Source organism: Polypterus senegalus, chromosome 9 (genome assembly GCF_016835505.1).
Source record: "Polypterus senegalus isolate Bchr_013 chromosome 9, ASM1683550v1, whole genome shotgun sequence".
Taxonomy (NCBI): Eukaryota; Metazoa; Chordata; class Cladistia; order Polypteriformes; family Polypteridae; genus Polypterus; species Polypterus senegalus.
Window position 1 is genome coordinate 38,156,207 of NC_053162.1, and position 288,358 is coordinate 38,444,564.

General features: G+C 37.8%; 2 protein-coding genes across 6 annotated transcripts; one reads left to right on the forward strand and one right to left on the reverse strand.

The window, feature by feature from the left end:
• Positions 1-59,595: 59,595 nt before the first annotated feature.
• Positions 59,596-196,195, forward strand: slc12a4 (solute carrier family 12 member 4). 3 transcript variants are annotated; one of them, XM_039762931.1, is made up of 25 exons: positions 59,596-59,817; positions 61,750-61,903; positions 136,723-136,817; positions 145,509-145,640; positions 149,394-149,540; positions 154,237-154,291; positions 156,676-156,806; positions 158,274-158,515; positions 159,541-159,755; positions 161,559-161,723; positions 167,871-167,969; positions 169,021-169,078; positions 170,386-170,560; positions 171,291-171,409; positions 173,036-173,134; positions 173,934-174,053; positions 175,948-176,052; positions 176,469-176,637; positions 176,905-177,100; positions 179,844-180,013; positions 181,142-181,273; positions 183,890-183,997; positions 190,710-190,897; positions 191,214-191,347; positions 195,344-196,195. In XM_039762931.1, exons 2-25 carry the CDS (start codon positions 61,771-61,773, stop codon positions 195,433-195,435), a joined length of 3,279 nt encoding a protein of 1,092 aa, XP_039618865.1. In that variant the 5' UTR covers positions 59,596-59,817; positions 61,750-61,770; the 3' UTR covers positions 195,436-196,195. The 3 variants fall into 3 exon arrangements, with proteins under 3 accessions (XP_039618865.1, XP_039618866.1, XP_039618864.1); XM_039762932.1 differs by having other exon boundaries at positions 61,753-61,903; XM_039762930.1 differs by lacking the exons at positions 59,596-59,817; positions 61,750-61,903 and adding an exon at positions 66,867-67,086.
• A 3,878-nt stretch (positions 196,196-200,073) lies between these two features.
• dpep2 (dipeptidase 2) lies at positions 200,074-270,991 on the reverse strand. Of its 3 annotated transcripts, XM_039762933.1 has the most exons (12): positions 270,869-270,991; positions 260,829-260,929; positions 260,058-260,215; positions 258,645-258,771; positions 226,020-226,149; positions 219,729-219,870; positions 219,257-219,326; positions 211,338-211,514; positions 211,123-211,210; positions 207,639-207,714; positions 200,851-200,986; positions 200,074-200,313 (listed from the first exon to the last, which is right to left on the reverse strand). In XM_039762933.1, exons 3-12 carry the CDS (start codon positions 260,192-260,194, stop codon positions 200,122-200,124), a joined length of 1,275 nt encoding a protein of 424 aa, XP_039618867.1. In that variant the 5' UTR covers positions 260,195-260,215; positions 260,829-260,929; positions 270,869-270,991; the 3' UTR covers positions 200,074-200,121. The 3 variants fall into 3 exon arrangements, with proteins under 3 accessions (XP_039618867.1, XP_039618868.1, XP_039618869.1); XM_039762934.1 differs by lacking the exon at positions 260,058-260,215; XM_039762935.1 differs by lacking the exons at positions 260,058-260,215; positions 260,829-260,929 and having other exon boundaries at positions 270,869-270,986.
• Between the last annotated feature and the right edge of the window lie 17,367 nt (positions 270,992-288,358).

Genomic DNA, 288,358 nt, shown 5'->3' on the forward strand with positions numbered 1-288,358 from the left:
ATTGAAACTGTCAACTGTATATCTCCGTAAGATAGTGAGGTTTAAGAATAGGCAAACTAAAGTAGTAACAAATAATTAAACATTATATGGTGGCTCTACATTAAAAAGAATCTGCACATTTGAAAAGAGGTTTATATTTTATGTATCCAGAAGTATTTCCATGATATAATACACCCCTACACTATCTCTTGCTATATTAGATGAATTATGCAACAGTCTCATGATGAAAGACAAGGGAAAAATAAATGTCCAGGGCAATGCAAACTTTGTTCCTCTAGTAAGTCACAGCTGAGTTACTCTAGCACTTTTAGTGTTTTTTCTAATGTCCAGGAGGAAGGGATTAGATTTTTAAATGGCCCAGGTTCAATAATGGAAAATGTACAGTAGAAAGATCACTCAGCTGACAGTACTACCTTAAAACTACAAAAGGAACAACAACAACAAAATAACAATTTTATACTTAGTTTATATTACATAATCATGTTGTTGGCATTCCATTTCAGGCTCTGCAAGAAAAACCCCATTTGGAATTTGGCAGAATGAGTGAATGCTGTTACAGTTGTTAGCATACTTAGTGTTTAACTCTCTGTCTGCTTTTGGATTGTTTTATCATGCGCTTTTTAAAACATTCTTGTTTCTGTGTGTGAGCTGTTTCGGACTATAAACTTGAAAGAAAGAAAATTGTTTGATTGTACTTTGCTCTGGGGCTCTACCCCTTCCTGACACATCAAGATCTACAATTAAAGATTGGCACATCTAGCCTGCCAAAAACAAACATGTTGCTGCCTTGCTCACTACGCTATAAGCTTGGTTTGAAACTACAGATTTTGAAATATATCTGAATAACCTGAAAACAATTTTAACAAAAAATATTCTTTTCTTTTCATTTTAAAATTTTAAAGTTTTTCTGTCACAGCCAGGTATGTCATTAGTTGCATGAAAATTGATTTAGAGTAACTATTTAGCACACATGTAAGTCTGTAGTAGAAAAGTGGCATCCTACTATGCACTATGCTGCACATAAATCTTAAACTAATTTATTAAATAAATGGTTTATGCCTAATGTATAAAATAATATATTAATATCTGAAAATATTCATAAATTGTATACATTTTTTATATCTAAAAATACCACAATTATTTTCTTAACAAATAGGGTGACATAGTTGGGAGCACTGTTGAATCATGGGTCCAGCACCAGGGGTTTAAATTCTTAACCCAGTTGTTGTTTGTGAGGAATTTGCCAGTTCGCTCTGTATGTTTATGTGGGATTTTCCTCTTGCCATTTCAGTTTTCTTCCCACACCATCACAGATTTGCAAATTAGCTTGATTCACTGTATCGAATTGGCCTTAGGTGTGAGTGTGTATGTGTGTGTGTGTACTGTAATTTGAATCCTACTATGGACTGACTCCCTTTCTAGGCTGTTACCCACCTTGCGCCAAATGCAAGTCATTCAAAGAGTAAAGAAAATACAGAGTCTCATATAACAAATTAAGAATAAAAAAAAGACACTGAATACATTATATTAGGATATACAGTATACAAAGTGTGACAGATAGGGGGCGATGTCGTCCCCTTGAACCCTCAGATCAGACGCCAGATACCAGGTAAAAGTCCAAATATTAATTTTATTTGAACAATAATGTACCACTCCACTATACTCATAAACAATAACAAATCCACAATACAATAATCAATCCTCCTCTTCCAGATGCATTGTTCCCTTCCTCCCAACTCAGCTCGCCCATCTGAAATCTCTCACAGTCTTTTATAGTCCAGGACCCAGAAGTGCTTCTGATCCCTCAGGTCACGTGATTACCCAGCACTTCTGTGTCAGGCGAAAACTCCTTTTCTTTGTCAGCCCGAAAGTACTTTATTTCTTCCGTACTCGTGACATGGAAGTACTTTCGGGCTGTATGGAAAACTAACGTCTCTGTGCCTCCCTGCAGCGTCCCCTTTAGACCCCGACGTTATCCAGCAGGGCTGTGTATTAAAACTCCATAGTCCATGATGCCCTGCTGGAATTCGGGGAACCTCCATGCTGCAGGAAGGGCTCCATCTGGTGGCATGGGGGTATTGGCCGGGATGAATGTCTGGCCATAGTCCACAAGAGTTACTCTGAGATTTTACTCCAGCAAAATGAAAATTGCTAAGATGAAATGCAGAATTGTAGAAAATTTCACTTCAGGATACTAAAGTCTACTTAACATAATGTAATATAAAATAAAACATTTTCAAAGATGCATAATCCAAAGCATAGCCTTAAGAACACATTTGCCACAGACAACAAGAGACTATTTAGTACATAAGGCTCATTTGGGTAACTAACAAGTATGTTGTCAAAATATATCATCCAAACACCCCTTTCATCTCTGGGTCATCTCAGCTACACTAAGCACTAGTTAGGTACCAAAGATGGATGTGGCGTCAGTCTATTACAGTCCCTTTCATAGACACAACGTCATTCACACTCACACAAGAATAAGACAGAATCACTAGTTAAACTATCAAGCACAACTTTGGAAAAAGATTTAAAATTTTGGGACATCCAGGCACAAACTCTTGCAGACACTAGATGAAAATACAACCCCAGAATGCCTGGTCTGTGAGGCAGCAACAATAACTGTTGTGCCACTCTTTTGGAGACATTAATAATTTTATTCAAAACTTAAAATGTTTTATTGATGTAATATGGGGTTTCCTTATTTGAATTTTATAAATTGTTTGTTTAATGCAAGCTTTTTAAACATTTGTGATATATAGTGTCACACATGTGCGCATGTGAGGCAGTAAAGGGCCTGAATGAGAGTAATTCCATGCCACACCAGTGGGTGGCGGAGTACACTAACTCTTTCTCTCACTTTTCTGCAGACCAGTTACAGGAAATTCCGCCTGGCCCTGATGATATCACTTCTGGTCCCGGCCCTATTGATGACATCACTTCTGTCCCCAATGACGTCACCTCTGATTCCAGCCCTACTGATGACATCCCTTCCTCTACTCTCCCTTAAAACCGCCATCTTTTTGAAAGAAAACCAGTTCTGTTCTGGACTCCAGCCTGTACACTTCCGTAAAATTATTCATTTAATTTTGCAGCCAGGAAATAATATATGGGTGGCTGCCCCAAACTTTTTTGTGGCTTTTGTCAAGCTTGTGACAATAGTAATTGTTCAACCTGTTCACTTTGTTTGCGCAATCTATATGTTCTCCCTGTCTAACAGGTATTTACCATTATATCTGTCTCTCTATGTCTATGTCTATCTATGTAATTCAGTTTCTTTTGACTTCCCAAAGAAATAAAAGTGTTACCTACATTGTACAGTCATCATGTTCAGTATTGGTACCTGTTTTGTGTGTGATGCTCCCCCATTGACTTCACTCCCTTCACTCAACCCTTTATTGGAATGAGCAGGTTTGGAAAGTCAATCTATTAATTTTGCTTAAAAACAGTTTTCATGTTGCATCTTTATATCTTCCACTCATCCTATTATTTTCTTTCAGAATCAGCAATATATGTGAAATCAGAACAAAGCCATTAGGGCTATAGATGTCTAGTCAGATTAATCCTAGTTGGTTTTTGAGTTCCTCATGCTAAATGTGTCAATAAACTGGCATAAGAGAATATAGAATCAATACTGTCAAGATGATCATAAGGGGAAAAGATTTTCTTTTTCCTTGATCCCAGCTCTCCTCTCTTTCTGTATGGTGGGGACTGAATTCTTGTTCTGTTAAGGTGTACTTTTATAAGTTTTCGTCATTATTTTTGTTTCTTTGTTGTGTATGTTCTGAAAATTTTATCTGCTTGATTGTACACTATGTGACTATTTTGAAATAAAATTAAAAAATAAGCAGGTATAAGAACTGCCCTTTCTCATGCCTTGCCCAAAAGGCTGCTGGGCGTTTATCACTGTGGATTAACATTTCAGCTGACCTCCTTTTTAAAGGAAAAAAATATGTTTTTTTGCAGGTAACGTTGAGATTAAGGATGGAGGACATCCCAGGTGAGAGACATTTACAGAATTGAAATTCAACTCAACAAATGATATGTCATTAGAGAAACCTGCCAAAGGTTAGCAACATTGTCTACGGAACATCCACTCACTCATGAGCAAAGGGCACCTTATTCAGGATCTCCTCATTGACCACAAGTTTGACTTTCTCTGTTTAACCGAGACTTGGCAGCAACCTCAAGACTTTTCTCAACTTAATGAAGCTGCCCCTCCGGGGTTTGTTTACATTTGTCAACCCCGTGCCTCTGGCCGGCCGTGGAGGAGGTGTTGCGATAATTTATCGTGAGAAATGGAAAGTCCTGCCATTGCCTGCTCCTGCTGTTAGCTCTTTTGAATCAACTGTGTGTCAATTGTCTGGGCCTATTCCTACCATCATTACAACTATCTACCACCCCCCACCAAATCAAACAATGATTTTTTGAACGATCTTGCTACCTTTCTTACCCATTTATCTACATTTACTTCAAATATAATTCTGTTGGGGGATTTTAATATACATCTGGACAATATCAACATCCCTCTCATTAGAGACTTTTTATCTTGCCTGGGGAGTTTTGGATACCAGCAGCACACTGATGTTCCCACCCATTGTAAAGGACATATCTTGGACGTGATCTGCTGCTCTGGTGTTTTCCCTCTCGATCTTACAGTAGATGAACTCATTATAACCGATCATTTTCTCCTTTCATTACACGCTAAACTTACTTTTTCTATTACTAAGCTCCCCCGTCTCATATCTTTTCGTAACATTAAGAATATTAGGTTGAATTCTCTGTCTTCTAGAATTGATTCCCAAATGGACTTTTATAATTTATCCACTCCCGAAGAATTGGTCTCATATTATAACATTGGTCTCAACGGTATTCTTAATTTTCTTGCTCCGCTTAAAACCAAATCTTTTTCTTTTTCTGCCCCCTGGTTTACACCTGAATTTCGGATTCTGAAAGCAAAGGGCGGGCAACTTAAATGGTTATATAAAAAAACGACTCTTTGTCCACAAAGAGATGCATAAAAATAATTTACTTTATTACAAGTACTGTATAGCACAAACCAAATCTAACTATTACACTCATTTAATTTCTTGTAATAAAGGTATCACCAAGTCTTTGTTTGCATTACTTAATAATGTTACACAACTTCCAGGCTCTTTACCATCTCACCTTTACTCAACTGCTTTCTGTAATTCTCTTATGTCCTTTTTTAATGAGAAAATCCAGTGGATATATCAGCACCTCGGTCCAGATTCTCTCTGTATTTCTTTTGAACTACACTTGCCTATTCACTCTTTTTCTTCTTTCCAGCTTCCCACTTCCTCAGAAATCTCAGATCTCATCTGTAAATCTAAGTCATCTACTTGTCAGCTGGAAACCCTCCCTACAGTTCTGGTTAAAGCCTGCCTCCCCTCTTTGGTCTCTCTCATTTCTGCCATAATTCACTTTTCTCTCACTACTGGTATTGTTCCTTCATCTTTGATCCTACTAACTTCAATAATTTTCGCCCTATTTCTAATTTTCCCTTTATCTCCTAAATTCTTGAAAAAATAGTAGCTATCCAACTTCACTCCCACTTATCTCATAATAATCTATATGAAAAGTTCCAGTCTGCTTTTCGCCCCCTTAACAGTACAGAAACGGCACTTATTAAAATTACCAATGACCTTCCTATTGCTGCTGACTCCGGTTTAATTACTAGTCTCATCCTTTTTGACCTGAGTGCGGCCTTTGATACTATTTGTCATACCACTCTCCTTAATAGAATATAATTCCTTTGATTGGAATTACCAACACTCCACTATATTGGTTGAGATCCTACCTCTCAGGTCGCACTCAGTTCATTCAGCATAAAACTTACACATCCCAAATCACCGCTGTTACTTCAGGTGTGCCCCAGGGCTCTGTTCCTGGGACCTTTTCTTTTAATTATTTACCTTCTTCCCCTTGGCAATATCTTTCGTAAACATAACATTAACTTTCACTGTTATGCTGATGACACCCAGCTCTACCTTGCTAGTAAACCCTTCTCTTCCATTCCACCATCTTCGCTTATTGACTGTATTGCTGAAATTAAATCCTGTTTTTCTTCAAATTTTCCTAAATTAAACAGTGACAAAACTGAGGTTCTCCTCATTGGCTCAAAATCATCATTATCCAAAGCCAATAATCTTTCTCTTGTCATTGATAACTCCATTGTTTCCCCATTACCTCAGGTAAAGAGTCTGGGTGTCATCCTCAGCAGTACTCTATCTTTCCAATCTCACATTAATAACATCACCCGGTCTGCTTGTTTCCACCTACGTAATATTAATCGCATCCGGCCCTCCCTTACTCAACCATACCAATGCCATTCTTGTTCACAGTCTTGTTACTTCTCGTCTGGACTACTGTAATTCACTCCTCTTTGGTCTCTTTAATAAATCTCTTCATAAGCTTCAGCTAGTCCAGAATTCTGCAGCACGCATCATTACTCGAACCTCATCTATTCACCATATTACTCTGGTCTTGCAGTAGCTTCATCGGCTCCCAATTAAGTTTCGAATTGATTTTAAAATTCTGCTATTAACATTTAAGGTCATTCATAACTTTGCCCCTCCATATCTATCTGACCTTCTTCATGTTGCCATACCCTCCCGTAACCTTAGATCCTCTTCCTCCATCCATCTGACCGTCCCTCTTGCCCGTCTAACCTCCATGAGGAGCGGAGCATTCAGCTGTTCTGCTCCCAAGCTGTGGAATTCATTACCTACTGAGCTTAGAAATATGAAATCATTTTCAACCTTCAAATGTAAACGTAAAACACATTTGTTTAAAATGGCTTTTTCTTTATGATTACAGTGGCTTTGTTTGGTTTTAATTTTTATATCTTCTGTTTTTCTCTGATGTTTTAAGTTGTTTATTTTTATTGTGTATTTTTATATATTTATTTATTGTTTGTTCGGTGTCATTGAGTTCTCAGAAAGGCACCTTGTATAAATAAAATGTATTATTATTATTATTAAAAAAATACTAAAGTACATACGTAACTAAATAAATCACTGCTGTTTTTTATAATTTTGACATTGCCTAAACGAAGGAGTTTATAATACACAAATCTGCTTATTATCAACATTGTTTGTATAATGGGTTTGAAAGATCTGCCTCTGCCAGATAAAATAATGTGCATTAAAACTTGGCATGATATTCTTCCGCCTTTTACTTTTTCTGTTAATGCTAACTTGTTCTCACAACCACAAACCAGTATAATTCTTAAAAGTGAAGAATGAGAGTATATACTGTAAAAATACAGCAGAGTGTACATTTAAAGGAGAAGATTTGATATGCACTGTTTGGCAGAGGTGCTCACTCCTAGTCCTAGAGCAGTATTGTGGCTGCAGACATTTGTTCCAGCCAACTTTTTGGTTTAATGTCGATCCTATTTTTATCTGAAATCCTCCTGATGAACTTCTGCCTGGTCTCTCAGAAATTAATGTAATTTTAAACTGCGTCTGGAAATTCATAAAAATATGTACTGCTGCCACTGCTACTGTTGCTTCTTTTCATGTACAGAACTGTCTTTGTTTCTGATTCATTTGAATTCCCGTAATTGTCAATGACTGCATGTTCTTTACTTTTTAATTAACCAAAACAGTTGCAAATAACAGGGGACACAACAGTGAATCAGTTCAATTAGGACTTTTTCACCAGTATGTCTGTTTATTGTTAAAGAGCTTGTTTTAATGAAATAGTTTGAAATAAAAAGTATAAAAAAGTTGAGGTACTAAGGAACTCTGGTCATCCCAATTTATTATTTTTTTTTACTTCCTATAAAAATTAAACATAGGATAGAAGGATTTTCTGAAATAACAGAATGATATTTACCATTAGAACCAAAATTTATAAGTAAATGACACATTACTTAAATCAAATGGACTTTTATTTAATTAAGAAATTAATAGAGACATACTTTTTGCATACTCATTTTCATTTTATTTTGTACATTATGTCTTATTTTTAATGACTAAAATGTATGGGCTATCTCTTAGACTGGTGTTCTTTCTGTAGCCTTACTTATGGATGTCCTTTGTGCCCTGATCTAACTGGAGGTTTCTATGTCTTGTCTAACCAGGCCTTTAACTTCACCAACTGAACAATGTTTACACAGAGAGGGAGGGAGAGAGAGAAGCAGCATCATTATGACCAAGGTAGAAATGATAGTCCAAAAGGACACGTTTTTAAGTCAGGAAATGGGAAATTAAGTCAGAATCAGAGTCAAGAGCAAGAGAATCATCTAAGGGTTAGTGAGAAGTCAAAACCAGGAAGTGAATACAAAATATCCATCAATAATATGTCAAAATGTAAAGTCAAAGAGTGAGAACAAAGTTCTTTGGTACCTAATATCCTACTCATATTCAACAAGTCATAAACAAAAGTTTGTTTTTAAGAGTTTTTAAACCAAAGCTTAACTGTGCTATTACCTTAGTGTTTATGTAATTATGTTATTGTAGTAATGTTGCAAATCATCTGACCATGAAGAAAATGTCCATGGAAAATTCTATCCACAAAATCATGGATATCATGCCACAATAAGTATAATAAGTAAAAACCAAATTATTCCAAATGGTTCTGAAATCTAAAAATCTCACTTCTGTAATCAACCATGGTAGGAAATAGGTGAAGACAAATGTTTCTTTCAAAAATGTAAATATCAGGCTTTACTAGATAATGCTCAAATCGAGTACTTAGTTGGTTCCACTGCCTGTTACTTTTGCCCTTAGCTGACTTTACATACTAAAGCAATGTCTTCAGTCTTCCTGTGAGTAGCCCAGGCTACACTCTGAGTTTGGCTCTGACTGCCCTGTTGCCCACATAGTCACATCTCTTTGTCTGTATAACTTCAAATGCATCGTTTTGAATAATTTGATGATCTTCATTTCCAGGATAGCTGATTGCTTTTGGACTTCCAGGTTAGTTTAACACTAAGAATCGGGAAGTGAATACTGAAGGGCAGCTGAATAATGTATATCTTTTTAATTCCCATACTGTAGTCCTTGTTGATTTTTTTTGGGATATGCAGCACTTTGTGGAAACTATTTTATATATTATTTTGTCTTTGTGACATGCAGCAATAAAACCACTAAAAGTCTTTGATCCTGCAATATCTGACTATTTTCACAATAAGGCACATTGCCATGCACAGAAATATTTGACTTTATCACCTACATGACAAATAAGCCACAAGTCTGGCATTTTTGCTGTTAAAGCATCATAGTCTATTTAATGATGACTTACTGCTAATTTTCCACACAGATCAGTAAATAAAGCTGTTCTCCACACATACTATATTTTAATGTGTAAAATATTTCAACCAATAAAGCTACATAAGCAAATAAAATGGTGCATTGTTAAGCTCATTTTCCCACTGTGAACTGAGGGACAGACAGCAAAAAGCCCAATAGGTTCCATATATTCTTTCACAATAGACAACTCAGGACTGTTTTACTGAGAGATAAGACTGTTGTAATTACATCGTTGTCATCATAATGAATATGGCAGTTATCATGGTTACAAATGGCTATTTATGACCAGTGAATCTTCATTAGCAGGCATAAGTTTAAATGAATATAGAACAGTGAAGACTACATAACAATAAATTTGGAGGTGCATTTAAACCATTTCACACATACCGTATGATGTTATGAATTGGCTGCAAGTTGTAGCTTTAGTCTTTAATGGAGAATACAAGCAACATTACTCATAAGCTTAAAGGTCACATGTCCTATTTTTAAAGCTAGGGCATTTTCAAGCTCTGTCTTGTAAGCATTTTTCTGTTTTCTCTGAATTACAAGGTTATAAGAGAGAAGATAAAAGTAGCTTTAGGTATTGTCAGTCACAGGGTACATCAAGCACACACTCATGCTTTGTCAGTTTCAAGTTAGCAATTATTCTAAAAAACAGGGAAGAAACCAGAGTAACCAGAGAAAACCTACATGAAAAGAATGTGGAAAAATACATAGATGGTAACTGGTCTACGATTGTAGCTCAGGTCAAAGGAGCTATGTGCTAGTGGTAAACACTGCTGAGTACTCCTATTATTCAGACTATGCTTTAATGTTATTGAAATTGTTAGTCACTTTGTAATAGTCTTGGCAGTGGAAGGTGCCATATGAACATTAAGAAAGACTAATTTAGGGCAACATGAGTAGCATAATGTTGCCAGCACAAAGCACTTAAACCATGGGGTGGAGAGTTCCATGTATGGCGTTATGTTGTCCTCCACATACTCAAATAGGTCTCTTCTGAGGACTCTAGCTTTTTGTCCCTTTTGAAAGACATGCTACTGACTAATTTAGCCTGGTCATTGATGAGTGATTTTGTGACTTCTGCCTTTAGCCTCTGCTACAATCATTTAATGAATGTCTGAATTGTTGACTGATTGATCGTCAGACCTATATGACCTGGAAGTCTGCATCATATGTATCTCTCTAGGGTATTACACGTCAGTGTGATCTCTGATCTTCTGCACAAGAACAAAAGTTTAAGACTCTAAAGAACACCTATCAAGATAATAGCGTACTGCTTCAGGAATTTGTTGCATTTCTGTAGATGCCAGCAACTCCCACACACCCTTTGTTATATCAGGCTAAAAGCTCTGAAATGTCTTGCAGTACTCCATTTACTAGCAAACATTGTGACAAATTAAGTAGGTAGCTGATTGAGAATGAGTGACCAAACTGGCAGCCAACTTAAGTGAGTGAGGAAGATAGAGGGTAAACAAGTATATCAGCTGGTAACATTTATCACCAAATGAATTATGACTCTGTTCAGTGATATTTTCCAAAGCAGCAAGCTGCAGTTGCTCAGCTTATCCCATCAGAACTTGCAGTAAGAGGAGATGCCCTGAGCCGCATTGTTGGACTTGGTACTCCAGTACTAGTGGTGTGGTGAAGGACAGCAATCACATCCTTGTGGGTAGATGCTGGAGGCTCTTATAAAACTGCAGAGTCTACAGAAGTGCCCAGTTTGTGAATTCTGACCACAGATTTGTTGTTGCTATTCTGAAGGTCCAGCTTAGGTGCAGTAGGCTACCATCCACTAGGAAAATGAGTCTGGACCTTGCCAGACATCAAGATGAGTCCGTGTCTAACAAGTTTGCAAGCAGTTTGCGTGAGGAACTTACAGACTTGGGTGCAACTGCTGATCCTAATGAAGACCTTCTATGACAAGACACTAAAGGTTGCTGAGGGTTGTATTGATGTTACCAGTGTTCCCAGAAGAAGGAGTTTCATCTCATAGGACACACTGGATATCATCAAGAGGAGTTGCAGAGCACAGCTTGATGGCAACTCTTGTCCATACTGGGAACTGAGAAGGACAGCTGTGAGGGCTCTGAGGGCAGATAAGGAGGCATTCTTTAGAGGAATCTGTGAGCAAATGACATCCCATCTATGGTCTAGTGACCCATGTCCTGCTTACAGAGGAATCAAAGCATTACGCACATCTGAATCTTTTCCTCGGATAGCCGCAGTCAGGGCAGCTGATGGAACGGTCCTTACAGATGACAATGCAGTTGTGACCAACTGGGCTGGCTACTCTAAGCAGCTGTTTAAAGCTGATCCTCTGTCAAGAATGTTGGGTATCTCTGTGTTCACAGTTCTTAAGGCTGATCCTCCAATTAGCTGTGAACCACCCTGTCTCACTGAGATTGCACAGGTAGTGAACCAGCTGAGGGTAGGCAAAGCTGCAGAGATCTGTGGTATCCAGGGTGAATTTCTCCAGGCTGGTGGTATGGCTGATTGCCTGGATTGCGACAATCACAGGAGGATAACACTGCTCTCAGTGCCAGATAAGGCCATTGCTAGTGTCATCCTCAATGACCGGAGCAGTCTGGTTTTACGTCTGAGGTCTACCATCGAGAGCATCCTGGCACTGAGGGTTCTCATGGACTGCAAGGACAAATATCGGCAGAGTTTCTTTGCAGCCTTTGTCAATTTTCGTAAGAGTTTCGACTCAGTTGATCGAGCTGCCCTGTGGGACATCCTGAGAGTTCACGGATTCCCTTCAAATTTCCTGGATATCAAGGCTGGCCTTAGACACCGTACTGTGAGTGCTGTGCAGAGTGGAGGCAGAACCTCTGCATTTTTTCCAGTTGATTTTTGGGTTCATCAGCGGTCTCTTCTTACTTCTATTCTGTTCAGTGCTTGCATGAACTGCGTATTGGGCAGGGTTGTGGGGTTCAGTGGCTGTGGGGCATCTGTTGGTGCCAATGATGCTGTAATGTTCACAGAGTCAATGGAGGCTCTGATTGAGGCTCTCAAGAGACTGAGCGAGGAGTCTGAGTGTCTGGGCTTGCAAGTGTCCTGTAATAAAGCCAAGATCCAAGCCTTTAATGACCTCTTGGGCAAAGTAATTGGCAGTGTGTTTGTCTGCAGAGAGAGTGTCGACCTTGTCGAAAGGTTTACTTACCTCAGCAGCAACATTCATGCCTCTAGTTACTCTTCCTATGAAGTCAATAGGTGGATGGTGTTGCCAACCAGGATCCCAAACTCTTTCGTCAGGTGGTGGGTGCCACAATCCAGTGTACCAGTGTATGCTCCCCAACCTCGCCTGACCTGACTATAGATGTGAATATAAAAAAGAAAGGTTAACCACATAGAAACAGTAGCACTGCTTTGATGCTGGGTGTCGCCCATTTATAAAACTGAGCAGAAACATGCGTACGCATGGTATGAGGCTGCTGTGAAAACATGCTTGGCATTACACCAAGTTTAGTTTTTATATATCTCAACATGAGTGTGGAAACAGGCTTACAAAACATTTTTGTTCATATGCACCTTTTCTATATTAGGCCCCTGGTGAGATGAATCAAAAAGGCATTGACAACTTGGTCAGTCCATATATTGTGTTGTGATATGTGTGGGTCTTTACACTTAGCCCCCTGTACAGAATAACATCATGAATAGTATACCCACATAGTGCATTTACTGTCACAAACACACATGGGGAAGATAAACACAGAGAAAACACAAAAGTACAAATAAACAGAAGTCAAACAAAATTCTTCAGCATCTCTTAGCATATCTAATCTGCCAGTAACCCCCTGCATAACAGGTCGACCAAACAGAATGGACTAGAAATATTAAAAGCACTTAATCTGTCATGAGTTCTACTCCAGTTTCATTTGTTTTAAGAAAACAGACTGTACTGAAAAAAAATTCTGAACTGTCACCCAATACTAGTACCAGTAAATAGTTATAATTTTTAAAATTCATTAGGCAACAAGAATAGTTGGAAAAATGATTGAACATTCAATAATTCTGGGTTAAATTGCATCACTTCTCGCAAACATTGCCTGAGTAATTTAATTTCATTTTAATGAAAGAGTAGTTGAGCCCATATCTGATTTCTAAAATAAAAGTGATGGCTCGCAAAGCCATTGTTTCCAAAGCCCACAGAAGTCCTTAGATCACCTAGGAATTAATTTGGACTTAAATATTTTACCAATATTGTGGTGATGATATTTCATTATTTTGTATTATATTTTTGTTCATGGGCATAAACATTTGGTGTCTAAAGTATTACACAGACGCAGCCATTTTGTGTCTGGTCACAATGATGTTAAGTGGTTGCTGGACACGTCATATGACCTGTAACATCATGGTGTCCATTATACATAGAATCTCTGCTTGCATAAGAAACCACCTGAACTTTAATAAATTAATAAGGATTGAAATAAAAAAATGATCCTGTTAGGTGATTAAATTGTGATTTTGATCCCTTGTTACATTTGTCTTTAGACTTACGGTTAATGTTCTGGCTTTAGTACTTTGACTTATTGATTCTCTTTGTTATTGATCCCTACTATGACCAAGTAGCCTCTCATTTCATCGCTAAAAGTTCAGTTTATGAGTTTTATTCAGCTTATTTCTTTCTCTTAAAACACAAATCCTGTCCGATTATACTGACAATCAATCCAATATGAACATAACAATATCAAGACCTAATATGGTATGACATGGAGAGATATTAAACAAAAATATTTTATTGAAATGCAAATACTAGAATATATACTGTCAGTTTGCAAAGTTAGCTGTGCATATTGTAACACAAAATGTAGAGATAAGAGGACTTGGGTAGGAGACCCAGTTGGGATGACTTCTACTTATTGATGAGACTGGACAGAGTTTGTTGGAGAAGGTGTGCAAGTACACGTCTGGAGATGCCTGTTACAGTGCAGAAACAGCAAACAGTCCTGGTACCATCTGGTTGCTAAAATGATGTTATGATGGAAAAAGGTCTTTATACACTGTGAGTCTGGTAGGAGAGGAAAAGGGTGGAGAGGTGGACAGAGTCAGGTGGGAATAGTGTTTTTTAAATAGTGCATGAACTAAGAAATAAAAACAGACAGAGATGTGTCTTCCCTGGTCCCACCTATAACTCTCTTGTGTTCTCTTCGATTCCTACAGTCATAGCCAAATGGTTATTCTCTTGACAGTGCATCCTAACCAGTCAGTCAGTCAGTAATTGATTCAACACTTTGTTATTTATAAGCAATGGCTAAAGTTAAATCATCTGCTTCTTTTTTAAATATTTTCTTCTGCCCAAATGTTTAAATAATAAAGACATTTCCAGGTCACTGCATGTATAAGCAACAGTTCATCCACTGACGTCTAGCAGTGTACTACGCTTGAACAGAAATGCATTCAAACCGTCCATCTCTCCCCTTCTCCTCTCTACTATTTATACAAATAAGTTTAATGTTTTTTAAACTCATACATGAGTGCAAGCTTGCATTACTATTAGGACTCTACATTGCCTACTTTTGGAGTGCTGCAGAATGAAAACTAAAGCTCTGATGAGTACAGGAGCCTAACACTCTCTTTAACTGAAATCTCCGAAGGCAGCATCTCAAAACACCATGATGTTACTAAGACATGTGCAGAAATTAAGTTTAAAAAAGCCAAATTGTTACTTTGAATGTCAATTAATAGACAACGTCTTTTAAAGGTTGTGTGGTTAATGAACAAGTACAGGATAAAGTGTAATAGAAAGACATCATTTAAAACTTTAATGGTTTATGTATACATATCATTCTCATCCCTGTTTAACTGAGTTCAATATCATGGGAGTCTATCTCAACGGTGCCAAACACAAGGCAGGAAGCAGCCCACAGTATATTTAAGGGCCCACTCACAGTCCCACACTCACACTGGGACAATTCAGAATTGGCAATTAACCTAACTTTTGCATCTTTGGGGAAATGGGAAGGAAAAACAATACACAGACATTGGAGATGTGCAAACTCCATAGAGACAATGACTGGGCTCAGGATTCAACCCAGGATGCTGGATCTGTAAGCAACACTAATCTTTGTGCCACCATGTGACCCATTTTATTTTTTGTAAAAGATTTTCCGTTTAATTAATAGTTTAGTATATTTTGCCAGCTTTGCTGCGACCCTATTCAGGTTAAGTAGGTTTGGAAAATGGATGGATGTACGAGTTAATGGATGGATGGAAACTGTCAGGTTTACTTTTAGACTTCCTACTCATACTTCCATGACCTTACATGTATGGGCTTACCTTCATGCTCCAAAAGCATTAATTAATGTGAATGTGCCTTATAAAAGATTATGCTCTTTTCCAGAATTGATTTAATTTTTTCCTACTCCTGTTTGAATTGGCCCTGACTCCACACAAGCCTGTAATTGAAAAATCTGTTCCAAAAAGAAGAACGGTTAATATCATTGTATACAGACAAGACAGTGGTATTATTTTTAGCACTGCTGCCTCAGGGTCACTAGGAGATTGAATTAAAAATTTCAGACAGCTTACGATTTGTGTGGAGAGTGAACTGTTTATCCATGTCTGTAGTGCATTTTAAGCAGGTATTGTCACTAACCCAAATTCAGAGAGTGTAGGTTTATTTGTAAGTATGCCCAAAATTATACAGATGCCTCTTTCAGGACTGCTTCATATCTTGTGCTCAGTACTGATGGGATAGGCTCCAACCTTTGTGAACCTGAATCCGAAAAAGTAAATCGGACACAAATATTGATAACTTTTTCTGTTAAGAGTAGGTATACCAGTTAATTTTGCTTTTCCACAGTCAGACAGTCCTGGGTTCAAATACTAGTCCTGGTAGTGGACTGTGAATAGTCTAAAAGTTGATCCTGTGATGTGGTTTTCATGTGATAATATGGTTTTGTACCATTTGCCATATGAGTTGAGGTTAGATTAATTGAAAACTCCAAATTGGCACTGAATGAGTTAATGTGGGTGGGGCATAAGTGAGCCCTGCAGTGTGCACAGATACCGCATCCAAGATTGTCTCCTGCCCTCTAACCAATGTTGCTGTCCCTGGCCCCAGGAAATTTTACGAAGTGCTGAAATGAGATGTGTGCATCATGGACATGAGTAGTTTCATGGTTTCCTGATTTTATCTTTAGGAGGAGTGAGATATTTATTACGAATAGAGACTTTACTTCCACAATGTTTTTCAAAACTCTTTATTATTTGGATACTTTGTGTTTGTTACTTTAAAATACAGTGGTCGAGATTAAAACACTAAAACAAAGGTCTCGAAGTGAAACTAGGACAATCTTTTAAAGAGAACTAGTTTCAGATGCCCTTACATATATTGATTGTATATACATCAACCGTATTTACATGCATGAACTTGTGAAAGATCATAAGACAAAACTGCCACTTGTATCTCATTTCAACAACATCTTCATCAGTAACACAAAGAATGAAAGAGAGGAGGGAAAAAGTAGCATTTTGATAAATGTGCTCTTTACAGAAGAAATTCCTGAGTTTCATTTAAAACACAGAAGTTCTCCTAAAGGATTTCATGGGGTAAAGTTTAACAATGACAAAAGGAAGCAATGAATCATGACTCTGAAATGATTTACAGTAGCAATGAAGCAAAATGCCAGGAAGTCAATGAGGCAGGGAGCGTTGACTTGGCATGCTGGTTCCTCAAATAATCTCTAATTACCAACTTTCAGGGACGATTTCCTCTTTTCTACCTGATATGATCTTCAGACACTTTCAATAAACCTTAAAGAGGACAAGAAATCATTTTGGGAGAACATCTGCTTCCGAGTGAGGCTTTATTCTTATTTGTTTATTTCACAAATATAATTTATTTACAATGAAGTGGCACTTTGAAAAAAGAAACACAGCCCGATCAATAGTAAGCCTGATTGTAATCTCATCCTTAACAAAACCTTGAATTCACCTCCTTGAAAAACAAAAGATTAAAAATGAATATGTTTAGAGTATGATTATTACTCATTGCATATGTTCTAGATATCTTTCTCTAAAATAGTCAATTTGGTCTTATTGTTTCTAATGGAGATGGAAAATTTAAAAATATCAAAACAAAATAGTGCTCACTCCTGTTTAATTCCTGTCGTGCAGACCCTGAAAATCGTCAATCCAAATCAAAAGGAGCACCAGTAGTTTGACTCTCTTAGCCAGGCAATAAATGCTACGTTTAAAGGGGAAATTAACAATGTACTGTATGTATTTTTATATATATATAATACAAATATTAATATTGACCAAGGTATGTGTCAATACTCCAAGCTAACTTTAAATCCATCACTGGTACAAAAAATTATCGTCAAATCTAAACTGGTCTAGTATAAGCAAGTGCTGGTACCCTTAGCCAGGTTTTATTTGCAGTCATGCTCATGACGCTGATAGGTTAGATTTGGTCCCCAAAAACACATTTACTGGAAAAGGTGTGGTGGAAAAAAAAATCATAATGCAATCAGTATAATGAATCCTCATTGTTGTAGTCCTAGAAACAAATAGGATTAATTTTTGGACACTTTTGCACGTGTTTTTCATTGATCACTATTCATTTCTTAGTGATTATAACAGATAGTCAGCAACAGTACATATTTTAGCTGAATTGCTTTTACTATGAATATTTTGCAGAAAAAAAAATAATTAAAAATCTAAGCACAAAATATACAAATTGCTTGGTGTACCAACACATATTTCAAAATTTTCCTCATTATTTTTTAACTCTTGCTTCTTATTTTTTCCAGCTTGAAATAAAAACACAGCTAGTGTTTAGTAATTGTTCTTCATAATTAGGAATATTATGAAAAAGAAATGGATATAAAGAGTTAGAATAGAGTTAGCAAACTGTTTGAACAATTTCAGAAGGAGCAAAAACTGTATAAAACTGTACTTATATGAACAGAGAGGAATTGGCAAGGGTCTATATTATTTAAATAAATGCACCAGCAACGAGTGAGACGTTTTTCAGCGTAGGGTTTGAGATAAATTATGACTTAATAGCTATGAATTTCAAAACACTATTAGGAAAATAAAAGAATTCACAGCCAGCAATACCAAGCCAGAACAAGAGGATTAATGACTGAGAAGATTCATCAACAGCAGAAACCAGGCTTATAGATGACATGTCCACTGTCTAGCAAAATATGAAGGCTTTGTGAATGAATTTTGTAAGATTGTGTCATTTCATCTGAGACACAAAAGAACATACAGACAATGAAACATCAATGTATTATATATTAGATAGATAGATAGATAGATAGATAGATAGATAGATAGATAGATAGATAGATAGATAGATAGATATGAAAGGCACTGTATAATAGATAGATAGATAGATAGATAGATAGATAGATAGATAGATAGATATGAAAGGCACTGTATAATAGATAGATAGATAGATAGATAGATAGATAGATAGATAGATAGATAGATAGATAGATAGATAGATAGATAGATATGAAAGGCACTATATAATAGATAGATAGATAGATAGATAGATAGATAGATAGATAGATAGATAGATAGATAGATAGTTATGAAAGGCACTATATAATATACTATGTAATAGATAGATAGATAGATAGATAGATAGATAGATAGATAGATAGATAGATAGATAGATAGATAGACTATTTAGCTGTTCTTGGTCTGTTTAACGAGCTTCCTTATTTAATGTAATCATCTTTAGCTAACTTCTTGTAAAATTATGTCTTTTAAATCTGCTATTTAGAGCTTGAAATATATCTTTAAAGGGATACCCCTATTTCATGATTATTTGCAAAGGAAGGATCAACATCTAGCTTTGCATTTAGTATTATTGGGGAAAGACATTAAGAGTAATATGTATGTAGTTTGCAGTTTTTTCTGTATTTATGTCCCCATGTTCAATGGATATTCCTGTTCAATCCCCACATTCCCAAAAATGTGCAGGTCAGGCTAACTGGTGATTTTAAATTAGTCCTGAGTAAGGCAGCCTTGCAATGAACTGGCACACCTTCCAGGGCTAGTCCCAGCATTGTGCCTGTTGCTGTCGGGAAAGGCTGCATTACCCTGTGATCCTTAATTAGATTAACTGAGTTTGAGAATGATATATTGGAAAGCAAATATAAAACTAAATCTTTGAAAAACAAGTTCTAAAAAAACTCTTCAGGGATATTAGTTGAGTAAATGTGGTATTAGTGTAAGAAATAATCTGAAGCAAAGGGAAAAAGTTCCCACAAATTTAACAATGTTGCATCTTAAACTACAAGTTAGAGGGCAAAAAATAAAAAAATACACAAAATATTATTTTAAAAGGTAGGACTGTCATTATTGAAATGTTTTTTGCCAGCATCTCAACAAATATTCTAAAGACTGTTACAGGGTTTGGTGCTGTAAGCATTGCTTTGATATGCAATCTATTACTATAGTTTTTTGGATTACAAATTTTGAATATGGACTGATTTTGTTTGCTCATTTTTTGCATTGTTTTGTTTCTTAGCACTAAATTAAAAAATTAGTATTCAAGTTTTAAAAAATCCTAAACCCTTTCTTGGATTATTTTTAGACCAGATGTTTTTACAGTTCCCTCTCTTCTTTTTGTGTTTTACTTTAGGAATATTTAGATTGTTTTGAGTCCTGGCTTTCCTCTTTTTGTGGTTTGGCAAAAGACACATTTTTGGAAATTAGGCCTCCATGCAGCCTAAGGCTCAATTTGGGAGGTGTAGGCTTCATTTGACATTTATGTAAAATTTTCTTGTGAAGAGGCTTTTATTCATAAAGTAGATTCATTCATTATATGTCACATACTGCTGCATCATGAAGAACAATAATACAACCAGAAGCCCAAGCCCATAATTATTAAAAGGGTCTATCAACCAACCACTAAAAAATTCAAGCTACATTGGCACAAAATATAAAATACATCAAACAAATTGCAAAGCTTGCCGTGCCAGTGATGATTTTGTTAGGGGCAGTGAAAATATAAAAGTACACAGCTGTATGGGAACATGATTTTGTTATGTTATATTTCATATTCTTTAAGTTATTAAGATGGAAAATAAATAATCTTCTGTAATATGTGTAATCTGTAATTTCTTTTATTCTGTTTTGCACTTGAATTTATGACATTTTGTCTAACCTCGTAAAAGAAGGAGTGTTAGTAAAGACAGAAGGACGTTTTACAGAGAAGAGATTTTCTGCAGTCAGACACCTTTTGCAGTCTAGCAAGAACAAAAGTTTGAAACATTAAACTGACTTTCTACATGCATAAAAGTGAAGCTCTTGTCCCACTGGTTATCATTGTGCATGCACACCTCATGTATATGTATTGATATGTCCATTTGAAAGGACATTGGACAGAGGGGGGCTAGGGGTGTCTCAGCAAGCAGGAAAGTATATTGAAGAACCAGGAAGGAGTAGAAGAAGTTAGAGCCAAGAAGACACAACAGTATAACCTTAAGAGACAGAAGAGCACACATATTTGCTACTGAAATAGACAGGTTGTATTAATTGATTTGCCACACTCACTTTTATTTGCTTTCACTTTTCTGCACATCAAGAATATTTAAGAATGTTGAAGAATATAATGAAAGTTTACTGCACCCGTTTGTTCCATTCTACTGCCTGAGGTATAAATGAAAAAGAGAACACATCCGCTAATAGAAGAAGTGTAGCACAGCATGAGTTCTAGGTGCAGATTGTATCCAATGGATAGGGTCACCTCAGAGCCTTTCCACAATAAAATAATAGCTTTCAAGTGCCAATTGACCACACATCACATATTTATATATTAGGAGTAATGGTCAATCTCTCTGATGATAGTTTATGAATGGGTTAATTTAGGTAAATAATAGGCTTACTAATGTTAAAGCTAAAATCTCTTATTAGCAAATCACATTGAGGACACTGACAAAGCCTGTGGTCCACAAGAGTTAGTCAAGTAGCACTCACATACATCAGTCATTATATCTTTACTTAGGTATTTATATATGTCAAGCAATCAGGCTCTTGAACAAGTCTAGAACTAACACCAATAGGCACACAGTTTGACTTTCAGTGGGCAGTAACTATAGCATTTGATTGACTTTGCTGTGCACATCCACATGAAGAAGACTTACAATGAGCCAATAGGACTAATGAACAAAAGCAACTGAGATCATTATCAATGAACAACAGGAAAATAATATGCATGCCCCCTTCACTGTTTTTTTTTTTAAATCAACAAGCGTCCACACTCACCAACACTGTACTTCTCGCTCTCTTTATGTCACTTGATATTTCTTCAGACTCATTTCTGATGCATCAGTGCTGTCAGGCTGCCTTCTGTTGTACTATCTTCATCCCCGAGGGATTATTATAGATCACTGGTTGAAATTTTGGGCTTTGAAATGCAAATCCAGCAACACTTGATTAGACTTTTAATAGAGTATTTTTTAAAATAAATACCTTTACTAAAATAGATGTGGTAGTTAGCAAGAATTACTTCAATAAGTGACTGCAAAGGTATCGTTGACTTTAGAATATTGATCCTCAGTTTGAAACACTAAGTATCACTGATTTAGATAAAAAACTATTACTGTTTATATTGTGACAATTTTCTAATAACAAGAAAGAAAACCAAATTTATATACGACTTAACTTGTAATTTTTCATGCTATTAAATAAGCTATTGAAGTTAGTCAGTCTGTCATCTTCTAACCTGCTTAACCAAGGGTAATTTCTAAGCAACTAAAAGCCTCTCTCACATTGGTTAATGTTCATGAGTCTGCCATCAGGAGAAAACCAAACAACAAAGTCACTGCTTTCCAAAAAAAAATAATAAATTGCTTTCCGTCTACAGTTTGCTGAAGAGCATGTGGACAAGCCTGAAAGCTATTGGAGTAATGTTTTATGGACAGATGAGGCCAAATTAGAACTTCCTGGTTCAAATGAGAAGTGCTACGTTTAAAGAAAAAAAAAATGCTGCCTATCAGCATAAGAACCTCATCCCATCTGTGAAACATGGTGGCTGGAGTATCATACCTTGGGTCTGTTTTGTGACATTTGGATCAGGAGACCTTGCCATTGTGGATGGGAAAATGAATTCTGAATTATACCAGCGAATTCTAAAGGAAAATGTCAGAACATGTGTCTTTGGGCTATATCTCAAGAGAAACTGGGTCATGCAGCAAGATAACCTCAAGCACACAAGTCGTTCTACCAAAGAATGGTTCAAAAAGAATAAAATAAAGGTGTTGGAATTGCAAACTCAAAGTCCTGGCCTTAACCCAATAGAAGTGTTGTGGAAGGATCTGAAGCGTGCAGTTCATTTGACAAAACCCAGCAACATCCCTGAGTTAAGGCAATTGTATGGCGGAATGGGCTAAAATTCCTCCAAGCCAATGTGCAGGACTGATCAAGACCTACTGGAAATGTTAAGTTGCAGTTATTGCTGCAAAAGGGAGTCACACCAAATAATAAAAGCAAAGGTTCAAACACTTTTGCCACACCCAGATAAGTAATACTGGGCAATTGTCCTTAATAAATAAATGATAAATTATGGTATTTTATGTCTCATTTTTTTAGCTGGGTTCTCCATATCTACTTTTAGTGCGAAAATCTGATGATGTTTTAAGTGATATGCATGTAGGAATATGGAAAATTCTGAAGGGTTCACTAACCCACTAACCTTTAAGCACTACTGGACTGTACAAGTCAAACTTAAAATATGAAGAGAACTCTGATTAAGATATCACTTGGAACAAGACCCTACAGTCAATAGGGTACCCTAAACAGCTGCCTAGGACTTTCAGTCTATACCACAATCCCAGGATAACTTAATAGCAAAAAGATGTTATTAATCTCAACATAGTTATATAAATACTTAACACAATCAATATTATATTGTTAATATGACACAATAAATTTATTACACATTTACCACAAAAACAAAATCACAAAAAAAAGACTTTAAAAAGTAATTACTTTTTAGTATTGACTATACTTTGACATCTTCATCTCTGTCAATTAGTAAGACCACTAATTACAATCAAATGAAGAAGACCTGACTCTCTTTCCTCTTGGTCTTTACAACTTTTATTCCTGCATCAATGCAGAAATTAACTCTGTTGTGCTTTCAGTGTTATATCAACAGCGATTTTAGGGTCTATGTGAAATTTTCAATTCTTGTTCCTTCTTTTCACTCATGAGAATCAGTTTGATGCTATGATTTACTTTGTATTAAAGTTTGTGACTGATACCAAATTATTGTTGTTGAAAATATCTATTTCAATTAAAGATATAAACCAAAACTAGCAATCGACTTACAGTAAATTGATTAAACCCCAATAACCCAAAATGGTCGAGTGCTATTACATTCAGTAGGTAAAAACAACAGCTTCACAGCTAACCTCTCAGTACACTACTAGGACAACTCTGAACAAACTCTTCATAAAATTCTAATACAGCAAACACTAGCATGGAGTCGAGTCAAAAACATCATTTATTTATACAGCATATTTTCATACAACAATGCAGCTCGAAGTGCTTTACAAGATGACAAAGAAAAATTTACAAGAAAAGAAAACAACAAAGATAAGACAATAAATAATATTAAAGAATAAGTAACAACAAAACAATGTAAGATCAGATGGCGGGGAGCACAGTCACCATCATATCAGAGACATTTTAATTCCTATGTCGAACAACAACCACTTTCAACTACAGTCCTACAGCGTCAACTGACATGGGTGGGCCACATGCTTTGTCATCCACCAGATGAATTAATCAGGAAATACGCATTGTACGTCCCGTCAGTACAATTAGGCAAGGCCAAACGTGGAAGGCCCGCGCTCACAAAAGCCCAGTACATCTCCAATTCTATCTGCAACGAGAGAATGACTGTGACAGAGATCGAAAAGGCGGCCCAGGACTGGGTTGCGTGGCGGAAGATCGTTCTCGCCTGCACAAGCACCATCACGTAGTGATGCTCGCATGAGCAGCCGACCGATGATGATGATGATGATGATGTAAGGATGACTACAACGCCAGATTGTATCAAGTTGGTCTGGAACAGAGGAGTGCCCTTTGTACTTGCAGTGCTTTTCTAAGTGGTGACTCATTTAAGCAAGATAAAAATCTTGTAAGACATGTTCTGTGAAATACTGAAGCAAATATGTTTTACTTACATTATAGAAATGTCTATTTATGGTCATAGAAGAGGTGATCCAGCTCTTGTCCACAGACATTAACTTTCTGGAGTCTAATCCCAAATTATTATGAACCAGCAGAACATGTGAGAAAAAGAAACCTGTAATTTATCTTGTGTTCATCCCAGTGAGAAAAGGTTAACTTCATTAAAGATAATGAATCAAAATGATTTTTCTAATTAACCTGCTACCCATTAAGACAATGCAGATGGCATACTAAATATGCCAACAATTAATATTTACTTTAAAGAAAAAGTACAAAACAAAACACATGAATGTTAATAATGCTTAATGTCTGATGCCATAGTATTAGTCTGGCCTATAGGTAAAATGTTACAATGCAGTCTGGCGAAAGTTAAAAATGAAAAAAAAAATTTATCAGATTAAAAATGAATATGTCTAAAGGATGGATATTATCACTGAGCATAGTTATGGTGGCTTCACTGTTGACCTACGCTCCACCCATGTTTAATCCAGTTCAAGGTCACAGGGCCAAAGCATATCCTATCATCATCAGCTGTAGACAGGACTCAGCTCTGGGCAGGGAACCAGTCCATTACAGAGCAGATTTATTTATATACACGTTATTCAAAATAGCCCACTATGATACAATCGACCAATAAAATGTTCAATTTTCATTTACGTTTTAGAAAACCAGCAGCACACAGATCTAAGCATGTTTGTTTTAAGCAAATATCACCACTCATTTTGTATTATACCACAACCAGACTCCCTTCACTTAGTGACAAAGGATATGGGGAGTTGCAAATTAGTGTCCAGGCAGTTTTGTGTAGCAAAACAAAATATTGTGCATGCAATTCAGCACTCACAAAACAACTTAAATTTTATTAAAATTTCATCTTTTAAATTGCAGTTCTAAAAATACAAACTTAATTTTGCTCCTTCTAAACAAAGATTTAGTTTATCTATTTTCAAACACGTTAAATCCAACTTTATTGCTGCAGCTCGACCCTATACTAGGAACCAGTCCTAGACAAGGTGCAAATCCAAAAAATATGCAGCCACACTGTACCAAAGATGGCAATTAACCAAACACAGTCATCTTTGTGATTTGAGATTAGAACAGGCAGAACACGCAAACATCACATTGACAGTACTTGGTTTTTGTTTGTGGTGTACAAGGAATCTTGTATGGAATCTTGCAATTTTAAATTACTTTGTATCATTACCACACTAAGTGATTAAATAATATTGTTCATATACAAATAGCATGCTACATGACTAGTAGATTGGTAGATGATACATCATTGGGGGAGGAGGTCAAAATAAATATATAGCTGTGATGGGAATAAATAAGGTTTAGAAGTCAGTATGTGTAGTACTGCTGGGTAGGAAATGTAAGTCAACAGCATAAAGAGCTATGTTTGTGTCACACTGATCACAAGTTTAACAAGTTGTTACGCATTCAGGGTTCTTGAATAAAAATAAATTGCAAAAGAAAGAGACACAGCATATAGAAAATGTTTTCTGACAACAACAGGAGATGTTGCTGGAATCACTGCACTGCAGATTGAATGCCAGCAATCTGTTTCAGTTCAGACTACATGTTGAACCGTTTTGTGGTCCATTTAAGGGAAACAGTGAGGCCACAAAGCACAGCTACTTTCTTTTTTGTATTACAGAAAGAGAGAGGTACATTCACAACACATGGACATTCAAAGGCGAGGAAGCAAAGGCTTTATAAACCTATTATAACCACAAGAGACCATATGCTATCTTCAGAACAAACAATATTTGCTCATTATGAATTTCATGAGAAAATGCAGAAAGTTAGTGAACCGTTTGAACAGTTTATAGCTAAGCTAAGACTGCTTGTGAAAGAATGTAATTATGCAAACAGTTAACACATGGTAAGGGGCCATGATGTTTTTGGAGTATTTTCTCCAGGCCTTAGAGAGGAGGTACAAAGTGTCAAGTTTGAGGTAATTCTGGGCAAAGAAATAAATATTGTTAAAGTTTCACATAGTAGTTCAAAGTATCATTAATCATTTCTGTGGCTAGCAGCTTAAGAAGAAATGTGCACAAAGAATAACATTTAATATCATGAAAAAACAACAAGCAAAACTAACCTGAAATTGGTGGATAAGTGTCTCTGAGAAAGTGGTTATTCGCCCAAAGCTAAGGCAAAAAAGTAAAAGAAATACCATGAAGGCAAGAAAAAAAAAGGTTTCATTTTTTCACAATACAGCTAACAATCTAGTTCTCTTCAATGTAATTCTAGCATTGCCTTATTATCAATGCTCAGTGGAACAGTATACCCCTGTTTGTTTTATGGTTACAATTCCAAGTGGTTGTGCTTTATATGCATTGCAACAATGCATTGTTTCCTGAAAGATGTCCTCATTGGTTACATTCTGCAGATGTCTATATGGGAACCAAACAATTTCCAAGTATGTTCACCTTTATGCATAGCCTTTGTTATATTCACTGAGACACATGCAGTTGTGCTCATAAGTTTACATATGCTGGCAGAATGTGTAAGATGTGTACCACACTTCAAAGAAAAGATAACTGATCAGGTAAAAGACATTTAATTTATTTTTAATGGAGTTCAAGCTAAACTATAAGGCATCACAGAACAGCACAACCATTAAATGAAGCATAGTAATAAGTAAAATAATGAGATGGTCCCTGTTCAAAAGTTTGCATACCCTTAGTTCTTACTACTGTTTATTGCCCCCTTTAGCATGAATGATGGCATGCAGTCTTTTGTGATAGGTGTGGATGAAGCCCTTGATTTTCTTATCCAGGTCCCGTAAATCCTTGGGTTGCCTTGCATGAACTGCATGTTTGAGATCTCCTCAAAGTGGCTCAATGAAACTGAGGTCAGGAGACTGTGATGGCCACTCCAGCGCCTTCACTTTTTCTGCTGTGGCCACTGAAGGGTCAACTTGGTCTTGTGTGTTGGATCACTGTCATGCTGGAAAATCCAAGTGCTCCCCATGCACAGCTTCTGGACTGATGAATGCAAGTTGTCCTCCAATATGTTCCAATAATATGCTGCATTCATCTTGCAATCAATTTTCACTTAGTTACCTGTGCTGCTGTAGCTGACACACCCCCAGGACATCAGAGATCCACATCCATGCTTCACAGTAAGGATGGTGTACTTTTCATCATGGGCCTTGTTGCATCCTCTCCAAACACTGTGTTTATGGCTGTGACCATGAAGTTCAATTTTGGTCTCATCACTCCAGAGGACTTTGTTCCACAAGTTTTGAGGCTTGTCTTAAATGGGCTGTTTTGTGGTGTTGGCAAAGTAAGGGCTTTTTCTCTTGCAACTCGATCGTGCAGTGCATTTTGTTCAAGTACCTCCATATTGTGAATCTTGAAAAAGAAACACCACATGTTTGCAGAGAAGCCTATATCTCAGCTGAAATAGCTTGTGGATTTTTCTTGGCAGCTCGACAAATAATCCTGGCAGTTGTGATTGAAATCTCGGTTGATCTACCTAACTGTGGCCTGGTAACAACAGAACCCCTGATTGTCCACTTTTTTATCAGAGTCTGAACTCTACTGACGGGCATTTTCAGATTTTTGGATATCTTTTTATATCCCTTCACTAGTTTTATACAAATCAACAGCTTTTTCTCGTAGGTCTTTTGAGAGTTCTTTTGCTTTCCCCATGGCTTTGTATCCAGCGAAGTCAGTGCAGCTCTGCATGAATTTAAATTGACTATTTATACACAGACACTGATTACAATCCAAGAGGTTACAGGTGTGGACACTCTCCCTTAATTATCCTTAATTTGAACCTGTGTATGCCAACTTATGTCTATGTTATCAGCTCCAACATTCAAGGGTATGCAGACTTTTGAACAGGCCCATTTGGGTCATCTGAGTTCTCATTATGATTTAAAAAGGGCGCACACAATTATGTGATAATAAATTGCCTTGCATGAGCACACTCCCTAATTAAAAGAAAAGCTTTCTGCATCATTACTTACATTTTCCAAACAATTGCCAATATTTCATAAATTCTTCCAGGGTATGTAAACTTATGGGCACTACTGTAACTCTTATTGTATGAATAGCCAAGTATCATTCCCGTGGTGGTGGAGAAAACACACACAGACTAAATCAGACAGACTTGAACAAAGCTTTCAAATGCTGACACTACCACTTACCAGTGTTTGATAAATTACATCACATCCAAGGTAGCAAAAACAAAAACAATTTATTTCTTGTATAGCCCAAAATCATACAAGGAATGATGCAAATGGGCTTTAACAGGCACTGTTTTTGACAACCCTTAAGCCCCATGGCCTTGACTCCATATGAAGACAAGAAAAATCTCCCAAAAGAAAAAAAATAGAAGAAATCTTGGTAAAGGCAATTCAGAGAAAGACCCTATTGCAGGTATGTTGGGCATAGAAAAAATGGGGTAAATACAATACATAAAACAGAACACAGGTGTAATCCTCTACACCAAGCTAGATGGCCAATCTATCACTGCCACTTCAGAAATACAATACAATAGTACAAACTACAGAGTAAAATTAATGAATAGATTATACTACTAACTAAATACAGACCTATCACTATGAGGATACAGATTTGTTTAAATACATCAAAAAATCAGTTAATCTATCTATCTCTCTAATTGCAGAACCTCTCCCAGATTGTAGAAGAGGAGTCAGACAAGCCAGACACAGAGTCCAGAAGACCTCGGCCAACAAGCTGCCTCCCCACTACCAGCTGTTCCACAGCTGAGTCAGCGCTGGGCCGGTCATCCTGATGAAAGTTAAAAGACCCTTCTACCCGATGATTCCAGTGCTCCTTTATCTGAGATGACATTACTAGGCCATGCATACCAGATGTGAATATGGGGCCATAATGCCAAACAGAGCTGCAAGGTGCTTGGCCAAAAGGTGAATGAGTGCTATAATGAAGTTACCCATAGGACCTGCTGGTCAAAACCAATGGTGATAGAAGACATCCAGTTAAAAGTGGTCTTCTGTGCAATTTTAAAAATAGTTGAACAAGCAGCACCAGAAGACTAAGAACACTGCTTTGACAGTAGCTATAGAGAAAGTACAGTACATATATGGGAAAAGTTTGGTAAGACTATTGAGGATGACCTGTTTGGGAACTAGTACATATCAAATAAATTGACCACTCACAAAGGATACTTAAGACAACAGCAAGCTGTTCTCAGCAGGGCCAAGGAAATGTTAAGCTTTACTGGGAAATTCTGCAAGAGTTAAAAGATGAAATGTCAAGCACTCATAAAGATGGTAGATACACACATGGAACTGAAAGCAATGTCAAGGCATCTGATAAGATTGGGTTATTTTCTACAATAACAACCACTGCATTTAAAAACTGTATAGTGTAAAAATTGCAGGGTTGGAAGTGATTATTCCAAAATGACAAAATCACTGTATATACTGGAAAGGTCTTTGATAAAGCTCATCTTTGGCATTATGTAGAAGGCAGAACCTTGAGATTAAAGATCTGGGGTGCTGATTAGCACTTTTACAAAGAGAGCAAAGAGTGCGTATTACACTTACTGAAGAATAAGAAGACATGGCCTTAGATGGAAAGCATATCTTTCTAAAAGTATTGTTATTGTTTACATCCCTCCTCAGGCGGATGTGGAGATAGCCGGTGACATCATCCATTCCGCTGTTACTAAATTACAAACACAGCACCCTGAGGCGCTTGTGCTAATCGCTGGAGACTTTAACCATGTGACGCTGAACAAAACATTACCTGCCTTCTCCAAGTATGTGGATTGTAACACTCGGGGAAATAGGACTATTGACCTACTGTATGCAAACGTTAAAGACGCATACAGTGCCACCCTGCTGCCTGTGCTTGGGAAAGCAGATCATAACCTGGTTCTGCTTCAGCCTCACTGCAAACCAAGAGTGAGGAAGCTAACCAACAACCACACGCTCATTCAGAAAGTGGTCCCCTGAGGCAGAGCAGACTTTATGAGACTGCTTTGGAACTATGGACTGGGATATCCTGCAAGGGTCACATAGTGAGAACATTCAGGAGGTTGTTGACTGCACTACTGACTACATCAACTTCTGTATGGACATTGTAATTCCAGTAAGAACAGTATGCTGCTATACTAACAACAAGCCATGGATTACAAGTGACATCAAGGGCCTTTTGAACTAGAAGAAAAGGGCTTTTAAATGCGGTGATCAGCATGAGCTCAAGCGCGTGCAGAAGGAACTCCGAGTCTAGCTCAGGATGGCGAAGGAGCAGTACAGGAGAAAGCTGGAGTTGACGTTGCAGAATAGCAGCATGAAAAAAGTGTGGGATGGGATGAAGATCATCACTGGCTGCAGCTCGAAGCGGGGTGCCACCATCGAGACAGACATGGAGAGAGCAAACCAAATGAACAACTTCTTTAACAGGTTTGACCACCCTAACCCACTCTCACCTTGGAGTACTGCACCCTCCACCCATCCTTCTGCTAATACAAGCATGCATAGGAGAGACATCCCCACCCACAATTACAGCAGCCCAGGTGAGCAGAGAGCTGATGAGACTTCGTGCCAGCAAAACAGTGGGTCCAGATGGAGTATCGCCACGACTGCTGAAGGACTGTGCACTGGAGCTGGGGAGTCCTCTACACCGCATCTTCAACCTAAGCCTGGAACAGGGGAGAGTCCCGAGGCTTTGGAAAACATCTTGTATCACCCCAGTCCCAAAGGTATCACGTCCCAGTGAGCTGAATGACTTCCGGCCTGTCGCTCTGACGTCACATGTGATGAAGACCATGGAGTGGGTGCTGCTTTTCCACCTGAGGCCACAGTTCTGCCACGCCCTCGACCCTCTGCAGGTCACATACCAGGAGAAGGTGGGAGCGGAGGATGCCATCATCTATATGCTACAATGATCCCTCTCCCACTTGGACAGAGGCAGTGGTGCTGTAAGAATTATGTTTCTGGACTTCTCTAGCGCCTTCAGCACCATCCAACCTCTGCTCCTTAGGGACAAGCTGACAGAGATGGGAGTAGATACATACCTGGTGGCATGGATCGTGGACTATCTTACAGACAGACCTCAATATGTGCATCTCGGGAACTGCAGGTCTGGCATTGTGATCAGCAACACAGGAGCGCCGCAGGGAACTGTAATTTCTCTGGTCCTGTTCATCCTATATACATCGGACTTCCAATGCAACTCGGAGTCCTGCCACGTGCAAAAGTTCGCTGATGACACTGCTTTCGTGGGCTGCATCAGAAGTGGGCAGGAGGAGGAGTATAGGAACCTAATCAAGGACTTTGTTAAATGGTGCAACTCAAACCACTTACACCTGAACACCAGCAAACCAAGGAGCTGGTGGTGGATTTTAGGAGACCCAGGCCCCTCCTGGACCCCGTGATTATCAGAGGTGACTGTGTGCAGAGGGTACAGACCTATAAATACCTGGGAGTGCAGCTGGATGATAAATTGGACTGGACTGCCAATACTGATGCTCTGTGCAAGAGAGGACAGAGCCAACTATACTTCCTTAGAAGACTGGTGTCCTTCAATATCTGCAATAAGATGCTGCAGATGTTCTATCAGATGGTTGTGGTGAGCGCCCTCTTCTATGTGATGGTGTGCTGGGGAGGCAGCATAAAGAACAAACTGGTGAGGAAGGCAGGTTCTATTGTAGGAATGGAGATGGACAGTTTGACATCTGTGGCAGAGCGACGGGCGCTGAGCAGGCTGCTGTCAATCATGGAGAATCCAATGCATCCACTGAACAGGATCACCTCCAGACAGAGGAGCAGCTTCAGCGACAGACTGCTGTCACTGTCCTGCTCCACTGACAGACTGAGGAGTTCGTTCCTTCCCCACACTATGCAACTCTTCAGTTCCACCCCGTGGGTAAATGTTAACATTATACAAAGTTATTGTCTGTTTTACCTGCATTTTTATTACTCTTTAATTTAATATTGTTTTTTATCAGTATGCTGCTGCTGGAGTATGTGAATTTCCCCTTGGGATTAATAAAGTATCTATCTATCTGTCTTGCATGAAAAGCTTAGGTAATCCTGGTAACATCAGATCCAGAAGGACCAATAAATATACAGTACTGTGATTTTCATTAAAAAGTGGAACAGTTTTTTTGTCTTTCCTTTGACTGATTATGGAAATTTGTCAATTCTATTGTGGTATTAGCGCTTTATTGGCGCCGACTCGACACAGACTGACACCAGAGGCATGTATAAAACAAAGAAGAACTTTTATTTTCTTCACCGATGGGGCATGTCTTCCCCATGAACCCCACCGGCACAACACAGTCCCAACACAAATAAAGCACCCAAATCACCACACTCTTCTCCTTCACTCCTCTCAGGGCAGCTTTGTTCACCTCCACCCGACTCTGGCGCCCTGAGTAGTGGCTGCAGGCTCCTCTTATAGCCCACCCGGAAGTGCTGCAGGTGCTCATTGACCTACTTCTGGCTGCACTTCCGGGTGTGGCTGCAGTCCCGCCCAGACGGGCTCGTTAAGCTGTGCAGCTCTATGCAGGTCCCCCTGGCGGAGGCCACGGAGCCCAACCAAGATGAGCTGTGGTGTTCTGTGAAAGTGGCCCTGACGCAACCCAGGGGGGCTGCCACCAAGTGTTCCAAGGGACGTAGCGTGCATCCCATGATCCCATGGCTGCTCCCCCAGATCCAGTGTTGAAGGGACGTCTATCTATATTGCTCTGTTAACTTTTGGACAGCTTCCGACCTGCACAAGTATGAAGTGATGTGGCCACTGGTCCCTGCCAACTGATCCTTGTACTTTCCCAATGAGAGTGTGTTTGCATATTTTGCATTAAATCAAAATTGATGACATTGGTTGTTTTGTTTTCTCATTAACTCATGGTTTTTATAGACTGGATATTAAGATGCATTTCTGGCCTAGTGAATATCTAGTTTAGAAATCAGAATATAGCAGGGTGGGACTGGATATGCAGCAAATTGTAGGCCTACATTTGTTTTCATGAACTTATTTCACTTAACTTGTCACGTTTGTTGTTCACATGTTTTCTCACATTAACCTGAACGTCATGGCTCCAAAAAATCATGAAAGAAAGATCAAAAAGGTTACTGCTCTGAATGTAAAAGTTAAAGTAATAATGTGCAAGTAAACTGTTTTGTTAAATATTATTTAATGAAGGTAAAATGTTAGGCTTGTTTTGAAGACTAATGTTATTATTAAACCAATTTTGTTAATATCCATGTATTTCGTAGTTATTTGAACAAAAATAGGGGTATTTTTGGGGGGACCAGAAAATAGTTAAAACTGTTTTTTTTCCAGTATTCAAAGACAAGAAGGTTGTGGTAATCATGGTTTTCAAACCTCTTGCTTTCAATTCTGGACTTGGTGTACACTTATACTATTTGTTCTGTAGTTAAATGTTATTCTGATATATTTTTATGTACTTTTATTTTTAAACTCATAGCCATTTTGTGAGTATTTCTTCATGGTTGCCACCATGTAGTAGCATTAAATGTATCATAGTGTACAGAGTACACTGAAATTCTTAATTGCATGTCCATCAAGCATGCAAGAAGTCACCACTCTCCAGTGTCATGATAAACAATTATGTATTAAAACACATCAATTCTATGTTTTGTAACAGGAAAAAAAAAACATTTTCCACATTACAGTAATTATTAATTTGAGTTGTTAATTGTTCTTGTTTTGTTTGCTACAAGAGCAAAAACAGAAATCTTGTTTACTTGGTTTTTATCTTGAAAGTTGTATTTTATATGAAGGAGAAAACATGTTTAAATTCTGCACAATGACAGACACAGGACAATCTTAAAACATAAACATACTAAAGAATCATCTTTATAGCTGTGTGTACAAGTCTGGTGATTCTTTTGTAAAGATGACCTTTTACCTTAGTGGAAACTTCAAAGTTATTTAATATTGCTATGTATGTTGTTGGTCAAATTATGTACTGAGTCATCATTTTCGGTCTACAAAAGATGGTGGGGCACTGCTCCTTCATCCATATACTGTAACCTCTTTACTCAAAACAGACTTCTTTAGTTTTTCAATTTGAGACAATTTAAAACAAGATAATGAAGGGAGCTTTCTGATTTCCAGTATTTCTGAACCCCTGCTTGTGAAAGACCTAGTCACTGCTCTGCCATGCCTCCTATGCATTCTCAGTTTCTTTAGAATAAAGCATGGTGAAATATACTTCCAAGAAAAAATTAGTATAGAGACATCTTATATCCTCCATCCATTAGTATTTTAGGCTTTCTAGCCCAATTCATCTATATTTTTGCATGTCCATCCTGGTTATTAATCTCCTGATCACATTTCTTTGTTTTGTCTTCTATGGCTATAACACAGGCATCAGTCATTCATTCTTTTTAATTTACTCATACCATTAACTAAAGACACAAAAAGAGACATATCATTTGGTCTAAAGGAAACATTTTACCTTTTTTTGACGCAACTTTGGTAATGTCATTTTCTTTACTGCAGCCATTTTGCTTGAAGCTTGGATGTTATGTAAAGCTGGCACCATTACACATGACATCATCGCTGCAAGCTCATTTAAAATGGTGATTTGGCACTGTAGATATCCTTGTTTTAGGCTACAAATGAAAAGAATGGCAGATATATGCTTAGAAATGTTGTTAGGGATTAGTTTTAATTAGGGTTCTAGACATTTTGCAGTAATCCTTTACCATACATTTTGACAGTGATTTTAGGTTTCTAATACTCAGTTCTTATTCTCATTTTACCCAATAAACTGTAAAGTGTTCAGTAAGCAGGGCTGTTTCTGTGGTGTATACTTAATGTTTATCATTTTGGTCTAGCATATTTAAAGTCATCTGGATTTCTGACATCATTACTTTTTTTTTCTCCAGTTTCGACTGGTACTCAAAAGGGGTATATGTGTCTGTCCAAAAGAACAAAGAATGCATTACTCCATAAAGAATATTGTTTTCTAAGTGCCAGAGGCAAATCAAGCACAAGACCATAAGGCAGTAGGGATGGTAAAGACTGTAACTGACTACAAATCCAAAGACAAGAACAAGGAGAGTTCTTAAAATGCCTTAGGTTTTTATTTAAGATCTGTTTTTTTTTTTTTTTCAAAAAATCTTTCCGTATTTAAAGGTTTAAATGAAAAATAAATCCTGCCCGTTTTCTTAAATAACAGTGCAGCAATTGAAATCACAGCACACATGCTCCTTCACTTAGCACCAGCTGCTACATACCTGACAATTGGAACAAAAACTAAAACTTACCTAAGGTCATTTGGCACAATGGCCAGAAAATAATAAATAATCTAAAAAATAACAAAACAACCAAATCACGCACAAAAAAATCAGAAATACAATAGAATTAAATTAAACACATAATATGATAACACTCATATGACAGCTAATTTATCTTACATCCCTAATTTCCAAAGCAATTTCATAACTACCAGGCTACCACTCTGAATAAACATGGGCCAAGAAATAGTTGGTAATGTACATTATAAAGTAATTTTAAAAACAGATTTAGACCACACTTTATCCTGCAACTTTAAAAGACATTTATTTAAAAAGATGAAAGAGTAGAAGGAAAAAACCCTTCCCAAATGTAAACATCATCATCACCATCATCTACAATTTGGAACTTCTGCCAAGAAATGTGGTATTTCCAGCCATGGTGTGCTGGTCATATTATGAATGAGGTGCAATATCTTGGCCAAATGGGCCAGCTCACTTACAGTATATAAAGAACATGGAAGGGAATGTAAACGCACCTTCCAAAGTAGCTCTTTAATCTATTACGGAAAACATGAGAAATAATGTTTTCCAGGTAAAAGAAGGGTAGTAGGCTATATATAGCTCTTCCAATATTGCATGATATGAAATATTTTATAATTTACTTAATTCTCTTATTCTTTCAATGTTAGTTATTTATCTAGCGTCCAAGGGGGCAAACCAGTCTAACTTGGTGCAGGTCCCAAGCCAAAATACAGTAAATACAGAGGTTTAGTGTCAGGAAGGGCATCCGACTGTGAAACTTCAGATAACACCTTTAATGCCCCATGAAGAGTGTTGATCAGGCATATCAACCCCACACTGAAGTGGAAAAAGATGAAGAGGAAGATGTTTACATAATGTTTGACAAGATAACCCTCAATGAATATTTATGTTATATAAGGGTGATCAAAACATTTAAGAGCAATAATTATTTCAGCTTGGTTATTAATGAATAATAAGAAATTCATTCATAAAAAAGTTTAAGTAAAAAAAGTTAAACACAACACAAACAAATAGGATTTTAAGTTGGGAGCATGCGTTCATAGCATGTTGTTGCACCCACCACACTAGAAGCCACCTGGACTGGGACCCAAGTGCAGCAGGTGACACCTCAGCACCACACTGAAAGAGTGTGAGGATTTTAATAACATAATATAAATATTTCTGATCTAATTTCTCTGTCACTGTATCTGTACCCTTTATCATATTAGCTGTACTTTGGGTGGCATAGATTACTGAAAAATACAAGTATGTTAATAAATGTTTACAATTTTTTAAATCCATCCATTAAACTTTTAAAATAAAATTATATAAAACATAGAAATTGTTTTTCATACTATTTGTTGTGTAAGAAAACTGAAATTGTTAGCTTTGTTGGCCATGTAAAGGGCATCTGCATTAGTCAGTGGACAGGTGAAATGAGTGGCACCATTATAAGGTATATATCTAATTCGAAGAAGAAATAAGCTAATGCTTCCTCTCTTTCTCCACTTGTCTGCTTGCACAGATCTGTCGCCACAGTTTCCCAGCAAGACAAGTCGCAGAACCTTGAAGACCTCTAAATCCAGATTGGATAGGATACAGAAAGTGCTTTATTTTTTAATGCTATCTTCATATTAGATACCATCAAAACTAATTCTATTAAGTATTATTCATACAGTCCTGCAGTCTGTTACACAGTAAGCCACTTGTGACATTATCTGGGACATCTACAACAGGACTTCCTGAAAACTAAGTGCCTGGAGAGAATAGCCACTGCAAGGTTCATGCTGCTTCATGTCAAACTAATTCAGATTTTTCCCCTACATAATAAAATGATCTAATTGAATAAACAGTGAAAGGTACATATGTCGCTGCACCTCTCCTACAATTCTCTCCCCTATGCAGAGCAATATGCACTCCAGCTGCACAACAGGTTTAAGGCAAACTAAAAATGCTATACATGAACAAGCTGTAATACAGTAACTCAGTTTGTCAGTCAGGACTTACACAACCTGTAATTTAAATAAATAAGGATGCTAGACTGAAAATACAGTGTGTCACACACGTGTGCATGGGAAGCAGCTGAAGGGCTTAGACAATACTGTTTATACATCTGCCCAGGGCGGGTGGCTGACGCTCTTTCTGAGTTCTCTGCAGGTCTTCCCCGGGAAATCCCCCCAGGAGCCGCCATTTCCAGGAAGGACACACCACCTCCGGTTCCGGCCCCAAGAATGAGGTCACTTCCGGTTCCGGCCCCAAGGGTGATGTCACTTCCAGTTCCGGCCCAGAGGACGACATCATTTCCAACCTCTGAGCTATAAAGCTCACTGCCTTTGCTTAGGCAGGCAGTTCTGTTTTGGACTCTGTTGTAAACAACTGTTTTGAAAATGCCTCAATTTCTATTGCAGCCGGGAAACCGCATTAAACGGGTGGCTGCCCCAAACCTTTCCACGCCTCTGGTCTCCAGTTATTACAGTGGCGTAGTCGGCAGGATGGTGTCCCCGAAGAACCCGGGACACGGACCTTCAAGGAACCAGGTGGGTGAGTACCGGGGCCGAGTTTCGGGGCAGGGAGTGCGCCGGAGGGTCAGGAAGGACGCGGTGCAGGCTCTGCTCCACGAGCATAACCCGGGGCTACCAACCCATCTCGTGGAGAAGGTAGAGGGGACCCACAGGCGTGGGCTGGCTTCTGGGGAAAACACACGAGTGGCTCAGTATGCTCTTCTGGGTAGGAAAGCCGAGCCGCCCATCGGGACCAAGGTCCCTGTTAGCGATGGGCTGTCCCCAGGCCGGCAGGTAAAGAATATAATAGACTGGGAGTTTAACCCAACAAAGGGCTGTCAGAGCAGGCTATGGCTCTCTGGCAACAGGTGGGTGAGTGGCTACGCCATTTGATTTGACCCCTTGCAAATAGTGCAGCAAGTGGCCTGTTTTTGCTGCTACAGCAATACCCCAGGAATTTGCCCAGCCGGCCTGGGGAGAATTCCATTCTGGACGAGCTGCTACAGCTCTTGCAACCCAGAGGCCGGCTGTGAAACCGGGAGGGCAGACCAGCCGCTCTGTGGACTACCGGGAGTTATGTCCTACAAAGCAGTCCCTTCCACGCAATCCAGAGCCTGTTCGAAGTCGCCGGGCCGTCTGGCTTGCGACCTGTCGGGAACAAGGCGGACCGTAGGGGACAATGGCGGGGTTGTTTGTGTGCCCTTAGCAATCCCTGGCGGATAAACATACGGAGAGCTTATTATTAATGGACATATGGTAACAGCGCTGTTTGATTCCGGCAGTAGCGTGTCTGTCGTTGCTCGCCGTTTTGTTCTACCGCAACAATGGATTAAGAAAAGACCAGTCTAAAATGTATACACGGAGATATCCGCCGCACAATACCGCCCGGTGTTACGTATGTCTCGGAGGAACCCTTCGCGCTTACGTAGGGTACACCCGGATCCTCCGTTTCCGTAATCCTCGGGCGGACTGGTCTGACAGTAACGCGGTAGTTTAGAAAGCATTCCCCGAAAAGCTTTTGGCCTCGTTATAGATGATAAAGACTCATCTCAAGCATGCTTCCACCACCGTGTAATCAGCCGACAGGGAGTGGGCGGTAGGCCAAGAGAGTGACGAAGATACTCCCGGACCGTCGCGGGCTACTACGTCATCCACTAGCGCCCGGCAGCGAGGAGGATTCTCCGCCCTTGAGGTCAGACCGACCCGCTCTCTGAGTTGCACTTTCAGTTTAGAGCGACTCCGGCTTCTTTCAAGAGAGAACAGTGGAATGACGACTCTCTGAAGCACATAAAGAATGCAGTGGTTCTCGTTAACGCCAACGACGCATTTGCCCATGCCACAGGGACCTCACTTTGTCATGGATAATGAATTATTGTATCGGGTTGCTGAACATGAAGGGGAAGGTCCGAAGTTGTTGCTAGTCCCGCGGACCTACCGGCGGCAGGTTTGCGAGTTAGCCCACTCTCACCTTCTTGGAGGCCATCTCGGCTCCGATAAAACATTAGAGCGCATTAAGCTCCGTTTTTTGGCCGGGATTAATGAGGAGGTTCGCGCTTTTGCATTTCCTGCCGGAGTGTCAACTGCGGCAAATTCCTAGGAAGGACCGTGCTCCTCTGATTCCCCTTCCCCTTATTGACGTTCCTTTGACAGGATTGGGGTGGATATAGTAGGACCCTGGAGCCCTCAGCCGAGGATATAAATATATACTCGTCCTCGTGGATTATGCAACCCGATTCCCTGAAGCCGTTCCATTGCGCGGCTACCACTAAAAATATTGCACGGAACTAGTAGGAGTCTTTTCACGGTGGGCATTCCTAGAGAAGTCCTGACGGACCAAGGAACGCCTTTCACCTCGGAAACGTTCAAGGAGACTGCCAAGTTACTGAAAATAAAGCATTTAAAAACCTCGGTGTATCATCCTCAAACCGATGGGCTAGTGGAGAGATTCAATCAAACTCTCAAGCAAATGCTACGTAAGGTAGTCAGCAAGGATGGGAGGAATTGGGACCAACTCCTCCCCCTTGTCCTCTTTGCCTACGGAAGTCCTCAAGCCTCTACGGGTTCTCTCCCTTTGAATTACTATACGGAAGACAGCCCGGGGCTTATTAGATATTTTAAAGAGGGCTGGGAAGGGGAGGCACAGCCCTCCACTAACATTTTGGAGTATATCGCCCAATTGCGCGATAGATTTGATGTAATAAGACCTATACTAAAAGTCATATCGAGGAGGCACAATCAGCACAGGCCGCCTGTATGACCGTGTACGACTCTCCGGGAGTTCCAACCGGGGGATCGCGTCATGGTATTGGTTCCTACTTCACACTCTAAACTGCTCGCACATTGGCTAGGCCCCTACGAAATTAAGGAGAGGAAGGGATTGGTCGACTATTTGGTGAAACAGCCCAATCGCCGACCAGCTGAGCGAATATATCATGTAAACCTGCTGAAACCGTGGAAGGAGAGGGATCCCGATCCCTCCTCCGGACAGCCCTGCTCTCTCTTGCGAAGTAAGTGCCCTTAATTTCGCAACAGCTATCTCCCAGACAGAGACAGGAGCTCAAGCAGCTATCCGCTCGGTCCCAGAGGTGGTAAGTGAACAGCCAGGTCGGACCTCTCTGATTGCGCACGACATATTGACTGACCCGGGGGTGATCGTCCGTGGCGACCCTACAGACTCCCGGAGGCAAAGAAAGTAGAAGTGGAACTGGAAATCAAGCGAATGCTGGCACTAGGAGTGATCGAGGAAAGTAGTAGTCCCTGGTCCAGCCCCATCGTCTTGATTGCTAAGCCTGACGGCAGTTGGAGGTTTTGCAATGACTTCCGTCGGCTCAACCAAGTTTCCGATTTGATGCTTATCCCATGCCTCGCGTGGGCGACCTCCTCGAGACTGGGACCAGCCAAATTCTTGACTACACTTGACATGACAAAGGGGTACTGGCAGGGTCCTTTAACGGAGTCCGCGAAGGAAAAACCCGTTTAGCACTCCTAGCGGACACTGGCAGTATCGTGTCCTTCCATTCGGGTTACACGGGGCGCCTGCGACTTTTCAGCGTCTGGTGGACAAAGTGCTCCGGCCCCATAACTCGTTCTGTGCTGCCTATCTGGATGGCGTTGTCATCTATTCCAGCACCTGGAAGGAGCACATACAGCAGGTCACAGCAGTATTACGGACATTGGGAGAGGCGGGCTCGCATCAACCCCAAGAAATGTTACTTCGGGTTGAGAGAAGCCAAATATTTGGGCTACCTAGTGGGCCGGGGTACTGTGAGGCCACAGTGTTCCAAGTTGCAAGCCATAATGGCCTGGCCCGTCCAAAACCAAGCGGCAAGTCCAATCCTTTCTCGGTTTGGCGGGTACTACCGCCGGTTTGTGCCTCGTTCTCCGAGAGAGCGCCCTTGACCGACTTGACAAAGAAAAGAGCTCCTAATACGGTGGTATGGTCTGATAAAGCGGGGGCTGCATTCAGTGACTTAAAAAGGGCTCTGACTTCAGCACCTATCTTAATCTCCCCTAACTTCTCTCTCCTTTTGTCCTCCAGGCGGACGCTTGGACACAGGCTTGGGAGCCGTGTTGAGCCAAAGCGTCGGCGGTGTTGAACACCCGTTATGTACCTGAGCGGAAACTGTTGGACCGGGAGACCAGGTACGCGGCGGTGGAGAAGGAGGCTCTGGCGATCAAATGGGCGGTGACGCAGCTGCGGTACTACCTCTTGGGTCGCGTGTTCACTCTGGTGACGGATCATGCGCCTTTAAAGTGGATGGCCCTTCACAGGGAGTCGAATCCGCGGGTCACGAGGTGGTTTCTTGACCTGCAGCAGTACAAATATACGCTCGTTCATCGACAGGGGTCCCTTCATGCCAACGCCGATGCCCTCTCCCGGGCCCACGACCTCTCGGTGCAGGTCGCCCGACCCGACGGGTCTGGGCTGAGGGGGGAGTCTTGTCACACACGTGTGCATGGGAAGCAGCTGAAGGGCTTAGACAATACTGTTTATACATCTGCCCAGGGGGGGGGGCGGGGGACGCTGACGCTCTTTCTGAGTTCTCTGCAGGTCTTACCGGAAATCCCACCAGGAGCCGCCATTTCCAGGAAGGACACACCACCTCCGGTTCCGGCCCCAAGAATGAGGTCACTTCCGGTTCCGGCCCCAAGGGTGATGTCACTTCCAGTTCCGGCCCAGAGGACGACATCATTTCCGCCCTCTGAGCTATAAAGCTCACTGCCTTTGCTTAGGCAGGCAGTTCTGTCTTGGACTCTGTTGTGTAAACAACTGTTTTGAAAATGCCTCAATTTCTATTGCAGCCGGGAAACCGCATTAAACGGGTGGCTGCCCCAAACCTTTCCACGCCTCTGGTCTCCAGTTATTACAAGTGTTTTCAAGAAAATAAATGCATTTGTGTTTTGTAAGGCCTATTTATACAGTGCAGTGCAGGGTGGATAGCATCGACTTTATTTCCATAAAGCAATTATCTGGGACTGTCTCCCTACATGGCCCTAGGTGCTATGGGGCAAAAAAAATCCTAATGGCTGCTTTATAGTGTAAGTGATGAAATGCAAGTCAGGTTGTGTAGTTGATATATTACATGCTCTGACAGGATGTTTTCAAAATGCTGTATATTTACATTCTTTGCATAAATATGTCATACGTTTTTTCTTAAAACATGTGGCATAAGTATTCTTGAAATAAGATTATATTTTAATACTCGTATTTGTGATTCAATGTAAAAATGACTTCTTCCTGCAAAAGGAGCAGAATGCAGCTCCACCTAGTGGATGATACCAAAATCCTCCTTTTAGTTACTTTTCAAGAAAAATTTCCATTACGGCTGAAACCTATTATATTTGGGATGAATTTTATTTTTATATACATTTATTCTTTCATTAGTAAATGTTATGTCAGAGTCTGATGTCAGTTATAGCTAAAAAAAAATCATGGCGGTGCTGAAAACTTGAAAATGACATCTCAATAGAATAACTTTCATCAACTAAAACTGACATCCATCTAGTCATTTATTTCTTACCTGCTAGTTCAGTACAGAGTGGAGAAGCAACATATATCAACAAAACATTAAGCGTATTGAGGATTCCTACATATAAAATATACTTAATAATAAGATCTTGCTAACAATTCCTGTTGGGAATTAACATATTTACATATGACTGCAATATAATCTATGACTCTTTTCTCGATTATTCGAAAAATAATGAGAATGAGATACTGGTTAAAAAGCTCCAACTTATGTGTAAAAAAATACTAGTAAAATATAGATAATGTATAAAAGAGGTCTTCTTTAAACGACACGCTGCTTTTAAGTTTCACTATGAATGTCAATTGATAACTGTTAAGTGTTATGGTATTGCAGGTGCAATAAAGAATGAGAATTTTTACAGTGCCTTTCATGTATACTTTGCACACTCTTTCTATGATTTGTGTTGGTTTCCTTTAGAGGACTCCAGTTTCCTTTCACAGAACAAACAATTTCTGCCTGGTTGACTGGCAACACTAAATGGGGCCAGTATAAGATAACTTGAGTGTCTTTTCTTAATTCACTTCTGTTCTACTGCTAATAGATTATACAGTATATGCATTGCAATATCATATACTTCATGGATGTGCTATCATTATTAATCATTACTTTTCTTTGTTTTCTTGTCTGGTTTCTCTGTGGGGGTGTTTATGCTACCACAATCTGATCACAGTACTATGCAGCCACGTGTAATGATGAAATGAACTTAGATACTCTGTCTACAGGACCAACTGCATTGAAAGACTAATATGAAGATTAAAAAATAATAATGCTGATTTCAGGAACTTTCTGTTCAGTAGAATGCCCAGCAGGGGCTGGGTGGTCTTTTGGCCTGGAACCCCTGCAAATTTTGTTTTTTTTTCTTCCCAACATCTTGCCCTTGGGGTTTTTTTTCCTGTTGTCCTTGGCCATTTGAAAAAAGGATTGGACTTATCTTAATTGACTTAAAAAACATATCTTCAAATTAGAATTCTACTACTTCTATATCTGTGTTATATAAGTGCAGATTGATTCTTTATAAATTATTTTTATTTAGTTCTATATAACTATCTATTTCTAACTTGCTGTTTTTTTTTTCTCTAGTGATTGTTATTTTATATTGTGTAAAGTACTTTGAGGTACATTCCTTGTAGGAAAATGTGCCATAGAAATAAAAATGTTGTTGTGTAATCAAGTAGAATAATCTCCAGAGTCAATTTTCACATTTTGCCCATTACTACTGAGACATAATCTCGCTCCATGCAACCATATAATGGGAGAAGTGGATTCAAACAATGAATGGAAAGCAAACCGTTATTGCAGCATTATCATTAAGTACACTGCTTTCAATGCAAGTTTTCAGTTTCAGAATTATAGGTAAAGTGATGTTGTTACCACCAATCTCAAGCCCTATATTAGCATTACATGTCATGTAATGTAGTACTCACTAGCTTATGAAACAAAATTGTCAAAACTAATTTCTCTTCTAAAACTTTAGCTCTTCAAGTCACATGTCACTTGGAACTGTAGTTGGGCTTATGTACCTTTGATTGAGGCATGGTGCAACATTGTTTAGTTCTGCTGTCTCACAGATCCAGTGTCCTACGTTCAAATCTTCTTGAAGCAAGAAGCAATTTTCATTCAGCTGTCTCAAAGAGATAGTGTTGTATCAAGTTTTACATTTCCCATTTAAACAGATAAATGTTTTTCAGCTAGGAACTGGTTTACTGTTCCAATTTTACCTTAAGAGTGATTGCTTGAACTTGTATATTTTGCATATTTGTCTCTTTTATGATGGAGTCAAACGTCGGGGACTGCACTTGTGCACAAACAGCTTATATAGCAGTGCCTTTCTCCTGCTTCTTTAGGTAAGTTAAATAATTGCTCTAACTTTCATATCAGTTAACTTAGTCTCTGAACACACCTAACTGTTATCATATGCACACTTTATCTAACTAGTTCCTTATCACAAACTTTTATAAATCATTTAGTTGCCAATCAATTTCTTTTAACTTCTTATTTCAGTTTAGGGATAGGGAGAGCTGTAATCCATTTCAGAAGCACTAACTCAAGGCAGGAAGCGACCTGTGTGCACTGTGAATTGCACAAAGTACACTCACTCACACTTCCATAGTCACACATATTGGGGCAATTTTGAGTAAACAGCAGATAAGGAATGCAAATTATCTGTGGGCAACAAGGTGGCACAGTGTTCATACTCAAGCCTTTCATCTCCTAAATCCTCAGTCTGAAACTGCAGGTCAACTCCTGTGAACACTATGAGAACACAGAACACACTCTATGCAGGAATCAAACTGAGCTCCAAGCTCTGTGAGAAAACAAGACCATCAACTGAAAAATTAATATTTCTTTTCAGGAAGTTCTGCTTCCTCAAAACACTATCACTTAAGTAATGTATTTGAGACGGACATCAATTTACTGTTTTTTTGAAACCATCACACTGTCTGAAAAATATTAACACAAGAGCTTAGAAATCATTCAGTAACTTAATACATTTGATCTGAGGTGTCAGGCACAGCAGCATTTTCTTTGTTCACATTGTAAATTTATAATCAGTTTAATGAAGAAGCAAGGAACACATTTTTCTTGTTCAACAGACATCAACAATCCTTTCAATATGGGATATCTATTTTTTACTCCATCAAATTAATACTTAATACAACATTTAATTTAATAGCCACAGGTCCCCTGCTGGGACTTTTAAATCACTTTAACTTTAACAGACCAACATTTTTACCAATACTACATAAGATTACTAGGAAAAGCTTTGTGAATTGCATTTTATGTAATACTCATTCACTGCTTCGTTCAAAGAGAATCAGACTATGACTATTATCACATGGAAGATTTATGATAAACATATAATTGGAGTGAGGCAACACATTGTCTAAGTGGGTAACAATTCCACCTCACAGACCCAGCATCCTTGGGTTAAATCCTGCATTTTACCATGTCTGTGTGAGTTTTTCTTCCATATCACCAAAACATGTGTTGCATAGATTAACTGGCACTTCCAAACTAGCCTAATCACTAGGAAGTGTCCTGTCCGAGGTTGTTTCTCACCTTGTACCCAGTGCTGCTGGAAAGAGTGGCACATATCCTGCAGTGAATTAAATGGGTTTAAGAATGATATGTTGTTGTCACTAACATATAAATACAAGTTTATGCATTTGTATTCCACAGAAAAACACAATTCATTAGGATAAATATTATTTTGCAGAAAACTGCATATCAAAATTAAATATTATTTTTAAATGCAAATACACAGCATGAGTAAGTTTTTAAAAAAATGACACTGCTGACTTACCACTGAACAGGAGGTACCCTGAAATAAAATAAGTTAAGGCCTAGATAATGGAAACTTAGAAACTTGGAAAGAAAGGCCAAGAGAAGCAGCAGGTTGCATTTCAGCTTCATAGTACATGTACTTAGAACCCTGTTACAAAGCAGGCTGGTGAGCCTTCTGCACATATTTTGCATATTGCCACTCCCAATTCAAGGACATAGTGTTAGGTAAACAAGTGGTTACAAATTGGCCCAGAATAGGTGTGAACAACCTTAAACTCCCTTTAAATCCTGTGGTAGAAAAATCAGATTAACATAAAAATGATGTATTTTTAAAAGAAAGAATAGTTTGACACCACAATCAGAAGTACATACACCATATCAGAATTATGTTGGCCATTTTTCTGAGTATTCAACACTTAACCTGATAAATAGTAAAGAGCTTATTGATCTTTTCTTTTAAAATACTAAGGAGTTATATATGGGATATACAAGTGTGCTTAATGGTATAAATGCAACCTTGGATGTATTTTGATGTTCCAATAATTATTTAATGTAGCCAATCAAAACGAAAGAAATCTTTAATGAACAATGAGTACTTTTACTTAAATTTGATTTAATACAATCATTATAAAATAAAAAATTTTTTTGACTGACCTAGTTACATAATTTAACATTTGATGACCCCTAGTGGTTTAAAAGTTAACTACAAGTCTTCCAATTGTAGACTAAACACATTTTCTGAAAAGAGATGATTTCATTTATATTATTTAATTCTTGCAACAACTACACAAGTCTTCATGAAAAACAAGGTGATGCCAAAAGTTGCATTTTTATTTATTGTAAAGTGCAGGAAACATGTAGCTATCGAGTACCTAGCCTGAGTGGACAGTATCCCTTCTAAGTATTCGGGACACTCTCACGTTTTTCATTCAGCCATATTGGAGTCTAACCTAGTCTTTCTCTCTTTTGATGTTTGAGAAAAATCTGGCTACCAGGAAGAAAACACCACAGACAATGCAGAGTGTGGCTAGTCCACACAAACAGTACCTGGGCTGTGATTCAAACTAAATATTCTGGAGCCATGAGACTGCAAGCCACTGCACAATGTGCTACCCACAGTGAATAGATACTACATTAATTGTATACCTTTGTATTACGGCATTATATTTCTGCATAAAAAAGGATTTCAAATAATAAAAAACACACCTAATAAGGCACTTGGAGGAGCAAAACAAAAAGTAATACTTTTTTAAAGTCCATAAGAAAGATTAAAAAATCTCAAAAAATGAAAAAAGTGAAACCAAAACAAAAATTAATAAAACACAAAGAAAAAAAATGAAAGTGTAAACAAAAAGGTAGAAAATATAATCAAAAACTTTCCATTGGTGGGCACACTCATGTAAATGTATTCATATGAGAATGCATTTACAGCTGCCAATTTCAATTGACCAAATATGCATGGAAAAACCAATGCAGACAATAACCGAAAGTGCAGACTCCACATTGACCATCACCACAGCAGGATTTAGACCCATTTCTTAGAATTGTAAGACAACAGTACTAAGTCATGAACTGCTTTAATAAAATATTTGGGAAAAAATGGAAATGAAAACAGTGAAGGACTGAGAATTATTAATTGCTCCAGGTCACAAATTATTTGGATTATATCACGAGAAAAGAAACAACTGCAATATACTGCACAAATGCTTTGATTTGGCAGAATGAAAACAATGACAGGTGGTCATAAAAGTGAATAAGTTATGTTATCAGACAAGGTTGTCTTCTAATTAGGCAAATGGATTGGAACAAAATCCTATGACATTAGGATGATGACATTGACAATATCAATAACATTAAACAGTTACAAGTATTTTTGCATTCCACAGACATTGTAGAGAAAAAATGAAAATGAAAATAAAAAGAATTTGTACTAAATGCATGTGAAAATTTCACATGAAGCCACTGGCTAGAAGCAGGCATAATGTCTTCCAGGAACTGACGTTATTTAGTTTTCAACTACTTCTTACAGATAGACACAAGTGACATTTTTGAGATGTTCCCAAACATGGTGGTGTGACGTTTAGCTGTTACACTCCTAAGAAAAAATATATTACTGTGGTTGATTAATTTTCATACTTGACATTCTCAGGTTCTTTGAAGTCATTACTGTTTCTTAGCATGACCTTCTTATCTTCAGCAGATGGTGTAGTTTAGGTCTCACACTGAATTTCTCACTCTAAGGCTAAGACTTTGAAATGCAAAGATGTTCTGATCAAATACTTGATAGCAGCACTTGTGAATGCAACCATAGGGGTCAGGTGGGTTATAAAGAACACTGTGAAAAAGTACAAAAAAATAAATGAAACATCTGTAGTGCTTTTGCTGGTTATAACTCTAGCCAGTTTTAAATACAATCTGCTGTAAATTATGACCATAGACCAGTAAAGGAAATTATATTTGCAGCTTGTTTGTATTGTATTGATTAAATAAATAGTAATATGCAGTCCACAAATATGATGCACTCCATTTCTCGCTTGTCAGCATCACTATGTCAAATTTCTGTTTATTACAATGTTCTGGATTTTCTTTATTAGAAAAAACATACAGTAAACTACAGTGATATATTGCCAATTAATTGTTTTTATGATCTTATGAAGGAATCCAACTTTTTTACTAGATAAACATTTGTCTTTACAAATTGTCTAACTGGGGCTCTGGGCTTTTCTGGGGATTTTAATAAAATATGGTATTTCCTGAAATAATGGTAATAGCAGTATCCAAAACTGCATGATTGCATCACTGTATTGTGACATTCTATCTCTTTGGACTATTCAATCTCATGCATGTGAAGTCTTTTTAATTTTCTGTTTACAAGAAATATATTTTCTCTGTGGGCGGCACGGTGGCGCAGTGGGTAGCGCTGCTGACTCGCAGTACGGAGACCTGGGTTTGCTTCCCGTGTCCTCCCTGCGTGGAGTTTGCATGTTCTCCCCGTGTCTGTGTGGGTTTCCTCCAGGTACTCTGGTTTCCTCCCAAAGTCCAAAGACATGCAGGTTAGGTGGACTGGCGATTCTAAATTGGCCCTAGTATGTGCTTGGTGTTTGTGTGTGTGTGTGTGTGCCCTGCGGTGGGCTGGCGCTCTGCCCGGGGTTTGTTTCCTACCTTGCGCCCTGTGTTGGCTGGGATTGGCTCCGGCAGATAGGATATAGCTGGATGGATGGATTTTTTTCTCTGTGTGATGTAATGTGTATTTTATTAAAGGGCTTTGTAGTTTTAAAGACCATAAAACATACTAAAGACTAATTGATTATCATGTTAAAACAAAACAAAAGGTTCCAAGAAATAAACATGTTTGAATAAGTGACTCCCATCTCTTTATACACTCACCTAAAGGATTATTAGGAACACCTGTTCAATTTCTCATTAATGCAATTATCTAATCAACCAATCACATGGCAGTTGCTTCAATGCATTTAGGGGTGTGGTCCTGGTCAAGACAATCTCCTGAACTCCAAACTGAATGTCGGAATGGTGATTTAAGCAATTTTGAGCGTGGCATGGTTGTTGGTGCAAGACGGGCCGGTCTGAGTATTTCACAATCTGCTCAGTTACTGGGATTTTCACGCACAACCATTTCTAGGGTTTACAAAGAATGGTGTGAAAAGGGAAAAACATCCAGTATGCGGCAGTCCTGTGGGCGAAAATGCCTTGTTGATGCTAGAGGTCAGAGGAGAATGGGCCGACTGATTCAAGCTGATAGAAGAGCAACTTTGACTGAAATAACCACTCATTACAACCGAGGTATGCAGCAAAGCATTTATGAAGACACAACACGCACAACCTTGAGGCGGATGGGCTACAACAGCAAAATACCCCACTGGGTACCACTCATCTCCACTACAAACAGGAAAAAGAGGCTACAATTTGCACGAGCTCACCAAAATTGGACAGTTGAAGACTGGAAAAATGTTGCGTGGTCTGATGAGTCTCGATTTCTGTTGAGACATTCAAATGGTAGAGTCAGAATTTGGCGTAAACAGAATGAGAACATAGATCCATCATGCCTTGTTACCACTGTGCAGGCTGGTGGTGGTGGTGTAATGGTGTGGGGATGTTTTCTTGGCACACTTTACGCCCCTTAGTGCCAATTGGGCATCATTTAAATGCCACGGGCTACCTGAGCATTGTTTCTGACCATGTCCATCCCTTCATGACCACCATGTACCCATCCTCTGATGGCTACTTCCAGCAGGATAATGCACCATGTCACAAAGCTCGAATCATTTCAAATTGGTTTCTTGAACATAACAATGAGTTCACTGTACTAAAATGGCCCCCACAGTCACCAGATCTCAACCCAATAGAGCATCTTTGGGATGTGGTGGAACGGGAGCTTCGTGCCCTGGATGTGCATCCCACAAATCTCCATCAACTGCAAGATGCTATCCTATCAATATGGGCCAACATTTCTAAAGAATGCTTCCATCACCTTGTTGAATCAATGCCACGTAGAATTAAGGCAGTTCTGAAGGCGAAAGGGGGTCAAACACCGTATTAGTATGGTGTTCCTAATAATCCTTTAGGTGAGTGTAAGTAGCCCATCTTGCCTAATGATGCCTTCTAACTAAAGTGTTATTGGAATGTCTTAGAATGGCTGGAAAATTCCATTTAAAACCTGTATATTTTACTGTTGACACACCGTTATTTTATGAGTGTACCCCTAAAGAAAAAGAAAGTGTGAGATCTCCTAAAGACTTCAAAAGTCAGGCTAGGCCTTACCAACCTGCTTAGAACTGGCCTCACCACAAGCAGTCTGATTGCCCGAGTCCACATGGAGGCTTAATTAAGCCTATTCAGATCCAAAATTAGGAACTGACTATCAAAGCTATATACCAACTCTTGAATGTCCCAAAATCTATAAAATACACAAAAATGCACTTCTAGGGAAAGGAACCCTCAATAGCTTTGAGGTAGGAAAGACAAATCCAGAATATCCTTGAAAAAGCAAAGATTTACTTAGAAGTAACAAAGAAGACAAAAAGGAAAAGCCCAAAAAGACAACCCAAGGTGAACAAATCCCAATGCGCAATCCAATAATCAGAATCCTTAAAACTGAAGAAAATAAGTCCAATAAACCTGAAAGTCCAATACTCACAGTAAATGCACTCAATACAACTTCAATTGGTCACTGAACAATCCACCCTCAGCTTCAGAAGATAAAGGATTAGGGTAGTCCTTTAAAGGTGACATCTGGGTAGCTTTACCTACAAAGTACAAGGAACAAAGTAGAAAAAGCAATTTTAAAGTGACATGTATAATTAATTAATAATAAACAAAACCAAGAGAAATAAAAAAAACTATAAAAAATAATGATTTAAATTTAAAACAAATAACAGAAAAATTCAATACAAGCCAACTTCCTATATTTTACTATCACTTACTTTACTATACCTCGGTCTTCAAATCCTTAGATCTTTCTACCATTTTATATGAGAACATCCAGAGACTGTTTAAATATGTGCACCTAATACTGTACTGCAAAAACTGGATGTAATGACCATAGTCATACAAGTAAGTAATTTTAACATTTTTGTTCAAAAAGAAATGTTCTAATTAGTCAGACAAAGAATGTTGAGAAATGGTTGATCCTTCTATGAATTTCATTCTAAACACTCTTTGGAGAGAATGCTTGGTAGTGGTTTCAAGATTTGCAATGCTTTAAGAGATTAACACTTGATAGTTAAAAGTATTGACTACAGGTATGAGGCACTCCATTGGAATATTGCCTTAGTCCTGAATATGTTAATATGGCGTTATACTACACGATTTTATAAGCTTGCTGCCACTTTCAGAACATTTGGTTTATATGTCACAAACATACAGGCATCCACATACTTTGACATAAGGGCATGATTAGTTTTGCCTTTTGCAGCAGTTTCAAACCGCTTAATGATAAGTAAAGTTTTATCCTGGTGTAAATCCAGAATTAAACAGAGAAACAGACTGAATCAAAGATAAAAAAGCACAAGTCCCAGTGCATTTTGAGAATGTATCACTCTTAGTCACCTGTTGTAACGCAGGCCCCCATTCCCTCATGAAACTATGTAGAATGTTTACAAAATCCTGAGAGCAGAAAAATTTGAGGTGTTTTCTGGAATAGCTCTCTGTATACTGAATGAAATGCTTTAGACAAATCATGAAGTTCAAGTTTTCTGTTATTTGCACAAAGTACATTATAATTCTTACTTGCATGTATGATCAGCATACCACGAAGAAATCTAGCTGATGTGGAGTGCAGATGATGCGTATAGTGCTATGTTACTTTCACTCTGTACCCACCTGGAGCATCATCTTGGGCTAGGATTTTATCAGCTATAGAAAGTAATGATATCCCTTCCTTTTCTGTTGTTACAGGTATTGTCTTTATTTTAAGATTTTTCATTGTTAAATGTCAGTACCACAGCCTTATTATTTTCAATTGAAATCTTGGGCTACTGGATGGGCACTAAGTTTTTCCAATTATGTCTGTTGGGGCTTGCCTTTTTATAAGAGCAATAGAATGTTCAGACAATTGTTTTGTCATTTAAAAGATTTGATCGATCTTCTGATTTTAAGGGTAAAAGAAAAAACTTTATGTAGCAACTGGTAGCTTTGATGTGTTATAAAAGTTGTGTACCTCCAATCTATTGGCAAATTCTGAATTTCAATGGCTTTATCAATACACCAATCATTCTGTAAAAGACTCAATTTTAGCTACACCTCTCCACAGACCATTGCACTGTGTATACTGTCCAAAATATCAAAACAGTCCTGATTATCTCTTGTGGCTGTACCTAATGGAGTAGACTATCAACTCCTAAAATTTTAGAATGAGATGGAAGAACTCTGGCTGTCAGATCTGCCCTCTAATGTCACAAGTGAATCAATGCCTCAGCTACTCTTCAGCATTGTGTCATGTGGAATCTCAGGTCCTTTAGTTGAGCATAAACATGTTTTGCCAGATTTATGATGACAAAGAGGAGTGGTAATTTAAGTTGAGCTTGGAGGTGAATATGCAATTATCGGTCAACACTCATGGTATAAAATACAAACACATCTTTCACAATTAAAACATCTAACAATTATGTAATTCAGAAGAGGCTTCTGTTTACCTACTAGAATTGCTATTCAAAAGTGTTTGCAAATTCCATATTAGTCAACTAAGAGGTTTAGTTTTCTTGTTAGTTTTTTCCCCAATGAACTGTTATATACTGTGTCACACACGTGCGCATGGGAGGCAGCTAAAGGGCTTGAGTGAAGGCAGTTCGGAGGCATGCCGGGGTGTGGCAGAGTGCACTGACTCTTTTTCTCCCTTGCCTGTAGACCATCCCCGGGGGATTTCACCTGGCTCTCCTGACATCACTTCCGGGACTGAGCCAATGGAAGTCGGCCACACCAGCTCCAGTCCCTCTGATGAGCCAGGATACCACATTATACGAGTGGCTGCCCCAACTCTTTATCTGTCCATGTCTCGTTCTTGTGACAACCGATAAGCATGTTAAATTTATTCCAGGGACAGTTTTGACTGGGTAATTTTTAGGAAAATTTTTAACACCTGTCCTTAATTCTGGAAGAGCTGAGTAAGCTTCACAGTTCTCAGACACACAGCACTCTGTCAGTAGAAACTGCGCCTCACCTATGAAATAGTAACCATTATAGTCCTGTACTTCTTTTAATCTACAGCACTCTGACTTAAAGATTCTGGACCATTTGTTCTTCCTTCCATTACCAGACATCCTGTTATTGACAGGTTAGAAGTAATTAAGAGAAACCCCAAAATTAAAAGTAGATCTTGCAGAAAGATATTAGAATGCCAATGGGGATGCATAACCCCCTGAAGCACTTGTCTGCTATAGCAAAGCAGATTTAAGTAGCTCGAATTATTTTAAAACAACCAGTACCTCTACAGCTGCTGGAGACAACCAGAAGTAATGTCTGCAAGAAGACTGCCTAATATGTGCCCATCTGTCATACTGCTTTTCATTCCAGATGTGCTACTCTATGAATTACCTTACCAGGCCATCTACTTCACAGTGGTTGTAGAGAGGTTAACACATGCCAGAACATGTATGGATGATCAGCATGAACCTGAAAGACATCCATAAACTTCAAACTACCACAATGGGCCCTAACAGATTGGTGATAGTCATCCCTGCCAATGTATAATCATTCTAAGATCCATGGCTTCCTAATTTTTCACTGAAATGGCTAACCAGTGGCAAACAACCTATAAGCAAAAGGTCACAAACATATGGCGTGCAACCTGCTTCTACTCAGCACACTAGATAAACCACAACAGCCTATAAGAAAATACTACTGCACTCATCACATACGTATGAATCTACAAGTACAAATCTAATGATTATTTTACAAATGATTTCTGCAATTAAGGAAGACTGATGCTTAATTGCATAATGTAATTTACAGGACAAGTATTTAAGAGATTAGTAAAATAAAAAATGATTTATAAGGAATGCTACTGAATTCCAATGAATCAGGTATTGTAGCTATATTTACTTCCCACCATAGTTTTTAAGGGAGTAATGGTATATCTGAACAAAAATAAAAAAAACAATATTTTAGAAAAGACATTTTAAAAAATCACATAAAATAAATAAAACATGAGTTATTTCTGCAATGTGTACATCATATTTTTCCACCTATTTTCTTTAATCCACAAAAAAAATTAAATGATATTTTGCATGCTCATAAAGTAAATTAATAGAAACAATTTATTCCATCCATTTATCCATTTTTGAACTGGCTTTTTCTAGTAAAGACTGGTACAAGCCCTGGGCATGATATTAGATCATCTTTCAAACTATGCCTATTTACAGCCTAAATTCAACTTAGCAACAAGTATCTGGCGAGCAGGATGAATTCTACCCTAAATGAAAAGAATTTACACACAAAAAGAAAATAAATTTGGTTTTACACATTGTATGACAACAACGCTGCCCAGCTACATAAACTCCCCATTGCAGCAGTTACTATTATTACTATTTAGATACTGGATAAAATGCATCTTCGTTGGAAATACAAAAGTGGTCCCCTTATTTAACTATTAAGTATTTATGCAACAAAGCAGTATTGGGTTTAAAAGGTTTGTGCTTTGAGATAATGAATGCAATGTGAGATTAACTGTTCAGCTTTTGTAAGCAGATTTATTTATGCTTAGAAATTGTTCCAACAATACTATAACACACAATAATAAAAATTAATCGACAATTCCAGTAATTCTGTATTATGTCCATCAGCTGTTTATAATATAGGTGGTATGGTGGTGCTTTGATTAATAGTGATGATAATAGTTTCAGAATCATAAATTTTAAAGGAACACTCCAACCAAAAAATATATTTTTAATATGTTATTTATCCCATATAGTTTGTAGCGGTGGCAGGAAAAAATTTTAAGTTTTCAAGCAGTTCAATAGAAAAATGTTTATGATATAACTAAATGTAATGGTGACTCATTCTGTCACATTGGCAAACAATATGAAAAACATCTAAGTAAAAATGAAAAAAAAAAAAGAACACTCACTTGTTTTGAATAATCAACATGACTGTTATCCCTTTGTATGTTCAAAATGCATTTTTATTGAAATATTATTAATACATACTTCTGGATAACTCAGACGCATTCTCAAAATACTGTGCTTATGAAACATTTTTCTTGGCCATCACTATAAACTACATGGGTAAGCAACATAAAAAAAACAGATGAATTCATAACTAGATGAATTGATGACTGCAAATTGGTTCAGTAAGTTGAGGTGTGTGCATGAATATGGATTTGCATCTTCCAATGTCTGCTTCCTGTAAGGGTGCAAGTTATGTCTTGATGTTTAGAAGAAAACAACCCTAAACCATTCCGAAGGTTGGGTGGAATTTCAAAAAAGATTTGTCAATAAATTATCTATCTAAAATATTGTGTTGGGAAAATGTGAAAGAAACCAACATTTCTTGAAATTAATACTGTATTAATATTAATTTACATCAAGGTTCTTTGCTAGGATATATTATTTTTATTTCATCTATGTGATCTCAATTGCCTTTTTATATGATATGTCACAATCTTTGCAATTTTTGTAATATTTTCAGGATATGGATATTTACTTCTGTATTAATGTTACTTCTAAGTTAAATCCAAACCCTTTTAGAAGAGAATAAGATTTTTTACATCAATTTTTGTGGACAAGCAATAAGTCAGGTTCATTCATTTATCTCCATAATGATGCCACTGCTGGCAGATTAGTGCAAAATGGTGTTAGAGTAACAGCCTGTTTCCCTGAGGAACTAACATACAGCAGTCAGCGTATTCCAGCAGTATGGTGTGTTTCATACTGTCAGGCAGGCTCAGCAAGCAGGTCAGCAGCTCCTACACTACAGTCTGGACAGGTCATGCTTTTTGCATTTTGCATTTGCTTTTGTAGCATAAACGGTGCCAGACAGATTGCTCAGCTTTTGCAAAAATAATGTTGTTTCATGTTTCATGTTTTCTTTTGAACCTTTCTTTATGTCTTTCAAGCACAGACAAAGAGACGATAATCTATTTCATGGGTGACTTTTGTGCATTTTCTATGGAGCAAAAGAGTAAAAAAGTGTGCTTTCACCAGAAAATCGTATAAAAAGTGCATGATAGTTCGTGGTTGAGCTGCCATTACATATCATCAGCACAAAGATACAGTTGCATAACCTAACCATAAAAGTTTTCTAAATCAAACATTTTCGAGAAAAAGTCATTTTGTATTATATTTTATTTAAAATATAAATTTATAAAAGTGTTTTAAAAGGTTATAAAAAGTAAAACTTGTGACTGAAATTACAATATAGATCCCTTCAACTTTCATAAATGACTTTTGGGATCCCTTCCTTCCTCTATCTACACTCTATGGCCAAAAGTTTGTGGACACCTGACCATCACACTTATATAAGCTTAATTAAATATCCAGTTCCAAAATTATGGGCATTATTACTGAGTTGGTCCCCCCAACTTTGAGGCTGTAACAGCTTCCACCTGTCTGTGAAGGCTTTCTACAAGATTTTAGAGTGTGTCTGTGAGAATTCATGGCCATTCAACCAAATCAGCATTTGTGAGGTTTTGTACTAATGTTGGATGAGGAGACCTGGCTTACAATTGGCCTTCTAATTCATTCCGAACACATTTAAAAGGGCTAAGGTCCTTTGGTACTGTGTCTCTTCGGAGAATCCTTGTGTACCGTTGGTTTGACCTTGTGTCAAATGAGCGGTTACTCATAGAGTCCTGAATGAGGCACATTACCTGCATTGTGAGAGAGCTTCAGTTACGGCACTGTGGCCATGTGAACTGGATCACAGGATTCTCACTGTTGAGGAGCCGAGTGGCTAGACCAGGCCAAGGGGACACCCACATAACATCTGGCTGCGGCAGATAGAGGGTTATTTCTGGAGGGTGGGACTGGACCTTGTGCCTGCCTGTGGGATCAACCAGGATCCTGAGCTATTTCATCATGTGGTGGGTGTGGCAACGCACTGTACCAGTGCATGCTCCCCAACCTGACCTGACCTGATGTCAGGTCATGGCAATGGAACAGGTCACTAAAGTTTGTCTACACCATACTCATCAAGTCATATCTTTTTGGATCTGGCTTTGTGTACAGAGGCACAGTCATATTTGAACAGAATCAGTCTTCCCCAAACTGTTGCTACAGAGTTGGAAGCACACAATTGTTTAAATGTCTTAGCATGCTGTATCATATTGAAACCAAGGGTACTAGCCCAAATGCTATAAAAGAGCCTCAGACCATACCCCTCCTCCACCAAGCTTTACATGTGGGTACTATGTAGTCTGGAAGGTAATGTTCTCCAGCTATCTCTCAAACCCAGATCTGCCAGATAGTGAAAATGTGTTCAATGCACGAGAGACCAATGTCATCATGCTTTACACCATTCCAACCGATGCTTGGCACTACACATAGTGATAGGTTTATGTAGAGCTGCTCAGCCATGTTAACCCATTTCATGAAGCTCTTGACACACAGCACTTGTGCCAATGATGCTTTCAAAAAGAAATTTTGGAATTCTGTTGTGTGGGATGCAAGAGAGGACAGGTGATTTTTAAATACAATGCGCTTCAGTACTTGGTAACCAGTCTACCACTTCGGGGCTGAGCTGTTGTTGCTCCTATACACTTCTATTTCACAATAATTCCACTTACAGTTGACCTGGGCAGATAAAGCATAGCAGAAACCTAATGTTCTGACTTGTGATGATGATGACATTGTATGACATTTTCACATCACTAAGCTCTCCAGCATAACCCATTCTACTGCCAGTGTTTGTCAGTAAAGTTTGCATGGTTATGTGCTTGATTTTGTGCAACTGAGACACCTGCACTCAGTAATTTGAAAGGATATTCACATATGTTCGCTATTGTATATCATAGGTTCCAGATCCAGGTAATGCTGAATTAGCAAATGTGAGTTTGAAAAAATGGTACGTTGCTAGTCAGAATGTTTAATTTACTTAAAATAAAAACAAATAATAATGCATTGTTCTAACATAGCATAACGCCTTGAATCTCACAAATAGGTCTGCACCAGCCGTACCGCTTAATTCCCAGATCTATTGACCTGTGTTTTTTTTTCTTTAGTGTGTTAAGACTGAACTACTTCAAGATTTTTTTTGATTTCATACCTTTCTTTCCTAGTTCTTCTGTCGTCATACAGGTTTTGTCGTCCCTGAATACTGTGGCGTCCTCGCTTGTTCCATGAACCCAACCCTTTTTAGAAATTGTAATGTTGGAGAAAAAAGTACAACAGTTTTTAGTATATACTTTCTTTTAGATTTAACATTTAAAACAGAAAAGATAAGCAGTTCAAAAGCATCATTTTTTTACCACAGCAGTGTACTTGATCTTTCTTTCAGACTCCCGTTACTAAAGTGAAAGGTGCTTTCGGAAACGCGCCCCGCCTTTTTTGTTCAACCAATCGCATTACGCGACACTCTGCTGTGTGGACATTGGGCACACTCATGGATTATTATCAAGTTCACGTTTTAGAAGTGGTCTTGGCTATACTTCCCTGTTCCTCAAGTCCGACCCAGTTGCATTACTTTTGTTAATATTGTTTTAGGCCTATGTTATTTTCATTGTGCAGCACTTCGAGCCCTTAAGCATGTTGACACTCGGATGTGACCTGTCAAGTGCACAGCGGGTTTACACCGGTGGAACTAAAACCTGCTGAGGTTAAAAAAGTGAACATTTAATAACAAACAAAAAACAACAGGTAAGAAAGTTTCAACCGGACGCCTATCACATTAAACACCTGGACGGAATTAAGATAGATTTGTTAAAATGTACGTGTTTATTAATAAGTTATGTTATTGAAGCTAGGGTTGAATTGACATTCTAGTATCTTATTAGCATTGCTTGCATTATATTAAGTCTTAATGGTCGGTTATTCTTTCAATTTTAAACTAATAGTTCCTCCTGTGTTAAATCATTGGGCTTTCCAACTGTGTTACGGTGTTTGCACAATTGTAAACGAAAGTTCTTGTTAGTTAATACTCAATTCTTATTTGCAATTATCTATTTCCTTGACATACAGATTTTGCAGGACGGTAACTATCTTAATATAACATCTTACGTGTTAGGGTTTTGTTTGCCCAAGCAGGCGGCTTTGTGGAACATGGGTGGACTTTTAAAAGGGAAAAGGGTTAAGTAATTCCTTTATGTATTATAATTTGTCAACATAGATGAGACAACCTTGGAGGTGGTTGTTAATTGTGGCTTTAGCTACCTGCAGATAAAGTAAATATTTTGAGCACGTTTAGGTTTTAAAAGTTTCCTACTGTTAAACGTAGAATAAGAGAATATGAAAGAGGCAAGATAATGCAATTAATATAGCATCAAGTTTCCAAAAGCCCACCTAATTCCAATTCACGTTTAGTTTGCCAGTACATTGGAATGCATGCTCATGCATGCCATGTTTAAAATTGTCTTTTAACTTGACAAATTCATTTAATTATAATAATCCTTGAAAACCCAGTGTAAACTTCTTATGAGTATATAATATATAAAATTATAATTACCATATTAGTAAGGATGTAATGCTAATAAGACCTAACATAATACTCTCATACCCACTTAAGGGTTCAGGGTCAAAAGTGGTTAGAGTCAGCTGCTAATGTGAACATCATAATCACAGTTTACACATAATTTATACATAATTCTGTAGACATCATAGTACACTTTGTTGTCTAACATTGTATTTGTCCAAGTAACATTTATCGAATAATATTAAGGTGGCAATTTAAATGTCCATCTACTTTCTGTTCTTAAATTTACTGAATAAGCAGAATAAGGCAGAAATCAGTCAAGGAAAGAATTCTTGTTCACCACAGTACACAATTTGCGTGCACCGCACCCATGGTCACTCATGCAGATTTAACTGTTAACCTAACATTCATTCAACTTGAACATGACAGCTTCAAACAAAGAGTGATAGGACTGGGTACTGAAACAGCACCCTGGTGTTGTGAGGCATCGGCGATAATCATTTTAACATTGTGCTGCTAAGTAGATAAATAATCTTATAAATGATAATTGTATACATTGTGTTCTTTAATAGTACAAAAACTAAAGTTGAAAACATAGGTATGTTAAAAGATTTTTAATGAAAAGAAGAGATTTCAAGTGTTGCATCTCAATAGTGGTGCCTGGTTGGGATGCCTTCAGTATGAATTTTGTCTGCCATTCACAAGGTTATGTGGTTTTGGGGATATTTGGGCCATAGGGCCTTTGTTTAGACATGGGTATGATTTTATTGGAAAATATGGAAGATAAATTAAAAATAAATAAAACTGCATATGAGAGCGGTATGTAATGAAGAGTTATTTTATCAAAGCATACTTCCTGTTTTGTGCCCATTGTTGTCTGGCTAAGCTCAGATCACTACAGCCATATGCATATTAGATTATTTTTTAAAATTCTGTGTTGTTTGGTTTTGATTGTAATATGCCAAGTGTTTTGCATTTTTAAATAAATGTGATATAAAATCATTACTGATTTTGAGTTTTAAACCATAATAGAGAGTGGAAGTGAGAAGTGTTACATGTTGATTAGCACATGCAAAGAAGAATGTATTTGGTACAATTGCATTTTTACACATGCTTTTAATGGCTTAAACACCAACTAATTTCAGATGTTCTCTTCGCAGCAGCATTGATGCTCATGCAGCATGTCTACCAGTGTCTGTCCCCGTTTTATGGTGGCCACTGTCCTGGATGATTTATTTACCAGCACTGGAGAAGCTGTTCAAGATATTTCTAACTCATTACAGATTGTATCCCAACAGCAGCTGCCATCATCAGGTCAGGAGTCTAGTCTAAGTTTTCAAATATCTTAAAATGAAACCCATGTGAACTCAAAGGAATGGTTGTATAAACCATAAAAATAGTCTAAATATATTTTAAATAATATCACAGTTTGTATTTTTAATTTAACACTCTGAGAAAAACAATTTAGTAGTCAAAATGCCAGATAAATCAAATAAATAAGAAAAGAAGAAATCTTGAGTTAAATGATCAGATTTTAGATTAGATTTTTGAAGCACATCACAGTATCTAATAATTCACTGGGTGACTGTGAAATCTTCAAGTAAAGAAAAACAAAGAAGGCTTGACAATTTCCTTTAAGCTTACTTAAACATTTATAGCATTATTAATACATATGCCATGCATTAACGTTTTAATAAATTCTGCTGAGTAACAGTCTGGGCATGATGTTTTCCCTAATCATTTGATGCCATTTACATTTAGATAGAGTTACTACACTAATGGTCAGTCCAGTGCAGTCACTACTTGGGTTTAATCCTAGTTTTTTTGTTAGGAAGCAATTAATTTGAGTTTAGTAATGGTGTGACTGCTGTGAGTCATTCAGCCAAGTAGAGGATAAATTATTTGAAAAAAAATAATCCCTAACCATTTATGATCCTTTAATAATCTAAAAAACATATAAGAATAATATATAGGAGTGATTTCAACGTGAGGTGGGATAATTATACATGTGTTTTTCATTTTAAAGGAACTGTGACTCTGTAAACATAATTCACAGTTGAAGTCTCTTCCCAAAAGATATTTCATCAGTCTCCGTTAAAATATTTTTAAAAGTATTCTCAAAGTTGCTAGGGTTAATGACACTTTTAAATGCTTGTTACACCTTTGGTAAACCATAGGCAAGTGTTCCTGCTTATCTTGCTACTTAAAGTGAACTGGCAACACTCTGTCTCGGGCTCCTTATATCTGCAGCAGAAGGAGGCAGCACACTCTCTTGTGATGACCTTATTGGGCTGTGTAACCTTCCTTGTGACTGTTAATGGTGTGTCTTTCTTCTGATGCTACCCTGAAAAGGGAAAGGAGCATACTTTGAGGCATTTAGAGTTCCTTGCAGTTTACCTTACAGTTTTCTGGCTCCTGCCTTATGGGCAGGTGGGTGTGATGACAGAATAGTGGTAGGTCTAATTAGAAACGGGGATGAGTCAGCCAACAAATGAAGAAACAGAAATTATTTGGATTGGTTTAAGTGTCTCCAAAGTATCTTAAGTGGATAAGGTAAATAAAATGATTGTCGACTTCAGGAAGGCCCATGCTGTCCACACCGTACTGCACATCGAGGGCTCTGTGGTGAAATTGGTCCAAACCACCACATTTCTTGATGTGCATCTGGGAACTGACCTTACCTGGTCAAATAACATCACCTCCATAGCCAAGAAGACACAGCAGCATCTCTACTTCCTTCACTGTCTGAGAAAGACAAGCCTGCCTCCCCTCATTCTCACCATATTTTACAGGGGTACCATCAAAAGCATTCTGTCCAACTGCATCACAGTGTGATTTAGGAACAGTGTCTCATTGTATTACATTGTCTCCGACCACAGGGAGCAGAAAATATCATTGTGGCCTCTTTCTCAAGTATTGAAACCTTATAGCCTTGAGCATTGTGGAGAACCATTCCCACCCCTCCCGTGATCTCTATGTCTTACGTCCATATGGCAGAGGGTTCGGTAGCATTTGAACCAGTTCTGCAAGGTTCTGGATCAGCTTCTACTCCTATGCTGACCGGTTTTTGAACTCTGTTCTGCCCCCCTCCACTGAGATCTGCTCCTTGTCATGTGCAGGTATTCCTATGCTGTACAACTGTTACGTTTGCTTCTATTTATTAATTTAAGAATTTATTTATTACTATTTATTTTGATTCATTACTATTCATTAATTTACCTATTTATTTATTTTACCTATTATACCTATTTTACTTATTATTTATCTTGTTATAGTATATTTTGTTACTTGTCTTGCACTTTTTCTGTGTTTATGGGGAACACTATTTTGTACCACTACAGGCTAAATACTGTATGTGGATGGTATGAGAATCGAGTCATTTGACTTGAACTCTGATAAAGTGATTCACGCAGAGACTGTCGAATGATTACTCTTAAATATTTATTATCCTTGTATTATTTGTTAGGGTATCATTCATATTTATTTATTATATTAATATTAATGGCACTCCTCCCTTTTTGCTCCCTTTTTTACTTATTCAACAAAATGTAACATACATATTAAAATCAACTAACAATATTTTAACATTGTCAATTGTGTAGTAATATATAAAATGAAATTTAGAAAACTCTTTCTTAAATGGAGGCTGGTTAATTCCTTTTTTGGGCTGTAGTTTCGACCTGAAAGAATCTTTAGCATGATGCGTTCACGGCTCAAGCAAGCTATTTGAATAACAAGTGCATTGAAAATTTTGCTGTCATAGAATTGTGCCTGGCATTAAATTTAACGTTCTATGGAACATCAAGTACAGTACAAAGTCAGCATAATTTACTTAACTGAGAAATTACCTGTTTGTAAAATGTGGGGAAATTAAAGATTTTTTTAAAGGTTTATTATAAAACTAAATTCATCACCCTATATATAGATTTGCATTGTCTTGTTCAATTATTTGGTCAAGATAATGTGAATAGTATTTCCATTCTTACCATTCATAATTTTGGAGTAAGTGATCCGTTCCAAGATGAAATATGTTACCTTTATAGAATATACAATATGGGGTTTCTCTCATGAATTTAATGTTACCCTGCTGTCTAGAAATACAGTATAGTAAATGATTAGTGATTTGGTATTGTTGGTTTTAGACATGTACTTTCTAATGGACTAGAGTTGCATCCAGGATATAAGGCATGTTTTCTATAAGAATGTACTGTAGATGACAGCTGATTTAACATATATATATAATATAATATATGACATATATATAATATAATATATGACATATATTATTCACCAAGATATTGTACATTTATTTTTACGTTGTTAATATTATGTTATCTCTTAAGGACCCAGGATCATAATGCATTTAAGTTATTACCCTTATTCATTTCTTGTGCAGGACTATTACCTTCTGCTTTGAAATTGCATTGTGCAAACAGCAAGAGGAATTAATATTTTTCTGGCAGTGTAGATATTTCAAAAAAAGGCTGCTATAATTATAGTATATTGTGTTGTTTGGGGCACTGTAAATGTTATATTTAAAGGGTGTATAGCAATATAATTCAAAATTATTCTGTTGGCTCACTTTGCCCTAACTTGGCTTTGTTACACTTAAGGTGAATTGCTCCTAGTATTTATTACCGGTTAAAATGCTACATAATGTGTATGCTCTGACTGTGTGTCTTGCTACTGAAGATGAAAAATACAACTGTAAAAGTTGCCTGTGTAAATAAATTACAAGATACTTCAATAGTTTAGAATATATGTCAAAGGCCTTGTACACATTATAGATATTGTAACATCCTTCAATGAGTGAAACTTTAGTGTAGTAGTGATGAGTTTCCTCTTTAGATAACTGGGTCAAGGCTGCACAAAAATATTATTTTCTTAGCCATTTAGGCTGTTTGCATCTGGTTCATAGTAAGAGTGACAACACAAAGGTTGAGGTTGTTTTAAAGAAGTAAGCTGTGTAGTGTTTTTTTTTTTTTTTTTACAATATCTTGGTGAGGATTCTCTTAGAGTTATCTGTTAATCAGCTAAAGTGCCATACCAACCCTCATTTTGATCAATGTCCTATTGATTGGTACTTTGTTTAACAATTTGGCTGAGAATATGGAGTAACAACTTTTATACAGTGCTCCACTTACTACCCCCATCTTCAGTTTCCTCTCACCTTTTATTTAGTATAGTTTGTCACCCATTATTTAAAACACGTTCCTCCCTGGCAGTTCACAGCTTCACACCAGTAAAACTGACAATAATCTTTAGTGGCCTTTCAGTGAGAGCAATTTTCAGCTTCTGCGTTGACCCATTTACAGAAGTTAGTTTTGCTTAACACTTCAATAGCAGCAGACCTGACTTTCTTAAATACTTAAGCAGGCACTCAGCCAAAGTTTAATTGTAGTCTTACTGTACAGGTGTGTTTAGCAGAAATTAGATTTCGAACTTAGAAAGCTAATGATACAGTATGTCTTGCTTCTATAGATATAGATGTCACTTATGAGACATTTTCTGGGCAAATTTAACTGAGTTACATAAATACATAAAATAATTTTTTTTAAAGATGAAATAGGGTTGCAATAATTGTTTAAAATTCTAAGAGTTCAGAAACAGTCTTTTGTTAATAGTGTCAGGTCATTGGAGCTCAAATTATTGTCTCTTTTCTAAAAAGTTACTAAAATATATATATTTTTATTTTGTATAAGCAATTTTGTTTTTATATAATTCTCTTGTTTGTATTTTTTACTCTAACATAAGCATCTTTATATGTACTGATTTTTTTTAACCTTTAAATCAGGATTTTTTTTGTGCATTTTTGTTCTTTGTGCTTTATTGCTGTTTATTTTATGCTCAGCTTTTGAATTTGTAGGAGTACAGAGGAATGAAGAATACAGTGAAGCAACTGTAGTTATACTTATTTGAACCTTTTTGTTTCAATATATTTTGCTTCTTTCATTTTCTTGATTTTTTTGGAACTTTAAAAATGCAATGACTTCTATTTACATTTGTATTAAAACTCTCAAAAAGCCGAGGTTTAATTTTTAAAACATGAGGCATTTAATTTTTTATACTTTATATCCCAGATTTTCTTAAATTCCTAGTTTATTGAGTAACTGGCATTCCAACCTGCCCCAGTTGCTTATTTTGTGCACAGTCTGATGTTTTTCCTTTTCTAAGTAAGTCTGTTAGCCAACTCTTAAAGGGCTGTGAGCCTTCTGAATGGGTGGAGTTGAGTTGTATGGTAATTTCCATAAGAGGAAGTGACAAAAGTGCTGTGGAATGCAGCTTGAGTTTGGAAGTTTGGAGTCTGGGAATCAGTAGGTCTGCAGCTGGGAGCTCAATAGCTGTGGCAGGCTGGAGAACAATGCCCCATTTTACAGTTGTGCCGGTGGAGGATAGCGGCAGGTCAAACTATGATAGTTTGGAGGGGATTAACTGGGTTGATTACAGCAGTGTTGGTCAGGGGCCAATTGATAATACAGACACAGTCAGCTCGGATGGTAAGTACAGAACTTTTTGCAAATTTTTCTTGATGAATTTAAATGAGAAGCACCTCATGGATTTGTTAGTTTTGAGAAGAGTCTGCAACTATTAAAAATGAAGTCCCATTTTTTATTTATTTATTTAATTATATATATTTTTTTTAACTTTAACTAGTGCAGACAGTTTCATGTCCATATTTTCCTGTGGCAGTGGTTTCAGTTTAAATCCGTCTCCTTTGTGCTATCATAGTAGAATTTGATCTTTTTATGACAGATGTTCCTTTAACTGTTCATCGGTGGAACAGAGCAAAAACTTAAGTGACATTATTTACTTTTTTGTGGGTAAGAGGGGACTTTTGTTTACAATGTGGACTTGGCAGATGATGTTAAAGTGACAAAACAAACAGTGACAACAGGAAGTATTTTTAATGTGCTCAATCAGCAATGCTGACATTTATATTTTAAATATGAGTTTTTTTTCATGTAAACATTATATAATGTGAATATAGTCCCATGATTGTTTTTATTTATAGACTGATTTTCGCATTACTTAAGACAGGAATGTTTTCTTTAAAAATGGAAAAAAGTAACCACTCCTCCCAAAAATGTGTAGCTGGAGGGCTTAATTTCTCTTTGCTGTAGTTCCTTACAAGCATCAGTTTTTATAACTCTGGCAGTTATAAAAAAAAACTTTTACAACTCCATGAACAGTAAACCACTGTTGTGTATGATATTGCCCCATATCTGACATCTAGAAATATGCATCAAAACCACTCTGATTTGTTGATGGACTGGTATGCCTTGTACTCAATCATAATGTTAGAGAGATATTCATATGCAGAAGCTCCACTTTTGCACAAGATTTGAAGGGTGTTTTCAAACAATTAATTTAAGATCTCCTATCTATTTCAGAGGGATGGTTTGAGTAATGTTTTTTTTAAATGTGTTTCAGGTACCTCACAGAATAAACTTTTAATATCAGCCTAGTTTGAAGTTTTGTTTTTATTTGGGTGTGCCTTTTCTACCAAAATGATAGGCTTCCATGAACCTGGGAATAATGTTAGGATTTTTTTCAGCTTCCTTTTTCCATTTCAAGCACCGACTTGGGGATAGGATAATACAGCTGAATGAAAGTGAGATGTCCTACTGAAGAAAGGCCTAGTTCCCCTTTTGCTATGTGTCAAAGTGATTTCTCACCACTTTCAGTAATGATATCTGAATGGCATTCAGTGTGCTTTTTATAATCATTTTAAAGATGATGGCAGTGTTTTAGGCAACATCATTTAATTATTTCCACTCTACTTTTTTGGTAAATATTGCATGGATTTTAAAACTGAAATAAATGTTGTTTTAAAGTTTGTGAAACACTAATATTTGTGTGTTTTAATATAAAATGTGAATGATATTATATGTTAGAAAAAATACATATTTTTGCAGCTTTACAGTGAAGTTTTAAACATTTTCTGAGACTTTTCAGAACTGAAGACAGTTTTGGAAAGCATAGGCTAGTATAGCAGACACATGGTGTTTTTTTGGAATGAGATTAAAATGCTTGCAAATTATTGTATATGGAAGATAGCAATTAAATTGATTTGCACAAAGCATAGAAAATAAAACTATTAAAAATTAAGAAATATTTTTCTAAGCTAAAATGCTATAAGACTGTAGAGTCTATTGAGCTTCTGTTTTTAATGTCTAATAAACTATTATTGCATATAGGGCATATGTTTACGAGCGCTGGTTACAGAGATGAGTGTTCTAAAAGGATATAGATGACAGCTGATGCATGATAGCTCAAATAATCTTAAAAATTGTTATACTGTTTACCCAAAATAATAATTTTTTCTATTATGTCATGTAATATTGGGTAATTTTTTTTTACCCTAATTTACAATTTGTGCATTTACATGTGTCTGTGAAATTTCATTGTGATAACAACAACAACAACAACAAAGAATATTTTCTGGAGCTGTAATATTTCACAAAGGCTGCTGCTATAACTATAGTGTAGGGCTTGGAGGACTGAAGTCTGCTGTGTACATACCATTATCAGTTTTTTGTGTGTCACTACAGACTGAGTTTTGACCGTGGGTTAGATACGTTTTGTGAGTGAGTGTATTTGTAGCTCTTAATTGAATTTGTCTTTCAAGACATTTTAGGAAGTGCTATATTCCTTTATAGTTCATTTCCTGGCAATTTTTGTTTTTTTTATTTCTTGTTAAATGCTATAGTTAACTGTGTTTTTTCAAGATAGGAAGATAATGCTTTTTTCCTTGATCTGTTCATATTTTTTTTTAATTCTGTAGCCATTGAATACTTTGATATGCAATAAAAAACAAAAGTCCATTATGATCCTGAAGCAATAATTAAAGGTCAAATGTGTTTTTCCACTAGAGTCATATAAAGGGATCTTTTTCTGTCCTGTGGTCTGCAGTGCTTTTTAGACAGCATACACTGTTAGTTTGTTGAAGCAGAAAAGCTTACAGAAAACCAGTTTTAAGTTAGAAATGCACAGCAACTTACCTTCATCTCGTGGCTGTAATGCGTTTATAGTAGGAGAGTTAATTTAAAATCCTTTAGACTTTTGAACAATTCTTTGATACATCATTATTTAGGAATATCTTCACCTACCAGTTTTTTTTTGACATTTTCACTTTTTGTTTTTAAACCTCCCTACTGTACTGGTTTTCAAGAGCAAAATCAGAAAGTGAAAATAGATTATTAATGTTTCTTTAAATAATACAGTCATTTTTGTGCTCCTAGTGAAATATAATGTAAGACTTTGTAGAAGGTATGCCAGCTTTTCATATACTCATGAAAGTCATTGTGGATGACCTTCTATTGTTAGGAAATAATAAAACTATTTTCTGTTATATACAAATATTCTTTTGTCTGATAGTAGTTTTTAACATTCATCATTTCTAAATACACTGATATTTTTTGAGAAGGATTTATCATGCATTTCTCCACAATAGCCTCTCATTTCCAATGGTTTACTATTGTACAGAGAGCGAATTTAAGTATTTTATCACTGTATGTCTCTGCCTCTACCCCCAGCTTTCTTTGCACCTTCTGTTTTTGCTGTAAATGATGTTGAACCCATATCGATTAAAAATTGAATCCTGTTATTGTTAAGACAAACAGGACTTATAAAGGAAATCAGAGAGGGCAAAAATATACTGTATCAGAGTTAAATGAAAAGGATTATAAACCACAAAAGTAATAATGAAACTGTATCGATGGATCGCATTAAAACAGAAATAATGAATGTGCAGATAAATATATAAAATTTAAGTAATAAATAATGAAAAAGACAATCTTAAAAAAGTAAACTAACAAAAAATACAGACAAAAATGCCAAATGGCAAATATGAGATACGGTAGGTATCAAATGATTGCCAGAAATAATAAAAATGAAATAAATGAACATACAAAAATAAACTAGATCACCAGATAAAAAGAAAACTAATTAAGAAATTGTATAAAAAGAATAAAAAATATATAATGTTTATAATTATTTGTATTGAACTCTGAACAGTGTGATTTTTGTCCTCCTACTTATTCTTATTTTTCCATTTTCTTTAAGGGGAATCTGTTATAATGTTCCCCTTATAAATAAGTTTCACATATCTTTTTCTTTTGGCTATTTGTTATGTTCATAACTATTCTGTATGATTAACTCATGTATAGTTAATCCACAATTATTGGCACCCCTGGAAAAGATGGTAGATTACTTTAATCTCATACTGAAATAAATGAGAAATTTATTTTGAGACAAAAATAATCTCTCATCAAAAAACAATTATTTTTAATAAAACCACATGTGCGACGATTATTGGAACCCCTAGAAATTATTATGAACAAAGTGTAACTAAAGCTATTTTCCAATCTATATTTTATTTTTTTTAACATCATCAGTGTGTATACATTGATGGATTAAAAGCCAGAAGTCCACATGACCATCATCATCAAGTCCTTCCAAGAGAACCCTAAATACAAAGAGGACTGTTTCATTTATGTTAGGTAGAATGCCCAGAGGTGACTGGGCGGTCCCGTGGCCTGGAACCCCTGCAGATTTCATTTTTTTTTCCAGCTGTCTGGAGTTTTTTTTTTCTGTCCTCCCTGGCCATCGGACCTTATTCTTATTCTATGTTAATTAGTGTTGTCTTTTCTAATTCTTACTTTGTCTCTAATTTCTCTTTTCTTCATCATGTAAAGCACTTTAAGCTACATTATTTGCATGAAAATGTGCTATATAAATAAATGTTATTGTTGTAGAAACTTTCAAGTAGACCATGTTTTACTGGGCTATAAATATGAGGTGGTACAGAGGCCAGAATCCCTTATTCATTCATCAACATGGAAAAGATAAGAGAATACACAATTCAAGTGATCTTATTAAGTTAGGGAATGGCTATAAAAACGTCGCTATTCACCTGAAGATGTCCATATCTACACTTGAGACAATAATTAAAATGTTCAACTGTAACTATTTCCATCTTGCCTGGAAAAGGACCCAAGTTTATTTTGCCTCCTCAAAAAGTGAGCAGGGTGGTAGGAGAGGTTAAAAAAGGAATCACTGTTGGAGAAATACAGAAGAAAGTGGTATTTTGGGGACATCAGGCTTACAAAACTGCCATCAGATGTTGCCTCAATACCAATTTGGAAGGCATGCCAGAAAAAAGACTTTCCTATCATTTAACCACAAACATTAGTGTCCACGGTTTGCTAAACGCTACTGGAACTGTTTTCTATGGTCAGATAAAACAATAATTGAGCTTTTGGGCAAAATCAAGATGGATGTGTTGATAGTTATACCAAAAAGAACCTGATTCCCACTGGCAAGTATGGAGGACATTCTGTGATGTGGGGCTGTTTTTCCTCCAAAGGTCTGGGAACCTTGTTAGAGCATCATGGACTCCATGAAATACCAGGAGATTGTAAATTTAAAACTAAACTAGGTCATCACTAGATATTCCAGCAGGACAGTAATCCATAAAAATCAAGCTTCTGCCATGGCCATCTCAGTTCATTGACCTAAACCACTTTGAAAACCTGTGGGGAGAGCTCAAGAGGGGAATGTATAAGAGAGGACGTAGGATGACCTTGAGAGATTCTGTAAAGAGGAGTGATTGCAGATTCTCTGCTCTATATTCTCAGCCCTTAAAAGATGTAATTGTTTTATTAGCAAAAGATGGTTGAACAAAGTATTACAGTAAATGCAGGGATGAAAATAATCATGGCACATGTGGTTATGTTAATAATAATTATTTCCTGATGAAGAATTATTTTTTCTCAGAATAAATTAACTTCCATTAAAGGTTGGATTTCTTATTTTTCCATTGTTAGATTAAGGTAATTAATTAAAAGTTGTTTTTTTTTTTATAACCATTCTTACTCATCTTTACCAGATGTGCCAGTAATTGTGGAGGAGATTCTATATATGCATGTATGTGTGTGTGTATAAATATATATATATATATATATATATATATATATATATATATATATATATATATAATATAAATAAAATATAAATAAAATATATTTATATATATATTAAATAAAAAACAATGCACTGAATATATATTTTATCTTGCTTTGTTAAACACGTTGTGATGATTCTTACTGTAAAATTATAGACAACCAGAATCATAATGCTGCATGTACCCACATGCAAATGGATTTAAAAAGCAGGTACTTTGAATATTTTATATTATGATCACAGGGTGGAGAAACATTTTTTTAAGTATTAGGAGCATGATGAGGGTTAAATGGGTTAGTGTGAGTTTAAGCAGATACTTTCATAGTTAAAATAACATACAATAAACACCATTTAGATAACTGTTAACTTGCTTTTTGTAATCTTTTTTTAAATACACATAGAGCCAGGATCTATTCTGGTAGCATTGTACAAAAGGCAAGAATGAGTGCTTCATAACATACTTAGCCATTAAAGGGCTAAGTCGGTCTGTTTGTAAATCATTGTTCCTAGCATAATATCATTCTTTTTCTTTTTGTGTAGGTCAAGTGATTTAATAACAGTACCTTTTGTGAAAATATTCAGTATATTAATCAATGAATGTTATACTTAAGTAGTATAAAAATACTTATTTGGAATGCAGTCAGCAAGTTCAGTAAGCACCATGTGTGACCATTTGTAGTGTACTAGTATGAAGTCATTGCAGAGTAAATTAAGTTCAGTAAACTTACAGAAGTATTTTAAGCTATCTATCTGTATGTCTGTCTATCTAATGCAGGACAGGTACATACCTGAATTTTGGAATGAATAGAAAATTAAAAAAAAAAAAAACTCCATAGTGGGTTAATAAAGAGTTAAAAAGAGGTTGGAAAGGAAAAAAACATCTGTATAAGGCATATAAGTCTAATACCTCTAAAGTGAAGCGCACGGTGTATGAGGACATGAGGGCAACCATTAAGAATGATAGTACTAGTAGTAGTTAAAAGGATATTAGATTTAGTAGTAAAAGAAAGGTCAAAGAGGAGGTGAAGTGCATCATAAATGGTAAAGCTGAATTAAAACATACAGTTGCTGAAATAGCAGATGATCTAAACTTGCATTTTTCTGAGGTCTTTACAAATGTGGAAGTGGATAACCTCCCAGTGGTAAATGAGAGGGAGAAGTACTGCTCAGATTAAATAGGTTGCAATCAAACACAGCACCAGGACCAGATATTTACCCTCTAGTTCTTAAGGAGGCTAGCGATACATACTGTATATAAACCCTTGACGTACATTTTTAGGAACTCACTGTGCACTGGGTAGATTCTGAAGGACTGGAAAATGGCAAATATTATCCAGTTAAATAAAAAGGGTGACTGGGCAGAATCAAGCAGCTATAGGCCATTAAGTGAAATGTGCATCATAGGAAAATTAATGGGAGCAATTATTAAGGATAAGATTGAGCAACATGTGGGAAGTACAGGAGTTTTTTTGAACAGTCAGCATGGGTTCAGAGGAGGAAGGTCATGTTTTACTTTCATGATGCTGTAATTCAATGAGGAAGCAACAAAAGAATATGATCAAAGTGGAGCATATGGTATTATTTATCTTGACTTTAAGATAACATTGGATGAGGTGCCACATGAGAGTTTGGGCATCAAACTAAAAGAAGTGGGAGTTCAGGGTGATGTTTTTAGATGGGTGCAGAATTGGTTTAGACACAGGAAGCAGAGGGTGATGGTGCGTGGAACCTATTCAGAATTGGCTGATGTTAAGAGTGGTATTCCACAGGGGTCAGTGCTAGGGTTGCTGCTATGTTTAATATATACAAATTATTTGGATAGGTATATAAGTAATAAGCTGGTTAAGTCTTCAGATGATACCAAGATAGGTGGATTGGCAGATATTTTGGGATTCATTGAATCATTACAGAAGTTCTTGGATAGCATACATGCTTGGTCAGATTTGTGATAGATAAAATTTAATGTCAGTAGATGTAAGGTATTACACATAGGAAGTGAAAATTTTAAGTTTGAATACACAATGGGAGATCTGAAAATCGAAAGGATTTAGGAGCTGTAGTGCACTATACACTATCAATTTCCCGACAGTGTTCAGAAGCCATTATGAAGGCAAACAGAATATTAGGTTATATAGCACGATGTGTGGAGTACAAGTTCAAGGAGGTTATGCTCAAGCTTTATAATGCACTAGTGAGGCCTTATCTGGAGTACTGTGTGCAATTGTGGTCTTCAAGCTACAAAAAAGACATAGTAGCACTAGAGAACTAGGCTTATTCCAGGGCGACGGGATGGATTCCGAAGAAAAGTTTGCCATTTCAGTTTAAGCAAAAGAAGATTTAAGAGGTGACATGACTGAAGTGTTTAAAACTATGAAGGGAATTAATACAGTGGATCAAGACTGTTATTTTAAAATGAGTTTATCAAGAACATAGGAGCACAGTTGGAAACTTGTTAAGGGTAAATTTCATACAAACATTAGGAAGGTGTTTTTTTTTACACAGAGAACCATAGACAGTTGGAATAAGCTATCAAGTAGCATGGTAGACAATAAGACTTTAGGGACTTTCAAAACTAGACTTGGATGTTTTTACAGAAGAATTAAGTGGAGAGGACTTTCTGCCTCTCTCGGTTTACTTAGCAAAAGAAGCAGTAAATCCATTTTGGATTGTGTTATGAACAAAAAAATTGCATACCTTGAATCACTGATGCAGAAATAAATTCAGTTCAGTGTGAAGATACTGTAGTGTAACACAGAATCAAATAAATGTGTTAATTGAAGATCTGGAAAATCATGGACTGGCTGGGTTCAGATATTTAACATTTATGATTTCTAGTTTTGTTCCTGTCTCTGACTAGACTCATTTTCCTGCGCTTCGTTTAAAAAAATATGTAAATAATTGATTTTTACTTGTAAAACACCTTGGGACAGTGATTACCATAAAAAGGTAGTATTTAAACTATATGTTCCTTAGTTAGTTGTTAGTGCGAGATAATATAATAGATGGTGATTAGAATAGATTAATAAATATTGTGGTTAGCTGATATACAATATTTTAGATATTAGGTTTTTAGCTACACCTGAGAGGAATTATATAGTGTAAGATACTGAATAGTGCTAGGGTGTTGTACCATGTTAGCCATTATGAATGTAGAGAAAAGCCAAGCAAAATGACACCTTTTATTGGCTAACTAAAAAGATTACAATATGCAAGCTTTCAAGGCAACTCAGGCCCCTTCTTCAGGCAAGATATAATACAGAAACTGGAGTTCCCTGTGTTTATATACACACTAGGACAAGAAACAACATTGGTAAATCTTAAATCTTCTCCCACCAATGTTGTTTCTTGTCCTAGTGTGTATATAAACACAGGGAACTCCGGTTTCTGTATTGCATCTTGCCTGAAGAAGGGGCCTGAGTTGCCCTGAAAGCCTGCATATTGTAATCCTTTTAGTTAGCCAATAAAAGGTGTCATTTTGCTTGGCTTTTATCTACTGTTTTTAATGTTATTTTATATGACAAGGTCCTATAGTAAAAAGACAGGCTTTTTTATTATGCTTTTTTTTAAGCTAGAAAAAAAAGTACAGTGGTTCTTGAAAGTTTGTGAACCCTTTAGAATCTATACTAATAAAAGGCAAAGCCCTCACTCACTCACTCACTCACTCACTGACTCACTCACTCACTGACTCATCACTAATTCTCCAACTTCCCGTGTGGGTGGAAGGCTGAAATTTGGCAGGTTCATTCCTTACAGCTTCCTTACAAAAGTTGGGCAGGATTTATATCGAAATTCTACGCGTAATGGTCATAACTGGAAGCAGTTTTTCTCCATTTACTGTAATGGAGAGGAGCTTCAACGCCGTGGGGAGTTTCGTGTGACATCATCACGCCTCCCACGTAATCACGCAGTACATAGAAAACCAGGAAGACCTCAAAAAAGCGCTCAAGAAAACATGCATTATATAATTGAGAAGGCAGCTAAACAATAAGAAGCGAGCGAGTGACATATACTACCATATTCATGAGTTCTGCTACTTCGGAAACAAAGCACGATGTAAACCTACACTTTAAATTAAGTTCATAGACCGGCTGCCGCTGGCGTTTGTAATTTAGTGCCTGCCCATATAAGGCCGTCCGTCAGCGGCAATCCAATAGCAAACTGCCACTGGTAAATATTCACGGGTGAAGGACTGCGCTTATGGAGAGGAAGATGAGATGGTCAGGGTGGTGTTTGACACAAACTCAGCGAAACTGCGAGAGAAAGTTTTAAGTGCCAGGACTAAGGTAACATTAAATACAGCCATGGACATAGCATGAGATGGCACCAGCACAGCTGGGAAACTTCGATGCATGTACACCGAGCGGCTCACGTGAACTGGCGCAGTGCACAGATAAAAGCAACAGTTCCAAAGCTGAACAAAACCGAATTACACAATTGAAAAGGCAGCAAAAATATGAAGCGTCTGATAAGCATATTCATAAATGCAGCTACCGTGGAAACAAAGCACACGGTGGAAAAAGTCAATGTCCCGCTAAAGGAAGACAGTGTAAAAAAAACCCGTGCATGCAGTGTGTCAGGTCTCAGATAAAGAAGAAGACGAGCTGTTTATTGATGCAGTAAGAAACGAATCGATGAATGAAACCTGTCATCTTTACAGCGATTGACAAACACGGAATGTAACTTGAACACAACACATCCTACAAATACGAACCTGATTGAAAGAAATAATGATAATCAAATCCTTGATGACAGCAACACTCAGTAACACTCAAAAACAAATACTGTATATTGACAGTCATTTACGTTATTTTTAAAATGTTCCCTTTTCTTTTCTACCTTTTTAACACACTACTTCTCGCTGCGATACGCTGGTATATATATATGTATATATATATACCGATCTACATACTCGAATAATGGATACTTTATTCGCCATCAATGATTGTTTTGGTAAAGCCATACTCAGTGTATTCATTAGATGAGCGGTAAAAAGTAAGAGCGAGGGAGGATGACTCATTGAGGCATGCAGGCTGTAGTGCTTGCGTCAACTCGATCTGAATTGCGCGATCACATTTGAAAAAATATATCTTTTCAAGTTCTATTTAGTCCATATGTGTCAAACTCAAGGGCGCGGCCACATCCGCCCGCGTAATTATATCTGGCCCGCGAGATCATTTTATATACTGTATTATTGTTATTAATGGCCCGGGTATATGAAGTGCTGGTAACACAATAAACTACAGATCCCATAATGCAGCGCTTCAGCTGCCTTGCCGAACACTTACCGCTTACTAGAGTTATTGCGCACTGAGTTTGCACGGCGCTTTGGTGACTTTGAAGAACAAAAAAAGTCTGTCTACATGCGGCTCGAACCTTGTGCATGTTTGGTAGCACATATCTGTGTGAGAAGCTCTTCTCAGTGATAAAGACTAACAAAACAGCACACAGGAGTCGCCTCACTGATGAGCACCTGCAATCCATCCTGAGAATCTCCACAACACAGAACCTCACAGCAAACAGAAACGAACTTGTGGCCAAAAAGATGCCAGGCGTCCAGCTCTAAAATGACATATGAGCAAAGACAACTGAATGATTTGATTTGTTATTGCACGTAAGAGTGGGAGTCAACCGTTTTAACAAACAGCGTATTGCACTGATACGAAATAGCTGTGTGTGTATATATGTAGATATGTATGTATATGTATATATATGTTTATATATATGTGTGTGTGTATATATGTGTGTGTATGTATGTATATGTGTGTATATATGTGTGTGTATATATGTAGATACTGTATATATGTATGTATATATGTGTATATGTATAGATATGTATATATATATATGTTTGTGTGTGTGTGTGTGTAAATATATATATATATATATATGACAACAACACTCATCACTCACAACAGTGACAAAACAATTACATTGACAATCAGGTTACGTTATTTTCAAAATGTTTCCTTTTCTTTTCATTGCTTCTTTAACACACTACTTCTCCGCTGCGAAGCGCGGGTATTTTGCTAGTATTCTATATTTCTGCATAAATATGACCTAAAACATCATCAGATTTTCACTCAAGTCCTAAAAGTAGATGAAGAGAAACCAGTTAAACAAATGAGACAAAAATATTATACTTGGTCATTTATTTATTGAGGAAAATGATCGAATATTACATATTTGTGAATGGCAAAAGTATGTGAACCTCAAGGATAAGCAGTTAGTTTGAAGGTGAAATTTGACTCGGGTGTTTTCAATTAATGGGATGACAATCAGGTGTGAGTGGGCACCCTGTGTTATTTAAAGAACAGGGATCTCTCAAAGTCTGCTCTTCACAACACAAGTGTATCACGGCATGAACAAAGGAGATTTCTGAGGACCTCAGAAAAAGAGTTGTAGATGCTCATCAGGCTGGAAAAGGTTACAAAACCATCTCTAAAGAGTTTGGACTCCACCAATCCAAAGTCAAACAGACTGTGTACAAATGGAGGAAATTCAAGACCATTGTTACTCTCCCCAGGAGTGGCTGACCAACAAAGATCACTCCAAGAGCAAGGCGTGTAATAGTCGGCAAGGTCACAAAGGACCCCAGGGTAACTTCTAACCAACTAAAGGCCTATCTCACATTGGCTAATGTTCATGTTCATGAGTCCACCATCAGGAGAACACTGAACAACAATGGTGTGCATGGCAGGGTTGCAAGGAGACAGCCACTGCTCTCCAAAAAAAAATTGCTGCTCGTCTGCAGCTTGCTAAAGATCACATGGACCAACCAGAAGGCTATTGGAAGAATGTTTTGTGGACGGATGAGACCAAAATAGAACTTTTTGGTTTAAATGAAAAGTTTTATGTTTGGAGAAAGGAAATCACTGCATTCCATAAGAACCTTATCCCATCTGTGAAACATGGTGGTGGTAGTACCATGGTTTGGGCCTGTTTTGCTGCATCTGGGCCAAGACGGCTTGCCTTCATTGATGGAACAATGAATTCTGAATTATATCAGAGAATTCTAAAGGAAAATGTCAGGACATCTATCCATGAACTGAATCTCAAGAGAAGTTGGGTCATGCAGCAAGACAACGACCCTAAGCACACAAGTTGTTCTACCAAAGAATGGTTAAAGAAGAATAAAGTTAATGTTTTGGAATGGCCAAGTCAAAGTCCTGACCTTAATCCAATCAAAATGTTGTGGAAGGACCTGAAGTGAGCAGTTAATGTGAAGAAACCCACCAACATCCCAGAGTTGAAGCTGTTCTGTACAGAGGAATGGGCTACAATTCCTCCAAGCCGGTGTGCAGGAATGATCAAAAGTTACTGGTAACGTTTAGTTACAGTTATTGCTGCAAAGGGGGGCCACACCAGATACTGAAAGCAAAGGTTCACATACTTTTGCCACTCACAGGTATATAATATTCAATCATTTTCCTTAATAAATAAATGACCAAGTATAATATTTTTGTCTCATTTGTTTAACTGGTTTCTCTTTATCTACTTTTAGGACTTGAGTGAAAATCTGATGATGGTTTAGGTCATATTTATGCAGAAATATAGAAAATTCTAAAGGGTTCACAAACTTTCAAGCACCACTGTATTTGTTCCTGGCATCCATTCAAGGTTGAATTCCTTCTATGTGCTGACTTCTGTCTTGTTATGTCTCCTGCGAATCTAGACTGACTTAAATGGGTTTGATGATGAATAGAATAGAATACATTTTGGCACATTTGTCTTTTTAAAGTAAAGGGTATCACTTTTGTTGGAGGGCAAACCCATATATCGAAATTGACATGACAGAGCTAAATTTATGTAATATAACTTGAGGATATAGTTTCTCATATCAGCCTTCAAGAACCTGCTAATTGATTTGCAAAACAGGTTATTTTGTTAGAGTAGAATAAGATTTTATTTACAGACTGTTGGTTGACATTTTTTTTTAATCTACAGTATGCATTCATGTATGTTTGGTTTTGCATTCTGTCTCGTCACAGGGAAGTAAAGGGCACTTAGAAGAAGAATACTTAATACATTATGTGTTAAGAGAATGGTATCAATTCTATTATCTAGTTATTGTTGTTATAATTTATCTAATCTGCAAAATACATATTGCATTTCTTAAGTAGAAAATGCATGTTTAATGATATGAATTCAATCATTTAAATATTTATAGTTGGGGCTAATTTTATGGTGATCGCAAAGGCAGGAATAACTGAGAATGGTCTTATTTTCAACACAAAGCAAATAACAAAATAACCTTGCAAAATGAAAAGAATGAGACTAAAGAATTCATTTTATTCGTACAAGTATGACAAAGTGCATTCTGGAACATGGTACACTGCACACATTGACACTAAAACAGAGGTTCCTATACCAAATGCTCTGTCCTCATGTACTGTGTGTTGTGTGCTCGGGTTTGTTTTCATTTGTGCAATATCATAGTAGGAGCTTAATACAAAATCTAAAATCTGTAAATATTGCCATATTAAACTCAAGCACTACAGAAGACTACAAATGGCAGTCTCTTCAACTCCACCTAACAGGAGCACTTGAATGCTGATTTATACTGAATTTAAAATTCACAAAGTGATAAAAAAAAAGTGAAGAAGCATGAATTCTCAGCTGAATTCACTCACATATACAAGCTCCCATGAATGCTTTGTTTGCTTGATCTTAAGTGGCTAAACTTTATCGCTGTCAGTGCAGCAGAAGCAGCGGAAGCAATACAAAGGTAGGTCAGTGTCCTTAAAACAAAATAATTATAATTGCACATTTGTATACTGTATATATTGATAGACATAGTGTCAGGTTATGAAGGGAGATATGTCATGTTAGTGGATACCTATACACAACTAAATTGTTAAAAATTAAATTGTTGTTAAAAAGTTTATAGAATCTAGAAAAATTTAATTCTACCTGTAACAATACACCAATTTTCAATTACTGTCTTTCCTAAGAAAAATAAGGACTTGCTAAAATGTGCATTATACAGACCAATTTTATTCTTGAATAGTGATATATTGGCAAAAGTTTTAGCTGGAAGATTCAAGAAAGTGCTGCCCTCTGTATAGTATCACAAGACCAAACTGGATTTATTCAATATAAACATTTAGTATCCATATAATTTACTCATCTACAGCATCTGACTCTCAACAGATTTTAAAATCCTTGGATACAGAAAAAGACTTTTATAGAATTGTGTGGATATATCTGTGCTGTATTCTGTGCAAATTTGGTTTTGGCAGCAATATATCTGCATGGATTAAATTATTTTGTACTTGTCCAGAAGCCTTATGTATTATTAATAATATAAACTCTAAATACTTCAAAGTAGAATGTGGAACCAGAAAAAGGTATGCATTATCACCAGTGTTTCTTGTAATTGCCCATAAAGCATTGGCTTTTCATCTCCAGAAGCAATCAGGTGTAAAGGGAACCATTAGGCAAGGGCTTTAATTGAAAATATATCTTTTTGTCTATGATGTGCTGCTTTATATCTTAGAACCTCCATCATCTATATTCTTAGTATTAAAATTTCTAAATTTAAAATTAATTTAAATAGAAGCATGCTTTTTCCAGTGAATTTTTTGGCAAGTGAAACCTGGCTGAAAAACTCTTTTTATTGTATCTGAACAAGTTAAGGACAATTATTAAAATGAAATATAAACATCTCTTTAAACACAAGATTGGCAATATGATGAAAAACATCAAACTAAATGTTAATAGATCGTCCTCCATCCATTCTACTTTAGCCTACAATATCCTCTTAATTCTTGTGTACAATATCTTTTTATCTTGGTTTATGCTCCAAAAATATTTCTTTTTAGGAGTTAGACTCAATTATAACATCTTTTATCTCTAACATACAACAACCACACTTTCAAAAAGTGTTTCTACAAATATCTAAAGCAGAAGGCTCCATGTGTGACCAAACCAGGTAGTAATATTTCCTCTTAAGATATAATTACAAAGCAAAAGCATGATTTTTCACATTTTTGCAAATGTATTAAAACTAAAAAGCTGAAATATCACATTAGCACAAGCATTCAGATTCTTTGTTATTACACTTGAAATTTCGATTTGGGTATCCAGTTCTACAGGTCATTGCTGAGATGTTTCTAGACCTTGTTTGGAGTCCTCCTGTGGTAAATAGAATTGATTGGACATGATTAAGAAAGGCACACGACAACTGTGGAGCCTATAATAGATTTGCAATATGTATCGCAGTATAAACCAATCCATGAGGTCAATAAAATTGCCTGCAGAGCTTAGAGATCAGATTTTATTGAGGCATATATCTAGGAAGAGGTTGCACAAACATTTCTGCAGCATTGAAGGTTCCAAAGAGCACAGTGTCCCTCATAATTCTTAAACTTAAAAGCTTGAAATAACCATGATTCTTCCTAGATCTGGCCGCCTGGACAAACTGACCAACTGGGAGAGAAGGACATTAGTAAGACCGGTCACCAAGAACCCAATGTTAACCTTGGCTGTTCTCCAGACAGCCTGTGTGGAGATGGGAGAAACTTCCAGATAGACAACCATCACTGTACTACTCCACTGATCTGAGCTTTATGGCAGAGTGGCCAGACAAAAGTCTTCCCTAATTAAAAGACCCATTAAAGCCTGCTTGGAGTTTGCAGAAAGGGCACCTAAAGGACACTCAGACTGTGAAAAGCTAGATTCTCTGGTCTAATGAAACCAAGATTAAACTATTTATCCTCAATTCTAAAGATTGTGTCTGGAGACAACCAGGCACTGATCATCACCTGCATAATACCATTCCAATGAAGAAGCAGGGTGGTGGTGGCATCATGATGTGGGTTTATTTTTCTGAGACCAGGCGACTAAAGGCGAATCAAAGTATGAAGATATCCTTAAATAAATCCTGTTCCACTCTGGACCTTATACTTTGCCGGGGTAGTAATTATAAGCAAAAAGTAAGACAACACAGGATGGTTTAGGAACTATTATTTGGATGTCCTTGACTGGCCCTAACAGAGCCTGGACTTGAACCCAATTGAACATCTCTGGAGAGAAATGAGAAGAGCTGTTCACCATGGTCTCCATTTAGCCTGATGGGAAATTGATCTTTCAATTACAATTTAAGAAAAAGAATGTAGTTCATTATTCATAATAAATATATATATATATATATATATATATATATATATATATATATATATATATATATATATATATATATATATATATATATAGAGGGTGGTCCAGATCTAATTATGTAATTTTCATTACGCTATAATTTAAGTTTATTACATATAAAATCACCCGAAAAATCCTGGACCATCGAGAAGTGTGCAAACTGACGACATGAAGAATCGTCTTTGCGCTGAACTGGAATCATCCCCGCATAAATCAAAGTCATCCAGACAAACTGGATCTGCATAATTAGATCTGGAACACCATGTATATACATGTTGATCACACAATAATTTTGTCAATTTTTTATCAATCACATACCTCTTTGAATAATGTTTTTAGAATGCCATGCGGTTAAACCATTTTGAACAAAAAAATCTTTGTATATCTCTTGGCCATGTATTAACGCCAATATTTGGAGTAATACCAGATGGGTTTAAAGGGTGCTATGAAAAATTACTTTTGGTATCCTATACTACACTACACGCATGAAGACTTACTTTGCTCTACTGAAATAATCCCAATCCACCTTCTGTAACTCAGAGGGAACAGAATATGCTAAAATATTCCAAATTGGAAAAAACTTGATCCATTTGTTCCAATTCTGAAGGCAGTTTGCAAAGATTTGGAATGTCTGTAAATGAAACGATAGTACAAACTAGTAGGAAAAGGTTTAATTTTACAGTACATGGATGCTAAAAATATTAATTTTCAGCATTGCAAGTGCAGGGTGCTGCATTCTCATGTAACCTAGCATGACCCCTCTTTTTAATCACAAACTTGCTTCTGCACCACTGACTATTATCACAAATGGGTGTTCAAATTACAGAGTAAAGCCATGCAGCTGTAAATTGAAGATGGTTGAGGGAGAAATAATACAGGAGACAAACAAAGGTCTTCATTATAGAAAATTATTTGTGTTAAAGGTAAATGCAATCCAAATTGTTAACCATATTGCAATGCATCTGCATGCGGTGCATTTAATTTTGGCATGGTTTTATCATGTCATAATTAAAAATATTTTATCCAAATCACTACTTGCTTTTCACTATGGCACACAATTTTCAAATCAGTTTAAAATACAATACAAAATCATATTGCATTTTAATTCATGTTAATTGATTGCATGTCAACAAAAGCAAAGCAAATCTATTGTATTTCGCTTTATACAAAATAATACAGTCTTTTTTAAAACCAGCGTTAAAAACAAAGTTAAGATAAAAAGCAAAGGTCAAAAGTTAAATACAATAAACTTTGTTTAGTCTGGGTCTTCTTATTAGTTTTAAGGTCAAGCTTCATTGATATGTTATACATATCCGCTTACTTTTCATTATAATGTCAAATTTATTTATATAGCACATTTAAAACAACATAGGAATGCTGTGGCCAAAGTGCTTTACAACAATAGAATAAAAGAAAACATACAATTAACATAAATAACATAAACAGAAATAAAATAAATGAACATAAATAAATATTAAATAGAAGTAATGTTATATAATCACAATGAGGAAACCATCAGTATTACTGAAGGTCACAGAATACAAGTGAATAGAAATGAGTCTTTAATCTTGTTTTGAACAGTTTAATTGTAGGCGACTCAGTAATGAGGTAAAGAGCTCCACAGGCGAGGAGCAGTAGCTGCAAACGCCACGTCTGTCCCCCTTAGTTTTACACTTGGTACAAGGGACAACAAGAGACAACTGACCAGAAGATCTAAGCACTCTAGATGGCTGGTGTAAAACACACAATTTGGATAAATAGGCAGGAGCAAGCCCATGTAAAGAATTAAAAACTAGCAACAAGATTTTAAAATCAATTTGAAAACTGACAGGCAGCCAGTGTAAAGAAGCTAATATTGGAGAAACAAAATCAGACTTTCTTGCCCCAACCAGAAAGCGAGCGTCAGTATTCTGGACCAACTGTAACCTGTGTATCAGGGATTTGCTAATCCCAGAATACAGTGATTTGCAGTAATCCAGGCGAGAAAAGATAAAAGCATGAGCAGCTTTCTCAAGATCCCTAGAAGATAAAAAAGGCTTGATCTTACCTAATAGATGAAGCTGGAAAAGGCAACTCTTGACTACAGAATAAATCTGTTAATTCTGTTAAGAATAACTTAGGAATTTCATATACTTTGAACTATTTACCATATGATGACAAAAGATCTCATCATGTACAAAGCATATATGAACAGGTTATCAAATTTGTCTAAAAATAAAGTGTCCCCCTATCTGCATATATATTTGCCTTGGGATGAGCTGGTGCTCTATCCTGATTTGGATCCCACCATAAAACAAGTGCAAGGCATTGGCTTCCTCTGTCCCTGAACTGAATAAGTGGGATACAAAGTGAATGGGTGGATGGACTTTGTAACCCTCATAGGTTTATCGGTACTAAAAATATGCAGTTAGGCATTTTAAAAACCTTAATGTTTACATCTTACATATTTTATAATAATTAGTAGTCACACAGAAATTGTACATTTGCTTACAGGTAATTTGCTTTTATAGTCTATTGCAGTTGTAGAAAATTAAATTTATCAGCAAATCTTTTGTCATTTCCTTTATTAAAACCTTTGCGAACTATTAAAAAAAAAAAAAAGTTTAAAGCACTGTAAGACCTTTAATATGACTTTATCTTTTCCAGTGTGTATACTGTATGTAATTTCTACCTGACTTAAACTGTCTAACCTTGAAGTAATTTGGTGTCCCTCCCCTTTATTAGAAATAATGTTAGCAAAGAGTACTTACGTTTTTCTTTGTCACATTATTTACCAAACAGTTAATTTATGTTACATGCTATGTAAGAATGCATGAAATAAAAAATAGGTCCATTATTTAAATATGATCAAAAGTTAAAAGTTTATATCACACTAAAAAATAAGACACTTACCTCTCCTCTGGGTTAAAGTTACTCAAATTTCCTCATACTGTTTTCACCTCCAAAAATATTATTAATTAACATAGCGAACAAGACAAGACAGGAAAAAAGAAGTGCAAGTAACTTTAAATTGAACTATGATAAACTACTGTGCTAATGATGGAGTAGCAGTATAAGCCACCTCATAGTAGTCAGTTGTCACACTCAGGGAGAATGCCACTTTTTCAGTACTATCAGGAAATGTCAGAGTCATTATGATCCAGATCTGCAAGGTAGAAAACAACCGTAGAACCCCCAGATGCAATCAGCAAGATTTGTTTGTCAGCAAGACAATGACCTTAAGGATAAAGCCAATGCTACACAGAAATAGCTTAAAAATATTAATGTTAATGTCTTCAAGTGGCTGAGTCCAGACCTCAACCCAATTGAGAATTTGTGGCTGGATTTGAAAATAACTCTTTACTCACAGTTCCCATGCAACCTGACAGTTTTGCAAATATGAATGGGAAAAATGCCATCGTCCAGATGTGCAAAGCTGGTAAAGACCTGTCTACGCAGACTCAAAGCTGTAATTACTGCCAAGATGTGTATACTCAATAATGAATTAAATGGAGTTAATACTTATGTGATCAATAATTTTGTGTTTCATATTTGCAATTAATTTAGTTCACTTTGCAGAGATCTGCTTTCATTTTGACATCGAAGAGCTGTTTTTTTTTTGTTGATCAGTGTGAAAAGGCAAAATTAAATGCACCGTGGTTCAGTTTTGTATAATAATAAAATGTGAAAATGTCTGAGACAGTAAATACTTTTATAGGCACAGTCTGGCCCATATAAACCGGCATTCACAGCACAGAAATTCATCCCTCCCTCTTTTCCTGTTGTTAGCACCTGTTTTGATAAGTGTACGCAACACATGCACAAAAGAAAAAGCAGACAAAAAGCATTTAATATATTTGGAACAACAACATAAATTCAATAAGTTTCCTTTACTTATTTTGGATTCAAACAAAATACCACATAGTCGTAAAGGGGAATGAGTCATAAGTCCAGCAGTGTTAAGAAAATCTTTTTAATTATATTTGCAGCATCGTGACTGATGAGATCACTTATTTTTAAGAATGTCCACTCCTGAACATCACTTAGAAAGATCCACTTAGCCAGCTCTGGCTTTTATCGGCCACTTCGTGTACTTCTCGTTTTATCTGAATCTTTTATCAAAGGGAAGCATTGTATCTAGTCATATCACACATTATTTTACTTAGAATTATCTAAAGTTAAATAAGTAGGCAGAAGTATATAAAGTATTATATTTATATATTTTATTGATGCTGTTTTTCATTAAAATTTGCATGTTTTGTGACAGAGGCTAGATGATTTAAAGCAATGCATTGCTGACTCTTTCTGACTTCCTTAGAGGTAATGTTTCCTTCAGGTTATGTCTGTATATGTCTGATATTTTCATTTTTTAATTTATTTTATCTAAATTTTAAAGTCTCTGCAAAGTCAAAATATGTAATTCCCTGGGTATTTCAAAGACTGGAAGACAATTTTTGTTTTTTCTTAGCATTATTACAATGTACAATTTGCCTCCAACTGAGTAAGTAATTTCAATTAAGATGCCATAAAATCAGAAAAGCTGCAGAAAGTCATAAAACCCATTTGTAAAGACCTGCTTACATCTGTCATAAATTGTCCAATTCTAGTAGTTCTACAGGTAATAATCAATTTTAGTATTTTATACTATATATTTATACAATGCTGTCATAATATATTCTCATTTTTTCTTTCGATGAATTCTCTTTATCTTACCTTTCAATGATCTCTGATCTTCCCACGTTGCAAAGTAGTCCACTACTGTACTGTCTGTTTGACATATCAAGAGTTTACATATTTACTTCAGTATTATTTCATTTTGGACAGTTTGCTTGACTGAGTTGGCGCCATGCTGAAGCTGAATCTTAAATTATTTTCAGCTTTCCAATCTTAATACATCTAAAGTAAAATTAAGTAGTAAGGAATGAAATACCCTGCTGTGTTCATTATGTGTCAAGAATTAAATTTTTACTGAAAAATGTTGGTACCGTGTACTGAGACTGAAACCAGCTTAACTTATCCATTGGCATTCACTCCTAATTAATTCCTTCTTAAATGGCCATTTAAAAAAAGAACAGAGTTGATGCTGAAATTTAAATCAGATTTAGTTATTTTTTGCAAGTGATTACTGTAAATAGATTACTTAAATCAATATTCTGTTTAAATACCAAGTTTTTGGAGATCTTGCTTTATAAATTCTCAGTTTACAACTACTGAAATAGCTTTTTGCTCTTTGGATTAAACAATTTAAAAATATTTAATAAAATGTTTACATTTACCAAGACATTAAAAATTGAGATTAATAATAACATGGGATTAAGTATTACTGTTGTATTTTTATTGTTGGACGCTTTCTGTAAATGCAGTTTTACATCTCTGAAATTTCAAGACACAAACTTCTCATCAAAAACAAGAAAATATCAGGCAGTGTAAATAAATATATACATAAATAGAGTGTTTTTAAGTCCAAATAATAAGCTGTCCTAGGTCAGATGCATTCTTAAACATATCATATAAAAAGTGTGATCTGAATACAGTAATCATTTACCTTGAAAATGTCATTTGTATATAATAAAGTATTACTGTGTAATTTGCATTCAGTGTTTCAAATGAATATGAAAAAGACTTGTCTTCTATGTAAATCATCCACTAAGAAAAAAAAACATATTGTGGAGTGCCTGTAAATATCCAAAAGGGTCAATGGGTCTATTATCACCAGATCTGAAGCTGTAATGAGATACATATAACACCATGTCCAAATATTCAGTGCAACAAGAATTCATACATTGATGTATAAGCTTTTGTATCATTCTGTAAAATTCTCAGTTCATTTATAGTCAAATGAAAGGGACCTGTCAGTTATAGGTTACTTGTTTAAAAGACAAACATTTGTTCAACCTTCAGTGTTGCATTTCCACAGTGCAGACAACCACCTATTTAACACTCACACCAATATAACTTTTCTATTTATAGGTGGAAACTTGTTTCAAATTCTACTCAAGTGGTGTAAACACATTCTGACAGGATGCCACTCTGTGTCAGCATTTTGCTAGTTTATGCAAGTTAAAGGGCCAATTGAGGTGAATTTTAAACCATTTATAATTCCAAGTAATTTTTGGATTTTACTTGTTCCACTGGAAATGTTCATGACACAAAATGTGTACATTTATTTAGCATTGATGGTGTTGTTCACTCTACAGGTCACCACAAATACAGTATGTTGTTAGAAATGTTCCCAGGGTGAAGAAAACCAATCTAAATATCAAGGATTTTATGAAACTATTTGTCTAATCATTCTGGCCAGAAGGTGGGACATGCCATCATTATGTCAGTTGTTTCCAAGCCACTACATTAATCAGAATCATTGCTATTTTTAATTATGCCTATGAGTTCTCCTTGTGACACATAGCTGAGTACTGATCACAGTAACATGGATGCAAGAAATCTTTGTCTCATCCCAGCAGGACATCTTGTTGTTAACATAAAAAAATGTCTTCTTAAATTCCTGGTACAGCCATCCCACGATGATGCAAGAGTAAACAGTTTTTTTGAATAGCTGATTTTCTGTTAATATACTGTATTATGTCATTCACAATAACTGTTTCTGCAGTATTAGGATCTTTAATATGAAGTTCCAAAATCCAAAATGTTTTAAGCACTGACATGATGCTACCTATGTTCCCTCTTAATTGTTTGTTTTTTTGTTTTGTTTTTTTTTTCTGCTGAGCGGACATAAACAACATACGTGCAGATTCCAAGTGGGTTTATTAAGTCTGAGCCAGGAATGGTGGGTTGTCCTTTGTGAAGTGCTATAACAAATGATCAACGACTAGGGTTGAGGTCTCCTGTGAAATGCTGTGATGCTGGATTGATGGTGTGCAGCAGTTTCAGTATGCTGCACAGATTTTTTGGGATCAACATGATAACACCTGTGCAATACGTTAATGAAATGGCTTTGCTTATGGTTAACAAGACCAGCTTCATTCCTGCTAGGTGTCCCTTATTGCGATATGATTGCAGTAAATTGCTCCATTTACATTAGGAAAAACAGACACTATTGCAAATTGCCTTTTCATATTGGAAAAAATATGTTATGTTGTATGTTATGGGTGTACATCCATAAGATAACTGAATGTAACATCTCCTCAGTTGGTTAGTGGTTTGTAGCACAGCATGCATGATGGAGTGAAGGTTGGCTGAGATATTCCTGACCTATTGGCCAGTTTCATGTTAAATGACAATAGGTAGCTTAAGTAAACTGATGAATAAACAAAAATGTTCTTTAGTTTAAATATGCAGTATTTGCCCCATTTAAAAGGAACTATAATACAGTCTGTACATCATATCATTTTTGGTATTTAGTGTGTTTGTGACATCAACACACATTCTAATAACAGCTCAGTGATATGAATTATTATACACAAGTTCTCATTTAGCTGGTTTGGCTATGTTCCCTACTCGATCTAGGGTGTTCCCAAGATGTTTCGTTTTATATATACTGTATATGCAAATATTCCAAAATCCAAAAATATTCAAAATACTTTTGGTCGTAGGCATTTTCAGATTAAGGCTACTCAGTCTGTATTGAAATAATGACCAAAGCAACTTAAAGAAATCCAATTTTGGTTCTTTGCTATCACAGGTGACTAAAATAGTATTGTTTTTCCAGGTATGACCATCCATCTGTCTGTTTTTCTGTTGCTTTTCTGTTGCTTGTAGGTACAGCAGTCTAAGCAAAGATGTCCCTTTTCCCTGCCACCTCCTCCAACTCCTCCTAAGAGGATACCAAGGTGTCTTCTGGCCAGCTGAGAGAGAGATAATCTCTTTAGCATATCCTGAGTCTGCTATGAGGCCTCTTTCCAGTTGGACATACCTGATACTCCAACCTGGGGAGATGTCCAAGTGGTTTCCAAATCAGATACCCAAACCATGTTAACTGGATCTATTTGATGAAGAGCTCAGACACTCTGCAAAGGAAACTAATGTCTCCCATTTGTACCCACAATCTAGTTCTTTCAGTCACTACCCACAGCTCATGAATATACCTGAGGGTGGAATCTAGATCGACCTGTAAATCAAGAGCTCTGCCTTTTGGCTTGGTTCTTCCTTTACTACAACTGACCAGTATATCTGCATGACTACCGATGGTGCTCCGATCCAGCTGTCAATATCTCACTCCTTTCTTCCCTCACTTGAGAACAAAATCCTGAGATAATTACACTTCTCCGCTTGAGGAAATACTTCATCCACAAGCAGGAGTGGGCTCTCTACCCTTTTCCACCTGAGAACCATGACCTCTGAACTTGGAGGTGCTGATTTTCATCTTGGCCACTTCATACTTGGCTGCTGACTGCCCCAGTGTGCTTCTAAAATTACAGCACATTGAAGTTGACAGGTCCATATCATCCAGACAAAAAAGAGATGCAAATCTGAAGTTACCAAACTAAACATCCTCCACTCCTTTCCTGTGACTAGACATTTTGTCCATAACTATTATGATCACAATTCCTGACAAAGGGCAGCCTTGGTGGAGTTCCAGACATACTGAAAAGCAGTCTGACTTAATGCCGACAATGTGAACCAAGATTTTGCTTTGGTTGTATGAGAATGGTCCAAATAGCCTGAAATAGCAGGCCTGGCACCCCATACTCTTGAAGAAGCCTACACAGTGCACCACTAAGGATGTGGTTGTTTGCCTTTTCCTAACCCACAAACCATGTATAGACAGGTTGGGCACACTCCCATGAACCCTCCAAAATCATTCCTCCTGAATCCGAAATTTGACCAACAGCCAGATTCTGTAGTCGAGAACCCTGAATCAGCCAATCCACCTCATCCACCACTAAAGGCTGCCACCAAGGATGAATATCCAAGGTATGGGGTTGTAGACTTGACAACAGTGAAATTGATCATCAACATACTGTCTAGGTTGGTCTGGTGCCAAGTGCACTTCTGAATACCCTTATACTCCAACATGGTGTTCATTATGGTCAATCCGTGACTAGCAGAGAAGTCCAGTAATACAACACTGCTCAGGTTCAGATTGGGTAGGCAGTTCCTCTCAATCACACCTTCCAGATTTCACTGCAATTGTCCATGTGAACGTTCCAGCATCTAGCTATCGTCCCAGCTTCCAACTCTCCCCCCAAAGTCTCCAAGAAGGCTGAATATTCTGGCCCAATTTTAGGCGCAGAAGCACAGACAAGAGTCAGAGCCATTCCTGTGACCCTCTTGTGCAATGGGATAAACTCCCATGTATGCACGCTGAGCCAGTGCTATAATAAGCCCAAGACCACCTGACGCCTCTCACCCTGCACAACTCCACTGTTGAGTAAAGTCAAGGCCCACTCTAGGGGCTTCATATATACTGTAAATAGTGCTTACACACAAAAATATTGCCTATGCCTGTTTTCATGCTCACATTGTGATGTATAAAAACATAAACTTGGCGTAAGCCATGCACATTCTCACGGAAGCTCATTCCATAGCATACACAAGTTTTTGGCTCAGTTTTGCAAACTGGCGGCACCCAGCATCAAAGTAGTGCTGCTGTTCCTGTGTGGTTTCCCTTTATTTTTTAGATTCACATCCCAGACACGGCTTTTTCAAATACACTGAAATTAACCCCATATCATTTATTAGTTTAAGGCATCTGATTGTAATCAACCTGTAACAATATAATGGTCCACGGAATGGCCAAACTATTCCAAATACCATAGCTGCTTTAGCATTGTTACTTTCAGTGCACCACTCAGAGTATTTTAACCCACTGTATCTGAGTGTGGAATCACAGCTGTACAGCAGCTGATCAAAAAGAGGATTATCGGGATACAGCATCTAGCACACACTGTCTCAGCCATGCACACAGTCTATTTGGACTGCACCTATACGGCAAAGGCTTCAGAGCCTTTCCTGTAGGGATCTCACATTTCAGAAACAGTTTCATCCCAAGAGCTCTAAATGCACTCAATCATTCCATCAAGTGCTCCTGGTAGAACTGTTTGTACTTATAAGTACTATTATCTCACTGTAAACTTGCACTGCAGTTGTAATATTGCACAACCTCAGCCTCTTTATGAACCATTTGCACTATCTGCACTATATGTTGTGGAGACTGGCCCGAACACAGACAGGCAGACACATTCATTTTTCCCACCACACGTTTATTTACACTATATACAATGTCCAAAGTGCTCCACGAACCCCACAAGTCCCCAAAGTCCTGGCCACACAATGCCTTTCTTCAGACTGCCTCCTTCTCTCCTCTCCAGCTCAGTCCACTACACTCCCGACTCTCGCCCTTGTCTGAAGGGAGGCGGACCCTTTTATAGCACCTGGATGTGCTCCAGGTGGGTTCTGGCAATCTTCCATGGACACGCCCCCTTGTGGCAGAAGTGCTGGCTGCATCCCTGGAAGCACTCCGGGTGTTCCCGTCTTCTTCCCCCCAGCACTTCCTGGTGTGGTGAAAGTGCTGAGGTCCAGGGCTCCACAGGCATGGGGGCGCCCCCTGGCGGTGACCACAGGCCCCTACAGGCTTCAAAGCTCTATACCCGTGGCCCCCAAAGTAACCAGGGCGGTCGCCCCCACATTGTCTGGGGAAGGCGTAAGCCCTCCTCCAGTCTTCCTAGGCGTCCTGGCCAGGTCGCCACCCCAGCCATCTCCGACAATGTACATGTATATTGTACTTATGCTTTCATACTGTATATTTTTCATTGTTTTTTTATCTTATTACTATTATTACTATTATTATTACTATTACTATTATTAGGAATATAAGTTTATGGAGGATTTGCATATTGAATCTCATTGTACCATACAATAACAATAAAGGAATTGAATTCAATTCAGTAAAAGAAAGTACATATTTACATATGATGATGACTGGCTTCTGAGTCAATTTATATTTCCAAGCGTTATCTTCTTGGAGCCCTTGATATAATTTTTGATGAAATGCAGTAAAGTATGTATATTACATTATACAGGTAAATTTTTAACTTCATTTAAATAATGTATACTGTGCACAGTTGCGCAGTGGTAGCGATGAGCTGTCACCCCATTCAGGGATTGTTCCTGCCTCGCTCTATATGCTTGCTGGGACTGGTGCAACCCTGGATAGATAGATGGATGGAATAATTAAACATGAACTACAAAGATATTTCAATGTTCCTTAAATATTTTGAAGAATTGGCATTCTAACCTTACAGATGGCTTGACATTTATTATAGAGCTTATTGTGTGGCGATTGGTCACTTGGAGAAAGAAAAGGAAGAACAAAAATTGGAGAGTTATTACGTTTGAAAGAGACAGTACTGCTGCAATAAATTATTTCATCGAGGATCGCACATGGCACACATAGACAGTCTTTACCCATGGGATCCTTTGGGCACTGCCCAAAGGAGCAACGTGGCTCCATCCTCCAGTGGGCCCATAACCTGTAGGATGAGCCATGATGGTCCAGTGCTTTGTGGCTTGGGTAACAGTTGAAGGTAAAAATAACTTTAGTGACATGGAATATGACCTGTTTGGTGGGGAAGGAATCTGAGTACGTGCAGGAGATAGAGAGGTGCTGTCCTGGTATGAGATTTAAATCAAATACTGTTGCAGCCAACTGAAGCTGAAATGCTGTCTTTCAAGACCAGTTGTAGGGAGTTGTATGGCCCTTGTATTGTACATGCTTTTGAAGCATCTTTGAACATGTAAGAATTCAATCTAGAACATGTAAGAATTCAATCTAGTGGAAAATGAGCAGTCAAAGCCAATGTTGTTCTGGCCTCTTTTTTCATGGGAACATAGAAGATATTATAATTCTGGGAGCCCATCAAGGACTATCCTTCTATCCTTTTTCCATCTTTTGATTTGTGGGGCTTCTAGACCTATCCGGGTGCCAGTCAATCACAGGGCATATTTATGACATTGTCATTATGAAATATTTGACAAATTGCTTTAGTCAAGACAACATAAAAGATCAGGACACATTATGATTGTTAAGACTATATTTTCTGCAGTTGTAGCATATATAGGATATGTGACATTTTATAAGTAGTGGATGGGATATGAACCAGCATCTGTGTCATTTACAGTCTGGTACCCCCACCATAAGGCATGCTGACTATCTGATTTAAAAAAAAAACATTCTTTAGATATGAACAAAAATAATCATGCACACAAAAAACACTAACTTTGATGACATTCAGAGGTCATTAAAGAGTAATCATCTACTTTACTCCTGCAGCAGGGTAGCATTTTCTGCTTAGCCTTAACCACTTTGGTTTGTTTGGTTCAGTATCTGAGCAACGGCAAGAATGTACACAATCTTTACCAGTTCCTGAATTTTTATTCAGAAACACAAATAACAGCCAAGTATTCATCTGTTTGTTTTTTTACATGTACAGCATGTGTGATTGTTGGCATTTTTCATTCAGCATCATACAGAATCTGCTACAGATATTTTAATGAAATTTAATAATAACTCTGGGACCATTAAACTTATATATAGTATATACGTTTTTATAAAGTAAATTGCATCTTGATGCCACCAAGGGGGTGAAACAAGTATCGTACAATACTACAATGTTATCTGTCAAGTTTTTACTCTTGCAGCACCAAATTACTTTAAATAATTCCGACAACAATGTGTGCCATGACAAAAATAATGAGAAATGTTTAATTAAAGAAAAAATTAAGTGTGATACCTGAGAATCAAACTCAGATTAGCTGCTTTAAAAGCAAGTATGCTTACTATTACCTGTATGCTACCATTGTAAACTGCTTAAAACTGTTCCTCTGATGAATTTAAAGCTTTACTCTGTTAACTACTTCAAAAAGCCTGAAACCCACAATTGAGTCAAATCTCATAACGAATTGGCATCACTGATTGTCTAACTTTATTGACTTTTTTCCCCTTTGGAGGCTATAATTCTAAGTGCACAATACTCCTATTTCTGTATTTTTCTCTGCTAACTAAACATTTTCATAATGCTATTTCACAAGCAGTTAAACCTTAGCTCAATTTTCAGCAAACCAAGCAAAGTTGAACATTGATGAGATTTTGAAAGCCATTCTCAAAGAGAAAGTTGTTTAAATTGTTAAAGTGTGCAACAGGCTGCTTTGAGGGAAAATAAGAGGGAAATTGAACTTCAGTCGCTCAGTGGCCAGTAGAAGCAGGAGTCTGTATATTTGTGCCTCAAAAAACAGGAGATGTTAAACTGACTGATTCCTTATGAAATGTTAAGTGGTAATACTGAAACTTAATTCTTTATGGTCAGCATCCTGGGCATCAAAATTTGTTTTATGGTTTAACTAAAAACATGTTTAATACATTTCTTCAGAACTTTTCTATAGCAAATACAATAATGTTATAGGGAAAATCCATCAAACTCAACACTAAACACATTAGGACTATTTTACCATTTTTTACCTTTTAGAAAGTTATTTTCTTTAAAATTTTAAACTTTAGTTTTAAATAACTTTTAGTACCTCTCAGAGAGAATCTACAGGTCCACACTGCTACAGTTACCATATATTGTGATAAAATGCTTTAAAGAGACATATTAAATGTAATATTTCAGATAGCTTGAACCACCTCTACTTTGGATAGCATCACAGTCAATCCACAAAGAGTGCTATATCCCATTGCTCTTCATATCATCCTGGCAGACAAAAAAAATGAAAACTGCTATGTAACAGTATTCTTTACAGACTATAGCTCAGCATTTAACACTTACATTATATCAAAGCTGATCAATAAGGCTGTATAGTTGGGAGTTAGTGCATCCCCCAACAGCTAGGTTTTAGAGAGACTTTAGCATGTCTAGATTGGTAACATCACTTCTTCACACTGATCTTTAACACATTAACCTCACTGAGTAATTGTACTGAGTCCTCTAATAGACAATGACCTCACTCTTGCCTTCCTCGCTTTCTTTTCCCCTATACTTCTGTTCCCATCACTCTTTTCCCAAGATATTCACCGTCTCTCCTCATCCCATGTCCAAACCATTTCAACCTGCTTTCCTGTATTTTCTTAGATAAATCTCCCACCCTTGCTAACTTCTGAATCCTGAACATCATTAAACCACATATTTTCTTTCTTCTTCGTATTTATCTTCAGTCCTTGCAAAAGACCTTCTTCATTCCTTCAACTTCCTCTTTTCTGGTGTTACACAATACAAATATTTTCCACAAAAATCATGCGCCAGGGGGATTGTTCTTTTATCCCACGACTCAGAACATCCATGTGTAGATCAAGTGGACTTAAAGAAGATCTCTGGTGCATACTCTAACTGGTATCTTGTCTGTTACCCCAACACTTCTTTTAACCTTTTTTAGTCCTCATTCACTCATACATATCACACTTTCCCCCTCATGCACCTCTAGACATCTTGATGTGACACTACCATAAGCCTTCTCCAAATCAATAAGCACAAACCTTTTTGTTTTTCTCAATACTTTTGTATGAGCTTATCAGTGCAAAGATTGCGTGAGTTATTCCTCTCCCTCCCTCTCTCCTTCTTAGCCTTTATCCATCCTGCACCTCTCTGTTCAATCACCATGTCTCTTTGTCCCTAGGTGGGCACTTTCCTGTTTTCCCACCCAACACCTCTTCAATTACTTTTAACAGAACTTTGCTATTCTTATCCCACCATTCCTTCACACTCCCAAACGACTGCCATTCATTTAAAACTATCTCCCTAAACCTGTTCCTAAGCCCTTCCCTTTTTAGTCTCAACCACTTTATCCTTTGTGCTGCTTACTCTGGATTTACTCTCATGGTGGTTCTGATCTCCTATTCCATCACTGCCACTTTGTTGATGCACTGTCACACTTTCTCCATGAATAACCCATAAATAACCCTACAGTTCTTTATCTCTTTCAAATGAAATCTGCTGCACATTAGAAAGTCCATTTGGCTTTCCCTTCCTCCACTATTGTATGTCACAAAACTGTATTTATTTTTATTTTTTTCATTTTTATTTTAATTTTTTAATTTTTTCATTTTTATTACTATTTAATTTAATATAGTTTCTTTGTATCAGTATACTGCTGCTGGATTATGTGAATTTCCCCTTGGGATTAATGAAGTATCTATCTATCTATCTATCTATCTATCTATCTATCTATCTATCTATCTATCTATCTATCTATCTATCTATCTATCTATCTATCTATCTATCTATCTATCTATCTATCTATCTATCTATCTATCTATCTATCTATCCTTTCTTTTCAAAAAATGCGTTAACAATTAATAAATCAGGTGCCATGTCAAAATCTACTGTCCTCTCCCATTCCCCGTTTCCCTCCCCCTACTCTCCATCCTTTATGTACTCTATTTATCATCTCTCTATTCTTTCCCACATGCCCATTTAGATCACCAACAACAATCTCCACGTGTGCCTAGAAAGCATCCTTCTCATCTTCCTCAGAGTCCATAGGAACATATGCACAAATAACATTACTACAGTCTCACCAAGACCCACCTTAACACTCATCACCCTATCAATCATCCTGTTCACATTTACAAGTCCACAAGTTCTTTGGATATCACTATACCTACACAATTTCTCCCTTGCTCATTTGCTCCACTGTACAACAATTCCCCCCTGCAATTCTCTTGCCTCATTCCACTTCCATCTATCTTCCTGCATACACAACACTCCTATGTTCCTCCTTTCCATCAAATCTGCCAACTCTCTTCCTTTCCCAGTCATTATCCCAACATCAGTGTCCTACTACCCTTAACATATCATTTCCTTTCACTTTCCCTATTTTCTTCTTATGCTTCTTCTGGACTAATTTTCTTTTAGCCAGATGCACCCTTAGACCAGTATGCCCTCACTCACTTCCCACTGGGGTCAGGCAAGGCCCCAGTACGTTGCCCGCTGGGTTCTCCCCAGAATTTTCCACGGCTGATTAGACTGATTCCATTAAGATTTTTTGCCTATTTTACAGCTGGCACTAATGCTTTCTGTTTATCTGGGCTTGGGACTGATACGAAGTTGGGTTGGTTTGCACCCTGGTGGGTGGAAATAAAACGAGGAGCCACATTTATTTTAATAACTGATAGCATGTAATTTTAAAGGAAGAGTGGACCAAGAAGTGAGACACTCTCCTATAATATGAAGTTATGATGTTTAATAGATGTCAATGGCAAGATTGTTAAATGAATTGAACAGTGAGATGTCAAAATACATTGGTAATGGGGGATTAACTGAATAAAGTAGGATTATGTGGGAAAACTATTTTGTGTTCTTTTAAGAATTTCAACCAATTTATTGTCAAGCCTTGTTAACTGTTAAGGAATGCTATTTTCATAACTGTTTTTTTCACTACCATTTTCTTTGGCTATGAATTATTGTAAAACCTGTGCACTAGCCTTATTATTTTTTTTTTTTTTAGAAGACCGCTACACATAACATAAAGCATCTAATTCTTAGGCAATTTAATACACACTGTGGAAGAAGTTTAATGACAGAAATTCCAACTATGTTTGCTTTTGGACAGATTAATTTGTGGCATGCGCAGGCTTATTTTCAAAACTAATTTATGAGCTCTTTGGTGCAGCAGGTGACCATAGTAACTGTAATATACTTATGGGTTTGTTCAAAAATATATATTTAATTCAGTATAACCAAGTAAAGCAGTAAACACAGGAAAATGTTAAAGGGAGATTGTGTGTGTGTATATATAAACTCTCAATATTCATTTACAGTATGCAGTTGTCTAGCATCCTGATATGGCAGCACATCTCTGGCATTTACATGGCAACATAATTCCAGCAGTTTTGACATGGAATTGGCTTTAAAATGCAGTCTGTGCCATCAGCTTCATCATGTAATTTACACACTATAGTAAAAGCAGTATGACAATTTTTGGTAAAAATATGGTAAATATAGTTAAAATGGTATCTTTTTACTCTCAGTTTAACATTTTAAGAAATAATACAATATTATTATTTGCTATGACCATTATTATGGTTTTTGCATATGATCATCACATTACTTCCAAGTAATATTTATACTTCTCCTGATTACCCCTGTGAAGTTTAGTAACATTTAGTTGTCATGAACATATCTAAAGTGTCGAAATGGTTGCTTCAATGAAAGAAAAAGTAAAGAGCTTCTGCATCAGTATAACATTTACAAAACTGTGATTTTGTGCACACTGCTGTTAAACTCTTAAACCAATATCATGAAAATGTATTTAGTAATATAAAGTAAGAGTGGATTATGATTCATGTTTATGTATAAATCTTAAGTAGTATTCTTTTTGCTAGGTTTCTTTCAGTTTACCAAAACCGAATAATAATGTTGTTCAGCTTTCATACATCAATGTTCTTTTCTAGCCCTGGAGGGGCACACCAGTCCATCACATGGCATATTTACACACATGCTCCATTCATAGTCTGCCACTTAAGGGTGATGAGAAAGAAGCCCTTTCTGCTCTCACGCCACAAACTGAGTCGCTTGTTGTATAGCACAAAAGTGCTTTGCATGGCGGAAGAACAACACCACATTCCAAGAAAAACACCTGCTGCCTACTGTCAAATTTGGTGGAGGTTCCATCATGCTGTGGGGCTGTGTAGCTAGTTCAGGGACTGAGCACCCTTGTTAAAGTTGAGGGTCAAATGAATTCAACCCACTATCAACAAATTCTTCAGGATATTAAGCATTAGTCACAAAGCTGAAGTTACGCAGGGGTTGGATATTCCAACAAGACAATGACCCAAAATTTGCTACTTTGAAAATTCAGCCAATGATAAACAAAAGTTCCCAAACTTTTTCATATGACTGTATGTGTGTATATGTATATGTCTGAGATATGTATGTGTATATATATATATATATATATATATATATATATATATATATATATATACACACACAGTATATTTGTGGTTATGTGTGATATCAGTATTTGACACTCCATTTTGACAGTCCATTTTATTGCTTTTAAAATGCTAAAATTGTGAAGGATTTAGTCTGACTTACATTTGATATAGTACACTAAATTTAGAAAAGTCTCTCATTTTTGCTTTGGTTTCACCAGAAAGTACTGATATAACTTAAAGTTCTTTTTCAGATTTTCACATTAAGTACATTTAATTTTTTCTGAAAATGAAAAAGCAATTTGATATGTTTCCGTACTGTACCATTTCTTACCAAGAAGCTATTTTTAATTTTGAACAGTATGTTAAGTTTATTTGACAGCAGGGGGTAGCATTTATCCAACAATGGTTCATCCTTGCATGTTTGCTGAATGTAATTTGGATATTTACTGTAAATAAAGAAATTCTGTATTACTTTTAGTGTTTACACTATGAACTGCAGACATTTTTAATTTGTAATGGCTTGTATTTTAGTGTTTAGCTTTTGTTTTAAATACCATGTATATACAAGACATTATTCTTTTCCTTATGCTTACAAAAACATCTTTATTCTTGACCACTCATGTACATAGTATTTTTAGCTTGTACCGCAAGTTACACATTATTATAAATTATATCATTTTTACATTTCTCATTTCCACGTGTATTTTATGTTTTGTTTTTATTTTACTTTAATGTATGGCTCATTTAAATGTAAATTACATTTTGAACAAACCATCATTCTGTCACCTTACATTTTGTTGGAATTCTACCCACAACTGCTCTTCTAAAACCAAATATCCTGCTTAAAATGTATAATTTCCCGCTCTCTTAGTAAATACAAAAATCCACTCCCATTCATGAATGGTCTTATACCTATTCTTTAGCCATTAGTTTAGTATAGTCTCAGTTTAATTTCTTGAATTGTTTTAAAATTTATCTAACTGCCAAAAAATGCATAGTATTTTCTCATTTAAATGTGAAATTGTAGATTAGAACTTTACAATAAATTGAATAGACTGAGGAATCCAGTGAAAAATATAAATTGCCCTATGTTCAGTACTAAAAAGCTCAGACTTTTATTTTTTTCTATGTCTGTGTGGTTTAATTGTCAAATAATTTTCTGTTGCTTGTGGGATTTCCATTGGCATCCCTAGGTCCTCCCAGCAGAACTTGATTGGTCATTTACTTTGCTTGATGTGGCAATGAGCCAAGTGTCAGTGCAGCTCAGCTGAGTCCTCTCCTGACAGGCCCGCAGTTGTGGACAGAATATCTCAGGTCACATTAATCAGGAACATGAATTGAAAGGAGTCTCCCAGTGTGAGAACAGGCAGAAGAATGGTACAGCCAGATGCAGAGAATGGCAAGTTACCACCCTGTTCAGGTGGGCAAAAATGATTGGCGTAAAACACCTTTCTTTTTAAGAGGTTACTACTGTCAGGTTTTAAACTCCTGTATTATTCAGTTTGGGGCAGTCCACTGCAGAATCGAGTGTGTTGTGAAAACATTTGAAATTATGTTTTCTCTTACCTGTTGCAGAGATGGAATGTACTTAATATTAGAAAAGCTAGGAAATGAGCATATATAAAATTAAAGCTATCCTGTTATTATTATTATTTTTTTTAATAACACTTTCTGTATTGGAGTACTATTGTAAGTTCAGTAAACTTACATTAACTTTTAAAATTCATATTCATTTTTTTTTACCAGTAAACCTCTGAAATCATTTAATTCCATCCTTTGTAAACACTGTATATTTCAGCACTTTGTTTGGCTTATTAAATTTGATAGCTGTGGCTGCAATTATTTAAATCTCATTCCCTTCTATTGTTTTACTTCTTTTAAAATGTTTTCCTACTTTGTTGGGAACTTTGGAATAATTTATTTAAAATAGCTTTTGATTCATTTCTTGTTTTTAAAATATGGTTAATGCAGTATTTTTGCTTTTAATTAAGCCTCTCTTTAAATTACTTTTAATTTTTTTTTTATGGGTTTTCTGCAGGAGTGGTCCACACTCTAATTGCTTTTTACCAGCTCTGAATAATCCTTCTTAAAGTAACAGAAAGTGATACTGATTAAAAAATTTTGCAGTATTCAGGGTTCTGTGTCAGTCATGGGTTAATTACAAGTGTAACTCAACTTTAAAGACTTTTTCTTGTATTCTCTGATTTGTAGTTGCCAGAGTTCTATACTCGTTCTTACTTTTATATACTTTCAAAGTCTCCTTTAAGTAGAATCCATCATGTTTCCTTGTGGCAAACCTGTTTTATCAGGTCACATCATAATTTGTAATGCTTATAGTAAAGCAAAGCTATGGTTCAACCCATTTTTTTTATCTGGTTAAAAGCTTGACTGATGGTTTTAACTGCATTGTAATGTGTGTCGCCAGAACAACCAACAAGAAGGTGTCCTTTGTGTTGTCAGAAGGTATTTTAGATGATAATTAACAAATGTAAATATATAAGCTTTTTTCTTCCTTTTTTTCTTATGCTGGTTTTGTTTTCAAACATAATACTTGCCTTGTACTAAATTGTTGTCCTGTAAATCACTTGAAATTATTCACTGTCTAATAACCTAACATGCTGCAAAAATACTGAAGAAGCAAGAAAATGAATACCATTTTATATTGTCATTTGAATGTGAAGTATATATGGAACAAGAGAGCTATTTTGTTATTGTGTATTATGACTTGAAGGTTGATTTTTTTACATTCTCTTCATTTAATTCAGTGAGTTCACCAGTGAGTTCTTTTTTCAGGTGCGTTTTATTTATTATAAATCTAGTTTTGCTTACTACCATAGCATTTGCAGTTCATATTCTGAAAAGTGAAAATCATTACACTTTGAATTAATAGTAACCATGAAACAACACTATTGATTTGTATCTTATATCTGCTCTACTTGTTATACTTCTAGCTTCCATGGTATTATCTGAGTACATTTTGCTGTTATTTTTAAAGACATTTAGCTGAGATTACATGAATTCCTGTTAGATTTATTGAACTTGTTGGCAAGTCCTTAGGCCCATTAATATAATAGGATGAAGTACTATTAATGCATCTGAGCTGGTAAGTGTGTTTACCTCCTCAGAGATTATTTTCTGTTTATAGACTGACAAAGGCAGTATTTTGTCTAAAAATGGAAATAAAGTTAATTGTTCTGGGAGATTTCATGTGCTATATTTATGGATCTATACAGTGACAAAAAGGTTTTTTACCTTATTATGAAAACCCATCCATTCTCTTTTGAATTTTAAAAGGGATTACTCTGTTCATAACAGTTACTTTATTTTGTTTTTCCCTATGAAATATGCTATATAATGTAAAGATAAAGTTTAATACAACAGTTGGACAGATCAGGGCATTAAGGATGCTTTAAGCAAGAGATGTTTTTATAGGAAGCAAATGAAGAAAAAGTCATTTTCTGCATGCTTTTCTCGCATGGGATTTTTTAAAAGGTTATAATATACACCTTTGCATTGGTAGGCAATTACTCCAATTTTTCAGTCGCTCAATTTTTAATTATGTTGAATTTTTAAATCTTTTGTGGGTGAAAACTAGAGCCCTTATTCCCTTTTTTCCCAAGTATCCAGTTATATATTAAGTAACACAAGTTTTGGTCTCTTTAACAGTTTTTATCCTGGATCAAAAAGGGTGTAGTTTCTAATAACTTTTAGAATTAGTTGCCTCATGATTCACATAATTCTTGCATTCCATGTTTTGACTGGAATTCTTCCTAGCTTGCATGTAAAAATTTACTTGCCCAAGCAAAAAATAACTAAACATCAGATTAAGAATGGAATTAATATTTATGAAAGGTATAAGAGGTAGTGATGCTATATATAACCAACAATGGTACACTACCACTACAGTCCTGGGTCAGGCAAAAAACAGAATTTAAAAAATAGATGTATTAATGCTGTAGCTGTTCCTAAAACCACTATAGGGTAGAGACACGTTGCTTTCCAAGAGTACTGGGTAGGATATCCAATCTGCTATTGCCCATTACAACAATGTGGCATGGGATGCTGCTGGAGGAAGTTCTCTAAGACCCTTTACAGCTTGAAAAATAAGTTGGGCTAGTCTTACGGTGAGACTGTAGTCAGAAGTTAGCTAGTGAGCAAAGATTCAACTGGTAGGAGGATGGAAGGCCAGAGGACAGGAGTAGAAGAAAGCTTTATTGTGAAGTTGAACAAAGGCAGATAAAACAGTGAATCAGCCACCCCATGTGGTGCTTAGATACACTTTTGGTTGCCTAGTTAGGCTGAAGACATGTGTTTTGTTATTTTACATCTATGTTTACTATACCTTTTCCCTGCTCTTGTTATTCCTTTATTTTGTTACATTTTTTGCTATTACTTCAGTCTCAAAGGTAATAATTTCAATGTGGGCTCAGCTCTTAAGTGCCCACTAATTTCCAAAATTTACAAAAAAAAATATATACCTTCTTTTGCTTAATAGTGTAAAGAATAAAGACAGTCTACAGAAGGATGAAAATGATTCAATGTAGCACATTAAAGAGACAGCAGATTTGTAAATAAGATTACGAGATCTGTTTACAGTCCTGTAAAAAAGCCTTAGGCATATATTTAAAAAAAATTCATCAATCCATTCCATCCATTCTCTTCCGCTTATCAAAGATCGGGTCGCGGGGGCAGTACCTTGAGCAGAGATGCCCAGACTTCCCTCTCCCTGGCTACTTCTAGTAGCTCTTCTGGGGGAATTCCAAGGCATTTCGAGGCCCACTGAGAGACAAAGTCCCTCCAGCATATCCTGGGTCTTCCCTGGGGCCTCCTTCTGGTTAGATGTACCCAGAACACCTCACCAGGGAGGCGTCCAAGAGGCATCCTGATCAGATGCCCGAGCCACCTCATCTGACTCCTCTCGATGTGGAGGAGCAGTGACTCTACTCTGAGCTCTTCCCGGATGACCGAACTCCTCACAGTATCTTTAATAGAAAACCCAGACACCCTGCGGAGGAAACTCATTTCAGCCGCTTGTATTCACGATCTCATTCTTTCGGTCACTACCCATAGCTCATGACCATAGGTGAGGGTAGGAACATAGATCGACTGGTAAACTGAGAGCTTTGCCTTTTTGCTCAGCTCCTTTTTCACCATGACAGACCGACGCAGAGCCTGCTTCACTGCGAATGCCGCACCGATCCGCCTGTCGATCTCCCACTCTATTTTTCCCTCACTCGTGAACAAGACCCTGAGATACTTGAACTCATCCACTTGGGGCAGGATCTCGCTCCCAATCCTGAGAGGGCATTCCACCCTTTTCCGGCTGAGAATCATGGTCTCAGATTTGGAGGTGCTGATTCCCATTCCAAATGGCTGCGAACCAATCCAGAGAGAGCTGAAGATCATGGCCTGATGAAGCAAACAGGACAACATCATCTGCAAAAAGCAGTGACCCAATCCTGAGCCCACCAAACTGGACCCCCACAATGCCCTGGCTGCTCCTAGAAACTCTGTCCATAAAAGTTATGAACAGAATCGGTGACAAAGGGCAACTTTGTCCAACTCTCACCTGAAATGGGTTCGACTTACTGCCGGCAATGCGGACCAAGCTCTGACACCGGTTGTACAGGGACCGAACAGCCCATATCAGAGGGCCCGGTACCCCATACTCCCGGAGCACCTCCCACAAGATTCTCCAAGGAACACGGTTGAACGCATTTTCCAACTCCACAAAACACATGTAGACTGGTTGGGCAAACTCCTGTGCACCCTCCAGGACTCTGCCAAGGGTGTAGAGCTGGTCCACTGTTCCAGGACTAGGATGAAAACTACACTGTTTCTCCTGAATCCGACTATCTGACAGACCCTCTTCGCCAGGACCCTTGAATAGACTATTCCAGGGAGGCTGAGGAGTGTGATCCCTCTGTAGTTGGAACACACCCTCCAGTCCCCCTTCTTAAAGAGGGGGACCACCACCCCGGTCTGCCAGTCCAGAGGCACTGTACCCAATGTCCATGCAATGTTGCAGAGGCGTGTCAACCAAGATAGTCCTACAACATCCAGAGCCTTAAGGAACTCCTGTCGTATCTCATCCACCCCCGGGGCCCTGCCACCAAGGAGTTTTTTAACCACCTCAGTGACCTCGGTCACAGAGATGGAAGAGCCCACCTCCGAGTCCCCAGGCTCTGCTTCCTCATTGGAAGACATGTTAGTGGGACTGAGGAGGTCTTCGAAGTACTCCCTCCACCGACCCACAACATCCTGTCGAGGTCAGCAGTGCACCATCCCCATTTACAGTGTTGACACTGCACTTCTTCCCCCTCCTGAGACGTCGGATGGTGGACCAGAATCTCATTCGAAGCAGTCTGGAAGTCGTTCTTCATGGCCTTCCCAAACTCCTTCCACGCCTCAGCAACCACCGAAGCCGCATTCCGCTTGGCTTGCCGGTACCCGTTAGCCACCTCTGGAGTCCTACAGGACCCTTCTTCAGCTTGACGGCATCTCTCACCGCCGGTGTCCACCAACGGGTTCGGTGATTGCTGCCATGACAGGTACTGACCACCTTACGGCCACAGCTCCGCTCAGCCGCCTCAACAATAGAGGCATGGAACATTGCCCTTTCAGGCTTAATGTCCTCCACCTCCCTCGGGACGTGGTTGAAGTTCTACCAGAGGTGGGAGTTGAAGCTACTTCTGATACGGGACTCTGCCAGATGTTCCCAGCAGACCCTCACAATATGTTTGGGCCTACCAGGCATCCTCCCCCACCAACGAAGCCAACTCACCACTAGGTGGTGATCAGTTGACAGCTCCGCCCCTCTCTTCGGCTAAGTGTCCAGGACATGTGGCCGCAAGTCCGATGACACGACCACGAAGTCGATCATCGACCTGAGGCCTAGGGTGTCCTGGTGCCAGGTGCACATATGAACACCCCTATGCCTGAACATGGATGAGCACAGAATTCCAATAACAAAACACCATTCAGGTTCAGATCAGGTGGGCCATTCCTCCCAATCACGCCCTTCCAGGTCTTGCTGTCATTGCCCACGTGAGCATTGAAATCTCCCAGCAGAAAGAGGGAGTCACCAGCAGGAGCGCCCTATAGCATCCCCTCCAGGGACTCCAAAAAGGGTGAGTACTCCAAACTGCTGTTTGGCGCATACGCGCCAACAACAGTTAGGTAACCATCCCCCCACCCAAAGACAGAGAGAGACTACCCTCTCATCTCGGGGGGCAATAAGTATGCCCACACCCGCTCGGCGCCTCTCACCAGGGGCAACTCCAGAGTGGTAGAGAGTCCAGCCCCTCTCAAGGAGACTGGTTTCCAGAGTCCACACTGCGCGTCGAGGTGAGCCCAACTATATCTAGCTGGAACCTCTCAACCTCACGCACTAGCTCAGGCTCCTTCCCCTTCAGAGAGTTGACATTCCACATCTCAAGAGCCCGCTTCTGTAGCCGAGGATCGGACCGCCAAGGTCCCTGCCTTCGGCCACCACCCGACTCACACTGCACCCAACCTCCTTGGCCCCTCCTACACGTGGTGAGCCCATGGGAATGGGGACCGATGTTGCCTCTTCGGGCTGTGCCCGGCCGAGCCCCATGGGTGCAGGCCTGGCCACCAGGCACTCACCATCGAACCCGACCTCCAGGCCTGGCTCCAGAAAAACGCCATCTAAGGTTTTCATTCATCATAGAAGGTTTTCTGAACGGCTCTTTGTCACGTGCCTCGCCTAGGACCAGTTTGCGTTGGGTGACCCTACCAGGGGCATAAAGCCCCCGACAACAGAGCTCCTAGGATCATTGGGACACACAAACCCCTCCACCATGATAAAGTGGCAGTTCGAGGAGGGGTTAAAAAAAACTGTAAAATGAAAATATTTTCAAAAACAATCGAAATTTTGAATACATGTATTAAAAAACAACTATAAGAAGCATGGAAAGGTAAATCTCTTAGATACACTGTTGTGCAATTTTATAAGAAAATCAGTTGGTAGTTGGTTCTAAACATCTTGGAGAACTTTCTGTAGTTCTTCTGTCTTGCTTGCCTCTGTCTCTCCAAACACCCTTGATGATGTTAAAATCGAAGTCTGTGGATGGTATACCATCTATTGCAGAATTCCTACTTCTGTGTACTGAACAGAGTACATTAGGACCTTGGTCAAGTGTTCGGGGTTATCATCCTGCTGCAGAATTAAGTTAGAACAGCTTAGAGGCCTCTCTGATGGTTTTGTGTGATGGGTGAAAATCTGTTTGTACTTCTCAGCATTAAAGATTCCATTTATTCTGACCAGATCAACTCCACTTGCAGAAATGCAGTCTCTAAACTGCAGGGAACCTCTGTCATGCTTAACAGTTGGCTGCAGATCCTCATTGATGTAGTGCATTTTGGCTGTTCTACAGGCAAATTGATTCCTGTTCGAGCCAAAAATATTTACATTTTGATTCAACAGTCTTGAACATTTGCGTCCATTGTTCAACGCCCAAATACTTTTTTATGTGTTTAAGAGTCTCTTAGCATTGTTTTTACATTGCCATTTTGACACTAACTCTCCTTGGAGAGCAATTCTGACAAGACGTCTGTAGAAGTATGTTTGGTTTCTTGATTTAGTGATTTCAGAACTGAGAACTGTGCTGAACTTCTTCAGATTTAAAAAAAAATGTCCATTTTATATATCTCTTGTCAACTGCACTCAGTATCCATGGCCGATCACCTTGTTTCCAGTCCTGAAACTTGTCCATTTTCTTGTGCTTCCTCAGAAGAACCTGGACAGTTCATTTTGAAACTACTCTGTTTGTTCTGGAGAGACCTTACTGATGCAGGGCAACCTGCATGTTATCAGAAGAACTGATGATCTGAAGATTAAACTGTCACCTCTGTCGCACCCTGTCCCATGCATGGTGTGATTTCTCCTACACCCATCTCTACTTTAGTTAATTAATTTGGTTCAATCAACTCATGATGTCATTAATCATTAGCACCTGTCTGTTTGTTATGTTTGTTTAATCTTGCACTGGGCCACAGAACTACAAAGTCATCAAGTTATGTTAGTTTTTAAGTTACTTTATTTAACAAAATTCCAATATTTCTTAAATTTCATTTAATTGATTGAAAAAAGAATATTTCAAAATCTGAAATTTGGTATTTTCTACTAATAAACTAATTCAGATGACAAAAAAAATAAACATCTAAGACAAAATGAACACGGCAAGTTATCCAATGAATTTCCCTAGTGTACCTTTGTTTAAGCTAAGAAATTATCACCTGCAATTTAACTTAGGGAGTCCATCTAGTCAAAACCTTGGTAAGAAAAATGGCAGCAATATGATGTAGGTCCCTGCTGTGCCCTTTAAATATCACAGTTTTACACAGTGCAACAGATGATCCTGTGTATGCCAGGTTTGCCAGCAGATTTGACTCACATATTCAGGTTTAGTTAACAAGGGCATATCTCATCTCAGAAAACAATGACAATTAAAGAAGCCTGATTAAATTTTACTCTTTTAATCAGTTAACCAGAGAATTAAATTGGTGTACCTGCATTGGGCTGCACAAACTTCACATCCAATCAGTATGTGAAGTATGAATTTCTTTCATCATTTGTGAGGGCAAGAAGCCGGTTGTGAGCTTGTTGTACCTTCTGGTAGGAATAACAATGATACATAACCGCTGACTGTGTTATTTTCTGAATTGTTTTATTAAATTCAATAACATATGAACAAAGTCTTTATCTCTTACAGTACTGTACACAACTTTATTGAACTTCCTGTCTCTCATAGCTTACAAGCTACCCCCCTCTCCCATGATAACCCTGTATCAAATTAGCATAACAACACCCTAGTACTAATATAAACTGGAACTACAAATGGTTAACATGGCTTACTAAGTCTGTCCAGGATACAACACCCTCCTATTCCTAGGCAATGACATTCTTTAGATTTCTTACAATGAAATTACACTATCTAAAGGTAACAATCCTTATATATTGTAGCGACCCGTGGTCGAGTCTTGAAGTTTTTAAAGCCGATCTCTGCCGTGCACCTCTCCCAAGTTGTCGGCTAGCGGATTGCCAGCGTTGTGCACCCAGCTGTACCCAGCTCCTTAAGTAACGAGCACTCGTGTCCCATACACCGCACGACTACGAGTGTCTCGGCATTAATTGCTTAGATGAAATCTTAGCGATGAATACAGCTCTGTCCTGTTGTATCTCTTTATTCACAGATAGCCAGTAAACAAAGCTCGACATTATTGCACTGCCATTGTCAAGGTCATGCACGAAGACACATTTCACATAACCGGTACTTTTTACAAAATAAATAACCCGGACGGCGATGACCCAAACCCACCCAACTAATTGAACACAAACACAACATTATTTACAAGTTAAGAAATTAATAAATACAACAGGAAAAACATTAGAAAAATCAGTGAACGTATTAACCTTTCCACAATGCATCACTCCGGCAGCGCTGACTGCCGGGTCGCTACATAGCCCCCTCCCAAGAGGGTTTAGTGTCCTCACAACCCTAGTCGTTACATTCAAAGTCTATTAAATATCCCGGTCGGCGACGGACACGCTTTGGCCTGCTTGACTCTCCACGACTCGTGTCAGGTTCAGTCCGGAGACTTTCAATGTCTGTCTCGACACCGAGTGTGGAGGTTGGAGGCCACTTTGAGTTCTAATTCCTTCTGGTGCTGGGGCCAATGGGTGGTATGGTGCTAAACGATCTTTATGTAGCACCACCCGTCTGCCCCGTCCAGGCATTCGGACTCGAAAAACAACTTCCGAAATTATGTCCAGAATTTCTCCCGGTCCCTGCCAATGGTGTGTCAGTTTTGGGGACAACCCCGTTTCCTTTGTGGGCAAAAGACCCACACTTTGTCCCCTTGCTTGAAAGTTGGACCATGAGCCCGAATGTCATATGCCCGTTTCTGACGGGCTCCAGCTCCCGCTAGGGCCTCCCTGGCCAGTTGATGCACGGTGTTCAGCCGCTCTTTTAATCGTCGGAAATAGTCTGTTTCGTGACCGCCAACAAGCTCAGGCTCAGGGGGCGAGCCAAACACCAAGTCCACCGGCGTGCGCACATCAGCCCGCCGGTGTGCATTGACTCGATTCCTGAACGGCTGTCCTATACGCCCACAAGACCAGAGGCAAATGTTGGTCCCAGTCTCTCTGGTGTTGACTAGTGAGGATGGCAAGTTGGCGGCCAGGGTGCGGTTAAACCGCTCGACCAGTCCATCGCTTTGAGGGTGAAGGGAGTGGTTCAGGTCTTCTTCACCCCAGCCGCTGACACACCTCTTTAAACAAACGGCTCTCGTTCTGCCCTTGATCGCTGTGCAGTTCATTCGGCACCCCGAATCGAGTGAACATTTCATCCAGCAATTTTTGAGCGGCTGTGGAGGCACTTTGATCTGGAATGGCATATGCCTCCGCCATTTAGTAAAGTAGTCCATCGCCACCAAAACAAAACGATTTCCGGCCTCTGTGGTAGGGAAAGGACCCAGTACATCTACCCCAATCCTCTCCATGGGAGCCCCGACAAGATACTGTTGTAATGGTGCGTGAGAGCGTTGGCCAGGTCCTTTCTGCGCAGTACAAACGTCACAGCAGTGGACGTGCATCTCCGCATCTTGTCGACACCCGGGCCAATAGAATCGCTGCCGCAGCCGACGCACTGTCTTTGCATTTCCAAAGTGCCCAGATCCAGCTGCTCCATGAACCCAACGGAGGACCGTTGTACGTAAAGCCTGGGGAACCAGAAGTTGCAAACGGTCAGTTCCCCCCCTTGGTGCCTGCCATCTTCTGTAGATCACACCATCGCAACTCCAGGCTGCCCCACTGCGAATGTAACAACTTGAGTTCCGGCCCTTGGGAAGACACGGTTTACCAGTCGGGGCATTCCTGGGTCTCCAGCCAACCCCTTACCTTCTCTAGCACTTGGTCGTTTGCCTGTAGTTGCCGTAACTGTTCGATGGTGAATGGTTCCCCTGCTCCCTCAGTGTCCTCTAGCCCGGCTGCTGCTGATGATGGTCTGTGACGATGTGGGTTCAGGCTCCACACTCCCTTTGATATTGGAAGCACATGAACCCAACACCGTCGATAATGTTGCCGAGTGAGCTAGTCAATGGAGGCAAATAAACAATTGAGCAAGGGGTGGTATACAAAAGGTGCAATAGTGCTTTTATTAAAAGCAGTCAACAAAACAAAAACAGTGTTCAAATAAATAGTGCAGTTCTTCATATTCATTAAATAAATAAATAATCCATAAAAAGAACACGTGGAGGTTAAAACTCAATAGAAAAAAAAACACATTCCTTTAAAATCGGAGGTTAAAATCTTCTCTTGGAAGCAGTCTTAAAACCAACAAACAAATCTGGTGCTCTTCGGTTAGCGTCTCACCTGCTAATCCCGTTTGTGCATCGCAGCAGGCAAGACGCTCTCTGCAGCTGCCCTCCTGAAACACACGCACGAGACTGGAGACCTCCCGATCCCTGGCTTCGGTATGGCACTCATCCCAGTCCCGGAGAACTTGGTTTCCCACAACGGCCAGGTCGCTCACGTTGGGGATTCCCACCACCAAGTCTCCCGACTTCCGCTGCCTTTTCCATGGCCTCTCTGCGGCCGTCGCTTTCACCTTGTCACTCCGCTACCAGATCGCTCAGCGGGCGACATCTACACAAACACCTGGGTGTCGGCCTAACACCCAGCTTCCTGCAGCTGCCCACGGCGCCGATCGCCGCGCTCACCACACGCTCCGCGTGTCCGTCTCTCTCCTGCACCGCTTGCTTCCACGCTCCCTGTAACCTCCGTCCTCTCCTTTCCTTTCTCTCCAATCGATTCTCCCTCTCTCCCCAACCGACTTGCGCTTCTTTTAAAAACGTGAGGGGCCATCACAGCTGCAGCATTAGCCACGGGAGCAATCACGAATGTGGGCAGTTCCTCACCTGTGCACACGGTGAGAAACGCCCACATCGACGACTGCCCCGCGGCTCGCTACAACAACGCCCCCCTCACGAAGCCGCCTCGGGTGCGGTGATTATTTATTTAAAATCAATGGCCTTTTCTCCACGAGCTGTGGACCCATAACACCACATGGTCCCATACCCCTTTCTTCTTGCCGACGACAATATCGACAGTCGTTGAGTATGCATGGTCGCCTGGAGAGGGCATCAGCATTTGCATGCTGCCGTCCTGGTCGGTGTTGCACCTCGAAATCATACTCCTGAAGTATCTCTATCCACCTTGCCACCTGGCCCTCAGGTTGCCGGAAATTTAGCAGCCATGTAAGGCTAGCATGGTCAGTTCGAATCGTAAACTTAGTGCCCAAAAGGTAAGGCTTGAAGTGTCGTACTGCCAGGATCACTGCCAATAGCTCCCGCCGGGTAACGCAGTAATTTTTCTCCGTCGACTGAGGCTGCAGCTATAGTAGGCCACCACTCTCTCTCCGGTCTCCCCTCTGGGAGAGTACTGCTCCAATCCCCACATTACTAGCGTCAGTGTCCAAAATAAAGGGTTGGTTGGGGTCAGGGTAAGCCAGGACAGGTGCACTGGTGAGAGCAGCTTTTAGTTGTTGGAAAGCGGCGCAGTCCTCCGTCCACCCAAACTGTTGGCCCTTATTCGTCAGCTGGTGCAAGGGGCTAGCAATGGTTGCAAAGTTTTTCACGAATCTCCGGTAGTATGAGGCTAAGCCCAGAAAGCTCCGCAGCTCGGTGATGTTGGCTGGAGGGGGCCAGTTGCTCACGGCAGTCACCTTCGCTGGGTCGGTAGCCACTCCACTCTCGCTAACCACATGTCCCAGAAACTGAGTCTGTCGGGAGAGGAGGTTACATTTCGCGGGGTTCAACCGCAACCCGGCGCTACGAATGGCTGTCAAGACTTCCCTTAAATTGTGGACAGCCTGATCAAAGTCTCTGGCATGGATTAACAGATCGTCCAGATAGACCACACATCGGGTTCGGGGAATGTCTTTTAGGACCCGCTCCATCAGTCTTTCAAAGGTGGCCGGTGCGTTACACAGTCCAAACGGCATCACCTTGAATTGCCACAGCCCTTGTCCGATGGTGAATGCGGTTTTGTGTCGGTCTTCTGGTGCCAGTTCCACTTGCCAATACCCACTGCGCAAGTCCAAGGTGCTAAACCAACAGGATCCAGCCACATAATCCAATGCATCATCGATGCGTGGCAGTGGGTATGAGTCTTTTCGAGTGACTTCGTTTAACCTCCGAAAGTCCACACAGGCGCCAACCCCGTTTTCTTCCGTACCATGACCATTGGTGCAGCCCAGGGTCTGTCCGAAGGCTCAATAACGTCGTTGGCTGCCATCTCACAAATCATTTCCTCGGCAGCTTGACGCCGCAAGAGGCAATCGGTGGGGCGCAAGCGAATGGGAGCGGCATGGCCAGTGTCTATGTGGTGTTTCACTAAATTCGTTCTAGTACAGTCCTCCTCTCAAGCCGCAAAATGTCCACAAAGTCTCTCAATAGTTGTTGAAGTTGCTCCTGCTGTGGCGCTGCTCAGATGTTCCCCACTTGACGCCCAATTCCTCTACAGCGGCAACTGTCTCAGCTGATGGGTGGTCGCATGAGGAAAACCGTTGGGAAGCACTGGTCTGAGCTGCAACATTCTCCTGGGGGTCCTCTTGAGTCTCTGCATCTTCCGAACAACGGTCGGGAGCCGGTGAGCCGTGGTATCCAGGCAAATCCAAGCCAGCAGCCCTTCCAGGACGGTTCCAGCCCGATTGGAGCGACACAGTCTCATTACCTAGGCAGAGGACGGCCCTAGACACATCAACACATGCTCCCCAGTGGGCCAACAAGTCCAACCCAATAATGCACTGGTCTTTAATGTCCGCAAGCCAGAATTCGTGGTTGGTCTGGCTCGTCCCTACCAACACAGATAACAGTTTCTTTCCGGGCATTACTGTCCATTCACCCGTAACCGTGCGTAGTTCGCTATTTGTGGGGGTCCAGCCCTCGGGAAGAAGACTGGCTGTTTCTGGCAACACTCCTTTTCTTAGCAAACAAATAGTGGACCCCGTGTCCACTAAAGCACTGCATGGCCGTCCATCAATAGTGCAGTCTAGGTATAGTGCAGTGGAAAATCCACAGCGCCCAACTTTGAAGCAGTCTTTGTTGAGGGGTGCTGAAAACGGAGCGAGGGTCCCCTCACGGCCTCACCCCGATGTCGTTTCCCTGCAGTGATGCTGTACGAGGCAACGGACTTGGGGCAGGGCAATCCCTGGCAAAGTGCCCTGGTTCTCCGCATCGAAAACAGCAGTCCACTCGTTGTCTCTGTCGGGGGGTTGATGTTGATTGGGCGGCTGACCTCCACTACCTCAGACAGGTCCCCTTCCGCCCTTCGTTCAACGGCTCTTGTTAGTCGACTCGGGCGTGGCGTTCGTCTTGTCGGTGACTCAGCCTGTAGTACGTCTTCAACCCACTCAGCCTCTTTTAGTGCCTCGCTCAAATCTCGGGGTGACGATAGACAGACATGCTGGCGAAGACGTTCTGGTGTGAGGCCCCGCAGGAAAGCATGAAGACTGAGTTCTTCCCTCACTGCTGTCGAGAAAGTAGGGTAACCTTTTCGTGTATATACCCTGACGTCAGCGGCAAAGGCTCCTACGCTCTCACCTTCATTCCGACGTCGGCTAGTCAGCTTTTCTCTGCTGCATTCTGCTGAAGTTCTTTGTCCAAAGCGACGGGTGAGAGCCTGAAGATCACGACTCTTCCGATGACAGATCAATGAGTCCCTGAAGTGCGGGACCCTCCAAGGCAAGGGCCAAGTGTGTCGCAGCTTCCTCGCGGTTCCACTCATTGTGTATCGCGGCCAGATCCACTTGTGCGAGGTATGATTCTAAAGGAGTCAATCCGCTGTATCGCGGCAGCTTAGCAGGTGACCGTGAGAAGCGGACCGTCCGACTGGTAACCTGGGGTATTGCTGCGGCAGCCGGCGGCCCCTCTGGCGTGCTCAGAAGATCGCAACACTGTCCGGGGAATACTGGTACCATCAGGCGGTCTGCGCTTTCTCCGCACAGCTCCGCTGATCAGGCGCTCTAACGTAACGCTGTTCTCTAAGATGGCACGCTCTAATTCTTCAAGACTCTGTTCCATAACGGCGTCTTCTAAACAGCCTGGTCTCCCACTTCTGACACCAATGTAGCGACCCGTGGTCGAGTCTTGAAGTTTTTAAAGCCGATCTCTGCCGTGCACCTCTCCCAAGTTGTCGGCTAGCGGATTGCCAGCGTTGTGCACGCAGCTGTACCCAGCTCTTTAAGTAACGAGCACTCGTGTCCCATACACCGCACGACTACGAGTGTCTCGGCAGCACCCAGCTGTACCCAGCTCCTTAAGTAACGAGCACTCATGTCCCATACACCGCACGACTCCGAGTGTCTCTGCATTAATTGCTTAGATGAAATCTTAGCAATGAATACAGCTCTGTCCTGTTGTATCTCTTTATTCACAGATAGCCAGTAAACAAAGCTCAACATTATTGCACTGCCATTGTCAAGGTCATGCACGAAGACACATTTCACATAACGGTACTTTTACAAAATAAATAACCCCGGACGGCGATGACCCAGACCCACCCAACTAATTGAACACAAACACAACATTATTTACAAGTTAAGAAATTAATAAATACAACAGGAAAAACATTAGAAAAATCAGTGAACGTACAACCTTCCCACAATGCATCACTCTGGCAGCGCTGACTGCCGGGTCGCTACAATATAATTTGATAATATCCGTATGTGTGTTGTTCGCAAAGATACCTCGAGCAGCCACAAGAACAGCGGCCGCGGGAAGGATGCGTGGGAAACGAAGTCACATGACTGACGCGGAACGTAGACTTGCTAATGCGACCACACGTACACAACGAGCACAACTTACGGATGAGCAGCGTACGGCTACAAATGCTACTAACGCTGAAAGAAATCGGACACAAAGGACAGATGAAGAACATGCACTACAGAATGCTACTAACGCTGACAGACATTGTGCCAGTCATGCACAAGCGACTGAAAAAGCTTGCGCAGCCACAAATGCAGCACGGGTTGAAAGAAGTCGAGCAGCCCGTGTCTTGCGGCGGCCGAAAAGGTCTATTTTAACCACAAATCAGTGCCATGATAACAAAATCATTTTAAGGACTTAACAAAACAAATAATTCTTTGCAGAGAAAGTATGTATTTCACAAACATTGAATTTGTAGCCCGATTCGATCGGGCTCCCAGTCGCTAGTATAACATAAAAATGTATTCTTTGCATAAAGCACAACTTTCAAAACATTCTGTGTAAACAAATAAACTTCCAGTACATTTTCCTTTTTCTTATGATTTTTGGTTATTTCCAAGCATCACACTTTTAACTAACATAATCTTTGACTCGGAGAGGAGGGCATCTCTTCCGTTCCAAACATCTTAAGGGCTCTGAATTTGCATCTGAGTTACCTTCCATAGCACTAGTGCTAGACTCCCCACCGGCCTCTTCACCTGTGTCCTCTAACAAGTTTTCTAAAGGAATGGTTGGTTTGGTGCTCTCTGTAACCGCTGGAAATTCAGAACTACTGTAGTTATTTCTTTTTTTGGAATTTATGTCAGTGTCCATCTTTGGAACATCCTGTTGCTTTGATTTGACCAACATATCCTCCAGAGACTGACCATGACCTTAAGCCACTGTATAGCAAACAGGGCCAGTACAGTTTCCAATAACAGCCAGAATCCATTTACTATAGGTACATAACTGTAGTTTCTAACCCATACCTCATCTCCTAGTTCGCTCAATTTCCTGTCCTGATCGACAGTTTTGCTTTGCTTCCATTGCTTCTTTTCAATTTTCTCTTTTAAATTAGGCACCAGAAGATCAAATTGTAGTGCTTAACCTCCATGACATTTAAACAGGAGATAACCCTATGAGGCAGGATCATGTAGTTGCACAAAAATCTGGACAATCTTATCTCTATTGTATCTCCTTTCATTTTTTTTTATCCCCTCTTTCAAAGTCTGCACTGCCCTGTAGGCAAGGCCATTAGATGAAGGGTAAAGAGGTACAGAAGTGACATGGCATATTCTATTGGCTTTTATAAATTTAGCAAATTCTGCATTGCTAAAACATGTTCCTTTATCTGAAACAAGCATTTCAGGAGTTCCATGTAAACTAATACTTTGCCTTAGTTTTTCAGTGGTTGCTTGAGGTGTATCTGAACTTATTGCATATGTATCTATCCGTTTAGAATAGGCACCAACAATTACTTAAAAAAATTTCCCAAGAAAGGCCTGCATAATCTGTGTGAATTCTAACTCAGGGTTTCTCTGGCAATTCCCAAGGATACAGTGCATCCGGAAAGTATTCACAGCGCATCACTTTTTCCACATTTTATGTTACAGCCTTATTCCAAAATGGATGAAATTCATTTTTTCCCAAGAATTCTACACACAACACCCCATAATGACAACGTGAAGAAAGTTTACTTGAGGTTTTTGCAGAATTACTAAAAATAAAAAAACTGAGAAATCACATGTACATAAGTATTCACAGCCTTTGCCATGAAGCTCAAAATTGAGCTGAGGTGCATCCTGTTTCCCCTGATCATCCTTGAGATGTTTCTGCAGCTTAACTGGAGTCCACCTGTGGTAAATTCAGTTAATTGGACATGATTTGGAAAGGCACACACCTGTCTATATAAGGTCCCACATTTGACAGTTCATGTCAGAGCACAAACCAAGCATGAAGTCAAAGGAATTGTCTGTAGACCTCTGAGAAAGGATTGTCTCGAGGTACAAATCTGGGGAAGGTTACAGAAAAATTTCTGCTGCTTTGAAGGTCCCAGTGAGCACAGTGGCCTCCATCATCCGTAAGTGGAAGAAGTTTGAAACCACCGGGACTCTTCCTAGAGCTGGCCGGCCATCTAAATTGAGCGATTGGGGAAGAAGGGCCTTAGTCAGGGAAGTGACCAAGAGTCAGAGCTCCAGAAGTCCTCTGTGGAGAGAGGAGAACCTTTCAGAAGGACAACCATCTCTGCAGCAATCCACCAATCAGGCCTGTATGGTTGAGTGGCCAGACGGAAGCCACTCCTTAGTAAAAGGCACATGGCTGCCCACCTGGAGTTTGTCAAAAGGCACCTGAAGGACTCTCAGACCATGAGAAACAAAATTCTGATGAGGAAAAGATTGAACTCTTAGGTCTGAATGCCAGGCGTCACGCTTGGAGGAAACCAGGCACCGCTCATCACCAGTCCAATACCATCCACACAGTGAAGCCTGGTGGTGTCAGCATCATGCTCTGGGGATGTTTTTCAGCGGCAGGAACTGGGAGACTAGTCAGGATAAAAGGAAAGATGACTACAGCAATATACAGAGATATCCTGGATGAAAACCTGCTCCAGAGTGCTCTTGACCTCAGACTGGGGCGACGGTTCATCTTTCAGCAGGACAAGGACCCTAAGCACACAGCCAAAATATCAAAGGAGTGGCTTTAGGACAACTCTGTGAATGTCCTTGAGTGGCCCAGTCAGAGCCCAGACTTGAATCCGATTTGAACATCTCTGGAGAGATCTTAAAATGGCTATGCACCGATGCTTCCCATCCAACCTGATGGAGCTTGAGAGGTGCTGCAAAGAGGAATGGGTGAAACTGGCCAAGGATAGGTGTGCCAAGCTTGTGGCATCATACTCAAAAAGACTTGAGGCTGTAATTGCTGCCAAAGGTGCATCGACAAAGTATTAAGCAAAGGCTGTGAATACTTATGTACATGTGATTTCTCAGTTTTTTTATTTTTAATAAATTTGCAAAAACCTCAAGTAAACTTTTTTGATGTTGTCATTATGGGGTGTTGTGTGTAGAATTCTGAGGAAAAAATTAATTTAATTCGTTTTGGAATAAGGCTGTAACATAACAAAATGTGGAAAAAGTGATGCACTGTGAATACTTTCTGGATGCTGTATATGCTAATACTTTTGACTTTCCCTGTTTCTCACGCTCTTCACACTTTTTCACCTCTTTTTCATATTCCTGATCCATCACTGGCCACCAGACATATGACCTCTCCAGGACCTTTTATTCTGGACATACCAGCATGTGTCTGCTGCAGTTGTTTCAACAATAAATTACCACCTGCAGGTGGGGCAGCCACTCTTGCTCCGCACAATACACATCCATCTTGCATGCTTAAAGCTGCTCTCCTAGAGTAGTATAAATTTGGTTCTGTAATTTCTGGCCAACCTTTATAAATATATTCTAGCACTTGTGATAAAGTCACATCTTTTGTAGTCCACAGTTTTATCTGTTCTGCCTACAGTGGAGCATTCTCTAAAAAATCCATCATTAACACTTTCTCTGCATTTTCACTGCCCCCATCTGTTTCTGGCAAAGGCAATTTGCTGAATCCATCTGCATTAGTGTGACGTTTTCCACGTCTATACATGATTTTATATTCATATAAAATAGACCATCTCTGAATTCTGGGTGAAATCATCTGTGGTACTGGTTTCTTTTCCTTAAACCGCATTACCAGAGGTTAATGATCAGTATAGATTGTGACTACATGCCCATACCAATATTTAAGGAATCTTTGGATTCCAAAAATCACAGCTAACCTTTCCTTGTTTATTTGGGAATGTCTTGTTTCCACCTATTACGTGATGTAAACTCTACTAGTTTTTCACTACCATCTTCCATTTTATGTGACAGTATAGTTCCTTCCCCATACACATTGGCTAATCTCAGCAAGATCTTGGATTCTTGGAAATGCTTCCTCTTGTGCTCTTCCCCAGGACCAGGGCACATCTTTCCTTAACAATATATGCAATGGGGCTAATAAAGTGGCCAAATTTGGTAAGAACTTGTTATAGTAATTGAGTAATTCCAAATATGCTTTTAGCTCACTATTCTTTTTAGGAGAGGAAGCTTCCACGATAGCCTTCACCTTATTTTCCACAGGACGCAAACCCATGGCATCAACAACATGTCCAAGTATTCCACTTCGGAAGTACGAATACATTTATTTCATTTGAGACATAACACAGCCTCTTGTAACTATTTTCAGCGCTTCCTGTAAATTTTGTATGTGTTCCACTTCAGTGGCACCTGTTACCACAATGTCACCCAGGTATACAGCTATGTGTGGCATGCCTTGCAATATGTTTTTCATAAGCCTTCGGAATATGGCAGGAGTGGAGGAAACTCCAGATGGTAAACGATAATAGGTAAACATTCCTTTATGTATGTTTATGATCAGACATTACTTGGACTGTCCATCCACTGTATTTTGCTGATAAGCATGACTTAAGTCCAGTTTTTGTATATGTCTCACCCACGACCAACACTGCAAACAAGTCATCAACTCTGGGAATTGGATATTGCTCTAGTAAAGGAACTTGGTTTTCAGTCGCCACATAATGGAATTGTGCCATGATTTTAATATGGGAATGATGGGAGCAGCCTACTCAGAATATTTCATGGGTGTAATAATTTCCCATCTTAATGGTCTTTTACTTTTAATTTCATCCTCTATTTTAAAATGCATGGCATACGGCACAGACTTGGGCCTAAAAAATCTCTGTGTAGTTGTGGCTGCCATGTGAATACTTGCAAAGGTACCCTTCAGTATACTCAACTCCTACTTAAAGAGCTTAGCAGGCCTTGAAAGCACATGCTGCAAAGTCACTGTCCAAAAATGCATATTTTTAACTTCTCCCCAGTTCAGCTTAATCTTGTGAAGCCAACCTGTGTCAAGTAAATTAGGTCCTGCTCCTTCCGTGATCACACGGGCTGTGTCAATCTCAAAACGAACAGGATTGCCTTCGATATTTATTTCCACTTCAAATGGTTTTACTAGTTTTATGTTATTACTCGTAAAATTGTACATGGAGAATGCTCGCTCTGTTTGCACCTCATCTTTTGTTTCTTTATTTAACATATGTGCGTGGTGCTGCTTAGAACTCTCCCCTGCTTGTTTTGTTTTTTTTACTTCTACAGGCTTTTGCTATATGCCCTACTTTTCCACATGCATGGCACTTCTTGTGTTTAAATGTGCATTCCGATGGCTTATGTTTTCTCCTGTTACATCTGTAACATTCTTCAGTTTGGTGGTGTATCTTCAGGCTTCACGTAGACCTTTTTATTCTGGCTTCTGGTTTTTCCGTGATGGTACACAATTGCTGGCAGCTTCCCTTTACGTGCTGTTTCTACTGCAGTCGCTATTTTCAATGCATTTTCAAAGGTTAATTTTGCTTCTAATAAAAACCGTCTTTGAATTCTGTCGTTAATTCCGCAAACTACCTGATTTCGTAACATTTGCTGCAGCCTGTCCCCATAATTGCAATCTTGATCTAACTTAATTCCGTAACATATTCCATTACAGATTCAGTAGGCTTCCTGGAGTGAGAGTCGAAATTTAAATCTTTGTACTATTTCACTTGGTTTGGGTTTGCAGTGATCTTTTAAAATCTTCACTTGTAGGTGCTGGAAGTGCTGCGCCTCTAAAGACGGACCATGCAGTGGGGACAGTGTTTGAAAATCAGATGATGATGCGTGGCAACCATTGGCGTTTTTCATTAGAAATTTTGGCCCAATGAACGCAAGTATAGCACTTTTGACCAGGAACTACTGAGTTTGTGCTTGGCCATTCGACATTTCCACTTTTTGCTTGAATGCCGGACATTCACTGCATTTGTCGACCACAAACCACTTGTTCTCACAGTGTCCAAGGTCGCTGAGCCGTAGTCTGCCTCACAGCAACAACACCTGGCTTGCATGTCAGATTTCACAACAAACGTCCGGCATGTTGAGCATAAGAACAATGTAGTGACTGACTGTCTCTCTCAGCCCACATTAGCAACCATACACATTGGAATTGACTATTCCTGGCTGGCAGCTGACCAAGCTGAGGACCCGGAGGTCCAAGCTCTTCACTTGGCAGAAACTGGCCTGTAGTTGTCAGAGGTGCAGTTAGACGGCAGCACTGCTAAGCTCCCATGTGACACCAGCACAGGTTACCCATGCCCAATTGTCCCTAGCAACTGGAGAAGACGCATCTTTGACACAGTACGCAGCCTCTCAGATCCAGGACGAAAGGCATCCATCATTTTTAGCAAGCAAATTTGTTTGGCGGGACCTCAAAGATGTTCATAGCTGGACAGCGGCTTGTTTTGTATATCAAAAGGCTAAAATACATCACCATGTTAAAGCCCCACTGACACCTTTCCCAGTGCCTGCTCGCCATTTTGACCATGTTCATGTGGACCTAGTAGGCCTCCTTCCTCCTTTTCACAGTTTTACACACCTGCGCACTGTGGTTGACAGGACCATCAGGTATCCAGAAGCTGTCCCTTTGACGTCCACAACTGTAGCAGAAGTAGCGAGAGCCTTTATCAACACTCGGCACACCATCCCACATCACCTCCGACCGAGGTGCATAGTTCGCTTACAGCTCTAGGCTGCAATGGCACAAGACCTTGGGACGACCCTGCACCATACCACTGCCTACCCCCCCCCAAGCTAACAGCCTTTGTGAGTGATTTTACCGGTCGCTAAAGTCGGCACTCAAGGACTCCCTTACCAACGACAGCTGGGTCGACTGTCTGCCGTGGGTGCTGTTTGGGTTATACACAGCTCCAAAAGAGGATCTGCAAGTCTTGTCTGCTGAACTGGTGTTTGGCTGACCTCTCCATGTTCCCGGGGATTTTATCCCACAGACTTCTTCTCCCTGGACTGCATCCCGACATCAAACTCTGCTCCCAGATACAGCAGTCACCTTCCAGCTGGTACCACCTGCCGAGCATGGCTCTCCTCTCTCCTGGTTTCCGTACCATCTGCAGTCAGCAATGTTCATATTTGTCCAGCGCAAAGCACATCGCAGCCCACTGAAACCACCTTATGATGGCCCTTTCCAAGTCCTGGAACGCAGAGACAAAATGTTCGTGCTTGACATCAGTGGCAAACAGAAGAGGGTCTCAGTGGATCGCCTCAAGCCTGCACACTTGGATTTCTCTGAGTTTTTTGACTTTTTACCGGCACCTGTTGGTGACCTGGCACCAGCTTCCCCTAACACACCTATACCTACCGGGCATTCAGATGTTAGTTCTCCAGGTCTGGTCACAACCTGCCTAACTTCACTCGGACAGAGTGTATAGTGTGCGCCCCAGCAAAGTTAACATTGCCTGTGCATGCGAATTCTGGGGGGACCTGTGTAGCGGCTGGAAGCGCTATGCCTCCAAAGACACAATTCATACGCACTGCAGTGTGGGAGGAGGCGGGGTGATGAGGGAATAGGCAACAGTTGTATATAGTTAAAACACGTTCAATAAACTGTCAATAGTTTTTGCCTGCATTAAGAAAACGTCTTGCATGTTTTCTTTCCTCGCAGGGCACTACACACTGATTTGACAAGAGACTTTTCACTCGGCTTCACTGGGCTCAGGAAGTTTCTCATTAAAATGTATGTTTTCACTCCCATAACACTGATGAGAATTGCTGTTTTCTGTTCTCTTCTACAATCTCGTCGGCCACCAAAAACCGTTCCAGGATTTTGCAGCATTTATCCCATGTTTGCACTTTAACATCAAATGCTATCAAATTTCCTATTGTCCCCATTCCTTCTTCCTTTCTCTTGATGTATCCTTCATATTATTAAAACAAAAGGTACAAGCCCACTGCACTTCTTGTACTGATGCTTTTTTCTTCAAGAAGAGGCCTAGACGCTGCTGCACCCATCTACGACAAGGTCATCTGGGAATGACATATACCCACTGACTGTATTATAACTGAATTATTTTATTCAATCCAATAACGTGATCATGGTCTTAATCTCTTACAGTACATGCCTTTATAGAACTTCCTGTCTCTCATATCTAACAAATTACCCTCACTCCCATCATAACCCAGTATCAAATTAGCATAACAACACCGCACTACTCATATTAACTGGAACTGCAGATGTTTAAAATGGCTTACATAAGTGTGTCCAGGATACTAAAGTGCTAGTAAGTAGCTGCGAGTTGTTAGCTAATGAACGTCATTTCCTTTACTCAGTAGTACAGTGCTTAGCGCTACTGCTTCATGCCTCCAACGACCTGGGCTTGAATGTATAGCCTGCTTTTATAAACTTGCCAACATCCATTACTTTGCAGTGTAACTGTGTATGTAACATAAAACTGTTAAGCGATATGTCCTGTTCACAGAAAATGATGTACAGTCTCATGCGATGGTATTTGGCATGCGGTGCACTCGCAATAATACCTTGTGCGACCATAAAGTACCTGGTGTACAGGCTATAGGAAGTGGTGCACACGAAATAGTTTTACAAAAAATGTTTTACCCCATGTCCCCTCTGGAAACATGACATTAAAAACCTTGATTCATTGCAACACTAAGCAACACAGCTGAATATAAATTAGCACACTGGTAGTGTACAAAGAAGACAGCAGTAAAATGAAACAGCTAAACAAAATAAAAACACTACAAATTGTAGTATATTAACACTGTTAATAAAACAATCATTCAATTTATATCCTTCTGATTCTCTTTGTTCAGAGAGTGATTCTGAATGTTGTTCTTCCTTTGTCTGGTTTCCTGTCACTGCAAAGGAGTATGGCACATGACCAAGTGACCTCCCTTGTTGTAGACCCCTCTCAACATTATAGAACACTGTTTGTGCATGCATCATACTGGGCATGCATGTGTCTCCCTCATACCATGCTATTGTTCATGCTGTTATTAATAATTTCATTTTCATTTTATTTACAAAATAGCTTTATTTTAATGCATTTTTGTATTATAAAGAAAATAGGATTTGCAACTAATAGTTTGGTTGAAGAAAGTAAGGTTTGTAAAAATAATATGGAAGGATAATTTATTATTTAAACAGATGGACTTTACTCTAAATTGTTAATGTTCTGATCACTAATACTCAGCAGTGCATGGTCACATAAAATAGTACAAAAAAGCAGTCTTTACTGGAACAGTAACAAAACATTTCTGCAAAATTAAGCTGTTCAGCAGGTTTTTAGAAACTACAGCACACTACCGTCACCTACTGAATGTCATTCCCAGCTGTTCTAATGGATCTAACTTTTTCCTCCGGCTGTTGAAAGTGTGTTAAAGATATCACACAGCTGTCTGACATAACTTGTTACAGTTATGAACCTATGTATGAAGCTGGTTTTCAATTTTGCATATTAAGACAGCTGATGTTTGGTGATATATCTGGAGATAAGCTGACTGCTACCTTAAAAAAATACCCAAAATTAATTATATTATTTTTATCTGTTACTTATTTTGTGCTGTACAGTATTATATGGGCAAGCAAATTTTTTTATTTCATATTTTCCTGTAGAATGGTGACAACTGGTACAAACATTGAACAATGTTAGACAGTTTTAAAACAAACATGAAAATATCTCAGGATAAGTCACAAGAACTCTGATATATTGGAATGCCTTAAATACAATCATAGGTGGAAAGCAACAAGTTACTTATTTATCTAGCAGTATGAACTGACAATATCAGAAGCATAAAAAACTATTTAGCCCACTCTAAATGCTATTATAAATTAGCAGACTAAAATAGAAACCGCTCTCATGTACAGTTTTGAAATGTGACTAAATTATTCAATGAGACACTTGAACTGTCTTGTAATTGTACCACTAAAATTAGCATATAGTTTTTTAATAAAAAAAAAAAAACTCTACAGCATAAGTTTTCAGATTATAAAATAAGCCTCAAAACTTATTATTGCATTACTTCCTCAGTAATGTATCTCAATGAGTACAAACAACACTGCCTGGGTCACAAGGTAAATTCTGGAGATATCACAGAGAGGCATTGCTGCAGCCCACTAGCAATTTGGGGGATTCCCATGCGAATCTGACTTCTGTATGTCTTGCTCTCACACTTTTATCCGGTTTGCCATTACACAATGTTAAGATCTTCTAATGTCAAAGTTTCTAAAAATTCTAAACATTAATAAAAGTGCTATATAGGCCCTGGGTTCATTTGTCTATTAGATGAAGGTTTTCCACGGCTAACTTAAGTTGAAAATTCGATACTCTGTCATACCATGCCCTCATTTGAGCCACTGATTATTCAGTTAATGTTGCAATAGCATATTTTCATATATCATTAAATGTTATAACACTAATTATTTTGTTATGGGCTCTTTCTTATCCCTGGCATTTGGCTGTGGTGTTAAGTGCTAAGTATGTTTGGTTTGGAATTGGGTACTGTCTCTTGCCATGGAGTGCAATATCAGAGTTTTTGGGAGCCTAAGGTATTGGTGGGTATTAGGACACCACCAGATCATGATATTCTGCATCAATCATAATCATAATACTCTATGATGCCCAGACGGGTGAGGTGGACCAACTAACACGGGCAAAATTTAACTTTGCTTGTTCCATGCAATTGTTGATACCAGGAGCTAATTATTTCACAACTGCTGATTTCTGAAACTCTTTATCACTACCAAATGGATATACCTTTTGGCTGGATTTTCATTTATCGTGACGCCCTTTTAACCACTTTATCCCTTCGTGTTCATTTTAATAGATGGGTCTTTGTATAGGTAAATTTTACCAAGATATACAGAAATTGTTAGAGGAAGAAAATATAGCTTGGTGCTTATTTCATTTCTTTGATGCAAAGTAGTTAAGCGTGTCATCTTCAAATGTGAAGAAATGTTTGTCATAACATAATTATATTAATAATTTGAATCACTTGTTTCAGTACTTAATTATAAATCAGGCCTGATTTATACCAGCAGTGGCAAATGTAAATTTGGCCAACTTTGGCAAAATGTTTGTGTATGTGTAGGAATTAATGGTAAAGCAATAAACTGGCATCCTGGTTTAGTTCCTGTCTTGAGCCCCTGCTTTTGCCATCTGCAACCCTTAATTGGTTAGTGAATGAAATGCTACTTAACTAATAATCATAATGAAATTATCAATATACAGTTTCCAGGGGCACATTATTCTATATTCTAAAAAAAAAACTCTGAAAAGTACTGGAAAGAAAGTTGTAAATATCTGTCTGTTTTATAAGATTGACAAACCAATATCAAAGACTTTGTGTTTATATCTAACACACTTGGAGTCATTATCTGAGGAGGAACAGTTTAATACAGTAAACATTCCAGAAATGGCCATCTTTTCCAAACCTTCAAAGTGCAAAATATTTCTACTAAACCTGTTCAGAAATCTCTCTCATCTCTTGTAAGGTTACTGTAAAATATGTCTGTTTCAGAACAGGGATTTTCTAACTACAACAGCCCTGCCATGGTTGAGGTTCTTTTTTTTTAAAAAAAAAAAAAAGCAAGCCATATTTCAAAGACTGTCTCTGATGATTTTCAATTGTTGTTACTCTTCAGTTGTTTCTTTAAAGTAGTCCTGTAGCTGCAGGTTCACAATCTGTGCAATATGCATGCAACTCTTTGGTAATACATGAGGGAACACAAAAAAAGTAAAAAGTGGCCCTTAAAAAACATAGCAGCTGAATCCAGTTCTCCGTGCTCAACTTTGCTTCAATTCCACTGTTCTTTTTTTTTTTTTTTTGCATTTTATTGATTTTATTAAGATCAAATAACATTCATGTCAAGTTTAACAAAACTAGGTTCGAAACTCATCAACCCCCACTAATGAGAAAGAGAGCTAGGCCAGCAGAGTAAAACTTTAAACTGGTAAAAATAAAATAAACAAAAATGATTAAAAATAAGGGGAGAGAATCTGCTTCCTCAATTTTTATTTTCAATATTTATTCTAAAATGTTATTGAATAGATCCTGCCAGGTTTTGAAAAAGTTTTGTACAGATCCTCTAAGTGAGAATTTGAAACATCAGTTACCCACTGACTAAAAAGAGGAGAGTTATGATTCTTCCTGTTGAGTAAGATAAGTCTGCGTGCCAATAGTGTAGTAAAGGCCATCACAGTTTGTTTGTCCTTCTCCACTTTAAGTCCATCTGGAAGTACACCAAACACAGCTGTTAATGGGTTAGGAGGGGCTGTGACACCAAGGCTTTCAGAAAGGCATTTAAAGATGTTGGTCCAGAATGATGTTAATTTGGTGCACACCCAAAACATATGGCCCAATTAGGCTGGAACCTGATTGCAACTGTTCTATCTCTATCACACCCACTTCACTTCATTCACTTCTTCATTGTTCTTTACCCTCACCAATTTGACATCTCTCTCTCTGCTTACTTGGGATCCGACATAGCTTCACCATCTTATTTCCCACCTCTGTGAGTCAATCTATGCCAGAATCAAGACTGCCCACAGTGCAACAAACCTGAGCCATTTTTTTAATGTAAAATAGCATTCCAACAAGATTGTGCTGCATTTCTCACCCCTTCCATTTCCCAACAAGAAAATTGCACAGTGATATTTGCATTTTTATAACAGTTATAGAAATTGCCAGACTAATGGAAAGGAACATACATTGAGGAATAAAGATAATAAAATAAAAGTATCTAATATTTTATTTAAGTGTTTACTAATAATTATCAACAGTGGAAAGCTTTTGTTTCATATAGAGTTTTCAATGTACCTTTGAACCTTTGTTCTTCCTTAAAAAGTAAATACAGGAAAAGGGAGTCACTAGAAGCCGAACTGTGTGGCCAAGAGGCATACTCTGCCTTCCCATTGACTTTGAGTTATTTTGCTATTATTTTGACCTGAAGTCATATGTAATTTGTGAATACATTTTTTTATCTGAATTCACATAAAACTATAGGAAATTTAGGCTGTTTGTATTCCATATTAAACCATGCTACTGTTTTACATTAAAATAATTCACTAAAAAGAATTTGTCTTGCATAAGAAGAATCAAAAGACATACACACAAATAAAATTATCTGTAATAACTTCCAAAATTCAATATTAGGAATGGGCAATTGAAGAAACATCAACTCTAATGTTTTGTGTTTAGTAAGTGTACAGTACCTAACAATTTAACACTGAGTAAAACAGAGTATTTTGAAACATTCAGTTTTTGATGGGGGTATGCCAAGAAAAAAAGTTTCAGGGCTGCGGCCTAAAGATAGCTCACAACATCTTATCACATACAGTACAGGTCACAAGTTTGGACACACCTCCTCATTCAATGTGTTTTCTTTATTTTCATGACCATTTACATTGGTAGATTCTCACTGAAGGCATCAAAACTATGAATGAACACATGTGGAGTTATGTACTTAACAAAAAAAGGTGAAATAACTGAAAACATGTTTTATATGTGGCTATTTTTTCAAAATAGCCACCCTTTGCTCTGATTACTGCTTTGAACACTCTTGGCATTCTCTCGATGAGCTTCAACAGGTAGTCACCTAAAATGGTTTTCACTTCACAGGTGTGCCTTATCAGGGTTATTTAGTGGAATTTCTTGCTTTATCAATGGGGTTGGGACCAGCAGTTGTGTTGTGCAGAAGTCAGGGTAGTTAGACGATCATTTATTTTTCAACAGGACAATGACCCCAAACACACCTCCAGGCTATGTAAGGGCTATTTCACCAAGAAGGAGAGTGATGGAGTGCTGTAAATGGTCATGAAAATAAAGAAAACACATTGAATGAGGAGGTGTGTCCAAACTTTTGGCCTGTACTGTATGTGTCGTTAGTCTGATGTAGTTAAGCATTCACTTTGATTAATAGGTCTACTATTATCCAAAATCACGTCATGTGACTACTATTAGTAGTAACCAAGATAATACTTGGCAACTTTATGCTTACACTACTGGTCAAATGGTTTAGAACACCTCATTTTCTTCAGTTTTTATGCAAATGCACACCGTTTAATGTCATAATGTTTCATGAATTCAAGGCATGGAACAATAAACAATGACAAATTAAAAAAAATGAGTGGATGAATCATTAAGTATATTCAAATTTTTGATTAGTCAAAGTAGCCATATTTTGATGAGATAACAACCAAAGTGTGGTAATCCTTTTGTTTCAGAATGCCATTCACTCTGAGAAAAGCACCAACTTGCTTCCAGCAAAAAAACCCTAGACCATTACACTTCCTCCTCCATGTTTGACAGTTGGCGTCACACACTGATGAACCATCCTTTAACCAACTCAATGGTGTACAAATGACCTGCATGATGAACTGAAGATTTCAAATTTTGATTCATCAATCCATTAGACTTTCTCCCAGTCTGCAGTAGTCCACAGCCAGGATTTCAAGGCCTAATTTTGACCTTTAAGGGATGACTTTCTTACTGCCTCTCACCCTGTCAAACCTGTAGGACAAAGTCTCCTCTTCACAGTATAAACTAAGAGTTTACGTTTTTCGCCCACTGTTAATGTGTTTGAAGTTTGTTGTGCTGTAAGTTGATTGCTTTGAAAGCTGGTGATCCTTAGAAACTTGTTCTCTGATTGGATTGTGACTTTGGGTCTGCTATGATCTCTTTCTGTCAGAGTTTCTTCCATTTTCCAATTACCTTTGGACTGTGTAGGACACAGTACTCCCTGACAATTTGATTCTTTTAGTAATTTCTGTAAATGAAAGGCCTACACTTCTAAAGGAAACAATGTCCTGTCTCATTTCATTTTGATATTTGCTGTTTTCTTCTCACTGGAATTTACAACTTTCTACAGTGTAATATTGTCCAAGTAGTATTTCAGAGGGGGTAGTAACACAGTCTGTTACAAATCTGCTTTAAGACAAACAGAGGGTTTTTAAATAATCAACAGTAGTTGGAATGCCTAAGTAGTTGAGATGCCAGATTTTTTGCTTCAACTTTCAAGGCTTAATTTACTTTGATTGCTACAGAATGTCTGTAGGCTGTAACATATTAGTTGTTCCCTGAAGTAGGCCCATTTGCAATATTCTGAAATTTCTTTTTTTCAGTTTTTGATAACCCACACTTTAAATTTAAACCTCTGGCAGTTTACTACTTACCTTTTCACCAGATTAGGTCATTCATTGCATTTCAGCTGATTCAATTTGAAGAAAAACTGAGGTGTTCTAAAACTTTTGACTGAAAGAGTATGTTAGAAGGTACCCTGATGCTACAATGTTTCTGGGGCCTTGGCTTAAATTTTGGGAGCCCTTGGCTTCAGAATAATTTTAACGGTACTTTTTAAAGACTCTCTAAGTTTGCTTGATAAACATAATTAGATTTTTTTTATCTTGAATACCTGTAACTGGATGTTTCTGATATGTTCTGTATGCATGTAAAGTATGGGCTATATAAACTCAACCAAAAAATATAACACAATAACTTGAATACTGGGTTAATGGAGAGTTTTTGAAACTGACAAAAGCTGTTCTTACTAAGTAGATTCTTACTAGTGTAGGATGACAAGCTGCCTTTGGCCAATGGAATAAATGGCAGGTTGAGTAATTTATGAAAAAAAAGCTTGATTTTTCTGCTTTAAATATTCATCCACATTTGTGCAGGTCCATCTTAAAGAGAGTGGATGAGTAACACTAATCAAGAAACTTGCAAGTTTAAATAGACAGCATGTAACTTAAGATTATGTGACACATTAATATACATATATATAATAGTATGTATTTGTTAAAATGCCTTATATGAAGTGAAATAATTAATTCTGTTCTTAATTTACATACAAGACAAAATTATTTAAAAATAACAGATTTTATATTTTTTGTGTTTGTTTTGTATTTAAGGTGTCTTGCATATTCACCGAAAAACTCTGAGACTTTCTTGTCAGTGATGTAAAAAAAGCACTTAAAAATAATGTTTGAATTCCAGTAAAGAATTCTACATATCTACAATAATAATTCTCTTGATACATTCCAACTGCAGTTTCATAAATGCTGAAACACAAAATAAAAAATTCCTCTCTTTTTGGCAGAGATTGAAGTAACTATAGTGGTGTTTACTGACAAGCTGTGGAGTGGCATTATCTTGAATTAATTTGACAAAATTTACACCTTGCAACTTTGTCAACCTAGGGCCTTCTTCTTGTATGACATGTACTATATGAGAAGTTCAACCAGACACATCACTAAATAAACTGTGAGCATAAGATAGCATCTGTGACAGGGCATGAGTTGCCCAGGCTGGTCCACAGCCAGCTGTTAGTGTTAAAATGGACATGTGGCTTCATTCTGCCATTGTATGCACAACCACATACTGATTGCTGTTTTAGAATGTATACATGTTCAGTATTTTACATTGTATTGTACTTGAAGTAATTAATTTAAATAAATGAATTTGCAACTTTAAAACAAAAATAAGAATTTTCCTGAAATACTGTTCTATGATATTAAACTCTGTTACTAAAACAGTTACTGTAGAAAGGTCCAGCTCCCGCAGAAGTGACAGTACCACAAATGATTCCTCACAAAGATATTTAAACTTTTACCTGTGTGAAAGAAACTGGTCTTGTTGTGGAATTTATTGCTTGTTATTAAAAAAGGAACAGGCACAGATGTACTGTATTGAAGAGTGTCTCTGGACCAAACACCTATATATAATCTCCAGGCTCCAGTTAAAACTAAAATCAGTAGAAACAATGGAAAATTAGAACACTGTGCAAATTGTACAGTATGTGCTGGTGCCACTTGTTTCTATCTTCTACACAGAATGTCATGGTTAGTATTTAATTTTCTGTAGTTTTTCTATAGCATATTCTTGCTATGCAACAATATTAAAATCTACTTAACACACTAAGACTGAAAGGCAAAAGGAAGGGGCATCATCTTTTAAGCAGGTTTAATGAGATCAGCCAGCACTAATCTTTGGGTGTTTGGATTACCATTTCCTAAATAGAAAATCCTCTTTATACTCCAGAAATAATCACACTAATCTAATTAGCCTCAGGACATCACATGTGTCATCATTCGTTGCCTTTTCTGTTGCAAGTTACTAAATAAAGTTTACTGTTAGAATTCTGCTTGATTGCATGTGGGGTAATTGTGTGACATTTGTATGTGCTTCCCATGTTCCCTGTAATCCAGTTTGTTTCTTCTTTGCAAAGGTGGCCATGTTGTAATTAATGACTGTAAATAAAAAAGCATGAGTGTGTGTCCTGTGATGGTAAAAATACATCTTTTTCTTCCAGTGGGATGGTGCATAATGTGTGGTGCTATATATTATGTAAGCCAGAAGAATGCATAAAATCTCATGGCTTTTTGTTTTATTATTAGTATTTTTTTTTATAGCACATTTTCATATAAATGGTGTAGCTCAAAGCACTTTACAAGAAATCAAAGAAAAAATTCTCAAACCAGCTTATTGTAATCAAGTCCAAGGTTACCTGGTGGCTAGAGACTAAGCTAATTACATCAAGTACAAGCCAGGATCCAAACCCGGATAAGTAGTTGGATTGTATTTCATTGTTAATTTCACAAATAATTTTTGTTTGGATTTCTTTATTGAAAAAAGGGAAAAAGAATCATTATATGTAATAATTTAATTGTAATTTAGCCCAATTTGGGTTTAACTGGGGCGGCACTGTGGCACAGTGGGGTAGCACTGCTGTCTCGCAGTTAGCTTCCCAGGTCCTCCCTGCATGGAATTTGCATGTTCTCCCCATGTCTGCGTGGGTTTCCTCCAGGTGCTCCGGTTTCCTCCCACAGTCCAAAGATATGCAGGTTAGGAGCAATGGCGATCCTAAATTGTCCCTAGTGTGTGCTTGGTGTGTGTGTCTGTGTGTGCACACGCACCTTGCGGTGGGCTGGCGTCCTGCCTGGGGTTTGTTTCCTGCCTTGCGCCCTGTGTTGGCTGGGATTGGCACCAGTAGACCCCCGTAACTCTGTAGTTAGGATATAATGGGTTGGATAATGGATGGATGGGTTTAACTGCATGTGTTGCAACTTTATTCTGTCCATTAATAACCTCAAGTTTATTGTACAAAATTTAGCAGCTTTACTAATTGAGTACTTCCACTTTAAACTTGTTTTAGCCAAAGAGAACAGTATGAAAATGTGCACACTTAATTATTGTCTGTGCTGATGTACAGTATATGTTAATGCATAAATCTGCAAAGTGCTTTTATTTGTGTGTGTTTCGTTGTTCATTCTCAACAAAAAGCCTATTGGCAAATGCATAATGTATGCTTAACTTCAGTCTGACTGCAGGCCTTTTCTACATGGAGTGTAAAACAAAGTACAGTATCAGATATGTGCATTTCAAAAATAAGCCAAGAAACTATTGAATGATTATACTTGTGTGAACGTACTGTACACCTCTTTGTAGATATGGTTTTCACTTTGTTAGCTTAAACATTTTAATTTCTTTTTGTTTAGGTCATGGCAACCACAAAGAAAACAGCCCCTTCCTTAATAATGCTGAATCAGCCAAGAAAAGTGACTACTATGACAAAAACCTGGCCTTATTTGAGGTACATTATATATTTTTTTAACCCTTATTTATTTTGAACTGATATGCAGTATTTATAACAATAAAACAAGTAAGAAAGTAATGAGAATAAACACGTTTTTTATGGAATTATACATTAAATTAAGATTTTTTTATACTTTTATCTATAAATAAATATAAGTACCATTCATAGTTTTTTTTTTTTAATGTGACACTATTACTCTTTGAATATACTGTAATAACTATGACTTCACAGGTATATCCTTAAAATATTAAAAAATATCTGTCTGATTCACTTATTCTGCTTCTGCTCTGTGGTACTATTTCAAGAAGAGTGGATATTCAGGCCATCTGCTTAGCAAGTCCATTACTTTAAAATTAATGTATATAATAACAATAAAGCATTTACTAAGTGGTAACATTAAGACCATTAAGGTGTAATATTTAATATTGATAGAGACACAAAGAACTGAGATTTGTAAGTTTAAAGAGCCATTGACTGTAATCCCAGATGATTTAGTGATCTTTTACTTCAGAATGAAAAAATATATGCATGCAAATGCTCTTGTAATGAGGATATCATAGATATTTTGTCAAGAGCAAGGCATTCAGCCTAAAATAGCAAACATACCTCGTCAGCCCTTTTTCTCATAATTTTAATTTAAAAAGCAGTTAAGTCATTTAACAATGAAATAATTTTCATTATCAAGTAAATAATTGTGTACAGTAAAAAGAGAGTTTACTGTGTTTGCAGGATATACACACCTATTGTCATGAAAACTATCTTTATGAAATTCAACATCTAAATTATAAAAATTAACTGTATTTTTTAAGCCAATTAAGTAATGCATATTGATATTTCTAGCGTACCAGCCTCCTTGCTTTCGATTTTCCAATTAACAATTTATAGAAAGTATTCTGTGCAATTAAAAAAAATGACTGTGGTAATACTTAAAAAACCTAATTCATTAAAATAATCTGTATTTGGAAAACTTTCTTGTTTAAGTTTTTTACTTGCCTGATCAATGAGTGTGTAAGTAAAAAAAATACATTGGTACAATAGGTGTGTCAATTAATATTCCATCAACATTTTAAGTCTTAAACAATCACAATAGTTTTGTGCTTGCACTTTTACAGTATGTGGACCTCCTTAAGGAATAGCTTTTTTCTTGCTACCATCCAGTGGAGGTCTGTTTTATGGAGAGTACTTGAAAGTTTAGACCCATGCACCTTCGCTCCAGTTTCAGCCAAAGAGTACTGTAGACTGCTGAGGGTGACGGTTGGATTTTTAAGTAACATCTCTCACCAGTCAATGTCATGATCTGATGTTTAGTTTTGAGGGACAGCCTGTTTTAGTAAGAGTCTGGATGCTTTGATGAACCGTCTGTTTTCTGATGATGGATCCAACAGTGCTTAACAAGACTTTCAAACTCTTTTATATTTTTTGAAGCCATTTCCTGCCTTATTCATTTCAATGAATTTGTTTCACACATCAACAGAATTCTCCTTTGCCTTAATTTCTGCAGTGATCATCCACAAACACTATGACCATTACAGAGGGCACTTTTTATATCCAGATACTGTAGATATAAAGGACTCATGAGAAGTACCTAATTATGTTTAATTTTGGTCAAATGACAGTCACCTTTATGTTGTTTGTAATTAATTTGTCATAAAACTTCCAAAGCAGAGAGGTTTAAATACTTATTCAAACACTAACTTCTGAGTTTTTCTTCTTAAGTTAAATATCTACAGAAAATGGTTTATTTTGATTTTGGAAATGTATTGTTACAGCATAATTCACAATAAAAATACTGAATAGATAAATATAAATAATATGCAAAACTTTTGTCATGCAGAAACTTATGATGATTTTCAAGGGGATTGAATACTTTGCACACAACTGTAAGTGAAGAATGAAAGGTCCCTCATGGCTATTGGAATGCTTGCTTGTCATCCCAGAGATGCCTTCTTATAGACTCTATTGATACCAGGTAGCTTTCTCCAAGAGAACCCACGTTCTTCTCCTGTGAAAGGCAGTAAAATAATAATAATAGATAGATAGATAGATACTTTATTAATCCCAAGGGGAAATTCACAATAAATACAGCATACAGTTTTATATGCTGATCTCTCTAGTGAGGAGCTAGTGAAGAACTATTAAAATAAGTGGATGCCATGACCCAGGATGTTAGGAAGTACTCCTTATATTTAATGTATTGAAGACAGTAAAGATGATAGTTCTCAGAAGCCATTAATTTAGTTAAAGATCAGTGAGTACTGCAGTGTATTCCATTAGCATCATTACTGAAAAAAAAGTCATTTTTATTGTGATTTGTGACTTGTTTCTGACAGTGAAATTATTTCCAAAAATGTGCCATTTTCGTATATTCATCCTAAATTGTGATTGCATAATGTTGAATTGCTGAGGAGATGAGATGCATTTCCTTCACAATCTCAGTAAGAACACACAAAGCTGCACCATCTGACAACAAAGCACTCAAGACCCGTGCTGGTGTGTTTTTGTCACTGTCCGCATGACACAGTGGAAACAGAGACTACCCTGCCATTTTGAAGAGTTTGTGCACCTTTCCAAGGACTTGGAAGTTAAAGGGAGGACTATGTGCAAGTAATGTTGCTGACAAGCTGCATCGACCTGGGGATGAAACACCAACAGTATGAGCTACCATTCCATCATGCAAATATGCAGCTTTAGAGCCAGTCATAAGGTATCCTATAAAAACAACACGCTCATCTAAGTTGCATATGAATTTCAGTTAGTGCATCTACATCAAAAAGTCCTAAGGACAGAGAGCTACCCAAAGAACAATGTAAAAAGTAAGAGTACATTGGCATTTGGCAACAGTAAGCACCACAGCTGGGGTAGTGATACAGACTAAATCCACCTGGACAACATACACAAGTAAGGAAGTAGGAAGTAAAAATGTTAGTTCTGAATACACAGTGTGAGGTCTGAAAATCGTGAGTACAAGTTATGAGAAAGATTTAGGAGTTATAGTGGACTCGACACTATCAACTGCCAGATATTGTTCAGAAGCCATTAGGAAGGCAAAAAGAATGTTAAGTTATATAGCATGATAGATAGATAGATACTTTATTAATCCCAAGGGCAAATTCACATACTCTAGCAGCAGCACACTGATAAAAAGCTATATTAAATTGAAGAGTGATAACAATGCAGGTAAATTAGACAATAACTTTGTATAATGTTAACGTTTAACACCCCTGGGTGGAATTGAAGAGTCGCATAGTGTGGGGGAGGAACAATCTCCTTAGTTTGTCAGTGGAGCAGGACGGTGACAGCAGTCTGTCACTGAAGCTGCTCCTCTGTCTGGAGATGATAATGTTCAGTGGATGCAGTGGATTCTCCATGATTGACAGAAGCCTGCTCCGCGCCCATCACTCTGCCACGGATGTCAAACTGTCCAGTTCCATGCCTACAATAGAGCCTGCCTTCCTCACCAGTTTGTCCAGGCGTTTGTCCTCCCCAGCACACCACCGCGTAGAAGAGGGCACTCACCACAACCGTCTGATAGAACATACTCTGAAGTGGTAGAACATCTATTTGTGGAATACCAAGTTTTATAATGCACAGGTGAGGTCTCATCTGGAGTACTGTGTGCAGTTTTGCTTCCCAGACTACAAAAAGGACATAGCAGCACCAGAAAAGGTCTAGAGAAGAGCAACTAGGCACATTCCAGAGGTTCAGGGGATATATTTGAAGAAAGTTTAAAAGAGCTTCCGTTTAAGCAAAAGAAGATTAAGAGGTGACAAGATTGAAGTGTTTAAAATTATGAAGGGAATTAATACAATGGATCAAGACTGTTATTTTAAAATGAGTTCATCAAGAACACGAGGGCACAGTTGGAAACTTGTTAAGGGTGAATTTCACACAAGAAATAGGACGTTTTTCTTTACACAGAGAATAGTACCAAATAGAGTGGTACACAGTAAGACTTGAGAGATTTTCAAAACTAGGCTTGATGTTTTTTAGAGAATGAAGTGGACAGCACTGGCAAGCTTTTTTGTGCTGAATGGCCTGTTCTCGTCTAGATTGTTTTAATGTAAGATAGAGCATTTTTACTATCCTTCTTTAGCTGCAAGGCTAGAGATTAAGAAAGGATTTCAGCTCAGGAGAAACACAGTTTTTAGCCTGTGTATTCAAATATTTGATAATGCCTTGCTTAATTTAAATGCTTTTACTTGATTGTGAAATGGTAAGGAATGTTATTTTTCAGAATTCTTTCCAGAAAGCATTCCATGTTATCTTCTCCAGTTTGGAGTTCCAACTCTTTAGGTATTTTCTTCAGTACAAACATACAAATGATATAAACATTGTAAATTAGCAATAGCGTCCTCAAACCTGCTTAATCCAATTAAGGGCCACATGGCTGTCCCGTTAGCATTATAATATTCTACTTACCATATGAGCAATTAGTCCTGTTTGAATGAAACCATTTAAATTGCATTAAAAATGATCATATAATATATACAATCATATTATATATATATATATATACACACTATTATCTTGGCGTTCTCACCACTTTAAAATATGGAGCTCATTTGCATAGCTTATACAATGCAATGAAGTTCCTCTTGTATTTATTACATGTACATACCCAGTTGAAATTGGGTGATTAAAACTGATCAAGATGTATTCTATAACCCTTTCTTCTTTCCAGTGCCTGTTTTTACTGGATGGGAAATTCAATTCTACATCTGTGGCAATACTGTGGACAATAGGTAGTATTCTACAGCGTATCTAGTTTTTTAATATTACTAATGAATGGCTCATTATAAACTGAAAATGTTGAGAATTTTATTGTTTACTTTTCAGTGTGAAATTAACTTTTATGTAAGCTATTTATTTTAGCCATTTTCTATAATGGAAATCTATACTATTTTAAACTGTTGTCATAAAGGTTAGAAGTGTTAAATTATGCTGAGTTTAAAGAGTTAAAGGAGCGGAAACACAGACTGTGTGCTCCTATAGAATATATGGGAGAATGAGCTCTAGGCAGGTCTTATTCACTTCAGAGTATTAGTAAAAGCAATTCTATATTTCTATATAATATATATCTGTTTTATATTTAAGCCAACACAAGGTTGCATTGGTCTAAAATTTCTGTCCCATCAGCATTTTGTGATACACAAGCTCCATTCTATTGCAGGCACACTTAGCCTCACAAGGAACAGTTTTATTCACTTGCATAGTACAATTTTCACTGAAACCACAATAAAGATCACAAATGGAAACAGACTTTTTCTTAAACAAGCATTTAAAATAATGCTTGTGAAGAAGGCAGGAACAGATAACCATTTAATTTAGTTTGTATGTACAGTATGTCTTTGTGCAAATAGGTAAATTCCATTTATACATGCAGTGAACATGTAAACTCCACACGGGCAACTGCACTTTTTAAACTTTACCGTACAGTATAAATATTTATGAACAGAAATAGATTTAAAGTTATAATAATTAAAAAAATAATTAAAAGGATAGGATGAGAGCACTGAATTAGTTATTTCAGTCTTATAACTCAAAGAACCTATTCCAGCCTGGCTTCCACCTGTTTAGAACTTTTACAACTCCTCTGTGACAAATAATACAGCAGTAAAGAAATGTGCTTTTCAGTAAAAAGTCTGAACAGTTTAATTCAATAATTGGAAAAAGATTGTTATGAAACTTTGGTGGGATTCAAACACAGGTCTTCTGGTTGCAGTTCAAATTATTAACTTAGAATCTACCCACAGCTATCCTTACACGGTTTCTTAAGTCACATTCATGTTTCTATTGCACTCAATTGTCAATTGCCTGCCTCCATGATCCCCTCCTCACCCCCTTATCTTTTGTGAGGCTCTATTTATCTAATGCGAGAGTCTCCACCTGCCTTTTTGAGCCATCCATACAGCATCTTGTAATTTGTAATGGGAATGTTTCAGGGGTTTGTGGGATGCAAAGTTCACCATAACTGTGCAACATTTCGGTGTTACTCACCCATCCACCCCTGCCTATATTCATTTTGGTATGCTAGCTACTATAGTACAGTTTGTACCCATGGCCTCTTGGGTGTTGATACTGTGATATTGCTTTCAAATTAACATATGCATGCTCATTCATATATGGGGCAATGATCTCTCCATGCTTGCTGATTTGCATGAATGCAGATTGCTTTAATATTAGCTCATGTGGAGTTGTCAGGAAATGTATAAATCTGCGTATTACCTTACACGTTATACGGACATTTAAAGTTTGGTGCAAAATTTGAGAAATGCTAGGTTTTGAAATAAACAAATCAAAAGCTGCATTTTACACGTAAGATTACACTTTCATTCCCACCTGACAGTGCATGGCTTCTCTGAGTGGATGGAGCAAGGACGTAACTTATAAAATTAGTGAGGAATGTTATTCCATCTCTGTCAAACTGATTACTTTTCATGAGTTCACTGATGTCCAGCTTTTCCAAAACAGTTAGCCTTTCCTAAAATGTCCATGTCAATCTCTTCTGGTAGCCCCTAGCAGCTTAGGACAGTTCACAAACACCTCTAAACCCCTGTGAATTTAGGAGCAGTTTCCCAATTTAGGATGGTAATGGCATCAGAGTAAGACCAAAATTGAGTCACCCTAAGATTTTGAGCCAGTTAGGACCATTTTCCTACATTGATTCTGCATTTACATGTTGTTGGACAGACAGACAGTAAATTTGAGGAGTTGTTGAGTCAAAAATACCATGTGAATGCTCAATGAACTGAGAACATTTAATAAATACAGGCCCTAGTCAGTTTGTCTGCTAGTGTTGCATCAGTATTTTTGGGAGTTTCACTTGTTTTGAGCCAATAACAGATTGCACTGCTGTTCAAATTGTAGTAAAATTTTCAATCAGGACTTTTGAGAGCAAATTTTGGTAGTGATTGGTCCAATGATGTGGATTTGTATACAGGACACAGAGATTTTGAACGTTATTCATTAGCTGGTGTGGAGGACTGCCGGCTTTGTACTCCTGTCCTCCCTCCCCAGGCCGCCAGGAGGAGCTCTCCCGACAGCAGGATCGTGTCTCGACTTCCAGCAGGGCATCATGGACCTTGGAGCGTTTTTACACAGCCCTGCTGGATACCTTGGGGGCCACTGGGAGTCGCTGTTGGGGGGCTTGTGGGCTCTTCTGTGCCCTATAACCCGGGAGTACGTCACGTAACAGGAAGAAACGACGTGCTCCCGGGTTGAAGAAAAGGACTGTTTACCCTGACCCGAAAGGAATAAGGAACTGTGGACTGATTGGGCAGGAACACCTCTGGGTCAGGGTGTATAAAAGGAAAACCCAGACGGTGAACTGAGCTGGGAGGTAGGGTGGCTAAGTGTCTGGGCGAGGAGGAGCGTATTATTGTGGTTTATTGTAGTGTAATTTATGAGTAGTGTGGAGGGTGCTTTGTGCACGTTGTGTGAAGAAAAAAAGAAGTCTTGGACTTTTATCCATTGTCTAGAGTGGTACCTGAGGGTTCAAGGGAGCACTAGCGCCCCCTACTGCCACACTGGGTAGTTTCAGTAATTTCTAATTGTGCTATGTTGATGTTGACCATTTTAAAGGTAGTGAGAAATGCTTTTGTAATGCTATCATATAGATCTGCAGTATTTACTTGTTAAATACAAAATGTATTGCATAAATTGATAATTGGATTTGAAGAAAGCAATAATTGGAATGACCACTCTGACATCATTGATGTGTAGTGTACACATTAATAAAAATGCAGCCCGTTAGTCATTAAATTAGTTTTTAGCAGCCTAACAAAACCGGAGTACCTAGCAAAGGTAAAATATACAAAAGGAGAACATATGCAAACTTTACACAGACAGCAACAAGGAAGGAATTTCAACCCTGGCCCTTAGAGCTGGAAGGCAGTAACACTAATCAATATCATTTGTTTCTTTTCAACTGTACACCTTGTAATATTCGGAGCAGTACTGAAACTGAACTCAGTTTCTTCACTTTTGTTAAGTCAATGTTGGATTTATGCTTTATCATTTTATCTTCATCCTATTTATTTTCCAAACCCGCTATTTTCATTTCAGGCTTCTGTGCCAGTAGAGCCCTGCATAGAAAACTCACTCATAATTCTGCATACTCACATTCACTCATGCTGCCCATCAACCTACCATAATGTGCATTTCTTTGGAGGTGTGGGAAAAAACATGAGTACTTGGTAAAGTATTATTTGTCACAGAGGAGTTGTAAAAGTTCTAAACAGGAGGAAGCCAGGCTGGAATAGGTTCTTTGAGCTATAAGACTATAATACTAATTTAGTGCTCCCATCCTATCCTTTTAATTCTTTTTTAATTATTATAAGTTTAAATCTATTTCTGTTCATAAATATTTATACTGTACAGTAAACTAAATTATTATTTTGAAAATTGTAAAATTTATTAGTAAATAGTATACTCTGCTTCTTTCAAATACCATTTATTCTGGTTTATAACAGTATGTTCGTTTTTTAACAATTTTACACGTTACACTTATGTTCAATTTGCTAATGATTAAGGATGTCATAAAGAATACAGCCTTCAGCCAAACTTGGATACGAGATTCTAGTTAATGTTTTTGCTTTATGTGATTGCAAAATTTAATTTAACTGTGTTGGAGTCATCCAAAAATGATTTGTGTTATGGGTACTGATCACACTATGCTCGTATTTATAGGAGGAGCTGGACATTCGTCCTAAGGTGTCGTCCCTTCTCAGCCGACTGGTCAGTTATACCACCTTTACACAGGGAGCCAAGGAACATGAGGAGTCGGAGAGTGCGGAAGGCTCCAAGAAAAAGGTTACAAAGGTATATTGTTCACTTTGTTGTCTTCATTTTTTCTGTAGTTCTGTTTTTCAGCAAATTGACTCATTTTACCTTTGTTACATGAAAGTTACAGGATGTTAAGCTGTAATTAATAAAGGTTTGATAGGTCCAACAACTCCTTGAAGAATTTAGTAATTCTATAAACTTGGGCAATTCAATATGTCTCTGGATTTCAGAATGTCTAAATAATAGTGTTGTATTCACCTATTTTCTGTCTCTACTACATCTCCAGTGATACTTCTGTAAATCTACTTAGGTTTACTGGTGACACCACTCTATGATAGCTGTTAAAATAATTTTGCATTTAAAAGAGATCTCTCAACACACATTATTAATTACATTACTGTGAAAAGGATGAAAACTATTCTTTTCATTTCCAGACACAATTATTACTCACAACCTCACCAAAGCTAAAGACATCTCTTATTTTAAAAAGCTGAAGAGCAAATGTATTCCTTAGTTCAAAAAGTTTCTTTACTTTTTACCCTGTTGGTGCTGGTGTTATTTTACAAGTCAGTCATTATTTTTCATAAATGCAGTTCTTCAGAATGCCTTATGGGTTATGAATATATTTAGGATGTATGCATTAATTACATTGTTTATTTTGTTGCATAAAATATTGCATAGGAATAAACATTTATTGAGCAAATAATTTATGACTGAGAAATATAAATGTAGAGAAATTCTGTGAATTATCAATTAGTAAGAACATAGTTTACAAAGTAGGCATTAACACAGTGCTAAAGAATTTTTTTAATTGTTTTCAAGCGTTTCTGGAAACTTAATACAACCACATTTGTACATAATCACCATTGATTTTACTTTGGACAGTGTGTGATTTATATTATTTGCAGAACATTCTTTTTACAAGAGGTCCACTAGGTCATGGTCAGAGCCCTCCAGTAATGCCATGCCACTCCATATGTTTCATAAGTAAATTTTGTGTTGATATATAGTTGAAATAACTTGACAATGTACTCTTAATTAAAAGCTGTAGTTTAATATTCCCCACTACACTGGAACCTGAGACCAGTATGGAAAGCACAAATCTGTCTTTACAATTAGTGTTTTGCAGATTTTAAGTGTACAGGCTTTTTATCTACAAAGCTACCAGCAAATGAAAATGTGACCTTGAAAATGGTAATCAATGTTTGTGATCAATAAGTTTTATTTATTTTTTTTTAAAATCATGGTAGTGGTTGACATTCATTGAACCATGACAACATATGGTATGCTGCACATTGTTTGTTTGTTATGTAACATTTTAAAAAAAGCCTGCACTTTGAGTTATGCCTCAAGGGAAAGAATTGTATTTTTGTATACTGCAGCACTTAAAACTGTAAGAACTGTAGCAGCAGAATGCTGTGTTAACAGGATTTACTGTTGATTGTTTGCTGAAAATCTGATAAAGGGTCTATTCCTGCAGTCTCATCTTTGTTAACTAATCAGCTACCTTACCAACCAATATTGCTTGTGAACAATGTTTAATGAAATAGCTTAGAAGCAAAATAAAAAGATACCTGGCGCATGCTGTCAGACCAGCATAAACCTGCTATAGTAATTCAAAACAAAATGAAATGAAAAGTTTTATTAAAAGAGGGAAAAATATGTTCTTTAACATTTTGTGGTTATTTACCCAGTAGCAGTAAAGGGTATTATTTTCACACATTATGGAATCACTAGTTTTTAATGATGGTGCTTACCATTGATCAACATAAAAACTGTAAGATATCAAAGCAAAAAAATCTACATAAACATTAAACTTATTGTAAATATATTGTATATAACACATAATGACAAACTATACACCCATTCATCCACTTTAACATACAGAAATATTTCTAATGAAGATGCAACCATGTTGGAATTCTGTGTTATTTAGAGCTTTTCCTAAAAATATGCTATTAGGACAAAGAAATATTCAAAACAAATTCAAAATTATTGAATAGCCCCCCAACATATAGGGAATGTATAAGAACATTGCAAATTTAATAAAATGTTCCCTAAGCACAGTAAAACTCTTTATTTAAGAAAGTGGCATATAGAACAGGTTATCCACACTGAGGCCAAATATCTGCACAGAAAGGGTAGCAAAAGGGCCCTAAAGTAACTCAACACAAATTGCATTCTCTCCTAGTAGAGCTGTGAGAACCTTCTTATGACAAAAATTGCCTAGGTGCTTAACATACAGTATAAGGGTTCCATGGGAAAATGTAAAGATTTAACGTCATAGTTGGAAAAAAATGTTGACATTGATTCTCTAGTCAAGTTTTATTAAATATGTGAGAGATTTTGAGACTAAGTAGTTGACAATTTTAGAGTTAAATGAGACTACAATGAATATTTTGGCTGGAAAGCTATGTACTTGGTTTGTGTTAATATCAACATCGGTCTTCCATGAAGCATTGAGATGGCATAATCTGTTTCAGGCAATAGATGACTTTTAAGAATATAAGGTGAATTATAGTGAAATTCTTGAGAAAAATATACTAATTAATTCAGGAAGCCAGGTTCCATGCAGAAGAGTAATCATCCTTCAAGAAAATAACATAAATCATGTAACAGTGGACACAGTGGCATGGCTTACAAAAAAAAGTTGATATTTTGGAGTTGCCAATCAAAACCTAGCCCTCAATCTAGTGAAGGAAAAAAATCTTTTATTTGCTAACTGAGTTAATCTAACTTTAGGAACATGTTCATGGATGGAATTTCTGTTAATGCTGCATGTAAACTGCATTTCTCTTTAGAAATTATTTTTGATAATGTGCAGTAATTATTTTTTGTTTTAATACAAAATTTCTACAAAACACATTTCCACACTGTCCCACAGTAAAATGTGAAAAAATCCTAGGACGGAAGTTAATATTTTTTAAAGCTGTTGTATAGCTTAAGATTTTTCTATTATTTTGATTTGTTGTTAGCTTGTTTTGTACCAAATAGAAATTTTTCAATGTTTATATTAATTATATTCAAAATATAAGAGTATTTTTTTTTAGTTTTCAAGGTCACTAGTTTGTTGTTCTTTGACACTGGCCTTAATCCATCTCATGTTAATTTGAAAATAATGCAAACAAAACACAGAGTTAGTAATTGTTTACAGGTACTGTATTTTTTAGTCTTAGTCTTATTGTCTTCTGTCTTTCATCATATAAATATTAGTAATACATTCCTAATGTAATATTGTGCTTTACAGATTTACACCACTTGCTTAAATGCATTTCCATTCATTGCATTAGGTGTTTCTTTTGAAATAATATTACATTTGTGTTTGTGTTTACTGTGATTTGCTCTGGTTTCATCATAGATTATTAGCTGGCTGCTTTATACAAGAAGCCCTACAATTTTGCCAGTCATAAGCAGCTGATAATTTATATTATCTTTATATGAGATTATGCAAAATTAACTGGTACAATAAGCATTGATAACAAAAGCAATATAAAGAAAGTTCTTTGCATTTGTCACAGTTAATGAGGCTGACAATTTAAATCATTTTAGTCCTTAAATGTTCCTAACAAATAGTGTTCTTAGTTTCTTAAATTTTGTAATATTCTTGTGTATTGTTTGTTACCCTATAAGTCATAAAAATGTAATTCAATTTTAAACATTTAAACACTTTACTTAATAGTTTTTTAGCCAGGTGAAAAACTGTCTCACATGTATTCTACCAGTTCAAACAATGTGTTGATAGAAACAAATAGGTTTCTACTTAAATATCTGAATTTGTTCCATTTTTAGTGTCCAAGAATGGGTACTTTGATGGGAGTCTACTTGCCTTGTCTGCAGAATATTTTTGGAGTCATCCTTTTCCTGCGTCTAACGTGGATTGTTGGAACTGCCGGCGTTATGCAAGCATTCCTGATTGTCTTGATGTGCTGCTGCTGTGTAAGTTTATGCCAGACTAATTCCTTAAATCACACAGATTTAACTCTTAAAAAGCCTTGCTTATTTTTCTGTCCCTATTTTCATTTCAGCAACATTTTACTTGTATGTATGTGGTATTATATATTTCTCAGAAAACAGTAGTATCCAGATTTCATAAATGATGCAATGCATGAATACTTTTAATTCCAACAGCTGTTCCCTAAGTAAAGGTTCAGCAGGCAACAAGGTGCAACTGGTACAGTGAAATGCTGTATAATAGATGGCTACCATATAAACAACTGTTTAATATATACTTTTAGAGCAGATTAAACACTTAAGTAATAAAATACTAATGTATCAGATACAATTAATTACACATATGAAAATGAGTTAATAATTATCAGCTGGAGTCTAAAAATAAAATTGCATTTAGATAAGACTAAACCTTGGATTGTACTGTGAAATATAAACCTGAGTAAATACATTCTTATTTAAAGCTGGTCTTGTTTTTTTAGTTAATTTCCTAAGTGTATTATATGATTGTTTATAGTAGGTTGCTGCTTTTACACAGTCAGCTTTCATATTGCTGTAGTGATAAACTGCTAAAGATCTTAAAATATACAGCTATTGTACAATTATTTGTGTATAGTACATTGCTTACGTATCTGTTATTTTTATAACTGGAACACAAGTAAATGACGGAGGTGATTGTAATGACAGTTTTTAAATTACTGTTCCTTAATCACTTAGGGCAACCACAAAAGACTGTTCACCTTATAACTTAAAAACTACAATTAAATTGTTAACATTAAATTCAGAAAAAAAATTGCGCTTTTATTTTAGTTTATGCTAAGTCAGGATAATACTTTTAACTGTGTATACTTGAATTTAGTTTTGTATTTTTCTTGGAAAAAAACTACACACAAAGTACCTTTTACCTAATGAGATAAAGCTAAGTTTAGGCAAGAAAGTTTTTACTATAGACTTTCTGAAAAAGAATTAAAATCACCAAATGATACCGAAATAGTGATCACAATCACCTTCTAAGCCTAAAAGTACCTTTGCAATATTTTTTGCATTTTTATCACCTTGTCTGCCTTCTTATGCTTTCATTTCAAAATCACTTTGTAGGTGTGCTCTGAAATTAACTGGCACTGCATTCATGACTTTTTCTTGCTTTGCACCATATGCTGCTGGGGTTAGTTTACGTGACTAAGGTTCAATAAATAAATTAAAAATAAAATTGTCATCTATATTATCCAACGACAAATAACATTCAAGGTTATTTTGCTATCTGTAAAAACTGTTGTATTATGCACTTAATAAAATGATGTTTATTCAGTAGAAAGTGATCATTTATTTGTTTAGTTAAGTTGTTGTTACTTATACCATTACAAAGAACAAGCCTAAAACAGAGTAAAAGGAAACATTTTCTAGCCTCATTATAAGATCTGTTTTAACTACAGTATACAGTGGCATGCAAAAGTTTGGGCAGCCTTGCTTAAAATGTCTGTTACCATGAAAAGTTAAGTGACCAGAAGATGAACTGATCACCAAAAGGCATAAAGTTAAAGATGACACTTTTTTAATATTTTAAGCAAGAGTAAATTTTTATTTCCATCTTTCACAGATACAAAATACCAAAAAAATAAAAAGGGCCTGAAGGAAAAGTTTCGGCACCCAGCATGGTCAGTACTTAGTAAGACCCACTTTGGCAAGTATCATAGCTTGTGAATGCTTTTTGTAGCCAGCTAAGAGTCTTTCAGTTCTTACTTGGGGTATTTTTGCCCATTCATCCTTGCAAAAGGCTTTGAATTCTGCAGGATTCTTGTGCTGTCTTGCATGCACTACTCTTTTGAGATCCATCCACAGATTTTCAGTGGCGCTTAATTCGGGGGGAATGTGAGGACCATAGCAAAATCATCAGCTTGCATCTCTTGAGGTATACCATTGTAGATTTTCAGGTGTATTTTGGATCATTACCTTGTTGTAGGACCCATCCCCTTTTTAACTTCAGCTTTTTTACAGAAGGTGTGATGTTTGCTTCCAGAATTTGCTGGTGTTTATTTGAATTCATTCCTTGGATGTGGGTTAAGTTTTGCTTTGATTTGTTAAATTAGTCTTGATTGTAGAATGTTATTTGTTTCTAATTAAAAATCAATAAAAATAAAAAATAAATAAATATTTGAATCCATTCTTTCCTCCACCTGTGCCACATGCTGCAACACAAGCCCAAAGTTTGATCAATAATGCTAAATAGTTGGAGAGGTGTTCTTTCCCTGGAATTCGGTACCCTTTTTTCTCCAAACATACCTGTACATTGTACATTGTGGCCAAAAAGTTCTATTTTGACATCAGTCCACACGACTTGTTTCCAAAATGCATCAGGCTTGTTTAGATGTTCATTTGCAAAACTTCAGGAGCTGAATTCTTCTGACTCTACCATGAAGATCATATTTGTTCAGGGGTGCCTACACTGCATCACCACTCCAGAGTCTGCTAAATCTTCTCAAGGTTCTTTTACAGTCACACACGGGTTTTTATTTGCCTTTCTTGTATTCCAATCAGAATTTCTTTTAGAAGGTTTTCTTGGTCTTTCAGGTCTCAACCTGACCCTTCACGTTCCTGTTAACTGCCATTTCCCAATAACATTAAGAACTGATGAAACAGCTGCCCGAAAATGCTTTGCTATCTTCTTGTAGCCTTCCCCTGGTTTGTGAGCATCCATTATTTTATTTTCCAAGTGTTAGACAGCTACTTAGAGCAGACCATGGCAGCTGATTGTTGGGACAAGTATTTGAGTAGTTAGAGAATTTATACAAGTTGGACATTTACATCACCTGAGGTTTCCTTATGATGACTGTGAACAAGCCAAAACCCTAATGAACTAATGAAGGTTTGAGACCTCAAATATCTTGAGGCGCACAAACTTTTGCATGATGCTCCTTTCCCTTTTGTCACTGTAGAATTGCACTGAACAAAAACAATACACTAAATCTTGCAAAAAATGCTGAAAAATGTGTAATCTTTATCTTTATTCCTTTTTATGATCAGTTCATCTTCTGCTCACATAACTACTCACAGTGACAGACATCTTAAGCAAATGTGCCCAAACTTTTGCATGACACTGAAATTTTTCATTCATCAATAATTTAATACATTAATTGGGTTTTTTTGTGTCATTACACCATACTACCATATGGTGGAACAACTTTATTAAAATTAACTCTTTTTTTCTATTTTGAATGCATACTTTTCTGTGGTATTTGTGTTCTTTCCTTTTTATTAATAACATCTGTGTACAGTAAGCCTTTTGTATTGAATTGTTCCTTCCCTGTGGATTCTTAAAAGTGTCTGGTGTTTGGATTCTTGGCTTAGTCTGTGATCACTTAAACAACACACAGAGATTATCTTGGAAGACTACTATGAAGAAAATATATAAAGTAATTTGTTCATTTTCTAAACCAGTTTACTTGAATCATCTGTTTTAGGGGGTCAGAGTCTATCATCAGACACAAGGCAGGAACTAACCCTTGACAGGGAGTGATTCCTTCATTGAACCCACTCATCTCTCACTCTTTATAATCAGTAATAAATCCAATGTGTATGTAGGAGAAATCTAGAGTACATGTAGAAATTCCTTACAAATATGGGAAAAATGTTTAAACCCCGCAAAGACATTGTCTGTTGTTTATTTTAATCACAAATTCTGGTCATAAAGCCAAAGTAATATCCAACAAAATACAAAGGTTGGAAAAGAAAATCTCTTATACTTTTATTAAACTTAAATATTTATTACATTTATTTGAAAATATTACAAAGCTAGTTTGTAAATATGTAAAGAACTATCTAATGTTATTTTTTGTTTTGTTTTGTTAAAAGCACCTAGTGTGAACAGGAGTGACCATAAATATTTGACATTTTTGCTTGGCTAATTTTTCCTGAGTATGTTTAAAATTTCTGAGAATTATTATAAAGCATTTCAAGTGCATATTAGTTTAGATTTTTTTCTGTAAAGAAAGAATTGTATGCCTGCAAGTATTGATGAATCAAAATCCTGCAAACATTATAGCTGTTATAAGTAGATAAACAGTTTGCAGACTTAACCATATGCTGCCTCTTGTGTGAAACATGTGTCATTAAAAAAAAAAGTCTTTCTTCATTAATCTTGAGACTTTTTTCAGTATATGAAGAAAATGAACCTAGTGTGCAAATCACAGCAGGCAAGCATATTCCTAACACAGAAACTAGTTATGAATGAAATGCCAGTCCATTGCTCTTAATAATATCTCAGTAGTTTAGTTTGTCCAATTATGGAGGAAAAAATTAATCTTCCAAATTTAAATACTCAAAAACACAGAGATTTGAACTGTGCTCACCACTTTCCCACTCCCTTTGAATTTATTCATCTGTCTGTTACTTTTTGCAAGTCTACTTATTCTGTTATAGTTTCACAGGGCACCAGAACACTCTGTATTTTCTGAACTCTGATTTGAGCCTTTAAATAAGCTTATTTTCAACTATACAAATAAACCAGATGCTAAATTTCTCTTTATGGTTGTTCAGTCTACTAAGTCAACCAGCAGTCAGGACAGTAAATTTTTAATTTTAACAACAATGTTAAAAAAGGTGTTGGTAAAGAAAGAGCCATTCCAGAAAAAAAAGAATCTTTTTATAAATTTGTTGCTACTTTTTCATTTTCTTGCTTTATTTTTAGACATTGTTGACGGCCATATCAATGAGTGCAGTTGCCACCAATGGTGTTGTTCCAGGTAAATTACTTAGTAAAAATATATTAGCCTGAACAATCTTGTTTACTTTGCCAGTGTATTTTTTCAAAAAATGAAATGTTTCAAAGCCCTTCTCAGCAGTGTTATGCACACAAAAGGCAGGACAATTTTACCAATTTTATATATTTACATTCTCAGTAGTCACTGATTTTTACTGATGATATTAAATACATAAAGTAGATTGTACACAATAGAAAATGTGATATATTCCATAGTGTGAACTGCAACTTTTTTTTAAATTGCTTATTCTTTCTTTTTTTTTTAAACAGACAGGATGTGTTTCAAGCTGTAAATTTGTCATAATTAATTTATTTACTTTATAAACTTTATATAGTTATCCTTGCCAATGTTCATCTGAACAAGAGTATTTAATTCTAGTGAGGTCTGTAGTTGAGGTGTGCTAGGCAAATGAACTAAAGATAATTCCTATGGTAGATAAACCTAAAACATTTTCTTTTTATGCCACCTTCTAACCCTTGGGATTATTAAAGTATCTATCTATCTATCTATCTATCTATCTATCTATCTATCTATCTATCTATCTATCTATCTATCTATCTATCTATCTATCTATCATATAGTGTCTTACCACTCTATCTATCTATCTATCTATCTATCTATCTATCTATCTATCTATCTATCTAACAAATCTAAGCCTAACTAAATATAACAATATATTTAAACTAATTTCTTTATTATTCAGTGTTATTATTGTATATTTGGGAGGCACCTTTATCAGTAGCTGCTTTATCAGTATTCACTGCAGTTGTTAACCCTTTTCTAAATACATTTGGATATAAAGAGGTAGTTTTGATGAAACAGGATGTTAAAGACAGGGACAGAACCAAATAGACCAGCAACTTGTTCAAATCTCCAGTCCTTTCCCCACACTGCACAACACACCAACCAAGTCTACCTACTTGAAAATAATGAAACTTGCAAAATATTAAAGAGGGCATATGTTTTTGAAATAAGTCAGTGCATTGTTTGCAAATCTATAACCCCAATTCCATGAAAGTTGGAATGCTGTGTAAAATGTAAATAAAAACAGAATACAATGATTTGCATATCTCAAATCAAGTTCAAAAGGCTGGAAAAGTAATAGAGAGTCTCTCAGAAATTAAGATATACAGAGGTTCGCCAATCTGCAAAAAACCTACATGTACAAATTGTGGAATAATTTCAGAATAATCTGGAGAAATGTGCGCAGTGGACGAAAATTCATATCGGATGCCCGTGATCTTCATGCCCTCATGCTGCACTGCATTATAAGCAGGCCAGATTCTGTCATGAAAATCACTGCATGGGATCTGGAACACTTCCAGAAATCACTGTCTGTGAACACACTTGGGCCTGTGATCCACAAATGCAGGTTAAAGCTTTATTATACAAAGAAGAAACCATATGTGGTCATGATCCAAAAATGCCACCATCTTCTCTGGGCCAAAGTTGATTTAAAATTCACTGAGGCAAAGTGGAAAACCATTCTGTGGCCATATGAATCAAAATTTGAAATTCTTTATGGAAAACATGGATGCCGCGTCCTCTGGATGAAAGAGGAGAAGGACCATCCAGCTTGTTATAAGCACTCAATTCAAAAGCCTGCATCCCTGTTATGTTATGTTAGTGCATTAGTGCCCATGGAATTGGCAGCTTGCACATCTAGAAAGGCACCATCAATGCTGAAAGGTATATACAGGTTTTAGAGCAACATTTGATCCCATCCAGACCAATATTTCAGCAAGACAATGCTAAACCGCATACTTTATCAATTACAACAGCTTGGCTTTGTAGTAGATGAGTTCCTGTGCTGAACTGGCTGGCCTGCAGTCTTGACCATTCACCAACTGAAAACATTGGGCGCATCATGAATTGACAAAGAAGACCCAGGACTGTTGTGAAGCTAGATTCCTGTATCAGACAAGAATGGGACAACATTCCTCTCCCAAAAGTCCAGCAAATGGTCTTTTCAGGTATCAGACGTTTATGGACTGTTGGGATGCTACACAGTGTTCAACATTTCCCTGTCCCAACTTTTTTGAGACATGTTGCTGCAATCAAACTCAAAATTACCTTTCTTTTCTTAAAATGGTACATTTTCTCAGTTTTAACATTTGATGTTTTCTGTGCTCTGTTGTGAATAAAGTATGGGTTTCTGCGATTTGAAAATCATTGCAGTCTGTTTTTTTACATTTTACTCACCGTCCCAACTTTTTTGTAATTGTGGTTGTAAGTAAATCTCAATTTTTTTTTAGCTTGTAAGCTTCCCTTGCTACTATATAAGAATAGTTTCTAGCATGTCTTATCAAAGTCAGGTTGAATGTTTCTCTGTGACTGAATTACAATTGTCTGTTTCTTGTATATAGCTGGAGGCTCCTATTTCATGATCTCCAGGTCTCTTGGTCCTGAGTTTGGTGGTGCTGTAGGACTCTGTTTTTACTTGGGAACAACATTTGCTGCAGCTATGTACATTTTAGGGGCCATAGAAATTCTACTGGTAAGTTTAAAAACATTTTTGAAAAGCTACCTCCCTGTTTTGACATTGCTTAACCAGGAAAACAACTTCAGGAGAGTGAGTTAGTACAGTGAGTTAGTACAGCAAAAAAATAAAAAATAAATACATGACCAGGCTGCCTTGATTGGATGTTGTCAATCCAGACATAGATTTCAGCTCTTCTATACAGCTAAGGTTGGTCCAGTGTTCACAAAACTGATTCAGCTTAAGTGATTGGTTGGTCATTCTGTTCATCTCCACTACCCTCTCTTGTGAACAAGAAAGGTGGAAAAAGTGACTAAGGATTGATAGACAGACAAACCACAGGGGAACAGCAAAGGAAAGAAAATGACTGCTAAAACTGCTTGCCTAATCTGGATATTGTATGAATTTGGTAAAATTTTTTAACCAAATTTTTTAAAACATGCATCACTGCCTGGGTGAAAAAATCTCAAGTTTAGGTTCAAACAGTGTTTGTGTAGTACACAAAGTCGAGCATTATTTAGTGACAGATTAAATAGTAAAGAGTAAAGAGGAATTTGTTTTAAGGAACATACTCTATTGTGGTACAGTGTATACTGTACATTTCATGTTTAAAGTAACTATTTAAGGTATGTACTGTACAGTATAGTGTATGTGAATAGTTCATGTAATCATTTTCAGGTATATCAAAGACAATTTACGTTGTTTACATTGCACAATAAAATCCATTCTTCTTGTGTCTCCAAAAGATTAGTAACATTAATGTAACCAACAATAAATAAAAAGTAATGTATATCGTTTAGGCAGCACGGTGGTGCAGTGGGTAGCGCTGTTGCCTTGCAGTTAGAAGACCCGGGTTTGTTTCCTGGGTCCTCCATGCGTGGAGTTTGCATGTTCTTCCCGTGTCTGTGCGGGTTTCCTCCCACAGTCCAAAGGTTAGGTGCATTGGCGATTCTAAATTGTCCCTAGCGTGTGCTTGGTGTGTGTGTGCGTGCCCTGTGCACCCTGCCGGGGTTTGTTTCCTGCCTTGCACCCTGTGTTGGCTGGGATTGACTCCAGCAGACCCCCGTGACCCTGTAGTTAGGATATAGCGGGTTGGATTATGGATGGTTAGATGTATATCGTTTAATTATAAGAGTCACAGAACTTGGCAGCTGACCCATTTCCTTCCTAATAGAAAGGCATATAAGCAGCACATTTTTATTGTTCTCATCATCCTGCATGGAAGCTGATATTTAAGGATTGCTACGTTTGTGGTGTATGTTGCTGCAAACTCTAAATATATTACTTATGATAATTTTATGCTACTATTTTAATGTAAGTACAAATTTACAAATGGCTATTTTAATACCTGATCATTTTTACTCGGTCTTAATAATAAAACATTTTTTGTAGTTGTTGTTCAAAATGTCACTTGATTAATTTTTTTTAATATGTTATTATCTTCAGCATCAGCATAAATTATCCCTCTCCCTGTTTGTCTTTCAGAAGTATATTGTTCCTAAGGCAGCGATATTCCATGCTGCAGATGTGAATGATGGAGATAGCGCCATGCTTAACAACATGAGAGTCTATGGCACCATCTTCCTGAGCTGCATGGCTCTGGTTGTCTTTGTTGGTGTAAAATATGTTAATAAGTTTGCATCTCTCTTCTTGGCTTGTGTAATTGTATCAATACTTTCAATATATGCTGGAGCAATCAAATCTATTTTTGATCCACCAGAGTTTCCGTAAGTTTTTTTTTTACCCCCTGAAAAAGTAATGACAATCATATAATCACCCAAATCATTGTCTTTGTTTTCTTAAAATTTGAAAACAATTTCATGATGTTGTTTGTGTCCATAAAAATGGAATTTGTCATTGTTGGAAATGTTTCAATATATGCAGTACAGTATTGTATTTTTATTTCAGTGTTGGGAAACTGTCAATTTTTTATTATGTGTTTGTGGAATAATTGTATATTTATATATTTGCCCTACAGAAACATTTCCACTGTGTATAAGAACATGTGCCTTCTTATCCATTTCCAGCATATTTAAGTGATGTTATCAATTTTGAAAGTAAAAATAAAAAATAAGTTGTTTTCCAGAAAATAGTATCATGAATATTAACTGTTGCTTTTCATTGCTGGACTAAACTTCATATTGTGGAAAATATAATTTAATAACAGTTATGTCAATCACTAGTGTGCAAGTGATTGTTTACTATGAATATTTACCAGCTACTTGATTTAATAATGCTTTTGATTATCAGTATAAGCCTTAATGTTCTATTTTCCTGCTTGACAACCAGTTCAGAGTAAGGTTTCCACTGAAATTAAGTCACAGCAGTTGTCCAGATTAGAACTCATTATTCGTCACTCTTTCCATAAAGTGAATTAAGCAATAACATATAATTTTTAGAGGCTTTTTATTACATTTAATATTCTGCCAATGAAGGACTCTCTTGCAGTTGCAGGAATGTAATTGCATACTAAGTACTTCACAGATGTGTGTAGACAGCTAGCCCAGTTCATAAAAGTATTAAATATTAATCTCTGATCTAACAATATATGTACATTGAATATGTATATTCTTTTGGCGAATACAGGTATGATATGTTTGTGTTGCATATCTCTGAGAACAATATTTGATGACTAATTTAATCTTGGAAAGTAATGCTTAATAACTGTTTATACCCTGAAGCCTGTTTGTTGTTCTACAGAAACAAAATGATGGTGTTTACATTTCACCATATTTTTGCTTTGTCTTATTAGGATATGCATGCTGGGGAACAGAACCTTGTCTAGAGACCTTTTTGATGTCTGCGCAAAGAAAGTTGTGCAAGATAATGTTACAATTGGTAGCAGACTGTGGGAGAATTTCTGTGGCTCTACAAATTTGACTGCTGACACTTGTGATGACTATTTTATTCGTAACAACATAACAGAAATACAAGGAATTCCTGGACTAGCAAGTTCCATTATACGTGGTATGTCAAGAAAAGCCATTTTGATCATTTCCCACCCTGTACTTGATGTCTTATGAAATCACCATATAAACATGTTTACTTATTAAATATACAGCACAGTATGTTATATGTTGTCATTATCTGATAGCACTTAAATTAAAATGTGAGGAATCACTGTCAATATAAGTAAAAGCATGACTGAATACTTCTACACACCATAGTCTAGTTGGCTGGCTGCAGACTAAATCATTCAATGTACAACAAATATCTTCCGTATCAATAAAGAATGAGAAGAAGGTATTCACTGTAACCAACAGAACACATGCTGGCCTATATATGTATTACACAATTAAATGCCTGAGAATTTAAGGATATGAATGTATCCATTGTAACTCTGTATTGTCTTATACTTTATACATAAATTTAAGTGGTTGTGAAGCTATCAAGATCGTCTCTAGACTAGTTCAACCTCCTCCTCACGCAGTGCATCTGCCTTTGTTCCAGCCCATCTTGCTGCCAGTCACCTAACTGAAGAAGTATGCGTTTAATGCATAACATATTCTTCAGTGTCTGCCATAGCATTACTCCTTATGGACTGTATTGAAAGTATTGTACGCTCATGTCTGCTTGGTTTCTCGATTAATTGAAGGAAGTTGTATTCTATTTAAATAATATCAATTTTCTTGCTGAAAGTTTTCTCTTATAGTGGCCATAAGAAGCTTTGTCCACACTATGGTTTGTTACAGGTACTATACATTAGAAAGAAGCAAATCTGTCTCTTGTCAGACAGTAGTCATTTTCTCAATTGATGTGTTGTCCTTAACCAGGATTTCCACACCATATGGAACTTTGTTACTTTTTTGGGCATTTTGTTCATATTTAAATTTGTGCAAAGATACAAGGCAACATCTTCATAATGTGTTCACAAACCAAGTTGTTGTCTCTTTAAATCTCAAATGATCAACAGTAGAGTAGTATTGGAAATGTCCGTGCAAAATGATTTTATTGATCAGTCTAGTTGTAAAATCATTTTTAAAATGTTAGAGTTTTTGAGTTATGCCATGAAAGCAAAAATCTCTTTTTCCACTTGATAAACTGTCATAATCCTTTTTTCATTCACTATATAAGGGTCTGTCTTTCAAATAAAATGCTACTTGATCCCACTAGTTTGCATCATTGAAAACATTTTATGTGTAACACAGATTTAAATTTAACAATTACAAATACAGTATAATGACACATATAGAATGTTGAATATAGTTTATTTAGGCATAGTAAGGAAGAAACAAGATTTTTTTTTAATTAATATCATCAAACTTAGGATATGCCCTCATGGATTTCAACCTGTTTCCACTAGAATACTAGCCTACCCTGCCTATGAGACTGCTATCCCCCTAATTTGTGAAAAAAAAAGATTCTGCATCTTTTCTAACAATTTTCCATGTCATCTCTGTGAAAATGTATTCCTTTTTTTAAACTGATAAAATCTACTTCTAGCATGTTTGTAGAAAGGTTTCAATTATCACTGTAAAACAAAATAAATTGAGCTACTTCTGTACTACTGTATATCTAACTTGTAAATTTTTATTTAGGTGCTTAGGGATCCTTTTAAAAAAATGTACTTAAGTCAGTGGTTTACAACTCTAAAATGTGAAAGACAAGCTGCTAACATTCAGTTGGTAGCTGTGGTGGAAGCCAGTAGAATTGTTTGTGCAACAATAGTCTAAAGATTTATAGAAATGCAGGGGTACAAATCTAACTTGACTTTCAGCAGTGTAATTCTTTTTTTCAAACAATTAAATAGGTGAATTTGTTATCCCCTAGAAAACATGTGGAGTTCTTACCTGGAAAAAGGAGAGATTCTGGAAAAGTCCAGCATTTCATCAGTGGATATTCATGGATCAATGAGTAGTTTTTACCTGTATGTGTCTGCTGACATCACTACCACTTTCACTGTGCTGCTTGGTATCTTCTTCCCTTCAGTTACTGGTAAGAGGCCTCATACATTGAGTTTTTTCTGTTTTTGATTTTAGATTTATTTTTGGTTTGTATAAATTAGCTCAGTTTGTTGAAAAAATGCAAGCTAGCATTACTACTTAACATTCAGGAATTATAGGAACACACAAACTATCTTAAAGGAGTTGCTTTTAGATCACTTGATATTATTCTGCCTATTCCAGAACAAGCTGTTTACATCTTTTCACCTTAAAATTTTAAATTCTATTTGCACAGTTTAGTAAAATGATTGTGTCCCTCACCGGTCTGATAATTAGCTAATTACTACTTTGATTTGTATATTTTTTGTCGGTCTATTTTTATGATAGATAATTAAACAGTACCAGTTCCCCAGTTTTACCTAACAATGTTACTGTTCATTTCAATACAATTCAGATTATTTTTGTATAGCATTCTTCACTATGTCCAGGTTCAGAATGCTGGTATAAATTTACAGCTATAATGTATTAATTTGCTAGTCCGCACATACTTTAAACTAGGGTAAACATACAGTAAAACAGAGCAATTTCTATCTGATTAACAAAAACAAACTGACAGTATAAAGTCAATTTGAGCTAAGATATAGTCAGTTGACAAAATAAGGAAAAGAAGACTAAAACACTTATCAGCAGCATTCCTAGAAAAAATAAATCTCTGGGCATCACGTTGTCAGTTGTCACAGTTCTGATAACCAAGGCCAGCTCGGTAAAAGTAATGTTTAGATCCACTAACCTGTTTATGATTCACAGCATAGTAGGGCTGTCAAAGATATCAATTATCAATACACATCAATCCTCAAGTATTGAAATTGTACCAATACTTGTTTTCTGTAGTATTGGTTCTGTCCATATCAAATTCTCTTTCCTGCTCACTTGTTCTTTTGACAACAAGTTCAGAAAAAGACTCATGGACTACAGTATACGTCCACACCACTCCTCACATGGAGCTGCAGCCATGCCTCCTTTCATTCATTGTGCTAATGCCAAATATTAGCTTTCATCTTTCAATACACAACAAAGAAATCTGCAGTAGGGCGGTCAAATTAGCCAAAAAGATATCAATTCTTAAAATATTAAAATGTATATACTGTATACAGTATTCTGTATATATTCAAACATTGATTAAATATTCTAGGTGATCTGTATATATTTAACTATATGTGCCTTTTCACATTCCTTCTAATTAATATTTTTATTTTTGTTTGCAGTACATCTGCAAAGAATGAAGTGCTTACGATTCATGAACAGCCACTTAAAAAAGCAGGTGAACATCAGCCTTTAACTGAAGGTGACACTTGAAAACAGAGCCCTTCACAATAGTAGAAATCCCTGTGCTTATAAACTAATAAGACAAAGTGGAATGGAATGTTTTGAAGATATCATTTACACATTTCATCCAGTGCCCCTTTTCGTTTACACATAATTATATAGGAGTCAGGTGAAGAACTTTGTTTCATGGTACAAAGAGAAGTATCTGCATCTTAACATATTGACTTTTGTTACACCAAAGAGCCTCTATGTCCAGTTACTATACAGGGAGTGGATGAAGAGGTGGTGTGCTCCTTCAAGTACTTGTGGGTCCACACTAATTGCAGGCTGGACTGGTTTCATAATGCAGAGGAACTATATAAGAAAGGGCAGAGCAGGCTCTTTTTCTTTTGGAGACTGTGTTCCTTTAATGTGGGACATGGCATCCTTCACATCATCTACAATGTGATAGGTTGTGCAGTTTTCTACACTGTGGCACTGGGCTGATTACATCACATCAGGAGAGAACCGACTGAATTAATCTGTCTTTATTTTTTATTATTTCCAATCTCTTGTGCTCATGGACCTGTCCTTTTGAAGACTAAATCAGTTCAGAAAAAGTAGCCCTTGATCAAGGCACCATCAACACCCCGACTATGGCCACAAAGTGGTATATTCTGTTTTGCCTGTAGTAAACTGCACAATCAGGCACTTCTTCTGCTGTTTTGCTCCTTGAATTTCTTAGTTTATTACCCAGGAACAAGGCCAAATAAGGGTTAGGGTGACCGTTTTATAACAGACTTTTTTTTAACTCAATTTCAAAACTACAAGCCCACTGTATCCACTGTTTATAAGCATGCTGGCCAAATGCAGGAGCACTCAACAAACTGACAACCCAAACAGACTGCGCAAAACCATCTTGGGTATGAATTTTCTTCCATTGGCCCTACTCCACAGACATAATACATTTCACTTTACAATTTGCAGTATTTAAACATATTCAATACATAAAGTAGTTAATACTAACGCAAACTATAAAACATTACTTTTTTAAGTAAACCTGGACTATTCATTTCCAGTCCTTTTAAAAGAAATGCAGATACCATATTATTTAATCCAAGTTTTTCAATCAGTTGTTTTCAATTAAATTAATAGCAGTTACTGCATATTATAACACAACATCCTGTACAGTGAGCATAGCACACTAATGTGCACCAGAGTCCTGAAGCTTCATGAAGATATGGCATGTGAAGGACAGACATGCACATTTGTAAGTGATCAGATTTAATGTCATAACATCACAAGTAAATCATTCTATTCCTCTAGTAAGTCATTTATACTTGGAAGGCTGTATGTCATAGCTATGAGAACCAAGAATTAAATGCATATTTGCCGATTATGCGTCCATATTTTGATTCTCATAACTTGCATAGAATCAAACAATTTTTGTGCCTCAGCCAGCAGTTACTCTGCACTCAAAGATACATGCTTCATCATGTGCAATTTTGACTAGTAAGAAAGCTATAGAAATTCACCTTTTCACATGTTCATTGGCGAGAGTGGGGCATTCGTAAAGGTGAATATATATTTTTTTTCAGAGACATACATGTACGGTCAAATTTCGTCTTTGAAAACATTCCATAGTTTGAATATCAAAACACAAAAGCATGTATCGCTAATGATAATTGGCTGACATTACATCAACGTGAGTTATGACAATGACATCCTGCATATCGAGAGCTTACTTGCAATTTGGATACTCTTCTAGAAGAGGCCCTGCTAATTTCCGCATGATACCGCATCACACTTTGCACTGTTGTGGTATTGTCATGAATTATGAATTGCAGTTTTTTAATAGATTATATTGTTATATTTTGATAAAGTCTGCGTTTTATCTTGTAAAAATTTAGCTCAATACAGTAATGAGAAAATCCGGTGTATGTTAACATTATTTTTATTAAATTCACGCACAAGTTTATACAGTGCACACATACCAGTAACAGCGTTTGACATAGCCGGGGTTGTTCAGCCCTAGGCCCTACACACCCCTAAGGCTGCCTCTCCAATGCTCAATACAGAAGGGTGTCCTCTCTGATTGATTTCTGTGCAAGCCCTCATCTCAAAGCATCACTGATTTTCAGGTTTGATTGACATCTCTGCTTAAGGAGCTGAATTCGACAAAACATCTAAAAGCAGTTCTGCACATTGGGTTGTTTTACACAAATCAAAATATACCACTTTCTAGCTGTTGATGATGCTTTGAACAAGGACTATTTTTTTCAGGCTTAGAGGGATGCCAAGAAATTTCATAGCTCTATTACACATAATTTTTTGCTAAAGTCAGTTGCTACATTACTCTTATGAAAAAGAAAAGCAGAACTAAGATAAAAAACACTTATTTTCCCATTATAGTTGACAAATACAAGTCTGAGTTTAAACATATAAATATGATGTAACTTTAGCAAAATAGCATAATTAAAAATGTGTTTCTTGACACCAATAACTCTGTACAGAGACATTTAAAAGACAAACCATTCAAGGAAATATACTCGTCCACTTTCTGTACTTGGTCCCCTGCTTTTAAATATTTACTCTTGTGATTTACCTACCTATTATTTTGGAGTGTCATGCAGAATATTGAAAGTGAATTATTGCTAATATGGAAAAAGGCTGAAAAGTAGTGCTTCAGTCTACAGTAATGTCTACAGGGGATTGTTCTACATTATTTGCACTACTTGCTGTTGTTTACTGACTTGAGAATGTGCTACAATGTGAGGGGCTTTTGAACAAGGGCAAGTACCTCGAGAACAATACTGATTTCATTTTGTTTGCTTTTTTCCCTCTCCCACCATAACCTAATACCATAATCATCTAGGGAAGGGGGGGGAGGAGGATCAAAAGCTTTAGATTCAACACAAATTTCAATCTCCAGTTTTCAGTGGATCTTGATGTTTTAGGGTCCGCTGATACCAAAAAAAATGTTGACATCCTAATCATGGGTGCATGTCTGTGTGTCTATGTGTCACAGTTTCTTGAGGAAACAGCTGGATGGAAACATACCAAACTCAAAACTTAAACCTGTTGTGAGATGGTGATGTGCTCATTAGTTTTTGAGCCAAATCGTGCAGAAGAAATAGGCATTCTAGAGGAACCCTCAAATACCACAATTCTTTAATTAATTATGAGTTCCTCTCGTCAATTGCTATCATAATGACCTATTTTATGATCAGAAAAATCAGCATCAGAGCGGTAAATAATTTCTGAAATATTATAGATAAGTTCGGGTAACTTGGTTCTTAGAGTGCAAAGCCTTCTGACGCTCACATCCGAATTTTTTTTTAACAACTGTTAAGTACTGAACTACTGTTCTTTTTGGCATTTTATTGGTTTTTGACAGTTTCAGAGCCTTTTGAACAAGTGTACTTACTTAAGAATTATTCAGTTATATATACATTGTTTATCTTTTCCAAAAAAAAAAAAAAAGATCTTCAGTTTTGTGTGCATCAAAAATTGTGGTTGGGTGGTTCTTGCTTGCTTTTCTAATCCTATATACTGTATAAGGTCTCAGAATTTACACTGCATGATGTCAGGACAAAAAACAAACCATAAAGTCAGAGGAATTCTCCATAGACTTCCGCAACAATGTAGGTGTAGATCAGGACAAGGGTATAAAAACATTTCTAAAGCTTTAAGTGTTCCTGGGCGTGCAGTGACCTCAATTAATTGTGGAATCGAAAAAGGTTGGAAGCACTAGGTCTCTTTCTAGAGTTGGCTGTCAGGCCAAACTGAGTAACTAGACAAAAAGATCCTTGGTCAGGGAGGTGATCTAGAATCCAATTGCCCCTCTAACAGAGCTTCAAAACTTCATTATGTTTTCTGTATCTTCCAGCAGTGGTTTGTAAATTGAAAATGATAAAGACCAAAGTAATAATCTATGCTTAGCACTATATCTAATGTAATGAATGAGTACTGTCATCACATTTCTGTAAATACTGAAACTGGTTTGATGAATATGAACTAAATCACATAAGGGTAATATCTAAGAGCCCTATGAGCATATCTTAACAGAACAGAATGGTCAAAAACTGCACTAAAAGCACTATAGTAATTGAGGCTTTTCTATCAAGAAAATACATTACATGTCATTGACCACACAAGTTATTGTACTGTAGTTTCTGTACTATGACCTGTGCAAATGCCAGGCTAGAATTTTTCAAGTATGTTGTAATGTATAAAGTTAGTTTATAACTATAAGGCTACATTTTCATTTATTTTAAAACAAAGAGTTAGATTAGAAATTGTTTGGTAGTTATTATACATTTCAGGGTTTAGATATTTCTTTTCTCAATAATGGTCTGATAATAGACACTTTTAGTATATTTGGAATTGTGCCAGTTATATACTGAAATAGTATTTAGAGTAGGCCAGAAAAATATTTTTATACCTTTTAACAGTATCAGGCTATGGATTTCAAAAGATCTGTAGAATCCTTTACTTCTCATGTGTGTTCTGATTTTTGCCATTCTAATTTAATAATGTAACAGTTACAGTATTATTAAACCAAAGTGTGTTTGTTTGGCTTGGTCAGCTGTTTTTTTCCTACTGCTTACATTGCAAGACTGTCTTGGAAGTTATCTCAGAAATCCAGTACTGTTTACCTCTATTATATACCGCAGACAATTATAATACCTTGTTTTATCTGCTGTGCCCACTAATCTATTTTGCTTGCATAATCAAAAATGCATCTGGGTATGTTATTCCTCATTTAAATAACAGCACAAACTTGAAATTTATCTGTAATCATTTATTTATAAAATGGTTAACTTTTTACAACTTAAGTATACTATTTGCTGAAACCACAAAAATTTAATTATTTTTCTTTATTCAAATCTAGGTATAATGGCTGGTTCCAACAGATCAGGAGATCTCAGAGATGCACAGAAATCCATTCCGGTTGGAACTATTCTTGCAATTGCTACAACTTCATTAGTTTGTATCCTTCTTCTTTTAAATACACACAGTTACTGCTTCTACTTTAGATACTTGATTTTAACAGTGTAAGTTGTGATAGCTCAAGGTTGAACAATAAAAAAATAAGAAGTTGTGAGTGTGATTGTCTTCACATTGTCTTACAGATTTTTATCAAACTGAATTTGCTTATTTTGTAATTGTAACAAAAAATAATATATGTCTAAAAAGCAAAGTGTGAAATCATAATAGAATTTATAAGATATGTAAGGTCATAGAACTATCTGCTCGTTGTTCTGAGATTTCTGAGAACCAATCTCTAAAGAAAATAATGTTCAGTTGAGAGAATCTAAAATTAGTTCAGTATATTTTTTTCAAAGCAGAGTTCCTTAAGGATGCATGTTTCTGAAACACTAATATGTAACAGGCCAACCTACAATTATAGTAGTGATGCCTTTAAAAAGATACCAAAAATGTACTTTATCAGACAAAATTGTGTCATTTATAGACTATCATGATCTGTCTAAACTAATATTCTAAAGAACTTAGTGTTTTAGAAATCACAATTTCTCCTTATAGTACCAGATCAGATTACTTTGTATATACAATATATTGTTTCATTCACCCATCTCTAGTTTATGTCCAATAAAAAAATTATTAATTCTCAGATTTCCAAGTCATAAAGTTAGCAATACAAATGCAACACAATCTAATGTCACTAGTGGCAGTTTAGCACTTTCAATAATACAGTATTACGTCGCCTTCTCTTTTCACCATATGCCATATAACTGGTTGAGGATTCTAGAAATAAAATGCAACATTTTCTAAGTAATTTTTTTAATCACACCAACTAAACTCAAAATAAAGATATTTAAGCACCTTGAGAATGATTAGTGTAGAAAATATCTCCAAATTTAATCTAATGCTATTTAATGCTTCACAAAACAATTCTGTCAAGTGGTATTACTCTTTATTATGATTAGTAAACCTGATCTCTTACAGCCCATAGTATATGTATTTATATAAACTGGTTAGAGAATGTCCAACAATTAAATTCCTTGATGGATTATGCACAGATCTAAGCTCTGTGGTGCTGTTTGGTGCTTGCATTGAGGGTGTTGTTCTCCGAGACAAGTGAGTATTATAAAATGTATAAGTGTATCTGCATACTTTTAAATATACACTGAGTGGCCACCTAATCAGCTGTACCCATTGTTACTACTTGATTGCTCAGGTTTAAAGTAGGTAGACATGTGCCAAAGAGTTGAGTTTTTATGTATCAGAAACATTGGCTTTCAGGGAAGCATGGCAGTGGATGACAAAAAAGCAATTCTATTGGAGTTTCACATACAATACGAAATGAGTATACAGTGCATGGGTAAGTCAAGACTGAAAAGCTCCCAAAAAACATCCAACCAAAGGTGGACTTGAGGTTTTGAAAATCATTAATGGAAAAAAGCAACACAGGCTGTCATGGCTTTAACTAAGCAGATGATGGGATACATACAGTCAGTCAGCTAACAGATGAGAAAAGTCCTGGAATGGTTATAGGAATAGCAAATTTGGCTTAATGTGGTGTGCTTCCCACACATGCAATTCCAAATCCAACTAAGCATACAGTACAGGCCAAAAGTTTGGACACACCTTCTCATTCAATGTGTTTTCTTTATTTTCATGACCATTTACATTGGTAGATTCTCATTGAAGGTATCAAAACTATGAATGAACACATGTGGAGTTATGTACTTAACAAAAAAAGGTGAAATAACTGAAAACATGTTTTATATTCTAGTTTCTTCAAAATAGCCACCCTTTGCTCTGATTACTGCTTTGCACACTCTTGGCATTCTCTCGATGAGCTTCAACAGGTAGTCACCTGAAATGGTTTTCCAACAGTCTTGAAGGAGTTCCCAGAGGTGTTTAGCACTTGTTGGCCCCTTTGCCTTCACTCTGCTATTTTGAAGAAACTAGAATATAAAACATGTTTTCAGTGTCCAAACTTTTGGCCTGTACTGTATGTGGCATAATTTATAATAAAATTTCGATTTAAAATAAAATTTTTAGATCTGATATCAATGAAATTTTAATAACTATAAGACTCATTTGAGTCGAACTTGGCCAGCATCCCTTTACTGCACTTATGACACCTTCTTTGTTAAATTCCCTAAAACGTTTAGGCTCTTCTAGGGTTAAATGGTTACACCATCTTATTATTAAGCAGTATACATCTGATAAAGTGGTCACTTTGTATATATTTGCATGCACTCTCGTCAGTGTTTCCTTAATTTACTGCTATAATTTAGTATTATAGAACTTGATGTTGCTGCTAATTTCTTTTTGTTTTTCTCTTTTTCTGATGATATGTAAACTTCATTTTTAGACTTCCCAAGTTATATTTTTAAGAGAACGTAAATTTTGTTTTGATATTTTTCCATTGTCAGGTATGGTGACGCTGTGAGAAAGAATTTAGTTGTTGGCACACTGTCCTGGCCTTCTCCCTGGGTTATTGTAATAGGTTCATTCTTCTCTACTTGTGGAGCAGGCTTGCAAAGTCTTACTGGTGCCCCCCGTCTCTTGCAAGCGATTGCTAAAGACAATATCATTCCTTTTCTGAGGGTCAGTATGATTTATCTGTGAACACAGTTTTCTGGAATTCTTTTAGATGTATAAGAACAACATATGTACATAAACTTGTGAAGAGCAAAAGGTTTAGTAAGACATTTTTTTTTTAAATTAAAAGAAGGAAAAGTAACACGCTGAGAGATAATTCACTGAGTCTATTAATCAGACAGCTTCTATTGAAATGTAGCAGATCCATTAAAGGGAAATATCCTTTGTGATCTTGTTTATATCTTCCTTGGGTTTTCTTTTTGATACAGTATTACATCACAGATGGTTTGTAATGGCAGTAGAATGTCCATTTGACAGTATATATATGGTGAGGCTGGGCTACTCAAGTTGAGGGTGGTTTACTGAGGAGAGAACAGCCATTAAATTAAAACTACCAGTTGGTGTCTCTTTCCCTCTCCTCTATCCCATTCAGTGTTTCATTTGAACAAAGCTCTTTTTTGAAAACCCAAAAATGTGATAGTTTTAATATTTACAAATGTGTGTGTATGTAAATACATGTGTATGTGTATATATACAGTACAGACATGTGTATAACCTAATCATCTTAAATTGTGTGAAAAATTAAATTTTTCTCTATCTTTTTCTGTATCTTTTTGACAACTTTTTATAGTAAAGTAACATAAGCCAAATTGAAACAAAAGACAACAGCATAATTAAAATCTTTTCATTATTTTGCTAATTTCCTACTGATATAAATACATCATTCCTTTAATAGGTATTTGGCTTGGGAAAGTCTAACGGTGAACCAACATGGGCTCTGTTGCTAACTGCAGTCATTGCAGAACTTGGAATTCTTATAGCATCACTTGATATGGTGGCCCCAATTCTGTCTATGTAAGTATTTGTTTTATGGTCTCGGTTTCAGGTTTAGGCTCAGATATGCAAGAGCTGCACTGTATATAGTTTTGGTGTAGTAGAACCATTTAACATTATTACCTTCATAAAAAATACATCAAACAATTTAAGCACTGATCAGACTGAAGCAAGGGCTTATTGCTAGAAACACACAAATGCCCTGCTAGAGCCCGGTTTCAGCTCCTAAGGTGTGAGTGTTCATTGCATTGAGCAGGCTGCTTTTATAGGTTTCCAAACATACATCATCATTTATCTCTTATCAAGTGTAATTTCCCTGAAAGAACAAAATTATCTTAAAAGCTAATGGGAAGGACAACTCTGAATCAGGCTTCATAGGCAGTGTTGCTAGTAAAAAACTACAAAAAAAACTTAAGAGCCTTAACATTGCTGCTGTATTATTTGTCATAAGTCAATGTATAAGGCAACAGGTAGAAATAAGCAAACATGGGCTAAAAGCAATTATAAACTGATACAAACATGGGCTCAGATAAAATATAAGTTAAGACTTCTGCATGGAATAAAAACAATTTAACCCATAGCATTCATCCTTGAAGGTTTTAACACCCCAGAATTTCACCAACTTCTACAGTATCATAATGACAGATGCAAATATGCATGACTAAACCTAGAAAAGGCATTAAGAGCAAATATGTGTAATTAGTTTTAAATCTTTTAGGCAATGAAACCATCTCTTCTCAGTAAATCACACATTATTCATAGCAGCCCAAAATGGATCAAGCTACTGCTGTGCTCAAGCCACCCACCCTTGACTCTTTATAGCTGGCTAGATGGGGAAGACACTCTTGGCAGCTGGGAGATGTTTCCTGGCTGCCTTTCGTTAAATATCATTTAGGTATATATTCACATTCATCATGTCACTTCTCTTCTTTAGAGGCATTGTTTTAGGTATTACATTTTTTTTAACAAATGAGTGCCTGACACAGCTTCTCATGCCCATTTCAATGTAAAACATAATAGTATATGTGGGTTTTGTGTAACAGAATTTGAAAACATTGCTCTCTAAAGGAAAATGTGTAGGCAGCTAAAGGCAATGAAGACATAGGAGTTTGTTTGGAAAATTAAACTGTGCCAAAAAAAAAAACAAACTTAAGCAAGTGAAAAATAAATCAAGGACCTCAACAGAAACATATCAAATGGATTTGCAGTCAGAGTACCATTAGAACCCTAATTAAATAAAAGTAACACCTTCATTCATATTTTTTTTTTTGTATATCAGGAAGCACCTGGAACCATGACATCAGCCTACATATAAGACTTATTCTTGTTTAAATTACTTACTACTGCTAATGAAAAATGTGATAAAGTCACTCTTAGGGTTGTGTTTAAAATGTACTTTTGCTGAGTCTAGAAATGATGTAAATGTTCAATAAAATTAAATGATTATATCTGAAATATACACCTTGTTTAACATAACATGCATAACATTTTAACAAGATTACATTGATCTAGTAGTAGAATAAGAACTGGATTTCAAAACTCAAACTTGTTCAATGAAAAAAATGTTTCTTTATTTTGTAGCTTTGTGCAAACATTACTAAATATTGCTTGCTGTTCAGGAATAATATATTTCTTATATTATTTTAGGTTTTTTTTGATGTGTTATCTTTTCGTTAATCTGGCCTGTGCTGTACAGACTTTACTCCGAACACCTAATTGGAGACCAAGATTTAAGTACTATCACTGGTAAAGTGCTCCCATATTTTTTTTTTTTATTTATTTTTTTTTTAAGATGTGTGTGGGTTATCTTTAACATACAATATATTTATAATAACAGAAAGGTACAATATGTAGATGGGAATTTTCCTGTGGTGGTGTAAATTATTGGTCATGTTATATAACACATCAAAACATAGAACTTATTTTCTGTGAATTTCAAGTCTTTCAGCATTAGCATATATAAATATAAAATCTTTACTTGCTACTGAAATTCCCCAATATGAAAATCTGCATTTGATGGATTGAGAAGATTACAAACCCTAAACTGTGCACATCACTGTAAATTTGTCAACTATCACATTTACTTTTTTGTTCACATTCATTCACATATGTTCATATACATGTTGTGTATGTCTGGTAAATTTGTTAATTTCATACCCCTACTTTATATTACCATGGTACATTACTCATGTTTACTCTTAGACTCTGTTATGTGATAGAGGTTCTTTATTCAATAAAATGCTTAGAAAATGTGATAGTGGCTATCTGTGTAAACTTCAGCAATTTGTTAATTAAGAAATGTAAACAGTAGTTTAGAGTCTGTAATGGAAAAAAATGATGGTCTGTACTAAATCTTGTCACTTGCACCCACTGCAGCAGGTGTGTTTTCTGTTTTTATTATGCTTTTAATAGGGCTATAACCTTAACCCTAACCCTAACTCTAGCTATTCTCCTTTAGATATTTCCCATTTGGAATATAATTATATATAAAAGCAGCTGGCAATACTCCCTCAGCTATTCTCACCAGCTGGTTGTTTTTCTGCAGGGCATTATCTTTCTTAGGAATGAGTATGTGTCTGGCCCTGATGTTCATATCCTCCTGGTACTATGCCATTGTGGCCATGGGTATTGCAGGTATGATCTACAAGTACATCGAGTATCAGGGGTAAGTCTTAATTCATGAGCTCCTGATTGAAAATGTTTAACAAAAAAAAAACTGCAAGTCTGTTTGTCGTGATATATTTGTGCGTTATGAATGTGTTGTATTTTTTAAATAAATCATTTCAACCTGGGAGCTCAGTGGTCTTCACATTCATTGTGAATGTTTGACCTTCTAAATGTCATACATTTCTTAAAGCCAATCAATGTATGATGTATTTTGTTGTTGACTTTGTTCTCATAAGGATCAAAATTAAAATGGTGAAACTGCCTCATGTAGAACTGCTTCATTCATAACGCCACGTTTATAGACTAGTCTAATGTATTCCCTACATCAAGATATGTTAATTCATATTTCATTTTTGAGGATAGCCTACTCCCAACATATGTCTGCAGTTATGATTTTAAATATGACTACTTACTCACTTATAGCATGATTTCCTTGTTTAAAGTTCCATGCTCTTTTGGTAGGTAATTCAGCATACTCAGGTTGATCAACAATTGTTCTAAATTCCCTCAAAGATTTCTAAGGAAAAGCAACAAGGGTGATTGGAATAGTGTAAAGCAGATGCTCATTCAAGAGGCTTGTCACTCAGTAAGGAGATTATATATAAACTTTTTGCTCAATCTGTAGCTGGAATAATGGGTTGCTGATTGAACACCCACCAGTATAGAATAAGAAACTTTCTGCTTTTTTTTCCTGATGTCCAGATAACCATGATGGAATTGGAGAATGGCCACTAACAAATGGAGTGTCTTGAATCCCCGTCTCAGTCTGTTCCCTTAAGCGATTAAATTCTTTCACCACTTGTTAGAAGGAGGAGTTCATATCTGATACTTGTTTTGTGAGATCCCCAAAATCAACTTACGAATAATAATCGCCTTAAATATGTTTTATTTCAGGATTGCACATTTTGTTGATCCAAATTTCTGTTCATTCATTATTTAAAATTTGGCAGACAGTCGGAGAGCACTGTGGACCACAAAATAAATCATAAACCAGAAAACAACGTGAAAGGTCAATACTAGAAATCAAAACTATAATGATTCTGAGTCAAAATGTCCCAAGCCTGATGCTTTTAAACTAAGCACTGTCAAAGATATTTTTAGTAGATCCACAAACTTAGACAGTGACTAACACACAGCACTGGCCTAAATATCATTAAATAAATAAAGTTACGCAGCACACCTTTTGGGACCATGTTCCCTAGCAATGGCTCTTCAAAATGGCAGCTCCCGCTAAAACAGCATAGTGTTTTATTAAAAAATGTATCAGAAAAATAGGCAAAACACAAGATAAATTTATTAAATTATTTATTAATTTTTTTAATTTTCAGATATTATAACAAGTGGGTGTTTGAAGTTTGCATGTTTTTCTTTTGTGTGTGTTTGTGGGCTAAACTCCAAAGTGAAGTATTGGGTTCTCCAAAATGGCTCAGAACATATGGAGATATGAATGTGCATGGGATTGTTCTCTGTGGTAGGCTGGTCTCATCCAGGGTTGATCTTTACTATGCTTTGAATTCTGCTAGGATAATTTTTCGCTTCCTTACCATGGGTTACTCTTAAAAGAAGGGCTCAGAATATGAATAGATAATGAAACCCAGTGGGGTTCAGAGTGCTACTAGAGTTTATCGAGATCCCAGATATTAAAATGTTGTTTACTAATTCTCCTTTAGAAAAGTGTACAAAAGCAGACATCATTGAAAATGCAATATACAGTACTTTGATAAAAGGAATTCATGCACTGTGCTTAGTAACTAAAATTTATAAAAACATTGCTTGAATTAATTGTGTTAACTGAGTATATATTCTTTGGTGCTTAATATTTGTCTCTGAATCTAAGTAAATGTATTTATTGTTAACATTTGTTTAAAATGTAATATTTCCCTTATTTAAAGAGCTGAAAAAGAGTGGGGTGATGGGATTCGTGGCCTATCTCTGAGCGCTGCACGGTATGCTCTGCTGAGACTGGAAGCTGGTCCACCGCATACAAAAAATTGGAGGCAGGTTAAAGAATTCATACACATTTAACAGCCAGTTTTAAGACAAATATGGTCAATGTGATGAGTTTCTTGACATCTCTTATAAGCAGGATTTATTAAATAGCATGTACAAATCTTGGACATGAAAGTAACTCCCAATTAATAACAGAGATGCAAGAATAATTGTTTTTTTTAACAGGAGTTTTAAGAGTACAGTAGGACTGCAGGAGTAGGAGTAGTGCAGTGCAATTAAAAAGTGTAACTGCCTATACAAGTACAAAATCCCACAATAATACAATACTCCATTTTTCTAGTCTTTGGAAGTGGTTATAATTTAGAAATTTTACAAAACTGCACATAATAGATCCAATAATGGATATTGTTGCATTTAAGTTTTTGGTCGTTTTTAACTGCTAACTGTAAGACATTGATTACAGACCACAGCTTCTAGTGCTGTTAAAGCTGGATGAAGATCTTCATGTGAAATATCCTCGTCTTTTGACGTTTGCATCACAGCTGAAGGCTGGTAAGGGCCTAACAATTGTGGGGTCAGTGATTCAAGGAAATTTCTTGGAGAATATGGCAGAGTCTCAGGCCTCAGAACAGGTATTTTTATGAATCTTGACTGTGTCAAACTGCACATTTTCCAAATTATTTCTTTCTCCTGCATGCATATTTATTAATATCATTATGACAATATGCTTAGAAATGGATCTTGCATGCCTAAAAATAATAAAGTATCTTCTTTGTTTTATTTAGTTTCTCAGTTGTATTTGCCAGTGGTGTGTTTGTTTGGTAAATAATAATTGCTTCACTGTGCTAGTTTTCCTATCAAGTAAACATGGAATATTTGGTACAACTATTCTATTACAGGCCATTAAGAATATGATGGAAATTGAAAAAGTGAAAGGCTTTTGTCAAGTGATTGTTGCAAATAAGGTCCGAGAAGGAATTGCTCACTTAATTCAGTCCTGTGGACTGGGAGGCATGAAGCACAACACTGTAGTACTAGGGTGGCCTTATGGATGGCGACAAAGTGAGGATCCCAGAGCCTGGAAAACCTTCATTAGTAAGAGATATGTTTTTGTTTTGCTTTGTTTTAAAATCTATTTTTTTAAATGTTTAACTTTTTTGTGACATGTGCATAATATGTAAAGGTGCAAATAAGTACTAAGCACTTGTTATATTTAAGAAAATATCAATTTGAAATCCAGAACTAAAATTTTTCAACTATTCACAGAACTACACACTGCTATTAGGAAAAGATTGCTGCCAAAATTAAAATGTGCCTGGGAAAATGGCTAAAATGTTTAGCTATTAACCTGGTTTCAAATACAGTAATTTAAACTTAAAGTAATAGTCCACACAGTGGCAAGGAGCCCTGCCCAGTAACTCATTAATTGGCTATTGTGACCCCTTACATGATTGATTCCAACATTGCAGAGTGTTGTCTGAGAGAGGTGAACAAGTAACAGGTAAAAATTTAAGAAAATCAAGTGAAAACATTATCATTTAGAAAGTATTCCTCATATTTGGTTATTTCTGAGATGTTTCAATAAGCAAAAGATTAATTTTCCTATGTAGATTCATAGACAGCTCTTGAATATCACAGATATGCTACAGCTGTGGCATACTGCTATAGGCATAAATGCACCAACCAACAAATGAATGAGGGGAGAGGAAGGTCTTCATTTCAGAAGCTTAGCATCGTCGTTATATATAACAGGATTTTCCAGAAGTGATTTATTTAGCAATATTTTAACCAAAATCCATACGTTTGGTATGCTGTGAGTGTCAGACTTGATATCTGAGATGAATTATATGACGTGAATAATTTGTGATTTTCTTGTGGACATTTTTATATTGTTTACTACCGTTCAGTGTGGGTCAGCATTGAAGCCTATTGTATCAGGAATTTTGTTATTTTCATTTTCTATAATAAAATTGCATAAAATTGTTTCTCAACCATCACTACAAGCAACACATAATCAGTAACTTGAAAATACATAAAGGAATATAGAAATTATAATATTTCTAAGTCTTTTAGAAAGTGTACTAAAATGTGTAGAAATATGAAATTATTGTTTTGAAAACAGGTATGCTTTTCCTCAAAATAAGTAAAACAACAAAGCAGCCTAACTTTATCTAACGAAAAAACAATTGTTAGGTTTTTAAAAGCCACATGTTCCTGCCTTTTATGTCTTCAGTGTAACATAGTCCATGTTTTACTTGTTTTTGGGCTCACTTTTTACAAACTCTGGCTTACACACAGTTAAGAGTACACTTTTATACATCCATTGTTTTTTTTACTGTTATTTAATACAGTTTTATGTTGTAAATATATTAATGAGTATTATTGTTTTTAATGCTACAGTATCCTAGTCCAAAGCACTAGAATTCAAGAACCTCTTAAATTTAAAATGATAAAATATTGTTAAATACAGCAGTTACTATCCAGGAAATTAAAAATTATGTTCAGAAGACAGAAATCTGTCCTACATGGTCAAATATTGTGTTACATAAGAAGCAAACTCAGGCATGGATATGACATTTTAAAGATGGGCATCATTTAATAAATTTCTAATTATAAGCTCCATATTTCTGTTATGTATAAAGAATGCTGAGACATCTGATCTGATAATATAGAGAAACCTACCATCTAAGACACTAGTCTAGCACATAATATACACCCAACATTTGCACTGTCTCTGGCCAGTTACCAATTAACTAGATAGAATGTTTTTTGAATTGGAGAAAAATGTTCAAACCAGAATATTAATTTACATTTTGGCATTTCAGGCCAAATTTGACTCATATATGATGTACATATTAAATACAGTATTCTAAACTAAAAACAATGATAATACCAAAAGAAAGTAAGAGCTGTTGTAGGCTGTTTTTCTGTGCTTATTCTGATGCATGCATTTTGCTGTAAAACAGATCACTGTGGACAATTGTTTGTAGAAGGCAGATTATGCACAGTAAATAGTCTGAAAATTTAGAATGGTAGAAATTGAAGGGAGACAGTTTACAGTAGGATCCCATTACAATAAATTGTCTAGGGAACAGTTCAAGAGGCCATGTTTCTCTTTTTTTCTGATATTTGCTAAGGAATCTCCTTCATTTAAAAGGTTTTGTAGTCTTATTTATTTGTCTACCATTCTCTCCAGGAGTGTTTGCTACCTTACACTTAATTCTACAAGAAATCATTCCATTGATATAGAAAATGGGTTCAGAAAAAGAATGAATAAATGGACGGTTGACTTATATAGTATATGAAAGTGATTTTGTTTTAAATGTCAATATTTTTATTTCCTTAAAATTTCAAACTCCTTCTTAGTATTTCCTTACACACAGAATATGCTTGAATGTATAGAGCAATCTACTGTGCTGGTCTTGCAGTTTTTGGATGTTTCACATATTTAAAATACATTTTTCTCCACATTGTCTTTAATGCTTGTTTGTTAATATTGTTTTATCTTTCCGTACTAGAAAAATAGTTTAAATTAGCTATGCTTGCTACAAGTAATCCTGGTGTTCTTCCTGTTACATGTATTGACACTATTTCTGAAATGTTGCATTTATTTACTTCAAAATTAATATAATCCTGCAATTTTACATAGATTTTTATTGATCTGATTTATTTGAAAATCATTCCACTCTATCAAAACTCCTTATATCTTTTGTATTTTTACTTTGGAGCCATTTTTAATTTTTATTATTACTGGATGAGTGATTATTTCATTTTTTGTTTTTTTAATAGTAAATTAACTAATATAGTGTTAACATCCTATTTAATCATTATATCACAGATACTGTTCGCTGTACAACTGCTGCTCAGTTGGCATTGATGGTACCAAAGAATGTTTCCTTCTACCCTGGCAATCATGAGCGTTTCACAGAGGGGCACATTGATGTGTGGTGGATTGTGCATGATGGTGGCATGCTAATGCTTCTTCCTTTTCTTCTTAAACAACACAAGGTAAGAAGACCTGAAGTTTTGTTCTGATGGGGAATATTTAATAAAAACTGATGTAGCTGTTTTCTCAGTTTCATATTCTTAGATTAGTTTCAGGGCGGCGCAGTGGTAGTGCTGCTGTCTCACAGTTAGGAGACCTGGGTTCACTTCCCAGGTCCTCCCTGTGTGGAGTTTGCATGTTCTCCCCGTGTCTGCGTGGGTTTCCTCCGTGCGCTCCAGTTTCCTCCCACACTCCAAAGACATGCAGGTTAGGTGGATTGACGATTCTAAATTGGGCCCTAGTGTGTGCTTGGTGTGTAGGTGTGTTTGTGTGTGTCCTGTGGTGGGTTGGCACCCTGCCCAGGGTTGGTTCCTGCCTTGTGCCCTGTGTTGGCTGGAATTGGCTCCAGCAGACCCCTGTGACCCTGTAGTTAGGATTCAGCGGGTTGGAAAATGGATGGATGGATTAGTTTCATCTGTGCCATTTTGGTATTTAAAGATCTGCATCCACAGCACACCGTGGTCTCTTTGGGGGAAACATTTATGGACAATATGTCAAATAGTAAGCATTCACATTCAGTGATTTTTATCAGACTACAGCTGAACATAGAATACAATAGAAAATTACAGTGTGGTATTTTAGGCAACATTCTTCTCCAGTTTATGTCCATGTGTAGTTTTCCTAAGGTTAAGTAAGAGTATCTACTTTTTAATCAGCAAGACTGTAGTTGAATATTATAACTTAATATTCAAATGGTTGAGATGAAATCTCTGTAAGTTTTCAGGACAAAGGTATGAGAGTCTGGAAAATCGCAGTCTTTACTTCTTGACAGTGCAAATTGCGGAAACATTTAGAAGACAGTGTACTGTTTTTGGTGCACATACAGTAAGTAATAAAAATGTTCAGCACATTTTTCAGCTAGTGATTTATACTTAATATATTGAAAAGAGATATGAAGGATGAATATTTTATGTTTGTGTTGCAGGTTCTGTGCTGCTTCCAGGGGTAGAGCAATTAATTATGTATCTGTTTTATATTCAGTTTATGATATACCTTTGTATTTTATTGCTGTACTTTGTGACCACTGGAGCACAGGGAATATGTATATTTTATTTATCATAATTTCTTTTTTTCTTTTTTTTTTTTAACAGGTTTGGAGAAAATGCAAGATGAGGATTTTTACAGTTGCTCAGATGGATGACAACAGTATCCAAATGAAGAAGGATCTAGCTACCTTCCTATATCAGTTAAGAATAGAAGCTGAAGTGGAGGTTGTTGAAATGGTAAATAGTTTAAATTTATGGGGAAAAAATGATTTTGAGGAAATTGGGGAAAGAGGAAAAAACTCATAGTGTCATCAACTAAGTTCCTTGACACTACATTCTGCTGGGTCATTCCATGTCTAATCAACTGATTTTCAAGAAATCCCACACACTTCCGTCACAAAAAATTCTGAACAAAGTACCATGTGTACCCGTGTTATCCAGGAGACAAGCTGTAAAATTATTTTGCAGTAAGATCAATACTTTCCAAAATAAAGCCAATTTTGTGAGGGGAGAGGGGTGTCAAAATTGACATGGCCTTATTTTTTCTTCAATTTCACAAGACCATATCTCAAGAACTAAACAACCTAGTAGGCTAAAACTTTCCATACTGGTACCTTTATAGGTATAGTACGTAACAAAATCAAAATGTTCTAGTTGACACCACTTGGTAAGAGTAGACCTTTAAAAATGGAGAAAAACATTTTTGCATCTTTGGGTTTACCATGTTTAGGCTTTCAGAAGGCATACTTATAACTGACACAGCCTACTGAATTTTTTTCCATGTTTAGATACCTAAACAGGGTTTTTCAAAAGGTTATAAACAAATAAGAGACTGCATCAGGGTTTGACCAGCAGACCTCTCAAATGTGAAAAAATCATTTTGGGACTAATTTTCAGACCAGCTTAATGCACTGTAGGAATGTGCAGACATTTTTACAATTATTTTTCCTGGATTCTACGTGGTCCCTTCTTTTCAAAAACAAATCTTACTTTTCTTTTGTGAGTTTTTCATTTTTATTTTACATTCTAATCATGGATTAAATTCACCATTTGACAGTAATGAAAATCACAAATCCTTCATCACTAACTTCGGTATAGGAATAATGGAAAAAAATAAATCACCAAATGCACATTAAACACAACACATAAACAACAGCTGCTTGATTCATCATTAAATAAAACACTAGATATAATGACATGTTAACATCTTGCCATTGCAGCAGCAGGATTGTGACTGATTTCATTTCTGTTTCAGTCGAAATGCAGAGTGTAGGGCATCTTTGTCTTTGAGATCAAGATAGTACTGCTTCCCACTGATCATTGTAGGTGCACTAAGCAGTGCAATGACACACTGTAATGGCACCCAACAAATATTATCTCTAGGTGGCCAATGCAAAGACTGTGCGGGATAGTTTGGATGCACAAAACATATCAGATGTCTGATTCCACTTCACTCTTGTCACGAATCACACCAATCCAACATTTTTCATCCTACATGCTCCCAACATAGCCTCCAATAGGGCTCTGGTCTAATGTGCGGGACACATCAGATCCCTCAGGTGTGTAATTGTGAGAAGGCATGATTTTAGCTGCTGCTTCAGTGGTGAATATTCAGACAGTCAAGTGACTGTCTTCACAAGACACCCAGCTGACTTTGAGTTTGCCATCTTCTGTAGGGATGTAACAGTGGTATTCTTGAGTACCAGATACTCTTTTGGCCATGGAGAATCACATTCTCTGCTCAGCAACATGAAATAAGACATCATCAATTGATATGAAAAAAGTTTGACATTTATGATAACTTACTGATTGAAAACTCAGTGATTAACATTATTGACACATGGCACATTCAGCATATGTTTAGGATGGAAAATAAACTTGAAAGATGTGCATAAGAAAAATAAGGTTTGTGTTCTGAGAAAGAAGGGACAATGTAGAATAAATGAAAAATATTTTTTAAATTATCTGCATATTCCAACATGCCATTAGGGTGCTCTGAAAAGGAAATCCAAAATAATTTTTTGGATTTGAGAGGTCTGTTGCTCAAACCCTAATAGAGTTACTTGCATGTGTATTGCTTTTTCAGAAACCCTATATAGTTATCTGAATAATAAAAAAAATATCAAAAGTCTGCGTTGGTTACAAATATGTGCTTCTGAGGCCTAAACATAGCTAAGCCAAAAACTCAAATTAAAATTCGTTCAATTTCAAGGGACTGCGTTGAGCACATAGGGTCATCTGGACCAAATGTTTTAATTTTGTCACATACTATACTAATTAATGTACCAGTGACCAAATGGACTTGTGAAATTTGATGAAAAAATAAGGCCAGATAAAATCAACACCACCTCAGTAAACTGGCTGTATCTTGGAAAGTATTTATCTTATATCAATATATTAAAACATTTCCTGACTAACATGGGTATATTGGGTCACTTTTTGAGTCCAAAGTGCATGAGCCATTGGTTTTTTTGACATAAAATGTGCTTCTGTTGCTTATTATTTATGTTATTAAAAGAGTTGCAAGCATATGTGTTTTCTACAAATTACCAGAATAGACTTCATGCCTGTTTGCACATTTTTTAAATGCTGTACTATACAGGTATTTGCTTTCTTTTGCCCTTCATTTAATGCTGTCATTTGTATGTTAAGGCATAAACTAATGAAAACAATGAAACTATTTTTTATTTTCCTTAGTTTTTCTCCAATTATGGCAATATTTAAAATTCTATATTCATAACCCCAATGCCCCAACTTTTTTGAAGTCAGCATAATTTGTTGCTCCGATTACTGTTTAAAACTGTTCATCTTGTGAAGTAATTCTTTTCCCTGTTCTAATTATTCTAATAATAGCATGACAGTGACATTTCTGCCTATACATATGAAAGGACCCTGATGATGGAACAAAGATCCCAGATGTTAAAGCAAATGCGACTGTCCAGTGCTGAAAGAGGTCGAGAGGTAGGCTGTTGATTGGCATGAGTTGTTTAACCCACTTTTTAAGTAACTTGATTTTTAAAATGCACAATTATATATGTGATTGTAATGTAATTTCAGGGCCTAGGCCCAAACAAATTTTCATTCTGAGTTAATGTATATTTCCTACTTGTGTAGGTTCTAGTTTGGCTAATTGTACCCCTTTTTTTACTGGATGTCCATGGTACCTCTTCAAGAATAATATTTGTTGAGAGTGGTTATTAGAAAGATAATAGCAGTAAACATTTTACTCTAATCAAATGCTGTTTCCATTCAGCCAGAAAGTAGAAGAGCTAGAGTAAAGTTTAGAAATATTAAAAATCCCTATGTCACCAAGTACCAACTTAGTAGTACATAGGTCCGTACTATTGTTGAAAAGTAGATGGTCCAATAATCCTAGTTATAGAAAAAAGTAATTCTAGAAATAAGAACAGAAACACTTTTGGTTGCAGGGCCAGTGAGAGAGGCCAGTCAGTCTTGCTGTAATTGTCCTCAAGTAGGATATAGAAGTGAGAGCAGTGCTATTGAGGTTTAGATGCAGAGTAACAGTGGGATATTAATAAAAAGGATGAATGAAAAGAGTTACACTCAAAAAAACAGTAGAATGGGTGGGAATCAAAATATGTGGAGGAAGATACTGTAGGCATTTTGAAACTACAAGTGACACTATGGGTTAGTAGCCAGTCCCATAGCATAACATCGTTCAGCTATAACATATAATTAATACACAAAATTAAACTGAGAATGTTTTAAAATTCCAGATTAAAAAGCATGAGTATAGAAGGGCATTCTTCCAAATACAGTGTAGTCTATAAGGCAGCTTTATGTGTACCCACTTTTAGAATGGAGACAAATCAAAGTGAGGTTGACAGGGAAAGAAGATGTAAACCGAGCTCCATGTATCCTTAAAGCTGTCTTCATCTGGACATAGAATAATAAAATGGGATGGTGGTGGTGCTGGGGGCGAATGGGGGACTTGGATTGTAGAGACTGGAACTTCTGAGATATGAAGCATCAAAAAGTGAAACATATTTTATTATTTTTAAAAACAACTACTATGCTCTTTCTTTTTATAGTGGAGCTTATGAGGACAGAGCTTTAAAACTTACCAAATATGGCCATTTTTTTTTAAGCACAAATGTTATTGAGTATTCATCCACATCTTGAGATTAAACACATATTACAAAACAGTGTATTCATGTTGTTCTAAGAAGGTAAAAAAGCAGAAACCAAATCAATGTAGTGAGATTGAGACATTTTAAAAGGAGACCGTCTGTGCACTTCACTTTGTCAACTACCATATTCAACTTCCTCCACAGCACTTTCAGCCCTAGGGTGTGGATTCACCATGGAAAATCATCACCAAGCATTGTTACTGATATTGTTAAATGCTGATGCCTAGATGTGATCTGCTATCTCTGTTCTTTAGACTATAATAACTGAAAGGTCACACTTATGAATGCATATATTCTTTTAGTATATGGTTGCTTATTTGTTTATTTCTCAAAAAGATATGGCCTGCTACTGCAAGACTGATAAAGCACACGTGCTTCAGTGAGAGAGAATACTGAGCACATCCAATGTATGCAATCCGATGACAAGAACTGAACATATGTTATAGGTATCCAGTCATCTTCACAATGCACTTATTCAGGGCACGGGAGCAGCTGGAGCCTGCCCCAGCAAGCATCAGGCACAAAGCAGGAAAGATCCCTTGATGGGGCAACACGGCCCACTTTATCAACACCAGTCCTCCTAATTTCCACTTTTGATTGAACTATGGAATGAAACTGGAACGACACACACACAGGCCACTTAAGCAACACCAATCCATCTAGGTTTAATCAAGTTGACCTTTTGTATGTTCAGTGCAAATATTTTTAAAATTGGTTCACATGGAGTTTGCGTGTTCACCCCGTGTATTTATGGATTGATTGGTATTAGTGCCCTAGAATTTATTTTCTCACAAGCATTGTGCTCAGTTCTTTTACTAACATTTTGTCAGCAATGCATTAAAAATTAATTGGTTTGTGGTGTTTCAATCTGCTGTTTTTGATTTATTTAATCTTTTGTGCGCAAGACATGCAATAGGAACAGGCGGCTTGGCTCTTTCAAAAAGGGCATTGGGACTCCTTTTGGAACTGATGGGACCTGTTCCGCCGTGACGGGTTACATCTGAACTGGAGGGGCACCAATGTATTGGGGAGGCGTATGTGTAGGCTAGTCGAGGATTGTTTAAACTAGGGAATGGGGGGGCAGGCAGTTTAGGACAGGCCAGAATTAGATCTTTACATGGAAGAACAAACAATGGTGTAGAAATAAAAATGCATAGTAATGTAAATTTTAAGCAAACACGTAAAGGTAGGGATTAACACATTAAAAATAGCTTGCCTTAATGCTAGAAGTATCAAAAATAAGGTAAGTGAGTTGGAGTTGTATGTAGCAGAGCATAATTATGATATTATAGCAATAACGGAAACCTGGCTAAATAACAAAGATGGGGATGAGTGTAACATAGAGGGATACACATTTTTAGGAAGGATAGACAGAACAGAAAAGGAGGTGGGGTTGCTGTTTATGCCAAACAGGGTTTAAATGTAAGTCATCTTCAGTTGGATGATGAGCCCCATCTTAGTGAGGACATGTGGCTTCGCCTGGAAAATATTAGGGAAAAGGTCTTATTTTAGGAGTGTGTTATAGACCACCCAATTCAGACAGTAATTTCAACACACATCTTTTTAGTAATATCAAAAAGGCAAGTTTACAGGGGATATTATAGTCATGGGGGACTTTAATTATCCAAATATTAACTGGGATAACCTTACAGATGGAGGAGCACAAGAGCAGGAGTTTTTAGAAGTAATCAGCGACTGTTTTTAACACAGCATGTTAAAGCACCAACAAGGGGTGAAGCCTGTCTGGATTTAGTATTCTGTAATAATCAGGATAGAATTGAGGGTGTAGAGGTGATTGAACCACTAGGGTCAAGTGACCATAATGTAATACAATTCTCAGTATTTTGTAAGAGTACAGATGCAAAGACTAAAATTGTTAAGTTGAACTTTGGTAGGGCTAATTTTGAGCAGATGCGACAAAGTCTAAGTAGGATAGACTGGGATAAGCTTTTAAATGTGGAGACAGTCGAGGAGCAGTGGAACAGGTTTAAAAATGTTTTACATGTAATGCAGGACAGATACATACCTAAATTTGGAAGTAATAGGAAACTAAAAAAAACTCCACGATGGATTAATAAAGATTTAAAAAGAAGTTGCAAAGGAAAAACTGCTGTATAAGGCATATAAGACTAATGACTGCAAAGAGAATCGTAGCGTATGAGAACATGAGGGCAACCATTAAGAAGGATATCAGAGAGGCTAAAAGACAGTTGGAGAGGAATATAGCAGATAAGGCGAAAGAAGACCCCAAGAGATTCTTTCAGTATTTTAGTAGTAAAAGAACAGTTAAGGAGGAGGTCAAGTTCATCAGGAATAGTAAAGGGAATTAAAAGATACAGACAATGAAATAGCAGATGCCCTAAACTTACATTTTTCTGAGGTGTTTACAAGTGAGCAAGTGGATAACCTCCCAGAGGTAAACAACTACTAAGGAGGTACTGAGGGATTTGGAAATTGTAGAGGGAGAAGTGCTGCTCAGATTAAATAAGATGAAATCAAACAAATCACCAGGCCCAGATAATATTTATCCTCGTGTTCTTAAGGAGGCTAGTGAGTACATATATAAACCCTTGACACATATTTTTAGGAAGTCACTGTGCACTGGAGAGATTCCAAAGGACTGGAAAATGGCAAATATCATCCCATTATATAAAAAGGGTGACAGGGCAGATCCAAGCAACTATAGGCCAGTAAGCTTAACAAGCATCACAGGAAAATTAATGGAAGGAATTATTAAGGATAAGATTGAGCAACACATGGCAAGGACAGGAGTTATTCTGAACAGTCAGCATGGGTTCAGAAGAGGGAGGTCGTGTTTTACTAACATGTTGGAATTCTATGAGGAGGCAACAAAAGGATACGATCAAAGTGGAGCTTATGATATTATTTATCTGGACTTTCAGAAAGCATTTGATAAGGTGCCACATGAGAGGTTGGGCATCAAGTTAAAAGAAGTGGGAGTTCAGGGTGATGTTTTTAGATGGGTGCAGAATTGGCTCAGACACAGGAAGCAGAGGGTGATGGTGCGAGGAACCTCATCAGAACTGGCCATGTTAAGAGTGGTGTTCCACAGGGGTCAGTGCTAGGGCGCTGCTATTTTTAATATATATAAATGATTTAGATAGGAATATAAGTAACAAGCTGGTTAAGTTTGCAGATGATACCAAGATAGGTGGATTAGCAGATAATTTGGAATCCGTTATATCATTACAGAAGGACTTGGATAGCATACAGGCTTGGGCAGATTTGTGGCAGATGAAATTTAATGTCAGTAAATGTAAAGTATTACACATAGGAAGTAAAAATATTAGGTTTGAATACACAATGGGTGGTCGGAAAATCAAGAGTACACCTTATGAGAAGGATTTAGGAGTCATCGTGGACTCCAAGCTATCAACTTCCCAAAAGTGTTCAGAAGCCATTAAGAAGGCTAACAGAATGTTAGGTTATATAGCACGATCTGTGGAGTACAAGTCCAAGGAGGTTATGCTCAACCTTTATAATGCACTGGTGAGGCCTCATCTTGAGTACTGTGTGCAGTTTTGGTCTCCAGGCTACAAAAAGGACATAGCAGCACTAGAAAAGGTCCAGAGAAGAGCGACTAGGCTGATTCCAGGTCTACAAGGGTTGAATTATGAGGAAAGATTAAAAGAGCTGAGCCTTTACAGTTTAAGCAAAAGAAGATTAAGAGGTGACATGATTGAAGTGTTTAAAATTATGAAGGGAATTAGTACAGTGGATCGAGACTTGTATTTTAAAATGAGTTCATCAAGAACACGGGACACAGTTGGAAACTTGTTAAGGGTAAATTTCGCACAAACATTAGGAAGTTTTTCTTTACACAAAGAACGATAGACACTTGGAATAAGCTACCAAGTAGTGTGGTAGACAGTAAGACGTTAGGGACTTTCAAAACTCGACTTGATGTTTTCTTGGAGGAAACAAGTGGATAGGACTGGCGAGCTTTGTTGGGCTGAATGGCCTGTTCTCGTCTAGATTGTTCTAATGTTTTAATGTTCTAAAAAACTAAGACTTTTATTAAAAATATAATGCAGTTTAATAAGTACAGTGTAGATTTATTGTTATATATACAAAACAGAATGAAATTTTTGGTGCACTTTTCACCACACAGCCTCTTGATATGCATCTCTCTCTGTAGATTTTGTTAAAAAAACCAACACAGAATATAATGGTTGGAAGGGAGGGGGTTTGATATTGAGTTGTCATTACTCCACCCATGACAAACACTGCAAGCGGACAAACAAGCAAGAAATGTATCTTTTCATTGAGAAAATAATACCAGAATCTCTAATAGTATTTATTATTTCCGGCTTAGTTTTGTTGTCACAGGTATACCTCAGAAACACGGAAGGCATGTTTTCCTAAATCCCTATGCTACTTGATATATTTAGTAAGTTTTAAGACTTTTATTTACAAAGGAACCCAAATGGCTCCATTATAAAATACGAGAGTAGTCTAGTTATTTTTTTAAAATAATATGTATCCTGATTGTGAAGAAGTAGCTTTGATTTGAAAATTAGAAAAACTTATCCTTTAAGGGGAGATACGTAGATTTGGCCCAAGGGATTTTTTTACTCAGATGTGAAGGAGGGGGCACTACACAGAACAAAGAAGATGCTGATGGCATACAAATATTTTTTTTTTGGTCCTGAAAATCTACTCATAGCCTCAAGCCTATCTAAGTTCAGCCAAAGACAGGGGAATTGTGACAGAAATGTTACTTCTTCAGTGAGCTTGAGGATGACCAGGTGTTAAGCCTTACCTATTTTAAAGAAATTGTGAAAATAATTGCTGCTTTCTCATCTATCACTATTATGTACACTACATACAGTATACACATGCACATTTTTTATATTGCCATTCTATTTCATCCAAGATTTTATTTTTTCCATTTTAATATATGATTGTATGCATTGCCGATGGGTACTGAAATGTCTAAATCACATTGAAGATTGTTATCAGCATTAACTGCAATTACTGCATTTACTTTGTCTTGTTATGTCTTGTGCGTTTGTTTATCTAGTTTGCACAAATATGCACCATTCTAAACAAAAAAAGATATTAAAAATATCACTCAAAACTAAAACACATTAGCGGTAATGTTGACACATGCTTGGTGACAGAAGCTGAAACCATTACCGACCACAGTGTCACCACCGTCTTAATGAAGGTTGTTCCCATTAGTATGTGTCCAAGGGTGATTCCAGGAACCTGCTGTAAATCTACTACCATTTGGCCTTGACACAAGTGAATAATAGACATTAAACAAAAAACCTGTGAGTTCAATGGATTGTACTGAAACCATTCTCTGAAACCACTCCCAGCAACAGGGCAATATGTATATTAAAAATGTAATGAAGCCTTCAAATTAATATGGCCCTGGTGATTAATTTACATCTCCAAGGTTTTCCTTGTTGCAATCTAATGAGAATAATTTCTTGTGGTAGACCTGTCATTTATGGTATTCCCTGTTAAACGTTCCCTACATGGTGCATTTACAGGCTCAGCTAATTAAGGACAGACATTCTATCATCCGCATGGGAAGCCTGTATTCCGACGAGGAGGAAGAGATAATAGATACAGTACCTGAAAAAATTCAAATGACTTGGACCAAAGACAAATATGAAGCAGAGAGAAGAAACAGACAAAATGCTCCAGAAAATTTCCGGGAACTGATCAGTATTAAACCGTGAGTTGAAGAATGTTCCATTGGTTTTAGCATGAATTAAAAAAAAAAAAAAAAAAATTCATGATTGGCTGTAGAAATTAGTATTGCTCAGAGCAAAATCGCAAACTGTAATTCACAGCCACAGAGAAATAATCATTGACAAAGTAATCTTTTGTTGTCTGCTTTAACAAATATATTTTTGCCTATTTTCTTGCTGCTAGAGAATGGGAGAGTCTGTAAGTTTGAATCATGACCCTTCTACTTGATATTTTTTATTGGCAAGTAGTCTTGTAAGTAGTTCTCTCTTGACCTTATCTCTGGTTTGTTTTCCTTTTAGAAACCAATCTAATGTGCGTAGAATGCACACAGCTGTAAAGCTCAATGAAGTGATTGTAAATAGATCCCATGATGCTAAATTGGTATTGCTTAACATGCCTGGACCTCCAAAGAATTCTGAGGGAGACGAAAACTGGATCCTTTTATCAGTCTACTATGTAGCTTTCTTTTTCAAAAAGGATACTTAATTTATGATATTGCTAATTATTGTATATAATTCATTTTTAATAGTTTTCTACTGATTGTTGAGAATAACAAAGACATGAGAAAAGTTAATTATTATAAAATATAATTCCATAAGTGTTTTAAATAAAACTGTGTAATATGGACAGCCAGCATCATGCAGGGCACAATTACTAGAAGTTGTTCCATTATAATAATATTAATTCCATTATTTGCCTTAAAGATAATCATCATCCACTTTAAATTATATTTACTATTCTAATTACTCAGAATTAATTTACAATTGTTACAGTTATGAATATGTTAAGATGTGGCAATAGAAATAACTGAAACATGAAAGTCCATGTAGATCCTGTATTTCTGAATAGAGTAATTGAAGGCTTACGCTCCCCAAAATGGCTGATTTTTAGCATTTGTATATGTCATGTAACTCTTATTTCATCCTTCACAAATAATTTGAATTATTTGTTTCTGTACTGAACATAACATTTATTTTGGTTTAAGACAATTTTTTGGAAGTAAAATGTAAAATGACATCTTCAGGTGGCATATAAAATCAAAACCACAAAACACCAATGCGTGTGTGTATGTATACACATAAACACACACACACACAGCTTTATATGGACTTTAAGTCAACAGGCATACAATACATGTTTTTCCAAAGCCAGATTTGAACTTTTCAGTTAGATTTAAACGGCTTTCTCACCTTCCAATTGCTGCTGTCCTTGGTCATGCGACCAGAAAGGGTCATCCTGGAATGTTATTCTGTGAACCTTTTGAGGTTGTCTTCTTCCTGGATTTTCCTTGACTTTTCTGAGTGTGTCCAGTCTGTAGCAACTGTACCCAAATAAGGGAAAAATACTCTACAAAACATCTAGAACTCTTACAGTAAATCTAACCCCTGTTTTAATTTCCTTGCTCCTAATGTGACAAATAATGTCTTACATGTGGCAGGCAGTGTGGTGTAATAATTAAGGCTTTGGACTTCAAACTCTGAAGTTGTGAATTCAGATCCCATCACTGACACTGTGTGACCCTGAGCAAGTCACTTCACCTGCCTGTGCTCCAATTGAAGAAGAAAATAGATGTAACCAATTGTATTTCAAATGCCTGTAAGTTGATGTGGATAAAGGAGTTGGCCAAATAAATACATGTGAATATACATAAGGATCCAAAGCATACAATGACAGCAGACAAGAGAAATGTTATTTAAAAAACCTTTATGCTTTTAACAATGGTATATAAACAAAAAGAAGATGAATAAAGGAAAGGTCAAAATTCCAGGTGTTAAGGAAAGGTTGATAAAAAGATTTTATTAAGAGTTACTGGACAGAAAATGATTGAGCTGGAGACACCAAGCGAGATGAAAATTGTGTAGAATTTAGAATAGATCATAGTCATAAGTATAAAGAAGGAAGAAGGAAATTGGCAGTTCACATGCAACAACAACAACAACATTTATTTATATAGCACATTTTCATACAAAAAAAATGTAGCTCAAAGTGCTTTACAAAATGAAGAATAGAAAAATAAAAGATAAGAAGAAAAAATAAGTCAACATTAATTAACATAGAGTAAGAGTAAGGTCCGATGGGTGGACAGAAAAACAAAACAAAAAAAACTCCAGACGGCTGGAGAGAAAAAAAAAATCTGCAGGGATTCCAGACCATGAGACCGCGCAGTCCCCTCTGCAAGTCATGAAACATCTCAAACCCGAATAAAATGTCTCTTAAGGTACTTGTATAGTTTTTTGAATGGGAAATGTTTTTCCTATACCTGCAAATTTAAAGTTGTTTGAATTTTGTTTTTGTTCCTCTTTAATTTGCAGTGTAGTACATGTAGTCAAAAACACACACATACGAATCCTAACTCCCTGAAAGATTTTGAATAACTAACTATGTGAAAATCTTTTGAGAACAGTCCAGGAACATGAACACAATAGAGTGGGTATCATCATCTTTATATTGTCAGTATAAGGATTGTGGCACTGTAATGTCAATGGAGCACAGCTGCACAACAAGTCACAAATGACATCGTCCACAGCCAAAAATGATTGATAAAATAATTGCAACAATACAGACAAAATATTATAAATTAATAATATTGTGAGAACCAAACTATATCCAAAATGAACAATCAAAATGGATTATAAATTGATAAAACTCAAATTAATAACATATACATGCTGGGGCATAAAGATCTCCCAAATTTTGAAGGAGTATAAAAAATGAATGAACCTATCTAAAAAAAAACTATATATTTCTGAAAACTATATAAAAAACTGTTTTGTTTTAATGGGTGTTAAAAATCATATCAGACAAATGGCGGCTGTCGTTCACAATACATTGCTGAAGACGTTCCTGGAAGTTCTCCATCACTCTCCAGGTCATCTCAGGCGGAATGGTGTCGATTTCCTGTCTGATCTTTTCCTTCAAATCCTTAAGAAATCGAGGACAATACAGTATTTAAAAACCTTTACCTTAAGGTATCCCCAAAAGAAAAAGTAACATGGGCTTAAATCTGGTGACCATGCCGGCCACCCCACATCTCCCCTTAAAGATATCAAATGCTCAGAGAACATGTCCCTCAATACTCTGAGCGAACGTTGTGCTGTGTGAGCTGTGGCCCTGTCCTATTGAAACCACACATGTTCTGTCCTAGGTCTGCCAGGTGATTTTCTTTTCAGTGCAGACCCAGTTGCCCGAAGGTTAGAAATCTATAGCAAAAATGTTTTCCGATCTGGTACAGATGCATTTCGTATGAGCACGAAGTGTTTACAGGACACTCTCTGTGTTGCTATCACAGAACTCTTGTTCTTGTAATACGCTTGAACAACAAAGCCCCGATGTTCACCGGTTCAACTCATGATGGGTACTGAAAATGGTAGAGCCTAACCTACTTAATGAGACCTACCCTACCTCTCTACCCCCACTACAGCCCACACAGTTCTCCTCAAAATGTGGGAGATCTTAATGCCCCACCCTGTACTTAATGTAGCAATGCACCAGCAAGTACCAATGGTGATTGCTGCTATCAATAATCAGTACCTTGTGTGGTAAATTTATTGTAAAAAATTAAATGCCGTTTCTAAAGACTCTGGCAAAGCTTTTTGTGATATTCTGTATCAGGTGATATTTTCAGTTTAATTGACAAAAAGAAATCTGAAAGGTTATACCAGAAAACTGCTGCTGTCCTTAAATATATGTCAGGGTTTAACAAAATACAAAGGTAATATTTTGATGCAGAATGTTTTTAAAAGGTGCATATTATTGTTATAGGATTAATAGGATTACTATCTGGTTTATGTGAAAGAACTGCTGACTTGTAAGTATTATTTGTATGGTAGGTTGTAGAAGACTGTTTATGGTTTTGATCAGTCCAATTAATTCTAGTAACAGAAGAAATATTATTATTTATTGATAATGCATCAGCACTTGAAAATGTTTATTCTGAGAGCAGCTTCTGTATTTTCAAAGAGACTAGCCAGTCACTTCTTTAGTAATTCATAATTAATACATTTTCCTGTTATTTGCCAGTTCATGAGAATCAATACATTAGGCACAAAAGCTTTCTATAAATTTGGTTGTTGCTAGCCATTGTTTGGGAATTGATTTGCTGCTGGGCATGTTTGTACATTAGCTGGCTCGCAAAGTAACTGAGTAGAATTCTTAGACTGTCAATAAAGTAATCAAATGCATGGAATTATACTTATACAAAACAGCAGTACATGATGTTTTACATCTGATGGTCAGCAAGATGAACTTGAAGTTCTTTAAATGTTACACGTTGGAGACAATCATTTTGCTGTAGAATGTAGTTCATTTATCTTTTGTCTCTATAAGTGATGTATTTTTACTGCCATATGCTCCCTTTCAGTATGTAAGTAAATTTATAGAATACATATTTCATTCCCCCATTGTTGCTGTCCTTGACCTTCTTCAACAGACATGGAATTCCTGGAGGTTCTAACAGAGGGTCTTGAGCGAGTGCTGCTTGTTCGAGGTGGAGGCAGAGAAGTCATCACAATCTACTCCTAGAAGAGCAAAAGTATGCGTTATTGAGACTCATGGTGGATGGGCTTGGAAGTGCACCTTGTTAAATTTAAAGACATTCCTAAAGAAGACCGTTTGCTAAACAAAGCACATAAACGTTGTCGCCCAAGCTTAATATTCTCATAATTAAAACTGAAAACATATCATGGGAGGAGAAAGACTTTATTTGATTTGCTAAAAACAAAGTTCTTGCAATAATGGGGAAGCCTATTTATTTTCAAAGAAATGCAGGACACCGTGAACTCTTGTATTGTGTAATTCAATGCACATATGTTCATCAGGCAGCATCTGTTCTGATCCAGTATAATTTTCTACGTATCTTTATTGAGTCTGTAGTAGTAATGAAGGATCTCACAAATAGCAGCACAAATACTAAAGTGAAAGGAAATCAGAGGCCCAATATATGGAACTCCTAAGCAGACTGGGCAGTTTTATTTAAACAATAAAATAAAAAAACACTGAATTAAATTTAAAAAAGCCTGCATGAACAGATTCATTAATATTTTATTAACTGCAAACTGCAAAGAAACAGAATGGTTTATTTTAATATTTAAAAAACGCCCAAGAAAAGTAAGATGAATCAGGCTGCGCTTAGTTAAAGGTGTGTGTTCATTTAATAGATTGTCTTCATTCCCCAGTATACATAAACACACACATTACTGCTGTCTTTCATTGGTTTTAAATTCATTGTATCAGATATAAAGTGCAGGTTGTATTATTTTTCAATAAATGCAATATATTATAATGGTTTCTCCTTTAACTTCATGGATGTGATGCCAGTAAGACATTAGAGAATCACAGATGCATGGCTGCTGCTGCTTTTTAAGAAAAGAAATTCTGTCAGCTAGTAATTTACTATGGCCAAGATCTATGTTGGTTTAACTCTTGTATTTTGTGTCATGGGTTTATGTACAGACATTAGATGCTCCTTCTACAGTGAACTCCTGACATCTGCTAAAATTATATTAAAAGCTATTAAAAATGAGTATAGTGTAATTCAGAAACTTCAAAACGCGTATGGAGGAGAGTATATGCAAATATTACGTACTAAATTTAAATTATTTTGGATTGTATGCCATGTAACGTGTGTATTTTTTAAAACATTTCCAATTCTCCCTTTCTTATTTCCACTTGGTGGTGGTGGCTGTGAGGCTAGGGATCTGCAGCAGCAATCGGAAGGTTGCAGGTGCGAATTCCATAAACTCCAGAAGTGACTCTACTCCGTTGCGCCCTTGAGCAAGGCCCTTAACCTACAGTAGCTTCCTCCTGGCTATGACATTAATCTGCATCGAGCCCTCCTACTTACAGGGAAAATGTGGAGGTTGGTGGCAGGATTGGCACTCCAGCCACCGTTTAAATAGAAAAAAAAAAAGCTCCCACTGTTGCAGTGTGGTGCGGAGGTGTCACCTGCTGCACTTGGGTCCCAATCCAGGTGGTAAATTGTGTGGTGAGTAAGGCAATGCAATGCGCTATCAGTGCATGCTCCCAATCTTACTTTCACTTGCTCACCAAATTCTCAGAGAATGTTCTATTAATAATCATACTCTATACTCTAGTCTTACTGGCTGTATATGCAGTGAACTGAGGTTCATAATTATTCATGGTGAACGCAAAAGGGCAGAAGTTATTTTTTAAGACTGGAACCCTACAAAGTGTACAGTCACCTGTTGGTGCAAGTAAAAGTACACACTAAGCAAAGACGTGTATATAGCAGCTGACTCTGAAATCATTCAGCTTGTTGGTTTTCTGTGAAGTCGACCAGTTCTCCATTTTATTTTAGTGGGTAGGACTAATGTTATTTTCCTTCTAAAGTCCATGATCATCTCTTTAATTTTTTCACATTTACATTGTCTCAAATAAATTATCAGGACACCACTTAGTAAAATTCAGTGCTTAACTGTTCAAACAGTCTAGAAATTAAGTATCACATTTTAAAATGCTCCCTAGAGTGATGGTATCAGGGTGGTTAAGAAATAAAGATTCAGATAAATAATTATGAATAGCTATTCAAAGGAAAACTGTACAACCATAAAATGTAGTTCTTAAATTAACCCCATGTTCTATCATCTTCTCAGTCAGAGGATCCAATAGTATTGGACACACTACTAAAATCATGACTACATTTCACTGAAAATACTGTTTGATAGACATGCTGGTTTGACTTTAAGCGGGACGAAACCTCTGGGTGAAGGTGTTTTAAGACATTTTGTTGAAAATATTTAATTGTACTGAAACTGGCTTGCTTGGACAAAACAAGTACTAATAATTTCAGCTTCTGTTAGTGCACAGTTTTTGGGACTGCTGACTGTAGTTTGTATCAACTTGTACTTCTGACTAAAAACAGCAGGAAGAATTCCATGGAAAACCATGATGTTGTAGTCGGGGTCTCTGATGATCCATGTCTTCTTCAGGTAAGCTGGTGGTGATATTCTAGGCATAGGTGGTATTTGGATGGTTTCTGGTCATCCAAAGATGAGACTTGCAGTACTTTGCACTGAATGGACCAGTTTCCTCAGCAATGTAGACACAGAAATGCAGAATATTATTTTTATATACTGTATATACATGTACATGCTTAATTAATTAAGGCTATAGTCCTGATTAAGTCAGAGCATTTGTGCCTTGTCATAATTATTGTATTATGCTTTATTATTAATCATGTTTATACAAGTTAGATTACTTTAATATTTATGTTATACAGTTGTTATTAAGTTTGGCCGCACTTCCTTTCATAATGTTTTGAACTACTGTGCTCAATAATGGCACTTACATCCTGCAGTAGCTGTGGTTTAATTTAATACACTTCATTCCTTTTGTGAGTACTGTTCCAGCTTTCAAATTCAGCTGTGATCATGTTGGTTGTCTCTTGCCATCTTCCATCAACAGAGTTTAATAACTGTAAATAATAATAATGAATGGCTAACGTCCAACTCTTTGACAGTGCTTTAAGTCAATAGAAAATCCAAAGTTCTAGTAAAATACCAGCATTTCATGCCTTTTTGTAAATGTGCCTTTTTCGCTCTTCCATTAAATTGAGGCTGCCCTAAAAGTTGTCTTTGTTATTAAACACCATTTGATCCAAGTCCCTAATGTCTTTTCATGTCTAATTAATACTTGGGCTGCTGTTATCTGCTGTGTTCAGGATCAATAAGGCATAACAAAGATTTTTCTGCTGGCTTCAATAAACATCTTTGGAAGATAACATGTCATGTAGCGGTAAATAAATGTGTGTTACTGTATGTAAGCCAAGCACACATATATGCAAAGCAACAAGACTCGCAGCATATTAATCACCACATTAGTCACCTGTGTCTACACTTAAATTGTACAGTATATTAAGACATTGTTTGAATGTACTGTACAATGTTTAATGAAACTCCCAAAAATTCAATTTGTCAGCCTTTACACTTTTTATAATCTGGGTACAAGAACATCTTTCATTAACGAGTTAAAGTTATGTTGCTGTCTAATCCCAGTTTAGCAATGTATTTTGGTGCTAATGTACTTGCCGTACTTTGTAAGGAGACCACAGTATTGTCGCCTTTCAATATATCACACCGCTTCTAAAATTGTGTGCATCAGTTAGCAAACAAAAAATACTGTAGCTAGTTTAAGACTAGCTATCCAATACCTTTCAAGCAAATGTTCAAACAAACCCCTGCCTTTTCTGATTTTTTCCACTGGTTGTCTTTCTTTTTATATTTTAAAAATTAACAAGTCAACTTAACCAAGATACGGCGCAGGAAATTGTAAATGCCCACATCAGTAACTAAATGCTGATATGGAGTGCCATGTTCTGAACCTAAAAGAGGATCAGTTTACCTCAATTTTAACTAAAAGATATGGTGGTTTTAAAAGAATAAATAAATAAGGCAATCAGATGTAAGCAAAAAAGTTGCTGGTTAAAGACTGTTACCCTCAGTAAATCACTTTAAAAAATGAATTGTATTACTATAATTTTATACTTGTATTTGGGATGTTATTCATGATAGAAAAATGTTATATACAAGTTGTTTACAACAATATGGTTATCTTGTGACAGTGGTATGTACAGTACAGAAAGACAAAACTGAGAAGAATTTAAAGCAAAACTAGGCGTTTATTTTTATTGCACATGTGAAATTAAAACACATGTAAAAAAAAAAAAAAGAAATGACAATAAATTGAAGATATGTAGTAGGTGATTGGTGATGTTTTCATCACCAAAAGATTTTTTTAACAACAATATACAGTAGTCCTGTCATGTTACAGCATTGTGTCCACTCAAAAATAACCATTGCCACCAAAATCAAATCATTTCATGGCTGTTTTTCTTTTCTTTTTTTAATTTTACCTGGGTGTTCCTCTTTATATTTCCTTATACATTCTACTTTTATCCTCTGATTCAATGGTATTAGAAATCATCGATACTGAACACATGTGCATATAACTAATAATATTGACAAATGCTTTCAACTGAACATGATTTGGTGAACATAAAAGGGGCTACCTGATGAAAGACTAACAGAATGGAAAATGGCTTTTTTAAACATCAGTGATGTGTTTTAATGGTACATTTTTAAAAACATATATTTACTTAACATTATATACATAAAAAGAAAAAATACCGCTCAGGGATTAAAGTTTTTTCATTTTTTCTATATTAACATAATTTATATATATATATATATATTATTTTGAAAGCAAGATTATAAAAATTGTGGTGAGTAGTAGATAAAAACTGAAGAAAACTGTTGCTGTGTTTGCGGCTTGAGAACTCTTTGCTTTATCATGCGGGTTCTTCAAAACTGATCTGCAAGGATTTATAACCTCTGCCTGAGCAATTTCTTTCTCATCAGGCAGGCGATGGCTTCTGCTGCTCACCTGAAAATATAAAAGCAGAAGGAATTTAGAAAAATGATAGATGAGCAACATAAGTGACGAGAAGAAAAACTTGCGGCCTCAGCTAGCCAACTTAGAAGGCACAAAGCCTCTCGAGGGTGTTACAGTGCCGGTAGCCGTGAGGCACTTGGCAGCTCCTGCTACTGCACCACCATGTCAGTCCTGTGTAAGCCAATATTTACGTCATTCAGCACATGCTCCCAGCCAAGTTTTGTTTATTGTCATTAACTACACAGTACAATGAAATTCATATTGGCATGTCTTCTCAGAAGGATGACAATAATACAATACTACAAACAAAAGACACACAGAATATTTGCATGCATCATATTTGTAAATATATATATTGTGTTGTACTGGATTCAAATATTTTGGATTGTCTGTTTATGAAAGCAAAGTAAATGCATCCTTAGCACCAATTTGCATAAATTCATTCAAATACTGTCTTTTCTGAAAGAACATATTCAAACAAAATAGTGCTTTACATTTAGGCTCTATAAAGAACTTTAGAATTTTTACCATCTCTACATCTCTGAAAACTCTTAGAAAGTTGCGCCTCAAGACTCCAGCAAGCTCCGTTTCATTCCAGCCCCTTTGCAAAAGCTCTTCTATTAAGGCAGGATATTTTGAAACATCTTCTAGTCCTTCAGGAAACCTTAAAGCAGACAATAAATAAGAAATCATCTACTGGCGGTTGGGGGAAGGCATACAATGGGAAGAAGATGGACTCGTTATTCAGACACATGTTCAGTTTAGGTTGAGGAACCTTTGTTTTTTGAAATTGTAGTGTTTTTCTCTAATCTTTTCATTAACAAATTAAAATAATCCGTATGACTGACAGGTTTCAACTCGTCTTTTTTCTTTACCTCTTGACACGATTATTGCACACTTCAAAGTAACACCACAGATTTCACAGGTAATTTACAAAGTTGGTGGCAGTCTTGATTTATTTATTTAAATATATTTTGTGTTCATAGGAATTACTTACAAACGCCTTGAAAATACTTTAATTTTTTTTTTTTTGTATGGCATCTCCTGACTCAGCGGTATGAGAATTACAAATCCCCTGCAAGTTTAAATGTCATTAGCTTTACGTTTTGCACCTAGTGATGACATGTCACTGTTTCTGTAGAGCTTATGAATATTTTTAAACGTAAAATATTTAATATCGCCAAACATGCTGCTTTGTGTTTGAAAAAAATGAGGAATATAATTGTATATTGGTTCATTAATATCTTAAAGATAATGTCTTTGTGTATTGTCGTGTTTGTGATCTGTGTGTAATAAGAGTACTGCACATGCAAAAGGAAACAGAAAACATTTTTTATGTCAGTGTATTGATTAACATCTTAGAGATAAGTAATGTCGCCGAGTATTGACTTGTATGTGAATGGCGTGTAATATGTGACTCTAGCCCTTAAAGAATACTGCATGTTTTGAATTGTTTGGGGAGTAAATGCTAATTCCAGACCCATCCATTCTACATTGGATTAAGCAGGTTTGACAGTGTAAGTGTGTTTCAAGCCAGGAAAATGTGTTATTTCTAGAGTAGCAGAGTGTTAAACATGCAGAAACTGAAATCATTAGAATTTCTAACTTTAATCTGAAATGGATGTTTTGCCATACTGTCCACTCCATCTCCAAATCATGATATGTCTAGCTTAATTGCCACTTGAAACATTTTAGAAGCGCTTTTAGACTTGTAAAGTATTGAACATGAGGTGTTACAATAAAAAAAAAATGATGGGAACCTCTGAGGTGAAGCTTCAGCATTGGAGATAATGCAAATATGAGCAGTGGCCACTTCCTTTTGCCCTTTCAATAGTCCGGTTCATTGTTTTTACTTTTTTGGATGACTTCACATTGATGTCCAGGAATAGGGTAACGTTGTGCAAAATATTTGACACCTTACAGGCATCAGTCAGAACCAGCCGAATGTCATATCTTAAAGAATGAATGAGGAGGACATGAGTTATTGCCAAGTCCACTCATGCTGGAAAGATCTTGTTCAGTTTCTAGGCAGGTGCCACTCACTGCTGAGAAACTGTTTTGGCAAGAAAAGGAATTGGATCCGTTTTCTGAATACCTTGATGACTTCTTGGACATGCCAAAGGATTGAGAATGGCTTCAGCAAGTGGAGTTTTCCAAATTAGACCACATCTAGGTAAGAGCAATTATTTGTGATTTAAATTATATTAAATTGTAGCAAAATGTCAGTATTAATGAATGGGTTGCAACACCATGGGGACATCAAAGCACCCACAGTCAGATGGAAACATATGCAAGGCATCACTTGTCTAAACCCCCACATACCCCAAAGAGTGTCATGTTGTACCTCAGTTACTCAAAATTCATCTTAAGAATCCAAAGATTTTTATTCATTTTAGTAACTAACTGTAAATGGGGCTTGTTTTAGTCATGTGCTCAGCAACATACTTCTGACTTATCCAGACTTTACTAAGGTTAGCTTTGAAAACAATAGCAATACAGTGAAGCACAGGTATTTTAAATATAAAACAAAAGAAACAGTTGTTTGGGCTATCCTAGCAGTGTTTTATTTAATTCTGTTTTTAACATGTAGGTAAGAAACATTTTTCAAAAATGGGCAATGTAGCCATCAAATGCACCTGAATGTTATGATTCAGGTGTGTAAGATTTCTTGTATGTGTATAATACAACTTTCATATGCAGCTTTCTAAATGTTAAGTATGTAAGATTCCTTTGTCTCATTTGCAGCATAGCTGTACTCTGCCTCTCGTAAATACAATCAGAATGCGGTGATTTAAATAAGTGTCATTTATTGCATTCATTAATTATATTATTGTCCCAATTAGTTATCATTCAGCACCATTTCGTCACCACTTTTTCCGATGTGCACATGCTTTCCCACAGGTGGAGCGTTTAGGGATAAATGGACACAGAAGAATATATCACTAAGGAAAGACAAAATCTAGTGGCTGCATTGTTTATAGGTGGATTAATTTATGTTAATGATACATTGAAAATGGACAAGAAACAACAGGTAAGCAGCCAACTGCTCAAAAATAAATAAAATGAGCTACAGAGCTGAGGGGTATTCCATGAAGCACGCTTATGAAATCGAGACTAAGCTCAGAAAACCTTGCTTGAAATAAGCCTCATTTTTCACTTAGGGAGTCAGTTCCATGAATGCAATGTTACTTGGGCAATCCACTTATGTGCACACTCATGGGATTTAAGCAGCCCTGGCAATAGATTGTCAATGACATCAACCATAGTTCAAAAAGCACAGAGGAGAGTGCAATATTGAACGATACGGTATGTGTGACTTCAATCATGTAACTGACTGATGGGGTGCATAATGCATTATAGGACAGCCTGGAAAAGTTTAGAGTTTTGTCATAGCATATAATAACAGAGACAATGGCAGTCTTTTCAGCAGTTGATCAAGAAATAATAGTTGATGAATAATAACACAAAAAAGATAAGCATCTGATATAGAGAAAGCGAGAGGAGCTGCATGACAATCCAATATTAATGCAAAGTTTCCTTTGATTTGGCCAGTTTGACTGTAAACGTAATTCTTTGTTAACATCTTACTTCACTTAAAACACATATGTATACAGTAGCAGTATAAAGTGCATTTGGCAGCAATTCAAATTTAATTTCAAGAACATAACTTACTTCAGAATTACTAGAACAGTACATTTAGTACATGCAAATGTATATTGCACATTTAGTGACCAAAATGAAAGCTCCAGGTTCAGTCACTGGTGTATCCTCCAATATTACTCCTGGTGAAGGAGTGCGTCCTCAACAGATTGTTTGATTGCACAGTATGCCTGGTCAGTGTTATTTAAAAGGAATGACCTGTGCAATGATGCTGTGGATGATTTTGGTTTTACATATTCAGTCTCCAATTAGCTTGGCACTACCATTACTCGCACATGAGTGCAGTCTGTTGCACCGGTGACATTTAAGAAGCTTAAACATCATTATCTAGTGTCACTGATACAACTTTGGATGAATAACTTTTACAGAGATTCACTTACCACACTTGTAAACAAAAACATTTTTATGAAAATCATGGTCATGAGTACAGTTTTTATAATGAGTGTTACTGTTTCACACATTTTGTATTTCTACTTTCTTCCTACTGAAAAAAATGGACTACTACAAAAATAATAAAGAGGTTATGTCCATTTAATTATTGAGGTGGGCAATTATATCTGTTTAATATGTGTTACTGTTATTATTTTTATAATGTACATACAAATACTGTCATGACGTATCAAAAATGAAAAGGGTATTTCTTTCTAGTCATTATTTTGGCTGGTGGTTTATAAGGTCTTTGTAGTATGCCAGGACAGAAGCACACCAGGATTGAATCTAAAAAGGTCTTGAAGTGTTTCATTTTCTTTAGCATTACATTACTATAAACATCTTTGCACTACTCTAATGTTAGAGGTTTACTGACTTAAAATTGTTATAATTATAACTAATGATTTTAACATTATGGAACACACCTTTTTAATCTTTTTATTTATTTTTTGATATACATTTTCCTTTTGTCTCTGGCTGACAAAAAGAGAAATTGGTCATGAATGTCTTAAAAGTTAAATGTGCTATATTATTAATTCTTGTATTTTTTTCGATAAACAGTATAGCTTTAAAAGTTTTTTTTGGACATGTGCAGAAGAGAGATGCTGAGTATATTGGGAGAAGGATAGAACTGCCAGGCAAGAGGAAAAGAGGAAGGCCTAAGAGAAGGTTTATGGATGTGGTGAGAGAGGACATGCAGATGATGGCTGTAACAGAACAAGATGCAGAGGACAGATACATATGGAAGAAGATGATCAGCTGTGGCAACCCTTAACGGAAGCAGCTGAAAGAAGAAGAAGAAGAAGTATAGCTTTAAAAGTTTTACCACTTTGCAACAAATATCATATTAATGTAAATTAAAGTGTAACTTAGAAAGCAGCAGTGTTAAATATGCTACAAAATCATGCCATGGTCAGAAAAGGTTGTAACGAATGGCACCATTTAAATGTCATCAATTTTCATTGGACAGTTTAGGTTATAATGATTCACCATTTTACAATGAACATGTAATATTATTTCTTTATTCCTTGTTACTGTTTTCTATGCATTATCCTTCCAGATGTGCAAAGGCTGTCAGCTCTTTTCCCACAGAGCCTGCCCATATGACTAAAGCCAAAATCAAACCTGTCTGTTTTTTTATAGGAGCGAGTCACTGGGCATGACACATTACATGATTGAATTCATGAAAGCGTGCTACCGACTGCCTCCAACTCGATAAGATGATGTAAATGAAGGGAACAACTGGAAATCACTGGAAAAGTTGCATTATATGAAACAGTGTTAACACTTTGCACTATCACTGTAGATCAAGGGTCCTCCAACCCTTTAGAAGTTGCACTATTTTTTGAAAGGAAACATTGTATAACATATGCAGAGCCTTTAACATTTGTGGATATATAAATGCTACATGTAATTGCAATTTAAGTTAAATTATTTAATTTTGATTAAAAAAAAATGTTGATCAGTTTTAATAATCCTAAGTCAAATTTTAATAATGAGGCCAGTACAATGCAAGTCCTTTTGGATATTGGACTTCCTGAAGGATGGTTTGGAGTACCCAGCCATCTATGAGGCCTACATCTGCAGGAGATACCAGATGATCCACAACCTCAAGTTCTGGGTTGCAGAACTGGGAGATGAGTTGGCTGACCTGCATTGTTGTAGAGAATTGGTGGACCTGGCCCAGGTGTCCTTCACAGAAATAGTATGTGCTTCTAAGGTGGCATGAGATGATTTCCAGACCAGACAGAGAGAAATAGGTGGGTCACGGTTACAAGGTACAAGGTACAGGGTGCACATTGTCTGGGGGTATCAACCACAGAATTGTAAATGTTAAGCCATTTTCAGGTCCTTGCAGAGCTAGACAGTGTCTCTGAAGTTTCTAAGGTGGTAGGCAGGCACGAGGAGCCCCAATTTGCCACATCAAAACCAGTTCCCACAAAAAAAGAGGTTGTGATAGCTGGGAACTCAATCATTAGGGGGATTGAAGGCCAGAATTGCTGCAGATGAAAGTCTTGCACATTGTGCTGCCTAGGTGGGAGACCTCCTGAAAGAGTTCAATAAGGCCGTTGACCAGAGCAGGGGTGGATCCAGTGGTCTTTGTTCATGTTGGAACAAATGACATACAAAATGGTAGTCTCTTAGTTCTGTGATCCAAATTTAAAGAGTTAGGTGCCAGGCTGAGGAGCAGAATTGACAAGTTAGTCTTCTCTGAAGTTCTGCCTGTGTCACATGCCAGTCCAGGTAAGAGGTTATGCTGAAACTTTTTAATGCACTGGCGAGGCCTCATCTGGAGTATGGTGTACAGTTTTGGTCTTCAAGCTACAAAAAGGTCATAGTAGCACTAGAAAAAGTCCAAAGAACAATAACTTGGCTGATTGCAAGGCTACAGGAGATGAATTAGTTTTCAGTTTAAGCAAAAGAAGATTAAGAGGCTTCATGATTGAAGTGAGGGCAGCACGGTGGCGCAGCGGTAGCGCTGCTGCCTTGCAGTCAGGAGACCTGGGTTTACTCCCTGGGTCCTTCAGCGTGGAGTTTGCATGTTCTCCCCGTGGCTGTGTGGGTTTCCTCTGGGTGCATTGGCAATCCTACATTTTCCCTAGTGTGTGTGAGAGCCCTGCGGTGGGCTGGCACCCTGCCTGGGGTTTGTTTCCTGGGCTGGGATTGGCTCCTGCAGACCCCCATGACCCTGTAGTTGGATTGGATGATGGATGGATGATTGAAATACTGCATGAGCACTCTGTACGCAAATGAATCACACGTCTTTTGGCATTAGTAGCTACTCTGGGAACTTATTTATAGCTCCTTTGGCTGACAAATTTGAACTCAAGTTCCGCTGATTCTATACCAGACAAGGATTAAATGTGGAAGTAGCCAAAATAAGTTCATACTCCACCTACCCAAAAACATGCAACCTCAATCTAAGCTGTCAGCAGATGAACATGCTGCCTGTGCATTATGGAAATTAGTGCTCTACTGTGTACAATAATATCTCATCACATCTCTGCATAATTTCCATTGCCAATCAGCAGCAGCAGCAGGTATTCTTATCACAGCTTTATGTTCGTTTAGCTTAAGTGTAGTTATAGTTAAGTATTTTGTTGTTATTTTCTATAAACAAAATTCCATGACATCCTAAACTATTGAGGTAATTGAAAATACTGAATGAGTTTCAAGTTTCGGTTGGTACAAACACATAAATGAATAATGAACAAAAATTGTACTACCTATCAGCACCATCATAATCACCCCCTATTCCAATTGATTCTGCACCAGCAATCTTCTTTATGTGATCAAAATGATCTGTAGAATAAAAGAATATCAATAACAATATCATTCTCATTTCCTCTGATATTCCCATTAAACTTGAATAATCCTGATTTACTATTAGCACACATTATTTCAAAAAATTGAGTCTCCTTCATTTTCCAGCCCCCCTGTTGTGTTACATAATTAATGGGGTGCCAAAAACTATCCTGGCAGAGAAACAGAATCCAACCTAAAACAGCCCATCAGAGGTCACACCACATCCTGGTGTAAATGTGTAATAAGCCATTTTAAAGATGGCAATCAACCTAATATGCAGCTTTCAGGTGGCCGAGTGAGATATTGAGACATTCAGCGTCTCATGTCCACAACATATGTCAACGTGGTAGTTATTTTAGGCTGTCTTCTTCTCAAATAAATCTGCAGCAGTCAACATAAAACTGATTTTGGGGCAATATACAGTTGGTTAGCTTTATTCATTTGTTAGTCTATTCATATACATGCTTCCAAGTGAAATTGTTTTAAAAATACATTCAGCCAAGACTGCATTACTTGGCATCATTCACCATCACTGCTGCAGATATTAGTGAATTGAAAAGTGTGAAGTATGTCTTATTGTACATTTGTTTGGGGGTGCAGCATATAGTCGATTCCTGATGTGTCATATTGATAATATTACAGTGCCTATAAAAGGTATTTCATGTTATACAACATGGAATCACGGCGCATTTAATAGGATGACTTTTGACACTGATCAACAGAAAAAGTCAAGGGGAAAACTGATCTTTGTAAAGTAATCTAAATTAAATACAAATATAAATCACAAAATATCTGACTACAGAAGTATTCACACCCTTCAAGTCAGAATTTAGTTGATGCTCCTTTGGCAGTCATGACAGCCAGAGGTCTCTATCCGCTCTGTACATCTCCACACTTACTCTTCTTGGTAGACTTGATGAAGCTCTGTCAGACTGAAAGGCAGTCAAGAGTAAACATACTTTTTAAAGACCAGCCATTAATTCCCATTTGGATTGAGATCTCGACTCTGGCTCAGCTACTCTGACATTAACATTGTTTTTTTAAGCCATTCCTACAAAGCTTTGGCTTTATGCTTGGGTTTTCCTAAAAAATGTCCTTATATTTTGCTGCATTTATTTTATTATATACCCTCAAGAGACTTTCAGGTCTTGCTGCAGAGAAGCTTCCCCAGAGTGTGATGCTGCCACCACCACGGTCCACGGAAGGAACGGTGTGTTTCTGATTATGTGGCATTTAGTCTGCTGGACATAAAAGCTCAATTTTATTCTCGTTAAACCAAGGAAACTTTTTCCAGCTGACTTCAGAGTCATCCATGTGCCTCTTGGCAAACTCAAGCCAAAATGTCAGATGCTTGCTCTTTTTATTTATTTAAAGGAGCTCCCTAAAGCTGCGACTGAAACACTCAGGCAACAGTTGTTTGCACAGCCCCTCCAATATCAGTCACTGTAGCTCAGAGTTCTCAGAGGTCTCTTGGTGGGCTCCCTCATAGTCTTATTCTTGCACAGTCACTCAGTTGTTGTGGATTTCTGCAGACTGTTTTACAATTGTGCCATACTCTTTCTGTTTCTTAATGGCTGATTTAACTGGACTCCAAGTGATATTCAGTAACTTGGATATTTTCATCTGTCCGTTGCCTCACTTGTGCTTTTCAATCACCTTATTGTGGAGTTGCTTCAGTGTTCTTGTGTCTTTGTTGTTTAGGTCTGGCCACAAAACTGACCCACTATAAGCTGTGACTTCCAGATACAGGGGCATTTCTACTACAATCAATGGAAACCCCTCGCCTTCAGACATTGAACTAATTATGTGACTCCTAAAACCAACTGGTTACACCAACTGTGTCATATTAAAGGGAATGGATATTCGTGCAATTCATTACTTTGCTTTTTACATTTGTAATTCATTTTAACCCCTTAGTTTGTAGAGATCTGTTTTCACAGAACAGACATTAAAGTCTTTTTCTGTTATCAGTGTGAAAAAAGCCAGCTTGAATCAATTTTGATTTAAAGATGTATAACAATAAAATGTGAGAACCTCTAAAGGGGTGGAATACTTTTTATAGGCACTGTATAATTTAAAATAGGCAACAGTACATTATGCATTTCCATTCTAGCTCCTCCTGTATTACATCCAGTCTTTCTGTATCAAGCAGTCTGTCAATTGTACATCTGCAAGCAGTTTCTTTATTAATAGTCTACGATTTGTTTGGTCAAAGCTCTGCCACCACACATCCCAAAAGACTCCGATATATACCTGTACAACAAATGAGATCTTCGAAAGTCAGACTGTTCACAGGTACAAAGTTTTGTTACACTTCTCTTCCAAACTAAGTTTAATGTCAGTCAATCCTGGTAAATTGCTCAAAGTATCTGCCAGTGGAGCAAAAAATGTCTCAAACCAGTCCTTATGTTTATGCAAGTTTTTTTTTTTCTTTTTTTAACTATTTAATACTCCTTAATAAACATGAAATTACTACATTTTGTATAGTGTTGCTTTATATATTTTGTTTATAATTGATTCCTTTAGCTTTTAGTTTTCATAGCACCTACATTCCAGGGCATTGTAGAAGGAAGCCCAATGCTACATTGGAAGCAACAGAAACAAAGGAGGGAAATCTTCTCTGGATATGAAAGCAGTTCATCACACAGCCATACGTGCTTCCAAGGCCATTTAAAGTGAGCAGAGATGAGCCCAGAATACTAACTGTAGGAGGGTTGAAGGGTTCAAAACCTACAGTAGGTCGCATGGATGAGGTTTAACCAGAGCTGGAGTTAAGAGTGGGTGACAAGAAAAGCTAATCAGAAAATAAAAAGGCTGAATTACACTAAGGGCTTAAGTAATTTGTACATAGTGGTTTATAGTTTGGTACCCGGCTCTGCTTCCAGTGAATAAAACAACAAATGCTACAGCACCTAACTAAAATCCACTGATAGAAATTAGAGTGTACCAATTATAAATTCCACTTTCACTTAATGAAACTGTCCAGCTTATGGACTGCTTCTTGGTGCATTATTTATTGCTACTTTATCAAAGCGCTAGGAAATCAAATTTGATGTCATTTTTTTCTGTGTGAGTGCTTTTTTATGGATGATAAGATTTTCCTCCACCAGTTAAAAAATGTGCAGTTTGAGTTAAACGATCACTCTGTACTGGTCCATCATGAATATGTTTAGGTATGTGTCCCCTTTAGGATTGGTTCCTGTCTTGCATCAGATGCTGCTAGGATAGTCTTAGGCGTATGATGACTCTGTGAATTAAGTGGACAAGACAATGGACTGATGGATGTCCATCAGAGATTAATACAGTTAATGGTTGAAAAGTTAGTGTTGAATGGGCATACACATTGCTATATTAAAAAATAAATGCATAAATTATATTTCTCCCAAATACGAACAATTTTCTAACCTGCCACACTCGACACATTTCCTCTTTCAGAGCTGCAGCTGATAAAGCCACTGTGAAGATTCACCATTACCAGCCCCTTGTTCTGTTTCTGAAAAAAAAGAGGCAAAACAACCTAAACTTTTTTGCCACTAGAAACTTTAAAAAATGGTGAGAAAAATGCAATTCACTGCTCCATGTGTTTCTGTGCAAACGTTTTAGAACTAAATTCATGTTACCAGCAATTGCAGGATGTCATCTGGTACATTTCGTGGATGGTTACATACACCTGAGGCAGAAGAGTGGCTGAAGATTACTGGAGCCTTTGTAATCGAGAGAACATCTTTTGCTGTGAAAGTGGAAGTATGTGATAGGTCCACAATCATTCCAAGGCGATTCATCTCCTTGATAACATGCTGAAAAACAAGTACAAAGATCTTAGTTTTGCATAGATCAGTGTTCTTTTTTAGACTCATAAAGCTGAACATCTCCTGCTGAAGGCATAAACGGATAAGGCGACTTGGACCGTGCAGTTACTGTATTCTAATACATATAATGGTTGTGCTGGGTTTTACAAAAGGCCTCCTCTTCTTTAAAAAGAACATATACATATATATATATACACATATATATATATATATACACACACACACATACACATATATATATATATACATATATATATATATATATATATACATATATATATATATATATATATATACACATACATACATACATATATACATATATATATATATATTATATTACATATACATACATACATATACATACATACATACATACATACATACACACATATATATATATATATGTGAGGCTGAATGCTCCCCAAGGAGATGCGGTCACTTCTTTGAAACCCCTCTTAAACGATGATACAATGGGACACAAATAACAGTTTTTTGGTGTTTTTTTTTACCTCCTCTTTGCTCGATCAGCTGCTGGCTTGCTGCCGCTTTTATGCCGTGTGATCTGCATGTCATGCGGTGCTTCAAATGTTTAAAAGCCTGTACAGCAGCTGTCCTTTTGTCTCACTGCATTGTCTTTCTTCTCCCCGAGACAACACTATTCGATATCTTTTCGCTGTCCCGTTATTTCACCAAGTAATATTTTCCGTTTGACTGCGCTAATGCAATCTTTACTATCATTTATTTGAGACTTTCGAATTTTCCAACTTCCATTATCTCTAACCTGCTCTGCATGTGTATCGTGCCAATGTTTTTTAAATTCTTTATGACGTTCTACTTTGTCTTTTTCCAGCCACAGGCACGGTTAAATCCCTTGGCACAAAGAGAGCACAGGAAGTGTGTCTGCCAAAAGCATTCCAACAACTGAGAGGATAGATGTCTGTGATCTTGTTTTAAATTGGTTGTTCTTGCAGGATGTCAAAGTGTCTGAGAAGGTCACGTCTCGACCCAAGAGATAATAGATAGATATCTCTATCTATATACTAATAAAAGGCAAAGCCCTCACTGACTGACTCACTCACTCACTCATCACTAATTCTCCAACTTCCCGTGTAGGTAGAAGGCTGAAATTTGGCAGGCTCGTTCCTTACAGCTTACTTACAAAAGTTGGGCGGGTTTCATTTCGAAATTCTACACCTAATGGTCAAAACTGGAAGGTATTTTTCTCCATTAACTGTAATGGAGTTGAGCTGGAAAGACGTGGGGGGGGGGGGAGTTTCGTGTGACATCATCACGCCTCCCACGTAATCACGTGAACTGACTGTCAACGCAGTGCGTAGAAAACGAGGAAGACCTCCAAAAAGTGCTTAAGAAAACATGCATTATATAATTGAGAAGGCAGTGAAAAACAATAAGAAGCGAGCGAGTGACATATACTACCATATTCATGAGTGCTGCTACCTCGGAAAGAAAACAAGGTGTAAACCTAAACTTTAAATTAAGTTCATACAGGCTACCGCTGGCGTTTCACATGCTCACAGGTAATGCGGGATACAAGTTTAATGAGAGGACGTAGGATATAAGCGAGTTTTGATCACTTTGTAACTAAGTTAAAATTGTAGGTGAAGGGGTGTGCTTATGCAAATTCCGAGACTGTGTTTGTGGGGATTGACAGTTAAGGCGGTGGGGAGTCACGTCATCATCTCCCTCCCATTCATCTTATTTCGCTCTGAGCTGAGCTCCGCGGCTAACGCCGTCTTCCGAAGCAACTTTGTCAGACTGCCACCAAATACTCACAGAAAAATCCACAAGTTAATACACACGCTGTCTCTAGAGTTTCTCCACACTGAATCCTCCAGGCACTACTTACAAAAGGTCACATTGACAATCGTGTTACGTTATTTTTAAAATCTTTCCTTTTCTTAGCACAAGCACAGCTGAGAAGCTTCGATGCATGTGCTCCATAACGCTTAAAAATAATGCATTTAATCACACTTTGCATTACAAGCAAAGGGGAGCTTTTGTCAATGCATGATTTCCTGGTACACGATTACATTGATCAGCATCCCGATTCATTTTACCCTCGCACCACCTTAGTTTGAGAAGAGGTATGAAAAAATATGAGGTTAACACAGAAAAACAGATCACCAATTCAAGCTTTATGAATAATCGATTCGCCATCAATAATTGTTTTGGTAAAGCCATCCTCCTTCCATTTTATAATTTTTCCGCCACTAGCCATGATTAAATGAACGGTAAAAAGTAAGAGCAAAGCGAGGGTGACTTATTTAGGCAGGCATATATATGACAGCAACACTCATGACAATGTCAATCATGTTACGTTATTATTAAAATGTTTCCTTTTCTTTTTCATTACTTCTTTAACACACTACTTCTCCGCTGCGAGGCGGGTATTTTGCTATATATATATATATATATGAATGACCTCCAAAGAGCGCTGAGACTTTTGATATCATGAACGTGTCTGCAAAAACTGGGGTCTCCTGCCCAGCAAAGTCGAGCAGCCAGCGCGCGTGCATAGCTGTGCCGGCCTTTGAGGCGCTGACTGCGCTTCTGCCTTAAGTCAAAGTGAGCACTTTTAATTTTTTCATCCTCCCCCTGCGCTATAGCCCAGACAAGTGCAAACACGGGACCCCTTTTCTACACCACGGCAAAATAATATTAAGGCGATTCACACTTTCTTTTGCACGTATACGATTATGAGGTCCTCAGCTCGGATTATGAAGACACGCACAGGAGTGGAGGACTGACAGTGCCATCACAGCCGATTAATGGCGGGGCGTCTCACCAGTCTACACAAGACCCACGCGACTGTCCCCAGAAGGCGATCATAACGTCAGCGAACACATCTCTATACTATATAAAAGAAAAAGGCAACTTTCCTTTCTTTACACCTTTTTCCTTTTATCCCAAACCAAAGCCTTTCTCTCTTAACACTGCAGAGGACACAAAACTAATTTTCTTTAAATGCCGGTAAGGCACATTACCAGAGGCACAAATTTGAACGTTCACATAGAAAATGTAATTTCAATGTACCTGTACTTCTTAAAATGTTAATGTTTTACTGTTTAGTAACTTCTAGACTATAATTTATTATTTTTCCCTTGCACTCAGTGACCAAACCTATACACACACATACAAACATACACACAAGTGTATGTATGTATGTATGTATGTATGTATGTATGTATATATATATATATTTATATATATATATATATATATATATATATATATATATATATATATATATATATATATATATATATATATATACAAACCGGATTCAAAAAGTTGGGACACTAAACAAATTGTGAATAAAAACTGAATGCAATGATGTGGAGATGGCAAATGTCAATATTTTATTTGTAATAGAACGTAGATGACAGATCAAGCGTTTAATCTGAGTAAATGTATCATTTTAAAGGAAAAATATGTTGATTCAAAATTTCACGGTGTCAACAAATCCCAAAAAAATTGGGACAAGTAGCAATAAGAGGCTGGAAAAAGTAAATTTGAGCATAACGAAGAGCTGGAAGACCAATAAACACTAATTAGGTCAATTGGCAACATGATTGGGTATAAAAAGAGCTTCTCAGAGTGGCAGTGTCTCTCAGAAGCCAAGATGGGTAGAGGATCACCAATTCCCAAAATGTTGTACAGAAAGATAGTGGAGCAATATCAGAAAGGTGTTACCCAGCGAAAAATTGCAAAGACTTTGCATCTATCATCATCAACTGTGCATAACATCATCCGAAGATTCAGAGAATCTGGACCAATCTCTGTGGCGTAAGGGTCAAGGCCGTAAAACCATACTGGATGCCCGTGATCTCCGGCCCCTTAAACGACACTGCACCACAAACAGGAATGCTACTGTAAAGGAAATCACAGAATGGGCTCAGGAATACTTCCAGAAACCATTGTCAGTGAACACAATCCACCGTGCCATCCGCCGTTGCCAGCTGAAACTCTACAGTGCAAAGAAGAAGCCATTTCTAAGCAAGATCCACAAGCTCAGGCGTTGTCACTGGGCCAGTGATCATTTAAAATGGAGTGTGGCAAAATGGAAGACTGTTCTGTGGTCAGGCGAGTCACGATTCGAAGTTCTTTTTGGAAATCTGGGACGCCATGTCATCCGGACCAAAGAGGACAAGGACAACCCAAGTTGTTATCAACGCTCAGTTCAGAAGCCTGCATCTCTGATGGTATGGGGTTGCATGAGTGCGTGTGGCATGGGCAGCTTGCATGTCTGGAAAGGCACCATCAATGAAGAAAAATATATTCAGGTTCTAGAACAACATATGCTCCCATCCAGACGTCATCTCTTTCAGGGAAGACCCTGCATTTTTCAACAAGATAATGCCAGACCACATTCTGCATCAATCACAACATCATGGCTGTGTAGGAGAAGGATCCGGGTACTGAAATGGCCAGTCTGTAGTCCAGATCTTTCACCTATAGAGAACATTTGGCACATCATAAAGAGGAAGGTGCGACAAAGAAGGCCCAAGACGATCGAACAGTTAGAGGCCTGCATTAGACAAGAATGGGAGAGCATTCCTATTTCAAAACTTGAGAAACTGGTCTCCTCGGTCCCCAGACGTCTGTTGAGTGTTGTAAGAAGAAGGGGAGATGTCACACAGTGGTGAAAATGGCCTTGTCCCAACTTCTTTGGGATTTGTTGACACCATGAAATTCTGAATCAACATATTTTTCCCTTAAAATGATACATTTTCTCAGTTTAAACTTTTGTTCCATGATTTATGTTCTATTCTGAATAAAATATTAGAAGTTGGCACCTCCACATCATTGCATTCAGTTTTTATTCACGATTTGTATAGTGTCCCAACTTTTTTGGAATCCGGTTTGTGTAGATATATATATATATATATATGACAGAAGCAATCCAAGCTGTAAGAAAACAGTAAAAAGGAGTCAGACGTCGTGGTACATTTTCTGATGCAGCTGCCGAAAACAACTTTGTGACGCTGCCACCAAATACACAAAACAATTACTTTGACAATCATGTTACATTATTTTTAAAATGTTTCCTTTTCTTTTTCATAACTTCTTTAACACATGACATCGCAAAAACACGGGTATTTTGCTATATATATATATATATATATATATATATATATATATATATATATATATATATATATATATATATATATATATATAAAGTCCATAAGTATAGTCTGGGTCTTTGCTGGAATGTGACCTCTTAAACTGTTCTTGTACTTTCTACTCAGGATTGGGGTGTACATGAGTAGTACATAGCTCACGAATCAGTGGGGAGTCACTGAGTTACATTTTCTTGAAACTACAGATTTATTACATGACATACTCTTGTGCTTCCACTAAGTGTTCTTTGAATGCAGTGTGTTTTTTATCATCTTGTAGCAACCTTGTCTGCCTAGTCATGAATGTCATGAGCAGGACCAAAGCAGGCATATCAACATATTTAATCAGAATTGCTCAGTTAACTATGTGAGTATTTTTTAAGAGTTTGTAAAAGAAGCCTAGGAGTTGTTGACAGCTAAGCTACAGTTTATTTCAAAGTACTAGTAACTGTACTAGGATGCTAAAATCGATTCATAGTAGCCATAGATTGCAAGTGAGTCTCAGATTGTGGAATTCCCATTGGACTATTGTAGGTAAGTCTTGGCAAGATGTGGAGTATCAAACAAGTATTCTCCATATCAGAAACCTAAAAACTGTTTTTAAGCCCTGTACAGAGAAGTAAATAATAAATCGGGAAATTGCAATTTTCCATTTTTGAAAGCTTTGGATATTTTTGACAGCATTTTGGTATATATTACATAATTGCATCTTAAATTGATACAAATTGAAGATTAGTGTTGATATGAATCAAATGAAGTTTCACATAAATGCATGTATAGGACTACGGCTGCTTCCCAAGTTCAAATTTTTGTAAAGTACTTTCCCTAAATTACCACTGTAAACTTTTGACAGACCAACCCAGTAATCACCGTATTTTATTCCAATGCACATAGCATATGGTGGAGACAAAATGGATTTATTTCCCTATGGTCCTGCACAAACTAAAGGCAACTTTTATATTTGATTAATTAATGGACAAGAGTAAATACAATTGTTGAAAGCCTCTGCTGTAGTCAGAAGATTTCACAAATGCTGTAGAACGGTGATTGTAAGTCTTGATCCAATATTTCAGATATCTTAATGACAGATTATTTCTGACCTTATGCTGTCCTCTGCTTTTAGAAGACTATATTCCTCAGTCTTAATGATAAACGGTCGCAAATTTGGAAGATTTCAGTCAACCTGTGCAGATTAATTCCCTTGGGATTAATAAAGTATATATCTATCCATCTATCATAAAATGTCATGTGAAGAAATCGGAGGATCTGGCTTTAAGAAGAATGTAATGGTCTACTTTTCTCCAAGTACTCATAGTCAGACCTCACTTTTTCCCTCTTTCTGTGATAGTAAATCCATTTGTGTCCCAGGTCCCATATGTGTGATTTCCCTAACTAATTCTTAATGGTCAAACAATTATTTTGAACAGGAGCTGCAAAGAGTAGTTTGTCATCTATGAGCTCACAATTTCTCTTATATAGTGCATTCAGGAAAATATTCATAGCACATCACTTTTTCCAAATTTTGTTGTGTTACAGCCTTAATCCAAAATGGATTAAATTAACTTTTTTCCTCAGAATTCTACACACAACACCCCATAATAACAACGTGAAAAAAGTTTACTTGAGATTTTTGCAAATTTATTAAAAATAAAAAAATTGAGAAATCACATGTACATAAGTATTCACAGCCTTTGCCATGAAGCTGAACACTGAGCTCAGGTGCCTCCTGTGAGTCCACTTGTGGTAAATTCAGTTGATTGGACACGATTTGGAAAGGCACACACCTGTCTATAGAAGGTCCCACAGTTGACAGTGGCCTCCATCATCCGTAAGTGGAAGAAGTTCAAAACCACCAGGACTCTTCTTAGAGCTGGCTGGCCATCTAAACTGAGCGATCAGGGGAGAAGGGCCTTAGTCAGGGAGCTGACAAAGAACCCGATAATCACCTTTCAGCAGGACAACGACCCTAAGCACACAGCCAAGATATCAAAGGAGTGGCTTCAGGACAACTCTGTGAATGTCCTAGAGTGGCCCAGCCAGAGGCCAGACTTGAATCTGATTGAACATCTCTGGAGAGATCTTAAAATGGCTGTGCACCGACGCTTCCCATCCAACCTGAACTTTTGTTATCCAACATAACAAAATGTGGAAAAAGTGATGCGCTGTGAATACTTTCCGGATGCACTGTACTTTTGAGAGAAAAGTAAGCTAGTAAAATAGAAAATGGATACAGGTTATCCAAATAAAAAAAATAAAACAGTATTTTTTTTTAACAATTCACACTGAATGCAGTAATGTTAAACGTAGGAATTCAGAATTTTCACAAGTTCGATGAAAGTGGAATTTTGCCATTTTGAATTAAGCTCTCATTATAGTGGAGTGCACACTTGATTCTGATGGTCATGAACACCACTGATCACAGCCAGAAGACGTCCAATTTAATGTGTAGGCTTTCTGCATCCCTAACTATCCACCTGTCTATATACATTCTACCCTCCCACTTGCTTAAGATGTCCTTACAATGTGCCCTTTTCCTTTGCTCTATACAAGACTAATGCAATTGCAAACGTTACGTTATCTTACCTCTCCAAATGGTTTCAGGCCTTTGGTTTTATTATAAAAACTTGAATGTAGACGGGAAGATGACTCTGCCCTATGAATGGAAGTAACAGGATATATTAAGCAGCTCTTCCTACATGTAGAATTTTCATAAACCTCACTTGACATTCATGTAAAACAGTCGTCTGTCTTGTAAAGGTAATAAAAAAGCATTCACTGCTGAACAGGCCAACACCATGCAAAGGCTTTGAGGTCGGTTGGCTGCCAAATTGTCAACCAGTTAATGCCAACTGCCTCACCCTGTCCTGGATCAACCACTTGCAACCCATATGCATCATGGACAGACCTCCAGACTCTCATCCACAGTATTTTCCTGTCCCACCAACCTTTATTATCCATCTGCTAAAAATGGAATTCCTACAATTGTTTTTTTTTCTTTTGAGTTAAATTCTTTTAAATGCCAACATAGAGAACTGAAGATACTGTATAGAATTACCAAGGAGTGTTGCACGTGTGTGTCAGGGCCATGGCTCGCACACCAAGGTCGTAAAACATTCGTAAAGTCCCCAGGCTGCTGTCGATGGCATGGCCACCCTCTATAGCAATCAGACAGCTGATCTTCTTGGTTCTTTCAATGCCTGCAATGTAGGAACACAAAGTCAATTTTGAGTTTTCCAATACCTCTTGCCATCTGCAATTCAATCTTTTGTTGCCATGTAACTGTCTACTTCTGCTTTAGGAAGAAAAAAAAAAAACAATTTGTAACTTGCAGAAACTGAAAACAGGGTAAAGTAGATAGAGATCTGTTTACTTTCAGGAAGAAATTAGACTCCAATCAGTTTCTATTCCATGACGGACTTCCTTCTGGTAACACCACCCCCTTCAACACTCAGACTGTTTGAGAGGACTAAGGCCTTAGACATACAGTAATTGGCTGGGTTAAAGCAGACAGCTACAGGTTCAAGAAAATATTACCAAGACAATCAGAGGACAAGGAGACTTATTCAAACATTAAGCCAGCTGAGCAGTGTGATTGAGCAAGCAAGTATACCACAAAATACAGGTAAAAAAAAGAAGCAAATGTACTATATGAACATTCAGTCCAAAGATACAGAATAAGAATAATGCCTTCTAGCACTTCACCACACATGTAGGAAAGGCATTCAACTGCCAAAAATAGATAGAAATAGTACAATGGATTCAATAAAAAACACTGAAAGTGCAGAGATGAATACAGAGTTAACAGAAAGTAATAAAGCACAAGGAAAACCTAGTGTGCCTCTTGGCCTAGCTACCCGGATTACTGACCTGTCTCTTCAATGGGTGGTTTCCCCATTTTCCCAGTCTCTCCCTGCAAGAGGGCCTTCACCCCACATTAGCTTATGATTCCAGACTCACTGATCCTCTGGCATTATTCAGGGATGTGGCCTTCAAGACCATTATAACCATGGGGTATCTATCCCCTGCCTTAAAAGGACCAGATTTTTCAGATGGCTCATGGTCCCTTAATGAAACAATGGGGCAGTATCATTCAGAAATCTTGTGCCGTTTCCTAGTGGCCAGGAGAAGGTGCATCTGCCAGTTCGGTGGAGTTCTTCCCTCTAACACGGGGTTCTCAACGTCGGTCCTGGGGACCCCCTGTGGCTGCAGGTTTTTATTCCAACCAGATTCCTAATCAGTGCAACACCTGATAGCACTGATCTCATTTAATTAGCTGGTATTTTTTTTTCCTTTTATTCGACATTCAGAAAAGCATAGCAGCATGATCCATCCATCCATTTGCTAACCCGCTGAATCCAAATACAGGGTCACGGGGGTCTGCTGGAGCCAATCCCAGCCAACACAGGGCAGGAACCAATCCTGGGCAGGGTGCCAACCCACCGCAGGACACACACAAACACACCCACACACCAAGCACACACTAGGGCCAATTTAGAATCGCCAATCCACCTAACCTGCATGTCTTTGGATTGTGGGAGGAAACCGGAGCGCCCGGAGGAAACCCACACAGACACGGGGAGAACATGCAAACTCCACGCAGGGAGGACCCGGGAAGCGAACCTGGGTCTCCTAACTGCAAGGTAGCAGTGCTACCACTGCACCACCATGCCGCCCTAGCAGCACGATTTTTACATTTATAAGACATTTATAAATATTTCTGCTTTTGCTGTAGATTTAAATGCTTAACTCTTTTTTGTTGATCTCATTATACTTTGCCCTTTCTCTGTGCCCTTCATTGTATCTTAATAATGACAACTTAATACGAGCAGAGCAGACACCGCGGCAAACAACACTGAATAACCAAAGGCTGCAGCTACTTCAGAGTCAGACCCACTAATTAGTAAATAATGGATTAATTAAACAATTAGAACACCTAGAAAAGGAGAATTAAAATACTGTTAAAAAGAAAAAAAAAATACATTATTCTTATATAACCGCTTGGCACATTTTAATATATATATTTATTTTTAGCAAATTTAGTTTCCTAATTAATATATTGTTCCTTAAACACAGAACTTGGGAAATATCAGTTCACTTAATTAGCCATGGAGTTCAATTAAAAACAGAAGCTGGTTGGAAATAAAACCTGCAGCGACAGGGGGTCCCCAGGACCAACGTTGAGAACCCCTGCTCTAATGTATTAAGTACAAAGACAGCAATTAAAGCTTTTACTGCTCCAAGTGCCTGCAGTTTGTCCACTTTACTGTATAAATTCTGACAGACAGTCTGACAGTCGCCCTCTTTGGAGCTTGAAGATCCTTATTCTGTCCTATGCCTCCATATTCTTTTGATTATTTTTTATGTTACACTTCACAGTTTCAAAGGTTAAATAGATAACTTTTCACTTAACTTCTTGTAAAGCATTCTGAGCTACATATCTTATATGAAACATGCTACAGGAATACATGTTGTTAGTGATATTCTTGGTAAACCCTTGTCAAGAAGACAATCCTTCATGATAGGTATACTAGAATACTGGAAGAATTAACAGCAAAGCGATGAATAAAGGTCAGGAGCTTTGTTTTAGGACACAGACAGAAAAGAAGAAACCTACAAGACCATGCTACAAGATAAGAGAGACGTGAAGCTGTGTGGAGGAGAGTAAACAAGAGCATCCCAGGACTTGAAGGCATGTTCTGCTCCAACAGACTCAAAGGATTAAAGCAGATTAATCTTGAGCAGAGGAGACTTAATTCAGGCCTTAAAATCCTCAAAGGCATTGAGAACGAGGTCCAGCAGAATTCTTTGGAAAGTGTATTTTAGACTAAAGCCAGGAAGCACTACTTTATGCAATGAGTTTTGGTAATCTGGAACAAACTATTGAGACGTACACTTGAAGAAGAACCATTCATAACCTTTAAGAAGCGTCTCGATGAGATATTGGGACAGTTTAGCTATTAGCATTAACAATGAGCTTGATGGAATTTGTAGTCCTCTTTCTGTTTGTCAAGTTTCTTATATTCTTTTGTAAATGACATCCATGGCAACTGAAATAGGAAGATGTGGCCATAGATGAGCTACACAAGAACACTAAACGTGTCTTCAAGGGTATGGCAATTTGCATGCCTGCTTGGATGAGGATTGGTATCCAGGTATCAACAGAGAGGCAGAACAAATAAATGTAAAGTAAAATCAAATTAGTGCCAATTCCTCATTAATAATAACAGTACGTTCTGAAATACATAAGCAGAATCCCTGTGATTTAATCTAGCAGATGTTATTTTGTGGTAGTTTTAACAATAATCAGTAGGTGAGAGCAAAGAATTCATTGTTTTTCTGTGTTTTGAATAAGAGTTCTACTCTTGAAATTTATGTTCTTGTGTTTTTAAAGAGAAAAAGAGCTTATAAAAATCAAAAGCTAATGACCGGGAAAATATATAGCACTATATGGTTATATCACATTAAGAACTGTTTAGTAAGTTCACTTATTAGGGCTAATTTCAAATTCAAGGTGTCTATGGGCCAGTAGCATAGCCAGAAATTTGTTGGTTCGTAGGTGAATAAAATTTCACCCAGGTTAGATGGTTTATAGAACTTGACCATCAGCAGCAGAACAAGGACAAATTGAAAATTGATTTGAGTGGGCAGGAGCTCCGAGTGAGTGGTCGATTGCCCACCGGCACCCATCCATGGTCATGCTGCTGCTGTGGGCTTTTTTTTCCCCTTCAAACCAAAGACATGGGAATGAGCTTAATTTGAGAATCTAAATCATCCCATCATGTGTTTCCCTGTAGTGGACTGGCACAAGTAATTAAAAGACCAAAAATGACAAGCGCTTAAAAATGTTTTAATGGAGTTGTACCTCTTTGGGGTGTACAGTTAGCAAGAGTTTGTAAGAACTGCACATATACTGAACTGAAAGTTAAGTACATTGGTCATTTTCCTTTAACATTATTTTTAGTTTGTGTTGTGTTATTTAAATTATACGAAAATTACACAGGATTTATATATTTTCTTCGCCTCGGGCAGTATGGCCAAGTAATTGTATCACCTGACTGTAAACCTCATGTACATAAGTAAAGAAATGAGGCATTCATCACACCATAAAGCTTGAAAGCATATTGGTGTATATTACGTAATTCCATGTCAAATCATCACAGTTTGGGATGTCACTGTCACAGATTTTAATGACACAAGTTGATTTGGTGATATGAATAACCTATGGAACTGAAATTGCACGAGTCTTGAATCAATATTATGGGAGATTTGAGCTAACAAAGTTTGAACTTATATTTAGGAGGATAGAACCAATTAAAGTCATAATTCCCCCCAATAAGTTACACAGAAATGCTTCTAAAATCGCTTTTAAAGCTCTTTTGCAGCACTATATTTTATGTAAATTGTAAGCTAAAAAATGAAAACAATTTTAAAATTTAGTTTTTTTGCTATTCAATTTTTAATGTTATAATCACTCATAACATGGTAATTTTTGATTTTGGGAATAGCTTAGTATTTACATAAAACAAAGTGCTGGAAAAAAGCTTTAAAAGCGATACTGGAATCATTTCTGTGCAACTTATATTTAGGGAGATATAGTCAATTGGCAGATCGGGGTGGTGGTCCCCCTCTTTAATTAGGGGGACCGGAGGGTAGGTTCCAACTACAGAGGGATCACACGCCTCAGCCTCCCTGGAAAAGTCTATTTGGGGGTTCTGGAGAGGAGGGTCCGTCAGATAGTTGAACCTTGGATTCAGGAGGAAGCGTGTGGTTTCCGTCCTGATCGCAGAACAGTGGACCAGCTCTTCACCCTTAGCAGAATACTGGAGGGTGCATGGGAGTTTGCCCAACCAGTCTACATGTGTTTTGTGGACTTGGAAAAGGCGTTTGACCGTGTCCCTCTGGAAATCCTGTGGGGGGTGCTCCGGGAGTATGGGGTACCAGACCCCCTGATAAGAGCTGTTCAGTCCCTGTACAACCGCTGTTACAGCTTGGTCCGCATTGCCGGCAGTAAGTCGAGCCTGTTTCCAGTGAGAGTTGGACTCCGCCAGGGCTGCCCTTTGTCACCGATTCTGTTTGTAACTTTTATGGACAGAATTTCTAGGCGCAGCCAGGTCATTGAGGGGGTCTGGTATGGTGGGCCCAGGATTGGGTCAGTGCTTATGGCAGATTACGTTGTCCTGTTTGCTTCATCAGGACGTGATCTTCAGCTCTCTCTGGATCATTTCGCAGCTGCGTGTGAAGCGGCTGGGATGAGAATCAGCACTTCCAAATCCGAGTCCATGGTCCTCAGCCGGATAAGGGTGGAGTGCCCTCTCAGGGTTGGGGGAGAGATCCTGCCCCAACTGGAGGAGTTCAAGTATCTCGGGGTCTTGTTCACGAGTGAGGGAAGAATGGAGCGTGAGATCGACAGGTGGATCGGTGCGGCGTCTGCAGTGATGCGGGCTCTGCATCGGTCTGTTGTGGTGAAAAAGGAGCTGAGCCGTAAGGCAAAGCTCTCAATTTACCAGTCGATCTACGCTCCTACCCTCACCTATGGTCATGAGCTATGGGTAGTGACCGAAAGAACGAGATCGCGAATACAAGCGGCTGAAATGAGTTTCCTCCGCAGGGTGTCAGGACTTTCCCTTAAAGATAGGGTGAGAAGCTCAGTCATCCGGGAGGGGCTCAGAGTAGAGCCGCTGCTCCTCCGCATCAAGAGGAGTCAGATGAGGTGGCTCGGGCATCTGATCAGGATGCCTCCTGGACACCTCCCTGGTGAGGTGTTCCAGGCACGTCCAACCGGGAGGAGGCCCCGGGGAAGACCCAGGACACGCTGGAGGGACTATGTGTCCCGACTGGCCTGGGAACGCCTTGGGATTCTCTTGGTAGAGCTAGAAGAAGTGGCTAGGGAGATGGAAGTCTGGGTCTCTCTGCTCAAGCTGCTGCCCCCGCGAGCCGAACCCGGATAAGCGGAAGAGGATGGATGAATAGTCAATTAAAGTTATAATTCACCAAAACTAAGTTCAAATGTTGTTAGCTTAAATCTCCCTTAATATTGATCCAAGACACTTGCAATGTCAGTTCCAGATCAGCATGCCAAGTTTCATTAAAATCTGTGATTAGGAGGTCCAAAAGTGTAATGATTTGACATGGAATTACCCTACTGTTCGACTTGAAGGGTGTTTCTTCCATTTTTTTATGCAGAGAACACATAACAAGCCATTCTACAAAAAAAAAAACAAATATTAAAAAAACAACTCTTCATTTGTTTCACTAACAAATTATAATATGACATGCAAAAGCACAAGGTAATCCGGCTGATGTCTCACTCGGACGTGTCACAGGGCAAAACTCAAGAAGAAGTAACCTTCAGAGGAGGTGACCAGCTCCAGCTCATCGTATTGGCTGCACATCCTTTTGATGACATCAATCTGTTCCAGGGTGAGTCTCACGGCATCCTTATTCTGAGTAGAGCAGAGGGTGTAGGCTGACCAGATCTGACAAATGAAAAAGGTCATGAGAAAAAACCTTCTCCACTGCCACATTCCTACCACAACAACCCCCTTCACCTCTGCTTTTTGTTTGTCCTGGATTATTTGTCTGGGAACTAATAACTTTTCTAAAAATAGTGTTTTGTAATTTTCAACTCTGGATCAGATTATAAAAACATGTTTTGATCAAATGGGAAAAAGGCCTTTAGCAGTTTTCAAATGATCTCATAGCCCATAAATGTCTCCTGCTGGTGTCCTGTCTATAATGTGTCATTGTTAATTATCTTCTGTAGTAAACTTCTCAAGGTGTCTCTTTCCCACCTCTGTTCTATTAGTACTATTATTACCTCCTGGCCATGAACATGAATATTTACCAGGCATTTTTAGTGTGCACAATGAGGAATTTGCATATTCTTGCAATCTACAGTTGTGTTTGAAAGTTTGTGAACCCTTTAGAATTTTCTATATTTCTGCATAAATATGACCTAAAACATCATCAGATTTTCACTCAAGTCCTAAATGTAGATAAAGAGAAACCAGTTAAACAAATGAGACAAAAATATTATACTTGGTCATTTATTTATTGAGGAAAATGATCAAATATTACATATGTGTGAGTGGCAAAAGTATGTGAACCTCTAGGATTAGCAGTCAGTTTGAAGGTGAAATTCGAGTCAGGTGTTTTCAATCAATGGGATGACAATCAGGTGTGAGTGGGCACCCTGTGTTATTTAAAGAACAGGGATCTCTCAAAGTCTGCTCTTCACAACATGTTTGTGGAAGTGTATCATGGCACGAACAAAGGAGATTTCTGAGGACCTCAGAAAAAGAGTTGTTGATGCTCATCAGGCTGGAAAAGGTTACAAAACCATCTTTAAAGAGTTTGGACTCCACCAATCCACAGTCAGACAGATTGTGTACAAATGGAGGAAATTCAAGACCATTATTACCCTCCCCAGGAGTGGTCGACCAACAAAGATCATTCTAAAGAGCAAGGCGTGTAATAGTCGGCAAGGTCACAAAGGACCCCAGGGTAACTTCTAAGCAACTGTAGGCCTCTCTCACATTTGCTAATGTTCATGTTCATGAGTCCACCATCAGGAGAGCACTGAACAACAGTGGTGTGCATGGCAGGGTTGCAAGGAGAAAGCCACTGCTCTCCAAAAAAAAATTGCTGTTCGTCTGCAGTTTGCTAAAGATCACGTGGACAAACCAGAAGGCTATTGGAAGAATGTTTTGTGGACGGATGAGACCAAAATAGAACTTTTTGGTTTAAATGAAAAGTTTTATGTTTGGAGAAAGGAAATCACTGCATTCCATAAGAACCTTATCCCATCTGTGAAACATGGTGGTGGCAGTATCATGGTTTGGGCCTGTTTTGCTGCATCTGGGCCAAGACGGCTTGCCTTCATTGATGGAACAATGAATTCTGAATTATATCAGAGAATTCTAAAGGAAAATGTCAGAACATCTGTCCATGAACTGAATCTCAAGAGAAGGTGTGTCATGCAGCAAGACAACGACCCTAAGCACACAAGTTGTTCTACCAAAGAATGGTTAAAGAAGAATAAAGTTAATGTTTTGGAATGGCCAAGTCAAAGTCCTGACCTTAATCAAATCGAAATGTTGTGGAAGGACCTGAAGTGAGCAGTTAATGTGAAGAAACCCACCAACATCCCAGAGTTGAAGCTGTTCTGTACGGAGGAATGGGCTAAAATTCCTCCAAGCCGGTGTGCAGGAATGATCAAAAGTTACCGGAAACGTTTAGTTGCAGTTATTACAGCAAAGGGGGGTCACACAGATACTGAAAGAAAAGGTTCACATACTTTTGCCACTCACAAATATGTAATATTCAAGGTTCACATACTTTTGCCACTCACAAATATGTAATATTCAATCATTTTCCTCAATAAATAAATGACCAAGTATAATATTTGTGTCTCATTTGGTTTCTCTTTATCTACTTTTAGGACTTGAGTGAAAATCTGATGATGTTTTAGGTCATATTTATGCAGAAATATAGAAAATTATAAAGGGTTCACAAACTTTCAAGCACAACTGTAGTCTTATTATTTTATTCTATTTAATACTTTATATATCCTGCATTGATCTATTTAGTGTTATATGCAGAACATTTTTGTATCCAATAATACTTATACCCTGCTGTTTAAATAAGTACATTGCACATGGGAAAGGCACTACATAAATAAAATATTAATAATAATATTTTTTTTTCTGGGTTCTCCAGTTTTCAATAACAACATTTATTTGCAAAGAATATTTTCACAAGTAACTACAGCCCAAAGTACTTTACATAAAGAAAAAGTTACTAAAGAGGTAAAATGGAAGAAGCCTTAGATTCTGTATTTATAATGGTTCAAAACTGTCAACGTCAATGTCCAATTTCATAACTTATGCTGTGGCCAAAGAGGGGAGGAAAACATAAACTGAGTCTTCTGGGAGTGCTGGAGAAAATAAACCTCCAAGTTCATAACATAACCCCAGCACCATCTGAGCCCACTTCAGTACCTAAATGTGATAAAGTTATTTGACATTACTGACATATAATGAAAGGCTGCAAAGCACTTGGGCCCTGTGGCAGTGGCACAGATCACTGCTAAAGGACAATAGAGAAAGCAAAGACAATATTTTGTACTCAGTAATACTATTTATAAATGTTTAGGACTGTCTAATATTTGAACTCAATTAAAAAAGTTATACTTGTCAGTTTGGATAAATGCAAAGCTTAAAATATGTGATTATGCACGGTTAGTTTTAAACATTTTTAATAGCTGCAATATAAATAAGCTATGAAGAAGTACAATTTAAAAAATGTGTTTTCAGTAGAGTTTTGAAGTATTCAACAGTACTAGCCTGTATCTATCTTTATTGGTAACCTATTCCAAAGTGAAGGTTCATAAAAGCAAAAGGCCAACTCCCCTGGGCCTCATGTATGACACAGTGTGCAGAATTCACATTAAACATAGCGTGCGACAAAAGTGGAAATGTTTTTATGCACCGAAGTTCCACACACTTCCCCTTTACACATCCCAATAAACGTGAAATTTAATGCACATCCACGCACCTACAGCCCCACCCTGATTCCTCCTAGAATTTTGCATATTTTAATATGCAAATTAATATAAATATCACCTTCCATTCAGTGTTTGGTTAAAAAGCAATGGAAAAGGAACATAAAAAAGAAGAATTTCATCAAATGCAAAGCAGAGGCAAGGAAAAATGTACTATTTGTTGGCTTATACAGTGGTATAAAAAACAAAAGCCTGGTGGAGACACTCAAAAGTTCAAGTTCAGAAAGTCACTCAGTGTCTGAAAGAAAAAAGTAGTCAGATATCACAGTCGATGTGAAACGGTGAGTTACGGCCCACCGTCTGTTTATTCTGTTTCAGATAATATCATAAATTTGACCCCTGTGCGACAGTCAGGTGTTCATGATGTTGTTGTGCTGAGTATGTCTTCAGGCGCTAGCTGCACACACACCACTGCCTCAGAAATGGCTTGGAGGTCAACTGGCTGTGTGCTGACAGGACTGTTCAGAAGTCACAAAATGCAATAGTGGAAGCTGTAACAGATGTGGCCAATGAACTAAGGCATATCAGTGTTGTACTATGTGATATTGACCACAAATGAATTAATTGATTAAAAAATAAATGCGGCATCTGATTACCTGTTTCAGCATTCTGCTAATTATATTAAAACTAAGTTATGATGCTGTCCGATCTGGCTGATCATTTGATGGATCAGGGTCTTCTTATTCATCATAGCGCATCTGTTCAGGTACATACTTGCACACTGCAACACACTTTCTGTGGACTATAGAGCAGCACATTAATAGACTGCAAATACTTTCTATTTACATAAGCAAATTCATTCTCTGAAGTTGCCTTCATAGCATAGTGACGTCACCGAGCACCACAATGGACTGATTCTCTGCTCTTTACTTTGAGATGACTCACTATCCTTAAAAAGACTGCTTGCCTTTTGCCGCACTAGTTGGAAAAAAGCACCTGCAACTGTGCGGCGCTGCTGCTTTTATAGGTTGTCCAGCTATAAATGATGTAATGTCAGCTCATTCTGTTGGCGATTCATCCCTGGCTGATGTAACTTGTCTGGTGGCGTTGCGATAGCAATGTGTGTGTGCAGTTAACCGCTCTAATTATATTTGGAAAACCAGACTTTGCTGCGAATTGCACTTTTACATTTATTAATTCAACCACAGTGTAAGGAAATCTTATATATCTGGATGACAAGGGGATGATACCATCCTATACAGCTGGCATGGCGAGACTCAGTGATGATTGTGAAATATCTGATCTGCCCGCAAATTCAACTTGAAAAGCTCCGGTAGCTAAAAACCTGAGCGTGGACAGAACTTACAAAGGAGAAGGTAGAGCACAATTCCTCAAAGTCTGCTTTTGTAAAGCCGGCACCAGTTCAGCACACAGCTCCAAGAGGACAGCTCTTGTAAACTGCAATTCATCTCTAAATATGCGCTTTCTTCTAATTCTTCCATTTGAGATGTCTTATAAGAACACTAAAGTAGCCACGGCAGTTGGAATAGTTTGGTCATTCTGTGCATGGTTATACAATTGAGTGAATTAAATTTGTAAATGATATGCAATTAATTTTGGTGTATTTGATAAAGCCTGTATCGTAGATGTCAATCTAAAGAAAAGTAGACCACAGAAACAGTAGCCCTGCTTTGATGCTGGGTGACAGCAGTTTGAAAAACCAAGCATATATATATATATATATATATATATATATATATATATATATATATATATATATATATATATATATACAGTGGTGTGAAAAACTATTTGCCCCTTCCTGATTTCTTATTCTTTTGCATGTTTGTCACACAAAATGTTTCTGATCATCAAACACATTTAACCATTAGTCAAATATAACACAAGTAAACACAAAATGCAGTTTTAAATGATGGTTTTATTATTTAGGGAGAAAAAAAATCCAAACCTACATGGCCCTGTGTGAAAAAGTAATTGCCCCCTGAACCTAATAACTGGTTGGGCCACCCTTAGCAGCAATAACTGCAATCAAGCGTTTGCGATAACTTGCAATGAGTCTTTTACAGCGCTCTGGAGGAATTTTGGCCCACTCATCTTTGTAGAATTGTTGTAATTCACCTTTATTTCAGGGTTTTCTAGCATGAACCGCCTTTTTAAGGTCATGCCATAGCATCTCAATTGGATTCAGGTCAGGACTTTGACTAGGCCACTCCAAAGTCTTCATTTTGTTTTTCTTCAGCCATTCAGAGGTGGATTTGCTGGTGTGTTTTGGGTCATTGTCCTGTTGCAGCACCCAAGATCGCTTCAGCTTGAGTTGACGAACAGATGGCCGGACATTCTCCTTCAGGATTTGTTGTAGACAGTAGAATTCATGGTTCCATCTATCACAGCAAGCCTTCCAGGTCCTGAAGCAGCAAAACAACCCCAGACCATCACACTACCACCACCATATTTTACTGTTGGTATGATGTTCTTTTTCTGAAATGCTGTGTTCCTTTTACGCCAGATGTAACGGGACATTTGCCTTCCAAAAGTTCAACTTTTGTCTCATCAGTCCACAAGGTATTTTCCCAAAAGTCTTGGCAATCATTGAGATGTTTCTTAGCAAAATTGAGACGAGCCCTAATGTTGTTTTTGCTTAACAGTGGTTTGCGTCTTGGAAATCTGCCATGCAGGCCGTTTTTGCCCAGTCTCTTTCTTATGGTGGAGTCGTGAACACTGACCTTAATTGAGGCAAGTGAGGCCTGCAGTTCTTTAGACGTTGTCCTGGGGTCTTTTGTGATCTCTCGGATGAGTCGTCTCTGCGCTCTTGGGGTAATTTTGGTCGGCCAGCCACTCCTGGGAAGGTTCACCACTGTTCCATGTTTTTGCCATTTGTGGATAATGGCTCTCACTGTGGTTCGCTGGAGTCCCAAAGCTTTACAAATGGCTTTATAACCTTTACCAGACTGATAGATCTCAATTACTTCTGTTCTCATTTTTTCATGAACTTCTTTGGATCTTGGCATGATGTCTAGCTTTTGAGGTGCTTTTGGTCTACTTCTCTGTGTCAGGCAGCTCCTATTTAAGTGATTTCTTGATTGAAACAGGTGTGGCAGTAATCAGGCCTGGGGTGGCTACGGAAATTGAACTCAGGTGTGATACACCACAGCTAGGTTATTTTTAACAAGGGGCAATTACTTTTCACACAGGGCCATGTAGGTTTGGATTTTTTTCTTCCTAAATAATAAAAACCATCATTTAAAAACTGCATTTTGTGTTTACTTGTGTTATATTTGACTAATGGTTAAATGTGTTTTATGATCAGAAACATTTTGTGTGACAAACATGCAAAAGAATAAGAAATCTGGAAGGGGGCAAATAGTTTTTCACACCACTGTATATATATATATATATATATATATATATATATATATATATATACATACGCAAGGCGGGGTGTGATGCCGTGAGAATGTGTGTGGCTTTACGGGAAGTTTAGTATTTATACACCTCAAAGTGAGCGTGGAAACAGGTGTGCGCAACATTTATACATGAGGCCCCAGTTCTTTTATATTTTATTCTCACTACATTAACCAAAGAAATGTTCAAAGATCTGAGATTATGGGAGGGATGTATGGAGACAAGCATTTCTAAATATAGGAAGTTTCAAGACTGTTTATAGCCCTCTAAACCATTACAAGTATTTTTAAAATAAATCCTAAATGAACCAGGGAGCCAATGTAATGGTGCTGTAGTTTTCAAGTTCAGCCCTGGAGGGCCACTGTGGACACAGGCTTTCATTCCAACCAGTTTCATAAACCAGTGGGTCACTCTTAACGCCTCATCAATCTAATTGTTTAGTTGGTCTTTCATCTTTCCTTATTCTGCATTCAAAAAAGTAGATGAAATAGATGAAATTCAGAAATGTGTTTCCATGTCCTAGTTTTAAAAACTTCCTTTTACTATTTCCATTTCAGCTCACCTTATTTTCTCCTTAAAATGTATCCAAATGCTGACAATTAGTGATGGGTTGTGTAGACACAGATGCAAAGGACACTACAAAGCTGCTACTTCAATGTTACATACATTTGTGTGGTAAACCGTAATGAAAGGCTAAACTATGTGGTCCTCAAGTTCAGCTCTGCAGACCATCCTAATTATAGATGATTATACCACCACATACATTCTGCTTTTAATTGGACTCCTGCCTTTATTAAACAAGCTATTATTTCACATTTTATGGCTTTTTAGAGCCAATCCAGAAATTACGAAATATGTTTACTAAATTTTTAAGGTTAATGTTGCAAGCGTGTGTGTGACATTAACTATTGTTCTTTTCCTTGCATTTTAAGATTTTGCTCTTTTTATGTTTTGGTCATTTAAGTCTGTTCTTATTAATGAGCTCACAGGTGAATTCTAGACTGAAGTACCCGCTTCCTTTTAGTATTTTGTGTCCTCTGCACCCGTGTCTATACTGCTCATCACTGATGGCCATTCAGCATCATGCGGTGATATAAAAGATTAAGTCCTTGCTTTTTTTTAATGAAAAAATATCAGTGGTATGGTTAATATGAAATTTCAAAGTTAGCTCCAAATCCACAATGACACCATCATGACCTGCCAGATGATCAGGCTTTACCCCAAAGATCCTCACTTTTTCTAAGTAGTTTCTTTCTCCTTGTTTAGCTCGGGGACGTTGCTGCGTTAATAAGGCAATTAACCAGGGAGTTAAGAGCCTCAGGGTCACCTGGCACTATGAAATATGGTTGTATATTATCTGGTTTGTTAAGGTGCTTTATCTTGTGTTTAGAAATTTTCCTCCCATGTGCCAAAGACTTGGTTGTTATGTTTACTCAAAACAGATCTATTATGAGTGATTATGCCCTGCAGTGAACTGGCACCTTCTCCAGTTCTAGCCTTACAACCAACACTTCTCATACAGGATCTTGCCACTGTGACCCTACAAATTGGTTTAGGCAGACTTAGAAAATGTTTAGCTAGAGAAAGGAGATTCCTTTTAAACTTACTAAATACAATCTCTCAGAATGACTCAGATTAACTCAGATTAACAGATCAGTGGTGCCACAATTATGATGTGAATGAAAACTGTCCAACTGGGGTGCAGTTCTGGTGCCAGAGGGCCTCAGCAGCTTTGGGTTTTTATTCCAAGAAATTTCATGATTAGAAACCAAATGATTTTTCTAAACACATTTAACTCACATTTGTTTCAGCCAAATATTGTGTTTGTTTTTTTTACTTTTTTAGGATTGCAACACCTCAATCCTTCAACATTTTTTCCTTGTTTTGTTTTTTATTTTTCCTCTCATGATCTATTGCCTTCTAGTTAATGAAAATAATTGATTAAGAACTTACAAAGTAAACAAACAATTGGATTAAAATAAAGCTAAAAAGATTACCAAAAAAAGACAGAACTCACAGGCACTAGAAGTCATGGTAACTCTAAGGGCCCGTTCATACTTCACGCTCAGAACGTGTACTCGCCCGCATCATGGCTGCCACGCGTTTCCAGCGTTCATTTGATGCGTCCTCTGAGCAGGTCCTCAGAAATGAACGCGATGCGTGCACAAGTTGCAGTACCAGCAAAAAGTCAGGGGGCGCAGTGTGCTAAAAGTCAGAACGTGACGTCAGAGAGACAGAAAGCCGCTATGCAGATCCTACAGGATCGATGTGCGTGTCGATGTTTGATGAATGGTTCGATGTGGTGAAGCAAAATGCCGGCATACAGATGCATCCGTGGTGCTTTTATATTCAAGCGTCGCATATTCCCGATTGTAATAACACGATACATTTTAATAGTCTCACATACCATCTTTTGTGCCGTCTTTTTTTGCAACTTCACAACAGCAACATAATGTACAGCGCTGTATTTGAGCCACTGAGAAAAAAATTAAGGACATGGTGAAAATGTGTATTTTGTGGTTAAAGTGGAAATTCCAGCTTTAATCTCGAAATGTCCCTTTAACCTCGTAATTTACTTTATCATTAAAGAAGACCGTCGTAAATGTCATCCCAGTTTTTAATCGCTACGCCAAACAGCAATAAATCACCACACTGAACATATTAAATGTATGATATTCCAACTCTCTGCACATTTAGAATCTTTAGATTTATACTTGATATCACTTACATGATTAAATGCATTAAAGTATGTATGCTACATTTTACAGATAAATCGTTAATTTCATTTAAATAATGAATGTTAATAATTACACACATAGGGGTGACACGGTGGTGGAGCGGTAGCACTGCTGTCTCGCAGGGAGTCATGTCGCTGGTATTCCCTGATTGGATTCCACACTGTGCTCCGGTTTCCTTCCAAAGATATGCGGATTTGGGGATCTGGTGCAACTAAAATGACTCCGTTGTATGTGTGTGTTTGTATTCACCTTGCAATGAGCTGAGGCCCGTCCAGGGATTATTTCTGCCTCGTGCCCAATGCTTGCTGGAATGGACACATCCCTGGATTGATGGATTTAATCATTAAACATCCTTTTCAGAGATATTGCGGTACGGTATCATCAGAATTTAATGGATGTTCCAGGCAATTCACAACACAGAGAAGCCGAACATGTTCTCACTGTGATAATATCTTGCACTGCCACCTGCTGGATTCCTCCAGATTTACGTAAAGTACGCACGCAAGTATAAACAGTAAAACGCTTGCATAGCAGGAGCGTCCGCTGGAGCCTGCATCGTGTCGCATGAAGTATAAACCCGGCCTAAGATTCTTTTTGAACTTCAAGTCACATTAATATTCATTTCTGAGGTAGTCGACCACAAGCTAGAGTAAAGTTAATAATGGGAACAAAAAGCCTGCAGGCACTCCATTTCTCCAGGCCCGCAACAGTCCACTCCTGGGCTACAGCAGGATGGTATGGACTTGAAGCACAGATGTGTGTGCAGCACAAGAAGCAAGGCCACACAGCTTGCCATTTTGTCATGTTAAACAACATGCAAATTTTTACGAGAGTCAGTTTGAACTACACTGCAGTCTTCCTCAGTGGTTGAAGTTGAAAAAAGAAGAGATAGTACTCAAGGTGTTTCTGCTTTTAAGCCAAATGGATGGTTACATATTATGCTGTTGACTGATTGCTAGTACTGTAAAGTATGGGTAATGGCTGACTTCAGACATTGCCAGGACTTATAAAATATAAAAAAAAAAAAACTACTGGAATTTCAAACTGCAAGATCTGGAAGTGCCAGTGCAAACTGCTGAGGTGTATTGGCCCACTTAAAGCACTGGTTTTCCTAATAAATGCACACATAGAGATTCACAGCCTGCTATTGTCAACTGAATTTCCAGGTAGTTTCCAATGACCCAGTGCAGAGATGGGGACACTGCTCTGTAAAAATGGTACCGTCCTTCAGTAGAGATGTAAAACCAAGGTCCTGACTCTCTGTGATCATAAATGTTCTCATGTAAAGAACAGGGGGTATCCCGATGTCCTGGCTAAATTGCCCACCACAGCCTAGTCGTTCTGGCCTCCTAATCATCCCAGTCTCCAATTTGCCCTCTCTGACCACTTCAGCTACTCTCACATCTTCCAGATGGATATCACACATTAGTTGTGGTTGAAGTGGCTCCCCACTCATTATGTACAGCACTTTGAGTGGAGAAAAAAGCTCTATATAAATGTAAAGAATTATATTATATTACCAAATGTTAGGTGCATTTAAAAATATATTGTGAAAACCATCTAGTGTGGTTGCCATTAGGGAATCCATTCCCGGATGGGTTTATCCATTCCCAGGAATTTGGGAATCCCACATATTCCCGGGAATGCCAGGCGCCCGGGGATGACGCAGTGCACGGGCATCTCACATGTGAACGGTTTTAGAACAACCAACACTTATTTTTTAATAAAACTAGGGGGCTCTGCCCCCTGCTTGCTTCGCTCGCCCACCCCCGTGTTTGGTTTACTGGATACACAATACAATTTATTTTTGGTATAGCCCAAAATCACACAAGAAGTGCTGCAATGGGCTTTAACAGGCCCTACCTCCTGACAGCCCCCCAGCCTTGACCCTCTAAGAAGACCAGGAAAAACACCCAAAAAAACCCCTGTAGGGAAAAAATCAAAGAAACTTTGGGAAAGGCAGTTCAAAGAGAGACCCCTTTCCAGGTAGGTTGGGCGTGCAGTGGGTGTCAAAAAGAATGGGGTCAATACAATACAGTACAATACACAGAACAGAATAAATCATCAATACAGTATAAAAATAGAAATTCTAGAAGTACGGAGTAGAATTTCACATTTGATGACAACTGGATTTGTTTAGAGTCCTTGAGACCTCATTCATGAAGCTGCCTCTCCCATTTGGCCATTCCACATCTGAAATAGCGCTAATCCGATGAAAGGACCCCTCTTTCCCACGATTCCTGCGTCCCTCCATCAGGGATGACTTTACCTTAGGCAGGCAATATACAATTTAAAGAGATTGTTATTTTCTTGGGAATTGTTACATATGCATTCTTTTCAATTTTACTTTAAAAAACTTTTGTAAAAACAATACTTATCCTTTATTTTTGGCTCCGTGCGTGGTTACATCTCTTCCTCGCCAGACGTATAATGCTGCTCGCATTGTGAAGGTCAGGTGCGGCTGAACGCACGCTAAGGATATGCAGTCGCATCATCTGCTGTCTTCCTGCTGCTGGTGAGCTGCACGTTTTGCTTGTCTCTTGTCGTTGTTTTAGGAAATGGGAGCACATGATGCTTGACTGACAGATGCAGTCCAACAACTGGTAGGTTAGATGTCTGTGGACTTGTTTTAAATGATGGCTCTCTGCCTGGTCTCACGTGACGGTGTAAAAACAATAACCCCGTGCGTGGTTAAATTCTTTCTTGCAGGACGTATAACGCTGCTCGTGCGTGGAAGGGGGGTGGGGGCTGCTGTTGCGCTGCCCGTTGATCTTTTTAAAGCCTTTACAAACGCTGTCCTTTTTCCTACTTTGTGTCTCTGCTGCTCGCGTTGTGATCGCTTCTCATATTGCTTGTCAGTAGGGCATGTCTTGCAAGAATCTCGTTCTATGTTCCCGTGAGACGAACCGTGGCAAGTCTCTTTCATCTCGCGGGTCTTTTAAATGTCTTTCGAGAAGATCACGTATCGTAGCCTTGCTTCTGCTTTCCAGGACAGGATTTCTTTTTATAATAGAGAGAATACTGCAATATGACACCAATAAAAGACTAACCTTATCTACAAGCAGTTCATGCTGTCATATAAGTACATGTATCTAGTTAGTTGCGGTAATAAGAGCGTAGAAAGCACAACGTGTCCAGCGTGCGGTCGTCCAGGTGAGAGCGCATATTCGTGCTGAGTAAGCCAGCTGCTGATAAAGCACGCTCTGGCTCCACTGAAGTAGGCGGCACAGTCATCAGATACTGATACACTTGTTCTAAACAACACTCGCGCTTGCTGTTGCTCTGAAACACCGTCACTTCAGCTTTTACTGATGCATCCAGTTTCTTGTCATCATTCTGTGATGGCAAGTTTCTTGGCACGGATAATACGGATGCAACAGACTGACGCATTGTAATTTCAAGTTGCTGTTCAATGCTGTTGTCTGAGAGACGTCAATGAAGTCTGCCCCGTCCCGGCATTCGTGAGCTGCAGAGTGCAGACTCCTCCCAGTCCACTGTGCTCAGTCTTAGTGAGAGACTGACGACTGCTGCTGGTCTGTTGTTGACTGAATTAATCGGCAACACACTGCACCGTGGGCCAAAAAACCGTGCCACTTAATTATTTTCATCTATAACTCCGTTATTTCTTGATCGATTTTTACACGCTATATATGCAAGCTTGGCCGTTCCCGATTTCCCGGGAATTACAGCAGTTTCATTCCCGGGAATGTAGGAATGAAAAATGTCCGGGAATGGATTCCCTAGTTGCCATGTCTGTCTGTCTGTCTGCATGAAATTACTCCGATCCCAGTGGATTGATTTCGTTGAAATTGTGAATGCTTATTTTTTCAAGGATATTTGTCAGCAAAGTGTGATCTTCATCAGGATATCTTGATTAGAGTGTACTGTACCAGTTTCTGAAATGTTAAAACCTCCCATTGTAAAGCATTGGTGAATTTGTGAACTCATCTGTCTTAAAACAGAGAATCATTCTGTGTGACTTCAAGTGCAACTTTGCTTATGGGTTTCACATTTCCCTTGAAAGAGGTCACTTCAACTTGTACATTTAGTGTGTTTTTTTTTACTTCTTATTTAGTATGTATTGTTTTTACTCATCTGACAACCACTCCTAATGATAAAGTTGACACCTAATCCAAGTTGGTCAAATGCCAGCAATGTTGCGAGTGTACATGCCACTTGTACACCAGCTTATGTTCTCCTGCTGCTTGACGTAAGTTAACCATTAAAATAGAAAATATATAAAAGGAAAAGAATTGCGTAATAATCTTTGTTTTGTAAGTGTGCAGTGAACAGATATGTACTTAGTCTTGCATTGTACTAAAAACAACCTCACGTCTGCATTATCTGCATATTATGATTCATATTTCTTTTCATATATTCACTTAAGAAAAAGCTCCTATCCAAAGTGTTTACAAAATTAGTCACAGACCCCCACAACCAACCACTAACAGGACATCAATTAATGTCATTTTTTCACTTGAATTCTCCACTCTGTGAAAGCTATGAGCCGCCACAAGCTTACTTTGGTTCCATTTTCAACTCCATGGTATTACAAATGACTATAATTTATGAAGTTGACTAACACCACAAAAACACTATACAAATGTAAATAATTACTATTCTCTCTCTCTATTATATAAAAAAATCTTGGGATGAGAAGTGACTTTCTCAGAGAGAAACTTTCACGTCCTGTGAGACAGAGAGTAGATGACAAAGTAGAACGCCGTAAAGAATTCAAAAACGTTGGCATGATACACATGCAGCACAGGTTAGATAATGTGTAATCAAAGTACGAAAATTTGAAAGTCTCAAAAAAAATTATAGTAAAGATTGCATTAGCGCAAACAAACAGAAATTATTACTTGGTGAAATAACAGAACAGCGAAAAGAGATCAAATATATTGTTCAGATTTAAACTTTAAGTCGGAGACATGTAGATCGTCTAATTCATATTGCCATCAGGGAAAAGTAGCGTTTCTTCCCAATGAAGAGGCATATCCATCAGAATTGTGAAATCCACATAACAGTCATGCTTGGGTCACAGAGTTGCACAGATACACAGGAGATTTTAGACACAGAAACGTTATTCAGACACTTCAAACAAACATAAGTCTTTTTCAGGAGTGAATCAAGCTCCATCTCTTAATTAAAAGAATAGAAAATCTTCCTCTTTATAGGGGTGCGCCTCGGGAGCGGGACCCCCAACAGGAGCAGAGGATGTCTATGGGAGAAGAGAGACAAGGCAGTGAGACAAAAGGACAGCTGCTGTACAGGCTTTTAAATGTTCAAAGCGCTGCACAAGATGCAGATCACTTGGCATGGCAGCAGCAAGCCAGCAGCTGATCGAGCAAAGAGGAGGTAAAAAAACCTGTGTTTGTTTCCCATTGCATCACCGTTTAAGAGGGGGTTTCAGAGGAGCTAACGCATCTCCTTGGGGTGCGTTCAGCCCCATCTTCACAACGCACGCGGGAGAGACGCGAAGTGGCTGGCGTGTAGAGCAGGCTGAGGGGGAAGTATGGTGGTCGTGCGAAGTGAGCAGGGGGCAAAGCCCCCTAGTATTACATATAAATACATTCTATCATTACTGTTGTTTTTCATTATGACTGTTACAGTTACAGTTAATAAATCAAATGTGGCAACTGACCTTACTCTTTTTTTTTTTAATTCTTGCGTAAATGTTATGCCATACATACATTCATCTCTAACCATTTTCTCAATCCACTTTTTAAAGCAATGTCTTAAGGTTCCTCAAACAGAACTTGATAGCTGACCCTGGACTGTCCTCCCCAGCTCATCTTCAGTCACACTCACATCAGGCCAAATTTGAGTCACCAGGTAACCTAATATTTACATCTTTAGAAATGGCAGAAAACTAAAATACCCAAAGAAACTCCATAGGGAGAACATGCAAATAGGATCAATAGGTTTGTGGCAATGGGGATACTGTGCCAGATGTTTGTAATGTTATTCAAAAAAAAAGAAACTTCCAAGCAACTCTGAATAGGAAGCATCCCAGTATAAGAAGAAATAACATAAACAAGTCACATGGAAAAGGTTAGTCCACCCCTCAAATACCTCAAATTAGAATCCGGTGCAAATGAACTGAACGTCATTTGAGAGGATCTTGTCTGAACCTGTTTTACTTAAAGTAACTCAGACATTTAACTTGGTTGCTGTTTGTTGCTGAAGTGTGTGTTACTACCATAACAAGATCAAAAGAGCTCGCTAAGGCCTTCTGAAAGAACATTCTGGGAAAGGATTTTTATTAAGGGAGTTGGAAGGTACAGTCACTTTATAAAAATGAAAAATGGGCTCTTGTACTCGCAGGTTTGTTCTCCGTGTGCACATGGCATGGCTGGTGTATCTTGTATAGACACATGTTTGCTGTCCATTGGCTTCATTATGGTGTTCTTCCATTGCAATAGTTGTGCTCAAGAAAGGGCAACTGGCCTGTTAAGAGCAGCGGGTGAATCAGCCTGACAGCAGATGCTGCAAGTTGCAGGGAGTCTGCAACTTGTGTAGTTTGGGCATGTGTCCAGGGACAGGAGTGTTAGATTCTGATCATGTGATGTTCCGACTTGGCATAAAAGCCACTAAACCCCCCAACACCCCACCAACCTCACCAAGGTCTGCTTTGAGAGATGCAGTACAGTTCAGGTTAGGAGGATATCCAGCTGATTCAGGTACCGATTAAGAGAAGTCCGTGTGACAACAGGGCTGCAGTTCAATTGTTAGTGCTGTTTTGCCAGGCCAAGCCAGCTGTAAGTCACAGCAAGAAGTTTTTTTTTTCTTTTTCTTTTCCAGACTGTAAGGCTGACCACTTACAGCCCTTCAGCAAGTGATTAGCTTTCTTTTGAGATTTTCTTTTGACCAAAGAAATTTCTTTAGTTTGGCAAATGCTGACATTGTCATCATCTCTGAGACTGTTCCCCTGGCATGTGTAAAACTTTTCAGCTTGTGTGACTGATGCACCTTGGACACGGACTATGTGGACTCTTTGGAACGGTGTCACCTCATGTTGCCCTGTAAGCGCCCATATTAAAGTTCTAATTGTCCAAAACTTTTTCTTCGCTGACACACCAAGCTAATTTGCTATCAGCCTAATAATATACAGGTGGTCATAAAATTAGAATATCATGACAAAGTTGATTTATTTCAGTAATTCCATTCAAAAAGTGAAACTTGTATATTTGATTCATTCATTACACACAGACTGATGTATTTCAAATGTTTATTTCTTTTAATTTTGATGATTATAACTGACAACTAATGAAAGTCCCAAATTCAGTATCTCGGAAAATTAGAATATCAATTAAGACCAATGCAAAAAAAGGATTTTTAGAAATGTTGGCCAACTGAAAGGTATGAACATGAAAAGTATGAGCATGTACAGCACTCAATATTTAGTTGGGGCTCCTTTGGCCTGAATTACTGCAGCAATGCGGCGTGGCATGGAGTCGATCAGTCTGTGGCACTGCTCAGGTGTTATGAGAGCCCATGTTGCTCTGATAGTGGCCTTCAGCTCTTCTGAATTGTTGGGTCTGGCGTATTGCATCTTCCTCTTCACAATACCCCATAGATTTTCTATGGGGTAAGGTCAGGCAAGTTTGCTGGCCAATCAAGAACAGGGATACCATGGTCCTTAAACCAGGTAATGGTAGCATTGGTATTTTGTGCAGGTGCCAGGTCCTGTTGGAAAATGAAATCTGCATCTCCATAAAGTTCGTCAGCAGCAGGAAGCATGAAGTGCTCTAAAACTTCCTGGTAGACGGCTGCGTTGACCTTGGACCTCAGAAAACACAATGGACCAACACCAGCAGATGACATGACACCCCAAACCATCACTGACTGTGGAAACTTTGCTTTTCTGTGCCTCTCCTCTCTTCCTCCAGACTCTGGGACCTTGATTTCCAAAGGAAATGCAAAATTTACTTTCATCAGAGAACATAACTCTGGACCACTCAGCAGCAGTTGTGAACAGCCAGCTTCTTTAGCAATGACCTTTTGTCTTTAGCCCAGGCGAGACGCTTCTGACGCTGTCTCATGTTCAAGAGTGGCTTGACACAAGGAATGCGACTGCTGAAACCCATGTCTTGCATACATCTGTGCGTGGTGGTTCTTGAAGCACTGACTCCAGCTGCAGTCCACTCTTTGTGAATCTCCCCCACAGTTTTGAATGGGTTTTGTTTCACAATCCTCTCCAGGGTGCGGTTATCCCTATTGCTTGTACACTTTTTTCTACCACATCTTGTCCTTCCCTTCGCCTCTCTATTAATGTGCTTGGACACAGAACTCTGTGAACAGCCAGCCTCTTTAGCAATGACCTTTTGGGTCTTGCCCTCCTTGTGCAAGGTGTCAATGGTCGTCTTTTGGACAACTGTCAAGTCAGCAGTCATCCCCATGATTGTGTAGCCTACAGAACTAGACTGAGAGACCATTTAAAGGCTTTTGCAGGTGTTTTGAGTTAATTAGCTGATTAGAGTGTGTCACCAGGTGTCTTCAATATTGAACCTTTTCACAATATTCTAATTTTCCGAGATACTGAATTTGGAACTTTCATTAGTTGTCAGTTATAATCATCAAAATTAAAAGAAATAAACATTTAAAATGCATCAGTCTGTGTGTAATGAACGAATCTAATATACAAGTTTCACTTTTTGAATGGAATTACTGAAATAAATCAACTTTGTCATGATATTCTAATTTTATGACCAGCACCTGTATCTCACCTTTGCAGTTGCATTTGTATTTATTAAACTTCTAATGTGGGTGGTGTTTCTGTAATTTTGTCCACTCCGTATAACTCATAGTTACTTCTTGTTCATATAATACCATGAAAACAGTAAGTGCACGTGGTAGTAGATGTGCAAGTGTTTGTAAATGTGCTACATATAAAGCTGAAATATGACCAAACAGCAGCACCAGTTTGACAATACACCTGAGCAGCATAATTACTAAATTACTAAAGAATCACAACACATATAAAAACAGAAACTGTAGCAGGTAAAAGATGTAGGACTGATGAGCTACTGTATATTAGGTGGAATGGCCTTGTCTCATTAAAGTGTAAAAGACAAACAAAATTAGATTTTTATAGCATACTATTCACTCAGTTAAATGAAAAGTAGATAGGGGAACCACTATTACATGATGGTTTGACATTTAAAAACAAGAAAAGGAAAACAGCTCTGATAGAATCTTTACACTGAAAAACACATTATTGATGTTTTTCATATATCCAGCCCTTTTGTCAAAGGGTCATAATGTAATAGTCTATATGAAGATAGCATTTTAATATAAAAAAAAATACTAAACCGCTTATATGAACTACAGAGAGCCTAAAGTTCATGCTAGACCCCTAAAATTTAAACCAAGTACAAAAAGACAAAGAGATTGGCTCTAACTGTGCTAAAAAAATAATTGTTAGTTGTGGCTGTAAGGCCCATTCTTGTAATTGTATAGAAATAAAAATCTGAAGTTGGCAGTGAGCCGCCTACATTTCAGCGCCTGACTGACACTTTCTCAACTACTTCATGCTGGGCTGCTGCTTCCCAGTGTAGTCACTAAACAAATCATTAGCAGCACTTATGAAAGGAAGTTGGAGCTTAATGAAGCCTTGAAGAACATGGGGAAATTGATGAAAGTGTAAGCAGCTGAGAGGGACATTAACAGCAGGCAATAAGCCCACTTGTCAATCATCAAGTTATGCCATGTCTAATATAGCACCTTTCACAGGAACACCATCACAGTGCATTTTACAGTGTAAACATACTCGGTCTATGATGTGCCACAAAACCAGGGCCCCCATACACAGGCCAAAGGATGAACTACAGAATCATATAATTTCCGAGATCACAATCTTAATCACTGGCTATCCGTGGGAAAAATATTTCTACAGAGATCATGCGTGGGTGTGTGTGTCATATCTGGAAGTAATTTAAGCAAATGAACCAAAAAAACCCAGCAGGAGATTGGTGCAACGGGTTGTTTTAGTACAGTGCTCCTCAGGCTGTGTTGCAGGCACACTAAGGAACTAATGCTGCACCATATTTACATTGTTGCATTGTTGTCTGACTGCAAAATGATGTTGCTGACATTATGCAGGGAGAAATATTAAAGGAGAACAACTGACAAATCATGTTTAAAAAAAACTGAAGGTGTCAAGATCTGGGCTTCCTTTGTGTGAAACCTGCAGATCTAGGAAAAATTAAGGTGTATTATAAAAAAATGAATTATAAGAATGTTGAGGAATCTAATGGCAACGACATCCCTAATGATAACAAAACATGCTGATTTAAGACCGAATCACACTCCTTTCTTTAGGATTTATTGAATCTTCACAGCCTTCGTAGAGCTGTCGGATTCTAAAAAACCAAAACAGAATTTGCATTTCCTGGATGTCGTGTGTCGTGTGAATGCCACAGACATCTGAGCAGACTTTAAATTTTACTAGGCAAATCTGAATGACGTACAGATATCTGAAGTATAGGAGGAAACTTGGGCTACCTAAAGCATTTTAAGTCAAGTCAAGCTGGGGAGCATGTACTGGTACAGTGTGTTGCCGCACCCACTACACAATGAAACAACTCGGGATCCTGGTTTGCAACCCCCCATACAGACACACGGTCCAGTCCCACCCTCCGGAAATGACCCCCTATCTGCCGCAGCCAGGTGTTACGTGGGCGACCCCTTGCCCTGGTCCAGCCACTCGGGTTCCCAACAGTAAGGATCTTACGAGCCGGATCACCCTCTGGGAAACGTGCCACATGGCCGTAGTGCCGTAACTGACACTCCCTCACAATGCAGGTAATGTGCCTCATTCGGGACTCCATGAGCAACTGCTCATTCGACACAAAGTCAAACCAATGGTACCCAAGGATTTTCCAGAGTGACACACATGAAGGAGTCCAGTCTTCATCTCAGGTCACTGAATAGCATCCATGTCTCATAACCATATAGCAAGACAGGAAGCACCAGGACTCTAAAGATTTGGGCCTTCGTCCTTTTGCATAGATATATCGAGAGCACCACACACCCCTTTCCAGTGACCTCATGACCCCCCATGCTCTCCCAATCCATCTACTGATTTCATAGGAAGAGTTACCAGGGACATGAATATCACTGCCAAGGTAAGTAAACCTCTCGACAAGGTCGACACTCTCTCTGCAAACAGACACACTGCTGATGGCTGAGTACAAGAGGTCATTAAAGGCCTGGATCTTGGTTTTTATCCAGGACACTCGCCAGCCCAGACACTCAGACTCCTCACTCAGTCTTTCGAAACACCCGATCAGAGCCTCCATTGACTCCTTAAAAGTCACAGCATCGTCAGCAAAGTCAAGATCCATGAATCTTTCTTCACCAACAGATGCCCCACAGCCGCTGGATCCCATGACCTTGCCCAACACCCAGTCCATACAAGCATTGAACAGAGTAGGAGCAGAACACACCCCTGACGAACCCCAGAATCAACTGGGAAAAACGCAGAGGTCCACTCTGCACAGCACTCACAGTACCAGTGTACAGGCTGGCCATTATATCCAGCAACTTCAAGGTGATCCCGCGAACCCTCAGGATGTCCCACAGGTCAGCTCAATCAACTGAGTCGAATGCTTTGCGAAAATACGACAAAGGCTGCAAAGAAAATCTGCCGATATTCGTATTTGCGCTCCATGAGAACCCTCAGTGCCAGGATTCAGTTAATGGGTAGACTTCTTAAGTGTAAAACCAGACTGTTCCAGTTGCTGGTAGGTGAGCAAGTGATCATGGTTCCTATTGAGGATGACCCTAGCAAGGACCTTACCAGGCACCGAGAGCAGTGTTATCCCCCTGTAGTTGCTGCAATCCAGGTGCTCACCCTTCCCTTTCCAGACAGGGATGACAAGTACTGTTTTCCAGTCAGTTGGGATGATGCCAGTCTCCCAAATGAAAGCAAAGATTGGTTGCAATGCCAGGACGACAGCCTTACCACCAGCCTGGAGAAGTTCACCCAAGATACCACAGATCCCTGCAGCCTTACTCCCCCTCTGCAATCTCAGTAAGATTGGGTGGTTCACAGCTAATTGGAGGATCAGTCTCAAGAAATGTGAACCAAGAAATACCCAACGTCCTAGCCGGAGGATCAGCTTTGGACAACTGCTTAAAGTAGCTAGCCCAGCGGGTCACAACTGCAGTGTCATCCGTAAGGACCGTTCCATCATCTGCCCTGACTTCAACTCTCCGAGGAACAGATTCAAATGTGCATAAAGCATTTTGAGAGTTTACTTTTACAAGGGTGGGACTCACTGAAAAAAATCTTCAAAATGTTCTGGTCGAAAAAGAGTCAAAATCAAGGAGACTACACAAAAGGATACTGCAATTTTACAAAATTAGGCAAGTTAATAGAACTGTCAGGTATCTGACAGGAGCAGGCTTAATGTCTGCAATGATACAGAATTAAAAATACCAGGAAGTAACAAAGTTAAATAACAACGCGTATTGACTGGATTTCTGTAAAGTGCTGACAAGTAAGGTACCTTCACACTGAAGTTGCAAAATTCAGGTGAATCCTTGTGGGTAAGACCTTTGAGAATGTGGGACAAATCACTCATGTCTGAGGCGGCTGTGCTCCTGGAAGGAAAAGGCTGGAGGCTTTCTATGCCTGACAAGGCACATTCACCCAGTAAAAATGTAACATGAGAGGTTCGGGCCTCACTGTCCCTAACAAGAGGAATTTAAGAAATATAAATTAACTAGTTAAATTGCCTGGGTATATTTGTACTGTGTAACTGGTTAAGGAAAAAAACTAATATTTTTGTTATATGTTGGGCCTTTTGTCAATGCTGGCTGAAATACAAATGTCTAATCTATCATAATTTGTTGTTTTTGTATATGATTGGATTCCATTAATTGCTAATTAGCAATTAGAACGCTACTTCTTTATAATTCCTGTTTAGTGTGTTTTCATGAATAGATTTTTAATCATACATTAACAAATTGAATACTTTCTTGAATAATTCAGTACATAGACCGCACAAAACATCTATAATGTGAATGGCGATCAGTGTTCACAGACATTATTATTAGAGATAGCACCAGCAGCAGCATTCAACAATGTTATAAAGATGATTCAAAATTGAGTCATGCAACACTGATATAAAATTGCTACAAATCACAACACTGTATTGGTATCAAAGCCTAAAATTATAAGGGCCTCATTATAAATTGGACCTAAATACATGCCTACCATCAAGAAACAGTAAAAGTTACTAATGTTGGCCTACATTGTTCCCTTTCTACAATATGTTAAACAGTAACTTGTCAAGCGCAACAAAATGGTGTTTGTTTCTGTTTTGTTATGGTTTATTTTGTTGCACTTAGTAACAAGATTTAGGTGTACGATAGCATTGGATTTTATTAAAAATGTTTTTGCTTTGTTAAAAAAAACAAATGTAGTGACATCAGTTCATTTTGGAGTTATTGTCACTACATGTACAATCCATCCATCGATTTTCCAAATATGCATTATACTGAGCAGAGCCGTGGGGTGTTACTTGTACCAGTGTAATGAGATTGCAATCTGCATATTTGAGCAACACAGAAAAGGCTGGTGGGCCCAAATCTCACTCCGCTGGTTATGTTATAATATAACATAAAAAATTATAGGTACTGATGAGCTAAACAGTCGTGTTTTCCTTTGGTATCATTTGTGAAATTCATGCTGCGCTTTGTTTTGCATCTGATTTCACAACGTTTTGGAATTTCAAAGGTCTCTCTATTATAAAAAGAAATCCCGGAATGCAAAAGCAATGCGACAATGTGTGATTTTCTCGGAAGTTCTTGAAAGACATTTAAAAGACCGCGAGACAAAAGAGACTTGCCACGGAGCGTCTCGCAGGGACCGTAAACATGAGACTTGGTGCCAAGAGACTTTCACGGGGACGTGGAACATGAGATTCTTGCAAGGCACGCCCTACTTACAACAGATATGAGCACATCCATTAAAAAACAGTCAGTCATGTAAAAGCACGTAGGGCACACGCATCCTGTGCTCTCAACACATATAAAGCGTATCAGGACAATACGGAGAATAGACACCCAAAGGCACTGGAGAGAAAAAAGGCAGATAAGAGATTATGAAACCAGTAAAATTCAAAAGTATTGCAGCGTCCCAGCCAGGTGGCAGCCTTTTTGGTTTTAAGTGACTGTTCAGTCCAATTGAGGGAAGGCGGAGTACAGCACAGAAGACTGATAGCGGGGTATTGACTGATGCGGTAAGGTGGGAGCGTGAGACGCGGGGGATGAGGGATTGGAGAGGGTGCTAGAAAGTTGTGTTTGGGGTTACGAAGTCAGTAATTGTTCAAGTAAAACGTTTGTGACACTTTATCATGTCAGTCGCTACAGTATCAAAGAAAAGATAGAAAAGATTGCATTACCGCAAAACAAAAGGTGAATAATAATCAGAACCAGGTGTAATTGAAAAAAGAGCAGGACAAATCGAGGTCAGAAATAAAAGGCAAGAGTAGAGTCTTTTCGCATCATTCTTATGCACAAAACGTGGATTTACACAATAATAGACCATACGCTATGAGAATCTGTGGTCCTGCAACAGTTAAAGCAAGGACAAGTTGAATTTCAAAGAATGCACAATTCGGTCAGGTGTATATTTATGATCACGGAGAAGGAATGCAAATTTTAACAGGCAAAAAGAAAGGTAATGTATATATTCCACGAATAACATTACACACCAAAGGAGATTGTGATATGCCATTCGTATTAAAATGTTTACAGTTTACTGTGAGAATAGCTTTTGCTATGACAATCAATAAATCACAGGGACAAACATTAGAAAAAGTCGGATTATTTATTAGAGAAACAGAAACAATATTCACTCACGGGCAGTTATACATTGCATTGTCACAGTGTGTCTCCAAAAAATGTTGTTTTTGATGGAGCTTTAAAGTAAAAGAGCAAATAATGAAATTGAAACAATTCCAAAGAAAAAAAAAATAAAAATTGTATATCCGGTTAACCAAACACAGGGGTTGGCAAGCGAAGTGAGCAGGGGGAGAAGCCCCCTAGTTTAAAAAAAAAAAAAAAACACACACATTCCTCCTCACATGTTTGACAATCCTTCTGGATCCATGTATTTCTCAGAAAAGGGTCTATATCTCTCTATTATAAAAAAAAATCTTGGAAGGAGACAATACGTGATTTTCTCGGAAGACAATTTGACGTCCCGCATGACAAGGCAGTGAGACAAAAGGACAGCTGCTGTACAGGATTTTAAATGAACGAGCAGAACACGCAGCTCGGCAGCAGCAGCAGAAGGACAGCAGCTGATCAGACCGTATCTCCTCAGCGTGCATTCAGTCCAGAACCAATTCACAATGTGAGCAGCAGAGATTCAAAGTGGCTGGAGAGTAGCGCGCCCCCGTGGGGGATAGGGGTGGTGAGCGAAGCAAGCAGGGGACAAAGCCCCTAGTTAAAATTAATGGATAAATGCTGGCTTTTGAAAATTCATCATGGCTAAACACAATCCATGAAGGGTCAAAATGATATAATTTTAAATAAAAGCTGTAACCAAGTGATACAATAAATTGTCCAGATCAGTTGAGAAGAAAACACTGTACTTGTAATCTTAGATGAGATCTCACTTTGCTGGTCCGAAACTTTGTGATGCTGATAAATTTGTTTCTCTATTAGTCCCAGTGCTCTCCAGCTGCCATGAGAATTATAGTCCCTGCACTGCCACAGGTTTTTGTGTTTCTCTTTTCCATTACATCCCATTCTCCCTGATACAGCAAATAGCATTTTTTTTATTTTATTGATTGTATTTAAATCAAATAACATTCCATACACTGCGGTGGGTTGGCACCCTGCCCGGGATTGGTTTCTGCCTTGTGCCCTGTGTTGGCTGGGCTTGGCTCCAGCAGACCCCGTGGCCCTGTGTTCGGATTCAGCGGGTTGGAAAATGGATGGATGGATGGAACATTCCATACAAATAACTCAAGTTTTACAAAAAAAAAGTTTGAAAAAAATCAACCCCGACCCATGAGAAAGAGAGCTAGGCCAGCAGATTAAAACTTTAAGCTAATAAAAATAAGTAAATAGATAAATAGGGATACATGGAGTAAAAGAGGGGAGTGAACCTGCTTCCTCAATGTAAATGCTTATTCTAAAATGTTATTGATTAGATCCTGCCAGGTTTCGAAAAAGTTTTGTACAGATCCTATAACAGTGAATTTGACTTTTTTCCAGTTTCAAATAGTATATAACATCAGCTACCCACTGACTTAGAATAGGTGAGTTAGGATTCTTCCAGTTGAGCAAGATACTGTAAGTCTACGTGCCAATAGTGTAGTAAAGGCAATCACAGTTTGTGTGTCCTTCTCCACTTTAAGCCCAACTGGAAGTCCACCAAACACAGCTGCTAATGGGTTAGGAGGGACTGTGACACCAAGGCTGTCTGAGAGGCATTGAAAGGTTTTGGTTCAGAATGATGTTAATTTGGTGCAGGCCCAAAACATGTGACCCACTGAGGCCGGAACTCAATTGCAGCATTCTCAGGTTGGATCTTGCCCTGCAAAAATTTTGGACAATTTTAAATGAGAGAGATACACTTGATATATAATTTTGAGTTGAATAATTGTATGCTTTGCGCATATGGAGCTAGAGTGAATTCTCTGCATTGCTACCTTCCACTCCTTTTCTGATATGTTGAGTGAGAGATCCTTTTTCCATTGTCATGATCTTTGAAAGGGAGGGACTGTAAAATGGTTTTATATATTATGGAGATGCTGCCTGAGTCCTCAGGAATGATCAATATTTTTTCCGGCATAAAGGTAGGTGAGAGATGAGGAAAATTGGGCAGGTTCTGTTTAACAAAGTTTATAATTTGAAGATAGTGAAAGAAATGTGTTCCTGGAAAGTTAAATTTGGAGTGTAATTGTTCGTAGGATACGAAAACGTTTATGTACAGATCTCTGAGTCATTTAATCCCAAATGTTTTCCAGACATTAAAAACTGCATATGTTTGAGAGGGTGGAAAAAGGTGGTTCTCGTGCAGAGGTGCCACATACAAAAGCTTCTCTATCTTAACATACTTCCTACATTGGTTCCATATTCTGAGTGAGTGAAGCACAATTGGGTTGTTAGTATATTGGCGATAACTTGTATTTATTGGGGTGCAAAGCAAGGAATATGAAGAAGTACTGCTGAATTTTATTTCCATTGAGGACCAAGCCTGTGTATGTTCATCTATTTGTGTCCATGTTCATGTTTTTATAGCTTGTATATTTGCAGCCCAGTAATAAAACTGAAAGTTAGGTAGAGCCATACCGCCTTTCACCTTAGGTATTAGTAGGGTTGCTCTTTGGATAAGTGGATGCTTTGAATTCCAAATAAATTAAGTACTGGTTGAATGTAATTTCTTAAAAAAAGATCTACTGATGTATAATGGAATGTTTTGAAATAAAAAGAGAAGCTTAGGATATTCATCTTAACAATGTTAATTCTTCCACCTAAACTGAGATGGAGCGTTGACCATCTATGCAAGTCTTGCTTAACTTTTTCCATACAGACGGCAAAATTTTGTTGATACAGACCTTTGTGTTTACTTGTGTTGTTTATCACTAGGTACTTAAACTGATCTGCGATGATAAAAGGCAAGGTTGTCCAATCTAATATTGTACGCTTGAGAAATCACTGGGGATAGCACACTTTTATTCAAATCGATTCTGAGACCAGAAATCTTTTGAAATTCTATTATAGCTGTTAGGACTGCAGGCACAGTATTTTGTGGATCTGATACATACAGTAACATATCATCTGCATATAGAGAAACTTTCTGTTCCAGTCCTTATCTGATAATCTCCTCTATCTCAAAAGCATTTCAACAGTGAATTAGCCAGTGGCTCAATGGTGATTGCAAAAAGCAGTGGTGATAAGGGGCATCCTTGTCTGGTACCATGCTCTAGTTTAAAGTATTGTGAATTAATGGTGTTAATACAAACTGAAGCTTCTGGATTGGTATACAATAGATTGATCCATGCACAAATGTTCGGGCCAAACCCAAATTTCTCCAATGTAGTGAAAAGGTAGTTCCATTCAACCATATCAAATGCTTTTTCTGCATCCAACGATAAAAATACCTCCGGGGTGTTTGACTTTGTGGGTGAATATTTTACATTAAACAGACGTCGAAGATTGGAAGCTAAGTGACTGCCTTTAATAAATCCAGTTTGGTCTTGTGATATTACTTCAGCATGGACTTTGGAGAGTATCTTAACATCATTATTCAGAAATGAAATTGGTCTGTATGATGCACATTGTAATAAGTCCTTATATTGTTCAGGAAAGACGGTAATTAATGCTTGGCGAAACGTTTAAGATACAATTTTATTTTCTCTACCTTCTGTAAATGTTGCTAATAGAAGGGGAGCTAGCTGAGTTGAGAATTTCTTATAAAATTCGCCTGCTGCTTTCCCACTCTGAAGTGAGTTTATAGCATCTAGTAATTCTGATAGTGCCAGAGGGGTATCCAATTCCTCTGAACTAATAGCATATATTTTAAGCTGAAGCAATGGCAATGCATATGCAAAAGTTCGGTAACATCAGTTTAGCCATTTCTACATGATTGGTGAGCAAACAAGCATACAAACAGATTACGATTTTAATTACATCAATTAAGCAAAAATGTAGGATTTAAGAGAACTGGATAGTCTTTCATAGGAAAACTGGACTACATACTGATAAGGTTTAAAAGGTCAAAGGAGGCAGATGGAAAACTACAGGATATGGCTGTTTGGTATGATTAGGCTCCATGGAGAACACAACACCCATTTCCCTGAGAGAAATTTAAGATGGAAAGCTCTTTTCTGTGAAATTCTACACAAATAGGGTGTTGGATGGGAAAATGCAAGATAATGTGCTCTGACCTGATCAGACTCAAATGTGGAAAAGCTTTACATTTTTAACAAACTGTGCATATATTTGTGTTAAGTAACTAAATTACAAATGCAGCTGAAAATGTGAGTCATGTTAGGCAGATTGCCAGCTTTCAATTCAGTATGAAGGGACTGGCAGAGTTCAAAACAGGGCAAATTGGCATTACATCTGTCAAAACAACTGCAGAGTTAATTTATGTGTCTGGGGTACGGTCCCAGAAAAAATGACAGCATACGCCATACTAAAAAAATATTATACTTGGTCATTTATTTATTAAGGAAAATGATCGAATATTACATATTTGTGAGTGGCAAAAGTCTGTGAACCTCTAGGATTAGCAGTTAGTTTGAAGGTGAAATTCGAGTCTGGTGATTTCAATCAATAGGATGCCAATCAGGTGTGAGTGGGCACACTGTGTTATTTAAAGAACAGGGATTTATCACAGTCTGCTCTTCACAACACATGTTTGTGGAAATGTATCAGGGCACGAACAAAGGAGATTTCTGAGGACCTCAGAAAAAGAGTTGTTGATGCTCATCAGGCTGGAAAAGGTTACAAAACCATCTCTAAAGAGTTTGGACTCCACCAATCCACAGTCAGACAGATTGTGTACAAATGGAAGAAATTCAAGACCATTATTACCCTCCCCAGGATTGGTCGACCAACAAAGATCACTCCAAGAGCAAGGTGTGTAATAGTCAGCGAGGTCACAAAGGACCCTAGAGTAACTTCTAAGCAACTGAAGGCCTCTCTCACATTGGCTAATGTTCATGTTCATGAGTCCACCATCAGCAGAACACTGAACAACAATGGTATGCATGGCAGGGTTGCAAGGAGTAAGCCACTGCTCTTCAAAAAAAGCATTTGCTGCTCGTCTGCAGTTTGCTAAAGATCACGTGGACAAACCAGAAGGCTATTGGAAGAATGTTTTGTGGATGGATGAGACCAAAATAGAACTTTTTGGTTTAAATGAAAAGCGTTATGTTTGGAGAAAGGAAAACACTGCATTCCAGCATTAGAACCTTATCCCATCTGTGAAACATGGTGGTGGCAGTATCATGGTTTTGGCCTGTTTTGCTACATCTGGACCAGGACGGCTTGCCTTCATTGATGGAACAATGAATTCTGAATTATATCAGAGAATTCTAAAGGAAATGTCAGGATATCTGTGCATGAACTGAATCTCAAGAGAAGGTGGGTCATGCAGCAAGACAATAACCCTAAGCACATAAATCGTTCTACCAAAGAATGGTTAAAGAAGAATAAAGTTAATGTTTTGGAATGGCCAAGTCAAAGTCCTGACCTTAATCCAATCAAAATGTTGTGGAAGGACCTGAAGTGAGCAGTTAATATAAGGAAACCCACCAACATCCCAGAGTTGACGCTGTTCTGTACGGAGGATTGGGCTAAAATTCCTCCAAGCTGGTGTGCAGGAATGATCAAAAGTTACCGGAGACGTTTAGTTGCAGTTATTGCTGCAAAGGGGGGTCATGCCAGATACTGAAAGCAAAGGTTCACATACTTTTGCCACTCAGAAGTATGTAATATTCAATAATTTTCCTTAATAAATAAATGACCAAGTATAATATTTTTTGTCTCATTTGTTTAACTGGTTTCTCTTTATCTACTTTTAGGACTTGAGTGAAAATCTGATGAAGTTTTAGGTCATATTTATGCACAAATCTAGAAAATTCTAAAGGGTTCACAAACTTTCAAGCACAACTATAACTGAGTTAGCACCTGTGTGACCCAGCCTTACAAAAACTGCAAACTATAAGCTTCACAAAGACAATATTTATGGCCATTCTGAAACCACTTTTATACACAGCTAGTGCACATAGAGAGAAAAACTGCAATAAGGAGCACAAATTCTGGTTCACAGAGCAATTGAACAAAATTAGTTAGGTCTCTTGAGTCATCTTTCATCCAGTTTCATCCATCCAGATTGGGTTATATTTGGAGAAAGCCAAAGGATGCTTTCAACTGACACTATCTGACATGCCAGCTGTTAAATATGTCAGGGAAATCATTAGATCCAATGACTGCTGTGCATGGCTGTATAACTGCCCAAGAATATGAGACATTTTCCAGGATATATTGCCTCAACATGTTTCATACTTTCAGTATAAGGTGACTCTGTACTCACTAATTTCACCGTAGCTTCATGAACAATAAAATTAGCTCAAAGTCCTTCCATGGCCTGCCCAATCATCAGACCTAAAAACATCATGAGCCTTTATGAGAGGTTCTGGAGTGCAGAGTGTGAAGCGAATTTGCACCTGTTTCATCCCTCAGAAGGAACAGTGAAATAACCCACAACACAAGCCATGGCAGCATTCAAGCTATATGTTAGATTATTATTAAGTATTTCTATTATTTTGTCCACCTCCTATTATATTCAATAGTTACAGAATCCATGCTTGTTACATAATATTTGCTACAGGACTTTTTAACACTAGAATTACCAGAGCCTATGAAAAAACTTGTAGATTCAGCCCACCTTAAATCCTTTCGCACCTCTCCGCCAGCATCTTTTGTCCTCTAAATGTGCCGATAAAGACAAGCTGTAAGCAGCCGTCTATTCTATTTCTCCCACCGACTTAGAACGTGCACAAACTTCTCCCAGCTCATGCCTTGATTGATTATCTGGGAGTGAAGTGGAGTCTTAGAGAGGAAATAATAGATCGTTATTTGGAACACACTCATTTCACGTGTGTTCCGTTTCTACAGTAATTGTAAACACATTTTTAAAACAGAAACATTTTTCATATTTTAGTAGTAAATGACAATATGTAGATATAACCTATATAATGTATGAAGCCTGAAGTCCAAAGATCAAATAAACACTTTCACAAAAGGTTCAAGGAAAATACAACAGCTTCCAAGGCGTAACTTTAAGAAAAAAAGCCGCGTTAGCATGCGACATTGACACGTATTTACTACGACTGCCTCTGTGGCACAACGATATCAGCTGCTGACTGGGAATCAAAAGGTCACGAGGTTGATCCCGCACGACTCCACTTTGAGAAGTGAACTGTTCTTATTCTTACTATTTTAGAATAAAAACATACATTTGATTCCAGTCTGTAACAGCCGGTGTAATTTATGATACTTGTAAAGGTTAGCTTTTTTTTATTCTCTCAGCTGCGTTCATGATCTCAACTCCCCAGACACCACCTTCCCCGCATTTGACACTGCTATTTTCACATAGACGCGCTATAACAAATAACAAATGTACTTTGTATCTGTACATGGGAAGCTCTGCACTCGTGACTTTACGCTGTAGGAAGTAAGTAAATAAATAAAGATAAATAGGTAAATAGGTAATAAAGGACAGTGCTTGTGCCCAAAACATTAACATTTATATGTTACATAAAAGCCAGATCTAATGTTATTTACCGACATGGGCATGCTCAAAAAATACGTGTGTAATGCCACAAAAAGTGCACACAGACACTTCAGTTCACATTGGTATGAGAATGCAGTCACAAGTAGACTGCAGAGCTATAGCTCATCTTTATGTGAAAACAGTAGAGAATGAAACTGAAGAAAAGAAACAAAAAACAAAGCTAACCTTTATAAGTATCATAAATTACAACGGCTGTTACAGACTGAAATCAAATGTATGTTTTTATTCTAAAATAGTAAGAATAAGAGCAGTTCACTTCTCAAAACAGAGTCGTGCGGGATTGAACTCGTGACCTTTTGATTCCCAATCGGCAGCTGATACCGTTGCGCCACAGAGGCAGTCATAGTAAATGTGTGTCAATGTCGCATGCTAACGCAGCTGTTTTTCTTATCGCTATGCCACAGAAGCTGTTGTCTTTTCCTTGAACCTTTTGTGAAAGTGTTTATTTGATCTTTGGACTTCAGGCTTCATACATTATACAGTTTATGCCTACATTTTATCATTTACTACTAAAATATGAAAAACATTTCTGTTTTAACGATGTGTTTACCGTGCATAGATTGTTGTAGACACGGAACACACATGAAATGTTCCAAATAACGATATAGCATTTATGAAAGGTGTCAATTTGCTTGATTTCTCACTCTATACAACTCTAAGCAAATGACACGCAGGTAAACAGACTTGAGCTGAGAAAACTGTGTGGTGGTGGGGGGATGTAATAGTGGGCTGCTTGCTGTTTGGTGCTTATCCACACATTTACAGGACAAAGGACGCTGATGGAGAGGCGAGAAGCGATTTAAGGTGGAATGGATTTTTTTGTTTTTTTCGTAGGCTCTGGTAATTCTAGTGTTAAATGTATTTAAAAGTAAAATAAGCTGCTTCAGATACTTTTACCTTTATCAGTGTAGACAATCTGCTTTTGTCCTGCCACAGGAAAGGGGAAGTACATGTAAGGGAAATAATATTTACCTGTGTACCCAGATAACCCTGGTCCATTCGTTTTATGTCAGTAAGAGTGCTGGGGAGGCTGCGCAGGTTAATTTTGCTGAGCATATTACCAAACTGTTTTCTCAGTTGTAAAGGAAGGTCATTGTGTCTAAAGAAGAACAGAAAAGGTTTGGAGAGTTTCAACATTCTGTGTTATACTGATAATAAACAGTGAGACATGGCAACCTGAAAGATTACAGAATGATAACACTGCAAATAACATTGCCAGTCTGTCACAGTCCCTTGAAAAGCTATCATTCTGTAGGAAATGGCTAGGCACCCAGTAGATATAGACCAAAGTCTAGCAAACACCAATTTTGGCAAGGACAGAGTACTCTTTTCATTATAGATGCATTAATACCATCTCCTTAGTAACTATCTTGTCTTAGTCATACAAATCATGGCATCTTCTCTTCTGCTCATCGTTTTACATGGTCATGAAGAGCTTTCCAGCAGCAGTGGGTACATTGTAGGCTCAGTCTCAGAAAAGGGCACGAGTCCACCTCATTATACACACACACACACACAAGGACAATTCAAAGTCACGAAAGCTCCACAATGACAGAGAATTAACTGGGATTTTTCACTTTCTCTTTAGCTTCTTCGCGACTGTCAGTCTTAATGGCTGACAGAGTTGATGAAAAAATCCATCCATCCATTATCCAACCTTACATTTTCTAAAACAGGGGTCTGCTGGAGCCAATCCCAGGGTGCAAGGCAGGGACCAAATCCCGGGCAGGGCGCCAGCCCACCGCAGGAAATACACACACACACCAAGCACAATGTAGGATCGGCAATGCACCTAACCTGCATGTCTTTGGACTGTGGGAGGAAACCGGAGCACCCGGAGGAAACCCATGCAGACACTGGGAGAACATGCAAACTCCACGCAGGGAGGACCCGGGAAGCGAACCGGGTCTCTTTACTGCGAGGCAGCAGTGCTACCACTGCACCACCGTGCAGCCCATTTGATGAAAACAGTTAGAAATATAAAAAAGTATTTCATTAATATTCATCCAAACCTTTCTGAACCCATTTGATGCAGTACAGAGATGTGGGAACTGGAGCCTATACAAAAGTATAAGTCCACCTCTTGCAGCCACCCACATTGGGTCATTTTAGAGTCCCCAATCAACTTAACAGCACTTTTAAGATTTGGGAAGAAAATTGTAATAGCTTAAAAAGAATCCCGAGAGAAGAATGTGCAACTGGGATACAGACCCTGGAGTCCAGGCGGCATGGTGGCTAACCCCTGTGCCACAATGGTTGCCTTACTTGAATAATATACTGGGAGAAAAGGAACAACTTGAAGTTATTTAGGCTAACAAGCTGTAAGCACAGGCAGCAGGTTCAGGTAAGCCCACCCAATATGTTTTCCTCTCTGTGGTCACATACCCATCGATTAGACGTTCCTCAGCCATAAGGCGCAACGCTCTCTCTTTCAGGCTGCCTACAGAGGGTGAAGGGAACAGTAGGAGCAGGAAGCACATGGTAATACCTCGCACAGCCTCGTCCATGAGGGTGCAGGTCATGCTACACTTTGGGCAAATCACCTGAAATCACAAAGACACCAATAACAACACCATTCTATGGAAAAATGATTCCCCGCTCCACTCTTTGGACACAACCACGTGTTATTGTTTTACAACATGTAATCTTAAATGTATGGAATGGGAATTATTTGCAGTTAAACAAAATAAATAGCTAACGTTAAAACACAAACCCTTACTGGTTGTAATTTTTTTACATTTGTCAACTTAGTAAAAATGTGACCACCAAAAAACACTTTTGTGATTCAAAGAATTAAACCAGCATGTGGTTGAAGTTAAGACCCAGACAGTTCATAAAAAGATCCCTGGACAACCTGGCTATTAGCCATCGGGATGAGCTTAATGACTGAATGAACTCACACTTGTAAAACTGCTTAGGTTCTAAATCAGGGAATGGCTCATTCCTTAAGCATTTGCCCCCTTTGCTGGGATATGTAGTCATCTTTAGAAGTTACATGTTTAGTTAAATGTTGTCCATTTTTAGAGATCATGTGATAATTATGACTTGAAAAATGAAAAGGAAATACAAACAGCACTGAGAAATTGCACACAGGCAGCGATAACCACTACAATGTGCATCCAATTATAGAACAATGCAAAACAAAAGACAGCGTACCACAATGACCAGATATATTCAGGATCCTGATGTGCACCAATGGAGAGTTTAGGCCAAATGCACCTGCCTCTGGAGCATTTCACAGTGGGCTGGCACAGCTCCTAACCAAAAGACAACAAGAAGAGGTCAAAATGGAGGAAGTGAAAAACAAACTGACCAAGGCATTGAAAAAACACATAACGCTCCATAAAAAAGAAATGGAGGATATACTGTATGATACGAGAGTGAATGTACAGAAAACAAGGTGTCCTAAAAGAAAGGAGTATACAAAAAGGAGTAAAGGAGGCGTTAAGGAAAGACAGTGGAGAAGGAAGAAATTGTGCTGGTAAGGACTGGCCAACTGCTCAACAAACCGGCTGCTAACAGAGAAGAGCAAACAATGAATCAAAAAGCATTTGAGATACTCATGAACCAATGAGAAAATAACTCTACACTCTGATTGTTGGTGCGCGTGTATCACATGGATCAAAGTTTCATGTGACATGTGGTGTATCAGAATGTGGATACTCCTACATAAAAAGGAACATACAAAGCATGACGTAATTACTTTGTAAGGAGTGTATTATGCCACATTTCTCTTGAGGGGTATGTTACTGTGTAGCTATTGTCCCATTTTATAGATACAAAAAGCACAATTGTTATAGATCAGTGCTTCCCAAACTCGATCCTGGGGACCCCCCTATGGCTGCAGGTTTTTGTTCCAACCAACTTGCGTTTTTCTTCGGACTCAGCCTAGTTAAGTGAGCCATTAGTTCCCAGTTTCTGTGTTTTGCAGTCAATATAGAAATTACAAACTAAGTCTGGTAGATTTTTATTAAAATATAATAAGCAGTTATATGGGGAATATGTGGATTTGTTTAAGTCGTTAACAGTATTTTCAACCTAATTTTCCATCTGCTTTTGCAGGTGTTCTGTTTTTTTAATTGATTATTTACTAATTAGTGGGTCTGACACTGAAGTCATTGCTGCTTTCATCATCCCGGGTATCTGCTGTGCTGGCTGTTAATTGTCACCATATTACAGTTAAATGAAGAGAGCAAACTACACAGGCAAAGGGGAAAATAATAGGAAAACAACAAAAGAGAGTTATGCATTTATTTTTTTTTAGAAAAAAACAAAATTATTTCTAATGTCTTATAAATGTAAAAACCATACTTGTGTGTTATTATGAATGCAGAACAAGAGAAGAGTAAAAAAGACCAGCTAATTAAATGAGATCAGTTGTTATCGATTATTATCACCAACTGAGAATCTGGTTGGAACAAAAACCTGCAGCCACAGTGGGTCCCCAGGATCGAGTTTTGAACCACTGGTATAGATAGATAGGAAGAGGACCTTATGATATATACAATCATATCGTTCTACAAGGCGATACATGTTAGATATATACTGTATATATAGTTGGGAAAAATAATGTGAATGTACTACATTGTAGCCATCTGTTAGCCCAGATCTATGGGACTCTGGCCCATTTCTCTGTTGAGTTTTCAGAGCACAAGGTACCCTAACACCTCATAATACTTGGAATGTACTTCACACAATTATTTCCGTTTACTTCTGTGGGGAAATCCCTGCTAAAATAATCAAATACAGTACACGGTTTAGTCCCTTGCCGACTTTGCTTGGACTTAATGCTCTTCCCTTTTCTTGATTGTCTTGTCCCTTAGATACAAGACCACTGGTTGTTGTGCTTTGACATATAGTTTAGAAACTTTCTTAGGTTTATCATTTAGTTATATACTAGCAAAATACCCGCACTTTGCAGCGGAAAAGTAGTGTGTTAAAGAAGTTAAGAAAAAGGAAACATTTTAAAAATAATGTAACATGATTGTCAATGTAATTGTTGTAGGCTTATTTTAGTATTGGGAGTGAATATGATGATTGTAAAGAGTTTAATTTATGATTGTAAATGTTGTGTATGAGAAATGCACATTTTTAGGCAGGGAGCCAACCACGTGGCCGTGCAGGAAAAGGAAGGGGGACTGAGGACAGCCCCTGCCATGAAATAAATGGTCTGTAACGGAAATAAGAAACAAATCTGATAAAAGGAGAGGTCAGTTCCGAAAGTTCCTTACGGCATAATGGTGAGAACCGCAAAAAAGAAGACATTATTTTTGAAAGTTTGTTACGGAGCATGGCATGAAATGAAACATACTTAACATTTGTAAGTACAGAGTAAAGGATGAGCATGGGAAATTTGGGCTTCCTACGTATATTGGAAATCGCAAAAATAGTGAGGAGGGTTTCCCCTATATATATATATATATATATATATATATATATATATATATATATATATATATATACATACAGTTTAGGGGGTACACCCTTGGGTGTTGCAAATAGGACATGAAACATACCTAACTTTTCTAAGTACACTGCAAGGAATGAGCACGTGAAATTTCAGCTTCCCACCTATATGGAAAGTGGGAGTATTAGTGATGAGTTGCCTTTTACACACACACACACACACACACACACACATATATATATATATATATATATATATATATATATATATATATATATATATATATATATATATATATATATATATATACACAGTGGTGTGAAAAACTATTTGCCCCCTTTCTGATTTCTTATTCTTTTGCATGTTTGTCACACAAAATGTTTCTGATCATCAAACACATTTAACCATTAGTCAAATATAACACAAGTAAACACAAAATGCAGTTTTTAAATGATGGTTTTATTATTTAGGGAAAAAAATCCAAACCTACATGGCCCTGTGTGAAAAAGTAATTGCCCCCTGAACCTAATAACTGGTTGGGCCACCCTTAGCAGCAATAACTGCAATCAAGCGTTTGCGATAACTTGCAATGAGTCTTTACAGCTCTGGAGGAATTTTGGCCCACTCATCTTTGCAGAATTGTTGTAATTCAGCTTTATTTGAGGGTTTTCTAGCATGAAACGCCTTTTTAAGGTCATGCCATAGCATCTCAATTGGATTCAGGTCAGGACTTTGACTAGGCCACTCCAAAGTCTTCATTTTGTTTTTCTTCAGCCATTCAGAGGTGGATTTGCTGGTGTGTTTTGGGTCATTGTCCTGTTGCAGCACCCAAGATCGCTTCAGCTTGAGTTGACGAACAGATGGCTGGACATTCTCCTTCAGGATTTTTTGGTAGACAGTAGAATTCATGGTTCCATCTATCACAGCAAGCCTTCCACGTCCTGAAGCAGCAAAACAACCCCAGACCATCACACTACCACCACCATATTTTACTGTTGGTATGATGTTCTTTTTCTGAAATGCTGTGTTCCTTTTACGCCAGATGTAACGGGACATTTGCTTTCCAAAAAGTTCAACTTTTGTCTCATCAGTCCACAAGGTATTTTCCCAAAAGTCTTGGCAATCATTGAGATGTTTCTTAGCAAAATTGAGACGAGCCCTAATGTTCTTTTGCTTAACAGTGGTTTGCGTCTTGAAATCTGCCATGCAGGCCGTTTTGCCCAGTCTCTTTCTTATGGTGGAGTCGTGAACACTGACCTTAATTGAGGCAAGTGAGGCCTGCAGTTCTTTAGACATTGTCCTGGGGTCTTTTGTGACCTCTCGGATGAGTCGTCTCTGCGCTCTTGGGGTAATTTTGGTCGGCCGGCCACTCCTGGGAAGGTTCACCACTGTTCCATGTTTTTGCCATTTGTGGATAATGGCTCTCACTGTGGTTCGCTGGAGTCCCAAAGCTTTAGAAATGGCTTTATAACCTTTACCAGACTGATAGATCTCAATTACTTCTGTTCTCATTTGTTCCTGAATTTCTTTGGATCTTGGCATGATGTCTAGCTTTTGAGGTGCTTTTGGTCTACTTCTCTGTGTCAGGCAGCTCCTATTTAAGTGATTTCTTGATTGAAACAGGTGTGGCAGTAATCAGGCCTGGGGGTGGCTACGGAAATTGAACTCAGGTGTGATACACCACACAGTTAGGTTATTTTTTAACAAGGGGGCAATTACTTTTTCACACAGGGCCATGTAGGTTTGGATTTTTTTTCTCCCTAAATAATAAAAACCATCATTTAAAAACTGCATTTTGTTTGGATAATGTATGGATGGATAAAGACTCACTAATGTGCTTGTCTTGCGGTGTTGTATGAATGTTATCATCAAGTTGACGTTCGGAACCAGCCAACTGTATTTAATTTGAAAAGCAACAGGGGAGCGGTGGTGCTCAAAAATAAAGAATGCTGGCAGTCACCTCCAGTTCACCCTCGTGTTTTTTTAATTGTTTGAGAAAAACATAATTAAAAAACACAGCGTTAAAAATAAAAATAAATTAATTAAGAAACAAAGACTCACTAATTTCCTTGTCTTGCAGTCTTGTATGTATGTTATCATGTAGTTGACACTCGGAACCGGACAACTCTATTTCATTTGAAAAGCAACAAGGGCACAGTGCTGCTCAAAAATACAGAATGCTGGCAGTCACCTGGTATATACTAACTGTGTAAGCTTGTGCTGTTAAAAGCACGGGATCGTAGAAAGTATTTAAATCGTCAGAACTACTGTGGGCATCTCTCTGCTAGAAGGAGTCATGTTGGCTAAGTGCTTGTATTGTTTGTGCATTAGCAGCTAAGCGACTGTCTTTCTTAGGAGGATTCCTTTTGCCGGTGTACTGGCCTCGCTTGCATATCCTCAGAACTGGAGCCCTCACCCCAACTCTACGCCTCACTTCTGGGCCGGACAGACACACACACTTCCACACGTAGAACTCTATTTAATTTCAAAAGCAACAGGGGCTTGGTGGCGCTCAAACATAAAGAATGCTGACAGTTGCCTCCAGTTTTCCCTCTGGTGGTCATTCCGAGTGTCAACTGGATGATAACATGGATACAAGACCGCAAGATCAGCCCCCACCCTACCCAGAAGGGGGTAGGTTATGACTAATTTCACCCTACAGTATTTTTAGTCGACCAATGATGAACACGTGTACCAAGTTTCATGAAAATTGCTCCAGCCGTTCGGACGTGATGCTGGAACATACATATACAGAGGGTGGTCTAGATCTAATTATGCAATTTTCATTACGCTATAAATTATTAAGTTTATTACATAGAGAATTCACAACTGAATGGAGGACAAATGGGACATTACATGGAAAATCAGTTAATTAATTCAATGTAAGTCCATTTTCATTTATTACATGATACAGGGGGTCCTCAGGTTACGACACAGTTCTGTTCCTACAACAGTGATGTAACACGAATTTTGGTGTCGAAACACACCCTAGCCTAAGTCACTTACCTATCCTAACACATTTGCAAAATCATAATCGAGATCATAAAAACACAACTAAGCCACAGACAAAGGAAAAGGACATAAATATACTGTACTCTACACTGTACTGTAGTAACAGAAAAAAGGACAAAAAATTAGTTTAAAAAAATTCCTTACCTTTATTCCTTCTGATCTCTTTACAATGTCTAATTTCACTTCCATCGTGATGGCTTTCCTCTTTTTCGAAGCACTACCATCTGCAGACTCTGACTTTCGTTTAGGAGCCATGACAAGGGCCAAAAATTCGCCAAACAAGGCAACACAAACAGAACACTTGTGCCACGCGCAACTAAACTAGTTCACCAACTCCCTCACTCATACGTCGCATTACTATGTATTCTTCCGCTGCGTGCAACCAAACTAGTTTGTCCATGTAATCTGTAAGTACGATGCTAACAGCTTAAGCTGAAACAATCACATCTCAGTTTTTATGGGAGTGAACGTTGTAAACATGAAACGTCGTATGTCAAGACGTTGTAACCCGAGGACTCCTGTATTTCGAACAATTCTTTTGTCTTGCATTGTTTTCCAGCATTGCATTAAAAGTTGCATAATTAGATCTGGACCACCCTATATATATAGATTAACTTTAAGAGCTAGTGTTAATTTACACATCACAAAAATGTTGATATGTTGTTGTTTGTGTTTGATGAGCATTGCATGCTGTTAAAGTTTTTTAAAAAAAAAAGCTGAATTAATAGGAATACAAAAAAGACAGTTAAGCATTTAAAGGAATGAAAAAATAGAAGAATTTACAATTTCTTTTCTAAAAAATATTAATTTTCACTTCCTGAATTAAGAAGAACAGAAGAAAATAAGACCATCTAGTTAAACTATATAGAGGTAAGAGTACTTTCTGACTGAAGAACTGGCTGGAACAAAAACCTGCAGCCGCAGTAGAGAGCCCAGAGCTGAACTTGAAAACGTCTGATGTACGCTATTTTATCATAAACACAAAGAGAACCATGTTAGTTTATGTAGGTAATACATATTTGTATTGTTTTTGCTTTTAGACCACACACAAAAAATTGTGGATGAAAAGTTATGGATGTAACTGTACCTGAATACTACATGATTATGTAATGTTAGAATTAAGGTAGTGGAGCCTGTAGTCCTACAAACTAAATAATCAGGAAAGGGGCTGAATGCAATTCTATGTGCCCTACTCTTGCATCAGAATATTTCTCCCCAAGATATGTCAACCAGAATTTTAGATGTTCCACCTCTAACAGCTATGCTTTTGTGACACAGTGTAAAACATGTGAAACAGACTGTGGTCTGGAATGAGTGTGGATGATTATTAATAACCCAACCATTTTTTAACTTGTGTACCTAATTTAGGGCCATAGGGAAGAATGGGCCCAAGGTAGAAATCAGAAACAGATGAAGTTTCACTGCAGTGCAGAGTACACACACACAAAAAAATTACAATTATGGCAATCACAATGACGGCTAAGAGGCTAAGGATCTATACTGGTATCCAGAAGGTTGATGGTGCAAATCTCCATTACTGCTAAAGGAGATCTTACTCTGCTGGGCCCTTGAGTAGGGCCCTTAACCTGCAATTGCTCCAGGGGCGTTTTACAATGGCTGACCCTGCGCTCTGAACCCAAGGGATAATTGAAAAATAACAAATTCCTAATACAAGAAATGGTATAGAGCTAAATAAAGAACAAATAAGTAAATCAGTGGTCCAGTCTAGAGCTGCCAATTAACCTAGTCTTTGGTATGTGTGAAGCAGTATATGCCACCCAAAAATAATACTAATCTGTCTCTTATATATATATATATATATATATATATATATATATATATATATATATATATATATATATATATCCATCCATTATTCAACCCGCTATATCCTAACTACAGGGTCACGGGGGTTTGCTGTAGTCAATCCCAGCCAACACAGGGCGCAAGGCAGGAAACAAACCCCGGGGAGGGCGCCAGCTCACCGCAGGGCACACACACACCCACATACCAAGCTCACAAGACCTGCATGTCTTTGGACTGTGGGAGGAAACCAGAGCACGCGGAGGAAACCCACTATATATATACTGTACAGTGGTGCTTGAAAGTTTGTAAACCCTTTAGAATTTTCTATATTTCTGCATAAATATGACCTAAACATCATCAGATTTTCACTCAAGTCCTAAAAGTAGATAAAGAGAAACCAGTTAAACAAATGAAACAAAAATATTATACTTGGTCATTTATTTATTGAGGAAAATGATTGAATATTACAAATTTGTGAGTGGCAAAAGTATGTGAACCTTTGCTTTCAGTATCTGGTGTGACCCCCCTTTGCAGCAATAACTGCAACTAAACGTTTCTGGTAACTTTTGATCATTCCTGCACACCGACATGGAGGAATTTTAGCCCTTTCTTCCGTACAGAACAGCTTCAACTCTGGGATGTTGTTGGGTTTCCTTGCATGAACTGCTCACTTCAGGTTCTTCCACAACATTTCGATTGGATTAAGGTCAGGACTTTGACTTGGTCATTCCAAAACATTACCTTTATTCTACTTTAACTGTTCTTTGGTAGAACAACTTGTGTGCTTAGGGTTGTTGTCTTGCTGCATGACACACCTTCTCCTGAGATTCAGTTCATGGACAGATGTCCTGACATTTTCCTTTAGAATTCTCTGATAATTCAGAATTCATTTTTCCATCAATGAAGGCAAGCTGTCCTGGCACAGATGCAGCAAAACAGGCCCAAACCATGATACTACTACCATGTTTCACAGATGGGATAAGGTTCTTATGCTGGAATGCAGTGTTTTCCTTTCTCCAGACTTAACACTTTTCAATTAAAGCAAAAAGTTCTATTTTGGTCTCATCCGTCCACAAAACATTCTTCCAATAGCCTTCTGGTTTGTCCACGTGATCTTTAGCAAACTGCAGACGAGCAGCAATTTTTTTTTTGGAGAGCAGTGGCTTTCTCCTTGCAACCCTGCCATGCACACCACTGTTGTTCAGTGCTCTCCTGATGGTGGACTCATGAACATGAGCCAATGTGAGAGAGGCCTACAGTTGCTTAGAAGTTACCCTGGGGTCCTTTGTGACCTTACCGACTACTACACGAATTTCCTCCATTTTTTCCTCCATTTGTACACAATCTGTCTGACTGTGGATTGGTGGAGTCCAAACTCTTTAAAGATGGTTTTGTAACCTTTTCCAGCCTGATGAGCATCTACAACTCTTTTTCTGAGGTCCTCAGAAATCTCCTTTGTTCGTGCCATGATACACTTCCACAAACATGTGTTGTGAAGAGCAGACTTTGATAGATCCATGTTCTTTAAATAACACAGGGTGCCCACTCACACCTGATTGTCATCTCATTGATTGAAAACACCTGAGTCGAATTTCACCTTCAAACTGACTGCTAATACTAGAGGTTCACATACTTTTGCCACTCACAAATATGTAATATTCGAACATTTTCCTCAATAAATAAACGACCAAGTATAATATTTTTGTCTCATATGTTTAACTGGTTTCTCTTTATCTACTTTTAGGACTTGAGTGAAAATATGATGTTTTAGGTCATATTTATGCAGAAAATTCTATAAAGGGTTCACAAACTTTCAAGCCCCGCTGTATATATATATATATATATATATATATATATATACACAGACATACATATATACATACACACTATACACGTATGCGTTTAATTCTATTCTATTGTATTGTAGCGTTCCAGCCAGGTTGCAGTCCCTTTTTGGAATGACTGTTGGGTCCAATTGCGGGAGGGCCGAGTACTGCACAAAGGACTGACAACGGGGGTATGATTGATGCGGTAAGGAGGGAGGGGAGGAGGGTCGAGAGATTCATTGGAGAAGGGGCTAGAAGGTTGTGTTGTGGGGTTACAAAGGCTTCGTTTTCTTCTTTTTCTGTTTTTATTTTTCTTTAACGGCGTCTCTCAGGACCACAAATATGAGAGAAATATAGGAGGTTGCAAATAGCTCAGAGTCAAAGACGTTCTTTTTCTTTTGCTGTTACAACCCTGTGTTTTTTTCTTCTTTATTGTTCAAGTAAACTTTTGTGAGTTTTACTTCGTCTGTTTTTTTTTTCTTTTCTTCTTTTTCGAACCTGACGCGGAGGTCGCTAGAGTATTATATTGTACAATGAGTTTCTATCTGTGTATTCTGAGTTTTTGTTGCGGTATACATTTCATTTTCCCCCTGGAAACTGATTAAGTATATCTTGTCTAATGTCATTTAATTATCTGTCAGGTCAGATGGCATTGGGCGCCGTCGCTTATTCTTATCTCCAAAGGCCGCTTGTGTCTTGGTTGAGAGCTTGTGCGCTTTACAACACGGTGTCGTCTTTTCCAGGTTTCTGGAAACGGATTTTAAAAATTGAAAACGCACCACCCGGGCTGAAGCTCTGGAAAATTATTCGTTGTGACTGAAAAAGTGTTATAATTTGAAGCTGTTTTGTAAAAAAAATTCTCCGCACCCATTCTTCATGTACAATGTCTAGTCCAGTCACATGTAACTGGAAATGACACAAACGTTTCAGCTCAGTAGTACAGTATATGGAAAAGATGGAAAAGAAAAGCTCCGTCAGCTAGGTTGTATCGACTCCCTTGTCACTGCGATACAATAACATCAGGACAAGCGGGACAGCGAGCGGTACACCTAACTGCAAACCACCGGACAGTCGCCCGAAATCTGGCACGATACAATACGAAGCCAAAAGTATGAAAAGCAAAGCAAAACTCAGTTCTCACTTACTTTCATCGGAGTCCGCAGACGTTCCTAGTCAGTTTAGCTAATTTGTCTTTAGCCAGAGTTTTTAACACCCTTAACTCCTCCCTGTAAAATCGGACACAAACAAATACTGTACACTTATAACACTTGCAGGCAATAGCAAGTAGTTGAAGTTGTTACTATCTGCACTTTACTGCCATCTGCTGGACAGTCTTCAGTTATATGGTACCGCTGCACTATGGGGATCTGCAAAGGTAGATTGCTATGAGTAACATGTTTGTAATATTAGAGACACGGAGAACAGACGGTCAATTGCAAAATGGCAGTAATTCACAGCCTGATGAGACACAGAGAAGGCAGTCTAGCTGGCTTAGTCATATACAGTGATACACTTCAGGTCGCAAAGGGGTGTTGCGGCGGCCATTTCAGTCATTAAAACTAGCACACCGCCCAATTTCGGAGGCTTGGCGAGGTTCACTATCTTCTTCAGAGATATTATTTCAGACCGCACTTAAAACAACTGTAAAAACGCGTACTGATCGCAATCACAAAAAGCGTATTAATACAACAAAAAAGCAACGGAGTAGATTAAAAGGTTAAAGAAAACGAAAGATAATTCAAAGCTTGATCGAGTAAACAGATCTTGAGCTTTAATTAAAACATGACCAGTGATGTGAACAAGGAACAGATGAAATATGGGCATCAACGGAGCAAACTGATTGGCTACGGAAACAGAGCAGTGACCTGAAGGACAGTTACACTCATTTTATTCTGGTGTTCAGTTACATTTGCTGCTCAGGGGGGTTTGCTATGTCAAAAAAGACCAATGCAAATAGTTTGGTTGCTGCTGTAGCTACCAGACAAAAATATCTAACTGTACATTAATATCAAGGACCAAATAAGGAGCAGGGACAGCCTTTGCCTTCAGAATAGCTTCAGGCTTTCATTAAGTGCTCTCATACAAGTTCTGTATTGTGTGTCCTGGAACACTGCACCATTCTTCAAGAAAAAAAAAAGTCCTCTGTTCTAGGAGGTGGAAATCGACCCCATTTATAAAGTCCCCATTTATATAACTGATCATCAAGGATGTGGTGGTGGGTGCCTGACTGGGGTCATTTCTGTTTGGATTCTGCATTTCCCCTGGTGGTCACTTCACTTTCCTCCCTCAATCCACTGCCATGCTATCATGTTCTTTGGCAGCCCTACATGTAAGCCTTTCTGAGCCAGGTGTTGGTGTGTATGTTAAGAGTGCACTGGGGTACACTGGCGTCCCATCCAGGACAGGTTTCTGCCTTGCACCTATTGGTCCTGGGGCTGATCTTGATCCTCCACTGCTTCATACCAGGAAAACAAATTAGAAAGTTGGATAAAGTTGATTGATGTTTAAGTGGCAGGGTAGAGCAGAACACAGCGTTACATCAAGCTCAAAGCCATGACAGGAGTCAGCTCTACAAAAATTTTCCACCTTACTATCAGACAAAGCACCCTTATTTAACTACATCTGACTATTTACTTATAAAATGTGCTATTATGTTGCTATTTTGAAACAATCAAGATAGTAAATAACAAAAAAGTAATGCATGTGTTCTCCCCACTGGTATGTCACCTGGAAACATTAGATTTCCAGTGTAGAGTGGCACATCTGCACCCTGAGATGTATTAGGTGAGTGCTTCATTTGTCGTAATTGGTAAACTTGTTTTCAACTGACTTTCATGTAAGTAAGTATTTTGACAAAACCAACCATTAAGGTCCACCAAAGTCCTGTTCGCCTAATGCTTCCTAACCAACATCATGTTCTTTGTGCAGTCTGCAACATTGCATAAAATGTTCAAATTTAACGTAATGTCCTCTTCCATCCGTGTCTCAGTGTCCTCACTTAAGTATATTTGTTCGTAAAGTGATCCTGTTAGTCATTTTTCTCACTTCTCATTCTCATTTTCCTTCATAATTTTAAACACTTATATCTCCAATTAGACCCAAAAGAACTGACTGTTCATTAATTATCGTCCTTAAAATTTCTTGGATATATAAAGACACACTACCGTGAGGCCAGGCAAACCATAAAAAATAATTGTACTTTTTACAGTCTTAAGTTACATCACATCCCATGTTAAATAAGGTAAATTGTTCATAATACAAATTTACTAGAAGAAGTCTCGTTTATATTAACACATTTAAAACTTTGCAATTATGAAAAAGTACACAAATGCTGTTAACACTATTTAAATGCGAGAAAACAATGCTTTTCTATATCTGTCTTCGTTTTTACATTGTGGCAAAATATGCACTTTCTTGTTTTAACAAGTTGAAAAGGGTACGTAATAGTGTGATATTTGGGTGCAACTAAATTAACCCTTTCGACTTTGGATTTTCTGTTTTTATGGGAAAATTATTTTCTGAGATGTTCTGCCTTTGGGGTGTCTAGGAAGCTCAAAAATGAAAACAAAAAAAACAATTATCACTATTATTATACAAAAGCTGCCAAACTTCTTGAGGAAATAAAACTGAAAGTGGAGCTACTTACTATGTGGTGCACACAGCACGGAAGCGTCCATTTTCACTTCAGTGTTTTGTGGACTGTATGCCAGTCTGTCCAGTCTGCGCTATTAGTATCACGGCCGGTGCCAAAGGCTGCAAACGTACCTGTGCTTTACCAAAACGGCTACATATTTATGTACTAGTAATAGGATGTCAGGGCCGAAAGGTTTAACTGATTTGAAAGTTGGAGCTTTTTATGATATTTATTTGCTTCATCAAGGAGGTACTTTCTCACAGTGGTATGTGTGACATGTGACCGCTATGACCATGTTTATACAGCTAAGCATAAATGCCTGGCTCTCTTTCTCTTAAGCTAAATTTATAACAATAAGCATATCTGTAATTGAAATCGCATAACATATTTCTCTATCTGTTTAAAAGGTTCGGCAACATCCAAGTGAGAGTTGCTTTGGGCAGGACACATTATAGTATCTGTTGATCTATTCATTCTCTAAACCCACTTTTCAAAGGCAGGGATCACAACGCAGCTGGAGCCGATCCCAGCAAGCAACAGGTAGAGGCAGGAACAACCCTTGGACTGGACATCAGCCCATCACACAGATGCTAATCTCAATTTAGAATCACCAGTTCACCTAAATTGGCATGTCTTTGGACTGCGGAAGGAAACCCACCAGGACCCACATGCAAACTCTATGCAGGGAGCACCCAGGGCGCATTCCCGGGACTCCTTCCTACGAGGCAGCAGTGCTTATCACTGAGTCACTGTATGCCTACTTCATTGGTTGTTAACATATTTACATTAATTGTGGCCTGAAAAATTGAGGAAAAATACCTCTTTTTTTTGAGGCACATTTTTGTAACTCTGCCCACAGACGCTAGTGAAAATGAAGAGGTGTGTCAATATTAAAAGCATAAAGTATTATAATAGAAGCAGAGACTATATATGTACATTTTGAAAGGGCAGTTTGACTGATTGCCAATGCAAAAGTAAACACTGAAATTCTAGAACATTAGGCTGTGAATTTAGCATGGCTCCACTGACACGACAATTATTTAATCCAAGCAGATCTTCTTTGTACTTTTCTTAACAACGGATGACCTTCTTATAACCAAGGATCAATTCTGGCAGTCATACAGCATCAGCAGGTCTTCTCTAAACAAGGATTCTGCACGTGCACATTTGCTGGATTGTGGACAGTCTAAGATTCAAGGTTTGTTCAGCTGTTGTGTGTGTTGGTCTGAAATCTGCCACATTTAATTGCCTCAGTCCAACTGATAACATTCACAAGTACAAAATTCTAGTCTAAGATTTCTGAAAACTAAATTGTCTGGTCACTTTGTTACTGCCAGGTACTCGTGGCACATAATGAGATCAGACAAGGCCATAGATGACAGCTTTTCATAGTCTGAGGTCTGACAGCTTCAGCCTCGCCATAGCAGATTCAAAGCTGCATCTGCGATGTCCTCCCCAGCTTCAGTAATCATTTTCTTGTGTGTTATTCCTGACACCATTGTGTCTCCCTAGGAAAATGCTGTCCAAAAGCCTTGTGGTAGTGACAAACCTGCTTCTGCCAAGGATTCAGAATGTTAGCAGATACCAACTGCAGAGCCATAAATTGCAGCGAGCATCACTTCCTAGCAGGAAAACAAGCAGTTTCTTAAACTAAAATAAGGGTGAGGGCCAGCTAAGTGTCAGGAGGACTAGGCACAAGAAAGGCTGACCTAGAAAATCAATTCAAGCTCCCGGAAACCATTACAGGGAACAACTCAGGCCAGACATCATGCTGGAATCTGAAATATCAAAATAGGTGATTAAGCAGGAGCAGAAAGTACCCTGGGAAGACTGATAGAGGAGGCCAATGAGAGGAAAAGAGCCAAATACAATGGCTTGCTGAACAAGTATTCCAGTCAGGGATGGTGTTATGTGGTGCCCATTGAAATGGGCTGCACAAGGTTTGCAGGTCAGTTTCCCTGCAAAGCCCAAATTGTAATTGGTGTCACAGTGGCTCACAGGGGGAAAACTATGCGAGGTTTGAAAATGGTTGTGATTCAAAAGGAAGAATCTGTTGACCAACAAATGTCAAAAGAATACAAGACAGAATTTGATCAGTCATGCTGTATCACACAAGAGAGGTGGTCAGATGTTGAAAGACCCCAGACACGCACTGACCCGAGGCTACATCACCGCTGAAGTACTCAAGTGTATCTGTTTTAGCTGGGATAAACTTAGGCCCAGGTTGTGGATATGACCAACACTACCCACCAGATAAGCAGTCCATTTGAGAAATTCTGGTTACAAAGAAGCACTCTGTCATTTTTAGGAATTCATCTTTGGAGACCTGTACCCAAAAGGCTTTTAATATCAAGTTAAATTACAAATATATTTTAAGTGTGACTTTTTATTTGCTTCTCTTGGTGCAATGCTGAGAAAACCATTGTATGTCTTTGACTGCAACTAGAAAAGGCATGGGTCCATAAAATTGACAGATGATTGGTTTTTGTTCATCCATCTCCAAAACAAGTATGGCAGATGGACATGTGAATCTACATTGTGAGTGAGTAAGCAGTGGCATCCAATACAGGATTGGATCCTGCTTTGTACCTAATGCAGTCAAGATAGGCTCTCAACACCCAAGTCAATGGGGGATTATGTAGTTTTGAGAAATTAAGCTGATCATCTGCTAAATGGCAAATGCACTGCTCGTATATAAGAATAACATTGTGGTAAAATAATCAGTACTCACAATAACTATGTTTGCTCCCTAGAATAATGTCATCATCTTTCTTGTATATTCCAAAAGTCACGCTTTTATAAATCATGGCACCTAATCCATTTCTGTTAAAATCCACAGACAGACCAGTTTGACTGAAAAACCATCTAAGAGATTAAAGTGTCATGGAAACAGAAAAAGCATACAAAGCTATTGTCCAATTTTAACAGGCAAAATTAGAAAATAAAATGCTTCACTCACATTTATTGTTTGCAGTAGACAGGCCAGTTTACCCCCATACGGCAGGGTGGGTTGTGCAGGTGAAGATGCTTAGCAGGACTCTGTTTTCTTTCCAGCACAAGGCCTGTATTCATGTAGATGTTCAGGCAGATATGGATTTCTAAGTCGTGGTAAATACTGCAGTGGTCCACGTGAACGTGCCAGTCCTTTACAATTAGAAGGTAACCCAATTACATTAAGTTGTGGGACATTAAAGCTTTCAAAGCTTTTCAGATTGTGATTTGAAAAAAAAAGAACAAAAATAAACAAATGACCTCTGCAAATATCTCTTTACATTTTACTGTCAATTGTCAGTCTGGATTGGAAAGATATTTGACATTATTAACATAACAGTTTTCAGCCCACGGAAAGAAGTACACGTGTTATCACCGTGGACAGGCAAAAGCACCACTGTTTGAATCGTCTGCCTCCAAGTTCAGTTTTTCCATCAAGCTTACAATCACATCCTCTTCTGTGGATTGACTGAAACTTGTTGCCTCAGTTCCTGCCACATTCTGGTCCTTTAAAGTCCTCTCCTTCAAGTCCATTGAGTTGCGCAGGTCTACAAAATTTACCCGACTGTCTTCATTAGCTGTTCCCAGGAACATCCTGGAATTCTGGGTCTCCTGGCCTGCTCGTGTCATGTTCCCTCCTACTAAAGAAATGTTGTTGGAGAGAGTTGTACCCTTGTTCCTCATGGCTTGAAGCTCTTCCCTTAGCGCCTTGCTCTCGGCCTCATGCTGAAGACAACGAGTTCTCTCTTTCATGAGCTTCTCCCTCAGAGCTGGTAGTTCTAGCTCCTTCAAGCGAAGAACCTCCCTCTTCAAAGAATTAAGGTCCTCCAGAGCAGCGTCCTTCCACATTTGCAGTCCGCACAACTCAGTGTACATTGCCTGCTTTTCAGCCTGTACTGTGCTCAGGAGCTCAATAGTGCTCTTTGCCTCTGGGATGATCTTGCACATTTTTCCTTCAACTTCCTTTGTGTATTCTTGGAGGACAGCATAATTTTTCAAGATAGCTGCATTTTCTTTCTTCAGAGTTCTGCTCTCTGTCTCGCTCTGCTGACGCCGAGATGTCTCCTCATTTAGTCTCTCCCTTAGAGCCATCACATCCTTCCCCTCCTCAACTTCCAGTTTGCATTCATTGACAAAGTTAATTTCTTTTACCATGCCTTTCTGGTCCCTCAGGGAGGTCTCCTTCCAGTTCCTCAGCTTGCAGAGCTCCTCATGCATTCTTCGCATTTCATTACTCATGCCTTCCCAGAGCTTGCTGATATTCTGGACATCTGCAAGGATTTTACATGTGTTTTCTCCCACTACTGACATGTTCTCAATGAGCACAGAGCATTTCTTTACAATGGAGTTGAGGTCATCTTTGAGAGCCCAGCTCTCAACCTCGTGCTGGTAGCATCTGGCCCTCTCTTTAGAGAGCTTCGTCCTCAAAGATGGCAGTTCAACCTCCTTAAAATTCCTTAAGTAATGGACCTCTGTCTCCAATAATCGTAGATTTTTGATTGCAGCTTCCTTCCACAATTTCAAACTACAAAGCTCTTCATACATAACCTGTTTCTCAGTCTGGACAGCATCCAGGAGCTCCATAGTTCTGTGTGTCTCTGGGATGATTCTACCCATCTCTGCCTCCAGCTGATTAGTGTAATCTCTAAATGGGGTATACGCCTGCATGATTTCCTCTCGGCCTGTCCTCGGGCCACTGCGCTCACCTTCATTTTGATGGGATTTGTCTGTCTCCATGCTCAGCTTTTCTCTCACAGGTCTACTGTCATCCTCCTCTCTGTAGTCACTAAGGAATTTTGCATCTTTTCCCAAAGTCTTCTGGTCTTTTGAAGAAGTTTCTTTCCAGCTCTTGAGTTGGCAAAGCTCTTCATACATTGCCTGGTTCTGTTTTTCTGCCTCTATCAGGAGCTTCATGGCATTTCGTGCTTCTTTCATGACACGATAAGTGTTGTCTCCCACTGCCGCCATGCTTTCTATGAGCGTGGCACATTTGCTCACCATGGTATTGAGATCTTCTTTTAGTGCCTGGCTCTCTGCCTCTTGCTGATGCCTTCTGGCCTGCTCTTCACTCAGCTGCTCTCTTGCAGACAAAAGTTCTATGCCCATGGACTCCCTCAGGAATCGATTCTCTTCTTGCAGTTCTCTCATTTCTTTTACAGCAGTTTCCTCCCAGGTCTTCGTGCTACCAAAATCCTCCTCCATCTCCTCTTCCATTGCCTCCATCTCATCATCCTGTTCTTCCTCCTCCCTTATAGACTCTTGAACCACAGTCTGAGTTTTAGTTAAATTCTCTTCCTCAATGGGTACAATCTCAGGGTGCTTTACACTCACACTGTTTTCAGGATCTTTAAATTCCTCTGGCATCTCCTTTTTTGATTCATCTTCAGTGGCAACACTGGCCTCCTCTTCTTCCTCGGCTCCCTTCTCCTCTTCTGTTGTCACCACTGGTCCATCTTCTGTATCTCCATCATCACTGGGGTCCTTCAGCGTTAGTCTATTCCAAAAGTTTGTGAGTGAGCGAGTAATAGATACTGGCTGCTCCTCTTCTTCGTTACCCGCCATTTAGATCTGTAAAGCAGAGAGACAATAAATAAGCATGAGAAGGACTAAGAAAGCATTTAACACAAAGGGAAGGCAAAGACACAAGAAAGTCAGCCAAGCATGTTCTCTTAAGTGTCTGCATTTGGTGCCCTTAGGTCATTTGTTTCATACTAATTAAGCCTGGAAGTTCACTGAATGTGCGTCACATAAAGTTGGTCCATGTTTTTATTTTAAGAGTACAAATTTCATAAGATGTGGCAGCAAACATTACGCTCCATTTCTGTTGAGCTTTAACCTCTTGGCTTTAACCACAAGCATGACTTAGGCTCAGAATGATGTTATTACAGTGAAGCTAGATTTAGAACCCAGCCACAGGGCATGTACAAACCAGTGTGCTTCTTCCTGCCGGTCCCAAGCCCAGATAAATGGGGAAGGTTATATCAGGAAGGGCATCAGGTGTAAAATTTTACCAGGATCAATATGTGGACAACAATACAGATTTCAATACCAGATTGGTCAAGGCCCAGGTTAACTAGGTGTTGGAATTGGGAAGTACAGCAGAGTATACGGAGGAAGAGGCTGTCAAGGAAAAAGTGGAATATTCAGAAAGATGTAGAAAGTAGACAGAAGTACTTTGTAAAAGGAAATAAGGCGCAAGGTGAAGAGAGAGGTGCCAAAGGCTACAGAAAAGGTGTATGATGAGTTGTATGAGAGGTTGAACACTAAGGAGGCAGAAACCTGTACCAATTGGCTAGACAGAAGGACCAAGCTGGGAAAGATGGGCAGCAGGTTTGGGTGATAAAGGATTACGATGAAAACACACTCACAATTTCAAGTACACACAAAGAATACTTTGAGAGGTTGATGAATTAAGAGAATGAGAGAGAAGGCTGAATGATGGGGAAATACTGAATCAGGAAGTGCAATGGATTAGCAAGGAGGAAGTAAGGACAGCTACGAAGAGGATGAAGAATGGAAATGCCGTTGGTCCAGATGACATGCCCGTGAAAGCATGGAGGTGTTTAGGAGAGAAGGCAGTAAAGTTTTTAACCATATTGTTTAATGCAATCTTGGAAAGTGAAAGAATACCTGAGAAGTGGAGAAGTAGTGTACTGGTACTGACTTTTAAGAATAAGGAAGATGTGCAGAAATGTAGTAATTACAGAGGGATAAAATTGATGAGGCCACAGCATAAAGTTATGGGAAAGAGTATTGGAAGGTAGGTAAGAAAGTAGGTGAAGATTAGTGAGCAGAAGTATGGTTCCATGTTGGGAAAGAGCACCACAGATGAGATGTTTGCTCTGAGGATGTTGATGGAAAAGTATAGAGAAGGCTCTGAGGCCAAGGACCTGTGCTGGTATCCAGAAGATTGCCGGTTCGAATCACTGTCACTGCCAAAATAGATCCTACTCTGCTGGGCCCTTGAACAAGACCCTTAACCTGAAATTGCTCCAGGGGAGCTGTACAATGGCTGACCCTGCTCTCTGACCCCAAGAGGTATGCAAAAACTAACAAATTCCTAATACAAGAAATTGTATTTGACGAAATAAAGAACAAAAACAAAAAAAAAAAGAGTTGCATTGTGTCTTTGTGAACTTAACAGGGAGCATATGACAAGGTGCCTCAAAAAGAGTTATTATATGAGGAAGTCAGGATTGGCTGAGAAGTATGTAAGAGTGATACAGGATATGTGCAAGGGAAGTGTGACAATGGTGAGGTCTGCGGTAGGAGTGAAGGAAGCATTTTAGGTAGAGGTTGGATTATATCAAGGATCAGCTCTGAGCACTTTCTTATTTGCAGTGGTGATGGACAGGTTGACAGATGAGATTAAACAGAAGTCCCACCACCCCCACCCCCAATGAACTATGATGTTTGTGGATGACATTCTGATCTGTAGTGAGAGTAGCAAGTAGTTTGAGAACAACCTGGAGAGGTGGAAATATGCTGTAGAGAAAGAAGATGAGTAAAGGTCAGTAGGAACAAGACAGAATAAATTTGTGTAAATGACAGGGAGGTCAGGAGAATGGTGGGGATGCAGGGAGTCGAGCTGACAAAGGTGGGTGAGTACAGTAACGGGAAGTGGGGAAGAGAGGTGGAGAACAGAGTGCAGGCAGGGTGGAGAAAAGTGTCAAGAGTAATTTGTGACAAATGGGTGCCAGCAAAAGTAAAAGGGAAGGTCTGCAAGACGGTAGTGAGACCATCTATGTTATATCGGTTGTAGACTATCGGTGGCACTACCCATAAACCAGGACACAGAGCTGGAGGTGGCAGAGTTAAAGGTGTTAGGATTTGTATTGGGTGTGACGAGGATGGACAGGATTAGAATTGAGTACATTAGAGGGTCAGCTCAGGTTGGAGACAAAGTCAGAGAGGTGAGATTACTTTGGTTTGGACATGTGCAGAGGAGAGATGCTGAGTATACCGGGAGAAGGATGTTAAGGATGGAATTTCCAGGTGAGAGGAAAAGAGGAAGGCCTAAGAGAAGGTTTATGGATGTGGTGAGAGAGGACATGCAGGAGGTGGGTGTAACAGAGTAAGATGCAGAGGACAGGAAGATATGGAAAAAGATGATACACTGTGGTGTTAAGCCCAAATAAGTCTCAGGACAGTATTCCGCTGCCATCTAACGAATGAAATAACATCATGATGCAAACAATTATGAATATTTTTGTGTGTTCTGTCACTTTTTAATAAATATATGGTAACTCAACAACCTAAACCTTAATGGCAAATGAAAATCCACAAAGCCAGAACAAATTGAAACTGAACCACTATTCAAATTGAGTGACAGTGATTAATGGGGATCTATGTGAATCTGTATGACCAAAATGCCATAACATGGCTGGTGACTTTGGTTGCATGAAGGTTAACTGTGGTGCAACCTTATCTGCATGGCGAAAAGGAAAAATGATTGCAATCAAGTGCAAGGATAAGAAAGGTGTTATCCCCCTCAGCACAATTTACAATCCAGCAACTGTGAATGTTCATGTGAGAGGAAATGTGAAAGTCACTAAGCCTTGAACTGTGGTAGCATACAATAGCACAAGGGGCACGTTCATTGAGCGGTTCAGGCACTGACATTCTACCATCTCATGTGTAGGCAACAAAAACAATATTATTAGAAAAGATGCTTCTACTGCCCTGATTTGCAACCACGGGCAATGTGTTGGTGACTGTTTCAAAACATATCACACAAAGGTAATGTACTAAATCTGCATCAGCACAGCTGTGGGCCCTAGACAGACCCTTCTTACTGTATTTATCTTGAGGTTTCTGTTATACATAATAACATTTTTTCATGTTGAAAAAATTCAACATTTTACACTTATTTTTCCGGTGTTAAACATAACACTAAGGAGGCTACAAAGCTTTTAACATGATCAATCTTTATACAGAGCACAAAATACTTCACAATCCATAACTATCATATCAGAGCATAACTTTCTCAAATCTGCCTAAGCAAGTTCAGAATTGTGGGGGGGCTACAGCCTATACTGACAGCATTGGGTACAAGATGCAAAACAGCACTGGTCAGGCTAAACACCCAGCACATCTTTGGGGATATTTGAGGCAAAAGTACAAATTTGGGGGTTTGGGGATAAGAATAAGTGTCATCAGTTATAAAAGCAATGCTTACTGTGGAAGGAAAATTTCATTTTGAGTAATCCTCACATAATGTGCATATGTTACTGCACAGTTACTATTCAAAACCTAAAGTTTTTCACATCTTATAATGTTAGAGCATCTCTTTTTAAGTAAACAGATTATACAGATCCTCCTTAATGAATCCATCCACCCATTTTCTAAACTCTCATACTACAATGCACTGTTCCAGTGGAGCCAAAGCTTATACCAGCAGTTTTTGGTACAAGATAGGAATCAGGGTCATTTTAACATCAGTTAAGTTAGACTGAATGTGTTTGAGATATGGGTGGGAACCAGAATACTAAAAGAAAACCCACACATATGAGAAGAGAACGTGCAAAGTCGTAACAAGACACCTACTGGGCCATTAATTGAACACAAGCTTCTGGACCACTGAAGTAGAAATACCACTGATCCATCATTATGCTTATTTTACTGAGTACATCACATATACAAATGATAAATTATTTCATAATAAAATGACAAGAAGTTGATATCATAAATGCTCTCTTCTAAGACAACCATCAATCCATTCAATTTGTGAAAATGTTTCTTTCCGTAGTGGATCATGGGAAGGAAGCCAGAATGTGTGTAAGTGCAGCTGAGCACATTGTCACTGGCAGAAATAAATCTTGGACAGGATATGAGTCTACTACAGGGCCACCTACTAAATAACCAACCATATTCACCCACACTACAGTATTTAGAACCACCACTCACTCAGCCTGTGACTTTGATTGAGAGGAAACAGGAAACACACGATGTGTAACATACCAGAGGAGATCATTCAGGCCATCAAGGCCATGAGTGCCTAGGTGGGTAATCAATTGAATTGAACCCAGTCCCTAAAGTTTTTTTTCAGATAGTAGCACTAACTGTTCTGCCACAGTGCCACTCCTCTTTTGCTATGACCCAACTGAGCTCTATTACAGCTTGTAGCCTTTAGATTACAAGCCACACGAATTGAACTTCTCTATATGCAGTGAAGGAATTTCACAGGAATTCTACTCTTTGGAAGTCCTACAGCTCGCCTATTAAACGTATAACAAAAACCACATCATGCTGACAAAGGTACACTCAAGACAAACAATGATAAACATTACTGAAAAGTAACAAACTGTGGAAAGTCACAGAAAATTTCCTAAAGCACAGTTAACAACTGTGAACTTCTGGAAAATGGGGCATCTTTCAAAAGAACAAGAGAACACCAGTCATGGTGGACACTCAGGTTTGTGCCAGCTGTACAGTCAGGGGACTAAAATGAGAAAAACTGTACACCTGGCCATCATGGAGGAGCAACAAACAAAAAAAGAAATCACAGCTACATTTTCCCATAAGGAATGTGGGATTTCTGAAACCAATGCCTTATAGAGAGAGTCAAAATTGAGACTTCCACTAAAAACCTGTGGCAGAAGTTCAAAACTGAGTCTCAACAACGAACCCCACCCAAACTGGCGACACATGAACAATTCTGCCAAGAAGGATAAAAAGTGGGATGTCTTACCTAGAGTATTACTGTTGAACTTTCTACCACAGAAGTAAATATGTGGGAATCTGGATATTTTTGCACCACTCAATTTGATTTGACTTAGTTTTTTGTTGAGTTACCCCATCATTCACTTCACAAAACACCACAAAGCATCATGGCAGCCACAGTTATGAAGTAAGCATGGTGGATTAGATACTATTCAGTGTCAAGCTCTGTTAGAAATATGATAAAAGTGTGGTACTTGATCCAAATAAAGAAAAGGTCTCTACATATGATTAGGTGGTATTATGTAATGCATTACTTTTTATCATCGGATATGCAAGTAAGAATTTCACTGTACTCTATAAACATGACAACACTATTACTGCACAAGTGAATTACCTGTAAATACATTAAGGCTCCATATGTCCAAACAGACTGATTTTCTTTTTTATAGAATAGGAGTGTAACACCCTGGTTTAAATTTTAGCACAGATGCCGCCTGTGTGGACTTTGAATCTTCTTCCTTAGGTATCTTTTTTTCCTGATACTTCCATTTTCTCTGACACATGATAGATTAATTGCCTACTTTTAAATCAGCCCAGCATGAATAAATGTATAATCCTGTACTGAAATAAGTGGGTCCAGAAAATAATCTATGAATGATAAAAATGCTTGTATAGTCAATCTGTCTTTAATCATTAACTTATTTAATTTAGACTTATTATATATAACATAATATTCTCAAATGCTGTTACTCCAAATCTAGATTGTGGAAACTGGAGATCAAGGAAGGAAACAACCCTGGATGGTATGCTAGTCCATCACCGAGCCCAGGTATAATATCAGTTTCTTCACACTATTCATTCATTTTCCAGAAGCTCACTATAACATTTGAGACACTTGAGATTATAGTCAGTGCTGAAGCAACTAACCCAAAACACAAATACAATCTGGATGGAAATGGCTTTGGTAAAACCAATATTGACTTACTGGCGGAAAAAGACAATTTGGTTGTAAAAAAAAAGATGGTTGTCAATGTAACATGGGGCATTTTGAATTCAAAAAATGTGTGCATCTGGCTTCTGTCATTGACGCTTAGCAAAACAGTCCTATATTGATACAGATCCCAGTCATCCCTCACTGGTGTTAAGAATCATTAAGTGGAAGCACTAGATTGTGAATTTCAGACAGATTTGATTGGCTGCTCAGAAGGCCTTTCAGTGCTTCTTGTATCATCTATAATTGAATTTAGTACAGGGAGTCCTCGGGTTACAACGTTTCGACATACAACGTTTCGAGTTTATAATACTCACTCCTATAAAAACTTAAAAAAATTGAGACATTAGTGTTTTGGCTTACGCCATTAGCGTCGTACAACTAGTTTGGTTGCACACAGCAGAATACGCACTAACGCAGTGTATGAGTGAGGGAGTTGGCGAACTAGTTTTGTTGTGTGCGGAGGAAGTGTTCCGTTTGTGTGGCTTTGTTTGCTGACTTTGTGTCCCTTATTATGGCTCCTAAACGAAAGTCAGTCTTCAGATAGTAGTGCTTCTAAGAAGAGGAAAGCCATTACGATGGAAGTGAAATTAGACATTGTAAAGAGATCAGAAGGAATAAAGGTAAGGAATTTTTTTACAGTCATTTTTTGTCATTTTTTCTATTACTACAGTACAGTGTACAGTACAATATATTTATGTCCTTTTCCTTTTTATGTGGCTTAGTTGTGTTTTTATGTTCTAGATTATGATTTTGCAAATGTGTTAGGATAGGTAAGTGACTTAGGATAGGGTGTGTTTCGACTTACACCAAAATTCGGGTTACATCACTGTTGTAGGAACAGAACTGTGTTGTAACCCGAGGACCCCCTATATATGGTATTGTGTTCATTGTTGTTTCCACTAGTCAGTGGGGGACATGTAAGAACATACTCTTCTTGTAATGTGTACACATGACAATCAATCTGAGTCTGAATTTGTAAATAAAGAAGAGCCATCTTAATAGCTAAGCTGAAGAGAACAAAAGGCAAAAGTGAACCTCGAACAAATTCATATGCTAGTGATTATAACTAAGCAAAATATTAACACGCAATTTTTTCCTTGTTAAGTAGGTAATATATTCACTAAGAATATTTTAGGCACCGTATTTTAAACCCTTTTTAATAAGAAAATGGTATACAGGATTGTTGCAATTCTAGCCAAGCAACCCCGAATACTTCCCCAACTGAGATCCTCTCAGTAAAGGTAGCAGTTACTCCAACCTATGAGGAAGACCGCGCGAAACTCGGCAAGGTAACACACAAAAGGACGCATCGACAAAGGAGGTTATAGAATCACAAGCCCGCTTCTTCTGGTACAGTACCCCGTTTGGCAGACAGTCATCGATCTCTCCTCTTCTCCCAGTTTCAAGCCACCCAGTAAGACAGTCCAATAGCAAAGCCAGTAAAAATGCAGGCAGGTAACACCGAGCCCGTGGGCAACACTTCTTTAGGTTTCTTACATGAACTTGGCACTCGCGGTCACAGACTGGAGCAAAATCCACAAGAACATCACGGGCGCGATGTGTGCCGCCTACCTGCTGCTGCATTTAACACGCACTCTTCAGCTGCAAGGCACACTCTATGGAACTAAGCGCAGTAGAACGGCAATTATATCGGCATGTGACGTCACTGTCACTGGCTTTGAACTTCATTGACGTCACGTCACACATTAATAACACTGTAGCTCGTCTATTTCTGAAAGGAGTGCAACTGTGGTTAGGCACATTAAGTTCCTCTGTAAATATCGTGGCGTAAAGATTTGTGAAATCAATGCCTCCTAACACTGTTTATTGTGGTTCTTTGGTTACCAGTGGAACATCCCATTGAAACGTTTTGGCAGGCGTTTAACGCACTTTCCCTCTACTTATTTAGTTTGCGATTCGAACAGTCGGGTCTATCGATTGTATATCTCAATGTGGGGTTTTTTACAGCGGTATTTCAAGTGTGTCATTACGAGTCCCTTTCTACATCTAGCAAGATTGCATTACAATATGAAATACAAACAGCGAAAAGCATAGCTGCACTAAAACCGGTTTCGCGCTACTGAGTACGATCCGAACATTTCACAGAATTATTGTAAGAAAGGTCAGAACGCCAAATTTCTCTAAACATCATAGAACGATTCCAGCAATCTCGCAGAACTGCCACTTCCGTTCGCCTCCATCACCTACGATCGCACGCCGGCATTTGCTCTCTCGGGTTCGCTAACAACCCGAACAAACACGTTGTTTATAGGTCAGAAATATCACTGCCTCGCGAAGGGACCCGCGCGTCCAACGCTCCTGAGCAAAGTGTAAAGGACTTGAGGAATAAATCTGTTGCACCGTCATGATTGCACCCACGGGACAGAAACGATACTACCAGATACTTCCACTTTTTCCCATTACAAACAGAAGTCCGAGGGGTGGTATAATTGTTCATCAAATGTTTTACAATTAAACAATATGTATTTGCACAGCTTCTCATTGATGTGGCGCTATATGGTCTTCTTGGACTGAGCAGCCTTTAAAACGTTATATGGATGTATATTTGTTAAAATACCTCGTAATGCTAACATTTCCTGTCCATTCTGTATAGTTATGGGGTTATTGCTGTTGTGTCATGGGTCCACCATCCTGAGTTTGGGTCTCGTTCTCAGCTATTAATTGAATTGAGTTTGCAGGTTCTGCAAACCCAAAACAGAGAATGGTTATGGATATAAGCGCTTAATTTTAATTCACACTGTTGCCTTTATATCTTCCTCATTCAAAATCTAAACAAAAGTAATCCATATGACAAAAGCGAACGTTTACATTGAAGCCCATAATAACAATTTGTCAACAATAGCTGTCGACGGCAACAGGCCACGTAGCCTAAACCAATCAGGAGCGGCAACGTCACAGGATAGGCGTCGAAGGCGTGCCTATAAAACCACGCCTAAAAAGTAGAGCGGGAAATTTCTAGGGCGATCAAATAAATAAATAAATGAACAAACACTAAGGGAAAGACGGGATTAAACGGTGTTTCTACTATCCTTCTTGTGAAAGAACACCATCATTTTTTACTATGGCACATTTTCATACACAGGGTAAACTGCTAGAAGTGTTTTACAAGATGTCAAAGAAATAGTTGCAAGAGAAGAAACGAATTAAATAAGGTAAGAATAATAATGAATAAATAACGGAACATCACTGGAAAACAAAAGCTTAAACACCAATGAAGCAGCAAAACGTCCGATATTAAAAAATATGCCTTCCGTCTTTTGAGGGTTGTTTATAAAAACAAAAAGGATAAGGAAATAACTCGATTTGTTTGTATAAATTATCTTTTAAATGCGG

What these genes read in the sequence shown, in the direction of transcription:
- slc12a4 (XM_039762930.1), top strand. Translation starts at nt 66,951, where the DNA reads ATGCCCCATTTTACAGTTGTGCCGGTGGAGGATAGCGGCAGGTCAAAC. An exon ending in AAAACCTGGCCTTATTTGAG is followed by an intron (nt 136,818 to 145,508) that starts GTACATTATATA and finishes TCGTATTTATAG; the next exon opens with GAGGAGCTGGACATTCGTCC. An exon ending in AAGTACATCGAGTATCAGGG is followed by an intron (nt 174,054 to 175,947) that starts GTAAGTCTTAAT and finishes CCTTATTTAAAG; the next exon opens with AGCTGAAAAAGAGTGGGGTG.
- dpep2 (XM_039762933.1), bottom strand. Translation starts at nt 260,194, where the DNA reads ATGACCTGCACCCTCATGGACGAGGCTGTGCGAGGTATTACCATGTGC. An exon ending in AGGGTTATCTGGGTACACAG is followed by an intron (nt 226,150 to 258,644) that starts GTAAATATTATT and finishes TTCATTTGTCAG; the next exon opens with ATCTGGTCAGCCTACACCCT. An exon ending in GATTATGATGGTGCTGATAG is followed by an intron (nt 200,987 to 207,638) that starts GTAGTACAATTT and finishes GTCTGCTTTAAG; the next exon opens with GTTTCCTGAAGGACTAGAAG.